Source organism: Syngnathus leptorhynchus, chromosome 8 (genome assembly GCF_054491065.1).
Source record: "Syngnathus leptorhynchus isolate UIUO chromosome 8, UIUO_Slep, whole genome shotgun sequence".
NCBI classification, from domain to species: Eukaryota; Metazoa; Chordata; class Actinopteri; order Syngnathiformes; family Syngnathidae; genus Syngnathus; species Syngnathus leptorhynchus.
Window position 1 is genome coordinate 9,187,603 of NC_141202.1, and position 288,358 is coordinate 9,475,960.

At 39.2% G+C, this 288,358-nt stretch overlaps 7 protein-coding genes and 1 long non-coding RNA gene across 20 annotated transcripts in view; 4 read left to right on the forward strand and 4 right to left on the reverse strand.

The window, feature by feature from the left end:
* The first annotated feature begins 15,117 nt into the window (after window positions 1-15,117).
* On the forward strand, window positions 15,118-43,251 carry rspo2 (R-spondin 2). Of its 4 annotated transcripts, none has more exons than XM_085919372.1 (5): window positions 15,118-15,402; window positions 15,664-15,852; window positions 23,381-23,524; window positions 23,738-23,926; window positions 41,740-43,251. In XM_085919372.1, exons 2-5 carry the CDS (start codon window positions 15,771-15,773, stop codon window positions 41,853-41,855), a joined length of 531 nt encoding a protein of 176 aa, XP_085775498.1. In that variant the 5' UTR covers window positions 15,118-15,402; window positions 15,664-15,770; the 3' UTR covers window positions 41,856-43,251. The 4 variants fall into 4 exon arrangements, with proteins under 4 accessions (XP_085775498.1, XP_085775497.1, XP_085775496.1 ...); XM_085919371.1 differs by lacking the exon at window positions 41,740-43,251 and adding an exon at window positions 33,832-34,281 and having other exon boundaries at window positions 15,118-15,257; XM_085919370.1 differs by lacking the exon at window positions 41,740-43,251 and adding an exon at window positions 33,832-34,280.
* Window positions 43,252-46,355: 3,104 nt separating this feature from the next.
* On the forward strand, window positions 46,356-138,623 carry LOC147052300 (plectin-like). 8 transcript variants are annotated; one of them, XM_085918875.1, is made up of 36 exons: window positions 46,356-46,483; window positions 65,698-65,911; window positions 108,724-108,785; window positions 111,879-111,893; window positions 112,438-112,527; window positions 113,523-113,600; window positions 113,704-113,796; window positions 114,504-114,670; window positions 114,922-115,037; window positions 115,561-115,664; window positions 117,050-117,169; window positions 117,291-117,386; window positions 117,460-117,587; window positions 118,509-118,602; window positions 118,722-118,876; window positions 118,953-119,265; window positions 119,349-119,426; window positions 119,538-119,699; window positions 119,802-119,906; window positions 119,994-120,089; window positions 120,255-120,380; window positions 120,467-120,619; window positions 120,704-120,858; window positions 120,985-121,111; window positions 121,413-121,596; window positions 122,130-122,287; window positions 122,886-123,064; window positions 123,151-123,289; window positions 123,484-123,840; window positions 123,939-124,022; window positions 124,768-124,872; window positions 124,963-125,061; window positions 126,651-130,004; window positions 130,706-137,726; window positions 137,951-138,067; window positions 138,188-138,623. In XM_085918875.1, the coding sequence occupies exons 2-34, from the start codon at window positions 65,722-65,724 to the stop codon at window positions 136,838-136,840; spliced, it is 13,617 nt and encodes a 4,538-aa protein (XP_085775001.1). In that variant the 5' UTR covers window positions 46,356-46,483; window positions 65,698-65,721; the 3' UTR covers window positions 136,841-137,726; window positions 137,951-138,067; window positions 138,188-138,623. The 8 variants fall into 8 exon arrangements, with proteins under 8 accessions (XP_085775001.1, XP_085775005.1, XP_085774997.1 ...); XM_085918871.1 differs by lacking the exons at window positions 46,356-46,483; window positions 65,698-65,911 and adding an exon at window positions 92,338-95,902 and having other exon boundaries at window positions 113,704-113,808; XM_085918872.1 differs by lacking the exons at window positions 46,356-46,483; window positions 65,698-65,911 and adding an exon at window positions 92,338-95,902.
* On the reverse strand, window positions 51,314-52,728 carry LOC147052301 (uncharacterized). The gene is made up of 3 exons (XR_015066966.1): window positions 52,528-52,728; window positions 52,349-52,396; window positions 51,314-51,461 (listed from the first exon to the last, which is right to left on the reverse strand). It is a non-coding gene; the product is annotated as an uncharacterized LOC147052301 (long non-coding RNA).
* LOC147052302 (hepcidin-like) lies at window positions 54,015-54,806 on the reverse strand. The gene is made up of 4 exons (XM_085919074.1): window positions 54,703-54,806; window positions 54,470-54,625; window positions 54,325-54,393; window positions 54,015-54,255 (listed from the first exon to the last, which is right to left on the reverse strand). The coding sequence occupies exons 2-4, from the start codon at window positions 54,557-54,559 to the stop codon at window positions 54,148-54,150; spliced, it is 267 nt and encodes an 88-aa protein (XP_085775200.1). The 5' UTR covers window positions 54,560-54,625; window positions 54,703-54,806; the 3' UTR covers window positions 54,015-54,147.
* Window positions 138,624-147,935: 9,312 nt separating the features above from the next.
* On the forward strand, window positions 147,936-163,113 carry macf1b (microtubule actin crosslinking factor 1b). Its single transcript, XM_085918880.1, has 39 exons — window positions 147,936-148,550; window positions 148,741-148,797; window positions 148,906-149,076; window positions 149,628-149,794; window positions 149,868-150,027; window positions 150,133-150,217; window positions 150,458-150,702; window positions 150,997-151,116; window positions 151,205-151,312; window positions 151,392-151,610; window positions 152,107-152,310; window positions 153,080-153,311; window positions 153,788-154,014; window positions 154,098-154,220; window positions 154,296-154,397; window positions 154,524-154,625; window positions 154,904-155,053; window positions 155,127-155,282; window positions 155,528-155,725; window positions 155,887-156,015; window positions 156,102-156,272; window positions 156,375-156,530; window positions 156,619-156,825; window positions 156,943-157,062; window positions 157,132-157,301; window positions 157,379-157,538; window positions 157,880-158,074; window positions 158,173-158,298; window positions 158,473-158,616; window positions 158,744-158,932; window positions 159,012-159,126; window positions 159,218-159,384; window positions 159,528-159,690; window positions 160,072-160,226; window positions 160,315-160,389; window positions 160,468-160,585; window positions 161,057-161,202; window positions 161,316-161,436; window positions 161,530-163,113. The coding sequence occupies exons 1-39, from the start codon at window positions 147,936-147,938 to the stop codon at window positions 161,556-161,558; spliced, it is 6,297 nt and encodes a 2,098-aa protein (XP_085775006.1). The 3' UTR covers window positions 161,559-163,113.
* Window positions 163,114-164,181: 1,068 nt separating this feature from the next.
* Window positions 164,182-175,089, forward strand: slc52a3-2b (solute carrier family 52 member 3-2b). Of its 3 annotated transcripts, XM_085918398.1 has the most exons (5): window positions 164,182-164,337; window positions 166,680-167,752; window positions 168,408-168,531; window positions 168,973-169,125; window positions 174,913-175,089. In XM_085918398.1, exons 2-5 carry the CDS (start codon window positions 166,719-166,721, stop codon window positions 174,913-174,915), a joined length of 1,314 nt encoding a protein of 437 aa, XP_085774524.1. In that variant the 5' UTR covers window positions 164,182-164,337; window positions 166,680-166,718; the 3' UTR covers window positions 174,916-175,089. The 3 variants fall into 3 exon arrangements, with proteins under 3 accessions (XP_085774524.1, XP_085774522.1, XP_085774523.1); XM_085918396.1 differs by lacking the exon at window positions 174,913-175,089 and having other exon boundaries at window positions 168,973-169,691; XM_085918397.1 differs by lacking the exons at window positions 164,182-164,337; window positions 174,913-175,089 and adding an exon at window positions 165,494-165,597 and having other exon boundaries at window positions 168,973-169,691.
* A 4,415-nt stretch (window positions 175,090-179,504) lies between these two features.
* Window positions 179,505-224,439, reverse strand: LOC147052305 (nuclear factor of activated T-cells, cytoplasmic 1-like). Its single transcript, XM_085918737.1, has 10 exons — window positions 224,406-224,439; window positions 220,710-221,814; window positions 218,780-218,939; window positions 212,568-212,770; window positions 211,721-211,893; window positions 211,103-211,243; window positions 202,803-202,858; window positions 200,952-201,084; window positions 196,235-196,891; window positions 179,505-179,560 (listed from the first exon to the last, which is right to left on the reverse strand). Exons 1-10 carry the CDS (start codon window positions 224,422-224,424, stop codon window positions 179,505-179,507), a joined length of 2,703 nt encoding a protein of 900 aa, XP_085774863.1. The 5' UTR covers window positions 224,425-224,439.
* Window positions 224,440-287,288: 62,849 nt separating this feature from the next.
* sall3a (spalt-like transcription factor 3a) overlaps window positions 287,289-288,358 on the reverse strand; it is a 12,279-nt gene continuing 11,209 nt past the window's right edge. Inside the window, exon 4 of the mRNA XM_085918301.1 lies at window positions 287,289-288,358. This exon is cut by the window's right edge and continues 530 nt beyond it. The gene's annotated coding sequence lies outside the window, so the exon portion shown is untranslated.

A 288,358-nucleotide genomic window follows, 5' to 3' on the forward strand; every position in this document is an offset into this window, starting at 1 on the left:
CCCCACAAAAGACTATCATGATCCCTGATGCCTGCTGAGGATAGGTTCCTCAGGAAAATAAAAACTTCAACACAGTAGATGAATTTGTGAGTGGCAAACAGTTAAAAGCCGGAGGTTCACTGTATTAAATCATCATGTCACCATCTGAGGGTCAGCATTTGTATATTGTAACATAGCATGTGTTACTGTCATTAAGTCGTGTTTTAATTTAATGTTTTGATTCTTGTATCATTATTTTATGTTAAACCTATACAAAAAGCACTTTGTTACATCTACAGCCTCTATATAAATAAAGTTGTAGTTTATTGTATTGTATTTGATATGAAAGCTTGTTTGTGGAATTAATGTTGGATTAGTTGGTACAGGAGCAATTAATGAAATAAGGGCAGAGGCTTATACATCTATTGAAGCTCTGTTCTCAAAGCTCTTGTGCCTTGTGTTGCGAGGAGGCCTCATGGCTGTCTGCGGAGTGCAGAAGCACCCGGTATGTTTCTAATCAGGTCTAGGGCTGGGAGTCATTACTGGGCCTTGATGCTGAGCTCATTGTCTCTCAGAGAGTAAGTGGGGGTGGGCGGGTAACAGAAAGGGGAAACGTAGCGTGCTTGTCAGATGTAAAGAGGTCTTGGAGGGTCATTTGCTGCAGCTTTAAGTGGTCAGAATAAAAGGCACATTGGGAAGGCAAGTTATTATTTACAAAGGCTGTATCAGTGAGAGAGTCAGTTGATGAGACATATATCAATCTGTTCAATGCAAAGAGCAGTATGTGACTCAACCCCTATAAACCGGATCTATACCACCACATGATTTTATGTAGCATGCTCCAGAGTCATGTGTCTAGAATTTTCTTTCTCACAAATTCATCTTTTTTATAGTCTTCAACAAGCTATTTTTATTGACTTCTAATTTTAAAAATAGTTAGGAATCAATTTGCTTTGTACGTGCAGTGAAAGTGAGCAACGTGTATTCTGCGTGAACAGATTGTTTTTACAACTCTCCTTTGAAATTGGCTGTCATTGTAGTGAATATTTTTTATGGGGCATACTATTGTTCTTTTTCCCCTACCAGATTTTCTCATAATCCCAGCTATGAGTTCAGCTTCACCTTGTAAGCCAAAACCATCTGACTTTGTCTAACAGTACTTTATATCATCAGGAGATCAAATGAATGACATGTCATGAGAGTTGTCCCTTGAACTGGCAAGATTCTCACTTAACTTGAGTCCATTGTTTTAGATGTCTGTTTAAAAAAAAGTGCCAATGAACTCACTGTCAGCTGGAAACCAAACATCAAGCAAAGATCACAACCATCTGGTCAACATAAAATGGTTGAGTGGAGTTGGGTGAAAAGATTTTTAGGTAGCCAGAAACCCGACTCAAACAAAGTTATTTTAAGGTATAAAATATTAGATACATCTGTATGTCAGGAGCAGTTTATTTAACGCTCAAAAATCAACTTTCACAAATTGTAGTCGTATTGCAATAGTTTAAAAGAGCACAAGTGAATGAAGCAACAGCTGCATGGCAAACGAAAGGACACAACGGAGGAAAAAAGGATAACATTAGCGCCAAAGTGATACGTAATATCCACGTGTGTTTTCATCACCTAACCTCTGTTTTGTGTTTGGCAATGACTTTATATTAAAACAGCTTCAGTATCTGACATGAGGTAATCCCTCCAAATGACATCCAAACATTGAAAAGAAAAAACTAACTTTGAAGTAGTTCTCCAGCACACTGCCTCAACACCCAAGGATGGCGATAAAGATTTGCTGCTTAAAAATTTCAATAATTTCTTCTCCCTGTAGTGTGTGATTGTGCCAGTAAGTGTTTTTTCCCCCCATTGTTGTTGTCTGAATATAGCATTAACACCATTGCACTATGGAGACAACACATTCTGACAAAAAAAAAAAAAAAAAAAATTGACAAAGTTAAGGACTTTTCTTATCCTTAACTCTTAGATAGAGTGGGTTATGCTGTAGACAGTTATAGCACTGTAAAGAAGTCAACATTTCAGAAACTTCACTCCCTTGCCCACCATATACTGGACACTTGTGCCACATCTGACTTCTTAACTGAATTATTTTATTTGGATTATGGCCATCTTGCGCAAGCAGCACTCCACTTTGGTAAACAGCTGTTACAAGCAGGAGTTACATGGTTTGGCTATCTTCACAGAGGGGTCGAGTAGTTTACATGTTTACTGGCTAATTACTTTCTAATGACATACTGCTTTGTTGTGGTGGTGGACAGGAGAGAAGTGCAGCTGACAATATGGGGCTGGTTAGCTTTTGCGTGCGTGCATCCATATGCATGAGTAGCGAGGACTGTCTTCTCTTACGCGTGATGATGTGAGAATAATCAACTGTGGTCTGAAGGCATAAGAGGGGCACAGTTTGTATCCGATTCTGTTAGAGCTTTGTAAAAAAAAAATGCACTGAGTCACTTCATGCAAGACAGACATCAAGGGTTCTATTTTCATAGACAGTGCAGCTGCACTGGAACGTAAAAACTAGCGCATCTCAAACGACAGTTTGAGAATTTGGTTCATCTCGCTTCACCATGCTCGGCGTTCTGCAGTGCATTTCCTTATACATTAGCTCGAAACGTGATATTTCAGAGACAGACATTTGTCGAAATCTTACACCTGCCGGAAACCTGTCCAAGATTGGTGGCATGTAAATCTAATGTGATTTTGGGGAATTTTATCGGGGTGTATGCTTGTGTGGTGGATGTGTGGTAGGCGTTAAGCTCAGAGGATGTTAATGTTGCAACGGTCGGCATGTGAAGCCCTTAAGATTTTTTTTGTGATTAGCGGCTATATAAATAGATTTGACTGGACTTCTCATCGTATTTCATTTATAGATATGACAACAGTGCATTAAATCATCTAAATCATTGTAGAAATCAATTCAATGAATGGATCATCATCATTGACATTTTTAAGACAGTAAGGGCAACGATATGGAAGCTTCAGTCGTAAGGGGCAGTGACACGCACGGACACTATCGATTGGAGTGGAAGGTAGTCTTCAAGTTTTTGACAGGGCTAACGCACCAAGATGCCAACATGTGCCGTAAAACATTATTTTCCAAAGCCTGTCTTTGCTTTTCGTGCTAGTGATGGTTCAGGAGACGGATTGAAATGACTTTCATTGGCATCAGTGTTTCAAAGGTTCTGCCAGTTGTCAGCCAGTGAAACGGGAGTCCATCAGTGACGGACGGACAGACCTCAAAATCTTCATAGTTAAACAATGTTGTGCATTGTGTTGGAACATCTTGCTAAAAAATAGAACAAGTTCCAGTCAGTATGTATTGCTTGAATTTCACACTATTTGAAATGACACTCTCACAAAAACATACTGTGTCTGCACACACCTTATGCAGCTTCAATTCAAATATTTATTATGGCAGCTCTTTACATATATTCATCCAAAATCACAGTACTTTTCCTGAGAGAGAATTAGCTTTGCACATCAGTGTTTTCATTTTATTTGATGTGATCCATTTCGACTTTTTGGGAACCTACTGCCTCATGGCATTCATCCTAAGAGTCTATTCACACATGGCACATATGAGAAAAAAAAGATAGAAAAAAAAAAACTGTCCTAAGGGCTGTGCTAAGAACATAACCACAATTCGTTTGCTTGTACAATGACCAGATAGTGCCAGCCATTAGGGAGCAGTTTTGCTGTAATTAAATGCTAGTGATGTCAAATGACAGCTCCAGGCACCTGTTTGATGTCTGGATGCAATTTATCTGTTTATCACAAGTGTTAAGGGAGATGTGCATGTGTGGTTAAAGACATCTGTTTGCATTGCTAATTACTATGACTAGTCTTGAATGAAGTACTTAGAAGTGATAGTACAGAAGGTCCCCAAGTTATGAACTCAATGGGTTCCGAGAGGCTGTAAATGAATTGCTCGTCGGTCGAGACACATAAAAGTTCAATATTTAATAGCCAATTGTGGTCATAAAAAAAACAAATGTGAGATGCAGAATAAAGGAAAAGGCAGGAAGTGTGTAACAAGATACTTGACAACTTTTCACTTGCCGAAAACAGGAAGTCAACCGTAAGTATGCCACACTCTACTCAACCATTAATTGGGGGAATTATGTCAACTAGCACCACAATACATAGTACGTACTGTACTGTAACTTACCTTTAGAGTAAAGTCAATGTGCATATATTGACAGAGGAGGATAGATTGGTGCAGAATATTCCTAATTTTCTGTGTATTTCTCTCAGAGCGCCTCAGGTCAGGTAAGGCTGTTGAGGTGTCGTTGTTGGGGAGATAGGTGCTGAGAAAGTCATTGCAGAAGATTTGGTGGCCTGAGTTGTCTTATTTCTCCTTCTAATTTAGAATTTATGTGTTTTATGGTCATCGGTCAGCGTTTGTAATCATGAATGTTTGGATGAAGTTGGATGTTCATAACTCAAGCACCTCCTGTACAAGTAACTTGACGTTAAATAATTAATAAATTAAATATACATACATAAATACATCAAGATGTCCCCCAGTGGTGACCTGCTTCGTAAATTACTCGATCAAGCAACAGAAGCCCAGTAAGGAGAAGAAGCCAGATGTGCTGTCATTGAAAGACAAGCTCTTGCATGGCACGTACCATTGCCTAATTGACCAAGTGGCTATCATTGGGAAAACATCACAAGAAAACACATCAGTGGCTGGAAAAGACAACACTGAAAGACAACATGGAGGCACTCATCATGGCAGTACAATAACAGGCCCTAAAAACAAGGCCAGTAGAAGCTGGAGTCAACCACAACAGACAGAGACGGTGCAGCATAGTACAGGCGAGGCAAAGAAGGCAAGGCAAACATCATGCTGCATAACCATCCATCCATCTTCTATATCGCTTGTCCCCACGGGCATCACGGGCACCATTAGACATTAGTACCATCTCTGCTTTTCGTAAGATTACTAAGGCTCTAATGTTAAGTTTTTTGTTTGTTTTGTAGTTTTGGTAGCAGGCACCGTGTGTGAAACTGAGACCAGACTTTCTCCATGTGTCCCCTGTGGTGCGCTCCACTTTTGACCCTTGGTGATCGCCTCAGATCTCCCTCCTGGCCTTGTTTGGGAGAGTCGGGGTGTTAGGTTGTATCTTGTTAAAAGGTTAATGAGGTAGTGGCTTGTAGAAGCCATCATGTTAGACCTTGCTGACATCTGTGTTTTAGTAAATGATGGCTGTTGCTAAAAAGAATGTGTCGTGAAGGCATTGTGTATTTAGTGTTGTTTTGATTTTTATGAAGCCTTCAACACTTTGCACTTGCATTATTTTTTCATCAAAAACTGAATATGCCAAATTTATTTCAACTCAACTCGACCAAGGACCCAAGTGCTATACAAGGATTGAGAAAAAAGTCCAACATAAAATAAAACAATTTAACACAAACAGGTTAAAACAAAGAAGTTAAATATAATAAAAAGAGTAAAACATTAAATTGGATGTGGAGTCTTATGCTGAGGTGAAAGCCAAATCATGATAATGGGTTTTAAAAAGTGTTTTAAATATAGATATGAGATAAAAACAAAACACGTTAAAACACAAGTACTTTCAATCAATTTTATAATTAAAAATAAAACTATGAAATAATTGATTTCTGGTTTTCTAACCATGGAAACATCTTGAAATGCAGTAACAACATAATTCAATTGTGATCATTAACAAACTTAACTGTATCATGAAATGTTTTGGTGTACACAAGCATTGACTATTGTTTATGATGCAGCTTCAATTATTCAGATACTTTTGTATAAAATTATTTTTGTAGAAAGATTTTTCTTCGTTTCCATTGATATATATATATATATATATATATAAAATGCATTTTTATTCAAAGGATTTGGCTGCTTCTGCTGGCACTGTCCATCAGTGCAAAACAATAAAACTCTTTCAAGATACTTATATGGATTTATTTTTTTTTAGTCACTGTGTGATTTTGTGAGTCACCAGGTCCGAAGACATATATCTCTCTCATCTGGAGCTTACAATTTTTGGCATGTAGGAAAGATCTACATCCAACACATTTTGGATTTCAGATGTGATAGTTGGAGGTGGGGCTACGTTTTGTCAGTCTAATAACAAATGGTACACATCGTGCGATCAGCACTTTGGGTGAGAAAGACAGCAAGGCTACGTAAAGTGCAAATATTCAAAGCATCCCCATCAGTTTAAGATCCTCTCCTGAGATGTTTTTATTGTCCGACATTGAAGCACATCCTCTTAAAAGACACATATAGCTGTGTAAATGAGGGACTAAGAGCATGTTGAGCTACAGTTGTGAAAATTAGGTGTGAGTTTTATGTGTTGTGAATTACCAACATGTGGCCCAATCAGAGCCACTCCACCCACCTATTTCTTCTCTCTTCTGTGAAGGGAAACACATTTCTCTCACAGCTTGAGCAGATTGGCGCGTACTGGATGTAATTAAATATTTAACTTCCTCTTCTTCCTTTTGCATCCTTTTTTTTTTTTAACCAGAACCATTCATTAGTTACCGATATTATGGTCTGGACAGGACGAGCAATTGGTTTGTGAAAGCCATGACAAATAACTCTCTTGTGTTTCCTTTGGTTTTTGCCACGGCTTTCAAGGATTGCATGAATGAAACATCCTATTTTTTGGAAGCATCTAAACAGTCATTTTGCATACTGTGCATGGAAGGTACCGTTGTGCATAATCATGACAAGTAGGCATAGGCAAAATAGACCTTGAGGACCAATTATCTTTTTTGCTGGTACAAATCTTTCTGAAATGCCAGAAACAAACATTATCATGCCATATCATCTGCTTATTTCAGCAATTGAATTTTGGAGCTTTTTCAGGTTTGGTATGCAGTGTTGCATAGGGTGGGCAGATGCTGTATGATCGATTGCCACACATTTTAGTGTTAAATCAAATAAAACATCTGTTGTTCGATTGCTGGCTTCAGAAAAATGAAAAAAAAAAATTCTGTTTCTCAGAAATATGTTTGTTTGCCTTTTCCACTAACACATCAGACAAATTACTTTAAAACTTATAATTTTAGCACATTTTTGATGTGACAACAAGTATAACTACTTTGCCCAAAACGCAAAACCGTCTTTTGATTGCAGTCTGTACCACCTTTACACCCGTTACTAACAGTGTGAGCAATTGGTTATTGTGTAAAAATAAATTTTAACATCCCCTTTGTAGGATATTGGGATATTACTAAACCAGGCCTTTAATCTTTGCTGTGCTAGATAAATGAAGTCCCACATTAAATTTAATTTCCTGACCAATCTGTAAACTGTGTTTTGCAAACACCTACTACACAGCTGAACTAATAATTTCCAAATGTAGCTTTCATGAGCTTTGGACTTGCCTAAAGGTGTTTTGGACACATTTCCACATTGAGTCATAATATAAAATTTCATACAGTAATAACTTGGGTTTGAAATGTATCATCTTTATTGACCAAAATGTGTTTTTTGTATTGACTCGATAGCTGATTTAGAGGTCTTTTGGGGTTTCGACTGGGGCAAATCACAGTAACATCTGTTTTCTTTTCTATAAGAAAGATTGAATAAAGATGTATGGGCAAGAGAAAGGAAGAGTTGGCAAGGAGTAAACCACATGTTTGCGCCTTACCCAGAGAGAGACAGTCTGCCATCGTAAGTCATTAGATAACTCCTACTGTGCTTCAATTCTTCAGTGTCATAAAATGCTCCTACACCTGCTCTGTCCAAACACAATATATGTAGTGGACATCCCGATTGCACGGATGAAAAGCACATGCCGACTGATGGCATGTGCTTCTTGACAGGAAGCTGTCGTAAAACAAAAGATGAATGAATAAGAAGTCATTTTGGGACTAATGGCATTTACAGGTTATTTGGCTTTAAACTGAAGTTACAAATTGCACTATAGTTGCCTGTGATAAAACACAAACGACCGAAAGAGACCCTCCATTGAGACATTTCGGAAATACACTTTGCTTGACGAGAACATTTTCCTCCTGAGTTAGAGTAATTTTTTAAATATTTTCATGTGATTCACTTTTGTAGACCCTAGTTTCTTTTCTTTTTTGGATGGCATTGGTCAAGACTAACTGCATAATATATATATGATTAACAATATATGATTAGGTCAGCAAGGTCATGTTTTTTAATTTTCCCCTCACATCAGCAGGCCTATATGTGGTTTGACTTCAGACATTGAGTTATAAATTATAAGACATCATTACGCTAAAATAATGCCAATAAACTAACCTCAGGTCTTCACTTTTAATTGACCAAAGTATGCGAATGGGCAGATGTGGATAAATGTCTACAAAGTGCAGAACATATTTTCAGTGACAACGACTCAGAAATGCAGTCAAAGTATGTCTGACAGTTGTAATCTGAGGCAAGATATACCGGTGAACATTACAAAACATTTTTTTTTTTTTTGTGGAATCTACATTTTAGCTCTCATGCAAGGAGCACTTATGTCAGCTGAGTGAACCACTATACTCCCATAGGTCATGTATAGCCACCCAAATTTTTACACCTGCATGTGATTGGTAACAACTTGATGAATAAAACTGACCAACTTCCCTTGAGCTTCTGTTATAATACGCTCTATAAATTGTAATTCAGCCCACATTTTGCAGTTGTGTGCCTGTGCCGGCTGTTCTTTCTCAAACCTCACCCACTGAATAACAAGACTCTGTTGGCCTGAGTAATATTTCTCACACCAAACGTGTTTTCTCAGTTTATTCCTGCTAAATTAGTATGAGCAGCAGAGCAATCTGAAATTATAAACACGTGCTTACAATATGAACAGTTAAAAGTAAACAGGGAGAAAAGCCTTAGAGAACCTGACTGTTTCCAGCTGGAAAAGGGTCCAACATATTTTCTGCTAAATTGGAAGAGAAATTGGCCTTCATCACACATGCTTCCTACAACTGCTTTTTCACCACCATTTTTTTTTAACATAAGTGTGGCTGCTGTCAATTAAATAATTTTTCTCCATCTTTTCGCAGGTTTGCATGTTGTTAATTTTTTGGTTTGGTCCATCTTCAGTGGCAGGGCAATAATGCCAGTGAATTTATACCATTTTTTTATGGTTAACAAAGAGAGTTGGACAAACAATAATTGACTCCTACTAATTGACAATACTTGTTTATAGTTTGATTGTGGGTGTAATGTTTTTCACAAACAGCATACATTTTTAAATTGCTACTGCTGTTATCCAAAACCTGAAGTGTGGTCATTCCACCTGATGCTTAAGAGAATGTTTGAGTTTTATTTTGCGTGATTCAAGCAAAAAGCTAGAATATAAGAATTGTCCATAGGTGTGAATAGTTGTTTCTCTGTTTATGCCCTGCAATTGGCTGGCGACAAGTTCAGGGTGCTTCTCGGCCAAGAACCGTTGGGATAGGCTCTGGCAACGCCCACGCATGACACTAGCGAGGAGAATGAATGAATGATTGGTGAAGCAAGTATTTTATACCTCTGTGAAATTTTGAAAGCACAAGACAAAACCACTTACAGATTTCACATGAGAACATAGAGAACATATGGAAACCCTGCAAAAACGATTATGTATGTACTAAGTCATTTTTATTGAAATTGTGATCCTGCTTTGTCAGATTTTTAAACGGTCATAATTTAAAACTTGACTTCCAAGATATGGAGACAATATCTTAAATACATTATTTACATTTTTTTAATCTTAATGATTTAAAGCTGCACTATTCTACATTTAGGGGCGCTCTGTAGTCTTGATGGCAATAAATTCAAGGAAGAAATGGAAGAAAGGAAATAAATAATGCTCAATACCATGGTTTCAGGTTGAGGCAAGTTGGAATACATCCATTGTAAAGCTAGCCATACATTGAGAAATGTGTCTGAAACGGACAAAACTGTCCGATCGCAATTAAATAAATGAATTAACAACCGACTGTCACACACCTACTGACGAACCCAAACTCACTGCAACAACTCACTTTTCAATACATTGTTTGAGCAGCCCTTGGCAGTACAACTATCGAAACACCTCTTCCGTTCTTTCAACCAATTAATTTTATCAATGTGCAGTGGGTGTAAAAAATGGTTGAATAGAACAACTGCTGTTGTAGTGCCGCAAAGCCCGCTTGCGATTCGACATGTGCAATCACAGCCAAACTAGTCACACACTGTTGGCAATTGATGGAAACTATTCACAGACTCACAAACACTGCACAATGCAACTAAAGAGTTAAGTTGCTTTTGATTGCTCAGTGTGTGAGTGGCTCAAGTGAGTCCATGGATAAAAGTAGGTAAGCGGAAAGAACAAATTCATATAGAATTTTGGCAGTCCTTAGTTGAATCCTGCTTCCTAGTATGGTAAGGATTTTGGGTTCAGCACGTTTTCACTGCATACGTAATTGCCCTTTAGTGGCATTCGGAGCAAACTTGGAACCCATCTATTGCTCATAGAGTGCAGTGGTTCAAACATGCCATTATGATTCATTTGTGGGGCCAACAATGATGCATGAATGAAATACCAGATTTTCAAACTAACGACTTAAGCCTAACCTCAATAAATAAATGGAACGTTTTTATAAATCTCAAAAATAACAATTTTAAAGCTGACTGAAACTCGTGTTAGTAGTTGACCATAATGTAAATATACCTGTCATAAAATTGAGGGGGGAATATATGAAGGCTTGAGGGTTTTACCACTTACAACGGGAATGTCTGTGTTGACATACAATCATTATCCTGCACACTCTAAAAAAGCAAAATGAAAATAAATACAGTGATACCTTAACTCATTTGAGTTATATGCAAGCTTCAATTCTGCCACTGATCGAGTGTATTTAGGAATTGAATCGAACCACAGATTCATGTATTTATTTATTTGTATTTACTTACGTATTCACTTAATGATCTTCTATGTCGTTTTACCAGGATTGCAAGATAATTCCATTTGGATTTGCTTTCCCAAGCTCTTGTCATTGGTTAGAAATAACTGACTTTGAAAGGCCAGTTTTCACATCAATATTACAGAACATTCAATAAGTAAATTAGCTTTACTGCGATTGGGTCTGTGATCTCCTTAATTTGATTTGGAAAACAGGTTTTCTCTGATTGATTAGTTCCCGATATGTGGGTGTCTTGTGGCCACCATCTCGTCATTTTGTTGGCTTCGTCAGAATTCAGCGGGCCAGAATTGTGCTGTGTTTGGCACATTTCAAGGAGTATGGCTTTGTCTACGTAAGCTTTCACACACGCTGGAAATACATTTTCAGGTTTTAAGTCACACAGCCACACATATTGTGCACACACATTGGTCAGTCCCCTCAGCAAGGTTGCACAGCGTCACCATGGAGGCGAAGTTTACAAGAAAATCGGTACAAATGAAAACAAGTCGATTATAATGGCCCACTGGTCATTCTACCCCAGGTGGAAAAATATTTCACGAGGGGAAAGGCCATTGGCAAAATTTTAGGAAGCCTCAGTGCACCCATTGTCGTGGGATGTCACAATTTGTCACAAAAAAAAGAAACATTTTACCACCTCCGTAGTCACGCCCAAAGAGCTCACAGCCAGCAGCAAGCACAGTGTCAAATCTGAATATGATCAATCCAGTGATCACAAATGAAGGAATTCTAACTGTTTCACTTCTTTCGGAGCACAAATAAGACTAAAAATGCTCACATGCTTTTTTTTTTTTTTTTTTAAAACATACCGTACACATTGAATAGGTTTTTCTTTGTAAATCCCAAATCAAACATAATTTCTGTGTAGCACACCACATTAATTCTTTAATCTAGCTGTCACAATAGATTGCATCTTAGAAACGTTTTTGATGTGGTTCCTGCAGACCAGTGGCCTTATACAAGTCATTTTGCCTTGCAGGCCTGTCACACGGAGTAAGAAATCCTCACTAGGGGTTCTTCACTGATGTTTGCATGGACCCTGTCTTTCATAAATACAACGCTTTAGGCTTAGAATGTTAGAAGTGGGAAATCTGGACTTGTTTTGCTTCACATCATATGTATTCTGTGGCTGAAACCAAAAACGATCCACTTTATCGAAAGCAAGGAGTGGCTCTTCAAATGGCGTGTGTGCCTCTATCCAGTTTTGAACATATTCAAAATGGTAAACCTCAAATACATAATCTCACAAAAACACTTCGTTTACCAATATTCTAGAGAGCCCAAATACTTATGTTCAAACATGACTGACACAGAAAAAACAAAAATAAAACAGACAAAAATGATATATGGAAGACACAGTGAAGCATGCATCAAAAATGCAAAAGACATTTGAAAAGATGAACTTCAATGTGTGGACTGTACCAGAGGAAACAATAAAATACCACTTCCAATAGTCAGAACATGTCCCCAGTACACTATACATTTAAGGATCTATTCCTGGAATTTAGTCAGTCATGCTAAATGCATCAACATCTCCTTGCTTTAGTTTCTCATCTCCCATCTCATCTTTGTTACAACTCATAAATGTTTATAAATTCTTCCAAACGTTTCAGTTTACTATTTAACTTCAATTTCAGTTTGGTATTTCCATCTCAAACATCAGATTTACAAGTGGTTTATATTTTACCTGCTGGTGGATTTGTGCGCACGGGCTGCTATTGTACGCAGGGACAGTGCAGCTCCAGACACTGTGAAACACGGCCTGCTTTCTGACATACTTGTGGCCTGAACCTCAAAACCTTTCCACTGAAAAATACAAGCAAATGTCCCAAGATCAGCATTAGAGGTTGTCTCCACTCTATTCAGCCATTCATTTATTTATTTTTTTTGCCTCAGTTACATGCTCAATCCAGGACTTGGGATCTGCACCACGGTATCAAAGAGATTGTACTGGACATTTTGAATTATTAGAGCAGTGCAAAGATATTTAATATTTTCTCAAAATAAATACTGAAATGGATTCATCTAGTAAAGTTATATTTTATTGATATTATTGTCCTTGCCAGTGTCCAAGTCAGTGATCTAAAATAACTATATTTTCAAATTTTCTTTTTTTATTATTTAAATGTTATTGATAGTCCACAGTCAATAGCCAACTCAAAAAAAGACAGAGAATTAGCTTTCCAGCCACAAAGTTCATTACTTTTGCCAAGATGTCTTTCCTTTTCTCTCAGTGTCGTATTTTTTTAGCATGCAGTAATGCAAATCCAATGTTATTCTTGCAGAATTTAACAGAAAGAAATATGTCCAAGTGTAAGACAGCAGGAGAAAATGCAATAAAAGCAGCTGAAAAGATTTACTGGCCACAACATTATAATACACCTGCACAAGATGATGAAATCCAATAAATGGGCCATAAAATAGATGAGTTCTGAGTCTTGGCATTTTTTAGGTTTGATTTAACAGTTTCATAACGCTGTCATTGATGAAGATCTCCACATCATGACTTTGACATCATCATTAAATTGCAGCTATTTAAAGTTAACTAAACGGCCATTGAACAAGAACATATTTTATATATGAACATATTTTTTATTTTTATATTAACAAGTAGCTCCAACTGCTACCTGGCTACCTGAATTCTCCTTAATTCATGTGACGGACCACACTTCCTTCATTCACTTTGTATGAATTATAAGCACACACACACACATACACACACATACACACTCACACTAACCTTGGATATGAAACCTAACGTTTTGAACAGATGACAAACAACTTTTTTTGCACTGAATTGGGCTTGATTAATCTCTGAAGTTCAAAATCAGGTGACCAAATTCAACTTTGCTTTCCCAGTCCTCATCCCTGAAGACCACTTTAGGGCCACTTAATGAGTTCAATCTGCTTTACATCTATGTATATTGGCAATAAGCATACCCTCAAATGACTCTTCTAGCACACACAGTTAAAAATATCTTTTAAATATTGCAACCATGGCAGCATCAATTGACTGGCTTTCACATGATTATAAACGAATGCTTGTACTGAGCCATCTTAGCTCTTGCATTGTTTTGAGTGAATCTGTCCAGAGAAAAGATTATAAACCAATGCTTGTACTGCGCCGTCTTAGCGCTCGCATTCTTCTGGGTGAATCATTTCAGTGAAATCTAATATCCATGGCCAATGAAGTAGGCATGCTCTGCTCTGTCTTTCAAGGTTTGTTAATTTTTTATTATTTTTTTTTTTTGTTCATTCGTAGTGTTTTATTAAGTATTGTCATAGGGTGCTGCGTTGTATCTGCACAGTTGCGTTGTCACTGCTTGGGATATTTAAGACTTGGCGAGGATGAACTGACATTTCCCATATTTGAAGAGACTGGACTTTTTTCCGGTGAATGCAATGCATTACACAGATCACACATTCTGGAAAATGGCTGTCTATATTGAACTATTTGTCTTCCACAAGTAACTTGAGCTGAGACAAGTCACTGGATTTTGGGGTTTTTGACGAGTTTCTTAACTGAATCATTGTAGATGCCAGCTCTGACCACAATTATTATATTCACTTCACATTCATAACTAATCAATATTTAGAAGGGTAAACGAGGTTTGCATGAGTGACCAATTCCTGAATTGGATGTTTGCTTTGACTTCAGCTTATAAATGTTTCATGACTTTTTTTTATTCTTGTGCTCTCTTCATATACATTTAAATACATGTGTTTTTATTTTTATTTTATTTTTCTCCAAGATTTCCCTTATTGATTGACTCATTCATCTTACAAATCACTTTATCGTCACAGGCATGCTGGATAGGTCCCAGCTGTCTTTGGGCGCTAGGCGAGGTACACCCTGAACTGGTCTCCAGCCAATCACATGGCACACTGACAAACAGCTCTCAGAATCACACCTATGGACAATTTGGAGTGGTCAATTGGTCTATTTCCTGACAATTAAAAGTGACCTCTACTGTATATGTCAATGTACATTATGCCTGAGTAGTTGTTATAAGTGCCCTATGATTGGGTGGTGACTCGTTCAGAAGGTACCCCTGATTTCATCCGAAATACGCTAAGATAGACCCCATCTCATTGTCACGTCCGTGCCAGAGGGACCTCGGCCGGCAACTTCCCTTAGCCACACCCCTTCGTCACCGTAATGTGTCACCTGCTCCCCCTTGTTATCCCATGTATTTAAACCCTGCCCATGTGTTTCTCCCTGTTGGTGTCTACTGTTGTCTCCCGTCTGTGCCTGGGCCTTGTGTTCCTGTCCAGCTGGTTTATTTCCCCCCCTGGTCTTGTGTGGAGGCTCACGGGCAGAATCTGTTCTGTGTCCGAGTAGACTTCTGTTTGCCTTTCTGCTGTCCGTGAGTCTCTGTCCCGTCTGTGTCTTTGTTTGCCAACCTCCCTTCCCGTCAATGAACCCCGGTCCAAGCTGCATTTGGTCGCCCTGCTCATTCCATTCGTAATACTCATTCGTGAATGTCTATACCCTGACAAGTGGTGTAGAAAGTAGGTTGATGATTTGTTTAGTCATAAGTTAACACAGTAATCACAACAAAGGTGGAAATAAAAGCAATCCTTTGGGTTTGCTAATTATTTTTACTCAGTCAAAAAAATGGGGCAAATGAAACCTATTTAAACCATTATTTTATTCATCTTAACATAGCTATGGATGCATCTCAACACAAATAGATTTTCAGTTTGTGGGATTTAAGGTCTTCACTTTGTTTTCCATCCTTTGCTAATTTGCCTCTCTTTTATGTCCTGCAGCTACCTATGGAGCGTACCCCATCTGTAAAGGTTGCTCAGTGTGCTCCAGAGACAATGGCTGTGTAAACTGCCAGCCCAAACTTTTCCTGTTTCTGCGAAGAGAAAGGATGAGACAGTATGGCGAATGTCTTCATGACTGTCCAGCTGGTTACTACGGCATGCGCAGCCCAGAACTTAACATGTGTTCCAGTAAGTGATACTGTTCAGCCTTTTTTTGTCCTGCATGCCGACTCTGCAGTTTGCCACTACCTCCTTCCACTACCTTCCACTACTTTCCTCACAAAACCAGTTTCAGAAATCTATGGTCACTATTTGCTTCATGCAGTACATCCCATCTCCTTTGCATATATGATCAGGGTGTTGATTTGGGCCTCGGTAATGTTGGTTGGCTCACCTTTCAATAGCAGCGCAGTAGTTTAGGGGCTATTGGTGGGAAATGGAACAGCCAATCCACAGTATCCTAAACATTAACAATGACATACCAGGGCGGTATCAGGATCTTAGCTGTTTCCAGGAGTGCCATGCATCCAGCTTAGTGATAACTGCCTCCAGTACCCCCGATCACCAGTGGCTGTTGCCTTTACCTTCCACATTTCTTATCTAGTTCACCCATATATATATATATATATATATATATATATATATATATATATATATATATATATATATATATATATATATATATATATAATATCTTACACGTCATTGAATACTGTTTAAGTTACGAAGATGATGGGCATATTAGCATAAAGGCATGAAGCTAATGTCTCTTGGCAATTTTTTTGCAAGCTTGCAAATTCACCAGACTGTGTTATTTATTGGCAGTCATAGTCATTTTGGACTTTGAACATCCAGCCAGTTACAGCTGACTTTTCCAGATACCACGCCATCAAGTGTATTTTGACTACTGTGTGATAAAGCATTAACTTTCAAGTGTAAGTACAGTTTGAATATAAGCAATTTCTATAACTCTATTACTGTAATAAAATTAAACAATTTTTTTCTCCAGTTTTAAATGGTCTTGATACGTGCACTGTTTTAGACACTCAATACTTTACTTGAACATTGACTTTTTTGATAATATAGTTCCTAACCATTATGTATTTTGTTTATTGGAAACTTTTTTTATGCAGAACAAAAAAAAGTACTTCCAGAAATTCTGTAAACCATAACAATAACTGGCGACATTTGAAATATTAGCAATTCTTGTTGAACTTTAGATCCAAAAGACATTCATCATTCCATCTTTTATATGGGTTATCTTCACTTTTGTTGTGAGTGTGCTGGATCTTGACGCTAAGCAGGGTACACCCTGGACTGGTCGCCAGCCAATGACAGACTCCAAAACCCAATTCATGGAATGTTTCCCTCACCTCCGCATTTAGAACTATTTTAACGTGAAAAAAAGAGTTGAAAGGGAGAAATTGCACAAGAGTATGAGAGAGATCCTTTATGGGTTTACCTGGGGCAGAAGGTGTTGGCTGAGTGTTTCTTGTGAAAACAGAGAGGAACTTGAACTTATGGTTCTCTAAGACAAACTCCCGGCAGACATACAAAAATGAAGCCAAGTGGAAGGTGCCAAAAGCTTTGGGCACAATAATATGAACATGTAGGAACCATTGGAAGATTCCTCAATATTTTCACCCAACTATGCTGACTTTAAAAGACCTAGTATATCCACTTTCATGACATAAACAATAATCTTCAGAGGGCAGGAGAGAAGATATCACAAGTATGACCTTGCAGAAGACTTTATGGACAAAAGTAAAGCAATTCCAATATTATTTTCTGGAAACAGTCCAATTGCAAGAAACTCCATATATGTCCCCAGGAGCATATCCATGGTGCATGCTGCAGTAAGACTTGCCTGTAGCTGCTCTATTGCTCATTGGACAATCAAAATACATTTTAAGTCTTATTTTATGTGTTCACCTGCAACTGCATAGAGGCTGAACATGTACAGATGAAGGTGTACATCCTGCACTCCTGTTGTGCTTCTGCTTGCCTGGATAAAGAAAAATAATTAGGCAAGGAATTAGCTTTTAAACTTACTTTCCTTTCTTTTGCTGGCAAGTCACAGAAACATACACAGAGATGGTAATTTTCTTTTATACACTATCTGACTTCATAGAGTTTTATGAAATAATTAGTTAATTTAGACAAATTACAAAAATAATATACTAGTGACTGTCACATTACGGTCCATTTTATTTTACAAGCACTTGATTGTGTTAAAAATGATTAAATGTTTGTCTTGAAGACTGAGTTTTACATTGCTGAACAAACTCAAGTTAAGCCCCTGGTCATATGATTGTGATTCATGACAAAATTGATGATGCTGACATATTACTCTTTTGCTAATCTTATTCTGGCCGTCTCTTACTTATGCATTACGATCACAAATACAGTACACGGTAAGTTACTTGTTTGTTGATCTGGCTACCATGAGCAGAGATTACAGTAATGTCAATACTGACTGTTCGACCCACTGCCCACAATTCACTTATGTGTTTATATTGAGCTTTCTGAGATTTAATAGGATATTAGAAGAAAAGCACATGGCTATTTGTGAAAGCTGACTCCAAATCGGTTTGAATACATGCTCCTACTAAATAACTTGATGCCTCTGCCTATTTATTTTGGGTGTTTGCTTTGCAGAAGTCTTTTAGTAGCTAGGGATAGCTCTATTATGTCATACTCGTATTTCCCCAGGGGTGCTTATTATGCACTGAGTGGCAGCCCCACTCCAATGTTTGTGGATGTTATTTCACAGATTGACAGGAACTGTGTCGAATATGTAGCAATAGTTACATAGTGGGTTGCTTTTTGTATATCCAAATTGATGTCACATTTCATACGACCTCAGTTTTTTTAGAGTATATTCCCAAGAGTATACTTTGCCATCACAAACAAGCTATTTTACTGATGGAAAGTCAACAATCAATACCTTTTTTTTTTTCTACATTTGACAATGTGTTGAGAAGCGCAATTTCCTGGACACCCCCCACTGCTATTCACATACACATATAGGCTAGCCACAAAGATAGTTTCTCTTACCCCTCTGCAGTGTTCAGTAACTACACAAAAACCTCAGATGTGTTCGCTGCCAAACAGCAACCAGGAAACAGCAAACAGGATTGACAACCTTGTGGAAGCAGGGTTGACATAAAATAGTGCTTTCTGTGGAAAATGTTCTGTGCCACGCTATATTATTATACGCTATATATATTATATTACTGCCTTTGTTGAGATGTCCACGACCGACCAGCATCCAATCTGACCAGGTCATGGCATCACCAACATCTTGGAAACAGCTTAAATAAAATAATGCTTTCCTGGGAAATATGCAGTGCCACTCATACCGACCGTAATTTCCCTTTAACTGCCTTTGTTATACAATACAATACAATACAATACAATACATCTTTATTTAGATAGCACTTTCACAACAATTTTCACCATAACAAATTTTCCGGGTATTTCACACTGCTTCGGATAAAAATTATTATTATTATCATTAATAATAATAATAATAATAATAATAATAATTATTATTATGATTATCAATGATACCTTTTTAGGCCACTGTCTCACACACAGGACTAAGTTGTGTTTGTGGTGAATGTCAGCCATGTGCCATGGCCACACATGAGCACATGAATCTTTTGCACAAAATATTGAATTGTCGGCTTTGGTAGCAAGAAATGTTTCTCTCTCTGTGTCTGAATTGTCCTCATTCAACTTTTTTCTTCTGCAGTCAAATTGTGAGATATTTCCCTTACATTGCCTGGCAAGCAAAGTGATCGGTTGATTTTAGCTTGTTTATTTTTCCAATACACATTACATTTAATCATCACAAATTTATAATCCATACTTTCCGAATTGGCCAATAATATAATGATCCCAACAAACCAAGCCCTGCTCTCAGGGAATAACAGCCAGATGACGAATTATAAGGTTCGAAACACTGAAAATGCATAGTACTATAAAAAAAGATGCTGTCTGTCTGAACCTCAGACAGTGGTGTGTGTGCACGCTGCAGCTGGCAGATCTTGGTATATCATTGACTATATCTTTGCATAAGAAAACAAGCAGAGCCACTAAGATGTCTGCTACCATCACGTCATTCCTTCTCAAGGACACTGTGATTGACAAAAACACCACCTTTGCTTCACCAAGTTTGACATTGACATGTAGAGGTGCACCCATGTGGAAAAAAAACAGCATGGAAGGAGTTGGGAGGAACATGGCAGCTCTGGTCTTTGCCGTGAACTTTTGTCATCCATAGCTCTGCATGTCATGGCTGAGTGGCAGTGAGCAAGCCAAAGCTTCCATGTCAGCCAAACCCCAGGTCTAGAGAGTAGGTCAGAGCTGTTCTACTCAGCTTGGAGGCAAAGAATGGAAAAAATAGGGTTTGTTTTCCTTTTCACATTGCCAGGTCTTTTAGGAAATGGACACTCCTGCTATGCAACATCAGGTCTGGTCGGCTTTGAGGAGAAGTCTGAGATGAGTGCTGTGACAAACCATATGCTGCTCAGATATATTAAAGGCCTGGTTTGGAAATCGGGAAATTAATCCGTCTTTTCCAGGATATATTAGCACATTTTCTCCAAGCAGTGCATATTCTTATAAATAAACTGCATGATTACACTTGACGCTGTTGGCCTGCAGAGGAATAAAATTTAACTGGGGCTGACATGAGGTTTTGCGTGTCCTTGATACAATTGGTACACTTCCTCCTCAAACCCAGGCTTCTGCCAAGCATGTACCACTTTGTGACAAGTGACGCTTGATGACTCATGTCTCAAGTTAAAATGCATCTGAATCCGAAAGTCACGCAGTAACAATGACATCGCAATAATCCCGGTGCATCAACATCTTTCAAATTTCCTCTCACAATGCCAACATCTTTCTCTCGTCACGCTGTAACTCACAGGCAGAGCACCGCTAGAAGATAATGATGGTAATGTGTTTAAGTCCTAGGAACACCGGACCATCAGTGAGATCTGATGACCTCATTATTTCTCATTAGTTTCCCAGAGGCACCTAGATGAAGCCTTTAAAGGTGATCCAGAGGTTAATCCCACTGGGAGAATGAACCCGCTCCCCTGTATCTGTTTGTGGAGCTGCTCAACAATCCACTGACTTGGCCAGCAGACTTGCTGGTGGTCAATGTGGGACATTTTCCAGTGTCGTAGATAGCCTACACTGTCCTAGATAGCCTTTTGCCTGATAACTGGACAGAGGGATAGCTGTCTGTTATAATGATCTCTTCCCTACTCATTCCATTCTCTGATGACCTCTGATCCACAAGCTCTACCTCTCTGCATTGTCGGTTCCAAGGAGCCTCATCGATGTGCCATCCACCTCATCCATCTCATGACGGGGATATCTTTACTTATCTTTTATTTAGAAAAACTGTCCAAGCATTTTTTTTTAGTTTGATATTGTTTAATCCTGTTTTGTACTGATACTCTATCTTGTATTGTTTGTCCATACCTGGGGATTGCGCAACAGACTTTGAGTGCTGGAGAGTACTGCCAGATGTTTTCTCCCTTATTATTATTGCTGGTGATGACAGGCCTGGGAGGTGTGAAGGGTAAAAGACAGTGTTGCGCTTTCTAATTTGTTTTTTGATTTATTAGCTCCCCAAATTTTCCCTGAATTAAGCTCTGTTTATATTAAACCAGTTTTATTCACGTAGGACTTGATGTGTAGCAGGAAAGGACATATATAGTCTTACCTCATTTTACTTTCACACATTTCTAACCATTCTACTTATTGTAGGGTCACACATAGAATTAGATAAGAGAAAAATTCATTGCATATGTGAAGTGATTTCAAATTTAATTTTTAATAACAAACATTTATGGGAATCCTATTGATATTGCTATTCGTGTTAATATACGTATGTTCAGTGTTGCAACACTTTTCCATATGTTATGAACCTTTATCACACAAACTGATTGTGTTGTGTTTGTGGGTTTGTGTATCCATGGTTTGTTTACACTACTCTGAAAAGCGTGAGACCAGAGTGAGTGGGCCGAGGCCACAATTTAGGGTTCAAAGTAATGCGGGGAGGGACCCTCTCGTTTCGGAGGAATGTCGTGGAGGAGGCATGATGGTTAGTTGGAGATGGTGTAATTAAGGGGTGGGATTGTGAGAGCCTTCCTTTTCCTGGGCCTTGTAAGGGTCACAGATTAAAGCACAACCGTCCGCGCCTATGGCTTTTACACATGGAAAAATCACAGTAACAACATTTAAGATACTCAAGAGATAATGCCCAGTTGAACTGACATGCAAGACATAGTGACTGGAAGACTGTACCTGTACCTTAGGGTTCTCTAACTGAAATGGATGTCAGTGTGAAATTAAGTCTTGTTTCTGCCAAGCATTACCGGTACCGTAGGTGCAAGTTTAGTACAGTGTACCACATTTTGGTTACCAATGTCAAAAGATGGTAAGATTGCGTTGAACACATTGCAATCACTGACTGGTCGATGTCATCATTTCTGTGGGACATGACTCAAATACGAAGAACACTATGTGTCATGAAAAGCATGTGGTGAATTATGACAGGACAGCAACTCAAAGCTGCTTGTGTTTTTGTTTATAGATAATAAAAGCACCAAGCACTGTCCTGAAATCATCTTATTTGCAGTATGGCAGACAGCTCACAAACAAAAAAACACAAGCGTGTGATGCTGTGGTGTCTGACTGAGCACATCATGTATCTTTTACAAGAGTGTGCACATAATTTCACCCAAACCCTGTCATATTCCATCCTTTGACTTTTTGTATTAGTAAATTCAAAAAGATCATACACAGATGAAAATCGGATATTGGTTATAGAAACTGACATGGTTGGCAGCAGTGGCACATCGTTCATAGCCTAAAGGAATGTATTCATCCTACCGCAGTACACCGTTAGATCAGAACGTGACCTTCCTGTTAAGTCTTCTTTCATGCTTTGACACTGTTCTACTCACTTCTCTTACAGCATTTCTTCCATTTCTGTTTTCAAAAGTTGGTCATCAAACAACAGTTTTTGTACTACTTAAGCATGCTTCCGTAAACTCTAAAGTACAGCACTATGTGACTGAAGAGGTGGAGAGAGACACTGCATTTTAGTGGGAGGTGGTAGGTGGCAGAAAAATCACTTTTACAAAATTCACTGAAAATCACAGAAATTGAGAAGAGCTGAAATTTTTCTTTACCTACACTGTTGGTCTTTGTTTACAGTGTTTTATATATTGTTGAATTCATTCAACAGTTTTGTTGGTTTGATGTTGCACTATTTACAGTGTTCTATCACAATCTGGCTCACATTCCTTATGGAGGAAATATAAGGCAGATAAATGTTTACAATTCTGAAATGTACTGTTGTGATCTGAACTTCACTGTTCTGTACTGGATCGCTTAATGGATCTTTTACTTTTATGTAAAGAGAACTAGGAGCTGGTGCAATCTGCTGTTGAATTGTAGGCCAGTTGGACATCATTGGTGTTTCTGCTTATTTTTTGTTCTCTCAAAAGAAGAAAAATAACTCAGGATTGACCATGCATTGGTGAGAAGTCATTCACAAGGCACTGGCAGCTTTTCTCGAGGCACAGACTGTGTAATCCACCCCCCAACCCCTGAAACTCCAGAGCTCTCGATCAACTCCAGATGAGAGGGCTGATCAGCTGGACCCTAATGTCTCTTTTTCTCTCTCCAGGGTGCAGGATAGAGAACTGTGAGTCTTGCTTCAGTAAAGACTTTTGCACCAAATGCAAGTCGGGTTTTTACCTGCACAAAGGGCGATGCTTTGACAAGTGCCCCGAGGGCTTTGCCCCACTGGAGGACACCATGGAGTGTGGAGGTAAACGACACAAAAGTGAAACAAACGCACATGTTCATATGTTCTATATTATTTATTGGTATTCTCTAAATATTCAAAACAAGCAGTCCACAAGCTTATGTCATTGTCGTAAAGTTCCTTCACCCAGTACTAAAGCTTGATCTGAGGTCTATGCATTGCTTCTAAATGACATTCTGCTGTGGTTTCCCCACACATCACTTTGTCTGTCCACAGAGGGCTGTGAGGTCGGGCAGTGGAGCGAATGGGGAGCTTGCACCAGAAGAAACAAAACCTGCGGCTATAGGTGGGGTCTGGAGACCCGGACGCGGCATATTATAAAGAAACCACCCAAAGACACAATTCCATGTCCCACCATTGCTGAGTCCCGCAGGTGCAAAATGGCCGTGAGACACTGCAGAAAAGGTAAGAATGTCACACAGCAATGTTAAAGTGCTTTGTGCAGCTTCCGTATGCAATGAAAAGTTCACACTGCAATTTAAAAGAAAATAGACGACTTCCAATCCCCGACACGGACGTTGTCCACCCTCTCACTGCTCCACCTGTCTCATGTAACCTCGACACACCACATTGTTTTTTCTTCCTCTCTGCTATTGAGGTTTTCTCTGACGTTTCCGTGCATGAAATATCAGTTATTTTCCATTGCGGGCTTGAAGGCAGTTTTCTTTCTGAGGTATATTTTCCCCCCATTTTCCCAATTCCCTTCTTAAGGACGATCTGGAGGTTACCTCAATGGTTGCCTCTGTTTCCTCCCGTCAGTTTGAAAGTTATTTGTGGTGTACATTGTGAGTGTGTCAGATCATTAAATGAGAAGTCAAATCTTAAGCAGAAATGGCTCAACACACTATTTGGTGTGATAGCTGCCGTTTAAACATAAATGTACTAAATCTTAATGTATTCTCTTGTAAACATTCTTTTAGTTTCAGTTTAGTCTAATTTACCAAACAAGAAGGCAATTACAGAAGCAGATAACATTTAGGCTGTCAAGTAAAGAAAATAAAATGCCAAAGAGATAGAGGGAAGATCTTGAATGCAGGCATGTTTCAGTGAAGTGTTGCAAGAGTTAATAAACCTCAATAAACTGTTGGTTTCTCATGTTTCAACGATACAGAAGCCGCTGCTACTGCTGCTGGAAACTGTGATTCCACCGCACATTTATTTCTTAGCGCATGTCCTGTTTGTCAGGGAAATTCTCCCCCCCCCCCCCCCCCCCCCACCCCACATACCTCCAAATGCTTTTGCCTTGTCTGCTTGACTTTACTACTATCTTTGATTAAAAAGTTGTTTTGTAATCATGGTTACCGCAGTAAATGATCTCAGACATAAAGGTGCTGATGAAACTTTATTCCCAAGTCTGAAGTACAAAACTGTTTTCATTCAGTTCTTAGAAACTAGCTGCAGATTCCCTGTTCATCCCTCACAAAGTTGCTGTTCCCTACTTACGTGGTTACCGTAAATCTCAGTGCAATTTTTTTTTTTTTTTCTCTTTTTTTTTTTTTTACTGAGTAACATCTCTGTTGCGCGGGTTTAAAGCTGTGTGTAAAAATGTCACTGAATGTACATCCCAGCAGTTCCTAACCTTGCGACATGTTTTAATAGAGGTCCATTTCATACTCTGGCATGTGTTATTAATTCCCCACTGCTTAACTGCCTGTGAAAATCCCCACTTGACAAAAGCCAATGAAACTTAATACTCTTTGCTTTAAATAAATACAATGTAGAAAATGTAGGCTGCTGAAGCTGAGTGGGATAAAGAAGTAAAAAAGATCACTTTCCACAAGACGTACTATTTTTATCATATTGCACGAGAGCCTTAGAATGCAGGTGATGGGTGATGTGTTGCAGCCAGTTTGACCAGATAAAGAGAAAAAAGATCTCACCATTCACCTCCAGACCTACTTGAAATATAAGCTTAGAAATCTGTAAGAGGGTTTTATCGTGGTCAAATGTGAAAAATAATCTATAAATCTGCATAATTCTCTTGACGCTATACACAAATGTGTTGGTTAAGCGCAGAATTATGTAACCCCATATGGATTCTGTGAATTAAACAGAAAGAGGAATTAAAACAAAGCGGCAGAGGTAAGTATATATCACTTATGGGAATGCTTATCTGATCTTGCATTTTTAAGCATCTGAAATACACTGGACTTTATTGATGGGTCTCTGTTTTCAAGCTTAGTCGAGACATACAGGGACGATGTGGCTGATCATATTCGTTTCCTTGTGTCTGGAATGACCTAATCCCTCTGAGAAACTAGCATGGAAACTAAAGTGCAGATAATGTCAAGAGGCAACTTGTTTTTACAGCAAATGTTAAGACGGGTGCAAACCGTGTCTGATGTGTTCCATACAAGTTGCAGGTCAGTGTAAACAGCATACATCGCTCGCACTGCTGGGATTCATTAGCTAGTGTTGCCACAATAACAGTGTCTTGATTCTTCACTCTAACCTAAAGCTGAGGGTTCATCCTTTATGTGGAGGAAATATGAAATATGTGGTGGTATCAACCATATGTTGTTTTCATCCAAACTGTCAAGCTGCATTTAAGAAAACCTTTGAACTTTGACAATTTATTGTGCTCCCACCAGATGGATTATACTTTTTTAAGGAATAGATGTTTGTAACTTTTCACCTGTATAACCTGTAGGATTTTTGCTGTATAATTTTATATATTCGGGTTTTAAGCGAAAGAACCTGTAAGGTTGCCAAGTGTCTCTTTGAAGGTTGATTGAACAAAAAAAATCAACTCAGTAATACTGAGAATCAGTCGGCGGCCCTGGCCTCGTGTATGTCAGTCAGCTTCTGGGGGTTTGCTGGGTGGACGCAAATCATCTCCTTTGAGGCGGAAATACATCTTATTTTCAACAAACATAAACTCAGATTCCTTTTTTTTTTATTTTTTTTTTTTTATAAATACTGGCACCTCCAATACATCCATGTTGATGCTGCATCACCTCAAGGCTGTCAGGGTTATTGATCTGTGTCTGTGTGTGTGTGCGTCCGTGCACGTGTGTTTTTCTTTTAGAATTTACTTAAAACTCGGAAATGACGCACATTGCTCAGAGGCTTGCCCCACGCTATCAGCGCGTATTTAAATGTCGTTCTCCTGTCGCTTATAAGCCCGCGAAGTTGCGCATTTGAGAAAGGTGAAGCGCAAAGTGGCGAGGAATCACCGTACTTACAACAATGTGTTGAATAAAAAGTATTCTGGCATGGTGTAGGTCCCTCTTTTGTAGCCAAGATCCACATAAATCCATTGTTCTTGTTTGAAGTATTGCATTTTTGTATCATGCAAAAAACTATAGCAGTATTATTATGGGTGGTGAAATATGACACAGCCCTTTTAGAAACAAAACACATGTACGTTGTGTAAGAACAAACATGCTGAAGCACAAACACTCTGCTCCAATTGAGGCAGGATGTACCTCACAGATTGCTGACAGTCATACAAAGAAGTTTGATAAAAAAATATGGAATATATGATTAGATTTAGCCAATGAATTTGATACTTGTACCTGAGCATCAGGCTCTTGTAGGGGGTTTGATTTCTTATCTATGTCACCAGAGACACTCTTTATGCTGTGGAGGCCAAGCCTCCCCCATATCCAATCTTCTGTCATTCAAGTTCCAAGGTGCTGTCAACACAAATGCTTTCTGCATACAATGCATGTGATAATAAGCATGATAACTGCTTCTGTTGTCATCAAAATCATCTTGTTCTTTTTGCCACACTTTTACCACATGACCTACACTTTCACTTTAGAAGACGGTATAGTCTGCAGTATTTTGCTTCCATCACTCCTCCAGAGAGCAACGTAGAAAGACTTATTTGACCATGTTGAAGACCATTGGATATGTCTGAGAAAGGGGGAATGTTTATTTACTTTAGTCTTTGTACTAGTCTCGCACAAGAAATAATGTAAATCCAGATCCAAACCCTGTGAGGATTTGTTTGACTGATGGGATCCATGCCCAGGTCTGTCTGAAGCTAGTCTGACTTTGGGGTGAATCTACTGTGCTCTGCCCCCCCTCTGGTCATCACTGTCTGTGAGCCATCTGCTTCAGAATATCTGCCCCTGAAAAACAATGTATATAGATCGGCCCAAATCCACTCTGCGGAGAAACACAGAAGCATTTTAATATCTGGCAGGGTATGTGTATGAACAAAGAGGGGGGCGTGCACAACTTTAGATTTTATAAGACAACAATTATGTGATGAAAGTCAAGTTGACATTAATGACATCATTATCGTGTGCTTTTTTCAATAGTGTTTTTTAAAACCACTTAAAAAAATTAAAAACAAATAAGATTTAACAAATACCCTGAGTAGAGAATGCTCTAAAATCATCCATTTTTATTGACAATGGACAGCTCATATACAAATTTTACACACAACTTGTACATTAAAACATAACATTATTGTATGATGATATTTCCAGCCAGAGAAAAATCTTCTCGCTTGATGTGCTTACCAGTGGGATAGTCAGGTAACCTTTGCACAACTGGATCACCCTCGTCTGCACAAGGTATCCTGTCTTGTCAGGTCAGTTTGTATCTCGATGCAGGACATCCCAGTGTGACTCCTTTCTCTTTTTATCACCACCATTCCTTGCAATTTTGCAAGGTGAATCGGTGAGATAAAATCTCTATTAAAAATAATTGTAAAACTCCAAAGCTCAGCTCCAAAAAAGAGAACCAAGAAATCTGTGTATAGACAAGTAATGCAGTTCTTAGTTCTCTACTAGCAGTTTCAATGTATTTCCTCAACAGCATGACTCAACCTGTGACCACCATCTGGTTCCAATATTTAAGGTGTTACAGAAGAGCTACTGTGACCCCCCTTTGTTGTCTTCTACAACCGCTGATTACCTTTTTACAAAGTACTAAGTGCTTCCATACCTAAATAAATACTAGGCTGCTCTCATTTTGAATTAACTGTCTTGAAACAGTGTCATGGTCCTGATGGCTTTATACTGTATGGAGCGGCCATCTTCATGCCACATGCATGAGCCATAAACATGAAGCTTGAAGGTGCTAGATGAAAGAGTTAGTTATGCTATTGGCACCTTACTCTTCATTATTGTTATTTGGTCATTTCAATGCAGGATGACAGAAGAGGGTTGCCAACTGCATGTTTTTCAGGACTCTTCACACTCCAGTTGAGTTATGGTTCAACTAAACTGCATGTACACAAACACATGAAATAAGATGATTGTTTTGCACTAAATCCAACGGTGATAATGTTTTTGGACAGCTGCTTTCTGATCAACACACAATATATGTCCTGTACAACTTAAACATCACGGCTGATGTTTGCACTTGGCCTGATTGTGTCACTTGTGAATTTGAAGTGCATATTCATATTCACAGACATCACACATTGGATCATGTTATTTATAGTATGAATCACTCACTCACTGAGATCTTACGAAAATGAGGAGCTGCCATAAACACCCGCAGGTTATATGCAAACAAAGTGGCAACAAACACAAGAAGAGGAGAAGGCACCAAGAAATACCCTGAACAAGTGTTTCCCATGATGCCATGTGCTGCAAGTTAAACAGTTTCCCTCTATTTCCCCCTGCTGAGCAGTATATGGGCTGATATTACCCATGACGTGTTTAAGGCTGTGAAGCGGACCTTGGAAAGTATTTCAATTGATTGGCAGTTTAAGCATTTTTTTTTTTTTTTACACCCTATGATACATACGTCAAACTCAAGCCTGCCGGGAAAATCCTCCCCTGCGTATCATATGTCCCAAGAGACCAAGAAGTTAATATTTTTATTTTGAAATACAGATATCTGCCCATTTTTACCGTGACCATATTCTAGATCCCACAATGCAAGTTCTGTAGTACAAAAGCATTTCATAATTCTAATGTATTGTTGTGTGGATATATTCAGTCATTAGCTATTAATTTTAATAGCTTTGTAAATAAATATTAAATAAATAGATTTATTAATTCATTTAGAGAGAGAGAGACACAGAGAGAGAGCGACAGAGAGATAGATAGATAAATAAATATGGTGTTTGAAAACTCAAACCCCAAACCCCAAAGTCTCGACTGATGGTTAACAAAGGGTAAAATGTGTTTATATGACATGCAGAAACAAAGACAGATGCTTTGAAATAGAAAATGGACCACTTAATGGTTGAATGGTCAATTGAAACCATTTGAACTTAATTTAATTGGAACATTTTGGATCAACCTAGCAGGCAGTACTTTCCACCACAAAATAAGGAAATATTTTAGTTTTTGTATTACTCCCATGACGATCCAGAAACATATAGAATAAATGCCAAAACACATTGAAGCTGTTCTGACTGCTTGGTCTATTTTGTTACCCAACTATATTTTCAATCTAACCCTGTTTTAAGGAGGCCCAGTGTCAGGTTTTTTTTCACCTCATATTTAGATAGCCCATGGTCTGCCAGACCTCCACTACAGTGCTGCTGACAATTCTCCAGTCGGCAACAAAACTTTCATCAAATCCCACACCATATAGATGAGGAATCATATGCATCCGTTCTTAAGCAGACTGTGAGAAACAAATAAAACTCACCAAGAAACAATAAAATCGACCTCACAGGCAGAGTAAGTCACCAACCACATTAGGAACACTTTTTCTTGGTTTTGTTTCGACTCCTTTCCCGTCTCAGATAGGAATGACACTGGCTTGCTTGTTCCATTTCACTCTGCTTGAGGAACAAACACGCATGTCATAGAGAAGGATGCGGCGTACATAGTTGAGAGCAGCACTTCATGAAGTCTGCTTCCAGTGATCTGACTTGTGGAGAAAAGAAGGAAATTTGAACAAGGGTGCTCGAAAACATCTGGTGCACAGTTGCAGAAACTCAGACTCAGCCACCAGAAGCTCATTCTCGGCTCCCCCCCCCCCTTGCCTGTCTATCTCTATATCTGGCCGTCAGTTTTATAGAGACATTACAGCTTTTAATTACATCTAGTGATTCAGAGCGAGACTTTGGATTCTGACCCAATCTTGTCCACGGGCAATGAGCCAGGGTGGAGACTTTGAGACACAACAAAGTGACAAGTATAGACCTGTTTTCTTTAGTTGTATGCACATCTTAGTGATTTTCTCTGAGTTTGTGCACGTGGGTGTTTATGTGCATCTCAACTACACGATAACAAATACAGGGGGCAACTAAAAGTAGAACCTTTATGGCACTAAGTAGAGAGCATGTAGCAAGGTCCTGCACCCCACCATCACAGTAAAGCTGAATACTACGGTGATGTCACACATTAGCAATTTAAACTTAAAACAGTGATTTTTACAGGGTTTCTGATGACATAAAACACAAGGCCCAACCTGCATTTATGACATCGATGGAGTTGATAAACTTCCTCCATTTGGCTTGGAAGAAAAAGCCCCTTTATTGTGCCAGTGACCACAACAAATATTTTTTACACTAAGACTTGGGGATGAACTCATAGAGATCAAAGTCTGCCAATGCCAAAGTAGAAATACAGCAAGAATGAGTAAATACTTGTTTTGTTGCCAAAAGGATTAGATGAATCAACTAGCTTCTTACTGGGCTGATGGTGTACCACTCCACCAGTACAAGTTCCAGTGAGTCCAGTTTTTCCTTCCTGTTCTGTAACTCTGACAGATGCTGCTGCCTTTTAGGGTACACAAACCTCAGTGAGGTGAGACCTTGAAATGAGCGTTGAAATTGCACTGTAATCATACACATCTAAAACCAACAAGAAAATGTCAGCCATATGGCCCAAAGCCCTCTGTTTGTATTTGAATGAGACGCAAAGGGGGATTATTGACAAGAGTTTAGAAAGCCAGATGAGCTGAGCAGCAGTGATTCTTGTCGGCCTGTTTCTGTGATCCGATCTGTCGTAGCCACTCAGCTGTCCATCTGCCCCGTGTTTGACAAGTGTTTGATGCAGCGCAGGCCTTAAAGAGGATCAGACCCTTCCTGGATGGGCTTTTCCTTTTACCCTGTGCAGCAGCAGCTCTGCTCATACATCAAACACACACTCTCCTTTCTTCCACAACTCTGTGAACTAATGAGCTATTTTTATCAAACAATATGTATAGGATCACTAAAGGACACTGAACAGAGCCTCCCAGAGTTAATGCAACAATCAGAGAAAACAAAACGTATCAGCCTGCATGTATTCCCTCATCACCGGTTATTGCTGAGGGGTCTCTCCATGATCCTGATGGCCCCTGTCTCGGTTTTAGTCCCTAAGCCTGCCTGACTTAGTTGGCTCCCCTCTCATTAGGGTCCTGTTTTGGGAGAGCGTGCCATGTTCAAACATGTGAGGGATTTCCTCATGAAATTTCCCAGTAAAGAGGGGGGAGGAACGTCCTTGTGCAGAAATTAGAATGAATCATGCGGGACAATTTCCTCCTACATTGTGCTCCATTCTGTTAAAAGGCCCACGGAAACCTGGGGGTTGCAGACCAGTTAGAATTAAGGAATCAATGTGTGCATGCACATAAATGACCAACACTTAAGCATCAAGGCCCTTTCTATGTAAGATGGGAACACGCGTGGTGACTGTTTCCTGTCTGTGTCACTATTGCCATAAATTAAATGATGATGAGTGTCTATTTGCCTGCCTATTTATGAGCTGCAACAACTTTAACGTTACTAAACGTCTGAAAACTACGGCCAATCACTACAAAATTTCATATGCACATTCCCCCATTCCCCACTTCAACCTGTAAAAACTCAAATGGCTGTTTTTCGCATCCATTCCTATATCAACGCTCTTTGAAATATGGTAATTTGCGTTTTCACATGAGCTCAATGGAGCTCTTTGCCTCCTTCCATCACACCCCCAAATGAGCCGCATTGTTGACAAATTCTAAAGCAGTCTGTAAATAAGACCTGTTGATTAATGTAATCATAAACAAAGATGAATTACAAACCACTTCCAAATGATATCAATATGATAATATCAAGGAGTCTATTAAATTTAAAATGTTTAAATATATGCACAAAGTAGAGAGGTCAATGTATGTACTGTATGCAAATAAGTGTGGGTTGCACATAATGTATATACATTAGCTTGTGAAAGTATTCAGCCCCACTCTAACATTTAGGACACAATCACGAATATAGTCATAAAACAATAGAAAGTGTCTAGTAGTGCGATACTATTTTTACAACAACAAATGTGTATATAATGCAAGAGTAATGAAGGAATATAAAATATTATGTATTGGGAGGATTGGTGGTCAGAAACCAGACATTCTCTGCATATTTACCGACTTAGTGTATTCCAAAAGGACTTCTGTAATTTTCTCTTTGTCCTTGAGTAACGACAGCATTCACATGTGTAGTAACTTTCCAGATGGGATGATCAATTTGCTACCGTGTATCCCAATGTGTTCCCAATCTTTAATTCTGTGGTCACGTTGTAACCACTCCCTCGTGTGCTGCAGCTATCTATCTTCAGCTCACTTTGCCTTGACCCCATCCATACAACCATGACAAACCTATCAGCCCACAAAAGCAACACGCCTTCAGGAGCATCACCATGCCGTCCCTCCCTTTGATAAATGTTGAGCTTTATATTTTTCTCATCTGAAATGAAAAATAGCAATAAGCCATTCATTAAAGTCAACTAAGCCTAATTATCCCTCATTTACCCAAATGCCCGTACAGCATGAGAGCCATATGTACTTAAGTCCAGATGTGTCGATGAGTCAGTCGGGAGATAGGAAACCACAGCGGGGGCTATGCTCATCTCGGGAGTCCTGTGGTTGACATGCGCATCAAGCCCTTATGACACAATTGTCTGTGTAAAATCACTGTTTCTTATCTTAAACATAAAACAAAAAAAAATAATTCAAAGTGGAAAACAGATAAGGAGCTTCATGCGCTCATCTGTCAGTATATGCTCGGAAGACAGGAAAAGAGCAAATATGAATTGGTTCTATATCTGCCTGGAATTAACACTTCAGATATTGCCCTTCAAAAGAATGGAAAACTTATTGTCAAAGGATGGAACTCTTCTATTTTCTTTCTTGGTGTCTGATATTGCATACCTGCACACAATGTACTATTATGTAAACATCAAACAATTTAGATTTCGCTTTGGTTTTAATCATTCTCCATTCAATCAATACTTGCTGAAACTCAAGATCATATTAATTTGGACAAAAAGGATACTGTGTTGACAAAATTGTGATGCTTAAGGCAAGCATGTCAGCCTCATAGTTAACAATTCTGTATTCTAATCTGTTTAAACTTTCTAAGGTGGCGTTTACTCTATGTATGTTATTCGCATACTTACATGTGTTTCCTCTAACTGGTCTAGTTCTTCCACACATTCCTGCTAGGTTACTTGAAGAGTGTAAATCAGGAACGGCCAACTTACATCCTGGCGGGGGCCACAATCTTTCATCAGATCTACTCGGGGGCCTCATAGGACTGTGCACTGCCTGACCAGATGTATAACAAAATGCAATTATTAACATGGGCAAAATACATGCATACTTTACAGGCTCTTAATGCGTAATATAGATTACAGTCTTGATAATAAAATTTCCAATACATGTATAAACAATCCCCTATGCTAACCTAACAAGAAAGAGTTTTAAACAAACAACAAATTGACCACATATTGTACTTTTTTTTTTCTAAGTGCAAGGGTTATCTTTGTGGCCCACGGGCCACCTATCTCATCTAAATGGTCAATGTACATATGATTGGCCGTCCAGGATGTAGCTCATATTTTGCCCTTAGTCAGATGTGTAGACTCTAGTATAGTAGTCCTACTACACTGCTATGAAGTTGGATTTTATTATTAATCTCCTGAATATTGTTTGATGAAAAACCAGGTGTATTTTTCTCTGCAGTGTAAATCTTACAGAAAGTAGTGTTAAACTAATAAACTTTGCATCGGTTGGTAAGAGACCATCTGGTCCTGTGTGGGGCGCTTGTTAACGTCCTCCAACTGAGTAAGAATTACAATGGGTGACAGCACATGGTGCAGCTGAAGTCAATATACTTTTCTTTTTTAACTTTACTTTCAACTGATGCAATGGAATACTTTTCGACATTCATCATAATCAACAAGCTCTGTCCTTTGTTGGTTGTTGTTAAGACCATGTGATGTCAGGAAAGATGACATTCTAATGCAGGATGATGAAAATGTGTCCCACAACCAGGACCGTAGCACAAAATTCTGGGTCCACCGACATAACCCTTTTAAAGGGCCTGCCCACTGCGCACACGTGCACACATAATACACACTAAATACTTATTCAACAGGGGTGAATCCTAAGGTACAGTGACTGAGTCCGGGATGTGGGTGGACGGGGTGCAAAAAGTAGACCCATACCTCCGTGCTCTGAAAGTAGAAGAGTGTTCAACCCTTCTCGAGTGAACTGGTACCAGAGCCCAGGCTGCGTCAAGACGAATCTGACGATCACGTTTGCATAATGTTTACGGCCCCTATTCTGCCAGAGTGGTGACGTTCCAGGTCCCAAGAGCCAGCTTCTGTAGCCTGTCATCAGACCACCAAGTTCCTTGCCTTTGGCTATCATCCAGCTCTCTTCGCACCCAACCACTTAGGTCACTCATATGGGTGGTGAACCCATGGGAAGGAGGACCCATGTTACTTCTTTGGGCGGTGCCTGGCTGGGCCCCATGGGTGCAAGCTGAGCCACCAGGCGCTCACCGCCGAGCCCCACCTCGAGCCTCGCTCCAGAGGGGGGCCCAGTCACCCATATCTAGGTCAGCAGCAGCAGAATAAGGTAAATGTATTCATCATGAGTTTTTGAACTGCGCTTTGTCTTCACCTCACCTCGGTTTTCCATGGATGACCCCTATACTATTGCCTCAGACAACTTAGTTCCAAGGATCATTGGGACCAATTAACCCCTTCACCATGATAAAGTGACAGCTCATGCAAAGGGCCGATCCACCAGTTGATGACAAAATAATTATTTAGCAATATGTAGAGTGATACAGAGGAACCTCTAAAGTTGAATCTTCTGAATGTCTAATAATAATATGATGATATGCCACTAAAAATCACACTCTAGTCTGAACTACCAAGTCTTGTCATTTCATGACACTTTTCCATTAGAGCAGCCAGGTTCAACAAGGCCGCCCAGATGGAGAAATGCATGGAAAGACAAAGGTTTGCACCAGATGTAAAGAGGACATTCAAAGCAGTAATACTTGGATTTCCATTGTGGGTGACTTGAGGTGAATAGTGTTGAGCGAGCCATCGATTGTCAGTACTGCAATGTGAGCTGACTGTATTGGATTTTGAGCAAGCATCACCGGTTCGACTTTCGGCTCCTCACAGACTTATATATCCTTCATGATGATACTCAATCCCTCATTACTCGATGAGCATACTGTAGTTTACCCAGCCACCAAAACACAAGACTGAACCAAACTGAACTGTTCTGTATCATTTTGAAACAAGGCCTATCATCATCATCATCAAGTTAGGTCGTGACCCTGTTAATCCGTAAGGAGACCGATCCTAACATTGCACGCTAGGTCAGTCCAACCGGTTGCGATCTTGTGGGTGGTGAAAGGATAAACCCTCGGCCCACTGATAACTTGGTGGCGCCCTGACCATTGAGCATATCCTCCGAGATTGTGAATCAGAACACCCAGGAATGGTTGGCTGTTTGGCGTGACAAGTTATGATGATGATGATCCTACATGTACATTCATGTTTTTGGAGGACACAAGTTAATTTGAATTTATAAACTGTCAAAAATGGGGAAAAGAATCAGTTGTTTGTATTCTGTACTTTTGAGATTAGTGTGGTTAGAGGCCATGAAATGACCAGTCACCCATCAATGCCATAAATTAATTAAAGTTTTACTTGCAAACAGTGAATGTCCAGAAAAAGATTGTGCATAACTACTTTACGTTTTTTACTCTAGCAACTGAATTTAGTTTTTGAAATTACAATACCGCAGTTAAATTATATCTTTGAAAGGATGGAAAGATGAGCGAGCCTATCCCAGTCTTTATAAGATTAATGATCCGATGAAACAAATCACTGAATTACAGCTTTTCTTGTACAGTTGGAAGTCATGTCTCCAATGAGTTTGTTAAGAGCAGTACAAGTATGTCAGGAAAGAACTTTTGCAGTCTCGGAATATAATTGTACCTATTAATCCACCTTGAAACACTGGAGCCAGAAGTGGTAACCCAGACAACACAAGGGAACAGTGAAATGAGAGTAAAGTGTCATGTTAAACTTTGAGCAGACTGATGAATACTTTCATGTGCAGGGTCATCCACTATTCTTTGGCCCTACTGAACTGTTTGTGGCTGATTCTTGCTGCTATGATAGACCCTCTCAGAGGGGAAAATACATGCTGTCTGTACTGACTATTGGCCATATTAATCACCTTGTCGTTCATGCATGTTTAGCTGGGACTTTTCCGCTTAGAGATGTTAATCTCCAAGCTTTCACTTTAACTTATTGTCAGTGAGAAAGAGCATCAGAGCGAATGGGTAAGCTAACATGCATTGATCCCTCCGCATATCTTACTCCAGGTTTTAGATGAGAAAATAATGGACCATATTAATCCTAACATTAGCTTTTTGAATTGGAATGTGTATGTTTTAAATCAATTTTCACCCAGCAGCATCATGATAGGAAGCAGAGAGCATGAGAAGGAAGAGAAGCACAAAACCTAAGAGTGAATGAAAGAGTGCGACACACAGTAACCTTGTTAAAGCTTTGTGACACTGTGCAGAGAACCTTTTGTCAGTTGGTTGGCAAGATGAGAGTCTTGTAAATGATTGTTCTCCATGTCATGAGGCTCATTTCCTTTTCCCAGCATTTGTTTGCCACACTATTTCTCAAATATTCTACTTTTCTGCATTTTTGGCATGTTTATATCTGGAAATGATATCCAACTCTGAAATGAAGCAAAACAATGAACCATATTTGAACCTTTGGGCCAGAGCTTGGACTGCATCTTGAACTTTAGCTCGCCTGATGTCATCCGGCCGAGTGCCACCTACAAATCAGATGAAACGTTCAGTTTGGAGGTACATCAATGTATAGAGTATGTAACCTTTTTCCAGACAGCCACTGGTGTGTAAGTAAAGAGAACACCGCCTGGCTAGGTCTCCTTTTCCCTTCACAGTGTTACAAATGTGAAGAGCCCCTTAATGGCTGATAATCCAATTCCTCCCACTGAAATCAAATCTCACTGGCGCCAGTAGTTCTCTTTTTCCCCTCACAAATGATGGGCTGCAATACAGCCAGCTTATGCAAGAGATGAGCCGCTGAATATGAATTTACCTTACTTTAGTCCACCACTTCAAATTTCTTGATTTACATGTCAACCCCGTGTGCTGTGATATTAATTAACAGCCTGCACTGAGTGGCACACTGGGGTAACAGGAGGGGATATACTTATCTATTTTTTTACAGCAGAATCGGATCCCATTTACCGTATGTCTTAATGCTTTCTTGAGGTCAGTCATCGATTTGTCTGAAACCACAAGCAATAGAGGTAAGATTAGGCCTTCGATTCATGCTGCACTGTAAGTGGATAAAATCGTTTAGCCTGTGCCTACAGTCAGTGCATTTGTATTTTTTCACAAATCAGTTGCAGGGTAATATTTACTCTTCAACTTTTATGAAATATTATTGGAAAATTTGGGAATAAGAAACCGCAATAATGAAATACGTTCAATAATTTTTGTTTTGCTTCTTTCCCCCTCGTACAAGTGTTAAATCTATAGTAGGTAACAATTCTTTTTTTTTTTAAAGTTATTTTCATCCACGCCTGTACTAGTGCCTACAACACAATGCTGATTAAGCCTATCAACTCCTCTGTACTTGGGATTTTATATTTCTTTTTCATTTCATGTGGACTGATGACATTCTCCCTCACGCCAATATGCTTTTTTTAAAATTTAAAACCAAATCAAAGTCATTCTTCACAAAACAGACAAATAAACATTGACACTCACATTCACACCTATGCTTGCAGATTCCTTACCATAGTTTTTTTTTTTTTTTTTGTCGACTGTGGGAAACAATTGCTAAATCTTAATTTGTGGTTCTTTTCTAGACTTGTGGTATATTAATAGCCAGAATTATAACCAATAGTATGATGTGTCTAATAGTTGGTAACTTTTTTCCCCCCGGCATTTCTTGATTATTGCCTAGAGCCTCATAAGGGGCAGGAAAAGCAGAACATTTTGCCAAAGTATTTCTCAAGTTCATGTAGATGACACAGGAGCTTACACTCAGTGGGATACAAGGAATTGCAGGCATGTGTTTGTTTCAAACGCATACAGACACAAGCACATGAACATAAAATAATTCCACGAAAGGTCGTTTCTGACAGCAATAAACAATCGTCTAACCACAAGCTCTGCTTCTGATTTTGAATACAAAACATTTTGATTTGCATTTGAGATTTTTTTTTTGTTTATTTGTTTGATTTAGATTCATTTCCATCTCGAATACAAATGTCAAACTGGCAGAAAAAGATTGTATCTGTAAAGGAAAACTAAACATTGGTGAGTTATGCTCCTGCTGTGGTGTGTAAATGCAGGCAGAACGGAAATAAATAGCATGTGAGGGATCATTGTTTTCTGATAAAAACCATTCTCCTTTAATTCAATCCTATATGTTCCACTGACATTGTAAAAATGAAGACGGAAAATGCTTTTCAACTTTCTGTGCCTCCCAAGATAATATCATTTTTACATTTTGTGAGATTTATGAATATGTTCAAAGTTTTGAAAATAATGGTAAGTTAATCATTTGTTTCCAGGTAAACAAAACAGCCTCTCCTGTAACCATTGGTAATCAGCTTAAGTAATTCCTTAAAAATGAGGACAAGATGATCAAAGTGTACAGGATACATGGTGGTGACTTGAGGAAAAACTAAATGAGCTTCTCTGAGACATATGATGGATTCTCAGCTTGTAGTAGAATCTGGAGGAAGAGGTATATGTGGAGATTGGTTGCCCTCTAGCTGCCAACACTGAGAAGTTTGACTCTCACATGCAGCCTGAAATGACAATGATGGTAGGGTCGGGGCCAAGAAATATAGCACGATACACAATCTACTACAAATGGCGGCAAGGTTAAACTTGATGACTGGAAAACATCCTAGATAAGTTCATCGAGTGCATTTGGTCTGTAATTGCTCCCATGACTTCTTATCACAATGTTCCCTGTGAAGGTTTTACTTTACTGCCTAAGACACTAAAATTGTACGACAAATACAAAAAAAGAGAGTTGCAAACTACAGATGCAAAAACATTGAGAAAAAAAAGGTTTAAAAGCTGGGAAATTGTGTCATTTCTCAATTTTTGTATGAATGACACCTCTGGAAGGTAGAAATTTGATGCGGATATTAAACACAAGTACATTGACGTGACACTTCATTGTAGAAGTTCCCATAGTCAAACACGAGAACTATTTTTCAGCTTTCATCTTTATTTACATTTCAAACAGTTGCTGTAAATGCTTAAATGTAACCTTGTGTCCAAGGAATTCAGCTTTCCGTGTTACGGGAGTTTAATGGTGCACCAGTTTCTTTATAGCTGTCAAATATAATTTAGGTTGAGTTGATTCTCTGAAAGTGTTGTTTATCAGGCACCTAGCAACACTGTTTTGAATGAAAATTGCCTTTTTAAAGGGCTAGGAAAAACGCTGCCATAAGCCAAATGTCCTTCAGGTCTAGGTTTGCTTTAACAAACATTCTCGTGCTAGAAGCCGTGCTAAAAAAATCTAAAGTGGCATCTGTTAAGCGAGTGGACAAAGTTTTCCGTTCACATTCTTCCATGTCAGGACATACAGTTTCGATGGAAGTGATGTGAACCTTGTTCTCACAGTAAGCTGTGTGTGAGAAGCTTTATGGCCATGACTTAAATTGGCAATGTGGCTCAAAATAAGCAATTGAGATTAATTGCAGGAAATAGCTCTGAGATGGTTTGATGTTTGCATGCATCTGTATTATTCATCGAGAGAGCCTATTAGCAGAGCAATATCTCGCCTTCTCATGCGTGTCAGCTTAAACAAGTGCAAATTTTACTCCAGGAATGGGCACAGGGTGTGTTTCTTGGGGTGCTTTAAAGGCCAAGTGTAAGCCCATATGAGAAGGCAATTAGAGATAATGCCATTTTACACAGAGTTACCTATTTTTTTGTGAGAAAGAGTTGAACAAGTGCAATAATGAGAGCCAGAAGCAACTAAAATGTTTCCAAAAACATTTATTTTTCTCAAGCATTCCCTCCCATAACCTACCTGACTCCCACTTGAACCATGGGGTGTACTTAATGTTTTTGACATCAGGACCCTCATTCTCATTGTCCAAGTCCCCCCTTTAGATTTTAGTTTAACTTAAATTCCCTCACACGCACTCTGTCTGTCTGTCTGTCTGTCTGTCTGTCTGTCTGTCTCTTTCTCGCTCTCTCTCTCACTCTCTCACTCACACTCACACTCACACTCACACTCACACACACACCTCGTTATCTTATTTGTGGCCTTGGCAGCCAGATCTCTTGCCTTGTGGTTTAGTAGCCAGCGTTTTCCCTGTCACAGAGAGTTGAGGGTACAAAACCTTCACCACACATGCTTCTATGAGAGCAGCATGTCAGTTTCCAGCATGTCTTGTCCCAACGGGGAAACCTGGGATGGATTAACCTCGGCGTTGAGCGACAAAGTTGGGAAGAGTTGAGTTTCATAAGTTTCTGTACTTTTCTCCATCTCTGTTCCATTGGCACCAGAAAGTGTTGGGGTGAACGTGTAGTTCAAACCTCATGTTCAGACCCGAGTATTGGAACTTACAACATATATAAGACTGACTCGGTCAACGTTTCATGTGTATTTGGGATCATGTCAGGAGAGAACCTGAAAAAAGAGTCTTTGGAAATACTTGGAAAGGGCAGCCGCTGTGATTCTTGGCAGAAAATTGGGCAAAGTCAGGGCCACAAATTGGCTTATCCTGCTCGATGTACTGCTTGCTTGATAAGCACAAGTAACACAAGTGTCAGTCAGGAGAAAATGCTGTCTGAAGTTTATCTTTAATGCCAAGTTGAAAAACAAACAACAAGACTTAGCAGCTAATTGCTTGAACTAAAAAAGTGATTATATCCAGAAAAAAAAACACATGGGGGCGCAACTGCAACGTTCACATTGAACAATGTATAGTAATTTTAAACAAGACAAACCTAATGGGATAACACTGTCCTTTTTGTTTTTCCACAGGAGGCTCGGGGAAGCATCGATCCAAAGAATCAAAGAAGAAAGGCAAGCAGAGGCTGCGATTTTGGGCCCAGAACCAGCACAGCGACCACTTGGCCTCTGCACGCTCCAGCCAGTGAGGACTGAAAAGATGGACCCACCGTTGAACAAAGAAACTACGCAAAGCTGCTAGCTGCAACCATGCTCTGACTGACAAATATCACGAAACATCGTCAACCTCGCCTGTCTCTCAAGACCTCCAATAACCATCCCGCCCACCCCCACTTACCTCCTAGAACATTACAATGATAAGTAAATCCGTCACTGCAAAATGTGTGTCTGTGATTTTGTTTTCAGCAGCAACACATAGTTCACGCACCTGCCTCTAGCTACTACCCCTTGGCTACACTGTTCAGCCCCACCCCATGCCTTGCCTTGTGGACCTTTACAGCTGACATTAGTGAACTCATTTCCTCTCAATAACAATGTCATTAACTGTCTAGGGTGATTGAAGATGGAGGGGGCGACCTGAGACTGGAAAGGCGGGCAAGCCAAACAGAGGGAGGCGTAAGAGAAAGGTAGTGAGAGAGTAGGCAAGCTGCACTGTTCAGGGAGGTGTAGGTCAGGAGATTCATTAATTAGCCCTGACAGAGGACAGGAAACTAAGAAATAGGGGGAAAGCTGGAGGAGGTATAAGAGGTAGGAGAAGACTAGGCCGAGGTAAGTGAGGCTGATGAACAAGAAGATGGCACCTTGAGCTGAAAGAGACTGTTTTGTTTTTTTGTGTGTGTTTCTATATTTATGTCAAAGCTACCCTTGTGTCTGAATGGATATGGACTGTTTCCATGTGTGGACTTTATGTTCTGTACATTTTTGAGAGTAATATTAAAGAAGTTACCATGCATAGTTGCAAAGTATTTTATTCTCAGCACAAACTGTTTACGTTCAGTCCGCTGTATGCTCTAACTGTATAGTGTGCATTAAGAAAGGAACAAAAAAAAGCTAAGAACTTTAGTTGTTTGACAAGCATGGCGAGAGACACATGTAATTAGTTTATCTAATTATGAAAGCTTATTGCTGTATTTTCAGTATTGACTTGTTCACCATTCTAAATGTTGTAGAGATAAAAGGCTGTAATACCAAGATGCTGATTACAATTATTAAAAACAATAACATAGACATCACATAGCTATTTCATTTATATGGTATATATTTGATTTATTTATTGATTCTATTTTGTACTTTTTTTGTTCAATGACAATTTCTTTTTGCCTCATGCTGTTACTCTTATATGCTTTAATATTCTTTGAGTTTGACATGTGCATCTCTGCAAGAATTTGTAAAGTCATGCTTAGTGTTGTACTCCATCCATTTAAATACATCTACTGATTTCACAGTTTCAAAGAGGAAGCAAAATTGACATATGAAACTCTGCTTTGATATATTCTGAGTTTAATAATCAGATGCCAGCAAATGGATGGTCATAGGACTGCATATGTGTACATTGTGTTTTATTAAACATTTCCCGTGACTGTATGAACATTGTTGGTATTGTCTGTAGTGCGAATATAAGGAGCTACACTCTTCTTTTTCACTCGCAAATGATTTCAAAACATTTGTTGAATTCATCATGTCATATTGCCCAACACCAGCGCAACACAAAGCCAAAAAAATTGACATAGACAATTGGTCTCAGTCATGTAACTTTATTATAAAGTAATTCCCAAACATACTCTGGAGACGGTAAGTGCATCATTGTCAGAATTTAGCTTGAACCAAGAAACACCTTTATGAATTTATGACAGAAGCTTTACAACAAAGTACAATCCTGATACATTTCAAGGGCCATACTGTTCAGTGCAGCTGGTTAAGGACCCCAAGTATAGTCTGGAAGTAACAAGACTTTTCTTAAGGCAAATAATTTGGACTAGGAAATATTACTCTTCAATTGCCAAATCAGTGGTCTGAGCTTAATCCAATAAAGCATGCATTTCACATTCTGAAGACACAATTGAAGGCAGCGAGACCCACAAACAAGACCCGAATGAAAGTGTCTGGAGTGAAGGCCTGCCAAATGTGTCTACTGGGAAGAAAATTCATACGAGTGGTGTCCAAGAACTTTGGTTATTTTTGAAATTATGTCAATTGTCCAAAATAACGGCAGTATTTGAAAATAGAGGTACTCTGCAAGAAATAATAATAGTGTAATTCCCAAATGGAAAATTACATATTCGTGTCTCCCCTTTAATCACATTTTATGGCTCTAACTGTATAATTGCACTTTTTTACTATCAGTACTTTGAAGGACTATTGCGGTGACAATACATTTTCATAAAGATTTATGACTTAGCAGCATATACTATAGTTGTGCCTTGTGATATAAATGACCAGATTTAGAAGAAACTCCATCCATTTGGCATTTTTGTTTGTTTGGTTGTTTTTGTTTGGTTGGTTTGTTTTGATTTGAAAGTGCAAAGGTACTAAAGGGTCCATTTGTGCTTTTCGAGGTATGTATTTTTTGTGGCATAACCTGTGCTTCTCAAACCCCGACATATAAAAAAAAATACTGTCTATGGTTAGAAAAGGTATAAACGGACAATTTCTCTATATTTTGTTTGCATGTAAGGTTACAAAGAATTGCTAGGCCTAGACAAGGAATTGTTGCTTGTGGGAAATTTCAATGAGCTCTCTGCCAAGGCCCAAAATGGTGCGTATCCCACATGAGTGGCCAAGAAGCGAATTACACGTACGTCTGTCAATTGCAGGCCACATAGACAAACAATGTGCAACAAAATGCACATCCACATACATAGGGAGAATTCAGAGTCTTAAATGAACCCAAAATACATATTTTGAGAATATGGGAGTAAACAAGACTACCTGGATACAACACCCACATGCATGAGGAGAACATGCAAAGAGCGCACAGGAAAGCCACAGCCAAGATTTGAATCTCGAACCTCAGCAAAATGCAAATGTGCTCACCACTGTGCTACCCTGAGCCTCAATATTACACGACATAATTATTTGATTTTGTTTTTCTTTCAAGAACAGCAACCCACTAGCAAACAACAAATATTGCTGAAAAAGATCAGTAAGATTTAAAGACATCTGCTGCCTCTTAGAGGTTAATAAGAGCGATTCCCAGATGTCATCTCCTGGGCCACACTATCACTCCTCTAAAGTGGGTAAACCTTAAATGTTTATGAACAAGATTTGCTCTGAAGTAGATGTGATAAACAAAAGAACACCACTAAAGCGCACATTATATAGTTTACAGTAAAAAGTACAATTAAATGGGCTATAAATAAGCAATTCACAAATGTATCCTGTATAAAAAAAATTACTTTATTGGGACTCTTGCACTTTGACATAGCTGTGTGCATGCATTGGAATTGGGACACTTGATTAACGGGTTACCAATCATCCACACATCAGAGGGAATAGTCCTCTCTTTGCAAACCACATCTGTGAACTCTGTGTGTGTGCGCGTGCGTGTATGTGTGTTTATGTTACAGAATTTGCGTTAAATGTGGTTAGTTGGCTGAGATTGAAGGACCCTTTTAATATGACTAGGAGAGTTTTCATTAGTCGTGTTGAGTCCTTTTATTAAAAGCTGGTTCAAAGGCCCAACAAGTGCAACCACCAGCAGGAAATAACCCAGCGGAATCTGCAGTGATAACAATCTTGTCTTTACAACAAGTTACTAGTGGCATTTGCACGCTTCTACAGCAAGCAATGGAAGACAGTGAAGGAAAAAGGTCATGGACAACTTGCACTCTACTTCACCATGCTGTGTATATCCTACCTTAAACTTGAAGTTGGGGCCCTAGTGACACATTTGTTCCAATGGCAACACAATTTGCACTGGATGTTACATGTTTTTATAATTTGCTGTTATAATGAATCACCTCCTGGCCTTTGAGTTGAAGGAAATCTGGAAATACATTGGTCAACCATGGGGTTCGGCCAAAACGTATGTCGGAATAAAAAATCCTAATACTAATGAATACGATTACCACATGTTGCCCATCATTCAATGTTTTTTTTTAATCACCCATTTCCAAAGTGTCATATAAGTCTATTCTGAATGACCTAATTTGGTGTTGGCTGCTAACTTCCAAAGTAAATGTTTTTCAATAAAAGTAAATCGTCTGTGACCATTTTTATTTTGCCGTAGACATTTCTTTTTTACAAACTGAAAATGATGAGGAAAGAAATTGCAAAACGATTATAGTGCTGGGGTGAAAATACAGCATTCTCTACTAAAAAAAATGTTATTCTGTTTTCTGAATGTCTCATGTCTATCTTATGTATAGTATAATGGGCAGCATTATATTAATCTTTTCCAATTGTATATTTTGGGGGGGAATCAGTATAAAATTTGACCTAACTTACACCTGTCACACAAAGCAGACAAGATGACCAGGTACGTCACACTGTTTTATTTGATCTCTTGGGGGAAATGGGAAGAGGAGATCAGGCACGACGTGGTTCAAGAGGCAAAGTGAAGACGTGGTCACGTGATAGGTCGGGGCTGGCGGCATACGATCATGGTTGGCGACGATCAGTTGGTCGGGGTAGCGTACTGACAATGATGGGTGGGTGTGTGGGGTTGAAATAGGGACTGGGACTAAGCAGAGGCTGGTGCAGGTGATTGAGTCGATGAGTGGGCGTGGCTGCGACAGGTAGACTGTGCCGGAAAGTTACCGGCTTGGTGGCAGGTGGCACGGCACATGGCTGCACCCCACTCCAAAGTATCTGAAGGGTGAGCTAAACTTCTTTTCTTTTTAATGTAGATTTAAAACTGGAGTTGACATCAAAAGATAAAGATGAGATGCAAAACCAGGATTCTGTTTCAGGTTTGACTGATACATTGGGATCTGACACACAACTCAGAATATTTTGTTTAAAGCCACCTGTTTTCTATCTGAGTAAATGTATTAAGACAAGTTACATAGGAATAGATTGAAGAGAGTGACCCTATGAAATAAAGTGAAAGAGGTTTGCTGTATAGTAAGCATGGAAAAAGTGTCACATAAGAAGCGTGTAGATGTTTGGTCATGTCAATTGGCCATAGGCCTCTGCAGTTTTTATAATCAAAGGATTCACAATCTAGTTTTAAGATTTATTCACTTTAGCATTTTTTACAAAGGACAAATTGAAAATTCAATTGTCTTAGTTCTCAAAATATTCCAATAAATGACCAATTGTAAATTTCTCCAAATTGTGTTAAATACAATTTACATGACAAGTAAGTTTCTCCGCTTTGGACAAGGCAGCCAGATTGCCTGATTTTTGTAGTTCATGGAAGCACTATCATGTCAAACCCAAAAGGTAAGCACAGCTGCAGCGTTAGCATATTGACTATCAATGTTACATGCGCCAACTGCAGGATACTCAAATGTTTAAAGACCTGTTTGTTCCCATAATTTGGGACTGTTTTCAATATCTTTATCTTGTACAACTTTGACTCAGCTGAAAATATAGAGTATCATTACAAACTCAAAATATCCTGTCTTCTAAATTGTGTATCATATCCCCATATAGCCTAAATACGACGTATGATGAAATCGTGTCACGTTTTCATTGCTCAATGCCAAACAGAAACCTTTTCAGTCTACAGCAAACATTAGGGAACTGGCCTCACACTGTTCCATTAATTTGAGTGGGGTGTGTATAATTCATTTTAATGCGTGTGGAAGTGTACCTGCAGCTCAGCTTGGTAACAACAGGTGCATCGGGGACATGGATTTTTACAACCATCAATTTAAGTGCAGGCTTTTCTCACCAAACTGGTATATTTTTTCCCCCATGGGTACAATAAGTTCTTGGCCCTTGTTGCTCTCAAATGTGGGTTCCAAATACAACACTTTAACCATTGTCGTTGTTCCAATGAGCTAAATTGAGCCTCGATGTCCTTCCACACAGGATGTGACATGTAGGTATTTTATGACCTGAGCTGAATCATGCACACCTTAAAAACATTATGGGCTGGGCATATATTTCCTCATAGTGGTACTTTCAGAGCCATGGGCACAAGTATTATATTGGTCTCCAAATCCAGCTGGTGTGGACAAATCCACAAGTTTTCTTTTTCCCCCTCTTGACTCTTTGGCAATCCCACTCCTTTCATTCAATTTTATATGTGCCGAGTAGCCGTGTTACTACCGGTTTCCAGGGAGAAATAATCGAAAACAGGTCTTATTAAAGTATATTAAGACCAGTTGAAGAGGATATAATATGCTCACTAAGGGCCAGGAAAGGATGTATTTGCACCAGGGCTCACACTTGTGGCTTCTTGGAGTGGGCATTGCACACAGGTTCTCGGGGGGTTGTTTACTCGAGCCAAGTGTTGCATTGTGGGTAAGCAGGTTTTAGTGGGTACGAGTACAGCAGGGGGTAAAACGGGGGTCTCATTGTTCTGGAATATTTTGCCACCCAACATTCATTCGAAGTCACATTATGCAGATCAATGAATCAGAAACATTTTCATTCACTTGGAGGGTCTGAAAAGGAAATATCCATTCATACATTCAAGAATACAAAACAAGATGTATCTGCAGAACCATACCTCAAGTGGGTATAACTAGCGCTAGGAGCCAGGGGATTGTTCCTAAATTGCTGAGATTGAATCTTTGGTTTTACAGCAAAGTAATCATCCTCAACACAGCAGATTTTATTGGTCAGTATGTGGGTTGGACAAGTGTGTGTGTGTAATCAACTCAGCAGTCGAGAAGGTCTTGACCTCATGTTAGTGGCATTGATTATGTCTCTACGTAGGAGTGCATGGAGGCGGATGGCTTACAGCTTTTACTGCTGAGTGTGACCTGCGGTGGAGTCTCTGGTTCACACTAAGCTTTTGCCTGGTGCTTGTTTGAATGATTAACTGTACATGAATGATGACTCATTTGTCGGTTAAGAGTTTGAAACAACTGTTGTCAAAGGGAACACTAACTTAAATCAATTCCTAAGGTCAGAAGTACATTGGATTCAAAGAGTCACTGTTCTTTGGATCAGGCTGCAGTTGTGAATAAGAACTTGTTCTTAATTGTTTGATAGATAAAGGTTTTTTTTTTTTTTTAAACAGTTGTTCCTAATTTTGGGGGGGGGCATTTTTATTTTTTTTAATATCCATGGAATAATCTGTATTCTGTTTTTCAGATTTTTGTCCCCCTGTCATTAAAATAAATACGGAAAAAAATATATACCAAAAAACCCTTCTTTAAAAAAAATATTCCTAACTACAAAAAAAAGTATTCAAATAAACAGAAAAAAAAGGCCACCAAGAAATTACTCAGAAAAACAGAAGATTTTTTTCCAAGTGAATGCAATATTTATCTGGAAAATGCTGTATGATTATCATGAAAATGTACTTTTTTTGAAACACTAGATTCTCGATTTATGGAACAAGTTTACTGGCGTTAACAATGAACAGGCCTCTAATTGCTGCCTGGCTGCGTTCTGTTTTGTGTGCGCCCATGTGGTTATGAGTCAGTGTGTGTATGTGTGTGCGCATGTATGTGAGTGTGTGTGTTAAGAAGCTGAACAAAACCCTCTACATTTACTATCACCTTGTGTGGTTTGGCAGAAATTCTGTTCATACGGGGGCGGAAAACGGGCATCCGTCTGGGCGCGAGTCATTGCCGGCACGTTACGCAGCCCCCCGCAAGGAAACATGGGTGTAGTATTAGCGAGTCTGTTAGGGTCAACTCTAGCAGTCTGTGTGTATGGACACTGTACAAAAGTGTGTGTGTGTTTTTGCATACATGGACTTTTGTGACTGTGAGGGTGAATTAAATTGCAATTACACAGTCTTAAATAGCAACCACAGTGTTGCCATTGTTCAGCTTGTCACTTGTTGACCTCTCTGTATAACGCTTCCCCATTCTTAACTCCATCAGTCCATCTGTGTTTCTATGTTCCCGAACCAATTCTGCTTCGAATTAACACCAGACCACTTATTTGACCTTTGTGGTCTTTATAATTGTTGCGAACAATCCAGTCATACTGAAAGTAGCACAAAAGAATAGTAGTGGTTAAAAGTCATGTGTCACAGTGCTCTATTGGATAAGTAGAAGCGCTAGCAAGCAAATTTGTCTTGCACGTTTAAGTTTTATTTCTTCAAGGATCTTAACACTTCTGGCAGCCAATGTTACACAACTGTGTGTGTGTGCGCGCGCGTGTGTGTGTGTGTGTGTGGTGTGTGTGTGCGCGTGTGTGTGCGTGTGTGTGAGTGAGCCTGCGCATGTGTGGCACATGTTTGTGATGCAGAAAGATTGAATGGGAATGATTTTTTTATGATTTGATTTTCTCTGACTGGCTGAGAAAGAAAGAAAGAAAGAAAGAAAGAAAGAAAGAAAGAAAGAAAGAAAGAAAGAAAGAAAGAAAGAAAGAAAGAAAGAAAGAAAGAAAGAAAGAAAGAAGAGACAAGGTAATATTCCAGCAGTCACACTAACACCTACCGACAGCCTACCATGCAATACTGAAGAAAACCCAGTGAGAACTGGGTTAACAAAAAACAAACAAAAAAAAAGGTTAACTGCATAGCCACCTCCCAGAGCAGAAGAAGTGCAATTTAACAGTTTCAGAACAGGTACAAAACTTTCAGGTAAAGCTAGACCCAAATTAACATGTTCTGTAAATATGGACATAGCAGTGCCATGAACTTTTCAAAGCATCATGTGAATGAAGTCTCAAGTCCTGACTTATCCTGCCATATTTATTTTGGCTTGCGTTTCCATGGTGTGTTTCATTTCTATCAATACTCGCCCCAAACAAGTCAAGCGTAAGCACATTGCCATCAACCAGTCTTACCCGGCCTTGGTCACTGATCCCATCTGTCCTTGTTTGCACTTCAATTTATGTGTCTGTCCTCTCTTTCCTACCTCATTCTGGGTCTCTACCAACTTTATTTTTAACAAATGACCACATGTATGACAGGCTAATTGCTGCTAAAGCCACCGTATGAAATATTTCCCGTGATTATCCAGTAATTTGGCCTTTCAGAAACAACATCCAGGCCCGCCAGTAGCCTCATGTTTTGATTATCTCCTCCAAACCCTGTATGATATTGTTTTTCGATACAAATAGTGGCCATGTGTTAAGGTTTGTGACCCTCATCCATTTTACATGAGGTGCAACACTAGGGAGAAATATGGACAAACACAAAGAACTTCAGCAACACTCGTACTACAAAAATGACATCCATTTGTAATTAGACCAATGAATATTTTATTTTGGATAGTAGGACATAAAGCAAGGCTATTATAGCAAGCTGGGCACAGTGAAAGCTTCTTTTGTGCGCTAATCATTTGAAAAACCTACAATGTCAGTCAGATTTGATGTATGACAATGTATTTCAGAAATTTTAAGATCAGTGTAGAGAAGGATGCACATTGAAATGACTCCAGCTCTGTAGATTTACCTTGTTTTCTCTCTGTTTGAGTGACTTTTATCCTGGCATTTTGGCTTCATCCCATATCCCCAAAACATGCATTTTAGCTAAATTAAAGAACGCAAATGTGAGTTTAAATGGATGTTTGTCTCTGATATCATCTGAGTGGCTCCTTTTCAGTAGAGAAAAATGATTGATGAAGAACACTTGTGATATACAGGTTGCTGACAGAAGATTCCAGGAATCACTATTGACAGCAGAGACCACACCATGTAGGCTCTTTTGAACAGCAGCCACAGCACCAGCGGCAATCTCCCACGTTGAGGACAGGTCTGGCAGCTGCATCCAGCTGTGTGCAAAAACAACTAAAATGAGCCTGGTGGTTCAACATCACTCATTTCATCTTTTACCTGTTTGTTGACCTACCTGTAATTCATCTAATTGCATCTCAAATTATTCGATAAAGTCATCTCTCGTTCTTACCACATCCTCTTCCCGTTTGTAAAATGCAGATTTGTTAAAAATGACCATCAAAACGGCAAACTGCAATGATGAATTATTTTTTGTGCTTGCACGTTTGTAATTGTGAAGTAAGCAGCACATTTTAATGTTTCAAATGTTCACTGGCTCAGTTCTCTGGAGTTGCTCCTGTGTAGTGCGCGCGACGAATATCGGCATTTATATTTAGTGTTTCCTAATCATTTGGCAGCCTCGCTCTGTTTTCACAATGGACTTTGCATTTCCACCTCACTGCTGTTTGGAACAAACCGTTTTTAACCCTTTTATGCACGACATAAGCATACCACCTGTTGTGTAGAATATGAGATAATAATGACAACCAGTTCAGGGTGTCCCCCACCTACTGCTCAATGACGGCTAGGATAGACACAACCCCTGTGGGGACAAGCAGTACAGATAATGGATGAATTGGGTGAATATATTTAATAGGGTTAGTCTTTGAAGGCACACATTGGTCAAACTTCATTTCCCAGCGTTCCGTTAGTGAGCATAAAGAATAAAAGTCAAAATCTCAATGGCCTCTGTTGCCCCATAAAAAGGTATGAACTTCACTCTGCCATATCGCACCAACAGTTGACATGATCCGTGTGTCATGTTATGTGTTTAACATTAATATATAATAAACCTGCACTATCATTCTATAAAAATGCTTCATTTTTTTGCCCTGTTTTGACTTATCACACATTCTGCATGCTGATTCAAAATACTGCATAGTACCTTCAATTGGTCCGTGGGGATCTCGGCAGCTGCTTCAACTCTTTCTTCCTGTTGTTTGGGATCATGTGATTTGAATTTACAATGTGAAAGGATGACTTGGAAAAAGAGTTGCCTCTAACAAAGAAAGAAGAAGAACAAAGAAAGAAGAAAAAAGAAATGTATTTATTTGATATTCTTACCCCATTATTATTCGAGGAGGTACAACCCGCCAGAGTAAAAAGGAAAGCAAGCATGATGATCGCACTGAAGGCTTTCATTTTTGTCCTTAGATGTGGAGTTTGTTGTTTGTGTTCAGTCTCTTCAGTCTGTAGAGTTACTCTTGTCAAAAGTACCAAAGACTGCTTTATTTATACTTACCAATGTCACTTTTTCATCATCGCTGGTAATATTTACCAGTGGAGTGGACTTTGTGACTGGAACAAGAGAGGGGAGTTTTCAGGTTGTTGTGTTGCACAAATGTGAATCCAGTTTTAACTGCTTACTCAATTGGCTAGGTCCCATGAGTGTCATGTGATCAAAAAGTGCTGTATATTTGTTCCGCTTCAACATCATCATGGTGGACCAGCGCTTAGGATATCAACCTCAAAGCGCTTATGTTGGCTCTTAGATTCTGGGCTCCAGGTCTCCTGTCTAGCATTTGTATGTTGGCAATACACTCGTTAGATTTTGTCCAGGTAATCTCGTTTCTGCCTTAATCCCCCCCCCCCCCTCACCCAAAATACCTATTGGGTTTGGGTATGTCAGTTGTCCAAGGATGTGAATAATTGTTTGTCTATATGTGCATTGCAGTTCCTGGAGCCTATGCACTCAGCATGTGCCTGAGTGCTTGGCCGTGTCAGATGGGGTGTTTTTTTTATAGTCTCTGGCAGTTCCTCTGTATTGGGGTTTCAGTAGCACCTTGGCTTTTGTGCCCTGGGGCTTTGCCTAGTTTGGAAGCAGAATGGACTGAGCTCCTTTCTGCATTGGCAGAAACGTTGACTGTCTGATCTGATGCCAAAACATCAGCAACCACTGTGACCCAATTTTTAGAACTCGTATCATCGGGACCAGACTCCTTGCTTCATAAGCGTCTGGTGCAACACCTGCTCCATGGATGGATGTGAGGTCACTTGGGTTCGAGGGTGAAAGGGGATGGATTAGGGTTATGTAAACCAAATAGGTCTCACTTCAACTAGCTTAAGTTTATTTTATTTTTTTTTTCTCTGTGCTAATGGAGGCATCAAGTGTCCGGTGACTGTCTTCGGAATGACCTAGCACAAAATATTTGACTGTCCATTTTTAAAACTCGTCTAACAGCACATAATTTATTCTCTTGCTTTTGACTCAGCATGGGTCATGGCATGTATTTATGGCATTGTTTTAGTGTTTTCTTTTTTTATTTGCTGTCTTTGTTATTGATTTCTTGCTTCAACTGTCATTCTCATATGTCAGATTTTTTATTCATGTGCGGCAGTTGGTATGTAGTCATGGGTGTTGTGATTTATGAATACAGTTGAAATGGACATCTTGTTCCAATCAATTAACATTATAAAATCATACTGAGCTGACAGATGTCTGTTCTTCCAGCCACATCTATGAGATTTTCCTTACGAGATGTTCAAGAAATGAATGCATGTTATTAGGGCGTTAAAGTATCCACTCAAACAACACATTAAACTGTTTTAAATTGGCTTTTATTGTGGAAAGACATTTCTGAAGTTTTTTTTCTTGACCTAAGGGTCACATCACTGAGCATATCTGCATGCACAACTCTACCAAATGCAGGTAGTTTTTGATTGATGTAACAATGCAGATGATTCCTAGAATCTCCATTCGCAGCAGAGTCCACAGAAATTCATACGACGACAGCAGTTACAGCAAAAGCGGCAAGGTCCACTGTGCCGTTTCTGCCTGTTGCTGTCTGACACCTTATTGAACAACACAAATCTTGAACTGTTTTTTGATTAAAAAAGTATTGATGAATTGAAAGTCCATACCTTCCATTGGTCTGCCAGTATCTCAGCAGCAGTTCCTTCGCTTGCGTCCACTGTATGCTGGTCAGGATCCTAATAATTATATTTCCAGGATGAAACAATGTCAGATGAAAAAAATAAATGTTTAGCCTGTATATGACATTGTTACCCCATTATCAGTAGAGGAGGTGCAACCCTCCTGAATTAGATGGAAAGCAAGCATGATGATCACTGCAACAGACAAACTGAAGGTCTTCATCGTCTTCCAGAGAGTATGTGGTGTTTGTCGATTGTGTTCAGTTTCTTTGGCTCTGTTGAGATAATCCTGTCAAAAATAGCAAGAACTGCGTATTTATAGTTTTCAACCAAGGATACTATTTCATCATGTCTGACAGAATTTACCTACTTCTGGAATTGACCATGCCTCCCTCATCAACCGGTGATTGGAACAAGAGAGGGGATTTTTCAGGTTTCTCGGCTGCCTATGGCACAAATGTGGATCCAGCATTAACTGCCTTTTGACTGGCTAGCTCTCATGAGTGCAGTAGTCAAAACATTTTGTGTTTTATCATTATATATACATTACCAGAAGGGTGGTATGGTGGACGAGCACTTACTAGCACATCAATTCCTACATAGGTTGGGCCTTTGATTTAGGACTCCAGCCATTGCTCCATGACTTTGATTAAAATTAATACATTTAAAATCATTATAATGACAATTTCTTTAAAGATTTTATGGTGTATTATTCAAATTATTCCAAGAAGGGAATATATGTATGTGTTTTTATTGCAATTCAACAATAAAAATCCCCACAATAAGGGACGGAATCGCCACACGAGGACTTTGTTTGTCTCACCAATGCATGCACAGATGTTTAGGCGGGCACTTGTCAAACACTTGTTTATGCAGTAATATACTGGTGTTTGTTCAGGACACTCTGCCATGCAATAATCTGGTTTGCCCCCCCCCCCCCCCCCCTTTATGAGAGCCCACCATATCTACTGACTCAGTCTTAATGCATGCAATGTTGATTGTGTGGGGTTTCTGGCAGTTCTTGAGGCGTGACCCCCTAGAGCCCTTGTAGGTGCACCTTTGCAGGTTTCTTGGTCATTGGCTGTTCCTCTGCTCGAGGGTCTCAGTTGTACCTTGGCTTCTGTGTCCTGGTGCTTTGCCGAGCTTGGAGGCAGAATGGACTGAGCAACCTTGTACATTGGCAAAAAGTTAACTGTGTGAGCCAAGACCAACACATCAGCAACTGCTGTGAACAAATTTCCAATGTTGCACATCCTTGCTGCATATATGTCTGAGGCCTAAACTCTATGTCTGATTTTAGGGTATTTGTCTTGTTTTGCCTCGCATACTAAGTATTGTGTCCTTTCTGGATGACATTGGTTTTATCTTAAATTAATGAAAAATATGTGTTATATTTTGTATCATAATAATAATCACCATCATCATCATCATCATCATCAATTAACTACTTCATTTAGCTCCTTAGCGTTACCTAGAACCATTAGTGTCTATGTGTATATTGGTTACACGTACATAACTGTGGTGCCCATACCACAGAAATAATGTAATATTATTTAATCAAAATGTTTCGGGAAACTAAATTGAAGCTGCGCTTTGGTAGACTGAAATTCCCAATGCCAACTCTTTATTCCAGACTAGTGGTTAGAGTGATGCACACAAGATCACTGTTGATCTCGCCAGGCAGTTTTACACCCAGTTCTTTTACCATGAACAAGCATTTACACGATGGGGGGACAAATTATATATTTTGTCAAATGGAATTGCCCTGCCGACTCAAAAGAGTGTGGAGTCAGAGTAAATTAGTGTTTGCTGCTCAGCGAAAACTGTACATTTTGCCAGAACTCTGCTGGCTTGGGACCAATAGGGAACCCGCTATACCGCACAGTGGAAGAGAGAGAGCCACAGGAGATACAGAACCAGTGGCGAAAGGAAGCCTACTGTCAGCGAGAGTCTGCAAAACCCAGACTTCACCCTCTGACAACTTGGAAATATCCATTTTAATAAGGTGGAAAAGTGGATTTGGCCAGACATCCTCATTCCTCCCATGGAAACTCATCTGTCCTGGTGTGAGGCGACACCCTCAGTGACTTTTAACTAAAGGGTTGAGTGTAGACTGCGGCGGATCAGTACGTCCCACAAAATGAATCTGCAATTTGGTCTTCTGGTTTCTTTGAAAATGACTTAACTTGAAGTGCACTTGAGAGCTTCTTTGAAAACTACAGGTTGTTTGCGAGTGCTGTAAATCAGCTGTTTATTCCCTCATGTTTGTTTGAATGTTGCATGACAGATCATTCCATGTTAAATGTCATGTTTCTTCCCTTGGGACTAGCTGTTCAGAGTTAATCTGGTAACCACATTTGGAAGAGAAGAACTGTGGGAAAATACTTCACAACACATCCAGCCAATATGCTCATTTATTGAGCCCAGATCTTATCTACAAGGCCACTGAATTATTGGCAGACACTTCAATCTCATATCATCATGATGTGACTAAAACAAATACTGTTTCAAGGTTAAGCTGCTTGGACGGGGTACTTCGCCTTCCTGTAAAGCACCGTGCAGATGATCAATCAATATCTTTTGGGAGCACATGTGATTTTACGCAGCAGCGTATTTCCCAAATTTTGCAATGTCGTCAAAAGTCAACAAATATGTTCTGAGAAATTGAAGCATTTAAGTCGGTTTTACAACAAATGCTTAAAAACATAAATTTGCTGTGATTCTAGTCTCTAATTTTGTTTTCCAAATTATTATTTAACCATGAATCACAAACGCTTTAGTCCAATATTGGTTAAGTTGAATTTAAATGTTTTTGAAGGATCCGTTTAAGGAAGCCACTGCCTTTTTTATGATTTGGATTATAATGGGGTCTTATTTAAAACACATGGATGCCGTAATATTCAGCAGCTGCGCCACTCTGCCTCTGGGGCATTCTTTGTTCGGCATGGAGGAGGGAAAAAAGGGGGGAAAGGAAAAAGAACAACTTCCACATGCTAACATTTACACAGTGATTTCTTTTAATTGCACTCTACTTTTTAATTTACCCAAGACTAATGCTTTTAAAAGTGGGACTGGAGGTAGTTTATTGAAGTCATGCCTAACGCTCAACCAAATGTTCCTGATTGCTCTGGCCTTTTAGCCTGGCTCTTTTCTACCTGACAACCGGTGTTATTCCCTTCGTTCGCTTTGTCAAACATGTTATACTGCATTTGGAATCGGAACGGCAAATGGGAACACTGACAGGGTGAGCTTCCTCCAGGCCTCTTCGTCAAAGAATTCGAATAAATTAATGCTCCTTCTACTGTATTGTGGAAATGGCTATGTCAAACGATTTTAAAGTGGGGTTGAACTGGAATCACTGAAGGGAGAAATTGCTTTTGAATGGGTCAGAAAAGAATGTTAAACAGATCTTAATCTCAGCAGCCAGGGTATAGGCTAAATATTTACTCCAACACTTTCAGTCAGCAACTGTCAAAGCAGTGAAAGCACATGCAGGGTTTAGCCACTTAAATATTTTAGGCTTTGTGACGTCTGACAATCTGCTGTAGACTGGGCTGATGGTGGCATGTTTAAAACATACATCTACAACTTCACACTTGACCTAAACAACTCAGCATTGATGTTCAAATCAAAGTGTGTTTTTCTTTCCTCGCTGATGAAAATCTAAACCTTATATCTTTATCGAGACATATCCAGAAGAAACTGAACTGGGATTTCTTTTTAAAGTCAGGAAACCAAATATGTCAATCTTAAATCTTAGCATAGGAACTATGTATGGAGCCTGATGAACAAATTGTATTGTTATTTTCCTCTTTCTCATTCATTCCAAAGAACCCAGTTTTCAGATTTGCAGTTGAGGGTCCATTAAATTCTAATGACAATGTTCGAAATAACATTTATGTGAACAGTACGGTCTTTAAATTTTCCATTTGGACGACTTTGTTCTCAAAAGTTAAAGATAATGCAGTCTCCAAATTTTAACCAACATTCAAATGTTGTCAAAATACTAGTAAAATTCCTATGTACTTGGAAGTTATCATATGTAGTTATGTTCATGGTGGTTAGAATTTGGAGAGAACATTAAACGGACAGCCTTGGCCAAGAGCTTAAGATCGATGCATATCACAGTGAGAGCTCGGGTTCAAGCCGCCAACCAGTAGAAGAATGTGGACATAATAAAGAACATGGCAGCCCGTTGTAGCAACAGCCACCGGACACACTGCTGTGGTGCCCTTGAGAAAGACACTGATTCTGAAGCACAAAGAGAACAAATAATCTGGAGCTGGGACCGAGTATGTGCCACTCCACTGTGTGTTTGCTGTGTCTGCAACTGTGATGGGTAAAATGTAAATATTATGCGTGCTGTGTGTTCTTATTATTATTATACTTCAATAATGCATATATTTCCAAGAAGATATAAGCTTGTCCTACGTAAAATGGCAACCCCGTTATTTGGAATTCATCTTTGCTGTCAAGCTTTGTACCCTTTGACTTTTAAGGAAAAGGAATGGGTAACTTATTAAAGACATTGCTAATGGTTCAATAAAGAACATATGATGAACATTAAAATGATTTACATCCTTTTCACAGCGCTGTAATCACAGCAACACCACACACCGAACTGTTTGGGATAAAATTTAATATTGTTGTTTTTAGTTCTGGGAGTTTTGGAATGTGAAGCCAAATAATAAAAATAGGTAGGTTGGGACTAAAGAAGTTGAGAACTGAGAAATTAAACAAAAACAGTCCCTATAGTTTTCATTAGATGCATAAACAAGACACAAGAATGATCACAATGAAAGAAATGAAATTAAATGAGAAACTGTTAGTTGCAAGATATCCCATCAATGATGCCATACGTATATGAATATGGATTCGGTAATCGCGAATAAGGCATATTACCAAAATGTGTACTTTGATACTATGTACTTTGATACAGGAAATGCCTCTAACACTACTGAAAGGCAAAAACCTAAAACACAAAACAGTGAAAAAATAGCTGACAGCGAAACAACTTCAAATTTGTATGAATTGAAAAGTACTATAAACATAATCTTTAGAATGCAATTGATAAGAAATGTATTTTAAATATTTTTAAACATTTCATAACAACTCAAAACAATTACACAATAATTTTATTAATATACATTTCTGTATCAAGGTATCCTGCCCCATACCCTTGGCAACAGAAGAACCCAGGGTGGATTTTTGCACTTTTTGGACCGGTAAGTCCATCCTTGTTTTCTCGTAATCATCCGAGCTATCACTAACCTCGCTGGGGAGTTGCCCAAGTTGGAAAACTCCCTTGGTTTGATGCAATGATGACACGAGAGGCCGACAACAAAGTTACGACACAGGCAATAATACACTGCTGTGATGGGCTCTAATGACTGGCTGCTTAACATTTTGATTTAATGCTCATTAGCTGGATAAATATTCCCATACATATGTTACAACCATCAGACATGCATCTATGATACATGCCACATGTGTCAGTTTATAATTGGGCCTTTTACAAAGAGACCATCGCGGTACTTCTTCAACACAGTCAAGGCCTTACGTATTGATATCTAGGCCTATATGTTGTGTTTTCTGTTTCTTAACAATCTTCAGTCCCCATAGTTTTGCGCAGCTCGGCGGGCGAGATGTCGCGTTGTTGACGTTTAAACTAAAAAACAGTGGAAAAAGCCCTAGAATCAACACACATTTGTTTGCTTCTGTCAAATCATCGGAGAAGACTTGCAGGGTGCTGTGAAACGGTTCATAGATGATTCAATACAAAGTACTTGGTCCCTAAAAACTGTATTCCTAGTCTAGACAATCTCCTCTCTATTGCTACCATCATAAGAACAACATCAGAGGCAGCTATATTTGTGATGAATCACTGCTCTGAATAAACTTAAATTCCTGATTAGAGGGGTTAAATGAAACAGCGAGTGTTTATGATCCCAATTACCACCTTTGCTGTAGCGCCGACTTTAATTACGTCGTTTCACACACTGCACTTCAAAGAGTCCAAATACTCCACATACATACTGTACACATGTAGATTTCCAGTATTGATTCAAATTGACAACAGCAGCACATAAATAGACTGACACATGTCTCATCCAATATGATCCACATGCAGAATTAATCAACACCACTGAAGTTTGCTTTCAAGGCCATGATGTCGTCTCACGTGGTGAAACAACCTGTGGTTATAAAAATAAATAAAAATCACGTCACCATGATTATCATCATTATTGTAAATCACCCATTCATTTTCTGTTTCACAAGAGCCCACAAGATCAAACCTAAGTATTTTAAGCATTTCCCTGAAGCATGGCTCACATCAATGGTCAGTAATTGAAACAATATGAGGTATATCTGCACTCACTGTTACTGAACCATCACAGCATTCTGAAGATATGATGATAAGGATGTGAAGTTGCTTTTTCTTCCACCCTTTTGGTACAGAAGCTTGCTCAATTCTAAAATGCAACAGCAGCACTCTCTTGTGGAGGCAGGAAATACATTCACTGATCGTTGACTGAGTGGTCCAAAACAGGATGGCGAAGCTATGATGAAAAGAATGTGTTCATTTTTGTTGAGTTAATAGACATCAATAAAATATATTTCCCTTTCAGTATCCTAATTACACCACCATTAGACATTCTTCATAAATCAGAATGTAGCCTGCTACTATCTGTGATGGCGCTCCCTGATTTTTGCCAGTCATGCTTTGGAGGTCTCCGATCCACTGTGCATCATTGTAATTGTCTGTCAAATTGCTAAAACAACAAATGAAGTTAGTATTTTGCATGATGCTGTGTGTGTTTGTGTGAATTTTACTTTGTGTCTTGAGTGATAGATTTTTAAATTGATACTTAATTGCTTAATTTCCGGCTATGCTCCACCGATCATCCATATTTTCCATTATTTACCTTATTTTAATCTGGGCAGCCTATTGAAACTATGATCTCACCCCTTAAAAAGCAGTGACACAGGAGTAGGTGAAAAACAGAAAAGAGAAGACAATGCACCCATATCTAGATATACAATACAAACAAATGTATACTGTATCCCGTTTAGTGTTGTCATGGAATTGACCAAAGTCATGTTCAAAGTGTTTCAAATTCAGAAGTTTTAAAAAATTATGTTTTTATTTGGAGAAATAGGATCCCTGCCTGTAAGTCTCATGTTCTCCGTGTTATTTTGAATTCCATAGAAAAACACTTTAAATGTGAAATTGACTTGCATTTGGCTCCAGGAGTTGTGTAATGATTGTTCCCAGTGATGTCCGTGGCTCATCTAACAACTACTGTGAAGGAGTATGTGTGTTTGCATTCTGGATGGATGGATGGATGGATGGATGGATGGATGGATGGATGGATGGATGGATGGATGGATGGATGGATGGATGGACAGATGGATGATTATTATAATACAGATACATGTATTGTTTATGGTTGTTGAAAAGAGGATCTTAAATTAGCCATATATTTTGCAATTAGATTACCTTTAAAAATTGGTCAGCCCAAGATCTAACATTACTGCCTTTCATACAGCATCTGTTCTTCCTACTACTTGTTTTAAAGATTACACACATTTTCAAGTTAAACGACGTGCATGCGATTGTGTTTAAGCATGTGTGAGTGGTGCAATACAGTAGCAGTGCAGGGCTTGCATCCAAGCAGCTGGTACACATCTGTTTCTTCGTCTACTACTGCGGCCTGTGGTTCATGGAGCGAGGTAAACTGGCATGCGGTGTACTGTGTCTGCACCATTAATAGAGAGGTAGGCTGCATAAATGTGGTTTATGGTGAGAGGTGACTCCTATGGGTAAATTGCATTGGGTTTTTCATTGGAGTTGAATGTGTGGATTTGATTTTGCGTGTGAGTGTGCATCTTGAAAATGGCGCATGCCTGTGTGTCTGTGGATTGGTGGTTTGTAATAATCTAATGATTGAGACACTTATAATTGTTAATAAGCCCTCAATAAAGTCTCACATCATACGTGTGGCACGTCCATTGTCTTCTATGATGCATTTGGTTCCAAAATGTTTTCACTCTTTCCATTTATTATTAATGTAATGCCAATGTTTATCCTATAGATTGAATATAATAGCCAGCCAATGGCCTACCAGAGTTGCATCATTACTTTATTGCAATGTAGCTATGATTATATAACTGATGCTTTCTAACACCATAAAAATGTATTTCTTGCCTTGACACGGGAGCTTAATGTGCGTTACCTTCTGAATCAAATACTTGCTCTTTAACTGTGAACTGTTTTGCGTAATGACAATATGTGTCCACTGGAGGGCAGTGTTGGTCAAGTAATTGTTTTCAACTTTTAGAATTGCTGTCTTCGGAAGTGCAGGTTATGCACAGTGTAGCTCAGTGTGGCCACATTATAAATACTTTTTTTTTTAATTGGATTATAGGAAGCAGGGTCAAAACCCCAGAGATACACAGGATATGAGCAAAAAGTGCACAAGGGTACATGATAGATAGATAGATAGATAGATAGATAGATAGATAGATAGATAGATAGATAGATAGATAGATAGATAGATAGATAGATAGATAGATAGATAGATAGATAGATAGATAGATAGATAGATAGATAGATAGATTCAGATTTTCAAAATGTATTTGATTCCATTCTCAAGGGCCCGATTCAGTTTGAATCACAGTTCACTTTGTGTTATTGACCATGATCTGATCAAAATGATATTAATTTACATTCATTCCAACCACAGGGCACGGTGTGTAAACTCCTCTTCCGTAGAACCTTAAACCTCAAAGCTAATGTCACATTCAGAGAGTTGGCTAGTAAATAAAGTCCTTCTCCATCTTACTTATATTGGTATTATGGTAAAATCTGAAATGTTGCCACACTTTTGATTTGGATGATGCTGGCGTGTCTTTTAATGTTGTTATTTTTCCTCTGCTTGGATTTAGACCTCTGGCACATAAATTGAGGTTGACTTTTTAATTACTGTGACCTTTAGAGCTCTGGCACACAAATTGAGCTTGACCTTTTAATTGCTGTGACCCGTGAACGCGAGCACACTTCTGGTAAACCCACTATTTATTATTATTATTATTATTATTAAGCAATAGCAATTGTATTGCTTTCAAGGGTCAAAATGGGCAAACATATTCAAAAAGAACAAATAGGTCAAACATATCGAACATCGAATCATCCATCAGCTCTTCGCAGCATCCACACGCGCACGCACCCACGCGCAACATTGATCTCATGCACATATCCAGTCCATGGCTTCCCGCGTCCCACGCGACTGCTCTCGTTTCACTTCTGCAATGATGAAACCGAGAAGGAGAATGTTGCAGCTCGGTTCCAATGACAACCAGAAGCATGGACGACAACGAAGCTTGGAATGTTTCTTGCTGTCGCAGGATATTATGTGATGCGGAAAGACGATAATGATCAGCCTCATTTTGTCTTTCCAGTATTTACTATATACCACCGTATGAAGGAGTGGCTGCTTCACCGTTGCTGGAAGTCATTGCTGAATGCAACGCACACTTTTGAGTTCATGCGTGTCGCCCGTAACCTGCGGAATATTTTGAAGCAAATGCATTCATATGGTTCTTTTGCAAACATTGCTGAGCCAGCAGCAAAAGTAGCAAGGTAAGTAGACGCATGACATTCCCTCAGAGAGGAAACGAGTGTATTGCTGCAGGTGCACTATTGTAATAGACATAAAGAAAAAAAAAATCTCATTTGAAATGACATGTACCCTAGAGTAAGCTTATGTTTCTATTAAGGTCACCAGATAACGGCACATTCTGAGGGTCAATTCAAGAGTGGTGTCGATCTGACAGCTGTTTTGAATATTTTGTCAACAATGAGAAGAGAAAAAAAACAGCAGCAAATTATAAACAGTATACTGCAGTGCCAGTTTAGGTTACAGTGGTGTGTACACTGTACGCCATTGCAAACTTAATTAATGGAAGTGTATATTTGTTTTAATTTGTAGGCGACCTCCCTGATAGAGTCATTTTGAGCGGAGCATATCTGTCAAGGTGTTTTTTTAATGCACAACTCTTGGATCGTCCCGTTAGATTGTGAAGTCATAATGTTGGCAAGAGAATGTATTTGCTGCATTTAATGTTTTATACAGAAAAGATTGCGACACACATATACAATCATAAAAGACTACATGAGCATACATCAGCTAAATCAAACTCTTACATTTATTTTTTCAGATAATGGAAAAACATGCGTTATGGTTGTTGAATATTCTGATATTGATATTATTGCAAAATATTACCAAAGTAATTAGATTTTTACTAATGAATTTCATTTTTTCATGGTGAAAAATAAGCAATGTCAATGTCCTCAAAGCTCAAGTGTTTGCATTCAGTTTTTTCTATATCGAATATTTTATCAAAGGTATTTTCTATTGATATTGATCACATGTTAATCGTGAAACATATGGATATCGAATTATCACCCCACCCTCGGTCTGGGCATTGCACTCAACTGCGTGGCGTTCTGTTCACTCCTTCTGAAACATTAGCCAGGTAAAGCAGACTTTGTTCTTGCTGGGTCCTCCCAACAATCTCCTCTTTCAAAGTCATTAAGAGCCTTTACTCTTATCATATCAGCCCAAGATCATTTGAGCCTGCTCAGCAACTTTGTACATGTGGTGGGATGTTGACACAATACTTATATGCAGTGCGTCAAAATGTATCATGCAGTGCATCCATGTTTTGAACATGAATACATACCGTGTGACGATTATGTCCATGATAGATTATTATCATTCAAACAGTTGTTTAACCTATTGAAGAACAAGAAGTCACTGACAATAGTCACAGTTGTTAGTACTGTACAGCTCAATTGTGAATTTGAAACATTACAACTACAGGATTAGAACCTTCCGAAAGAAGAACATGAAATGGCTTTGGCAGTGGCATGTCATGAGTAAGCAAGAAACCTTAACCTGTATAACATGAAATTTGTGCTTACAGGTTATACTATATGATATGTTTCAATGTTCACCCAAGAAAATACGGTCATAATTTGAAACAAAGTGTTGACTGACCTTAATTACGTACCAAGGTCAATATTGTGTGTAGGTCACTTTCAGCAACTCTTGCTGTTAAATACATTTTCAAATAATTGAATATCTGGAGTTTTAAAAGATTTTGGGAAACGTATGGCATTGACCAGGGGTTTTCAACTGCTTTTGTCCAAGGGATGGTGCCCTAAATTGAGAAAGAAACAGTTTATTGTCATGCAAATATTTGATTTCATTTTAGTCAGAATGTTAATACTGTGTTGTGAAATTCTCACAGCCGTACCTGTTTGAAATGACGTGTCTGTTTCTGTCCTTCGTTCAGCAGTGTCAACTTTCCACTTTGATAATGGCAACCTCAAAAGAAAGAATCAAGGATCGTATCCTGCTGGAGGAGAGCGATCGAGACGGGAGCAGTGCCCCCTGTCCAGGTGACACACTCCCCTGGAACCTGTCCAAACATCAATGGGCCAAACGTTCCAAGTCAGCCTCAGGCGAGGTCCTAGATCCAGCTGAAAGGGCAGTTATCCGCATCGCAGGTAAAGTCACTTTAAAAAAATGTGGCGTCCGCAGACTTCATTTGTTAACATGGTTCCAGCAATTAATTAGATGGCAGAAAAGTTGGCGCTGGTTTTAGTATGTGATTGGTGTAAGACATATATATAAAAAGATATATATATCCTGTGGTGCTCTTCCTGTGGTCTTCCATTGGGTCAGGTCAGGGATTGTTAAGGCGTACAGATATTGTTGGTCAGATGTGGACAGATGTGGACAGCCTTTAATAACATAAGCGGAGGTCCTTTTACCTTTGCTGCTAGATATTAACACTGGGTCTCGAGAGGCTGTTTGTAGGCCAAGTCGCTTTATGCATGTATGCTGCTGAAATGAAAAGTATGCCTCTTTTCGCCCAGGCGCATACTATTGCCACTGTTACCCTTCTTGCCTCAGGCAGAAAAAAAAAAAGATACAATGAAGAATATCTCTTAAGACTGGCGTTTTAGTACAAAGCATTCTATTTCTCATTATTTGGACTGGAGATCTGAATCAGGAATAAAAGGATCTTTGTTAATAATCTCACATTACAAAGTTTCATAGAGACATGACTTTTATTCGTCAATACATGGCTGCCTGTTCTACTGTCATCTTTAAATAATGGAGATATTCATATTACGATTTCCAGAATGTCAAACTGTCAAAGCTTCTGGGATCGAGACCGCAGTTAACTTTTTGACCATTAGATGGCACTTTATGTCAAAGGGGTTTGTTGGCTGAAAGCTGTCCTCCAAAAGATCACCACATCCTCTGGAAAATGTGTCTCATTTTCCGCACTCACTTCAAATAGAATTGACCACATAGAGTATCCATTGTACTGCTGGTGTTACAGTGCACTAAGACAATATGATTTATGCTCTGTGACGTCGTCTAGCAGACAGATTGTCTTTATTTCATCTGTTCTTTACGATCATGACATTTCCACTTCCGCTTTTACTATATCATCAATCAGTTTTGAGAAAGTGGCTGTACAAGTGATGACAAAATCTGGGATAGAGTGGGGACACATGCAAGTGCCAAACATGAAATAATGTTTTGCTTGTTTTTTTTTTTTTTTGTTTTTTTTAAAATATTGATCTATTGGTATGGAGAATTCCACAAGCGAATGAGAGGCCTCTGAGGTTGGCAATTTGACCTTTCTGTGTGTTTGTATAGATTTTTGTTTCTCTGATTTCTGGTTTCCTCCCACATTCGAAAGACAGAGCTTGTTGTTAGGTAACTGAATCGTCTAAATTGACCTTTAATGTTATTATGAGTGGTTTTTATTTATATCTATAGTGTGCCCTCTGTGATTGGCTGGCAACTAGTTTGCAGTGACACCTTGCCTAAAGTCCACTAAGACAGGCTTCAGTTCACTCGTAACAATAGTGTGGATAAGCTATAGAGAAAATGCAATGGAATGTTTTTGTTTTTTTTTTTACTTAAAAAAAAATAATAATTAAATAACATAATGTAGGCATTAGACAACCATTCAATGGTATACATGTATGACTTCTGCTACAGATCAGATAGCGCTGCTTGCTGATCAGGTTGCCACAAAGTTTTTGTGCATTTTCCAAAGCCCTGTCTAAATAGGCCTAATGTGCCAGAAAAAAAGACAACTGTTATGTGATATTAGAAAATTGTAAACGATAGAAAAAAAACGATAAGTATTTACTTTCACATCCTAAGCATACCAAAGTGTTCTCCGTAAAATTTAGTATATGTCCATAATCAAGGCCTTCCTTAAGATTTAGTACTAGGTTCACCCGGCACACAAAGCAGTAGTCAGCATTTGAACTGACTGTGCCTCATCCAGGAAAGAGTCCTTGCTGTTGCCAAGTTGGACTGTCAAGAATTTAGTCTGCAGGGATTTCCTTTTGCTACTATGTAACCCCACTGTTCGAGGCTAACAGGCACAGCCTTGTAAATATGTTTGAAATCGTGCAGTGGTAAACACGATCAGGAAAGCTTATGAAAGGCAAAAATGTCAATGATCTGAAATATTTCATTTTTGGTGCGTCGTCACTTGGTTGTGACTTGTTTTCAAATACTATATCATTATATGTAAGCTTTAAAACAATTTAGATGCACGGAAATAGTTTGTCATTGCAAATTACTCGCCTAATGTTTGTGTATAATTCTTCAGTTACTCAAGTGAAAAAAAATACTTTACTTTGTTCTACATTCATTGTGCCCAAGTTATCAAAGAAAAAAAAATATTAGTCTCCCTATGACGTTAATAATCAGGATTCAATCAAAAATAAGCAATTGGTTTTGAAGTTTTTAGTGTTCGCTTAGAACCAGTTCGTCAAAAGCATTGATACTTTTGTGCAGTAGCATTTTTGATACAACCCTTGAATCAATGAGTTGCACCAGTGTCCCTGATATGTGTTTACTGAATGTATACTGACAGCCATAACATTCCAGTTGAGTTGAAGTGTTACCATTAAGAGCAGTTCTTGAACTCTGCTCTTGCGACAATGCAAGAATAAGCAGTGAGTGAGTGCCTGCCCTTCTGGTCAGTGTATCTTTAAAAGGAGGGGCCGGACATTTATACTCGTTTTAGTGAGTGTGTGTGTGTTTGAGGTGTATAGGGTGGGGTGGGGGGGGGGGCATGTGTGTGTGAAGCTTGTTCGTGGAATGAAGTTGGCAGCTGTGGAGGGTTCACACACAGCTGAGAGAGTTGATAGACGACAGCTCAGACTTACAAACTAATTCAAAGTAATAGGAATAAGTAGACTTGCAGGAGAAGGAGGGAAGACGGTGAGAGTGCCGGCATGGCCGTGTATGAACCCGCCTACCTGCCTCCGGACGCTGATGAGCAGGACTTCATCCAAGCGTATGAAAGCGTCAGAGAGAAGTATAAAGGTGAGAGCCTCTCTGGTGGCATCGTGTTCATGACTACATGTTGTGATGGAAGACACATTTTAGTCATTTGCACAAGTGGGGTTATTTGTTATTTGTACTATTTGTGGGGTTATTGACCTATTGTGTTTATGCCTTGATGTTGTACATGTTTGGACTTGCAGTGTAGGTATTGATGATTGATTTTGGATTGGTACATAGGTTTTAAGTCTTGTGTGTTGAGGGTTACAAAAGTCCATGTTTTTTTTTTTCCAACGTGTGACTATCGCAGTAAGCCTGCTCTTCTCACCTCTGACCCTAAGGAGGCTATTAGATGGGGGATTAAGACTGACTGGATTTCTGATTCTTTTCCTACACTTCATCTCAACTCATTATTACCGAATCATTTTACATTTAGCTACTTTGTCACCCTTGGTGCATCCATAAGGTACTGCTTTTCTACTCTTGATAATACTTTCATCTTATTTGACCTTGGAGAATTTCTAACCTTTTTGTATTGAATGAACCATTTGTACCTAAGATAAATAGGAAACAAACGATGGTAACACAAACTCTAAGGGGGGGGGCATGCTATTCTCAGCACTAACAGAAATTACAATACAGAATAAAAACAAGATCTGAATGACTCTTTCTTTGATAGGTGAGTTAATTTGACCCTGTCTCTTCTAGCACGGTTTGCTTTTACACCTTCTTTGGTCAAATACTCATATGGCAAGGTTACAAATAGTAAGTGTAAAAGTGGCCATTGAATGTACCCATAGCCTTTACACAAAATATTTTACATGCTTCTTGTACTTCTTCCAAACAAATGACACATTGAGCCAATTTGTTTCATTATTTTCAGCTATCAATTTTTAATAGCAGCATCTTGTTTTGGTATTGATATTCACTTTAATTTTGCCTTTCCTTTATCATCAATATCAACATTACTGTCAAATTTGAACAAACATGAAAATAAAAAGAAGATGCAGATTGATCATTGAAATGATATTCATGATTAATCTATTCAATTAGTTGTCAATTATGGGCTTCAGGAACTTGCTCAATAACTTGCAAAAGAAGAGCAGGGGACAAGACATTTCTACAACCGAAACAAAGTTGTTCCAGGCATTCATGGCCGTTAACATGAATCACTGTTCTGTTTGTTGTGCTGGTTCTTTGCAACGTTATGGGGAGCAGGAGCTCGCTCTGTGGCAGTTGTTTATGTTTCAGGCGTTCCACTTCGTTCCCTCCTAGACACAATCAGTGTTGCATTACGTTACTGTATGCACTCCTTATTAAGGCACATATTTTTCGTCATTCACTTCATCTTCATGTTTCTTTCATCAGCCTGCATCAAAGCCAATCTGTTTTTCCTGCAGAAATCACTGCTTTCATAATGCTTCTTGAAATTCTTACTATGACAAAAGCCTGTTTAGAAAATAAAAACTAAGTGTCAACCATAAATAAAAATAAAAAAAACGTATTTAATCAGTGCATTATTTAACCAAATGAAGGCTCTGACCAATTGATTAAATATGGATGGTTTCTTTTTGAGCCATACTGTGTGCATACATGTCGAATTATGACACACTCTAATTTGATTTTGCATCCGTCATCACTGATTGAAGATGATAACCAAGAATATATAAAATAGAAATAGCAATGTTGATTGCATGTTCCGTTCTGAAATCTGGAGAATGGTTGAGCTATACAACCTTGACACAACATCCTTGACAAGGTACATCCTTGATATGACAACTCCTCAATCAGCAATCTGCTTGGCATCAAATCAGAAGTTCTCAACTTCCAGTTCATCATATTTTGCCCTCCCTTTAATTGTGTTTTTTTTTAATCACGTAAATTAACAATGAGCTGGTTCATTGACATTTCACGTTTCCTTTAGTTGACCAAGGAAGCAATGCCTATCCCTTTAAAAAAATATCATCCAGGCCTTTTATAATATGATTGCACTAAGTACGCTATGTCTAATATTACTCGCTGCCTTAATTTGCAGTGCTTTGGATGGGAGAGCCCTGTCCGTTGTCCCGTTGACTTTTTTGGAAACATACGCTAGCAGCAGCTGAAGTAGTTCCAGGCGCACCTAAAGGGGATTACTATGTTCTGTTGGGTAGATTGCTGATAGAGCACAACCATGGCTGGCATCCATCTTTTGCCAGAGTGAGTGTTCTATGTAAATGGCCCAGTCTTTTGGTATGCAGGGCCAGACAAAATCCCAATATAGCCAGGGACATTTTCAATCATCCAATTAGCCTGTTATTTTTGGCAAGCTTGGCTGCAGTAATTTAAATTCCCATTTCTTATCGCTGTAAATCCTTGTACAAATAACAGTCCAGAAATATAATATGTTAATTGACTATCTGCAGACATCTACACACCTGTTTTCATGCTATTTTTGTGATTTAAAAAAAATAAAAACAAGGTCAATAATGACTAATTCCAAAAGATTTCCCAATTTTTGACAAATTACCTGTTAAACTTACGAGGAAAACAAGTCGATTTTTGAGAAGGGAAGCAATAATAAACGACAGAGATAAGGAGTTTGCACAAGTGTGCAGATTATATTATAACTGGGGATAAGGTTGTGTTCAGTTTACCAATCAAATTCAAACTCATTTTAAATGGAAGTCAGCATTTACCAGCCGTCATTTGAAGTGGTCTTTAAAGTTCAGATCTTACCATGCTTTTTGGGTAATATTATCGTGCAACGTAAGATGAGTCCTTTGTGCGCTTTATTCCAAGGTATCAGTGAGGAGAAGAGAACAAAAGAATTTCCAAGGCATCCATTATCGTGCAACGCAATAGACACATCAAGTGCCGAATATATGCCACAAGAGTGATATTTTGAAAGAACCTGACGTTCTTCCAAAATTGTTGAAAAGACGAGGAGAATACTGGTCAGGAAGTTCTGCCAACAGGTTGACAACAGGGGTAAAGGAATTTTGCAAAAACACACTTGAAATCTCTCAAACACTTCTGGGAAAATGCGTTACATGATCCAATGAAACCAAGGTTGAACTTTTTGGCAGTAATTCTAAAAGGTACTTTTGGCAGAGAGGTTTGCAACACCTCTCCAGCAAAAGAATGGCATGATGGCGACTATCTGTCAATCTCTGTGTGATATGAATAATTAAGAGGTCTTTTCAACACTAGCTCTGTGTGGTGGGTTTCACTCTTGCTATGATTTTCCACTTCCTGAAGGATGATGTCATGTGTCGCATCATCTCTTCAAGCTCCCTTCTCAGAGTATATCAACAAGAACAAAGCCTTTGGATTTCGTAAGATCTCAGAGTTTCTGTCATGGCCCGCTGACTGCGGGGCGCTGCCTTGGAGATCAGGGTGAGATTAACGTAGAAGAAAAAGAGGGGGAAGGATCCGGTTGTGGGTAGTCGCCCTTGGTGCACCTTGGTCGGCTATGTGTTTAATGATGGCCCAATAAACTGAGCAGAGATGAGCAGCAGAGAAATGGGCCAAATAGTCACCGGCATTGGCCCTCGATGTCAAGACTGTCGGGGTGCTGAAGACAGTCTCGTCGGCATCCGTGAACGTGTGCATGTTCCTCAGAAGAAACCAAAGAGCTCACCTCAATGTGGCAAAATACAGAAAGTGATCCAGCTGAGGAATTTTTAAAACTAAGAACATTATTTTTCGTGGAACAATTCAGCAGTAGCAGAAGTAGTATTCCACTTGGAGCTTCATTCAAAGTTAGCCACAGTGCATGAGGTTTTTAGCTTCACATGTGTTGCCATGCTCTCAGAAATGTGCAGCCATGTGTTGTCCCTTCTACGTTTTTATATACAACTATTTCATGCCTTGCATTGATCAGCACGGTCATACATCTTTGGGGAAAAGATTACTGGAGGGCATGATAACACAACTGCAATGGATTCCTTCAGGGCCTTTTATGGGAGCGAGAGTGTTCCAAAGGGATGCTTCCCCAAGCTGACATCCTTCCTGTCAGACATTTACTGTAACCACATGGCAGGAAACAAGCGACTATCCTTTTAAAAAAGAAACAAAACAAAACTGTTGTTGGTCAAACTATAAGCACAAAGTTCCACTTAATTGACTCTTACTTTTCCCTGTCCATTCAAAATGGATTTCTTGCCTTGCATAATTTTTTGCAATCTTGTGTATCTATGTACATTCTAACTTTTGGTCATACGATAGACACATGGAATGCAATAAATGAGCATTCACTTGATGATCTGTAGAGTTTGTTGTTGTGAATGAAACAGGACAAAAAAAAGCATATAAATTGATTATGTTTTGAAAGAAAGAAATGTTTTGCCAAAAAAGTTCAATCATCTCATCTTTCTATGAATCATTTAAATGGCATTCATGCATGTGCAAATTTAACTTGTCACAAAACTATCTTACAGTAGGTTCTTGTTCTACAGTTTGAAACTAGGATGTCTTGATTGTCTAAACAGTTTTTTTTTTTACCACTCAGCAAAACTGTTTTCTTGAGAAAGTAGCTACATTTTATTTATTCATATGCCAATTTGGACAATTTGTTCTATTCCTTTAAGTTCCATAGCTACGTATGTTCCACTACAGTTGGGGTTTTTCATGAAGGGCTCTCTGTTGTAAAGAGCAGTGGAAATATTTCTTTGTTACTGCCAAGGAGACTTAAGAAGGACTTTGGGTGTATTACTTTCTTAAGAGAATAATAATGAAAATCCCCCGGACACCAGATTACATGCTTGTAATACAGTGCACTGATGTTTGACAGTGAGTTGTCTTGCCTTGTTTGTTGTCAACCGTTTCCTGACACTGCAAAGTGTTGACTTTATTGGTAGCAAGTGGTATTCAGAGCAGCTGGAGCCAGTGTGACAGTCACCTACCACAAAGTCCAGGAATGTCTCGACAGGTCACCCCTCACAGCTGACGCGTTTGGGTGACTGCACCTCATGCGTGCTTTCTCACTCCTTCATTCTGTCTCTGTCTGTCGCTCTGTCTCTCTCTCTCTCCCTTTCTTTCAAAATAAATCTCTCGGGTCAAAATTCGTATTTTGCACCTAATTAAAAGAAATTGAATAGCAAAACTGACAGACTTTTATTTGTTTGACAAATGAAATGCCGAGACTGTCCCAAAAAGCATTGCTGGACGCATGCTCCTTTTCATGTGGCCTTACACGTTGAGGAGTGACTTCTAAGTCAGTAAGCATCACTTCCATAGTGGCAAATAAGATACACATATGACAAGAGATCTCATTACAAAGAGATATAATCCCGGCAAAAATTCCTCTTCTAAAATCAGATGCTCCTTAAATAAGTAATTATTTCACAAAATCGCCCCTCATAGAAAAAATGTTGTATCGAGATCGTGCGAAAACACTGGAGGTGGTGCATCATGCCATCTAAGCAGATCACTTAATCTCTTTTGAGTCTGGATACCAAAGAAGGATGAGGTGGTTTAACTCAAAATACCTTTCACAGTGATTCTGTCCAGCTCTGACAGAAGATGTGGTTAGGTAGTTTAAAAACTGCCCTAAATGGCAGGTCTGACTCCACGAGCTACACACTGCTCAGTTACATAAAAGGTATGAATAAAATCTCCTGAAATAATAAATGGCTGTTAAACTAAACAGAGCCTCCTGCATGTTCATGTTTCTGTTGACTGTGAGGTCCCTGAGGGGTGTGGCTGCTCTCCCTCGGAGCACAGGTCAAAAGGCAAACCCTGGAAGAAAAAAAAACAGCTACTACTCCCATTTGTTTGCCTTATCTCAAAGTTCCAATCATTGCTAATTTGGTCTTTCCTGTAACATTGGAACTACCCTTTACTATTACACCAGGATAATACAATACTGTCTGGCTGTTTGTCCTCTTGCCACCTTCCAACTTGTCGTATATCTTGGGTGTGTGTATCGAGCATGTGGAATTAACCTTGTGTATATTGACGTTGCTATGGCTGATGCAAAACCTTGATGTGTAGCAGAACCATGAAGGTTTACATCGGTGGAATGCCTTTGTACAGTATTTTGTCTTTGACTTTTGTATTCTTTCCATGAATTCAGATTTGAAGGTGGTGGATCAATTGTTGTAAACATAGTCATACATTTCAGCTGTGCAATTGCTTGAGCTGTATTTTGGTTTACTAAAGTCAATGTTTTGTCATTAAAACATTGTCAGGATCATGCAATTTGGTACATAATGGCTATGTATAAAACAACGAAAAAATAAAACTGAGTTTGGCTCTAATTTGTGAAAAAGTTATGTGAAACCTGCTTCAAATAAATAGAATATTTGCATCACCCGTTTTAAGATTATATTGTCTTTGAATAAATTGCACATTTTTCAGTTATGTTGCATTAACTATTACTACAATATACGATATCTTTTTTTCCATTCAGTTTTATCTTTGCCCACCACCTAATTTCTGAATGGGTATCAATTGTCGTCATGTCCTGGACACTGTATAGTTGGAGAGATGGAGTCAAGGTGCTAAAGTTTCATTTTCCATTCAGCTGTTGAGTTTATACAGACATACAAGTCCTGCCTGCCAGCTCCATGCAGGCTCTTCCGTGAAGGCTCCTTTTTGTCATCACTTGGCAAAGTCAGTGTTTCCAGTAAGCGAACAGCCCTGACTAGATTGCTGTCCACCTACCACCACTCTTAGGAATTAAAATAATGACAAAAACATGGCTCTATAAAATGAACTGGCATAAAACAATTATCGTGTAAAAATTGTGTGATATGGTAGAACCTTAAATAGCATTTTGAATTGGACTCAAAAAGGTATGTGGTTATATTTAGATTGAGATGAAAATGACAGCATCTTTCCACTGAAGCAACTGGTTCAACTCTAACTCTAATGCCAATTTGTATGGCATGGGTTAGTCATATATTTTTTTGTAGACATGATTCATATGTTTAAAATTTGAATGGGGCCATCTTTTATATAAAAAGTATTGTATTAACCCCTCCCAAAATCTGACCTGTCACTTTGTATGAGGAAAATCACTTCATGTACTTTGGAGGCTTTTACATTTGTATTTTGTCAGCCTGGTGGGAGAATTGCCCAAAACTTTCAATTCACAATCTGCCAGACTGTGGGTTATGGGATTCCATTCTATGGCTTAACTATTTTATTACTGACTATAACAGTAGCGTCTGTCTTGGATGAAAACACAAACTGCGCGATTGGTGTTCAGTACTCTAAGCCACCGCATTGGGCCAGAGATTTCACTGGGTGAGTGACCTCAGGCAGGAGGAATGTTTTGTCTGGCTGGCCTTTTTAACGCTACCATTCTTATGAAGACATCAAAGAGTCAAATTGCTTATTCGACAATTTGGTACAGTTTAGTCAAGCCACCCCCTCAAAAAAAGAAGCAATCTGCAAAGACAGATAAAGAAGAACTGTAGAGATCAAGTGATTTTTGCAGAAATTTTAAACTGTATACATCCACATTTAGAGTATTGACTTGAACTTTGGTATTTAATAATGTCATGAATACTTCAAACACACCTAGAGGCAGGAAGGAACTTTCATTTTATTGGAATTTTTTTCATGCTGGGGGCATACAGTTTAGAGATTCAAACGCCATTGACATTGAGTGCAGCAGCAAAAGTTGGCAAACCAAACATTTCAAAATAAAATCCTGGTCCAGTGTGTTCCAATATATATATATATTTTTTAACAAACCACCACACCCAAGGAAAACCAACCAAATACAGAAGAGGTGACTGCCAAGGTGTCAATTTTGACACAAGAGGCAGAGTATCATAACATTGTGTGGCAGTACTGTGCTTCACCACTATGTAACTCATGGTGTCGTCATCTTTTTATTTTTGCTCCCCAATTCAATAAATGTGTATTACTGTGCAATAAAGTCCCCAGTATTTAGCAATAATTTTCATTTACCCCACATTAGTATGATCTGCATGACATCAAATTTTAAGTTAAAATGCTGACCTTTTTAAAAATCTAATATAAAACATAATTAGGTACAATTCTATGAAGATTATTATTTGTTTAAACTGACACTGTCAAAGAGCTATTAAGAGTAACTGATCTGCATCATACTAAAATGTGTTTATAACAGTTATGGCTTTTTGCTCGCTACATGATAAGGAATAATATATTAGGATACATTCAGCATTGCTGACCCCTCTGGCTGTGATGTTCTCAATCAAAACCATACATGTATTAGATTTCGTTATATAGCGACATTATACATTTACCCAATTCTGTGGTTTGGTTGAATGAGGTTCATTCATTAAAATGGCCCGAGGCGTTTGGGTGTATTCTTTACGTACGCACTTCCTGGTGGTTCTAAAACTGTTAAACAAATGAACATATGGTTCATAGATAGACACTTCCTGGAACTCCTTCCAATGATTTTTTTTTACACGAGCGAAATCTAAGTTTGGTGGAGGATGTGCGGGAGGGGTTAGGGGAGGAGCTGTTTCATGTCTGTAACCATACATTGTGACGGTGAATGGGTGTGTGTTGAAGTACCAAAACAAAGATTTCCAGTCAGAAGACCTGCAGTATTCTTGCTACTGTACAATGAAGTGGATAATGGTCCAAAACAGGCAGAAAAGCATCATCAGTCTTTAGTTTTATAAGTTCCGAAGCCAAACAGTTCAGGTAGTAATGCTCCTAAAGCTGCATCATCAATATATAGAGTTTATTCATCACTAAAGAGAAGAGCTACTATGGACAGTTCAAGATCAATCCAACAAGAGATCACTTATCTGAAAGGTATTTTCCATATTTTAGACTTGCACCGTATACAGCAAAAGTTGTCCCTATTTTTATGATGCAAAGGAAGGATATCTGAGGCAGGCATTGTTTCAGGAACGGAAGGGAAACTAATTCCCAGTAAAAAACCTTTCCAACTCATTTGTCATTTTAACGCACATTTTTCTTTGCAAAATTTTAACTTTTAGTTGTGTTTGTTTACTCTGTGGTATCTTTGTACAGTTAATATATACATACAGAATATGTAATCCATGTACATAGGTTGTATTAGTTCAAGCACTCAGTCTTCAAATTTGCCATGCAAAGTTTCCATGCAAAGTTGCATCACTGACATTTCTCTTCTCGTCTGCTTGAATGTGGTAGAAACTGAGATGTCTTTTGACCACTTCGCCCAAAAGTGATAGGGGTGTTTTAGAATTAAAGAAACATGAACCTAAAGAGAAATTGCCAAGCAATAACTTTTGCATTGTTAGGCATTTTTAGTCAATTTTATCCGTATGAAATGCTACCTAAAACAGGCAGTCAAACGAGATACAGTTTTATTGCTTTGCCTCACACTCAGTCTATGAGACTGTAGTACAAACTTAGAAGATTTTTGAAATCTGCAGTACATGGTCTTGGTCTATAAACGTAGTAGCTGTACATGTCTAAGAAGATTACCATAATTTACAGACTCTATGCCACTACTTTTTGCACATGCTTTGAACCCTGCATTTTATAGTCTTATATATGAATAAAACAGGATTTTCCACCAATTTTAGCTGGTGCATTTAATATTCAGGTGAGGCTTATTGTCCAGAAATTATGGTATGTTTAGTAGAAACCTGACTCTTCTTTTTAAATCTAGAGGTGATGATATCTGATCAATAATTTGGATTTAAGACTCCAATTTTATTTCTCTATCCAGCAAAAAAACAAGAAAACAATGATATTGCTCATAATCAATTAACCTGGACCATCCTAATTTGGATCAGTAGTAAAATGTGTCACCCGTAAACTACATATACTGTAGGTATGTCTGCATTTAATCAATTAATACTCATACATAGTAGATGAACATGGATCCCAGCGAGACCTGGATAAATTAAAATAAATGAAACTCACACTTAACATTTGTCACTCTGCTTCATGCTCTCTGTTTCTGTCCCACTACTAAAAAAGAATCAGGCAGTGACCTGTTTGACCGTTTTGTAGTTTGCAAAGAGCACTTACGTAGACTGTTTCCTTCTGTCGTACATTAACCTTGGGCTACTTCCTGGTCAGGAAAGCTGCTCAAAGCTAATAGCAACCTTTTTCCCACTCCAGTGGGATGCTGCAAGGTTGACAACCAACAATAGTGTCCTAATGTGATGCACAGATGATATGATGCCCTTCCTCTGATAGTTTCCCTGATTTCCGAGAAATGTCCTCTCTACCCTTTGAGCTATTATTGCATGAAGGTGGCGGTTAAAACCTGGTAATGTTTTACTGCTGTTATGCTACAAACATCTGCAGTGATGTAGCTATTTCTGACCGACTTTTTACCAGTTTGCTGATTAGAGAGGAGTGTGTTTGCATTCAGAGTAGTGTCAGTGCTTGTGTTTAATTGCCAGTACTGTCTTGTGTGTTGCACAACGTCACATTTTGCAGTGATGTGATGATACTGAATGTGTGAGGCAAAAGTCAGGAGGGCACCTGCACAACAATGTCTAATTTTTAGGAAATGCTGCTACTTGCGTCGGTGTGGGTGTGACTGTCCAGCATCTTAACATAGCTTTACATCAAGGTGCCATGACAGTTTAAAGCTAATAGGCTTGATGTAACTGGAATCAATTTGTTAAGACTAAGCACCGCATTATATATCAGATAGGCGTACCTAAATCACTTCCCCCCACAATCTGGTCTGTAACTATCAAAGGACTAGCGCTGACAGGAAAACGGCAGTTCCGGTGATGTCACGCCATCTCATCAGTCTGCAAACTATAAATTGATTATTATTCTTGCCATACCCAATCTATTGAGTGAACAAATTACAACTCATTCGTATGTAGCCTATGTATGTGTGTATTTCATGACTTCAGCAAGAGAGGTGGGTCACGCCCCTGGGCTGATCCCCAGTAATTAATCGGACTCAAAAACTGTACAGTGACAAGCAACCAATAGCTCCTTTATGATCATAATTAATATGTCAGTAAATTCTGAATGCATCAGAGAGCAAAAAGTGATTCTGTCCACTTGGGGGCAGAAAACCTTGTTTGATAAATAAATGGTAAATGTAGAAACAGCCACACAAATATTTTTTGATTCAAAATAAATCAATTATTCATCTGTATTAATGATGAGACTGACATTAATTGAGGGATTCATGTTGGAATTTTGAATGACTACTTAAAAAGCATTTGTCGGGTTACTGTGGTATCTGTGTGCTGGGTTAATGTGTGTGGTGCTTTGCTGCAATTTAAGGAGATTTATTAATCATTAACCTCTTGTATGGATGTATCCAGCTAAACACCTTGCCTCACAGTTCAGCTTCTACACCGGCATGTCAAATATCTCAACTGCAACATATGTCCGTATTCAGGAAGTAATTGTCTCGGAATTTAGCACATTTACCTGAGACAAATGCCCAATTTTTCAGGGCATTAGCTGCATTATGTTTACGTTCCCATGTGCAATGGTATGCACTAACTAAATTATACAATGTAACATGTTCTGCCTTCTCAAATCTGATTAAATCCAATGACTTTAAATGAATAATCTGCATCTAAATGCAACACCTCTTGCCGCCTCGTCTGCATTCAGTGTACTTTTATTCTACATATTAGTCAACTATACTTTTTTGCACACACAGAGGCTGCGACTATACATTTCAAAGATTTGTATACAAAGCAGAGTGAAAACCTAAAGGAAAATGTCATCATGACATAAACATCTTGAGATATTTTATTTCATGTTTTATCCCATAATACTGTAGGCTCTGCTTTTCAGACACTTTACACAGCTTTACACACAAGTAAAGGCATTATAATGGAGGGCGGCTCTGACCTGTGTGGGAGGGTGTGTGAGAGACTCCCATTCTGTTCAGTGAAGCATTACATGTTTGAAAGAGAGAAGGAAAAATCATCGAGAGAGAGAAACTCAAAGTTCTCTGAACAAATCTATTCATTGTGAGGGAGAGTTCTTAAGATTTGGGATTTCATGCATTTCCAAGATATTTCGGATTTCTCATTCCCCATGGCGTCCTTCGCTTCGAGCAAAGGTAAGACACGCAGTTGTAGGTAGATGAACAAAGGTGCAGCTTCAAACAAAGACAGGTGACAAAGCCAAGAGGTAAATGGATACAGGTGGAAAGCATACTGGGAATTTCTGAGCTACAGAAGGGATTCCGCACCGCGTGTATCTCTGAGTGCTTGTTCAGTCTTTGTTACTTTGCATAATGTTGGAAGATCAATGATCACAACTTTTAATTGAACTGATATTTTAAATCTGACATTTTGAATGAATTGCTTCAGTTCAGATCATTAATTATCTCATTTATAAAACAGAAACTAGTCACAACGTAAGTTTTGCGTCCGATTGTGTTTTATTTTGCTACTGGATCCACGATGCTGTATTTTTTTTTTTTTTTAATTCTTGGAAGCACCAATCAACAAAATTTGAGATATTTGTATTATTACTAGGTTCAGTTCAGTTTTCATGTTTTATACATGCATTTAAAAAACAAGCAAACAATTCAGGGTGAATTCATTTCTGCAGGTGAGGGAGACTGAAGGAATGCACAGCTGTGTCACGCTCCTGTGACACTTTTGCAGTATCTTGCACTTGCAGTACCTTGCTCTTGGGTAGTGCTCAGGAAGCAGAATAGCATCCCTCCAACAATCACAGTCCCAATTTGTGAATCACATTTGACTATGATTTATAAATGTGTGACTGTGTGTACTTTATATTTCAGTAGTGTTGAGTCTATTTTTGTGATTTTTCTCATGGCACACTTTGAGCCCCACACAGTGGAGCTGTGGAGCACTCGCTAGATACTATTTTTCAATGTCATTGAGCTATTTTTTCTGTCACTCTTTGGAATAAGGGGCTAAAGTTCTCACTGATCCGTCATGGAGCCACAGAATGATTGAATGATCTCCCACACAGGGAGAAGAACTAGTCTGCAGTTTGCGGTTGTTTGAGGTTGTTTGTCTGTTTGCAGGTCAGAAAGTTGGTATGTACACGTTTAATGTGACAAGTAGATGCTGTTTGTAGGACAGAGACTCTTGATTTTACACTGATCTGCACTCGCATCCATTCTTTAGTATTTTGCTGCCCATCCGTCATCTATAAAACAGAAAAGTGTATTTTCTTATTTACCATACACATCACCACATTAATCGATAAGTGGAATTCAGAGGCTTTGTGATGAAGTCAAGCCTCCATGAAAGAAATGTCCATCTGGTCACTCTGATTCTGGTTTCTGAGAACAAGAAGTTGCTCTTGTAGTCATCTTGTTTTGTTTCATATGGTCTTGCATTTCTCTGTCACCTGTGTATTTGGCAATGTACAGGTGGAGATGTTGAGCTGTGGCCCTTTTGTATGAGATGAAACCCCCTCATTCCAAACTGAGTGATTTTTCAGGTTAAAAAGAATGATAAATGCACTGTAATCTTTTTTTTTATATCCATATATCTCACAGATTGTCAGTCATAAAACACAGCTATGTGTGAGCTGGAACCTAACACAGGTGACTTTTGGCAAGAGGTTGCATATATACAGGAAACAGACAAACAACCTGTCACTCATGTCATACCCATGGCCAACCTACATCGTTCTAGATTCTTTCCATTCCCTAACATGGAGTTTATTGTAATTTGGGAAAACAACTGGAGTATCTGGAGAAACCCACATAAGCATGGTGCACAGACTAACATTGTAATACTACTTTGCCAACATAGTCATGTTTAATTTGTGTACATTTGTGAACAGAATCTTGAGCCTGTTCGCTGCTGTTCATTATCTTGCAAAATGTTTGCATTGTTTTTACCATCTTACATTTCCTATATAGGGTTATAGAGCCGTTTGCTAATTTCCAATATCCAATACCCATGCGTTTGCAGGAGGTGGGACTTTTTCAGTCTGCAAGTCTGCACTCAAGTGACTGTTACTTTAATAGTTTTAGCACAGTAAAGCAAACAGTTTTCCTGTTTGGTCTTGTTAGTTATGTAGGGCTGCTATTGAATTCCACCCCCTACCGGAGTCATGTGGCAGTCACATCTAAGCCTGGGACCGTTGCCATTATGCATAATACCAAATAATATTCGGCTTTTTAGTACTGCATTACTTCCTTTTTCCACTGTTAGTGCACACACTGAAAGTCCAGATCTGGTCATGTTGACTTTGGTCCACCCAATATCTTTCTAAAGCTTTCCACCTAATCTCTTGGCCTTTACTCCCCAGTTGAGATCTTACACACCTGAAAGTAGACACACTAAAATGTTCTCTAGAGTAATAAACTTTAAATTAGCAGGTAAAATCCAGAAGAAAATAACATTTCTGTTCAGTCAACAGACAGTCACTGCTTATCCAATCAAAAAATAAACAGTGTTCTCTAAATGTTATGTAGGCTTTAAACTGACTTCCTGATTTCCTCACACTGCTTCTGGGATCACTTTAACAGCAAGACTCTTTCCCACAACATCATCAATCAAAAGCCATCAAATCTCACCATGACCCTACCAGCTTTTCAAATTTTTCATCAGGTTAGCAGGTCTTATTTTAGTTTGAGTGTGAAATTTCCCAGGTCAGCAATGTCATGATGCGATGGGTCAGCAGTATGTTGGTTACAGGACAGAAATTCATACACATAGGAAACGGCACTATCACTAATATGTGGAATGTCCGATACGTTAGTAAAGCAACGTGGGTGGCAAGTGTCAGCAATGAGGTGGCACGCCCTTGCAGAGAGCGGGTGGGAATCTGAATTTTTAAGATTCTCTCTTATCCCTGTTACCTAAGAAGCATTCAACCCATTTGTGCTTTTTGTTTGTCGATGATTTAAAAAAGAAATAATAAGAAAAACGTATGTTTACCAAAACGTATTTTTCATATTTGAGATTATTTTGAATGAATTGCAGCTCATATTTTTTCAAAATGTTTTTGTGAACATTTTATCATCAACACTTTAAATGATTATGCTATGATTATTATTGTCCAGTAGATGGTGATATTACCCAGCTAAGTAGAGCTGCTCCAGTTGGCCAATTCATCCATCTATACTAACTTTTAATCATTCCCCTAGACAAGTTTGACGTTTTCTCTTTTCTTAAATGATGACTTAGGTGTTTGTAATATAAACAGCCACTCCTAATTTGTTTGAATTTCATTTTGGTCTGTGCGTTGAGAATGTAACATGCAAGACATAGTTTTCCAGATTTATACAAGTAATATTATACAGTACATTTCAAATATTCATGCTTCAATTAGTCCACATGTTTTTATTAACACATTTTAAATACATGCTTAGATATACATATTGGAAAACACTATGGATTTATTGTTTGCACTTTCAAATGACTCAAATACATTCTGTGTTTTTCTTTTTCAGGTGAGTGTCGACTCTTCAGTTGATTCTTTGTGACAAGATGTAATTGTCAACGTCTCAAGCTGTCAAGACTAATAAGTATTCTGACAACATTTAAACACACACACACACACACACACTGCAATCATTGTTACATCAGATATTAGAGGTTAAAGATAAATGTGCATGTGTGTTTTGATATGTTTTGATATCATGCTTCTCAAGGCTTGGTTCAAAAACCTCCCACCTGATCAATGTGTTCTTTAAAAGTTCATCTGTAATATTTACATGCAGCTGACTACATCTGTAGTGAACTTGTAGCACCTGTGTGTAACCAAGCCCCCATCATGGAGCAGGTTCTAATTTAGTTGGGGGAAGGTGCATTTTTCTGGGCTTTACTCAAAACAACCACTATTTCTTATATATTATGTGCAGTAGTCCTGTTTCATCCTCAAGCAAACATATATTCTGCACATCACTGTCATACTATGCAGGCTCTTCCACTGCCCTAAAATTACTACCAGTCTTACGTTGCATGTTTTTTTTTTTGCTTTGCCGTACAAGCCAGAGCTCTTCTGTGATACTTCTTTTAATTGTACCCAGAGCATTAGGAAATACTCTTAATTGAATTAATCTTATACATGCTGATACTGTCCATTAGTTGTATTATATATTGTTAGCATCCTGATTATTTTGTCAAGATCATTGTTTGCAGGACAAAACAATGTTGCAAACTCTTAAGTAGTAGCTCTGTGTTTCCTGAGCAACCTGAGAAGTAGTGCAACACCCAACTGGTGTCATATTTTTTTTCCGAGTGTCGCCCCTCACTGCATGAATTAGGATTTTGGCCGATTGTTCAATGTTGTTTCCAAACAGTGAAGGAAGGGAAGCTGCCCATTGTTTTGACGGCTATTATCTTTTTATGGCTGAAGGTTTCAGAGGTGCATGTCACAGTGGAAACAGGATATGGAGTCAACCAGCCGTACTGATAAGAAATGTCCTGGAGTGAGGCCACTTATGTGTGTGTGTTTGTATGTACGTATCTTATCTATATGGACCACAACATTATAACACAACATTGGATACTCGTGCACAAGAGAGAGCAATAATATCGGAAACACCTTATCATTATGATGCAGTGCATTTCTGCAGAACAGCAAACTATATTCATATTTCAATTTTGTTCAATGGATATTTGTTTCACTGTATCATCTTATTTTGATATATCTCTTTAAAGTGGATCTCACTGGATAGTGTACCTAATGCGTCGAGTGAGATAAGATAGATGCATAGTAGTAGTAATAGCTCATTGCAGGAAATTGCTCATAATCTAATACCGCTTAGTTTATTCAAGCTTGTGTGGCGCTGAAGCCAATGCATGCAGAGGCTAAGACTGAATAGAACAGAACAGAACAGAACAGAACAGAACAAAACCGAATAGAATAGAATAGAATAGAATAGAATAGAATAGAAGCAGTGGGTGAAACAGGTCAATTAGTGAGAGATATCCTTGCTAGCAATGTTTGCTCTGCTGAGGCAGTATGAGGCATAAATATCCATCATGGAGGGGACCGGGTAGCTTTTACTACTCTCTGCAGCCTCTTCCTGTCCGCCATTGGTACAGCTGTCATACCATACTGTAATACAATATGTCATGCAGTGTGTATGGCCTGGAATGATTGCCAATCACAAGGCACCTTGAATAAACATATTTTAATTATACCAGTTTGTATTTATGAAATTTGTGATCCATTAAAGTATGCATTGTTAGTGTGTGGTGAATGTTCCTATATCTCAAATTAGTGTAGCAGCTAAACGTGAGACTTTTGCAAAAACAATTAAAACTTCTACTACTTTACAATTGATATGTCTATGTCTCAGTCGAGACACTCTGAATTGCATGTCTTATTGTGTTACATGGGCGTGGCAATGTATGCTAGTGTCTCATTAAAGTGGCAAAACAGGATTTGGGATGAGAAAATAAATTCATTTTGATGTCCTAATAGTGCTCCTAAAACTGTGTTTACTTAATGACGGACAATTTTGCCGTGACAGTTTATTGAAGTTCCTGATGATGGTGAGTCACTGTCTGTAACGTGACTCCAAAGCCACAGAATAATGGGCCTTTTCTTCCACTCGGCCATGCCACGCACGCACGGATGCACGCATACACACACACGCGCACACACACACACACACACAGACACACACACACACACACACACACACACACACACACACACACACACACACACACACACACACACACACACACAGCAGTAAGTTTTCTGCAAGTCTTTCGTGAAAGTAACAGCCCATGCAGTCATTTTTCTTTCCGCTCGGAGGAAAGAAAGAATGCAATGGATTCATTCTCTCCAGATGTAGGAGTTTTGTGGGAGTGGGCATAATAAATCACTTCTGTACATGTGTGTATGTGTGCGAGTGCAGTGTAGCCACTGGAGGAGGTGCCCACATTGTGATAATGACTAATTTATTACGCACTGATCTTCAGGATCCTGATACAAAAATAACATATAGCCTCTCTGGTTGCAATGCAATTCCTTTCATTGTGCCATGTGGTCAGGAAGGCCAATGTGTGGATCCTGTGACAAGTTTTGTTGTGCGATTGTTGGTTACCCGTAGCAACTGGCGCATGGCCACGTTCCCCTCAGACCTTAGCGTCTCCAGCTCATTTGCCTAACCTTTGGGTTGGGTTGCCACAGCAACCAAAGGCCACACCCAAACGGTGACTCACCCTGCAAATATGATTTTTGTCCTATTTTTATAATATATATATAGTTTACAGTGCTGAACAAATGTTTGAGACCGCCACCTCATTATACAGTTAAGCCACAGCTGCTGTGATAATTACCAAAATTATTGTGCCATATTTCTGTCAACAGAAATAATCTTTTGAATGCTTAACCGTTTTTGAGATTGCCATTTGCATATTTCTTGGGGCCATTTCACAATGCAAAAATTTGGAAATAATCCAGTCGATTGTCAGAGGCACAGTTGATTCAGTCTTAACTAGTACATAAATGATACCATTATTATACAACACGAGACTTGTTATGTAATAGTATTTTTGTTTTTATTATACTTTTGAATTTTTATATTTCTGTGCTTGCAGATGGGGAAAATGTATTGCCATCATTATCATTTGACATTGAATTCTAATGTATGCTCATCAATAGCCCAAGTTTTAAATTTCCATCATTGTTATTTCTCCTGTCTTGACTGTTATAGCTGCCAGTAGATGTATGTGGGACATGGCATTCGGTATCCTGGGCAGCAGGGACAATGTCCAAGCCGACAAGGCCTCAGATTTATGGTGAAGATCTTCCTTTGCTTTTTTGCAACAGACAAGAAAAGATTCCCTTGTTCTTTTCTCAGTAATTCCCTCCCTTGTTACCCTCCACTCTGATTCCTTCTCTCTTCTGCACCCAAATTGTTGATGCCATGTTGGTGCTGGGCATGCAGTTGCTCTCACAGGGGTAAATGTACTAGTGATAGAATAGCGCTGCTGTAAAACTTTGTTTTGTTCGGAGGGGTTTGTAAGCACCATGAACAAAGGAGATCCACTTGGTGACAGATTCTGGCTCAGTCCCAAAAAAGGTAAGTCCCATGTTATCAAAAAAATGTGAATCTATAGCCGGACCGACACTGATGGATTATGCATTGCACACGAGTTGCCACTTGAATGTTTCAGAGTACCAAAGGGTTAAATCAAGCATTTCTTGTGACGCAATTGTGAAGCGTCTCCATCTGCCAAAGGTACAGTTAAAACACCTTGCATAATAGTTTTTGATCGTGCTGTTGGTTTTGCAGCTATTTACAACTTTTAGCTTCTTTCATTCATGGTGCTTGTTTGTGTGCTTGCACAATATTTCATGCTCTGCCTCTAGCAAACATCTAAAACCTAACTTGTATTCTAGCAGATATTTTACAAAAAATGATTTTGATTTTTGTTTGATATTTCTTTGTGCAAAGAGCACAGAAAAAATGTAAAATTGACTTATTATTATTATTATTATTTTCAGCAATTGCAGGGCAAATAGTTGAGCATCATTAATTGAGCACATTTTTCATAGTCCACGGTGTTAACATGCCAAATCTCCTCCATTATTATTCTTGCTTGGCTGCTTTAGGAAGCGCTAGAAGGATTTAGAGTCTTTGTGGATTCCTCTGCTTATTTTGGTGACTGTAGGCTTAAATCTGTGACCTCGCTTATTTCCACTCTGGAAAAGGTAAGGTCAGTGTGAGCAGGTCATACATTAGGGATTTTACATGGATATTTACGCTTGAATTTATTCAACAAGACAAGAAATCTGCACGCCCCCCCCACTGCCCATACCAAAGGCTCCTCTATGGTGACACCTGCATTTTTTCATTGCTTGGTTCGTCCTGTCTGTCTGTTCTAAGACTTTGGGATAAACCTGCTTTTAGAAAGACAGAGAGAGAGAGACAGACAGAGAGAGAGAGCGAGAGTGAGAGAGAGACAGAGATTTATCTATCAAACAGTGACCGCTCTATTGAACAATTCAATATTGATACATATGTCAATGCACCACTAATACATATGTTCCATTAGTAAGGTTCACAGTTACTGAGGTCTTTAATTATTGTCTTTATTGGCTAAATATACTAAACAAAACACTTTGATTAACTGAAGCACTTTTTTCAGTATGTAGTCCATTGTAATGTATTGATTTACAAGCATAACTCTAAACATCAACTTTAATATTTACTTTAAAAGAACATACACGTAAGCGTATACGTATGTGTGCAAGCCTCCTCATTCAACATTCTCTAAATTTAGAAGATTTCTGTGTTGGAAGTGTTGGAGCTTTATCATGCCTTAGCTCTGTCAGGGGCCACAGCTGTTCCTCTTGTGAGGTCAAACTCCTAAGTATAACCTGTCAGGTGACAAGATGGTCCAATCAAAATAGGCCTAAATGAAAAATGCTAACCCTTCCTAAATGTAACATTGATTTTTTATTCAACAGTATACAAATTGTGGGTCATGGTTTAGTTGTACTGCACTTTATTATGGTTTTCCAAATTGACTTCTGGCCTGACTTGGCACCGACATCAAAATAAAGACTACTTGTGTTGCATAAATCCAGCCGTTCGCCAGCTGATATTATTTTGTCATAGCAGGTCTATTCTAAGACTTGAGGTCTAAGACATTCATAGAAGATGTGCACCCTTAAGCGGCAATCTTCGTTGTTAATAACATTTATTTGCAGGTTGCTCATGCGTAGCTGCATACATGGTATATTGTAATGGCTAAAGAGTTTTACAACCCTGAATTTCCTGGGCTATTTTGTGAACTCCGATACTCATCTCTGAGAGCCTCAGTGTCTGGTTATGCAAATGTCTTTGCATGAGATAGCTCTTAGCATGAATTTTATTTTAACTTCTGGAATATTAGCTTGAATTATTTGCATTTTTTGCAGTTGCATTTCTGTTTGGATGCATCATATACATGTGGCAGGTTTGCATAACTACAACCATTCATTTATTTAAATTATTCAAAGTTAGTTGATCAAAAACACTGCTCCGAATACACACCCTGCACAAGGTACATGCCAATCCCTTTGTTTAAAAGGTCTTCCTCCCAGATCATGAAAGAATCATTCACCAAACAATCATAAAGGATGTTTTGAAATATATTTAACAAGGGTAGGGTACATACTGGCATGGGCCATCCTTTTTCCCCACTGAGAATGGAGTAGATTGTATTGTTCTATGATAAAGACTTTTTAAATGTCAGGCTCTTTAACAGTTTTGAGCAATCTTCAATTTAATATGAACAAAAGACCGCTGGCCGCTCCGTCTTTGCTATACAACGTAAAAATGGACAAATGTTTGTTGTGCAGTTTCAAATTTAATCGATTTAACACCCACCAGACTGTGTCTGTGTGATTTTAATAATTTGGATTAAAATCTGTGAAGTCCATAATCTCTGATGTTGGATTTGAGGCACAGTTTGCTGACTTGCCGTCTCTGTTGTAGTTCATCCCAAAGTGATTGATGCAATTGAGGTCAGGGCTTTGTGCCGGTCAGTGAAGTACTTTCACACTCAACTCATCCAACCATGCCTCGATGGCCTGGCTCTGTGCACTGCAATACTTGAACAAAAAGGGCCTTGTTGAAGAGTCGTCTACTCTATTTCTATTTAGGCGTTACACCGATCTGACCGGTTGGCCGATATTTTGCATTTCATGCTAAATCTGTTGATTTGATCTGTCGACTGTGACAAACCTTTGACTGTTGATTTGATCTGTTGACTGTCATGTCATAATTTGCTTATTGATCAATCACATCATACATTGAGTAGATCTGTACAGTAAAACATTATAGCAAACACAATTTTCTTCAATCATTGTTGTCACCCGTGCATAAAGAAGAGTGTGCCGACTTCATTTTGTTGTGCAAAATATTGACAACCCATGAATTACTAAATGAATGGACGAAAGAAAAAAAATACTTGGACGAGAATTGTCCTGTGTTACTGTGGGAAGCTAACAGGTCAATAAACCCATTTTCCACAGCATAATTTATTTTTTCTGTTGAAGATGTTTTAATAGTTTTCAATTCTGTGTGTGTGTGCGTGATTGTGTGTGTGTGTGGGTGTGTTTTTACCCTATTTTGATTGAGTGATTGGTACTACTGCACCTTTGGAAGAATTTGTACATCTTTTTTTTTTTTTTTTTTTACCCCAGTGCATTACAATGGGCATCAGTTCTACGCGGATTAAAACGATGTAAGGCCCAGACTAGTAGCTATCCCACACGGATGGACAGCAGGGGGTAGACCATGCACTAAATAAACACATTGTTTAAATCAATATATTGCTCCATCTTCTTATCAAATCTATTTTGTTTTTATAAACTCTGTGATCAGCACCAGAATCCTGATTGTGTAAGGCGTACTTCTACTTTTGTCTGCAGAGTATAGTTCATTACTCATTGTCTGACAAGCATCATTGTAGTCAAACACACCCTGTTTGACAAAAAAAGCTTGAAAAAAGGAAAGGAAATTATGTTCACAGTGAAAGATTTTTTCGTTCTAAGTGGTCTTCGGGCCAGAGAGGATATGAGGCTCTTTTGCAAGTAGCTCATTTGACTGTTGCCATGGTAAATATAGTAAAAAAAAAAGAAGGAAAAAAAGTTTTCCACTGGTGGTTGGATGTGTAACAGCGTGTGCGGTTTCAAACACGCGGGAAGAATCTTTTCATAGCTGCCCACTAAAATTGCGCAACTGTGTTCACACAGCCTTCCACTCTCTGGTCTGTTCTGTTCTGTTTCTGTGTTCATAACTACCGCAGATTGATGTGCTCCTCTGCAATCCTTGAACAGTTCCCCTTTGCTTTTAACTGGACACTGGCCATGATAGGTCCTCTTCCTGACACATAGAGACGAACAGGAGACAGATGCGTAGAGGGTAGAAGTGATCTCGGGATAGAAATTTGATATCATGTCTGTGAGTGCTGAAAAGGTTGACTGTAATGCAAAGTTCTTTTTATAGGTATGCAAGAGTTATCAGCTCATTTGAAGTATGGCGTTCTAATGTTAGCCAGCAATAAACCTTTGAGGTGCATTGCCATGTTGCGTCATCTTAATGAGCTACGAAGGTGACTTGCAGTTCTTCGTTGAAATTTACTACATATGAATAATTTCTGTCTTTGCAATAACGGAAAGTCTAGCATGGAAATATAAGCATAATTTGTTTCTCCTTTAACATGTGTGTGTGTGTGTCTGAATTCATGAGTCTTTCTTTCACTTATTCCAAGATTGTGAAAGTTAGACCTTCAATGTAGAATGATATCTGATCTGGAAATGTGTAAAACTAGATAGCTTGCTCTTGGTAACCTACATGCATGAATAACGTGTGGTCCCAGGCTCAGATGTATGCCAACTGGTTCTTCCATCTTGTTGAAGTGTATCTGAGTTTAGAAAAGCCCATTCACTGAGCTGGGCGTGTGTCAGCCAGCAATGGTGTTAGTTTAAAAAAAAGTGTGTGTGTGTGTTTGTGTCTGTGTGGAAGTTAGAGGTGTGTACTTTAGTGTGCAAGTGGGCGTTTCTGTAGAAGTCACAGAGCTTCGGAACATGTGCTCAGACACACTTCAATGGTGTGTTGCTCCATTCATTTTACGTTGCTCTTTCTTGCTGTTAATCAGTTTATTGGGGATAGTTTTCTTCACTTCCTCGTTGCTGCAGTTATATTTACTTAACTGAGAATTTTTTTCCATGCGTCTTTTTTTCCATAAGGAATTGAGAGGGACGGTAGGAGGAGCCCAACGAAGTGTGCTTCACGCTCTTTCTCCTCCACACACTCATGCTCTCTCTCTCTCTCCCATTCTGTCATTGCTATCCCAGCAGAAGGGAGCTAGACTTCATGCTGTGAGGCGACATAATTTCAATTTGGTTTGAATGACATTTGAACGGATTATTCTTTTTCTTCTACAAAACCTACAGGATCAACGAGAGTGAGAAAAGTAAGGGGACATATTACACAGACTTTTTTTTCCTCTTTGATTTATCTTTAATTGACGCACGTGTTTTGCCGGAGGATTTTTTTTTCCCCCTCACAGTAAGACGTGTGATCTGTTGAGTCTTATTTCTGTTCCTCTTCAAGATAGTGTAGATAGATAGCAAAATGGTTGCAGGAATGCTTATGCCCCTGCGGGACCTGAGGGCAATCTACGAGGTTCTTTTTCGAGATGGTGTCATGGTGGCCAAAAAGGACAAGCGACCTCAGACCAAACATCCTGAGGTACAAGGAGTGTCCAACCTACAAGTAATCCGTGTTATGGGATCACTTAAATCCAGAGGCTTTGTGAAGGAAACTTTTGCTTGGAGGCATTTCTACTGGTACCTTACCAATGAGGGTATTGTTTACCTGCGTGACTACCTCCGCCTGCCGCTTGAAATTGTTCCTGCCTCCTTGCAGAGGTTTAAGAAATCAGCAGCCACGGCCATGGCTCAACGAGCTGCAAGGGTCCAATCAGTTGAAGGTCCTACATCTTACGTACCCAAACCAGGCCTTAGGGGTGAAGCTGAAAGCCAAGAAGCAGTGGCAGAGCGCCAAAGCTACCGCCATCGAATGATGGGTCCCAAAGAAAAGGAGAGCTACTCTGACAGGACCCCCAGATTCAGGGGCCGTCCACTGTCTGCAGAACCTATGAGGCCAAAACAAATGGATGACCAGTCTGGTTCGTTGTTTACAAAGGGGAACACCTTTCTGAGTGAATCCGTGTCAATGGGCCGCTCATATCAGCAGCCTGATGTGAGCAACGAGAAGGCAACATCTCAGGAGAGAGACACATTTGAAGTTCAAAAGGAGAACCAATTGAGTTTGTTCCCTTCTTCAAAAGCACCTCGGAAAAGTGATGTGTCAAAACCCTCTCTGACTGCAGGATCCTCCAAAACAGCCCCAGTGCTTACTGTGGCTCCTATTGCTGAGGCTACAGATGCTACACCTCCAGGAGGTAGACGTGGGGCCTCTAGTCCTAAGGCAAACACAGACAAGCTGAAAATTGCAGATGCAAGTGCTGGTCAAATTATCACCAGCAGTTCAACTAGTTCAGCACCTCCTGAAACGGAGATCAAAAAGGCGGTCAACAAGGAGCCTGTTACACATGTTAAATCTTATGTAACGGCCACTGCTGTACCAGCAACTGATAAGGTAAATGCTTTAACCTTGCAGGCTTCTGCCCAGGGACCTAGCACCCTTGTGACAAAAACTGTCACATCCACACATGTCATAACCAATGCCACCAATAATGATGTCAAAGAAAAAATAAAGATGAATATTGAACCAGAACTTGCCACAACTGAAAAAGCAGCTGATAAAATAAAGAAGAGTAAAATGGTTAAATCATCTTCTCAGGAAACATCCAAAATCCTAACCAGTACTGATATTCCTGTTGTGAAATCTGCCAATAAAGATGCAGTGGGAGAACATCTTAAAGAAGAAATGATCAAACCAGAATCAGCTAAATCTACTGGTTCAAAGAATCAAGTTGAATCTAAAATGCTTAATGAAATGGCCAAAACATTTTCAAACAAATCAAATGTCGCCATAATTCAGGCGACAACCAAATCTCAACCACTGATGTCTGTGGATGCAGAAGAACTAACAATTAAAGAAATCCAGAATCCCATTGTCTCTGTGACAACAGTGACTCTCCCACCAAAGGCTCACAATGAAGAAATATGTGAAAATACATCAGTGGAGGGCTCACTAACTAAAGTTAGTACAACCAGTGTCACAAGAATGATGGTTAGTACTGAAAAGGTAAAACCAGACAAAACAAAGCAGAAGAAAACTGAGGGAAGTGAAGGCATCAAGAAAGAAGAGGCATTTGGGCCTGAAGAAACATGTAAAACTCCAGCACAACTCTCCGTGTCCTTGGAAAAAAGCACTTCTCCTGGGCTCAGTCAAACTAATTTGCCCACTGAACTGGCTGTTGAAGACAAACAAGTGATTGTGGGAAGCTCTAAATCCAAGCGAAAGAAAAAGAAGTCTCAAGTAGAGAAAGTCAAGACAAGTGAGGACACACCTGAGACAAAGGTAGAAGATAAAGATGTGAAAGACAAGGCCCATGACAAAGACCAAAGCCCAAGCACAATACCTGAGGGACCATCTTTTTCTCAGACAAATAAGGCTGAACCAAAATTAAATAATATAAGGGAGCAAGTAATGGATGTATCTAAACAAACGGCATTGACACCAATGGCTGAAACCCCCAATCAAACAAAGGCTATTTCTGAAATGTCACCTTTGCCATTTGGCCAGAACACTTCAGTGCCCACAGTGGCTCATTCAGAAGTTGCACAACCTAAATGTGTTCTGCCAGACATAGACTCAGAGATACGTGTTGAAATTTCTGCTGCTAAATTGAAAGCAGTGACACCACCATTACAAGAACCTGCCAAGCCTGACAAGAAACATGTTAAATTGTTGAAAAGTTTGAATGGCAAACAAAAGGTTGAGACTTCAGTGGCTTCAACCAAAAAGCTGGAAGCAGAAACATTGCTACCCACTAAAATGACACCTTTGCCCGGGGACACAGACTGCCCAGCTGTGACCTCTGAACTGAAAAAAACTCATGTTTCTCCCAAAACGACTCCTGAAAGAATGTACCGTGAGGAAACCAGTCAGGCAGCAGTTGTGCTCTCTCAGGCCCCAGCAGACAAAGAGGAGGTGGAGCCAGAACTACTCTTTGCAGAAAAAATCAAGCAGGAGGTTCCGAAAGCAAAAACATCCTCCGCTGTTAGGGAAGCACCCAAAGCCAGAGTATTAGCGTCAGCAGAGCCAGTGGTAACAGCAGAGGCAGCTGTAGCTCAGGCACGGGCCAACCCCCTAGTCAAGCAAGAGGAGCCGCCCAGTGTTGCACAACATTCAGCCACTCCGGCAGCAGAGCGCGGCACAGCAAATAACCTTTCTGTGTCAGAGGCCTTAAAGCAGGAGGAAGAGAAGAAGAGGGACTTGGAGGAGGACACACCCTCTGCCACTACAGCACCCGTAAGTGCCCAGCCTCACGTGGCGGACATCGTTTCGTCTGCAAGCCCAGAAACAGACGAGGGCAACATGAAGAGGAAAATTGTAGTGGTTGAAGAGATAGTTGAGGTGAAGCAACTTGTTAGTCCTGAGGTTGCTGGGGCACAAGCAAGTCCACAGCCTGTGCAACCTGAGGGAGAAGAAGAAGAGGAGTTGGACTTGGATGTTTTGGAGGAGATTGCCATTGAGAGGGCACTTTTGTCAGGGGCACCGGGTGTCAGGGTGCATGGAGCTTCAGCTGAGGGAGACTGGGACCACTCACTGGAGGAGCCGGAGGACAAGACATGGCCAAACTTTATAGAAGGTTTGTGTACCAATTACTCGACTTCCTCTATCTTTCTGCATTGCAGTATGTCTTGCATAGTTATTTAAAGTAGATTAAAAGCAACACCATGTTCCAATGATCTGAGAATAAAGACAAAATAAATGTTCAAGATGGATTTCCAGTAAGACCAATTAGCTGTCTCATAGTGTGAATTATCCATTGAGGTATGCATGGAAGATAAATTGTCTAATAGGCTCTACTAGTAGGGTACATTTTAGTCACTATCAGTTATCACAGAAGAATGTTTTGCTTCTACACATAAAGCTAAAAGACAAAAATAAAAGATCAACAATCTTTCCAAAGAATCCCGGAGTTTCCCTATGTACACATGCAATTGATTGAACAAAAAACATCCATACAGTTGAAGGTGGGGTATTGTGGTTCTGCAGGATAAGGAACTCATCTGCAAACGGGTAAGGCTCAAGGCATTCTATCTGTGGTCACTCTTAACATGTTTGCCAAATGAGATTTTGCAGACCTTAGGTCACTCCAGCAAGGTGGGGCTGTTTGCTGAGATTTGGCCTCGCCTGGTCCCTGCAGAGATACTTGTGATCCATAGCTAGATTGAAATGAAGGAGGTGTGGCACTTTTGGGAGCATTTCATATTTTTTCTCTAGCAGTAATAATTCCTCACTTTTACAATATGTTCTCCACTCTAACGTTTACTGTGGCTGTGTTTTGGTTCTTCTGTCGGCCTGATATGTATGAAAGAGAGGTTTGATGACATTCCATTACGCAATAGCATAAGTAAGGTTTGGTAGGTATGCATGCAATGTGATAAGAGTTCTGTAAGGTTGCCTCCATTTTTTTAGTAACCCATCTGGCATTATGCATAACATCTGGATGAAACTTGAGTACTGACATTGAATTCTGTCCTTGTGACTCCAATTATATGGAAATAAGAAGTGAAGCGCATGCAATAGTCCAGCTCACGTGACAAGGGTGTAAGAAGTGCTTTTCACATGGGCGTTGTCTCGTGTGGGTGTGAGTAATAGGCAAAGAGTGAGGGAAAAGCTCGCTCATGGCTTCACTTGTATTTGTTTGGTTCAACACATGACACAAGATCTGGAACTAATTAGCATACATGTTTCAATGTGTGTTCAAAATGTAACAACTTGTGGCAAAGTAGCAATACGTGCAATTAACTATAAACTGAATGACTCCCACTGATCCAACATAGTGCAGACTCATCATATTGAATGTATTTGAATGTATTTATCTTTTGTGGTTTATCAGTTTAAAGTTTTGCTTGTGAAAGGGTTAGATAAGGCTCCCAAGTTTCAATCAAGTCTCTCTGTCAGTGCTTGGTGTCCCACTGCTGACATCTACTGTTCATTCACAACCACTGTTGTCTTAGTCTGCTAATATCAACAAGTTTAGACAGGTGGTGCTTGGGTGTGTGTGTGTGTCCTTCTGATTTGACCTTAGCTGAGTGTTATGCACAGGTTGTCATTGAAGGTATTTTTAGTAAGGTACTGTTATTATTTGTGGTTGGTTTGTTACATGCCTATCTAAATGGCTGCAAATAACTATACTACTGGATGCGTGCGTACTTTCCTGCAGTTTGTTTACTTTTATTTTTCTAAACTTACTTTTGTGTTATATTCCATTAAGGTATTATCAAGAGTGAAAGTGTGTATGATGTTCCGTTTGTAGCTTTGTAGAAAACATGATTTGAATGGCGACTGCTGTTCTAAGACTGCACATTCCTCACTTGAGTCTTCTAGACTTGCTTTGAGAAAGTGTTTCAACTCTGCCCACGCATGGCACAAGTGACAATTGGACTTGAACACAACACGGACGTGCCCACTGAGGTCCTCCTTGTTCTCAACTGAACTGAACCCCAATGGATACTTGTGTAACCACTTAAATGGACAATTACACTATGGTGCAGCTCAGTGCCATTAATTTGTACTATTGCATCATAATGGTTCTTTGAGAAAACTATTCACAAATTTAAGGGTTTGAATTAAAAAACAGAAGACGACCATTAAGAAAATATTTTGAAAGTGCATTTATGTTGAACTTTACAGTTTTAGATAAAAAATATAAATTTGGGAAAACATGTGAAACAATGACATAATAATAATAATGATAATGATATTTCAATCATAGTAATAATAATAACAATAATAATACTAATAACAATAATAATAATAATAATAATACAAACTACACAGGCAATTTCACAGATGCATTTTTTTTTTTAATCAATATATATTGTGTGCTTCTATAGATATAGTGTGCACTATAATGGAAACTCACAGGTTAACATTTGAGTCCCATGCCAGATAAAGATCATAGTGTGCTTCTCTGCGTCTCATGTACTGTCTGAGCAAGGCAAGACAGTAATGTTACAATTATTGAACTTTTGGGGCTTCCGTAACCTATTTGATAGGGCTTGGGTTTTGGAGCCAGAAAGTTACTGTTAGTCTTTCTGCAGACCAAAATCCTTAGATGCAAGGCAAGAGAGCAATTATTATACAGCAAAAGAGAGGTTAAGTCAGTATCAGCTGAACAGATGAAAAAGATCAATAACATCTGGAAATAATTGTGGGTTCAGTCAAAATGCTTATGACTTTAGTCATGTCCCAGAATAACGTCAGAGGCTTAGTCAGGCTACTTCAGTTGTGTGCACATTGAAATAATACCTTTCTTTTACATAAAGATTCCATGTGTTCATTATTTTGTTGGATGACATTATCCTCAGTACACTTATCTCTTTACCCTTTGACAATGAGTGTCAATGAAAACTTAGTTCAACATGTACACGTGGTGAAAAAACATTTATGGTATGTGTATGAGGCCTCTGCAAAAAGGCAACTAGGGAGGTCCGTGACATGTCTCCTACAGTTTCTTGGAAAGCCCCCACATGGTTTCTACATATAGGTGGACTTCATATACATTCACATATAAAGCATTGTACATTTCAGGTCTGTTCCCAAGACACAGTATTAAATTACTTTTAACATTGCAGAGCAAGGGGACGTGTTGACAATTCCCGAATTCATCATGTCTTGTACACATAAAAAAACACTATATTTAGATATTGTTTTTGCATTGCTGTATTCCCAGAAGGAATATGGGATTAACACCAGAGGCCATAAGTAAACTGAACTATGTTGCCGTGAGAAGCATGAGTGGCAGAGTTTAAATTGGAATTGGTAATCTGTGGCATTCATTTGTGATCTAAGAAGACAATATGTGGTTATACCTGGAAACAAAAAAATTGCTACATTGATTGTTAAATTTGTTTTTCGGTCCCATAGTGGTACTGGATTTGTTCACAAATACACATAAGGCACACTGTGTCTGCTGTAAATAGAGCAAACCTCATCCATTATGTTTTAATTGGATTAATGTATTTTATCATCATTGGTATTTTGTGATGGGGTGGCCATTTGATTGTTTTCGCGTCTCCAGGGGCAAATTTGCCAAATGTCCCGCCTGAGTGCTTCCATCACTTTCTAACTGTGACACGATGTGATCATCTGGCAGTGGTAGATATTAATAGCCCCTAGTCAGCCCCAACCCTTTCTACCCGAACATCCAGCCCTCTTAGCCCTTAGCCCCTGCCCTTTTCCCCAGGCTTGGGGTCGTCCCTCCTCCCCTGGCCACAGAAGAGCAGGCTGACGGATCTAAGCAGCAGGCGCAGCCTGTCAAAATTCAACCCGAGGGAGAAACAAGGCAGTTCAGAGCAAACAAACAGCAGCCTCTCCTGTCCTGTTCGTCCCCCTCAGTCCTGTTCAGTTCTCGTGTTCTTCGTCTTCCTGTTCTTCTCTGTATCGTCTCTTAGATGAAGATCATACCTGGTAGGTTACCAGATTGGCATTGCTGTGGTGTCTATGTGTAGAGTGTGGTCTCTCTGCCTTGCCTGTTTGTCGAGCTGTCAGAATTCTGTTGGCAAATACAAGGTGAAAGACAGTCTTGTGGTAACGGTGCTCCCTCACATATTAACACGAACACAACACAGATACCCTTCTTACGTATATGTGTGTTCACATTGCATGCCAGCTGGCTGCTCCTGCTGCTCACATTCCGTGTCACATTTAAAGCATTGAATAAAGGTTGGCTGCCCTACTGCTTTATTTCATTTAATAGTGTGTCAATGGGGGGCACTGGGCCAAAGCCGCCACCCACCAGCCTAACCTGCACCCCTTGCTACTTTTAGGAACTCTGTTTGTTGCCAATAGAAGCATGTAAGGCAACAAGTGTGTACGATATTCCAAATCTGTTTATTGTGAAATGCTGGACAGATGGAATGTGTGCATGTGTCTTTATTATGGTTTTAAAACAAGCTTAATGGCATCACACCGCTTATACTTGTTTATTATTATGGTGATGATCATGTGATGGCCTGCAAGTTTGTGTCACCTAATACAAGATAAACCAATCCACTTCATATCTTACGTTATGAGGCTGTTGTCACGTAGGGTCACAGTCCAATCATGCTTTTTCCCCAGAATCCCACACAGGAAGAAAAAGGCCACCTCATCATATGGTGGATATTAGGACAACACTCAGTGGTGTGTCAGAAAAACTGGAACAGCTGCACCTGAAATAGATGTGAATGGTACAATAGAGATAACAGCTAAACCGGGATTTAGGTCGTCACTGCTCAGAATACTTTAAAAGAGGAGGGTTTGGCCTGTGTGCCATTTGTCACAAAGGTCTTGAAAACAGCTGACTAAATAAGATGATGGGCAATTTCAGGGTGGAGAAAACAGCAGGGATGTTGCACAGGGTCTCCTTAAAAAGCCACACCCGTGCCATCACAATGTTCTTTGACCTCCTCCTCCAACCAGGAATTCCCCACCTGTCACCACTAACCAGGCTCCTATCCTCATTTGTTTTACCTTCTGTTCCACAAATGCCTGCAAGCCCCTTAGGCCCCACATTCCATATATTGGTAGTGGTGGAGCGCTTACTGACACATTGTATTTTAGAACTTGGATTTTAACAAATTAAGAATGATGAGAGTTGCAGTAGAATTAGTCAAAAACATTTTGCAATAGTCAACAGAGAAGGTGTTTACATACAAGAGTATTCTATCGGGGTTTTTTCTAAACATTGTCAAACATTCGGTCCAGTATGCTAAATATGACTTTTATGTGACAGCACAAAGTATTATTTTTATTATTATTATTATTATTGTGATGGTTTGTGTATGTGTAGGGGGAATTTGTTAGATTGTCAAATAATAACTGTCATTATGATAACACACAGTTGACTTGATTGGTGTTGTGATGCAGAGGCATTTGTGGTACTCATAGGATTGCAACAGAGCACACACTGGCATGCCGTTTCACAGCAGGATTGCAGATGACAGTTTAACAACAACCCTGCTTCCCAAACCGGTTTGGTCGTGTTTGCTTAGTGCTAAAATGCTGTCTGTGTGTCTCTGTCTGAAATACCTTCAGCCGCATTACATGGTTTTCAAAACAAGTAACCAGTAATTAATTAAAATATACTATGCCCTCTGAGAGTGGTTTCTCTGATGTGAGCACATTTATTATTATCGAAATGTGACTGAACTCACACATACTATGAAGCAATTTACAATTGGTTGATTTAGGATCATCCTTTGTGAATATTAATTTCACACAACTCACGATGGAGTCACACAAATGGATGACCATGATACCGAGAACTCGCCTCTCAGGTCTTTTAGAGATACAATCTGCATGTTGACAGCTCGGCCTTGAGTGAAAACTGTCATTTATTGCAGCCGTGAATGAGTAATGACAAACTTTGGAGATTTTATTTCCTCATCCTCAGCACTGCTTCAGCTTGTGTCCAATGTGTCGTGTTGTGGATGTGAATGTGAGAACATGGACATTAACATTCTTCCATGACCAAGGTGGAACAACGGCATGTAAAAGGCAGTACATATGTAGACTCTGCTGTCTGTTGCAGCAGCAAGTGAGTGAAACCTGATAATAGAGCCGACAGGGGTTGTTCAGTTTGGTACCATTTAGCTCATCGCAACATAGTTTGGAATAGTGTGCATTTTCAGGTGTACAAATACAATTAGCTGCAGACACATTGTAACCCACTGAGTGGGTTACAACAACGTGGAATGTGCCAACTGTAAACAAACAAACAAAAAACAAGAGAAAAGGTGTGCCTTGTGTTCTGCCACATTCATTTCCTATTTTTGCAGAGAAATGACAATTCTCTGTTGACCAATCAACAAACTGTCTCGCAGATAAGATAAGCAAACCTCAAACATGAACTAAGCTTCATGTCAGTTAAGTACTGATTTGATAAGATGTTAAAATGATTTACAATACAAAGACTAAAACTGAAAACTGGAAATCATTTTTCCGAGTTTGTGCAATACCAGTATGACTTGTTTTAAAGTAGTCAGTAGAGTTCTTAATTTGTCATGTTTTATTTTGCATCAGTAGATTTTGTCTATGGTATACTGGGAATTTCCATCAAAAAGCCCTATTTTTTCTGCCCTTGTAAAATTTGTTATGTCACTGTCATAATGATGAAGAACGCATTTGCCACATTTGCTATCATATTGAGGGTGAATGTGACAAATATTTCAGAGATCACTGACTTGAAGGAAGAAAATTCAGCATATTTAGATGACTTTCCTTTTCGTCCTACAGTATGATGTCAGAACCCCATCATAAATCGTCATATCCTAAAGTTGACTGGCTCCAGTGTGTGCTATTCAAAGGAATCTTCTTATTTAAGTAGACATAGGGCTTGATTACCTTACGGCTTGTGCATGCAAAAATGATCTAATGACCGACTTGGAACCAGTCACGAGGAGTCATGCTAATGCATATCCCACATTCATATTCATAACATATTCTGTCTGTCAAGTGGCTCATATCACCGCACTGGGCCAACTGGTGCTAGCCTCTCCCAGGGTCATTTTCCAGGTCTTCTTTCCAAGTTTAAAACATAATGTAAGGCAGGGTACGTGCATACAACCACTTGCAATGGACTCCAGGTGAGTTAAATCAAATAGAAAATGGTGAGTCCAATTGTCCCTAACCCTAACCCCCAGTATTTTGGATCTTACTAAAATATCACAATATTAGTAAATCACATGTAACATGCCCACCAACAAAGATTATTTGCGATCTTAGTAAACCCGACCATAAACTTTCATTTGTGATTATTACTCATGGCAAGACATGTAAAATTAATTCCATAACTGCATAGTTTATATATTTAGGTTTATAAATTCCAACGAGGCGGCTCGGTGGCGACTGTCTCACGCAAATCACAACAAACACATCATATGAAATGAGCATAGTTGATATAAATATAATTTGGATATAAATTTCATTATATCCCGCAGTATTCATGGATGTAGCTGACTTTAAGTTGGAAATTAACCCACTAGATATGCCTTGTTTTGCTTTAAATGAATAGCTGTAGACTAGAATATGAGACAATATGACAGGCTAAAAAAAAGTGCAGTAAAAAAGGTTCGACTAATCATTTTAATGACTATTTACTTTACTTTCTGAAGTGTTGGTTGAGAATACTTTTAAAATACTGTAAATACTTTAAAAAATTAAATATATCTACTATACATTAAGTATCAATACTTTTTCAATCTCATTTCAAAATGGATGGAAACATCACATAATCCTCATTTTACTTTCAGCCTTGGTGAAGAGATATACTATGCTCTGACCTGCAGAGGGCGACATTTGATACTCTATTAAGGCCAAGTGCAAAAGCACCACTCTCAGCTTTGTACACTGCAGCGTTGCATACCTGTCCAAGCTAAATAGATCAGTTTTAACGACCGACATGATGGCCAGCCTGACGCTTGGTTGCTTTCCAGGCCTCTGCAAGTCAGAGCTGGGCTATTTTAAAACTCAGCTGTTGTTTCTAATCCAGATGCTTGTTGAGTTTAATAAAGTTTTAGGTGAATTGTTCCATTGGATTTGGGCATCTCATTCACATGTCTGCCATCAGGTTGGAGTGGGTCAGGGTGGTAACAGGAAACTCCAGCTTGGCCCAGTGTCAACTAACTGGCCCAACACAGTCACGTAGTGGCCCCAGGCCTCCGGGCCATTGTGGATGTAGAACCCTGGGTTTTTCAAAATTACATAGATGAGTGGTACATGGGCAAGTAAGAACCCAAACAAGTTTGGGGAGAATATGGATACATTTGTGTAGTTAATTTCATCAATGGAAGCATTCATCAAACCGGTGCTTGTTTCACAATCAAACAGTAAATTTGGACTGGTATGTGATACGCTTTATGCACTACCGACCTAGTCCTGCCTTTGTTTTCCAAAAATTCTCCCCCGCTTTTGAGAAATATATCTATGTAATGTAATACTGAGGGTGTGTTTGGATCACACCTACATTTATCGACATTCCTTTTCTATGACTGAGGTGTGGTGGGCCAGATAATGCAATATTATTTACACTCTAACCTGAATGAACCAGTGAAGACATGTCGTTATCCAAGAAATATGAGTCGAGCAATAAGAGTAACGTAGTAAATCGATGCCAGTGTTCTGCAGCAAGGGATCGGTTTGGAAAACATCAACTAATGAACAGCCAAGACCAGCATCCAGATTTCAGTGCAAAACCACTAGTGTGTTTTCTATGACTTTTCAAGTCCTAATTCAAACGGTATAGTCTCATCATCTGTGGATTGTGTGTACAAAACATCACAGCATTCCATCAATAGCAACAGATAAAGGGAGTACAATCTGTCATGGGAGTCACTCAGTACTGAGTTAATTTATGCTCATTTTTTACTTGAAAACACATTGAAATTAGACCGAACCAAGGAATACTGTTTGGATCAATTCCACTGATATAAAATCAGGAGACTAGTTTTGCTCCTATGTTTGTGAAGGTCAAAATATAATCATACAATTAACAAAATGCATGTAAGTCATAAAAAAAATGTCATGTGGTATAATTTGTGATGTAGTGAAAACCCTTCAAATTACTGCTTGTATAAAACCAGGGTGTTCCATCTGGTTTTAATAAAGCAGGATGATGGAGTCGAGGAATAGGCATTTTGAGACCTTAATGATACGGCTCCTTTGTGGAGGAAAGAGCTCATGGTGACAGTGTTCCACACTTTCTGTATCTTTTTCGGCTGTGATTTGGGTCTCCTCAGAGTTTCCAATAAGTAGTTCTAGTTTTTACTATATGCTCCACTGACGCGTCGCGGTATACGGACTATAGTTTCTTTTCATGCAGCTTCAATAGGTACAATTTATTACCAATGCACCCAGTCATCTCTCGTGACCATTAATGGTCCCAGCCAGGAGAAATGGGAGGGTTGTGCCAGGAAAGGCGTGTAAAACCTGAGCCATTGGAACATTACTTTCTGAGGTGACCCCTCATGTGAGAAGCTCAAAGAATAAATTCCATTTTCAAAGCCAACTTTCAGCTCTGAAGTCAACGTCTTCTTATAAGCATTTAGTAGAATGTGCTCTCAAAATCAAGCACTGTTTTGTTACTATTCTTACCATTCTTTAGTGATTCGACACAGTTGACCAAATTCTTAATGAATAACTTGGTTACAAAAAAATACTCGAGTCGGGAAAAGTTATTTACATTTTTTTGTAGCTCCTTCATATTAAGGTGTTTCCCCTGTTTGTAATGTATGTACAGTTCTGTATGATCAGGCACATAATCATCATGTTTCATGGTGACCCTATTCAGTAAAACAAACTTCATAAGCAATGTCAGTTACAATAGTGTATGCATCTTGAATTCCTTTGAGGAAAAAATCATGATTATTTTCCTTTTTTGGCTCACCCATGCACCACTCCTTAATTCCTGAGCTTGCCTAGACATTGAATGAAATACATGGGTGTGTCTCTTGATGTTAAAAACGTAGCTCAAAATGAGCTAATAAATCCACACCCACACTGACACATGCAGCACCTTCGTGTTTGTACAGGTTGGGTTTAATACTTTGCCCCTTACAAAATGGCTTTGGTTGACTCAGAAAAGGTGTGAAAATATGATACAAAAATGGAAAGCAAACAGAAAACACTCTGCTTTCAGTCCAACAAACCACACAGTGAAATGTTCATAAAACAACTCAAAATTAATATATTGGGTTGTTCAATAGAACAGTTTTGTTGACCGATACCAATAAGAATATTCACATATGAGTACTCACCGATACCACAAATACTTTTAAAACTACACAATGACATGACATACCATTAGAAGAACAACAATGCATTTATTGTCAATGTACAACTAGTATACAACAAAATTGGGATCATACACCAGTGGGAGGCGGCTGCCATGCAAGGCACTGGCAGCCCTTCGCCAGAGCAAAATAGGTTTCAGTGTTTTGCTCAAGGACATGGTCACCAGGGTTTGATCATTGTTTGAACCCTTGGACTTTGGGTGAAAATCTCGTTGATTAGATTATTTAACAACTGAATGCTGGTATATATGATTTCAAAATTGTGTACTAGGTAGATGCAGACAGTCGTGTTGATACTTTATGATCTTTGTGTTTAGGGCTTTGCTGCCATCTGGTGGCATCGCTAAGTAATTACAAACTAATTTTAAGAAGCCACTTATCTATGGATTCTCACGCTTCGCGTCATACCCTTATTGCCTCTGAATAGCAGGGCCTTTTTCTATATATATGTGCTGCAATATGCATTATGACGCAGCTAGAGGGTGTGTGTGTGCGTAATATTCTTTGGGGGAAATGGTACCATTAAGTGATAGTACTCATTTGTTGCCACACTTCTCCCGCCTCCCTCCTTTTCTAGCTTAGGGTGTGTTTAGAGCCCTACCCACAATGTCCTCCACTAAATACACACTGGGAACGACACATAGGAAGACAGGCCTGGACTTTATAGCCCACAGGCACCATTTACTATGAAAGGGACTGGTTGAGCGGAGAAAAGGGAAGAGAAAAACACACGAGGATCAAGAAGGGGAAACTGAACCCTGTCAGGGAGTGGGGAGGTTGAGAGGCAAGGGAAGAGTAATTGGTAGATTTCGGAATAGCGAGTGTACCAGGGGCACGGGACTGCTGGGACAAACCAAAGGACAGATAGCGTTAATTTTAAGATCATATTGGCAACCAATCACCAATAATATTTTGAAATTGGGAATTTTATTCAACAATGGCATCTCCACATCAGCGGTACAGGAATTTTTCATCTGACAGCATGGGCAGAGAGAGGATGCCCTCAGATGAAATCTATTACCAGGGGATGTTGAAGGCTATGGACACCAGGAAAGGTACCAGTATGCGAAGTTAATGCCTTTCAAACACAGTACTACTGTTTTGAAAGAACTTTTTATATAGCGTGTAAAAGGTACTGCCTTTACCTTACATCGTGTGAACCGGTCATATGTTGTTTTGCAACATCCGTCCATTTTTCTTTGTCGCTCACTTGGCTGGGTACCAGTTGAATTTTTATCTTCAAAACAAATACTCTATAATTATCTGATTCATACATGTTTAACAAATACTCTATGATTATTTGATTCATACAAGTTTTAGTTCAGTAAAACCGTGCTCTAAGGTGCATGTGTTATATGGGGAATTTAATTTCCTGGGGGGAAATTAAGATTTTTTTACATGGACTTGATTGGACTATTCACGAGATAAATGCGTAGCTCATTCCATGCACTTGTGAAAAACGGTACTTTGCTACTGTTGACTTTTCCCTTGAGTCACACTCCGGACTGATAGCCACTTAAAATATTGTGAGCGTTTAGACTGTTTTGAGTTTTGGATCCGGAAACTTGCTTGTGTCCCTACCAACAAGCTCATCCTGCAATTATAAAATCATGTCAGCATGTGTGTGGAATCAGGGTGAGGTAACACAATGGGGATAGAATGCATTGACCACATGTGCCAAGCTCAATCAAGTCCACGTAAAAAAATCGTAATTTCCCCCAGGAAATTGATTCAAGTAGTGTTCACCTCTTCCAAGTTATATAGAGTACAGTTATCTATGAGTAGTAATTACTGTAAGGAAAATATGAGAGCATTTTGACATCCTCTGCGGAGAGGGCCCATTGCTTACCCGTTACTAGGTGTGTCACTATGCTGTAGACATACCACTCTCTTGCAACTGATAAGATAAATGACTTTATATTGATGGCCATAGGTCACTCTGGGACTTAATGTGTGAGTCAATAATTTTAGGAAGAAGAGTCACTAGTTGCATGGGGTGTAAGCATTTCCTGAAACCTGTTTCTAACACAAGATTAAGGCTTAGACGTCACTCTACTATTCTTGTAACGTCCTTTGTAGCCTTAATAGTTTAAAGCAGTCAGAATAATAAAGGTTGGTAAAACACGCCCTGTGGTTTTTTTTCCTGTTCTCTCAAAGAGACACAACAGGTGGTGGGTCAATGCAGGTAGTAGAGTTGCATTAATAGGTGTGTTCCGCATCTGGGTCTTGCTGTGTCTTGTTGAAAAATTGCTTCCAGCACTTGGTGGCATGTTATGTCATATAGTAAAAGTGTGTTAAAACTTTAATTAAGCGTAGACATATTCATATACTTCCTTAAAGACAATGTGGGGCAAACATGTATGCTGATGCTGTCTGATTAAAACAGAATAATACATTTTCTGGTATTTTCCATCCACCTATTGACAAATTGTGTTTGTCGTGAAATGAAACACACCTTAGCAACCACACCTTTTGGTTCGCTTTCTCCATATAAACAAATTTCAAGAAACACAGTCAAACAATAGGATATTTTATTTCCCCATCTGACAGCTCGGCAGGAAGTTTACATCAATAGACTGGTCATGATATATTCTGATGTTTTTGTTGTGGTTTCTGTGTTTTTCAGATGAACGAGATCGAGTACAGAAAAAGACCTTCACAAAATGGGTGAACAAGCATTTGATTAAGGTAAATCCATTTTTCAAACTGTCACATGATAATCACTTTACAGTGATCCCTTGTTTTTTGCGGGAGAGGTGTTGCAGAACCACCTGCGACAAACGGAATTCTGTGAAATAAAAACTGTATTTACATTATTTAGAATTTATAACACCACATTTCCAAAACATTGTGTTTCTTGTTTGTCGGTAGAATGCATGGGTGTATTGTAAGTTAATTAGAATTATGGTTTACCTTGCAAAGCAATGCAAAGTGTCCATCTTTAGAATTGCCACACTACACTAACCCAGGGGACATCAGGCTTAGCAAAACCAAAATTAGTCATGGTTGCGCATAAATCTTCCATTGGATTGTGGTCCAGTACACAATATTAAACTCTCCCCAATACTTTTACATGACAAAAACTTTTCTCATCCCCTTGATAACCATTCCCACACTGTTCTTTGCATGTACAGTAAATAAAAGAACAAACACGTGATATTGTCACGTGTCCCGACTCCTGCACCGGATGGTGCGTGTGACTGTCTGCCCCCTCCTGCGCTTGATCTCATTCACGTCCGCAGTGACGCACATTGCTCAGAGGCACAAATATTAAATATTAATAATTTGATATTATAATTATGAAGTTGCCCAGTTCGACAGATACAGCTGAATTTTGCATTTCTCTGTCCAGTCACTTTTTTTACGCACTCACTAGTTAGTTGTTTTCCTTCTTTAACACCGCAAATGACTTGCTAGAAGCCCATTCAGTCATCTGTGGAAACCATTCATCCACTGTCACCTTCTCCACTTTTTATACTTACACTGAAGCCTGAAAGCTACCTGATAAATGGCTACAGTAATTCCTGAGTGTGAAGAATCCAGGAGGGCCCTTTCTCTTGAGTAAAGAATTTGCTTCAATAAAACAACCCCCTCCCTCACGTACTGAAAATATCCATCATCGTGTCACTTGCCTTTGTAAACACTACAATTGGCAGTAATATATTTGTAGCCTTGTGGCATTAAGTGCTTAATTGTTATATATATATATATATATATATATATATATATATATATATATATATATATATATATATATATATATATATATATATATATATATATATATATATATATATATATATATATATATATATATATATATATATATATATATATATATATATATATATATATATATATATATATATATATATCCCTGAGGAATGGAACAGGATGACTGGCACAAGATTGTTTTTTCCATTCTATGTGAGTGCAGCACTAACATATCGTGCCACCACATGCACTCATGCATTCTTGTTACACTACTGTGTAACACTTCAAACTACTATGGAATGTGACTCAGTAGACATCTGGATTATGTTAGTTCCCTCTAAGAAGTAAAATTATGTGCTTTTAGTTGTTGAAGCCAACAGTAGCACATGTGCTGAGCAAGGTATAGGTGGGTACTTGCATGCAGGCCCATAAACTACAAGAGACACTGAAGCATGCACATTTTTTTTTACACACATTTTTTAAAGAGTTTTTCAGCCAAGTTGTTTAGCCATTTCAAATTTCAGTTGAGACAAAGTTGGAATTGCATCTTAAGACAAGCCATTGTTAAGTAGTAACTTAGTCTACAATTACTTTGTGACCATGGCCTGTCAACTTAATTTGGTAAAATATGACAAAAAAATCTACTTATCTAATGAATTTGCATCTGTATGTCTATTTTGGAAATCTCAGCCTCATTTGACATAATTTGGATGGGTAAATGATTCACAAAATTAAGTGGAAAATAAATCAAGTCTAAAGTGACTTGAGGATTGAACACCACCTTCAAGGTTGAAGTCTATCACTCTACAACCGAGCCACGCCCCTTGTAACTTTGCTTGGGGAGGGGGGAACATGTTCAAATTTGCTTGGTGGTGCAGGTTGACAATCCCTGCACTATATTATAAATATACTATTTTTATTTAGTTTGTTTTCCCTGTCACTTGTGTGATTATCTAAATATTACAAGTGCTGTAAGAAATACAAAAACGTATTTATTTATCTCCTTATGAGCGCAATTTAAATGTTCCAATAGGCAAAAAAAAGTGACTATTCAATAAGTCAAGAGACCATTAGTAACAGTGTGAAATTAACATATAGTGAAACATGATGATAATACTTTCAATCACCACCAAGGATGAGAAAGACTCACATCCGAATAGGAATGTGTTAACAGTATGGAATGCTGTGCTAAGGTTAAACTGACAAAGTGATTGATAGTGATAGTTAAATGGCTCCAGGACACCCTATAGTTTGGGTGTGGTAAGGAGAGGCTCAAAAGAGTCATAGTGGAGTTTTCCTTGCTCAGTCAATGAGTGGTAGACAATTACGTCAGGTAATGTTTACTTAATGTCAAGTGCGGGGCATATTAGGTACTTGATGACAGAGTAGCTGGTGACAAGTTTGAGGGCCCATCAATTTTCTTTTGTGAATGATTTTCACCCCGAGAGCAAAACATATGGCTTTGAGGCCTGCTGATCATGTTGAATCCACACACATTTTGGTGGTATTCAAGTCAAGAAAAGCATAACAGCTTTAAACAGGACTGGGCAACAACTCTCTATATCATATCATCAGCATAATGGAAATGCAACTTTTTACTAGATTACTTGCAAGTCAATAAAATTGAAAAATACATTCCTAGGACTAAAATGTTGTTGCATATTATACTGAATACCGTGTTGTTTATGTCTTAAGAAACAGTTGGCTTGTGAGAACAGTGAATCCTGGTGGCCACTATGCCGAGCGTGGTTTAAATTCTTGCCTAAATGAATCATTTGCTGTTCTAACTTGTAAGGGCAAATTTGATTCATTCCATTTAGGGGCTCAGGTTACTACAAGACCAAACAATCTTATTCTTTAGTAATATTTAGTCTTTGTCAAGACTAATCAAAATGTCTCTCTCTCTCTTACCTTCTGTTATCTTGCATACAACCAAATAATCAGTTCTAAACCAACAGTCTATAGACTATCATACTGTATTTGGCACTTTCAATTTAAATTTTTCTAGCACTAACCTGTTTTCATTCCTTTTGTACATTACTCATCTGTTTTAATCTTTCTATTTAGCCCTGGAGAGCAGAGGTGGGTACCGGCATGTTTTAGTTTAGCTCATCTAAACATGTGTGGACTGGAAAAGGGCTGATACAGTACTTGCATTGTGACAGCCCCCACATTCACAGTGTGTGCTCAATTTCCAAATCACGTCTTCACGTTGCTCACCTTCCAACTTGTCTGAACACTTTTAAAAAGTGAATTACATAGCACTTTTGTTAATTATTCAGTAACCACTTTTTTTCTGTTCATTGCCATCTTTAAATCTCCATTTATGTAGTTGAGTTGGTTTTGGTTTTGGCCAATCTGATTTAACAGATTGCTCACTTTTTTTTTTTTCTGCATTTTTAAGATGGCTCAGACTTTAGTCGCTTACAACAATACATTGTTGAGTTACTAAGTAGAATTGAACTGGCACAAAAAGCTCTAGGGGAATTCTTATCCAAAGAAGCTATTTTCAAATAGTTTAAATTAACTAATTAACCAACACAACTGCTGTACAGTCCTCCTCAAGATATACTAGTATAACTGTTGTCACAACGTCACTCATATTTTGTTTTGGTTCTTCTGTTAGGCCCAGCGTCATGTGTCAGATCTGTACGAGGACCTTCGAGATGGACATAACCTGATCTCATTGCTTGAGGTCCTCTCTGGAGAAAAACTGGTTAGTATTGGTGTATCTCTCTCAAATTTGATCTGATGTTGTTTGCATATTTTGTCAGTTTTATCATACTGATGATATATTTAGTCATCTACATCGTGCACTACTTAGCTGCAACTATAATTACTAAGTCAGCGTGGATTTAGTGTCAACTCGTTAACGGCCTTAAAAAAGAACTGCATGACCTCTGCTCCGATACAACTCTGCAAAATTATTATGCTCAATGTATTGAAATCAAATACATAAATTAAGATCTGAATCTAAAATTGTGTTTTCAAACATATGATTAATGTGAGAGTTAAAACATTTCCTCCAATTCAAGCAAATGGGGTCAAATGCTTATCCTTGCTAATATTAGACTGTTTTTGGTCAGTGGTCAGAAGTGAATATGATCGTGAACTTTGGCCTTTGTTTTTGATCGCCTGTTGCATCCAGAGCTCAGCTCCTGTTCTCCCTCTTCTCCCTCACCTCCTGTTTGCCTCCCTTTAACCTTTCTCTGTGTGAACTGATCATTGCCATCTGGCTCTTTTTGCATTGCTCCTCTTGGAGCTAGCTGAGGGAGAAAAACATTCTCAGGAGAGTTCAGTTGGTGAGTGGGTTTATAAACTGACTAGTCATATCCCACATTCCCTCCATCATTTCCATATGCCTTCCCAGAGATTTTGTATTATTTGTTGTTTGTCTTTTGTCTTCTCTTTGTTTGTCTTTTCTTTGTTTTACAACAGAAAAAATATGAAAACTCAGAAAAGCGCCAATTCTATAGCATGACCTCCCCTCATCCATGAGCAATAGCTGGAACATACAACTTTCTTATACTGATCAGCTGAATTTATTATATCTGTAATGTTTCAACAAGTTAGTGTTTTAATAATGACTGATGTGAAAAAGTTATTAAAAGAAACAAACAACTGCTCTCATTTGTTCATGCAAGCATGAGAATTTTGGTTTAGCATTGTTTTATCACTCTATGCTTAAATTGTGTTCTCTGTTCACTTCAGCCCAGAGAGAAAGGCCGCATGAGATTCCACAAACTGCAGAATGTACAAATAGCACTGGACTTCCTCAAACACCGTCAGGTAAAATATATCAAATTTAATCAATTTAAAAATGTAAATTGTTTGCCCCCATCATTCAATTTTCTTATCAAATGATTGCTTCTTGTTTATTCTTGGTCACCAGGTCAAGCTTGTCAACATCAGAAACGATGACATTGCAGACGGGAACCCCAAGTTGACCCTTGGGTTAATATGGACCATCATCTTACACTTCCAGGTCTCCTCCGCTGTCAGTGTTGTGTTTTATAATTGTATCGCTCCATCCCGCCATCTCTGGGATCTGGGCCTTCCCAACTGTCTGGAACCAATCAGAATGGACTGCACCCTTCCACACTGCTCTCAGAGAATATACCAAATATCCTTATTCAATTCATACCACAATCAGAGAAGTCACCATAGTTTACTAACGCAGTGTAAAAGGGTGTGTGAGTATGAGTCACCGTGCCTGACTCTCAAGGGTAGGGTGTGCCGAGCCCACATCACATATATACGGGCCTCTTTCTAATCTGTATTTCAAAACCAAATATCTCCGAAGTTTCCAAAATAAAATCTCCAACAGCTATGGAGTAATGCTGTATTACCTGTCGCAGAAAAGTATGATTTGTTATTACTATTGGATTCATTTAGTGCAGCCGTGTCAAAAACGTTATATTGAATACGGATCTAATGAATTGATGAGAATTTTTAGACAACCAAGTCTCTTATGTAGTCGCTTATTTCACAAAAAAACCCCAAAAAAAACACTTAATAATGAATCATACTGTATTCTGCTCCTCATTATAGTTGGAATTTTTTTTTCCCTGGTTTCCTATATTGATTCTGATCAAACTTTGGGCATCAACTAATTTTTATTTTATTTTCACATATTCCCATTTTTTTCCATCAATCAGTGTTTAACTACACAATTTCCACGTCCTATTTTAGATCTCGGATATTCAGGTGAATGGCCAGTCTGAAGATATGACGGCCAAGGAAAAGCTCCTTCTCTGGTCTCAGAGGATGACGGATGGCTACCAAGGCCTCCGATGTGACAACTTCAGCACCAGCTGGAGGGATGGGAAACTTTTCAACGCTGTCATACATAAACACTAGTAAGTCTACTCCCTTTTTTGCTGTCAATACGGTTAAGGTTACAGCTTGTCGTGACACCTCATCATCCATTATTTTGATTATGACACAGGTCCAAGACAAGTTCAATTGACCATTTTACCTCTTAATGTTAATATTTTAGCCAAACAAAAAAAATGTTTAAAATGATTCATTTTAAAATGCATGTGAAAGTAGTTCATTTGGAATTTTTCATTTCTGGCGTATTCCTATTAATTCCCCTGTGTTTTCCTAGTCCCAGGCTCATTGACATGGGCAAAGTATATCACCAGACCAACCTGCAGAACCTAGAACAGGCCTTCCACGTTGCTGAGAAAGACCTGGGTGTGACACGTCTTCTGGATCCTGAAGGTATGGATGATTTAAATTTTCTAAAAGATTTCTAAAATCATACAAATTTATGATTATTTTTTCTTTTGTAAGACCAGAAAATTTTGGAGTTGTATATGTGATTGAAAAAAACAATGTTAAACACTAAATTATATTCACTGAAAAAAAAAAAAAAGCTTCACACACCACACTTTTGCCACAGTCAACTACAAAGAGGGAGTAATTACAAAATTGTCTTTTCTAGTCCTATATAGATTCTACAGATTAAATATAGCAAATATTTGCAGCATTTTCTCTTTGACTTTATCTTGGCTGATGCTTGGTTTACTTCCACTTAAATCTAATGATTTTAGATTTTTTTTTTATGATTACAGTGTCTTAATATTTTGTTTGTCTTTCCATAATACTTTCAATGTTTTATGTAAAGCACTTTGAATTGTCTTGTACATTAAATAAACCTGCCTTTCCTTTCCTGGTAATTTGTTTTATTGCATCACTTGCAGGGTACAAAGTCTCATCATGCAATTTTGCCTTTTTATTTCAGATGTTGATGTTGCCCACCCTGATGAGAAATCCATCATCACTTATGTGTCATCATTGTATGATGTCATGCCTCGGGCTGCTGTACAGGACACCATGAGAACTAATGTGAGTGAAATGTAAAAACTGAATCTGTCTGGGATGGCGCAAATCTGCCCATATAGTGCTGTCTGTGTAAATTAGTTACACAATGTCATATGTTGTATTGCAATAAGATAACTCTCATGTGAAAGTAAGCAGTGCCTTGCACACTCTGCATCTACTTGTGTTCCACTAATCATGTAACAGAAGAATGCCAGGAGAATTTTTTTTTTGTATTTCCCAAAATTGAGACGTATCGAGAAAAGACAATGTCACATTACTGGTAAAGTATTTCCAAAATGTTAACACTAATAATGCTCGACAATGCTGTGTTAGAGCAAAATATGATACTTTGGGCCTTGAAAGGTTTGCATGTACAAAAACAGGCGTATTCATGATTGCCCTGCCAGATGTGAGCAGATGTGAACGGGCGTGACCAGAATTGCATCTGCCAAATGCGATGAATTGCTGCACGGCTCGTGATGCAAGTTGTGATAGGGGTTTATGACATGACATTTATCATACCTCATACCTTAGATGAATTGCCAGTGCAAGTTTGCATTTTTAAGAACATCTGAAAGGCTGGAATAGACCTGCTGTAAAGCATTGCCAGCTAGAGCAGGCAGAATGAAAGGCAACGTGGAGAAGTTCTCTGCTCACGTAAACATTTTTGAAATGCCAACAAAAATTAGTAAGACATACGGTCTATTCAACAATGTAATTTATGAGTCTTTGAACAATCCAGGAGTTGACGTAAGTCGCAGTCAGCAATCATGCCAAATCACCGACGACTAAAGAACTTTTAACTGCATATCTGTGTCTTTCCATGGTACTATTTTAAGCAGATCAAATTAGCACTCAGTAGACTTGTGACAAGTAAATAAATTTCTTGTGACAACCAGAATTGGAAGCTATAAGAAACAAGAATATAAATGTATCATTTGGTAATTTAACAGCCATAAATTCTTATGAAGTCAAAAAAGTCAAATGCATTAGTATAGCCCTTAATCACAAAGGAAAACACTCAAAGGGCTTCACATCCCCACAGTTGACAAATATTAAAGACATCCCCTGATCGTAACCACTCAGGTAGGAATTTTTAATGACTGTTTATTGTTCATCTATTTGAAAGCACGGGATGTTACAGTATGTTATGGCGAAAAAATATAACATACCCACGTCTGTCATTATTTTCCCTCTCTCGCCATATCTTACTTTACACCAGCACTGTTCCCATCATCGACCTCATTTCCCAATCTGTTCCTCTTCACAATACCTGTTTTGTTTGGTGGTGCCTAATTAAGTTTACTGTGACGAAAATGGTGAATCAGAAGAAGAAAAGGTCCCCTGTTGTTTCCCCCTGCTGTTAAACTGAACTGTTGTTGCTATCTGTTTTGCTGTCTTGGTTTCAGGAGTTGGAGCTTCGCTGGCGGGAGTACTATGAGCTCGTAACTCTTCTGCTCCAGTGGATTCGCCACCATGTTATGGTCTTTGAGGAGAGGAGGTTCCCAGCCAATTATGAGGAGATAGAGGTGAGACTATATGCAAATGATGCTGTTATGCATTCTGTAGATTTGTCTTAATTGTTGATTTGTGTACTTTTTTTTTTAAATACAAATTGTCTCTTTTCTTAATGTTTTTTTTTTTCTTTAGCTCCTTTGGCGCCAGTTTATTAAGTTCAAGGAGTCAGAACTGCCACCAAAAGAATCTGATAAAAACCGCTCCAAGCACATCTATCAAACTTTTGAGGCAAGGGAATTCATTCTATTTGCTTGTATCCTGTTGTAACGAACAAGAATTAAGAGTCTTTGATTTATCGCAGAGTGCAGTGCATTCTGGACAATTGAAGGTCCCCCCTGGCTACCATCCTATTGATGTGGAGAAAGAATGGGGTCGACTTCACGTTTCCATTCTGGAGAGAGAACGACTGCTGAGGACAGAGTTTGAGAGGTCAGCTGACATATATTTGATAACTTAAACCTTATTTTGATTGAAATAAAGATACTGTATTCCTCAATAGGGCTGCGAAGTACGAATAACATTTCTTATCTTTATTTCCATGTGAGATATGGCTAACAATATTACTCCAGGTTCAGTCACATATCAGCTTTTCTTTTCCCCTTATATATAAAAAGCAAAATATCAATCCAAAACATTGTAGCATGTGATGTTTTTAATTAGATCCTACAGTCATCAAAATCACAGTCAGGTATAAATAAAAAATAAAAAAAACTCAACATTGTAGTGCTACTCTGCTTTGCTTACAAATGGACTGGCAAGTTGAGCACTGCTTGCGTCATTTCTGCCACAAGCTTCGCTATTTTATCCACTGATACATATAAAATTATGAAAATATTATTATTAAGTATTGTTGTAAAACAATATACGCATACTCTATTTCTATTGCTTGGCAGCCGAGGGGACAAGACAATACCAGTCTTTACAATAGTACACTGCTAGAGAAAGATTTTGCACTTTTTTTCCTGAATCAACTCGTATGATATGTAATTGTAGATTTTACATATCTTTAGTGACACACGGCGTCATGCTTGAGAAATGGGGATGATTTGTATCACAAGATTATCCACTCATGTTGTCAGTCTCTTAGTATTATCAAGCCGATAAGTGAAAATGTTGACATTTTTGTCTGTCACAGTCACTTCTGCTACACTGCTGAAAATGTTGTTAGGTTTTACTGACATGAACATATGAGTGGTTAGGATCATTTGAAAGTCAATCTTATAAACGGGAGTTTTTGCTGCAGCACAAGTATTGTGATTGATTTGAAAGTGATATTATATTTTACTCTACAAATTACAATACATAATGGAGAATCTTTTATTTATCTTTTTTTTTTCTTTTTTCTTTCAGACTTGAGAGACTTCAGAGGATTTTAAGCAAAGTCCAGATGGAGACTGGAAGATATGATGAGCACCTAATCCACCTTGAGACCTTGCTCCAGACGGTGAGTCCCAATACAGAACTATGCTGTAAATGTCAAACTGTCAGTCTCATTGAGAACATTTCCGAATGCGACGTACCACAGTAATTAACATTGACATTATAATTATCTTGTACTATTAGGATATCCGCCTCCTTAATGCGGGGAAACCAGCTCAGCACACAGCAGAAGTTGAGCGTGAACTAGACAGGGCCGACAACGTTGTTCGTCTGCTCTTCAATGATGTACAGACACTCAAGGATGGGCGCCACCCTCAGTCTGAACAGATGTACCGCAGGTGGGTGCCACATAAACTGCATTTACCAGGAAGTATTGGTCACGAAATAACCATACATGATCCTCTTTCTGCCCAGAGTCTACAGCCTACACGAGCGTCTAGTCAACTTGCGCAGCGATTACAACCTTCGCCTGAAGTCTTCCCAGATTGCCTTGACACAAACATCCCAGAAGACTACTATGTCGAAAGTACGGCCAGAATTGGATGACGTGACATTGCGCTATGTCCAAGATCTTCTTGCCTGGGTGGAGGAGAATCAACGACGCATCGACGGAGCTGAGTGGGGTTCAGATCTGCCTTCTGTAGAGTCACAGCTTGGCAGCCACAGAGGCCTGCACCAGACAGTGGAAGACTTCAGATCAAAGATCGAACGTGCAAAGGCTGATGAGGTACTCATTTTATTTTTTTTATTTTCCCATTTATTTTCATTCAGATGAGCTTCTGTTGAGTGTTTTTTTGGGGGGGGTTTCAGAACCAGCTATCCCCTGCCAGCAAAGGCGCATACAGAGAGTACCTGAGTAAACTGGATCTTCATTATGGCAAACTCCTGGTAAATAGGCAAATAAATATGCATGTTCCTGAATTGGTACATGCCTTTAAGATTTTTCAATTATTTGAATATAACCTGATGCATTTTTTTCGATTACTTTTCTCCTCTCAGAACTCCTCAAAGTCCCGCTTGAGGAACTTGGATTCACTGCATGCATTTGTCAGTGCAGCGACCAAGGAGCTTATGTGGCTAAATGACAAAGAGGAGGAGGAGGTTCACTTTGATTGGAGTGACCAAAACACCAACATGGCAGCAAAGAAAGACAACTACTCGGTGTGTTTCTGAAGTAGACCTGCTCTAATGGTCTTTAATTCAGCATTTGAGAATAATTAACGTGATTTTAATGTGTTTTTTTTTCTTCTTCTTACCCTTCAGGCTCTTATGCGAGAGTTGGAGCACAGGGAGAAAAAAGTCAATGATATCCAGACTACAGGAGATAAGTTTATCAAAGATGGTCATCCTGGCAAGAAGACAGTGGAGGTGACTACATCAAGAACTTTTAGACAGCGACATTTGCAAAAATGCACTTTTGACTCGCAATCATCATAACTGCTTGCTCTCTCCCAGGCCTTCACAGGTGCCCTGCAGACTCAGTGGAGCTGGATACTGCAACTGTGTTGCTGCATTGAGGCTCATCTTAAAGAAAACACAGCTTACTACCAGGTATTTATGATTTTATTATGACCTAAAATGGATATTTCCGTAAAGATTTTCAAGTTTAAATATATTCATGAAATATTTTCACAGAACTGTGACGGTGAACAAAACAAACATATAAAGATGCGACTTGAAAATGGATTAATGAATATTTTTGTACTCCCATTGCAGTTCTTTGCTGATGTAAAAGAGGCTCAGAACAAGATGAAAAAGATGCAGGAGACCATGAATAAGAAATACAGTTGTGATCGTTCTACCACAGCCACACGCCTGGAGGATCTGCTGCAGGATACTGCGGTAGGGATGATTGCTTGCACATACGTACTTTATTGTACAATCAGGTTGTCACCTGGTTTTAATTTAGTTTGCTTCAATGTCAACAGGAAGAGCGAGAACAGTTGAATGAATTCAAGACACACGTGAATGGCCTGAACAAAAGAGCTCGTTCCATCATCCAGCTGAAACCACGTAACCCCACCGTGTCCATCAAAGGCAAACAGCCCATTCAAGCTGTCTGTGACTTCAAACAACAAGAGGTGAGGATTGCTCGCAGTATGCAAAATGATTACATGGATCAACCAAAGAGCCACTTTAGGCTTACATTCTCCATTCTTTCACAGATTACTGTTCATAAAGGCGACGAGTGTGCACTCCTCAACAACTCCCAGCCTTTCAAATGGAAGGTTCTGAGTCGCTCTGGACATGAAGCAATTGTGCCATCTGTTTGCTTCCTGGTTCCTCCAGTAAACAAGGATGCCATGGATAGTGTGTCCAGGTGAGAGACCCAAAAAAAGCGCAGTTTATAAATATAAAGATTCCGTTGATTGTTAAACCTAAGGTCTAATTGAGGCCGCAGTGCAGTAATGTGAAAGTAAATGTACCTTCCTCCTCCTCCTCACAGTCTGGAAACAGGGCATCAGCAGATGATGTCCATGTGGCAGACATATTATATCAACATGAAGAGCTTGCTATCCTGGCAGTACCTGATGAGGGACTTTACACAGATTCGCTCGTGGAACATCACCATGGTGTGTGTCTCGGCTGCTGGATAAACTTTTATTATATTGTTTAATTTGTGTGTTTTAGGATTACATTTAAATGAAATGAAATGATATATGGGAACAACAGAGTTCTGCTAGTATCTTAAAAATAGGATTTGTCTGAGGATTAGGTTTGCAGTTTGCGTAAAAAAATAAACATTTGTGACCCCACATTGATTTAAAACTCATTATTTCAACAGCATTACAATTACTGCTGTTTCACATAGACAAACAATATTTTAGATTTTAATTCCACCTACTTATCTCTATTTTCCTCTATCGTTTCCAGTTAAAGTCAATGAAACCAGACGAATATAGACAAATGATGAGGAACCTGGAGATCCACTACCAGGACTTCATGCGTGACAGCCAGGACTCTCAGCTTTTTGGACCTGATGACCGCCTACACGTAGAGGGAGACTACACCAAGTCCACCCAACACTTTGACAGCTTGCTTCGCTCTATGGAGAAAGGTACACATCTTAAAATATCTGTCTGACGGAAGGGATACATTTTATCTACTGTACTATATAGAGCAGACATGTTATCTTCTCAATTCATGTTCCAGGGCGAATGGTTGTTAGGCTCGGAGGTGAGTGATGTAAAGTTACGCTTCCAAGCTTTAGATTAGACATGGATATGGTTTTGTGAAAGTACTACAATAGATGTAGATGATTGACTGCATGGTGTTTTCCACTGAAAAGTCTGCACATTACAATTACTGCCTGCAATTCTGGGTTAATTGAATGAAATTTTTTCATTGGGCACATCACTGTACGGAAAGGAAATAGGCAGTATGCTCGTACCCTTAAAAAATTGAAAGAGATCAAAGAGTTGTATAACATTGTAAAGGTATATTTTTATATAAGTATTAGTCCTCATTACAGGTGAGTGCATATGGTGTGAACATGAATTGCATGTGCTCTCATTGTGAGTTAACGAGCTATTTTGTCTGAATACATTATTTTCTATTCACCCATAATGATATCTACACTCCTATTCATAGGTCAACAAAACGAGTCTCTGTGTAAGAACTACATCACAGAGCTCAAGGACCTACGACTGCTAATTGAGGACTGTGAAGCCCAGACTGTCACTCGCATACGCAAACCAATGGAAAAGGACCCTCTGAAAGAATGCGTTCAAAAGACAGTAAACCAGCAGGTATGCTGCTCTCTTTTTGCTGTTTTAACACAAAGTTACAGTAGAATATGTGCATCAGAGTTTAAACAATAGATGCAGCATTTATACGTCTTTGCTTTTGTACAGAAACCATTAAAGTAGAATATTAATTGACACTACTGTTCACATTGACATACTGAAATACTAAGAAGTGAGTCTGGTTCTGCGTAGTGCAACATCTTTATCCTTCCTTCTAGCCTTTGAGGGATAGATTTTTTGGCTCCATGTTTACAGGGGTGTCCTTATAGCCTCTCATTTATAGTGTCATATACAAGCAGCAATATTTCAGTCAAGCCCATATTCTTTACTCGGTGAAAACTGAGCTGTTGTAAACAACAAACAACCATACAAAATGCCAAAGAATGTCATAACCAAAAACTCAGAAATCAATCCACAATGGTTTAGCATGACCCACAACCATTAAATGTCAATAGTGGGTGGCAAAGTACAAATTAAAGAGAAAAATAGGAGAGCTGTTGTAGTAGAGTTCCAATTTACATCCACCTCTTACATCTCCCATATCCACCCAGTTGAATGTATTTTCTATCTTAACTAATATATTTGACTCTTTGTTTTACAGAAAGTGCAGACAGAGCTTGAGGGTCTCAAAAAGGACCTTGATAAGCTGACAGTGAAGGCACAAGAAATCTTGAAGTCCCCACAGGAATCTACTTCTACTCCTGTGCTGCGTTCTGAGCTAGACCTCACCGTTCAGAAGATGGATCACTCCAACATGCTCTCCTCCATTTATCTTGAGAAGTGAGACTCTCAAACAATTCTACACAGCAGCTCTTATTGCTTCCACGTTGGTGTGCTTTCAACTGATTCACTGTATCTCGCACCAGGCTCAAGAATGTGGAAATGGTCATTCGTAACAGTCAGGGTGCTGAGGGTGTACTCAAGCAGTATGAGGACTACCTGCGTGAAGCCCACACTGTGCCCAATGACATCCAAGCCGTTGAGACGTACCGTACAAAGCTCAAGGTAATCAGAAAATACAAAAGAATACCTCATTATAGATCACATGTGAATTTTAGATCTATAACAAATATGTATTTCACTACCCAGTGTACCTCATTTCCCACCACATTGAAAATTTAACTTAATCTTTGTCAAGATTTAATTTTGTGGACATTTTGCATAACCCTCCCACTTCTGTTTTGGTCTCAAAAATGCAGAAAATCCGAAATGAGGCAGAGGCTGAACAGCCAGTTTTCGATTCTCTCGAAGAAGAACTAAAGAAAGCCTCTACTGTGAGTGACAAGATGAGTCGTGTGCACAGTGAGCGCGATGCTGAGTTGGACCACTACAGGCAGCTTCAGTCTAGCGTTCAGGACCGGTGGAAGGCCGTGTTCACGCAGATTGACCTTCGCCAGAGAGAGCTTGAGCAGCTCGGCCGGCAGCTTGGTTATTACCGTGACAGTTATGATTGGCTGATCACTTGGATAGCAGACGCCAAGCAAAGGCAAGAAAGGATCCAGACCGTGCCTATCACTGACAGCAAAACACTGAAAGAGCAACTGTCCCTGGAAAAGGTCCGTAATTTATGCAGATTTTTGCCACCAGCCCAATGCATTGTCATTGCATAAAACAATTGAGTTCAACTTCATTTTTATCCTGCTTTCCAAAACAGAAATTACTGGAGGAGATTGAGAAGAACAAAGGCAAAGTTGATGAGTGTCAGAAATATGCTAAAGCGTACATTGACACAATCAAGGTGAGAATGAGACACTCGTATTATAAAATTAAAACTGTAACTCCCTCACTTTGACATGTGGTTGCTAAGTTGAAATGCCACAGAATAAAAACAGGCCAATACTGTAACAGTGTCGTGTTATCAATGTTTGTTATAAGGCAGATGGTGAGCTATTTCTCAGCATGTCTGCCTCACAAGTCTGACTTGGGTTTTGAATGTTGGATCCAGCTTTCTTTTGTGGCGTTTGTATGTTCTCCCTGTGGTGCTCAAGCATCTTCCCACATCCTAAAGTCCCCCCAAAAACATACGACGTACATGGTAGGTTAATTGAAGACTCTAAATTCGCCCTCATGTGAATTTAACCTTATTTGTCTATATGTGACCTGTGAGGATTGTGAAGATGGATCTGGGTTATTTTCCCAGCTTCTTCTACCTCTTCTATTTAGAGCGACATAGCCCTAAAGCTGTCCTCAACACCTCCCATGTTGCTTGTGGCATGGTTTCAAACTCACAGCAGAGAGCACGTGTTTCACTTCTCAGACAGCTGGCCATGTCTGAGAAGCCAAAATGTTGACTTACGATCTTTTACTTTGACTTACGAGCAACTTACGAATTGTAGTGTAAGACTGGTGATGTCTGATACGTACTGTGACTTCCCTCTGCTTTATTGTGAAAATTGTAAAACTGACATCACCAAATTTACAGTACCGTTTATACACACCTATTCATTGACTTTAACTCCAGTGTATGTTTTCCCCTCCAAAAGGACTATGAACTCCAGTTGGTTGCCTATAAAGCTCAAGTGGAGCCTCATGCTTCTCCTTTAAAGAAAACAAAACTGGATTCTACATCTGATAACATCATTCAGGAGGTATGTAATGAACATGTTACAGGACCACATATTAATCAGTGTTTGACTTAAAACAACATCCTTATTCATGTGACTCTTCTTCCATACCAGTATGTAACACTGAGGACCCGATACAGTGAACTGATGACTCTGACCAGTCAGTACATCAAGTTCATCACTGATGCACAGCAACGCCTGGAGAATGAGGAGGTGCGTCACACCTTGCTGAAAATGCCAAACAAACTAAAATTTAACATGACCTTAACCAACAAGCTAATCAACCAAACTAGTAGCATTTGTATCCTCCCATCACCACACACTCATGTAATGTCTGAGTGTTTCATACTGACGCTCATGTTACAAGCACACATTCACAAGCACGCACACACACAAATGGATAAACGGTATTTGATAGATAGAGCACTGCTATCTGAGCGATTACGATGAAATTACTGGGTGCTTCAAACTGAAATGGGTGAAGTATGGAAGTATGTATGTTTTTCTTTTTTGGTTAAATTTACAGTCACTAAATTGGATGATTTGTCCCATTAGCTGGAGGTTCTTTCTCTCACTTTATTTATTTATTTATTTATTTATTTATTAATGTATTTGTAACTCCGGTCGCTTATAGACAGTTGAATTCTATTTCCCACTATCTTAGGTTTTCTTTGTCAAATTCACACGTTTGGGTTTTTGAATTCTTACCTCTAAATTCTTACCCTAATGGTGTGTTTGTTTGCTTCTCTTAACTGCTTGCCAGTGGTTTGCCCTGATGAATGCTTAAACTTGTTTGAGCACTAAAGAGGTAAATGTTTAGTGGTGATGTTTTTTTCACATGGATTGTTTTTTTTTTTTTTTCTTCCATTTTTCACTGTACCACATGGCATCATTTTGACATCTTTGGTGACTGGTGTGATAAAATACAGTATTTTTTTCCAGTTATAGTCATACCCTAGTCTTAAAAAGACATAACAAAGCTAAGTCAATAGACAAATGCAAGAAACTTATAAGAGTGAACGTTTAGTTACTTAACATGGGAGCATGTGAGCCTTACTTATTCAAGGAACTTCTGTAAATCAATCCTACTGGTATATTTGAGTGGAGGGGATTTTATACTTATAATTGGTGTCCTGACTAACAGTGGAATTTTCTGAAGCCTTTTCACTTTGACTTTCCTTTGCTTCTTTTTCATTTTGTTGTGTGGTTTATATGTAGTGATTTAAAGAACCCTAATTTAAAAAAAAAGTACCATCAGATAAATATATACTAAAAACTGAATATATATGATTTGGTATGGTACATAAATAATTTAAACAACTGTACATCAAATTACATTTATACAGCCTCACTACTATTGTAGGATTGTGATATTAAGTAATCATAGACAGCAAATTTAAAATTATTTTATGAGTGGAAGACCAATATTCTTGCATGCAATGTGATTTTTCCTTTTGTGAAATAATGTGCATTCCATCCATTAACAAAAAACTTCATCCATTTTCACTGAATTGCCTTGTCATGAATTAATTTCATTGCACCGTGAATTTAACCTCAGTTAATTGTACTTTGCATCTGACGTTGATCTTTGACTTGTTCTGTTAGCTGACTTTTAACATTAACATTGCACTGGTAATACATTACATTGCATTGCTCTTATTCCAGTGTGATTATGTTGTGATTACCATTGTAATTACAATGTTAAACCCGCACTGTTTAGAGCTGGTGAATGTAAACTGTTACCTTCCACGTGTCATGCTCAATTATAATCTTTTCTTTACCATTTGCTTCCACTAATGCAGAAAGCTGCAAAGAAACTCAAAGCAGAAGAACAGAAAAAAATGGCAGAAATGCAGGCTGAGTTAGACAAACAAAAGCAGTTAGCAGAAGCACATGCAAAGGCCATTGAAAAGGCTGAAAAAGAGGCGCAAGAATTGAAACTCAAAATGCAGGAAGAAGTTAATAAGAGAGAAATCGCTGCTGTAGATGCAGAAAAGCAAAAGCACAATGTCCAAATGGAACTTCATGAGCTCAAAAACCTTTCAGAGCAACAAATTAAAGACAAAACTCAGCAAGTGGATGATGCACTTCAGAGCAGAACAAAGATTGAAGAGGAAATCCGTCTTATAAGAATCCAACTTGAAACAACAGTAAAACAAAAATCTACAGCTGAATCTGAGCTCCAGCAACTTCGTGACAGAGCAGCTGATGCTGAGAAACTGAGGAAGGCTGCCCAAGAAGAAGCAGAAAAGCTACGCAAACAGGTTACTGAAGAGACCCAGAAAAAGCGTATGGCAGAGGAGGAACTCAAATTTAAATTTGAGGCAGAAAAGGAGGCAGCAAGGCAAAAACAAAAAGCACTAGATGACCTTGAAATGCTCAAATCGCAGGCAGAAGAGGCAGAAAGGCAAGTGAAGCAAGCCGAAATCGAAAAGGAAAGACAAATCCAAGTTGCTCATCAGGCGGCACAGAAAAGTGCTGCCATTGAGCTCCAGAGCAAACACTTGTCCTTTGTGGAAAAGACCTCAAAGTTGGAAGAATCACTCAAACAGGAGCATGGTACTGTCCTTCAACTGCAACAAGAAGCATCACGCCTTAAGAAACAACACGAAGATGCAGAATTGGCTAGAGAAGAGGCCGAAAAGGAACTTGAGAAATGGAGACAAAAAGCCAATGAGGCCCTTCGTCTACGGCTCCAGGCTGAAGAAGAATCCCACAAAAAGAATCTTGCACAAGAAGAAGCAGAGAAACAAAAGGATGATGCAGAGCGTGAGGCTAAAAAAAGAGCAAAGGCTGAAGAGTCAGCCCTTAAGCAGAGAGACATGGCTGAGAAAGAGCTCGAAAGGCAGAGGAAGATGGCCGAGAGCACAGCACAGCAGAAGCTCATTGCAGAACAGGAGCTGATTCGTCTCAAGGCAGACTTTGACAATGCAGAACAACAACGATCCTTGCTGGAAGACGAGCTCTACCGTCTGAAGAATGAAGTCATCGCAGCTCAACAACAGAGAAAACAGCTTGAAGACGAACTCGCCAAAGTTAGAAGCGAAATGGATATACTCCTACAGCTGAAGTCAAAGGCAGAAAAGGAGACCATGTCAAACACAGAGAAGAGCAAACAGCTTCTTGAGGCAGAGGCCGCCAAGATGAGGGACCTGGCCGAAGAGGCGGGCAAGCTAAGAACAATTGCTGAAGAGGCTAAGCATCAAAGACAAGTTGCTGAGGATGAAGCAGCTCGTCAGAGAGCAGAGGCTGAGAGGATTCTCAAAGAGAAGCTTGCAGCCATCAGCGAGGCCACCCGTTTGAAAACAGAGGCAGAAATTGCTTTGAAAGAAAAAGAAGCAGAAAATGAGAGACTGCGTAGGCAAGCTGAAGACGAGGCTTACCAGAGGAAAGCTTTAGAAGACCAAGCCAATCAGCACAAGCAAGCAATTGAAGAGAAGATCATTCAACTGAAAATGTCATCTGAAGCTGAAATGGAGAGACAAAAAGCTATAGTGGACGACACACTCAAACAGAGGCGAATTGTCGAAGAAGAGATCAGAATCATCAAGTTCAACTTTGAGAAAGCATCGTCGGGAAAGCTCGATCTGGAACTCGAGCTAAATAAGCTGAAAAATATCGCAGAGGAAACACAACACAGCAGGATCCAAGCAGAGGAAGAAGCTGAAAAACTCAGAAGGCTTGCTCTTGAGGAAGAGCGAAAGAGGAGGGAAGCAGAGGACAAAGTTAAGATGATAACTGCCGCAGAGGAAGAGGCAGCTCGACAGTGCAAGGCAGCTCAGGATGAACTTCAGCGACTAAAAAAGAAGGCAGAAGAAGCCAGGAAGCAAAAAGAATTGGCTGATCAAGAAGCAGAAAAACAAGTTGTAGCAGCTCAACAAGCTGCCCTGAAATGCACTGCAGCGGAACAGCAAGCACAGAGTGTTCTCGCTCAACAGAAAGAGGATAGTATCATGCAGAAGAAGCTCAAAGACGAATATGAGAAAGCCAAAATGCTTGCTAAAGAAGCCGAGGCTGCAAAGGAGAAGGCAGAACGGGAAGCAGCACAGCTCCGTCAACAAGCGGAGGAAGCAGAGCGACAAAAAATGGCTGCTGAATTAGAAGCCACAAACCAAGCCAAAGCCCAGGAAGATGCTGAGAGGTTGAGGAAGGAAGCCGAATTTGAAGCCGCTAAACTTGCCCAAGCTGAAGCCGCAGCATTGAAGCAGAAGCAACAAGCTGATGCTGAAATGGCAAAGCACAAAAAACTGGCAGAGCAAACACTAAAGCAGAAATTTGTCGTAGAACAAGAGCTCACAAAAGTTAAACTTCAGCTTAATGAGACCGATAATCAAAAGTCTCTACTCGATGCAGAGCTGCATCGCTTAAAGGATGAGGTTGACGATGCTGTCAGACAAAAAGGCCAGGTTGAAGATGAACTGTTGAAAGTAAAAGTTCAGATGGAAGAGCTCCTGAAGCTTAAAATGAAAATTGAGGAGGAGAACCAGCGCCTCATCAAGAAAGACAAAGACAACACTCAGAAATTCCTTGCAGAGGAAGCTGAAAACATGAAAATGCTTGCTGAGAATGCTGCAAGACTTAGTGTAGAAGCACAAGAGGCAGCTCGCTTGAGGCAGCTTGCTGAAGAAGACCTGAATCAGCAACGAGCTCTTGCGGACAAAATGCTCAAAGAAAAGATGCAGGCCATTCAGGAAGCATCGAAATTTAGAGCAGAGGCAGAAATGCTTCAGAGGCAGAAGAACTTGGCTCAACAGCAAGCACAAAAGCTCCTTGAGGACAAACAGCTTATGCAGCAACTGCTGGAAGAGGAAACGGAGGAATATCAGAAATCCCTCGAAGCCGAAAGAAAAAGGCAATTGGAGATAGCAGCAGAGGCAGAAAAACTAAGGCTCCAAGTTTCTCAGCTCAGTGAAGCCCAGGCTAAAGCGGAGGAAGAAGCGAAAAAATTCAAGAAACAAGCTGACACAATAGCGTCCCGTCTTCATGAAACTGAAATTGCCACTAAAGAAAAAATGACAGTCGTTGAAAAACTGGAATTTGAGAGACAAAATAACAGCAAAGAAGCCGGTGACTTACGCAAAGCTATCGCAGAGCTTGAGAAAGAGAAGGCTAGACTGAAAAGAGAAGCTGAAGAACTTCAAAATAAGTCTAAAGAGGTATTGTGTCAAAATGGCATAACAACGCAGTTTATGCCATTGTTAACTCTCAAAACTAACCCATTTTTTTCTTCCAATTTCTCCTATCTCTTTTGTTCGATTAAACTAACCATGCATCTTTGATTTTTAGTTTCACTTTATTTTTGCAGTGCACTGTGCTCATGCACATCCCACCCTGAACGTGTCATGCCATGGAACATTTCTAGGGATCACATCATTATATTGTTGTTTAAAAAATATGTCTATATCACACAGCGGTAAATCCTAATTAGGATGTGTAACCTAGAATGTGAAAAGTAATATCAATTTTACAGAAACAACCATTTTCATTTTATCAGCAAATGGTTATAGTAAATGCTTGGGATAATGCCGTAGGACAAAACTAGACTTTCTGGGATTATGTATATAAAAAACTGGGCAATTTATTCCATCCGAAAAAATGATTTTACTCATAGCAGGCTAAATGGGGTGTGGTATATAGAGTAGTTGATAAAGATGTTACTTTCTTCAAGTTGAAAAACAAATTGTTTGATCAAATAAAAAATGAATCCACATAAAATAAATTATCATGCATTAGCAGATTGCACTGTATGGTGTTTGGTGTGGTGGTTTGTGACACAAAAACTGGTGTGAGGAACATATATGCAGCCCAAAAAATTCCTTTTACTGACTTGTTTTTTTTGTTGCTTTTTCCCTGCCAGATGGCTGATGCGCAGCAGAAACAAATTGAACATGAGAAGATAATGCTCCAGCAAACATTCCTTACAGAAAAAGAAATGTTGTTGAAAAAAGAGAAGCTCATTGAAGATGAGAAAAAGAGATTGGAGAACCAATTTGAAGAGGAAGTCAAAAAGGCACAAGCTCTGAAAGATGAACAAGAGCGCCAAAGACTACAAATGGAGGAAGAGAAGAAGAAATTGCAAGCCACTATGGATGCTGCTCTTAATAAACAGAAAGAAGCTGAAAAGGAGATGATAAACAAGCAAAAAGAAATGCAGGAACTTGAAAAGAAGAGACTGGATCAGGAAAGAATCCTAGCAGAAGAGAACCAGAAACTGCGTGAGAAACTCCAGCAGATGGAGACAGTTCAGACTGTCAAAGTTACTATGGCTGACAATGTTTTCAATGGGCAAAATACCAGTGACACAGTAGACAGTGTGGGGAAGAAACCAGATCCATTATCTTTTGATGGTATTCGTGAAAAAGTCCCAGCTAGCAGACTTTTCGAATTAGGTCTTTTACCAAAGAAAGATTTTGATAAGCTCAAAAATGGTAAAACTACAGTTCAAGAACTTGGTGACAAAGAACACCTCAAAACCATTCTCAAAGGAAAGAACAGCATTGCTGGTATTTTGACACCATCGAATAAAAAGGTGTCAATCTACCAAGCATCTCAAGAGAAAAAAATTACTCCAGGCACAGCCATGATACTTCTCGAAGCTCAGGCAGCAACTGGTTACATGCTGGATCCCATTAATAATAAAAAGCTTCCTGTTAATGAAGCTGTCAAGGAAGGCTTGATTGGCCCAGAGCTACATAATAAAATGCTTTTAGCCGAAAGAGCTGTTATTGGATACAAAGATCCATATACAGGGGGCAAAATATCTGTCTTTGAATCAATGAAGAAGGGTCTGATAGAACATGATCATGCTATCAGAGTCCTTGAGGCTCAGATCGCAACAGGGGGCATCATTGATCCTGTCAATAGTCACCGTGTGCCCAAAGAAGTGGCCTATAAACAGGGACTCTATGATTCAGAAATGCACAAGACTTTAGAAAAACCAGCAGATGATGCTAAAGGTTACTTTGATCCTAGCACCCAAGAGCCACTGACATATTCTGAGCTAATGATGAGATGTAAACCTGACCCCGAAACCGGCTTGCTTCTTTTGCCAATCACAGATAAAGCTGCACAATGTTCAAGTATATACACAGAGGAAGAGACCAAGGATGTGTTCAGTAAAACAACTGTGTCTGTTCCATTTGGAAAATTCAAGGGAAAGACTGTCACCATTTGGGATATAATAAATTCGGAGTACTTTACTGAAGATCAAAAGAAAGATCTTCTCCGTCAGTACAAGACAGGCAAGATCACAATTGAAAAAATTATTAAGATTGTAATCACTGTGGCAGAAGAAAAAGAAAAGAAGAATGAAATCAACTTCAGTGGTCTTCGAGCACCGGTTCCTGCCTCTGAACTCCTTGAATCCAAAATTATTGATAAAGACCTGTACAACAAATTGCAAAAGGGTAATAAGACTGTCAAAGAGGTATCTGAAATGGACCCTGTCAACAAAGCTCTTAAAGGCACAAATTGCATTGCAGGCATAGTTACTGAGTCATCAAAGGAGCCCATGTCCTTCTATAAGGCAATGAAGAAGGACATATTGAGACCTGGACTTGCCTTAAATATGCTTGAAGCCCAAGCAGGAACAGGCTATGTGGTCGATCCTGTTGAAAATCAGAAGTACACTGTTGATGAAGCTGTCAAAGCAGGGGTTGTTGGTCCTGAACTGCACGAAAAGCTCTTGAGTGCAGAGAGAGCCGTTACCGGTTACAAAGATCCATATACCGGAAAGACGGTCTCTCTGTTTCAAGCAATGAAAAAAGATCTGATTCCTAAAGAGCAAGGAATAAGACTGCTGGATGCCCAAATGACCACAGGTGGCATCATTGATCCCGTCAATAGCCATCGTGTTCCCCATGATGTCGCTTGCAAGCGAAATTATTTTGATGATGAAACGAAACGGGTTCTAAGTCAACCAACTGATGAAGTCAAATGTTTCTACGACCCCAACATGAAAGAAAATGCCACATACGCACAGCTGTTCCAGAGATGTTTAACTGATGAAAAAACCGGTCTGCAGCTTTTCTTTCTCACCAATGAGGCCATCAATGCAAAGGAAGAGCCAACACTTAGTGAGGCCCAGACAAAAGAGGCTATGACTCAGGAAACTATTGAACTGGATTACGGGCCACTCAAGGGCAGGAAAATGACCGTTTGGGATCTTATCAACTCTGACTATCTAACTGAGGCACAAAGACTTGACCTGCTCAAACAATTTAGGTCTGGAAAAATAACAATTGAAAAGATACTTAAAATTATCATCACAATTGTAGATGAACAGGAGGCAAAGAAACAGGAACAGCTAAACTTCAAGGGTCTCCGATCACCCGTACAAGCAGGTCGTCTTCATGAGGCCAAAATAATTGACAAAACAACACTTAATCTTCTTCAGCATGGCAAGACAACACCTAAAAAAGTCAGTGAGAATCCCCATGTGAAGAAATATCTCCAGGGCTCAGATTGTGTTGCTGGCATTTTCCTAGAGCCAAAACAAGAGACGTTAAGCATTTATCAGGCTATGAAGAAAAATCTGATCAGACACAACACGGGTCTTTCACTTCTGGAGGCTCAGGCCGCCACCGGGTTCATTGTAGATCCTGTGAAAAAACAATTTTTGACAGTAGATGAAGCCGTAAAATCTGGTCTTGTCGGCCCTGAGCTCCATGAAAAACTGCTCTCTGCAGAAAAGGCTGTCACGGGATATAAAGATCCATTTACAGGCAACAAAATAGGACTATTTGAAGCTATGCAAAAGGATCTCATTTTGAAAGACCAAGCACTGCCATTCCTTGAGGCACAAATGGTCACTGGAGGAATAATTGACCCTGTAAACAGTATTCGTGTCCCAAAGGATGTCGCATTTGACAAGAACATTTTCAGTCAGGAAATGGCTAACACACTCTCTCAGCCATCTGATGAAAACAAGGTTTTCATAGACCCAGAAACTGATGAAAATGTAACATACAAACAGCTTAAAGACAAGTGCAAAAGAGATCCAGATACAAACATGTGTATCCTCCCACTATCAAAGCCTCAGTCTCCTACAGTTGTGGAGAAGACGTATCTCTTCACGGAGGAGCAAACACAGAGTGACCTGGCCAATACACAAATTGACATTCCGATTGAGGGTGTTGCTGATCAATCCACAAACCTCTGGGATATCATGAACTCAAATTTGATTCCAGAACAGCAGAGGCAAAAGCTTATCGATGAATATCGTTCTGGAAACATCACCAAAGAGCGAATGATCATAATTATTATTGAAATCATGGAGCAGAGAGAGATCATTCGAAATGAGAGTCCTCTTGTATGTAAGACAATGAGGAGACAAGTTACCATTGAGGAGCTGCACAATGCCCGTATTATTGACTTGGAAACTTACAACCTTCTTAAACAGGGCAAACGAGATATCCGCGACATAATGGAGATGAATAGTGTAAAACAGTATTTATATGGCACTGGCTGTGTTGCCGGAGTCCAGACTGACTTGAGCTCAAAAATCAGTATATACCAAGCAATGAACAGGGGATTTCTTGAACCAGAAATTGCCCTTAGCCTCTTGGAAGCACAGGCAGCGACAGGATTCATTGTTGATCCAGTAAAAAATGAGACGCTTACTGTTGATGAAGCCGTTCGTAAGGGTGTTGTAGGCCCCGAGATCCATGATAAACTACTTTCTGCTGAGAGAGCAGTTACGGGATACAAAGACCCATACAGCGGAAAAGTCATATCTCTTTTCCAGGCGATGAAAAAAGATCTCGTTAAAGAGGATTATGCTCTGAAAATGTTAGAAGCACAATCTGCCACAGGAGGAATTATTGATCCTGTATTCCAGTTCCACCTACCCACAGACGTTGCTATGCAGAGGGGTTATATCAACAAGGAAACCAATGAGAGATTGACAGATGACGTTAAAGGTTTCGTTGACCCTGTTACTGATGAGAATTTGTCATATGCACAGCTACTTAAGAGATGCACGCTAGAGAGCGGGTTGCGTCTCCTCTCTCTGGGAGACAAGAGACTGACGTTCAAGGGCCTTAGAAAACAAATCACAATGGAAGAACTTGTACGTTCACAAATTATTGACCAGAAAACGGTCACTGAACTAAATGAAGGTCTTATTTCAGTGGAGGAGGTCAGTAATAGGTTATCCAAGTACCTTGAGGGCACAAGCTGCATTGCAGGTGTATTCATAGAGAACACAAGAGAACGTCTATCAATTTACCAAGCCATGAAGAAAAACATGATCAGGCCAGGCACAGCCTTTGAACTTCTTGAGGCTCAGGCAGCCACAGGGTATGTTATTGACCCAATCAAAAACCTTAAGCTGACTGTTAATGAAGCAGTGAAAATGGGAATTGTTGGACCTGAATTCAAAGACAAACTTCTTTCTGCGGAGCGTGCAGTGACGGGATATAGGGATCCATATTCAGGCAAGACAATATCACTCTTCCAGGCCATGAAAAAGGGACTCATCCTAAAAGATCATGGCATCCGTCTCTTAGAGGCTCAGATAGCCACTGGTGGAATAATTGACCCCGAGGAAAGTCACAGATTGCCAGTTGAGATGGCCTATGAACGTGGTTTCTTTGATGAGGAAATGAATGAAATACTGACAGACCCATCTGATGACACTAAAGGGTTCTTTGATCCCAACACTGAAGAGAACCTAACATACCTGCAACTCATGGAGAGATGCATTACTGATCCTGAAACTGGCCTGGTTCTCCTTCTCCTTAAACAAAAGAAGCGAGAGAGAAAGACTTCCTCAAAATCCTCAGTTCGTAAACGAAGAGTTGTTATTGTTGACCCAGATACAGGCAAAGAAATGACAGTGTATGAGGCCTACAGGAGAGGACTCATTGACAACCAGACCTACTTGGAGCTTGCTCAACAAGAATGTGAATGGGAAGAAATCACAATGACATCCTCAGATGGTACAGTCAAATCCATCATTATTGACAGGAAGTCAGGAAGACAATATGATGTTGATGACGCTCTTGCACGTGGCCTCATTGACCAAAATTCCCTTGAAACATATCGATCTGGAAACCTGTCCATCACAGAGTTTGCTGACATGCTTTCCGGAAACATGGGAGGCTTTCGTTCTCGGTCATCTTCATTTGGTTCCACCACTTGTTCTGATTTCTCCTCTCCCATGAGCCCAATTCCTTCCATAAAACCACCTGCAATCATATGGAATGATCCAACAGAGGAGACTGGCCCTATAGCCGGAATCCTGGACATAGACACGTTGGAGAAGGTATCCATCACTGAGGCCATTCGCAGAAACTTGGTAGACAATATCACTGGCCAAAGACTGTTGGAGGCCCAAGCCTGTACTGGGGGAATAATTGACCCTTCAAGTGGAGAGAGATTTTCAGTGACAGACAGTGCAGAAAGGGGTCTTGTTGACAAAATTATGGTAGATCGTCTTAATCTGGCTCAAAAAGCATTCAATGGATTTGAAGACCCCAGAACTAAGGAGAGGATGTCAGCCTCCCAAGCTCTGAAGAAGGGATGGTTGTATTATGAAGCTGGGCAGCGATTCCTTGAAATACAATATCTGACAGGTGGACTTGTTGAGCCTGATGTTGAGGGAAGAGTCTCACTGGATGAATCAATCAAGAAGGGTACGATCGATGCCCGCACAGCCCAGAAACTTAGAGATGTCAATTCCTACTCAAGATACCTCACATGTCCAAAAACTAAACTCAAAATCACTTTCAAAGATGCTATGGACAGAAGCATGGTCGAGGAAGGATCTAGTCTGAGGCTTCTGGAGGCCTCTTCACAGTCTAGCAAAGGCCTCTATAGTCCCTACAATGTCAGTGGCTCTGGATCTGCTTATGGTTCACGGTCGGGTTCAAGGACAGGTTCCCGATCAGGATCCAGGAGAGGCAGTATTGATGCAGGCTCTAGCTTCAGCGTCAACTACTCTTCCTCTTCTTTCACATCTTCCTCAACTGGCTATAGCCGCAAGTTTTGATTGGCCATATCTGCCTTCAACAGCTTTGTTAATTGGCATACATACTCAACAAATAAATCAACAGTACGATTATATTGTTCATTTCTTTCTGTGGGGGGAATCAAAAAATTATTAGCAGAGTAATTTATTTATTTTGCCCACCAAATCAAGCCCTACCATGACTATTCATGTTGTTTCAAGGAACCATGTCTCAAGTCTATTTAAAAATTTGAAAATAAAGAAAACAAAGAATTTCTACAAATATAGGAATTATATTTTTTGAAAGTATAAATAAAAAAAACCTCAACATTCAGTATATCCAGCATGTATCTGCTTTTTCAAAGCGGCTTCATAGCTCCTATTTTATGGCGAAAATTTTTGAAACATTTATTTGTGTTTTCTGAACTAATGCTATTTCTTTGTCAAACTAAAATATTTTTCCAGTATTCCTTGTTTTATTTGAAATTCAATACATTGTTTATTTTGTATCTTTTTTGACACTACTAAACAAGATGCATAGTTATTATGTTTTGACAAAATCCGGATATGTATCTAATGCATACACAGATTCAAATGCTTGTATAGTCTAAACAGATTTTGTGTTTTGTTGATTCTAATATTGGATTGTTTATTTGCAGTATCCAAGACACACTAAAATGTAAACACCAGAATACAACAGTGAGATTTACTGTCTGAATGAACGTTATGAAAAAATACAGTACTTTCATATGAGTCTTTGTGATGCTTTGTATTTTATATTAAATGGACTTGCTTGCATGCTTTTTGTACTCTATACACACTCTATACACATCTTGGATTCTTCATAATCATTCTTCCCTGCAAACCCTAAGATGATGTCAGCCTTCCTTCCATACGCGATGCAGACCTGCCTTCTGTTAATTTTGTTGTAAGTTGTTTTGCTTTCCCATGGTATGTTTTTGTACGGGTTCCTTACATTCATTAAGTCATTCAGTCATTCATCATCTGAACTGCTTGTTCCTCAAATTTATTATACTTATTTCTTATTAGTTTGTCACCAGCAATACAAAATCAAGTTGATACGTTTAAAAATAGTTTAGCTTTGCGATTGTATTGGTGTTTAACTACAATTGCTTTTCTTCTTCTCAACAGCTCCTTCAGTCTCTAAGAATCCCTCCTTTGAGCACAGATTTCCAGATGACCCCAATTTATGAGTTCAACAAACTAGATGGATTTTTCAAACAGTATGAACATCCCATAGGAGCACAGGTACACTAAATGTCTAGAAATGTGTTATTTCAGTTTTATAAGGCTTTATATGAATAATGTAATTCAAAGATCGGTCATTACACCATTATTTGTTCACCTTGAGTTATTTTACTTTTTTAGCATTGAGCTGAGACATACTCAACCTGACACCAACTCTGGTTGCTTGTACTGGAGCCTTCTTCATCAAGGACTTTTAATTTTTTGCCACTATACCCCACCACCACCCACAATTTCAGAAATTAATTTATATTTGAAAAAAATCAACCAACATGAACCTTTGTTAATATTTTTCATAACATTCATATTAGTCATGCATGTTCTGTTAAATAAGACTTTAAAATACAAATCATTGTCATTTTTGTTTAATCTTTGATTATTTTTGATGTAGCAACAATGTTCAGTTTTTTGTTTGAATTTACGACAGTAATACAAGGGTAAATATGGATATTCAATAGTAACAATGAGCTTGCTTTTAAAGAGATTTTGGTTTGTACTATGTTTTTTTTTTTGACAGATGTTCTTGACCTAACTTGTGTAAATAAAATTTTTGAGATGCCCTATTGTCATTTTATATTAATATGATTTAAACCATCTATTTCCATTATTTTTACTATTGTTTCATTTATCCATCCACTTAAGTCAATAAAAAATCAAATTAAACATTCAAAAGGAACACCAAGTATGACCATAACGTATATGGTAAACACAGGCCAATTGACTTAGTGACCACAAGGTGACAGTATTTTCATTAGTGAACCATCTGTGATGGCCCTGACAGAAGCAGACTAGGTCCATATATTCATGATATAATACATTGTAGTTATCTTTTCGAATTTAACCACTTTATTTGATACATATATGCGTTTTTCATAGATAGACAGATAGAGTGATTGATAGAGTGATTGATTGATTGATTGATTGATTGATTGATTGATTGGTTGATTGATTGATTGATTGATTGATTGATTGATTGATTGATTGATTGATTGACTCCCAGGGGAAATTTACATGCATACATATATACATACATATCCATCCAAATTATTGTAAAAAGTAGCTGTCTCACTGAGCATTATAATGTGAAGACATTTAAAAGTACTGCCATAAGAACAAACATTTAGAAATATCACTCATTAGCTGCACTTTAACGAGCCCGGTCATCTGCTGTATTCTGACAAGTTATGACCATAATGACACAGTCCCACAAACATGATCAGTAGTGGATTGACACACTGGTGCACAATCCATCCAGCCATTGTTAATCTCGAATCCTGTTTTATATCCTGTCTAACTCCTTGCTCATTATGAAATGTGGTTGGGATTATTCTAGAGGCTAGTAACAATCTCATATTTTGGGTTTGTCCGTCAGTTTTCTTATCCAATGAAATATTTAAAGTAGGACAACAATATTAATATTGGTATTGTGAATTTGCCTGCATGCACATTTTGCTCTGTGTGTCAACATTAGCCACCGACACCTATCGAGAAGACTTCCGGCAAAGGCAGTGAGGAATTTATGCCAATTAGTTCTTCACAACACTTTCTTGAATTCTTAAATTCGAATCATTCCATCTCAGAATTTTCTGCCAGCAATGAGGTAAGCATCAAAGAGGATAAAGAATCGAAGCACATTAAGCCACTTATTCTTCATACACCATGTGTATTTGAAATGTACTACATGGACGGTTCATGTGATCTTGCAGGATACAGGAGGGGATTTGTTTGAATCAACAACACCATCACAGGACCAGCAACCCTGGTATGCAAATAGCTCGGATTAAAACAAAGAAAAGAAAAAAAACAGATGACTTGTATGTATTCTTGAAGAAAAATGCCTTGTATTAATTTAAATGAAAGTACCCAAAAACATAGGAGCATTGGCTTTTAGGTGAAGTTTCAAGATGAATCTAAAATGCAATATTGACATTACGGGTGAACGTAATTTGACCATCCCAAAGGTTTTACACACTTCCAATAGTTTAATTCACATTAGTGTTTTCATGATGTTACAATACATTTCTTGATTCTATTTTATTTGGTATTTAAATGACAGGGTATTATGCTGCTGATTCATAATCTGTTGCAATAGACATTCTTTTAAGTAGGACTGTGGTCTGTGAGATGAAAGTATTGGAGGTCACCGTTCAAGATAGCACCATCAGTTGGTGGAGGCCCTGAACATATCTAAGGACTCAGAAAATGTGGGCATGACAACAGAATTGAAGAGTGAAAAGTTCATCAAGCTGGATAACAGTCAGGTTTGGGTGGACCGTAATGGGTTCTTCAGAAAATTAAAACTCGTAACCATACGTATGAAGTGAACAAATATAATTAAGAATATGCCAACATTACTAAATGTTTTTTTTTTTTTTATTATTTTGTTTCAGGAGGGACGTTGAGGATTCAAGCCAATGGCAGTGTGAGTTCAGGGGTCAAATCAGAGCTCTGAGACAATGGCTGATGTGTATGGAGATGAGGCTTCCCCCCTTTAACCTCAGGGTCAGTTTTCTTATTGTTGTCGCTGTACTCATCTCTGCTACTTTTCTCTTCCTCCTTCATCCCATTTTCATCTTAAGGATTTTTTTTTCCTTTACCAGCTGGACATACTGCGTAAACTTGGGAAAAGTAGTTGCAGTCGTTTTGATATCAGTGGTACAAAAAAAAAAAAAAATACCCCTCTAGGAAGCGTGTCATCACAAATTTTCTGTAAAGTTGAGTTAAGTTACTCCTGACACTTCACACTCCACTCACAAAAATACGATTGTTCTTTCACTCACTATTTGCAGCACTTTTTTCAAAGCACATGGGGGTTAATAGAGACACTTTTGTCATACAAAGCATTACAAAGTTACATTAGAATAGTTACGGTACGCTCCGCCTAACTCAAAATCATATGTTAGGTTTCTTGAGGACTCCACATTGTCATCATGTAAACATCAGTGCATCTCCAAAGTATTTACACAAATAGAATGAGTTCTGAACTAGTTGACTGACTCTTCTTAGAGATGGCCACCTGTTTAAACTGAGTTTAGTTGACTAAGAAAAGCCCCAGCGATCTTATGTGGAGAACCTTCCAGGTGGACAACCATCTCTGCAGCACTCCAATCAGGCTTGTATTGTAAAGTCACTAGACAGATGCCATCTCTTCGTAAAGGCACATCCCAGACTTGACTTTGAGACCTGAGAGACTCTCAGACCATGAGAAAGAAAAGTCTCTAGTCTGATGAGACAAAGACTCTTTTTGCATGAATGCCAGGTGTAATGTGCCAAGGAAACCAGCCGCCACTCGTACATATATTCACCATACTATCCTTAAAGTAAAGCATGTTGATAGAAACCTGCTGTGGGAATGGTTTTCAACAGTAGGAATTGGAAGACTAGTTAGGATTTCAGGAGCAATGTACAGAGAAATCTTGGCTAAAGAGCCGCTGCAGTGTGCTTGGGACTTGAGACTGCATAGGGCAAATGTTTCTTCTTGCAGGACAACCAGCATAAGCAAACAACCAAGACAACAAAGGGGTGAGAACTCTGTGAATGAATGTCCTTGAGTGGCTCAGACAGAGACCAGTCTGGAATCTTCTGGAGAGATCTGATTTTTTTTCCTGGTCTGGTTATTATTGGGTATTGTCTATTAAGTTTTGTTTGGAGGGAGAATTTATTCCATTTTGGTACGAGGTTGTAACATAAAATGTGGAAAAACTTACATTGTGAATACTTTTTGGATGCACTATCTGTAACTCTGGATCAGTGTCTGGGACATTGACTTCAGGCCAGTGAAACAAAATGGATGGGTAGTTTGTTTTTGTTTCTTTCTTTCTTACCAAACATAATACAATGAAAACCTAAATTTCTACTCCTGCAGGGAAACCTCTTTAGACCACAGGGGTGCAGAGGTGTGGGGGAATCAGGCTTTTTGTGCTTGGTCTGGGAAGCCAAGCTACACAAGTGTTTATCACTGGAGGCCCTCTGCTCACATGAATGAACACACTGAAAAGACATGAAATGCTGTGGGGATGACAAGGACAGGGTGTCGCAAAAGAAAAGAAAGGAAGGAGGAGCATAGCAGTAAATGTGATCATATCCCACTGTTTTATTGATCACCACTGTCACATGAATGTTTATATCAAGTACATTTATTTTGCCATGTGGAAAGATGTGGTAAAAAAAAAAAATCCACACTGTAGTAGGAAAAAATCACAAGAGCTTAACATGAAATAAAGTTATAAAAATGTATAAATAAGGACTTTCTAGCAAAATAATCTTGTCTGAAGTGAATTGCTTGAATTGATCAATTAGTAGTGTTAGAATATAATGTTGAGGGAGATTATATGTTTCTAATTCATGAGGGTTTGCAATATGCATAGTATAGTATAAAATAAAGTGTAAGAAAAAATGGCTTAGTTTTGGGTGATTGATTCATTTCTTGTTTTGTCATATCTGCATGTTTCACAAATGTGGCTTGAATGTTTTGGGTGGCTTGTCACCATCCCCAATGAGAGTGTGTTAAATATGCACTTGGCTCTGTAATGCCTTCGTCATACTACATCTGGTTACAGACCTTTGTCATACTAATGTTGTTGGTCCAGTGCGTTGCTAGTTTTTTGGGCGTTGGTTTTTTTCACGTTATACCTTTGGGACTCGTTAGTTATCAGTATAAATGAGGACCTAGTAGATACAGACCTTTAACATCACACTTCAGAGGGTCTCACATCTGCTCCTGGAGACATGAACTATGCCATATTTATCTATTTGAACAGAAATGCTGTCGATCATTTTTAACCTTTTTGTGGTACATTTTTTGACTGATTATTACATTTATAATTCGAGGCTTGAAATAAACAGCCTGGCAGCTTGCGAGGGAAAAGTTGCATTTTGCATCTCATCAATACACACTGCCATATTTGATCATGTATGTCGTATCAGGGGTCTTCTTATCCTCAGGGACAAGGGGTTTCCTTGCCCAGAATATGGTAAACATCGTCACTCCCCATAAATTTCTTTCTATAGAACCTTGAGCCTTTCGTAGTCTTCTGTCCCACTGAGCAGTGAACAATTGCAAGTGTTTTCGAAGGCATCAATTGCTGCGTTCACGTCAGAATTCGTCAGGGTTCGTTTGAGGTTGCAAATGTTCGCAAAACGTGGGAACTGTTTTATTGTGTTTTTTTGTCGCAAGGACATTTCGAAAATGTCCAAAATTCCCTTACAACAAAAAAAGTACAGGCTGCTGACCGTTTGGTGAACATTTGGGACCTTGATTAAACCCTGACAAAAACGCAACAATCACTGCCTTCAGAAACACTTGCAATTACTCTGTGCTTTACATGCTGTAGGCTATCAAGTCCTTCGTCTCTGAGCATAAGAAAAACTCAAACGTAAAAACGTATGATATGGTTGATCCCCAACTGGCTTAACCCTCATCCAAACCATAACTGTAACTTCTAGCATCAAGGCAATCCGACACGGCCCAGAAAGCCCAATTGGGAAGTACTATATAGCCTTTCATTTACTTTTCTTTGAACCAACCACTGTGGGTGATAAATGAATGTGCGTGAAAAGGGCTTCTGGTTTGACCTAAAGAATGAACCCTCCTTTTTGTGTCTCATGAACGGGGCTAATTACCATGTTTGGAGGAGGACACATTTTGAAGTCTTGTTTAACTAAATTGAAAGAAAGCAGCATCAGTTTAAAAATGCAAAGATTTAGCTTAACAATCCTGTACAATCCTCTGTTTTTAGGACTTTGTTTACTTTTTAGACAATGGGAACTTGTTTAAATATTTGTTTTTCTTTTCATCTTTGATTTAATTTTTAACTCCTAACCTACTATGTTCAGGGTCAAGGATTTGATTAATAAAAAATCACAGTGATCCAAAGAAACAGGTCTGTATATCGACTGACAATCTGGCTGCAGATTGTCAATCATAGGTTCTTAGAATACACATGAGAAACTCTTCTTCAGCTCTCCTCAGGGGTTGAATAACATCACCCCACAGGCGTCATTTATACCATTTCTCTCTTTCTGGTCTGTCATCGACAGTTGTCTATATTTCTCCACTTTAGTATAGTATTTTATTTTCTATCAATTCCCCAAAACTAAAAATAAGACAAGTAGTGTTTTCGTTTTTTACAATAAATTGCATTAGAAACACATTATTTATATAACAATTTTCAATGACGTCCTCTTGGTTATGAAAATGCTAAATTTGTTCTGAACTAAATATTAGGTTGGCTTTAAAAACTAACATTTAACAGAGGAACACTCAACTTGTGAATTAGGTAGGGGGGAAAAAACTATCCGCGTGCGTGTCTGTTAATTGGAATTGTTAAGTAGGATAGTGCGTGGGTGTATCCACGGTACAAGCGTGCATTTGTTATTTGGATCAGTTGATTTGGTTCATTATTTGGCTGGTTGGAGAAATACAGAGGCAACAAAATAAAGAGGGCACAATATAAACTTTTGGGAAGTGACGAGTGTGTACACTTTTTGTGTGCTTATGTACACTTGCACAGAAAACAGTACACGATTCTTTATTTTTACGCTGGGAATGTTAGTATTTTATTTACTGTAGACCCAAAATAAAAGTGCCCCATTTCTTACAACATCCAACAATGTTAACGTGAATTGTTGCGTTAAAGTTTAACGGTTAAACTAAGATTGGTAGTCCTCAGACAAGTATGGGGGCATTTTTTAATGAGATATTTCTCAGTAAGAGTCCTCCCTTTGCTTTTTAAGGCCATAAGCAGAGAAAATACTTATGTTGTTGGTATCATTGAAGAATTCTTTGTTTCTGAGCAAGGATTACAATAGATGAAAGTAAAATGAAATGTAATCTGAGATATTTCGCAGAAATGTGTTGCCTTTCTTGCTTCTGAGGGGACATGCTGAACTGACTGAATGGAGAATTAGCAATGCAAGGGGGTTGGGATGTTGTATGAGTGGGTGGGTATCAAAGTGGGTGTGGGTCTCTTTTGTCGCTTGCACTTCTCTCCCTCACCACCAAAAGGGGAATGGGCTGAGGCAGCTGTCACTTAACATGTGAATGTTTCGAGGGCGGCCCGGGGGCTTTTAGAACCCCCCCCCCCCCCCCACACCCCCACCCAAACATCCACCCACCCACCCGCTCAAGTCGCGGCAGCATGGAGTTTTTAAGCTGCTTTCAGATCCACAGGACAGCCTTATCGGGTGAAAAAAGGGAGGGTATAAGGGGAAAACCAAGAGAGAGGTAAATGGGTCGGTCACTTTGCCATCCAGCTGCCTGGTACAGGATCAACCTGAGCAGCATCAAACTTGGTGAGAACGACATCATCTTGTTAAATGGATCTGTCCGGGTCTGACCTCCATGTATAAGCTGCACTTGGCAGTGAACTGTGGGAGTTCAACTGAGTCGTTGGAATACATTGTCTGCATCTCGGCGCACTATCCCATCAGCGGTGTTAACAAGGAAGGAATTCCTCTATCGCAGCTCTTACAACAAAGAAGAAAGGGAGAGGAGCAGAGAGCCGGTGGGAGGAGAAGTGAGCTGAGGGGAGGGGTGCACTGTGAGGGGAAAGGAGGAGGACATTGTTTCCCCGTGACTGTGGGCAACGGAAAAGCATGAGTTATCAAGACATGTGCATGGTTGTGTTTAGAAAGTGTGTTTGTAGGTGAGCATGTGTAAATGAGTGGAATTTATTGATTGTGTATTCAGGAGAGCACGCATGTGTTTGGGTGCACAGCCTTCAGTTTGGGATGTTGGAACTGGGAGGCCACTCAAAGGATGCTCAGACAAAGCTTTTTTTCTTTCCTGTTTGAATGCTGAAATGGGACTGGCTGGATTCCTTTACTCATGTTGTTGGTCCCTGGTATAGGGTAAGTGTAATTCATGTAATATCTAACTGCCCAAACTCCCAGTATTAAACTACAATTTGTGTTTCCAGTGCATGAACTGGGAATTTACATCATAAAGGACTTGGGACTGTGGTTTGGCTATATTTGAATAAAAAGCAATTACTTTGGACAGGCTGCAAAATTCCTGCAAAAAAACATATATATGTATATTTTTTTAATATGGCCTATTAGTCCTGATTAACATCGTTGATCCATTGGTTAACCTTTCTATGGAATACTATGGTCGTATTTTGTTATATGAGTCTCTTGAGTAAACGTATTGCCCAATATGCACGTTCAGGGACCACTATAATGATTATTATTTTAATACCTTACTTAACTGTGAACGTAAAAGAGCACTACTCTGCTGCTGTAATTCGTGATTATTACTGTGCTACTCGTTCCCCAATTAGATAATTTATTTTCACCAACAGATCATATTTTGTTACTGATTAATTAAATTGAGTGCATTGATTTACTAGAAATAACTGTTGAGAGTAGAGAACCGGCTGGTTTGAATTAAAATAGACCCGGGTTAAGTGATGAGATGGTTAGGTCATTGCAAGATGATGAAATGGATCAGTAGTATTTTGGCTGCTAGCTCACAGACAGTTACTGGCATTTCAGATGCAGGAGCAAGGGATGTTTAAGGTGCCTTGATTATAATGTAAGTTGGGACAATGAAAAACATTATTTTTTGTATAATTTAACCTCACCCTTCATACAGACCTAAAAAAAAACGAAAAACTAATGTTTGGGTAGTGGGTGACTGTTGCACAGCTTAATTATTAATTTCATGAGATCACTGTGAGGTGGCAGTAAAAGACGGCACACCCATGCTTTTGAATTGTTAACCTATATGGATATAGCCAGATACTCTGTGCCCCACTGGTGGGCAGTGATGTGAACTAACTGGGTAATTATTGATCTAGATGTTGAGGCTTTGTCTGGGACCACTCTCTGATCAGACTTAGTACTCCCCTGTGGATTATCTGACAGCATCAGCTGCCTGGTGAGACATACAGTACATGAGATGCAATTACTAATGGACACAAAGGCATCATACTTCGACTCTCATTTAGTTAAAAGCCATGTCCTCTAGAATGTGTGTAGTTTAACATTTGTGTGAGAAAAATGAAATTCAAGTTCAATGCCATAAAAAATGGTTTATTTTCCATGGCCACAGACTATTTGGATCACAAAAGGTATTAAAAGCACACATACTAGTATGAACTGTAGGCGGTCAAACAGTTAATTCCAATTTCTGTTTCATGAGCCAACCTTCGATTTGTCTGTTTGTTGATGCAACACAGTCGCGGACCCGCTTTGGTCATCAAGTTAAGGTGACCTTGAGAGTTCTGAATTGGGACAGCACCGAAGGTAGCACGCTGCGAAACTTGCAGGGACATTTCCTGTGATAGTCTGATGAGCACATCTTAGCTTCTTTAGTCCGAGATCACTGTACAAAACAATTAAGGCATTACACTGGGGGTGGGTTACAACAGAAGTGTTTCTTCCAGTCCGCTTGTGATAAAAGGACATACAAATTTGTGTCCAAAATATATGTTGATACTGTTAAGACTAGTTTGACAACAAGTTTAATAGAAGTGGGTCACTTGGACTTGGCTGAGTGAATGGAATTGGCTCATTGCCACTGGTTCGTCATGCCGACAGTGGGATCCTTGACAAGCCTGTCACATTGATTTGTAAAACCAGAATATTTTAGCTGCGAGTTAGAGCATGCGTGTATGTGGTCTAAATGAAAACAAAAGCACAGCAAACATCAGAGCCAAGTGTCACGCTAGGGATCCTTCTGGCCAAGAAAGGAGTAATACAGAGAGCTGGTTTCATTTGAGCTGTGGCATGTAGTGCTGTGAAAAAACAGTGTATTTTTGCATGATGATTCATTTGTCTTATTTTAGGTAGCTAAAGGAGAATCTACATGCATGGCCGAGGGCTCTTACCTCAATTATTGCCTCATTAGCCGCCGGGCTGAAGGATTATGGGTAACCTCATAAGCCGGCCCAGCTGCCTGGGCCAAAAGTCCAAGCATGTGCGCTCAGATGAGGACTTCCTGAAAGAGTGCTACCAACGACGAAAAGAGTGTCAGCCTCCTCACCATGGGCAGGATAAAAACAAGGACAGTGTGGCGGAGATAGTCAAGGAGGCACAAGAAACTCATCCAAAGAGAGAAGAAGGATCTCATACACCAGTTTCTGACAAACCCCTCCACAGCTCCCCTGCCTCCACAATCAGAAGTACCAGTACGTTGGATAATGCATGGCAGGGCACCCCTTCTCCTGTAAAAACATCACGAAATGGAACACTGACTAGAAGAACTGTTCCCCCAGAGTTTTCAAGATCTCCCTTGGCTTATCCTGACAAGACTGCTGCAGAGAGAAGGACTAGTTTTCACAGGGGAGACTCTAGAGAAGGAAGTCCCTGGTCGTGGAAAACGGTGGCATCACGGGAAGTGACGGAAGTGACAGAGGTGACTGAAACTATTGTGACTGAGATCGTGGAAGTGACAGAGTATCCAACAGGAGATAAGGGAGGGGACCCCATAATCACAAGAACTGTTCGAGTCCTGAATGGAGTTGCCCAGGAACTTGCTGAGGTTGATACAAAAAACTTTTAACACTATTTAATCACTCAATTCCATCCATTTCATCCCTTTGTTTTGTCATCTAGACTAACATTGTGTTTTTAAAAGCAAGGCTTGGTCTCAATCTCTGTCAGTGGCCCGACGTTCATCTATCTACAAGTGTAATAAAAAAAAAAATTATGCAATCTTGTTCACTTCACAGCTCCAAGGTGATGGACACTCAAGGTCAGATCAAGAGTCCTGTGTGGATAAATGGAAGGTATGCTTTACTGTTTCATATTAACAAAACTGACTAGATGTTGCCTTCTAAGTATTCATTCAATTAATTGATGAGGTCAATATTATGGGATGGATGATCTTCCTAAAGGAAACCAAGTCTACTTTGGCTCTGCGAAACATATCTACTGATACTGGGACGTTCCTTCAAAGCCTGGAAGCCTTGCTGACATGGGTGTGTGAAATAGAGGAGCTCACAGCTAATCAGAAGCCTCCATCTTCAGAGGTCAAAGTGGTGAAAGCACAGCTTCAAGAACAAAGGGTTTGTTTCTTATCACCTTCTTTCACACTTCATAGACACTTAAATTGCCTTGAGTAGGCAAATAAACCAAAATAGTTGAGCTACATGAAGGTATATAGCAAGGTAAGACCCATTTTGAATGATAAAGACAATGCCCCGTTGACGGGTGAGTGGGGAGAGTTTGTGTTCGCACTGACCTCTTGTATGTTTTGACATATTCTGGGAGGGATGGACCAAACATACCCACGTAGTTCTCACCTCTCCACCGTAACGTTTTAGCTATTATGAGCTCTCCCGACAAGGTGAAACCTATCTGGCATGAAACAACCTCATCTTGACACATGAGAAGGGCACACTGATGCAGTGCAGAGGTAGTAGAAAAGAACCAAACAGGCTTTCAAACATGAGTAAAATATCGTTGGGGTCGAGTGGAATCCTCAATTGACATTGCATGGTCAAAGAGAGCAAACCACCTGTGAGACCAATTATTGTTGACACTGAACATCTTTTTTTACTCTTTTGGTAACATCATAAATCATCAACTGAGCGTAATATTGTACTGTATGTTTTAGCTCCTGCTGCGCCTCCTAACAGACAGACGGAAAAGTATCCATACTATGTTGTTAGAGGGTCCTCGACTGGTGGAGGCCCACCCGGGAGAGGAGGGGGATCAGGCAAGGGTCAAGCTCGCTGCTCTCAAACAGAAGTGGGAGTCCATACAGTGGGAGGCGGATCAAAGGTCAGCTATTACAGACATTGTCTTGAACACACACACCTCACTCGAGCTTATTTATTAACTATATTCTTTGTAGGAGGGACAGTCTGGAAGGCATTCTACCAATGGCCCGACTCTTCCAGGAAGGCGTAGACAATCTGCAGCAGTGGCTGATATCTGTTGAGCAGGCCCTAGCTGAACTACGCAATGCTGAAAGAGTGTTGCTGCATCTTTCAGAAGCCACAGAGAGGGCTAAGGTTGGAAATGACCTCTTCTTCATACTGTATTTTTTTTTAAATTATTATTATTACTTTATCGATATTTATACAAGTCAAACTTGACATGCAGTCATTTCTTTTCAGGCACTTACTGATGAGATTCAAGCTAAAAGTGCAGAGCTTGCAAAAGTTCAAAAAACAGGCCATGAGCTCATGGAAGTGATTTCAGGTAATAATATAACCACCAAATCATTAGGATTTCATGATGATTGCTAAACAGAAGGTGACATTTACAGGCCCTTCCTGTATTTCCTTTACTTTATATTACTATGTTAAATGTAAAGTACTTTTGTTACAGCTGCAACTGTTGCAAAATTCACTATATAAACAAAGTTATATCGTTTCACATCGCATCGCATCGTATCGTATTGTACTATACCAATGATATATGGTGTGACTGTGATTTCAGAGGAGGAAGAACACCAGGTGCAGGAGAAATTAGATGGACTTCGTATCCGATGCTCCGTGCTAAATCTGAGTAGTCTTGATGTACTACAAAGGCTGGAGCAGGCTCTGGAAGCGTCCAATCGTTGTACATCCAGCCAGGAGGACCTCCACCTGTGGCTGGGCCGTATTGAGAGAGAGCTCTTGGGTGTAGCAGGAGCACAGACATATGGCGGAGATGCAGTGCTATGTGCAGCTGAAAGACAGAGGGTAAGATCAAGCCGTTGAAAAAAATGTTCACCTAAAATATCCAATTTACTTTGTTACCAAGCTCCCCAGACATACAGTTGTCATTCCATTGAGTTCATCAACATTTGCTAATTTATCAACCAAGATTGAATCATATTAATTGCTGGACTTCATATTTTTACATTTAACTGTAATGTTCTTCTCATTTGCAAGACACTCGAGCAAACGGAAAATACAAATCTTACTAACTTCAATCATCAGTTAATTAGGGTTCCAATGTGTTCCATTGATTCTATTTCCAATGTGTTTCAATAGCTCGAACAGGCTGTAGTGAAAGAAGTGGCTTGGTTTAAGGATGCAGCGCTAAGACTTGAAAAGATGAAAACTTTTCACCTGGATCCGGACCTCATATCAGAACAACTCAATGAGCAGAAGGTTGTGCACATTGAACACTACTTTGATTTGTATTGTAATTTAACGAGTTCAAAGCACAAACAATTTGGGTGTTTTGTTTCCTGGGTAGATTTTGGCTGTGGAGATTCTTCAGCACAGGTTCAACATTGAGAAGATGGTAAAAATAGCTGAACTCTTGCAAACATACAGCGAAGAAAGTGAAGTGTGGAATCTGCAGGTAAGCACTTGAACACAAAATACTTAGCATGCTGTGTGTTGTTGGAGTTTTAAAATTGTCCTTTTATCTTTCTATGCAGACCCCATTAGATGCCTTACAGGAACAATGCACCTCCACATCAGCGACTAATTCCCATGGAGTTTTGCAGCTTGAGCATGCTCAGTCACTTGTTGTTCAGTTCTCTGAGGGCCTTACTGAGGTTTCACCCTGGCTAGATGAAACACAAAGCCTTGTTGGGCAGCTCTCCCTCAGCACATTCAGCTTTGAAGCATTACGTGAGCAACAAGACCTTTTACAGGTAAAGAGAGCCTTCTCCATATTACATCATTGCGTCTCTTTTAGTGAACAGAAAAAAGCCTTTTTAACCTTACATTCTGAAAGTTCAGATGTGTTACATAAAAGTATTTTTCCTTGATCAAAATCCCTAATGGCGGGCACCAAATGTTCCTTCACTGTAGCACAGCATGTCCTCCTTTAAATACCATTAATTTTGAATAGACAGTGTATTGTAATCATTTTGTTCATAACATTACAAAATGTTTGATACAAGTAGAAAAATCTGTATTATTTTGCTTGCAGTTCTTCATTCTTGTTGTGGAAAACCATTTTAGATGTAAAATCAGTTATTGCGAATTGTCACAGGTTTTATAAATCACATCAGTAGATTAGCTTTTGTTTCCATGAGCAACCAAGTTTGTGCCCATTTTTGCACACACAAATCTTCAGCAAATCAGGATGTAAGACTTTAAACTCAGTGATGTTAAACAATTTAATTATTTTCCTCCATTTTTAAGGGTCTCAGAGAGTCAATAGCTGAACATCGGCCTTTGATCACACGCTTATGCTCCTTGGCCAAACGCCTGTTCGAGCTAAACCCAATTCAGGGAGAGGGATTTTGTCGCAAAGCCACGGAGGCTGAGGAGAGGCACAGAACCATCAGAGAACGAGTCAGAGAGACCGCCATTGTACTTGAAGACTCCCTACCCAGATTCACTCAAGTAAGGTTCCACCAATTGTAAATTAGGATCATGCAAGTACACTTATTTGATACAAAATTGCTCACAGGAACAGGAGTTCATTAAACGTGCAAATTAATTCAACAACAGCACTACAAATAATATGTGCATATTTGAGTAATTACGCTGTATTAAATATGAAATGTATTTTGCAATGAAACTAACAGTACTAGTATGTTCTTGGCTGGCCTGGTATTGGTTAGCACGTCTACCTCACAGTTCAGAGGGTGCAGGTTTGATTCCACCTCCGGCCCTCCCCGTGTATAGTTTACATGTTCTTCCCGTGCCCGCGTGGGTTTTCTCTGGGCACTCTGGTTTCCTCCCACATACCAAAAACATGCTTTGTAGGCCAATTGAGCACTCCAAATTTCTCCTAGTGTGAGTGCGAGTGTGGATCGTTGTTCATCTCTGTGTGCCCTGCGATTGGCTGGCAACCGGTTCAGGGTATCCCCCGCTTACTGCCCGATGACTGCTGGGATAAGCTCCAGCACGCCTGCAACCCCTGTGAGCGGTACAAATAATGGATGAACTAGTATATAAATTGGAACACCACACTTAGGTTTACCAAATATTTATGGTATCTCTTTAATGTGGATGGATTGCTATTTAATATCTAGTTTTCCACAAAAATTTAGTGTTACGAATCAAATATTTAGTTATGCATGTAATTTGTCTAGAAAATCTGAGCAAAAATTCAAGTGTTAAATTGTATGATATTACAATAATAATGCAACCATTTTAATTACTGCAGCTGAATGAGAGGATGGTTCTTCTCAGAGAAAGTCTTGATCGCCTGCGCAGTCACATCCAGAGTCCAACACCTCTTCAGTGTCTGACCCAGAGGATTCAGGAGCAGCTGCATGACAACAAGGACTTGCTGTCTGAACTCTCCAAATTGGAGCTCAGCCTCACAAGTGTCAAGACACAGGCACAAGACTTGCTGACTAACACAAGGGCAGCAGGGATTACATCCCTCGACACAGGTGATAATCATTGCTTGAATGTTACCTCTTTACATTCGGAGATGTTGCCTTAATCCATGTCACAGTCATCTACTCACAGTGGCGGAGCTAGACTTTTATCCTTTGGGGTCAAGGGGTAGCCAAGGCTATCTCAGTGGGCCGTCAAGCAAAAATGTTAAATACAAACGTCCCAAATTCTTCAGAAAATCTGCATAACATTCATTATGCATTCATTATGTGTTCTCTATGGATACTGAGGCAAAATGTGAAAACAAATCCTGAAAAAAAAATGTTAATACCTAAAGGTCAATTATCTGACCTGGTGTGAAGGGGAGCAGGGGAGGGGGCATTCATGCACATTTAGGTGTGTGTGGGGGGGGGGGCAGTGTCTCCGCGGCTTCCCCTCTAGCTCCGCCAGTGTCTACTCATATTAATGTTCCGCACTTGCTGTGTCAATGCTTCTCACCACAAACTTTGTGACATTTTTACAATGCTAGCAATCCAGGAGCAAGTCTCGACTCTTTCCCAGTTGTTGGATGAGACGCATAATCAGGTTCAAGAAAGGGAAAGCTGGTTGCTCAAACTACTGAATCTATCCATGAAGTTTTGGAGTGATGTTGCTGAGGTCACCACAGCTCTCAGTAATGCTCAGCAAACAGTTTTGGATCTTAGTGCAAGCCAAACGGACTGTGAAACAATCCGCCAGTGCTTAGACACCATGCAGGTTGGCTAGTGAAATCTTAAGCCTTACAGTGTTGCAAAACACAAATTTTGACATAATTATTCTTTAAATCTGACATCCAACAGACACTTAGGGAAGACATTGACACTTTGCAAGGAGATTTAGATACCCTTGGTGTTCTTGGAATGGATCTGATGTCAGCATGCGGGGACACAGACAAACCGGATGTCACAAAAAGTCTGGATGAAGTAAGGAATATGATTAAATTTATCATTTGTGATCATATGAGATGTAATGAGAACAACGTGTTTGACCTTTTTAAGCTTTATTGCCTGTGGAACAATTTGAACAAATTGTGGAACGAATGCCACGAGAAGCTGGAGGAGTCCTTGCAAATGTCCTTAAATTACCAAGACACTATGCAGGTATGTATATGATTATGGATCTGTTGTGTTTAATAAAGGAGCAGGTACTAAATATTAGTATATGTTTATTCATGCATCTTGTTCAGTGTGAAAATTAGTCAGTCAGCCTAACATTTTACATTTTAGGGACTTTTTGAGTGGTTGAAATCTGCAGAATTGAGGTCAACTGAAGAGTTCATGGTTGGAACTGACCTCGAATCAGTCAAAGAGCAGCTGCGTGAACTCAAGGTGAGAATTTACTATGATATAACCACTGTGGCTCCGCTCCCATGAGTTCCTCCATATTTCCTGTTGACGAAAATTTTTGGATCTTGCTATTATAGCATTCATATCAATGAAATCCTGCATACCCGTGGATTAGATTAGTCTTTTCTCAGTGTAATTATAATAGCCATCAATTGTTTGCAGATTTTCACTATTTGTGGGCCAGCCCGATCTTCATAGTGCGAGTAGTGGGCTCCACTACATATCACTAGTTGATTAATTCTGTTATTTGTGTTTCTCAGGAATTTAAGCGAGAACTGTACCAGAAGAAGATTGAAATAGAAAGCCAAAACCATCGCTTTGTATTTCGATTGTCACCAGGCTCAGTTTCACCCCTGTGTGACTTTCGACTGCGTTGGGACAATCTGGAGTCAGAAACTGTCAACAGACAGGTGAGGCAGTGGCTAGTGAGCTACTTTTTTTGTTTGCAGATATACTTTTTTTATATACTTTTTTTGTTTACAGCATCAACTGGAGTGTGCTCTACTGGGTTTGGGACAGTTCCAAAACACACTGGACGAATTACAGACATGGCTTGCCCATACTGCTGAACAATTGCGCGGCAAAAAAACTATTAGCATCGACCTGCAGGCTTGTGAAATAGAACTGGCCAAACATAAGGTTGGTGATGAGATAATAATGTTCAATAGTGAAAATGCCTGCAAAAGAAAGACGTTGTGGCAAGCATCTCTCAAATTACAAACAATAAAACCTCAAATGATACAGAAACGTGACTACGTAAATGTACTGTCTCCTGGAAAAGTTATGTTTGCACATATTTGTCCACATAAATGTCACAAAAATTTCCAGACATAATCCAAGAACATGCCCATGACATTAACTATGGAATGTCTCTTTTCTTACAGGTGTTGCGTAATGATGTCATGTCTCACGTTCGCACAATGAAATCTCTGAACCAGGCAGGCAAGGAGTTGCTAGAAGTTGGGTCCGGAGACTGTGCACATAGTCTTCAGTCTCGGCTGGACCAACTCAGTGAAAGCTGGGAGTTTGTTTGTTGTGAAACTGAACGTTATCAGCTGGAGTTAGAGAACAGACTCAGTCAGGTAATGATTTTCCATTGTAAGTGTATAATTACGGGGTACCGTATGTAAACCAGCTCAATATCCCATTACCATGATTTTTACCAGATCTCCTTTTTGGGTTACCAATGACATGTTTGTGCACCTTTACTCATGTAAAATACATTTTATGTCATCTTTTGCAGGTGCAAGATATTACAATGGACATTCAAGACCTCCTGCAGTGGTTGGACAACACAGACATCAGGTTGCCATCTTCCAAATCCATGTGGGGAATGCCAGAAACAACCACTGAGAGGCTTAATGCTCATTTGGTGAGACACACAAACTCTTACAACTCTTTTACAAACTTTGTAACTCAAAGTGAACCTACTTGCTTTGTTCTGCACACCTGTTACAGGAATTATGCAATGAGACAGAGTCAAAGCTTCACACCTATACAGATGTGAAAAATGCCATTCAAAGAATGCTGGAAAGCAGCAATGTTGTGGCGGGATCAAGTACAGAACACAGCCTGTCCATCTTAGAACAAAAGTGGTCTTCCGTGTACAACAAAGTTCAAGAGCGAAAGGTCTCTCAACTCTTCCGTTCTGCTTCATCCATTAATGTCTTAATCTTAACGATTAAGACATGATACAGTTGTGTATTGTTTTTTTTTTCCCCCTTTTTTTAGGCAAAGCTTATGAAAGGCTTGAAACTGGCCAAGGAATTCCACAGTGACATCCAGAACCTTCTCACCAAGATGTCCAAGTGTAAAGAGTCTGTTGGGCTCCTCACACCTCCCAGCTTTGTTCTGGACACAGTTTATAACCAACTACAAGATCACAGAGTAGGATGTGTTTTATAGGTCATTGTTGAATTTCAGCATGACTTGGTGTAATACCTGTTGATTGTTTAATCTTTACATATCTGTAAAGACGCTGATGGATGAGGTGAATGGTTATGGGGAGAAGAAGACCACGGTGGAGAGTGCTGGCAGTAGACTTGCTGCGCTTAGCAGGAAAGAGGACTGTGATGTCATTCATAACCTCATCATGACTGTCCAGGATCGCTACAAAAAACTACAGCAGTGTATTTCAGAGAGAGGCATTGCGCTAGAGGAGGTCAAAAAGAATGCCAAACAGGTAGAGGGTTTTTTTTTTTTACATTTACAATCACCAACCATTATATGCATTAACCTTGAGTGTGAAACATGGGGTCACATTTTCAACTGACTGATGGTTACCTCCACTCAATTTCAGTTTAATGAATCTTGGCGCCTCCTGGTGGACTGGATGTTTGAGGTAGAAGAAACCTTAGACAACCATAAAGAGATTGCACAATCACATGAGGAGATTAAACAACAACTAACTGAGCAGAAGGTGCGGTTCACATTTAACAACAGTTTTGTCATGTGAACATGTTCACCGATTCCGGACATTTTTTTTTAGGAGTTCCAGAAAATACTCAGATCCAAGAGGCCAATGTATGAAGCGACGCTAAAGAGCGGCCGCAAACTTCATGAACGAGCTCAAAGCAGCTATGACCAACAGCACCTGGAAAACCTCCTGGCTGAGTTGAAAGACACCTGGGACACCATCAATGGAAAGTCAATGGAGAGGTATCAAGATATGTTGTTGTTGGTAGGAGAATATTCATTCCCAAGTTTAAAACTTGCTTATGGTTTTCTACTTGCAGACAACACAAACTAGAGGAAGCGTTGCTGTTCTCAGGAAGGTTCACTGATGCTCTTCAAGCTCTGAATGGCTGGCTTTATAGAGCTGAGCCCCACTTAGCTGAGGATGTTCCTGTTAGTGGAGACAAGGACATGGTCAACAATTTAATAGACAAACATAAGGTAAGGCAAGAAAACTAAATTTTGACATTACGAGTTCCATGTTCTGCGAAACACATTGTATTTTTAACTACAGTATATCACATTCCCTAGAATCACCTTCTTTCTTGTTTTGCCCTGATGATCATAATCTTTCATTTTTGTTCTGACTCTGAAATTTTGAGAACTGATTTGGAAATAACGTCATTTTCTTCCCAACTCCGCTGAGTGCTTCCTAAGCCTCTTGCAACTATTGGCCAACACACTTTCATTCACATAATGATGCTCTCTCAGAATGTATTTTATTTCATATGCATTTTATTAGTGTCACAATTTCGCACATTCTCATCATTGTTCTTGTGTAGGCATTTCAAAAGGAGCTGGGGAAGCGGGCAGGGTGCATCAAGACCCTGAAACGCTCTGTAAAGGACCTGACCAAGAGCAGTACGGCTGATTCCCACTGGCTGCAGGAGCAAATGGATGAACTGGAGGGCCGCTGGGAGGTAGTGTGCAGGCTGTCAGTCGCCAAACAGGACAGACTTGAGGCTGCACTTCAGCAGGTAGTTCAAGCTTAGTATTAGTAACTTTGTGCTATGTAATACTTAATAAATGTTGATATTATTGCTAACTTTCATATCTTGATCATTGTTCTCTTGAGGCTGAGAAATTTGATAGCCTTGTCCACTCGTTCATGGAGCGTCTCAGTGAGGTGGAGAGGCTTTTTAAATACGGGGTCATACCAGAAGAAGAAGAAGGTTTGCTTGCCTTCCACAAACACAATGAGGTAAACACTGTTTACGCAGGTCAGAATCAAAAAATAAGTCTTATTAGGATTTAGTGAGCGACTCAATGAAGTCTGGTAATGGGAACTTTGTGCCCATGATTGTATTCTTAAATCATTAAAAAATTTAATACGTGCAGGAAAAATTGACTAAAGCTTTTGCGTACTTTTCCACAGGAAACAATGGTTACCTTAAAAACTCAATCAGCAGAGTTGGAAAATATCCAGTGTCTGGGTCAAAAGATCCTCTCCTCTTGTCATCCAGACTCAGTTGTAACCCTCAAGTCTTGGATGGGTGTCACCAAGACCCGCTACGAGGAGGTGAGCGATCTGGTGCCAGCATAATGACAAATGACACATTCATTCTTCAGTCAATGGTTTGCCAGTTACACTTAGTACAGGTAGAGTATTTCTCATCAGAAAATCCTTTTGTGGTTTTCTGAGATAGGTTCTGACATGGGCCCAGCAACAAAGCTTAAGGATCCAGACAACTTTAGCTTTACTGGAAGAAGAGAGAGCGGAAGTCCAGAGGCTGTTGGAATGGATCTCCTCAGCACAAGAAGCTCTCAGTATCAGAGATGAAGAGCCTGTGCCTGAAAACACAGAGCAGAACCAAGAACTTATTGAGCAGCACTGTGTAAGTTTTTTTACCATCATGTAAAAAAGAAGGGTGCCTAACACTTTACAACATGTCTAAATGTGATTTCCTCCTGCAGGTATTCATGGAGGAGCTCAATAAGAAGCTACCAGAAGTTGAACATGCAACAAAGTCCTGCAAACGCAAGAATGTTTCAAAACATCAGGTTTCACCCATCAAACGAACAATCACAAGTAAGGACACCACTGTTAATGTGCTACCCATAAAGTAATATCAACAAATTGTGTTTAGAATTTATTAGACTTCCACACTTTGTCTACCCAGAGAGGCGGAGCACTCTAAAGTTGCAGCCTCCAGCACCACTCCCCCTGGAGCACCTTGACCCCCAGACCCCACTGCTCAGTCAGCTGGTCAGTCAGTGGCAGAAACTTTGGCTCCTGGCAGTAGCAAGACAAAAACATCTTGAACAACACCAGCAAAAACTCAAAGAGGTTATTGTGTTTGTTGAGAATGAAACAAGTACACTGTTGGAAGAGTCCAATGTGTATGAACCCATTGTGATTATTTTTTTATTGATTTTGATGTGTCATTAGAAATTAAGCCTTGTATTTTTGCTTTTTTTTTTAAAATACAGATTGAGGAATTTGCCAACTTTGACTTTAATATTTGGCGAAAACGTTACATTCAGTGGATAAGCCATTTGAAGTCTCGCATCCTAGATGTATTCCGCAACATTGATCGGGATCAGGATGGACGCATCAGCCAGAAAGAGTTCATCGACTATGTCCTGGCTTCCAGTAAGACCTGCTGGCGTGTCTCTTTTGTTGTTTTGTGTACTAGTAAATGTGAAATTCATAAATTACCAATTATGAATGAGAAATGACCAGTGAATGTGATGCTGTTTACAGAACAAAAAGCCAGACAAATTTGCAACTGTGTCTGATTACTACTATTTCATAAAGTAATGAAAAACATTTTCAGAAGGCACTCTGAAGCCATTGCACCAAAGGACATGTAAAAATTTGCTTTTACAAATTAAATGCAATCATTTTTTGACTCATGTGCTCCATTTTCACCAACATCATGTCCATAAAGCTTTTCTGTACTGTGAGTATTTAATTGTATTATTATTACTTCCCTGTATCAACTGACCTCCCTCCCCACCCCATTCACTGCAGAATTCCCCACCAACTCACTGGAGATGAATGCAGTTGCAAACATTTTTGACATGAACAGTGATGGTTTCATTGATTATTATGAGTTTGTGAGTGCACTGCACCCCAGCAGAGATCCTTACAGGAAAACTCTGGACGCAGATCAAATCAATGAAGAGGTACATTGCTTACGAGTGAAGAAATTACTTGCCATGACTCACGGATTACTCAAATGGTTCACATACTTTTGCATATTTGTTTTTGCAGGTGAGCCGTCAGGTATCACAATGTAATTGTCCCAAGAGGTTTCAAGTAGAGCAGATCAGTGCCAACAGATACAGGGTGAGTTATGTTTCTTTTTGCCTTACAAAAAACATGTTTGACGGTGAATTGTCATTGCAAGTTTTCAATTGTGTGCAGTTTGGAGATTCCCAACAGTTGCGGATGGTGCGAATGTTGCGGAGCACACTGATGGTCAGAGTGGGAGGAGGCTGGACTGCTTTGGATGAGTTCCTGGTGAAGAATGATCCCTGTAGAGGTAAGGTTACTGCAAACTGGATTCGCCTCAATAGCATTTTTACTTCAAGGTCACAGTTTGATGACAGAATGCGTCAATAAACATAGCAAATGCATTCATAAAGATAAAGAAATAAGAATCAATAGGCAAGTCATTAATTTAAATAATAGTAGGGTGTTATCAAGGTTGTTTTAAGTTCCAAGCGTCAATCACAAAAGATGGTTGTAGTTCACAACAGATTGCCACTAAATGTTGTGGAAAATGAATGTAAACGTGCATGAGAGCTATAATGCACCATCAATATATTGAATTAATGGTTAGTTTTGTCAGACCTATTTCATTATTTTTATTTTTATTAAATTTTGAGGACTGTAATTAAAAAACAATGCTGTGACTGTTTTTAGTTGGATCTGTCTACTTTGTTAATCATTACATGTGTCTATTATTATTTCTGTGACAAAAACTGTTCTGAAAACTGCACTTTTGCCACAGTAAAAGGTCGGACCAACCTGAAGATCAAGCAAAAGTACTTATCTCCCACAGCGAGCACATCGAAAGGTTTGACTGTCAGCAGGTCCAACTCAAGCCTCAGTCTCTATAGCAGCGCCTCCGCCCCCACCAGCCCCATGACACGCAAGGCAAGCTATTACTTACTCACACCTTTGCCACCTTTGATTTGTGCATTACCACTTCATGTTAAATATTTTTGTACTTCACAAATGACACCTGAATAGCAAGTCTTGCTTTTCAGGCTTTACTCCGCCGAAGTTTTTCAGGTGACCGTTGCATACGTCCACGAAGTTCCATTGCTGCTTTAGGGTCTGAACTCCTGTTTGTCTCTACAGAAGGCCACAACTCTCTATCACCATCAGGTCAGGCAATAACCTGTTATCTCAAGTGACTGCATATGCAGTCTGTTCTTCATACAATATATCACTTTGTTTTCATTCTTTCTCATCCTCCAGAAGAAGCTGAGGGGCTGCTCCCTACATGATTGCCTCTGCCTTCAAGCTCCACGTGTGCACTAAACCCAAACAGCCTTATGGCCCTGAATGACAGACATACTGATAAGTAGAAACGTTGTGGTCGAACACAAAATGCAGACCCTGAAGACAAACAACAGAAGGTCAAGATAGAGAAAGATCTGCAGCTTTGGAGTGTCTGTTGAAACTCTCCAAGTGTGAAAAATCAAAAATGTTCACGCTCCAGTTGCAATTTACACATAAAAATATAAATGGACACTGGAAGGTTTTGTAAATGTTTTGCATGGAAACTTAATGCATGGTTGCCTTATGATTATTTTTTCCCCCTAGCAATGTTTACTGATTTTTATATAATCAGAATCAGTAAGTATCAACTGCTATGTAGTAATTGTCTGTTTAACCTAATAGTGAACAATGCTCAGTTATGAACATTTACTGCCATGAAAAAAAAAGTATGTTCACTTGTGTTGTCCACTGAGAATCCAAAAACACAAATACCAAAACCACTATTAATTTGCGAGGAAACAGTATGTTGGTCCTCAATTGTACAATGTAATTTTTTTTTTTTTTTTTTTTTTTTTTTGCTGCTGCAAAGATGATATTTTTGGCAGGGCCACAACCCTGTATCATTTACAGTTTCTGAGGCCATGCATTTAAGTGATCTTGCATTGTTTTTAATGCTTTTAGGATTGTGTCATCATTGAAAATTGTGCATCCAACAAATGCAATGACATTTTGAAAAGTCGACTGTTTTGTCAGGATTGTTTTTAAGGGGGATTTTATGGAACATTGCTGTGAAAGTGTAGATCTGATATTTGCTTTTTATTGCAGTAAAGGTTTTTGTTTTTCTTTCATTTTCTTCACATATAAAGCACTTTCTTACTACATTACAGGTTGATTTATTAGCAAAAAATGTAGTAGTTATGAGATACATGTTAAAATCTGTTTTTGTAAATGGCCATCAAGTCTGTTTTCCAAAAATACAATTCAGAATTGACAATATTTTGCTTGTCTTACCAGCAACTTGTACCAAAAGTGCATCTTGTTTCTTGTTTTTCCTTTCTGTACTGTGGAATGTTTCTTACAGTCAGCTCACATGTAAACAACAATTGTGCACTGCTTTATTGCTCATTTTAGTATGTGATAAATGAGAGATATCAAGCAACTTTACCTGCGGGTGACATAAATTTAAATTTTCTTTTGAGGTATTGTCTATCCATGACAATTAAACAACCTGGTCAGTGTGAGCGCAATACTTTTTTGCTATCTTTGTAAATACTCAGCATAAATGCACCATTTTATGTTCTTGTTTTTCAGATCTGGTATTGCAGACAGAAGGTGAACTACAGTAAGGTTGAGTCTATGCAGTTGAATTGATTCATAAAATATTTTTAAGCATAGAATACGCCTTTGGCCTCAATTTGTTTGTATTGGGTTATAGTGTGGAGAAAAAAGATTTCAACTCAATTACTATGCACCTTTAACTTAATCTTTACATGTTCCTGTATTCAGCACTCTTTACGGTGTCCAATTTTGGCGACCTCTCAATTTAGGTCACTAATATTTTTCTGTTTAAGTGCACCAATAAATGAATAATTTGTTACAAAATTCAAATATTGGTTGTGATTAATGCCTTAATATGATTCTATTTAACAAAAACATTCTAAGTCACTGGTTTTGCTGTATTTTCTATCCAAAAAAAGAGTTATTTGTTTGTTTTTCATGCCATCAGTTGCCATCATGTCAAAGGAATAGTAGTATTACTTGCAGTAGCAGTGCTAGTGGTATGGGAAAATGTAGGCCATACATGCATGTAAGACCTTTGTTGTGCATATTATATAATGATCAAGTCTCAGTGGGAGAAATTTTATCTGTGGATCCTCATCTCAGTTTGCTATCCCGCAGTCAATCTTTCTACAAACAGTCATACTGGTTCAAACACATAGGCCAGCAGTTTTCAAAAGAAAGCAGCGTATTGTTCTTTGAAAGTACTGACCATGACCCAAGATCAGAACAACCCCCTGCTGCTAGGTTTTGTCAGAGCAAGTTGGCTAGCCTGTGACCTCTTTGGCTCATGTATAATAAATATACAGGATGTTAAATTGGAAAAGTATATTCGATCCACCCATAAAAATGCCTCAAGAGAAAGTTAACAATGTTATTTACAACACTCACATATACTACTTGCAGGACAAATCCACAATAAATATTTTTTTATTCAAGCAGACAAATTCTAGCTGGAATAGAATTGATGCCATTCTCAAGGACTGGCATTTTTCCTTCAATACGTTCCACTCCTAATATTTTGGAATTAAATCCACTCTCCAATCCATGCCTCCACACTGAACTAACGTCATTACCTTGAATGGGATCACAAACAGAACTCTAGCTTTTAGGGTACGGCACAACAAATCTTTTTAATGCGGTTTAGGTTCTAACAATTTGATTTATTACTATGTACATTCCCCTGGTACTGAAATTTTAATGTACTCTCTCCATCTCTTTTTCTCACTTCCCTCTACCCGAATTCCCTTCCTCCACCCAGAAGTGTTTTCTCTGACTTTGGTTCACAGTCATGACTCCTGGCTCAGCCCTCTGTAATCACATGACAACATTGCAGAAATCCAGATTAGTAAAACACTGGAGTCAAAGGGAATAATGAATACTCTACTGAAACACCAAAAGGCCACCAGAGATTTGCTACGCAGTGTCTTTATGGTTGTATATTTACCTCCACAGTTGTGAAACCTTTCACTGAAGCTGACTCAGCGTTTTCATATCCACAGGCAGGTAGGTTAGTGTTTGATATCCTTTTGCAATTATTACAAATAATAAGTTGACAATAAATAATGAATTACAAAATATTATGAATTACAAAATATTTCATAATTATTAATGTTGGTGTTTCATTGTAAACAGATGTTTTAACTTATTAAATGAATGAATTTTAGTTAAGGTTCATAATTGATATTAAATGGTGATAGACGTTTGCCTCAAGATTTATTCAGTTCAGAGTACCCACTCGTCTTGTGGCAACAATACCCTAATATGCCAGTGGTGGATGCTGTCCAGCTAAAACCTGAAGCCCATCAAGCCTTTTTAGTCTGTGGAACTCATAAGGTAGTAGTTGATAAATACAGCCTGGCCAAACAGCCAAACAATGTTTTGTAACTGAAAAAAAAATTAGTTATGAAAGTTTTAGTAACAGTTGCAAATTGAGAAACTTGTAGCACGCTTACTATGATTTTTAAAATAGAATTTTGCCCGTTTTCTGTTTTTTTTTCCTCCATTAACCTCGTTTTCTGTGGGAAACAATGTTTTTCTGTGTTTTTTGAGGAGGAAATGTTCACGAATATAAATAAATAACTAAATAAATAACTAAATAAATAAATACATGTTTGAAATAACAAATCAATAAATAAACAAGAAATAATAAAACAAAAACATTTTCTCTCTCATAAATTTCAAATATACTTTTGAGCCCATCTGTTGCCCATCTCTGATATCGAATGTTGCTTTATGAAGTTTATTCCATTCAATCTTTTTTTAGTGATTTTTTAGGGGGATTATGAGTAAATAAATAAACGCATGAATAATAAATAAACAAACAAAAAACAAACAAGCCAATAAACAAACAAATAAATAAATAACAAAAATGAGTTTTAAATATAAAATAAAACATTTTTCTCTCCCATAAAATAGCAAATAAACTTTAGAACCCATGTGTTGCCTGTCACTGATATAGAATGTCCTTTTATGAAGAGTAGTCCATTCACGTACTTGAGTTTTGTCACGTCCAATATGGCAACCACCCTCTCGTACCGCTGTAATGGAGCACTACGCTCAAGGTTGTTAAGCTCAACGTCTATGTTGACGTTGCTGGTGTTCACAGTATGGCATGTACGCATGTGCAGCTGTCTTAGTTAACAGCTACAGAAAGTATCATCGAAGCCGGACTGCCAGCACGCGCACGCACGGCAAACGCGCGCACTGCCATAGAGTAAAGTCATAATAGTGGGATGATCATTTGTTGGAATTCTGTGTGACAAGGTAAACAGATAGATTTTTGTTATTGTAATTAGGTTTGTGCGCCTGGGTTAATATTTTGTCATTATTCTAAGGTTTCAAAGTCACCGAGTATGCCGCTATTTTATTATAGTCCTCTGTGTTTTTTTTTTTAATAAATGTATGGCTTCATCACATTATTGTTAATTATGTCTGTTGATTCTGTTGAACTCTATAAAGGTTAACATTATGGCTATTTACCTTGGCGAGTATATCCACGTGCTGCCTTTTATGGGCGCAGTGTGTTGAAGTTCATGGCATCCTTCACCAGAGGAGGAGACAAGGTCAAGCACAGAAGATTGCTATTTTCATTGAGTTTGGCCCGTGTTTTGAGTATCTTAAGCATGTGATGCACTAAATAGTAAAGCCATCCTAAAACACAAAGACGCTCCTAAAGCGATGCGACAGTGAGCGCCCGGCGCGCTACGGGCAGTTGCGCGATTGCACCAAATTAAGCTCCCTGCGCACTGAGGTCCACTTAAATTTTGGAAAGTACATCACGACTTTAAAAATATTTTCTAATTTTTAGCGACCGTTCTGTCACAATGAGACCAGGGCGGTGCAGTTGCGTGGTCGGCGGCGCACTAAGGTTGCGCGTTCGGCTGTGCGCTGCAGTTGCGCGATCGGACAAAATGAAGCTCCCTGCGCATTGAGGTCCACTTACATTTTGGAAAGTACATCAGGACTTAAAAAATATTTTCTAAATTTCAACGACAGCTCTCTCACAATAATGCGACCAGCGCGGTGCAGTTGCGCGGTTGGCGGCGCGCTACGGTTGCGCGTTCGGCTGTGCACTGCAGTTGCGCGATCGGACAAAATCAAGCTCCCTGCGCACCGAGTACCACTTCAATTTTGGAAAGTACATCAGGACTTTAAAAATATTATCTAAATTTCAGTGACGGCTGTCACAATAACGCAACCAGCACGGTACAGTTGCGCGGTCAGCGACGCACTACGGTTGCACGTTTGGCGGTGCGCTGCAGTTGCGCCATCAGACAAAAATGCGCAAATGAAAAATGCTTAAAAAGGCTACTTCTACTAACTGGCCTTTTTTGATGTGTTTTCAGATTGTGTAAATCTTAATTTGCCTCTTCAACGCCACCATCATGTCAGTGCTGACTCACGTGCTGGCATGTTTATTTGGCATGGGCTCCTGGGTGGCAATCAACGGAATGTGGGTGGAGCTCCCAGTAATTGTGCCACAAATCCCTGAGGGTTGGTTCCTGCCGTCCTACCTCACAGTCCTCATCCAGATGGCCAACATAGGCCCGCTCGTCATCATCTTGATGCATCGTTTTCGTCCAGGAGTGCTGAATGAGAAGCCGGTCGTCTACTGCATCGTTGTGCTGGGCATCTTTGTGGCGTTCCTTTTGGCGTTCTTCTGGAAGCACACATTGACAATAGGGAGCACCATGCACAGTGTGCCTCTTTTGATATTATGTTTCCTGCTCTCTGTGGTGGACTGCACCTCCTCTGTCACCTTTCTGCCTTTCATGATGCGTCTGTGCCCCCAGTACCTCACCAGCTACTTTGCAGGTGAAGGCCTCAGTGGTCTGGTACCTGCACTGGTGGCTCTCTTTCAAGGTGTTGGTGTAGTCCATTGTCATAATGCTACTTTAACACTGCCATTGAACAAAACACTTGGAAATTCTACAATTGACACTTGGGGGCTTCAAGCAGTATATCAACCAGCAAGATTCTCTGTTCAAATCTTCTTCCTGTTGTTGAGCATTATGATGGTTGTTTGCCTGATTGCCTTCATTCTTCTCAACCATCACCCAGCTGTGGCTCGGGAGAAGAGGAACGAGCTGTATTTCAGGGAAGAAGTGACACGGAGGGAGAGAGAGCAAGTTTTCTCTTTACACACCCGAACACCAGAGAAAAAGCCAATGTTAAATTCCTTCGAGTCTGCAAAGAGGGAACCTCGCAGCGGCTTTGGCAGGGGCACATACAGTAACTCTGAGGTGGTTTTCATCTTTGTTGTACTGGCTTGGGTGAATGCTCTGACCAATGCAGTGCTGCCATCAGTGCAGTCTTACTCCTGTCTGCCTTATGGGAACCAGGCCTACCATCTGGCTGCCACAATGGCAGCTGTCGCCAACCCAATGGCCTGTTTCATTGCCATGTTTAGGCCAATCAGGTAAGCATTACTAATGGGGCATTCTGAAAATTCTGATGTCTAAATATAAGCCGGTCAGAGGCGAAATATTTCTGTAGCGACACTTACTATATAGCTCAGGTGCAAGAAGCACAGTAGCATGTATACTGTGATTCTAATAATAACAGTACTTGAAGGATAATCCTTTCAATACAATATGTTACAGCGTTCCCTCGCTATAACACAGTTCAACTCGCTGTTTTGTGATTTTTTGGGGGCGGGAACTTACTGTATCGTGTGTTTATTCACAAACTTTATTGGTTCTGCTGTCGGGTTTGTAAGTAAAAACATTTGTAAGTAGAAGCAACGTTTCCCATAGGAATCTATGTAAAAGCAAATAATGCATGCCAGACTATCCCAAAAGTCTTACTTTTTGCCCTAATACAAAATCTTTTCAAACCTTTATAAATCCAATTAAATGTTACTTTATTCTTGACCTAACTTTGATAAGGGAGGTTCTAATTTTCTACAGTTGCTAAAAATACCCCCGAGAAGACATAAAAAATCTGGCTAATAAATTATTGTGTGCTTCCACGTACTCATCATTACATTTTGGTGCAATTAAGAATCGAACCCACATTGCAAGTTATGAGACTATCACTCTATGACTGAGCCATGTGTTGCTCTTTGCTTCCAGGTCACTCATCTTCATGTGTCTTCTGACTGTCTTTGGCACTGGATTTGGAGCCTACATCATGGCAATGGCTGCTCTTAGTCCGTGTCCTTTGCTGGTCCACAGTGTATCTGGAACTGTTGTTATAGTAAGACAACACTTTCAACACTTAAGGTTTTCATTATAACTCTGAGAACATTGTACCTACAGTACATAATGTATTGAGAGCAGTACATATGGATTTAGTCATTGTAATTTTTTTCTGGAGGGGCAGCCATTTATTGGTTGCCTTATCTAATATTTTACCTGTGAAGAAGGCTGCAAAGTCATTGCATGAAGGAACTGAAGCGGTGGAGTTTGTCAGTCTATTTACAAGAGACAACAATGGATGGGTATTATCATTATTTCTATCAATAACCTCAAAAATCAAACGCTAATGGTAAATGAATATCTTAAACACGATATATATGCATTGTAGTACATATGAGGATATATGAGTACTTAATCGTTTCAGTTAAAATTTTATTTTGTGCAAGCACCAGATTCACTTATTATTCTTAGCATTTAATTTGCATCTTGTGTCCTTCAGGTGCTGGTTTGGATCGTATTTGTTCTGTCCCTGTCCTATGTAAAGGTAATAATTGGAGTAATTCTCCGAGATGAGGGCCATGGCGCCCTTGTGTGGTGTGGGGCTGTAGTCCAGTTGGGCTCCATGCTCGGTGCCCTTTCTATGTTTCCACTGGTAAGTGTTTATGGCCTTTTTAAGTCAGGTGATGCCTGTAACACCAAGTGTCCCTTGTGACAAAGAAACATGTTAAAAATACTGCTATACTACAAAGCAGAAATTCAACATCCTCTTGTGCTGTAATGGGAGCACATTAGTGGCAGGCATTGTTAGGTGATAAAGCTTATACTATATTTTAACTTTTCAACAGAGCTGAGTGGCCTCAGGTGTTTGTTTATCTGCCACTCATCTTGTTTTGTAAACCTAATTTTTAATACATAGTAGATTTCTTATTTCACTTGATCAACTTCTGAAAGAGTAAAGACCACAAAACATGACCAGATCTACATAAGTTAAAGTATTTTTTCATTCTCAGTAAGTTTCTTGGCTTTTACAAGGCTAATTGTTTGTTAACATTATATCGAATTCAAAATATTATTTTGAGCGTGCACTTCAAAGATTATTATTAATATTATTTTTTTTTAATTAAGATGCTAATTTCAGACTACACTGTTGCATCGCATACTGCTGTAGAATTGTTACTGCTGTAGAATTGTTACTGTTAAAACAATGCAAAATAAACCCCAAAATGAGAATTCTCTTTTCTTTGCACTTTTGTTGTGATTTGTATGTCACCTTTTCTAATATTTTTATAGAACATATCTACAGGTGTATTGTATAATACCAGTATGTATGTGTATATAGTGTTCCCTAAAAATTTTGTGAAGAAGTGTCAGACAGGTCCTTTAAGTGAATGCATACTGATCAGGGAGTTTCTAAGAGCTTGGACCATATGGTTTCTCTTTCATAACCACAGCTAAAATGATGGAGTTTGGACTTCTTGAATGACATACGTGTTAACTGTTTTGCAAAAGGCCGAGAAAACTCTGTCAACCCAGTGAGAATGGGTTAATGGGTCTGGTCTATTGAAATGGTAATGATGAAGACTTGAGAGATTCACGGTTTCTTTAAACAGGTCAAAAGAATCAATAAAACTGTAATGCAATCATTTGCCACTAGATAGCAGACATCGCTTAGTTGTGCTTGTTCCATTTATAGGCTTACTCCTCTGTGAGTAGGCCTGATAATTTGGGGATCAAGGATGACATTCAGGCCAAACACAATCCCTTAGTATTGAGTCAGTTACTTTTTGTGGGAAAAATGCACACAATGAAATTTAGCACTTATCTAATGTTGGACAAAAAAATACAGAATGTGTTTTATTATTCAATGAAAACATATTTGTACGTGTTTTTTTCCATATTTAAAACTGCATGTTTGTCATAAATCTGGTTAGGAAGTGCATGCAGGTATAGCAGCTCCCTAAAATCGCGGTCCACCTTCATTCGTCTTTTATATTAAGTTGCTCATCCCTGTTTTATCGGGTACAGGTTTTATTTTATTTTTTGTACTACATGTGGTGCAAACTATTAGAATATAATTCACTGGGTGATGACACAATTGCAAGAGCAATAACACCCCTAATATGATTGTCCCTGCTATTGGTAGTATATGTGTCTCGAAGACTGAGAGACTGGGGTCATCTACGTGCATACAAACACAAAGACAAAATTAGATTTGTCTTTCCTGTTTTGCATCAGAGTCTGAGGATCTAAACACAGTTTGTTGTCGACTATACATACATATGTACATTTTCGCATCAGCGTTAGGTGCATTTCAAACATGGATTGTTGACGTTTGCATATGGCAAATCAAACATAATCATCTTGTTTTTAAGAGATTACGACTGAATATTGCCTTCAACAAGTTGCAAGACCGGAAAAATCACATCATCCATCCTTTTACTGGTTCCCGCAATAGCCTTCTGACAGTGTGCATCATATTAGGGGTGGATTAATAAAACAACAACAACAAAATTAGCCCAATAGCACTTGTAATCTCATGTAATTGTAAAACTTTGTTGATGTTATGTTACAAGGTGCTGTTGAGTATTTTAGGTAGGAGACTTCACTTGCACGTGTTGCAAACTAGATGTCTCTGTTTGAATAGAAAACCGAAAAGAATTGAAGCGCCTTCTTTTCCTCAAACCTCAAGATACAAATGGTATTCCATAAAATACATTAAATCAATTCAGATCCAAAATATGAACTTTGGGTACATAGGGACTTTATTATATTTTCCACAATACCCCAAAATGCTGTCGTACTTTAGGGGTGGCCTGGTGAGGTATCCCTCTGGAGGGGGTCTGCCCATATTACAGCGTCTGCATCATATCCCCCCACACTAAATCAGAGACTGTATGTGTGTAAGGAGTATGTTCATTTTTCTTTCCTTTAATCCCCAGGGACAGGTAAGAATGAAAAAGTCATAACTAGTCAGTGTCTGATTCAGATCCCAGAGGTTCCATGTGAACATCTGGGGTCATCATCTCTGTGTGGTTCGTACATCACCTGCTGGCTCTTATCTCTTCCAGTAGTTTTTATGACTTATGGTGTGTTTAGTGTAAATACTGCAGAGCAGTTTGGAAGGATTTGTAAAGGGGGTGACTGAGTCCATACACTTAAATGGGGCCCTTTAACAGTGGTCAAGATAAATGTGGGTGGCACATAATTAAAGGTGAAAAGTGTTGAAGCACACTCGTCTTTAACTTTATATTTATTTTCCTGTGCTTCATGTGTAACATTGTCTCATTTTACCTTAAATTCTTCTCTGCTCTATGCACGTTTATGTCCACAATGTCAATCTAAAACACATGATTGAATGTCCTCATTCATGCTGCTTTTTAATGTGTAGTTATGGGACTGCGGTATGCAGTGAATGATTTAATTTTGCAAAACGGCCAGGAACGATCACGTCTCGCCTGCTGTTATGCAATCGTTCTTCACTCGCAACGCAGTGTCTGCTAAAACCTCGACTAGATGGGGGTGGGGGTGTCTTGGTGCTGGAAACTTCAGTGTCTGGACCAAAGGAGTATAAAAATATTTCTTCTTGTAAATGACTCAAGACTATGTATAAAAGTGAAACTAAGGCATTGTAGATATAAAACTGAGAAAAGAGAGATGTGAATGAGCACATCAAAAGACTTTTTTTTAAAACGTGATTTGGTATTATAGGTTTTGAATGAGGCGTTTTACATGGAAATGCACCACATCCTATAATTCTTCTCATATTGAAATACTGATTTTTATACAGAACTCGCAAGGTTATTTTATAGTTATTTTATTTTACAAATTTTTTCAAGACTTTCATTTGCCCTTTGCTCAACAAATGAATGAGATTGAAAACATACATTTATGTTAAATGTGTCTACTTTTCACACCCGTTGCATTGAGTTTCACCACATTTATCAATCCAATGCATCGGAGATTACCTTTCCCGTTAGGTCCATTATATTCAAATGGGCTTGGCCTTTTTTCTTCTTCGCAACAAGACATAAAGTAATCAAAAGTTGAAAGCAAACACTCAAGGAGGCACTTAGCAAAAAGAAAAAAGAAAAGCTTTTATGATAAAACATTCATATAGCGTGCAGGAGACAGGTAATCTTTGAAGATGATAGGGTTGTCTTGTGGTCAGTTTCAATATAGTATAGCTTGGGGAGCCTTGTAGATGAATGCTGCTAATAACATCCCCGCCCACCCATCATCCACTGGACCATCCAGGCAGAACAACTAATACCTGAGTGTGTCTCCTCAGTGGCGTGAATGATGCCTTAAAGAGCTGTTGTAGGCTGGACCAAAGTAGGGTTCATTACCGTGACAGACTGATGACAGCTGACAACAAATGAAGTCACTGCTTATAGTATTGGCATTTGATGAGTTTTGTATAAACACAAATTGGATATATTCCATATATATTCCAGAATTGATTAGAATTAGTGTTTGCAGAATTCTTTTAATGGTGATTTGAAAACAGTATTTTTCTTTTCTATATTTTTTAAGATTCATTAAAAAAAATGTCTTCTTAACTTTTTTGTGCTGTTTTTGGTGCATCAGTGAAATCTTGCCATTCAAATAGCCTACAGGGCTGCACTGTGCCTTAATAATCTGATATTTGAAGATATAAATTAGCATTAATCAAAACACATTAGTGAGTAAAAAGAAGACTGTGAATGTGTGATAACTTTATGGTCGGTTTATCACAAACTTCCTTTCATTGAAAGTGCAGCATTGTGATTTGATTTCAACTGCACACCTGTAAAACTATACAACTGGAGCTTGTGGAAAACATTTGTCCACATACAGCAAAAAAAACAAAACATGGAGGCCTGATGAATGAAAAAGAACAAAATTGTGATAAATAGGTTGAAATTGCAGCCATTTGGCAAAAATCCCAATTTGGACAGTTTTAATATCAGCAGGATGTTTACAAGTGATGATAGAAGTGCTTTGCAGTCACCTCATCATATGTTCTCCATGCACAGTCAGTGTGCAGACAACTGCAAGTAGACTCAACAATTTGTCAGGTACACAAACCCTCTCAGTTTACTGCACGCAGACATGTGGTGGATCAGAGCATAGTTGTGGACTCGGCAGGTATGACGAGCAGCTTTTGTAACCTTGGGACAGAGTCTGTCTGGCCTGTTTTCAAGATTTTGAACTAAACTAAGCTAACAGACCTCAGTCTGTGGCTTCATAAATGAGTGTAAACACATGTGTGATCCATTTTGTCATCTAACTCTGAAAGGGAGCCAATCGGCATATTTTCCAAAATGTCAACTGCTTTGTCTTTCTCTAATGAGAGCAATAAGAGTGAACTATTATATTATTAATAATTATTGCAATCATGGTTTCCAGTGTGCTTCGTCTTTGCAATCCATAATCACACCCCACGCTGGATTTGTGGGTTGAATAAATCCTGTTCACAGTTCCAGCCTCAGTGATGTGAGAAGTTGGAACCAGCACTGAGTCAAAAGATCACACAGCAATCTCCAGTCTGTGCGGAAGTCCTGGATTGCATGCGGGGTCAGTTTTAGGTCACAGTAAGCATCCATTAGTGGCCTTATTTAGAGCCTGATTCCTTTAAGAGGAGTGATTGGCCAGTAAAGACAAAGAATCATTACCTTTACCCGCCCCCTCCCTGCCAGCAGTCAATAATGAAGGATCATTAAAATGAATAGATGAACATTCCCCTTTTCTCCGGATCCTTATTGCAAAATCAGTGTCAAGGGAAATGAAGATTGAGCTTGGAGAAGGCGTCTAAAAGCCTCACAGTGTTTGTCATGAACTCATCTTCAGTGCCCGTCTGCTTTATCTACTGTAAGAGTCTGCACCTGCCTCGATTCTTGACTAGCCAGGGCTTTTACTGAAGCCCATTAAGTATATCTCTAATGTGCGCTACAATATACTTCAAGGTAAACGTTGCGCATATGTGCTAAAACATTTACAGCCAGCAATGGACGACTGATTGCTTGGGAAGTCTGCATGAAGAAATGCAGCCCACAAAGTGGACCAGAAAGACCATATTGACTCCATTCACTTCCATGTGTAGAATTGAGAACAGTTATGATCGTATAAACACACACTTAAAGATAATGATCGGCAGTGATGTTTTTTTTTTTTATTTGAAAAAAAGTATGAAAATAAAATTACCACCATTAATATGCATGATGTAAAAACAACAATGAATACAACTAAAATGATTAATTGCTCAAATGTCATGCAAAGGTTTTGATCATTTTAACATTTTTGATAAAACTTATATAAGTCCCTGAATGTGATTTGTCTTGAGTAAAACTAGGAATCGGAAGAGAAAAGGTACAAGTTAAAGTTACCTTGTAGAACAATATATTAATGATGCTAATAACCATTGCAAATGTCCACTTTATGCTTTATGTCCCACCGGCAGTAGACCCCTGGGATAACCCAGGACACACTGGAAAGGCTATGTCACTCGACTGACCTGGTAATCACTTGGGATTCCTCCGGATGAGCTGGACAAAGTGGCTGGGGAGTGGGAAGTTTGGGCATCCCTGCTGAAGCTGCTGCCCCCCCCCCCCTCAAAGAAAATGGATAGACAGATGGATGGATGGATGGATGGATATTGAAAATGCATGCCAATTTCATTTTCCTGAGCATAGAAAGTTTTTCTTTGTGTGAAAAGTGGATCATCTTTAATGGACTTTCTTCGGTATTTGCACAATTGTCATTGTTAAGTACTATTTTATTGTTAAGTAGTATTTTATCGCTGTCATACTAGAGAGGTTCAAACTAATAGATACAAATTATTAGTGTGTTTCCTACAAAATCGACTAAAAAATGTGATTTTAATTTCTACATTATATGAAAATAATGCATGTGTGAATAAAAGAAAAGCAATACATTGGCAGGAACTGAGTTGCCACTGATGCTCACTATTTTGAGTCTTAAACATCTGTCAACATGTTTATTAAACCAAGCCAACCATTTCACACATCACAAAAGAAAGAGAGCATATCAACTTGAATGCTTGCAGATGGAGTGTAAAATAATTTCCATGAGACATCTGCTTGTCTTCCTGGTGTAGTTGTCTTTGTCTGAGGGTCTTCCACCATATGATAATATCAGCAGGTCATATCCATGTGGTGTCACAAAAAACTTTTGTGTACACCTGTGGAGACTCCACTTTGCTCTGCTGTCATGCTGCTCATGGTATATTTACATGTTGTGCAATAATCATACAGTATATGACAGGGGTGGGCAATTACGGTCCTCGAGAGTCGGTGTCCTGCATGTTTTATAGGTCTCCCTGCTGCAAGACACCTGATTCAAATGATCAGGATTGTTATCCAGCTTCTGCAGACCTTGCTAATAATCTGACCATTTGAATCAGATGTGTTGCAACAGGGTGACATAGAAAACATGCAGGACATGCTCTAACCCTAGTTTGAAACCATAGTTTGAAACCGTAGTTTGAAACCCTAGTTTGAAACCCTAACCCTAGTTTGAAACCCTGACCTGAGTTTTAAACCCTAGTTGGAAACCCTAACCCTAGTTTGAAACCCTAGGCTAAAACCCTAATCCTAGTTTGAAACCCTAACCCTAGTTTATAACCCCTGACCCTAGTTTTAAACCCTAGGTTGAAACCCTAACCCTAGTTTGAAACCCTAGTTTGAAACCCTAACTCTAGTTTGAACCCTTGACCCTAGTTTTAAAACTTAGTTGGAAACGTAGGTTTCATTTTAGAAATGAAACTCTGTGAATGTTTTTCATAGAGCAGTGCGGGACTTTGAAAATTAAAATAAGCCGAAACCAACGGGGTTCAAGTATAAAATTGTTGAAGTATGCATAATCGAGTGGAAAGGATGGCCTGGCTGAGTCATTTTTTTTTACCGTCTTCCAGGGAATCTCGCTGCCAGTGGAAGAAGACCAAGGTAAAGAAAGGATGCCAGGAAAAAGGGGGGTGTTTGCCAATGTACATATATTGTGGGGCTATTTTGGGATTGCCACGGTCATCCAGGGGAGCACCGCCCAGGCCTGCCCTCTGTCTCTGTGGGGATGGGTGCTTCATAACTTTGATGGATGGAAAAAGATCGGAGGAGTGGCAGGTGGTACACAAGAGTAAGGCACATCTCCCACGACGAGAAGCGTTTCACACAACGACCCACCACTAACAACTCTCCCCGGAAAACGCACAGGCCTCTGCTTGCAGCAAGATGATCAGCAGCTTGTTGCATTTGATAGCTTGACATAAAAGGAAATTCACGGACAAACGTTTCAGCGGTGATTCCAATTTTGAGTGTAACTGAGTTTGCTGCTTCAGTACTTTTTTTTTTTAAACAATAACCAAACTATGAAAATGACTTTTGAAGATGTTTTGAAAAAAAACACATTTGTGATATTAGTCAATCCCTTCGCTTCCTGACCTGCTACAAGCTACAGTAAATAAATAAAAAAATTAAAAAAACAGAACTGCCATTGCACTACAAAAACATAATATAAGCAAGTCACTAGTGAAAACTGAAACAGTTAAATTCGTGAAACCCAAAACTGGAGTCACTGACAATATTTATGTATGTGTTAAGATGAGAACAGGCTGTTTTTAAGATGTAGGATGATGATAATGGTGCCTGAGGAAAGTTTTAAAGGAGTCCATGTGTCCATACATCAGCCTGTCCATTCATCTATCCATCTTCTTCTTCTTTCTGTCTTTCTGAAAGTGGCTCAATTGAGAGGACGCTCCTGTCACATGCAAGTCAGCCACTTCTTACATACTCCCTGGCCAATGGCAAGTATGGATTTTGTCGTCACGATAACCAACGCACAGCTAAGCGATTTAACTACTATGGGTGAGCAGACATTTTTCTCTTGTGGAGGCAGCGGTTCATACATTACAAAATATGAATGTGGCAGAACCATATAGCATCCCCAAATACAATTATGTCCTTGACAGAGCAATCAAGAACAGTATGTGCCTGAAGCTATGGGCACTTATGTTAATCTGTGCATTCAACAAAACCCAGTGCTGCTCTGCTTAGGTTTTGGTTAGAAAAAATCATTTGATACTAAATGGTTCCAATATTTTATTTCAACAAAACATGAAACAACCAAGAATATTTTAATATAACCACAATAATAAAAAACGGGAAACAAAACATTGAATTATTCCATCTTTAGAGTAAACACCAACACACAACATGTTACTTTATTGACAGCTCGAAAAATAATTGGGGTCTTAAGTTATGGATGGTTACTACATCATTAATTAATTCACACTTAAATGCACTTAAAACACATTTCATTTTTCATAAATATATCATATTAATGAGACATATGGCTCACCTTATGCCTACACAAAAAGCAATAGTCTATGATCTTGAATCCCAGAAGGATATTAAGGCACATAATAGAAACCTTGCTCATATAGTTTAGTCATGCTTTTATACTATAGTTCCCCAAATGTATGCAAGAGCTACATTAAAATCCATTATCAGCTAAATAAGACATATTGGGCCAATGTGCATGCGCCATAAGACAGCTAACATAAAAAAGAAAGGTTAATATGAGAGGAGAAAAGAGCACAACATTTGGTCAGGGAGCACTATCACCTGCCTCTATTTCTAAGGTAAAGTGCATGATATTTTTGTATTGGGCGGAATCACTGGAAGTTAAAGTCTGAAAAAAGAAACCTGGACAATAATATCACCAAAGATAAAATCCTTTGGTTTACTCAAATCAATTATTGCCAGTTAGAAGTAAGAGTCCTGCCAGGTCTTCATTTAAATGACCAAAATGAATAAAACTGAGGCGGTAGCATACTTAAATTATCCTTCTGCTCATTAAATCTACAGTGCAAGAAGTTAAAGCGTAAATTGCTGAGGAGTACTGTATTTCAGTTTAAATTCAGCAGGTAAGCATACCATTGTTTAACTCAAAATGTGAAATTGTATCTGCACCATACGATGACAATAAAGTCATCTATCCTGCCCTATCCTGCCCTATCCTGCCCTATCCTGCCCTATCCTGCCCTATCCTATCCTATCCTATCCTATCCTATCCTATCCTATCCTATCCTGTTCAAAATATGTTCATGCCACAAAAAAACCTTGGTCCTGGGTTGTGTGATGTTGAATGATTGTCTGTGCATTACTCTGTCATGGTGTGAGCATGACAAAACAGGCACTAGGGTGACAACTGTAATGAAGCGTAGTATAAATAGCAGAAATAAAAATTACAACAACAAAAAAAAACATTATACTGTAATGGGGAAGACAATTTGAAAGTCTAACAAAATGTAAGGCATATTGTCAAATTTGTGATTATACAAAAGAATATAATGCATAATATTCAGTATAAATGAACAATGAGAATAAAGAACAAGAAAAAAGTCTATTTGTTCACATACTCCCTACGTCATTTCCAAACTGTCAGTTTTCCCCATGAACAAATCATCAAAATGATACAAAAGTGTCATAGAAAAGAAACGCTGCACTTTGGGTTAGAATCGTCCATTTTTGCATTTCTGTGTCTGCTGCTGTCTGTCATCTTCACTACAAGTAAGGCACCAAGTCAATGTATTTCCGTGGTCTGACAATACAAACAAAAGTCATGACGCATGACAGTTAGTTTTGTCCCATTAATTTGTCCATGCATGAATATAACATCAATATCACACTCCAAATGAAGATTGTCATTGTCAATTAAGGCAAGTCTTGCCCTTGATGTCACTTCCCATTTGTACAAATAATATTACATATATACTGTACTTACATAATCATAATATATATTTAAACTTTTCCAGGCAGTCAATGTGAATCTGCAGCAAGTCTTCAAGGAAGAAGGAACTGATAGCAACACTGGACGGATGGGAGATCCTGGTCATGGTGGCCCTTCTTCATCTTCATCTTCTCTCATTTCAATTGTTTTTAGTTGATAATTGTGCGTGAGTTTGTTTGTGTGTGTGTGTGTGTGTGTATGTGTGTGTGTGTGTTTGCTGCTGCTGCACAATCCTTGATCAATGGTCTATGCATGAGTGTGAACGGAAATGCTGGAAAGGTCATTCCTGATGATCTCGTTAACTGTGGAAACAAAAGAGTACCAGGTCATTTTTCTAAAATCACACCTGAGTGAATACAATTCAGTCTAATGTGTTAAGGCAGGAGGTTGAGAAGTAGCATAACTGTTGTACATAACAAAATATTCTTCTTCTACTGACATTCTTCTTCTTTATATTATACTTCATCTATCAGTGTACTTCAGTTCAACCAAATAACACATTTTGGTTGAGTTCTTACTTTTTTTTTAAAGCCAAACACTTATTTGGACTGGATTATCAGACTCAGAAGGGAAATCAGGCGATATCATGGACAAAAATGTCATTTAATGTAACAATGACATTATCGCTTGGACTCGGGACCCTTTCCAAATTTAAATGACTGCTGACAGATGGGTAGCTGCAAACTATATATTATAATAAAAAATAAAATAATGTTATCAAGTTTTATGGATTTCTAATATTTCATAGGAAAATATAATTTTATGGGAATGAATCATTATCGAGTATAAAAAGAAGTCATGATTCAAGAATAAAGTTGCAATAATCCATTAATGTCTAAATGCATGTAAATGAGCTGATCGTGTCAAGTTACACAAACTGTGTGACACAAACGATTAGATTCTAATCATTAGAATCTGTGGCCATATTGTATAGGCAACATTATGGCCCTACATATTGAACAGATATCCAACAAGAATAAGCAGAGTGTTATCAGTACCTTTTCATTGAAATGATTCAAATAACAAGACGACATCCAATCAAGAGACCAAGTTAAAGAACACAACTCAACAGACTTGTACATTCACAATGGGTGACATCACTTTGGGCAAAACGACACCAAATAGTGGCATTCGGAAATACCAGTAACCTGGAATCCAAACAATCTATTGTCCTTGAAAAGTCATATCGGCTGCATACACACATCTCTTTACACAAGTCATCCTCGTGTCTTTCCTGTGCCTGCGCCTTTCCCACAGTCGGGCATGCACAGATCAGCCTGCTGCTTTTATCTGCTTTGTATTCTTTGGCAAAACATGGGGAAGTGACCAAGAAGATGGCGAGGACCTGGAGTCCTGCAGCTCAACGCAAACAAGAAGCTCCCTACTTAGAAAGCTGATTGCGATAAAGCTTACTGATGCAGACTGAAAGAGACGGACGGGGTTGAACAGTGAGGAGTCAAGACAGGAAGTCCACCCACCTTAAGGCAGTGTGTTGTTACAAGATACTGTTTGGTGACACACAGTCAAGGGCGTCATCTGAATAAGTAAGTTGAGGTGAGCCACTTACTGGACAATTCAAGAGGCACTAGCGTGCAGTTTAGTCAGATCAATAAACAAGGTGAAATTGATAATAGAGTATTGACAGATTATAACTGGGTTGAATATATGTTATGTTGTAGTTTGCCACACTGACAAGTGCTTCTAATGTTATATTTTTATCACACATCAAATGAAAATTGAAAGATTGCACCCTTTGAAAGAGGCCGCACAAATGCACGCACACACAGACAGACACGCACACACACATGCACGCTTCGTATGGGACTCACCTCCCGAAACAGGAGGAACTCCCATTGGAAAAACATAACCTGTGCCAACACTGCAGGCTGTTTTGAACTCTATTTGGCTCAACAGGCATTTACACGCTCAAGGTTATTTTTAGCTCTGCCACTGCAGGGTATGAAGGAAGTGCGCACACGTTTAACAATAAAACCAATGAAACTTTTATATTATGCCTCATCTCTGGAGCCAAGGTGAGTAACAGCATCAGGTAGTTCTCAAGAGTGAAGGGGAAAACCTAAAAGCTGAGCAATAAAAAAAAGCCACAGATATCTTTTATATGCTGTTGAATTTAAGCAAATCACATCCTTTCTTCATTCAAACAATACTGAAACTGCAGTGATGTATGTATATCTTCCTTTTATTCCAATTATCAACTCATACTTTCCACTGGCATAGTTGATCATTTTCCATTCTGAGAAACCTGGTGCTAAAGTGACACAAAATGTACAAGTTTCGCATTTGTTTTTGTTTTACATACACAGTGTCAGAAGCAGGATGTGGTCAGATGTCACCCCAAACGACGACACCAAAGACACTATGCGAAAGATTGTCATAAAAACATGACAAGTTTTTGCAAAGGCTCTCACAAATTTTAACATCCCCCGACCAACATTTTCTTGGCATGGGCAAAACAAAACAAGAAGACAAATTCCAGTATGTGTCATGGCAGACATATGGGATTCCATTTTGGAATCAAGCTCACCTTCTCTAAAATGACTAGATAACCTCAAATATGCAGCATTAAGAAACATAGTCAGATGTGCTTCGGAACATTTTGTTCGATGTGGAGTCTGGCGGCAAAATATTATTCTATTTCTTAAGGAGCATGGACAGGTGAACTGCTTTAAAATTTGTACTATTTTACACATTTGGTTCTAACTAATTGATTGTGTCATCTCAGTGGACAGCTGGACAAACATTTGGTTTGGTTGTTTTTTCTGACTTGGTTCAGTAGCTCAGTCTAATCATGGAAAGCTGTAACTGAGAGGCTACACTCATGAATAAACAAAAACAGTGGAAAATGAATGGCATTATTCCCCTGGTGAAATAAGAAAAACATGTCACATTAGACTGACTCAAACATTAGTGACATTGTTCATTAGTAGCAGAGCCTTTGCAGTCAGTGGACCATAAAGCCGACCTGCCATGACCTATATTGACTAACTTGGGCAAGTAGAGATCTATTTAATAATATGAGACAGAAAACTATGAATACACTTTACAGACATGTAATGTCCATGGAATGATTGTCTTGAATGCATAAATGAACCTGACACATTTGAATAAATGTAAAACGCTTTCTACCTTCAGCTCAGTAATATTAGCAAATTTTAGATTGAGGCATGCTGAACAAAAATAGCACAAGGCTGCGTAGGTGGGACCTTGTTTGTTCAGGTTATAATAAGATAATAAAATCTCGGCGGGTCAATAAGTTAAAACATCTATCAGACACCACCACTTGACAAATGTTCATGCTGGTCATATGGCAACAGCCACTTCAGTTTGTGCCTCTGCCCAGAGAAACACAACAAGAAAAGGTGAGCAGGTTATTTTTTTTGGCCTTGTGTTTAATAGAAACTCAATGCGCTCAAACTTTATTTCTTTTAAGTTATCATTGAACCGTATCGTAGTTTATCTGACGTATTGATACAAGTTGCCATCATTTTCATTGAACGCAGATGTATAAGTAGCTGTAATTTTAATAAATGCCGTATGCTCATTATTTAAGTCGCTACTTCCATTCATCCATCCCTCCATCTAACCTAGATCAGCCAAGAACACAGAACCTCTCCATTGTGAAGATTAAGTGTGACCTGGGCTGCTGTTCTGTGATTCGGCCTACAATCAAATAAAGTAGAAATATTTGTTGGGCACTGATTCTGTCAGAATGATGACAACATGACTTTTATATTTTTGTTCTAAGCTCGCAGCAGATGGACCCAAGGCAGTGAGCCAAAACTGGAATCAGGCAAGTACATTTTAGATTCAAACTATCACCCATTAATATATTACACTATAACTAATCCAACTTTGAGCATGATGGATTCATCTCGAAGCTGGCTTGTTACAGCGTCTTTGTCAAGACTGTTAGTGAGGCGTGTTGTGCACTTGGGTTCAATATCATCAAGGCTTCTTGAGAAATCAGTGGCTACCCTGTGGTCTAGAGGCCCCATAACCACTCGGAGTTTTCAGCAGGTGAAACCTGATCTTAAGCTAAATCAGTTGTGACTGGCAATGAGCTGGCGGAGAGTGACGCCGCCTTCCATCAGCCCCTGAGCTGACTTTAGAAAGCCGGACCTTTGACCTAAAGACTGTAACAGAGGTTTCCTGCCAGGGACTTCTGTTCTCACATTTAGTCCCAGGACACCAAAGGAGAGCAGGGAACCTTCCTGACCTTTAATCACTTTCACTACATGAATAAAGCTTCAGCTGTTGGGGTCACGGACCTTCATGCTTTATAGTGAGGGGTGATGTTTCCTATGCTTTCTCAACACTCGTGTATTAGGACAACAGCCTTGGGAGAAAGAGGAGGCAGCTTCCTTCGATTGTGACATCCAGCTCGTGCTGCGTGTGAGGAAGTGTGCCTGTGTCATAGAATCTGGGTAATCCAGTATAAACACTACTCACAAGAGTCGAAAGGACTGTTAAGACCAAGTTAAACCTCATTTGAACTTCATGTGGAATTGATTTGGTGGGAAGCCAAACTAAAGGTCCAACTTGCTGGAGAGAGACAATTGAATTTCCTGCTACATATTACTTTTGTTTCCCCACTATATCAAATCTTCTCTTGGCCTCAGCAGAAACACTTAATGGACAATTTGCTGCCTCCCACACACACGCGCACACACACACACGACTCAAATGGCTGGGCGGAGAGACTCCGAAAACGTCACATATCCTATACCGATAACGACATGAAAAATGAAAAGGGGTCATGTGTCAGACGACAAAAATAAAGCAAAAAAACCCAAAAAAAAAACAAGGTATTAAAAAAGACCTCAGACTGAGCAAAGAGAGACTAAGTATACACACACATCCATACAAAACTAATTTCGAAGTATTTCATTAATGTACTTTATCATGATAAAAAGCCTCATGAATCAGTTAAGGTTTGGCAGGTAGACATCCTCTAATCTATCACTCTAATCCTTTTGGGCCTAGTGACGTGATGATGTACAGAGAAAGGGAGTTCCCTTTCAGAGCTTCTGAACACAGGGAAATGCAAAGGAAATGTGTTTTGAGATCAATTTACTCTATCTTCACTTTGAGTTTCCTTGTAGACAGAGCCTTAATTGTCCATAGCTGTAATTGTGAGTGTGAATGGGTGTTTGTCCAAATGTGCACTGTGATTTATTGGTGACAAGATCAGGGTGGAGCCAAGCCTAATAAAATATGACCTTGGAAAATGTGTGTAGAGCTTCACTAGAAAATTGCAGAAATAACCCAAAAAAATGCAATCCAAGTTTAGCAACATCCCAAATTAGATTATCCAAAGAGCTATTGAAATTTCCACCCTGGTGTGTTTGTTTTGGCTGGAGTGGCGCGTAACCTTTGTCTTTGATCATGCACTCAACTGATATGCTGATGTGATCCTCCCTGTCACACCTTCCTCTGTGTCTCAGAGCATCACTTCCCTCTCCTCCTCCCCTTCATCTTCTCATTTCCTCCAAGACCCAGGAGGCTGCGGGTGTGCCCGTGAGAGAGTGGGCCCAAGGGAGGATAAGGATGAGGTGTTTACATGGTGGATGCTGCTCAGCATGCTCATCATAGTTAGCATAGTTAGAGCAAGAGTACATGGTTGAATAATGATTTAACTGCAATACTAAAAACTGTATGAATACTATAATAAATTCTAACCATATAGTATTCCATGAATATATGCAATATACATAAAGTATCAACTCACTGACCTTAAAGTCGTGGAGTGAAATTTACTTAACACACTAAGATAGCTGACATCTGTTACAAAAGGTAATGGGGGATAGTAAAGTGAGATTCATCATTGATGTATTAATTTTCCTGCAATTTGGAATCTTTTTAGGACAATATCGTAAAATTCATCATCCAACTTTATGTCTACACGAGTTTCAATGAAAACAACCCCAGGGAATGCAAATGCAGTGGATTTCAAAAGTCTACACACCCCTGTTTAAATGAGAGGTTTGTGTAGCAATAAAAAAAAAATAGACCGTGACAAATTATTGGAGTAGTTTTTGTTTTGCCATAATTGTGACCTATAACCTGTACATCTCATTGAGAAAAAGGGAACTCTTTTAGAGGGAAAGTAAAAATAAAGTCCCTTCAGACTTCGAACAGTCATCGATGCGCAAACCTAGTTAGAAAAGAGTCAAATATCAGCAAAAGCCTATGAGAACATTTTCACTTTATTCAGTGTTAGAGAAACTTTAAATGGTGGCAGTTGTGGCATTTAAAATACATTTAATAGATTAAAAATACAGTTTAAAGTAATAATAAAAAAAGCTTTTGTTCTATATGTTAAAACTGTGTATCATGTGACAGTTGAACATTATTAAAATGATCTTTTGATCTTTTCCGGTCTCATCATATGCATCTAATTAAATTTGTAATTGTTATTCCTAAACCTGTCATGGCGGATCGAAGCTGGTCAACCTGAGGCTTTTGAGACAGAAGCCGTGACCAAATAGTGTCAGTCATGTTTCCGTGCATGTCACACACTCGCGTTCTCACAACCATATCTCCGGCACGCTGATAGTTTTCTTCAGAGGATTTACTGAACTCGGGTTAACACAGAATGTGAGTCTTCTATCTTTGATTGATTATACGTTGTAAAAATATGAATGGGTAACATTTTATTTTTGGGCAACTTTGCAGCATGGATAAGCCATGCTACTAATTTACATAACAGCCTTGGATGATGTTGGCTAGTACACAGTGAACTTTGGAAATGTTGCGTGCATGTTAATGGCAGGCGTAGCTTTGATTATGGAAGCAAGGGTGGGGTGGGGGGGTGTTGGGGGTCATTTATCAGACTACATTTAAATCTTGCAAGCTGCTTGAACATTGCGAACTGCACTTTTAATTCTAAACAAAACCACATCCTCATTAGAGTCTATTCACAGTTCATCAACAACATTATCTGAGTTGTTTATTTTTACCATCCCTGCAAAACATTATTTTAATATTTAGATTTGTAGAAGTTATTGGTTACATTAATGGTGGAAAAAAGTTTTGAAATAGTTTATTCTGGTCTCATTTTCTTTTATATGACAAAAAAAACTGGCATTTGAAAGGGGTGAGCAAAGTTGTTATATTCACTGTATAGAGGGAAAGACATGACTTTAGGTTTGAGGAATGAAAAGAGACAGATTAAAAGTTTTTGAGGCCTCATTATGAAAAGGTTTATGATAAAATCACTCGAGCGTCTTATAAACTCAGTATGGCAGATTCAGAATGAGAAACGTATGCTCCTGTGGAGACTGACGTGGAATATGAGCATACTGAAACAATCTTCAGCCAGTTTCCCAAGTCTGAGTGAGAACTGGGCTGTGCGAGGGAAAAGATGATGATTTGTAGCTGCATTTGCTTGAGCTTCTTTAAATCACCTGTCGCATGTTAGTTGTAAGGTGGGATTCTAAAGTTGTTTTCTTTTACTTATACACAGAGAAACACTGTTCTCCTTGTCCAACAGGGTTAACCTCAGTGCATGCTTTATTGTTTACTATCAATCATAGACAGGAGGCTTGGACTGACTCCCTCCTGTAACTTATTTCAGGGTCTATGTTGAACAAAAGTGTGGAAATTGGTTAGCATTTCTTAAAAATATAAAGCACCTCTGTGACAAGTGTAACTTTCTTTTCTCACACTTGCCTTGGTTGTTTGTTGGTCAAGACTGCTCTCATTTGTGTCACCACTTTTCACAAGGATTCCGTATGATTTTGGCAAACTAAAACATTCTCCTCCACACCCAAGTAGTGAAAAGTCATGAAAAAGGCCTTCATTATTACTCTGACGGTAACTAAATCTTACAAAGCCCCTGCTGGGCGCCCAAACATGGCTTCAATTTTTAAACTGCTCTTGGGATGCTGCTAGATATGCTGAACTGTTGTTTGATTAATGCTCTGAGCATTGAACTCGAAAGCTGCCTTCCAAACTTAAAGCCTACATTGCAGAAGACACACAGGGACAATTCCTTGGGCACATTCTAACCTTTTTCAAGACTGAACTTTTTTTGTATATTCTAGTGAAGTCCTCTTCAAAACCCCATCCACAAGCTTGCTCTACTTTAAATCCTGACAAAATCTAATCCATCTGGAGGTTATTCACTCAATCATTCATCATCCGAACCACTTATTCTCACAAGAGTCCATTGTTAAAATTTTGTATCTGGATGGAAGGTACTGTACATCATTTTGTTTTAAACCAACAGGGTAGCGTCTTCAAGAAAGAAAATATAGATTTTATGCATTTTGTTATCAATCATAGACAGGAAGCTTGGATTGACTCCCTCCTGTAATTTATTGGAGGGTCTGTTTTTAACAAAAATGTGGAATTTGGTTAGCAGTTCTTAAAAATATAAAGCCCCTCAGTGGCCAGTGCATTTATTTCTCCTACTTGCCCTGGTTTTGCAATGCTAACAAAAATCACCCTACATGTATGATATGATGCAATGCCATTTAATCATAATGCATAATTATGTATAATATTAATGAACACAATTGTTTGTTTTCTAATCTACCATGGATGGATAGATGGATGGGTGGATGGATGAATGGATGAAAACTCATTCATGTCCTTGTCTTAAATAATTTGTGCATTTTAGAAGTGAATCTTTTCTTCAGAGTAAAAAAGGTAAGCGAGCATGAAATGATCTCCCTATTTGTTGGAAGGTTGCTGTGAAAGCAGCTGAGCTTGGTCAAATGCAATCAGAAGAGTCCAGGGACCTGTTGAGAATAATAGCTGCAGTGGGTCACATGCCAACAATTGCATTTCAGTGGTTATGATCATCCCCTCTTCAAAAATAAATATTTTCACCCACTGCTTTGTAGCTCCCTAAGCTGCAAAGAAATTAGTTGTGATCTTTAACTTTGCAATTGTTTACCGCGCTTAGATTTCTCCAGGTACAAAGGGGCACTTTGAGTTTGTGTAAGCGTGCATGTCTACGTGTGAGGCAATGGAAGAAGTTGCCAGGGAAATATCACCAAGATCTTAAACAACTTTCTTCCACTTCAATTTCTCCCTTTTTCCTCTCCGTCTACGTGTCTGTGTCTACAGTATGTCTCAGGTCTTCATATGGCTGACCTGCTTCTTTTCATGCTCTTTGATTATTCCTGGATATGAGGATGTGATGAAATTTCTCTGACCCCAAATTTTCCAGATTCCCATCTCTAATTTAGGCCCATCAGAACAAAACTCATTTTAAATGACAGAAACACTTTTTGGCAAGTCAACATTTTCACACTTTCTGTTTACCTGTCAACATGAATGAAGTGGAGTCCTTAATGGACTGTTACAGTGAAGCTGGGCTTGTAAATTCGTTTCACACAAAGTATTTCAGACATATCAATCATTTAACTTTTTATATTTGAAGTCATTAAGACTACCTCTCCATGTGTTTCTGGCTTTCTGACTACCTCTTCCAAATTTCCGCCCGCTTCTTTCAGAGTGTTGGTGACTAACTCAGCCAAGTGGTGCGAACCCAAGAGCATTCCCAATCTCCCACAGTTGGATCAAAACTTTCTCCTGACATCCGCATAGCAGGATACTTTTTCACTGAACGAACACATTTCAGACAGAGAGGAACCCTTATCAAGTGGTTTGGAATGGAAACCTGTTTCTGTTTACTGATGCTGTAACTTACTTCCATATTAAAAAACAATTCAAAGCATCCAGCTATCCTTTTCTGTTTGTTTTTTCCTGTGGCAAACGGTATGTGATAATTTCAGTTTTAGAGAAATTATACATGAAATAGATTTAAAAGTGGACAGTTTTCACTTCTGAACTTTGAGCTCCTTGTGCTGCTACAAGATAACTGGGACGTTCTTGTGGATCTGTGGATCCACCCAAATGTGCTGATATGCTATAATTTTTCCATTCCATATTTCTATTGCCAACTGGAGATATCCTCCATTAAAGGCTAATGTATGGTTCATGTTACTCTGCAGCATTTGTGGCATTTTGAGCAAGCTCTCCAAAGAGGAACAGTGGTTAAACAGTAGTGGTAGAATGTGTTTTAATAACAAATAAAACAGCTTAGTTTTTGTCATTCGGTCGTTAGTCAAAGAAGCATAGCAGTGGACCTACCACAAAAAAAAAAAAGTACAGCGCGTGAAATCATAACTTAGGCACAGATAAGGATTATAAAGCTTTCTGGGGAAAATAGACTCCCTCCGCTATCATCCTGTCATTGCAATCAACCACACTGACATTTGTCATATTCCGAGGTGGTAGCTACAGGATCACAGATACTGTGTACACGGATACATATCCCAGCCAAGCCGCAGACCCTGTCTGAGTCCTGACCCGTTACGATCTGCGTGTCTCTGTGGCTTTTCAACTTGTGTTCCCTTAACCTCAGAATGTGAGCCACGTAAACCGACCCTCTAAACAGCTGTGTCAGGAGAAAGTGTATGAGATACGTCATGCATGATTTAACTTAAAAAACAGAGCTTCAAATATTTTGTGCAGCTTGAATCAACAGCGTTCTTGAGTGCAGTCCAATTGTACTTTTCAAGCAATATTTCATCCTGTATCCAGTGTGTTGTTCCTTTTCTAAACAGCTTGGATGAATTATAGTAAATAAGTTACACCTTCCTCCAGTAGCAAATCCGACAAAGTGATGATGTTTTTACAGAATAAACTCTAGTAATTGAAAATCAGAACCTAAGAATCACATCTACAATTTATGAGTGTCATTTCCCAGACTAATGGAAAAATCTATTTATTTGGATAATTTAGGTGTAGGTTTTAGCAGACACATTCTTTGTTAGTGACTGTGGATAATATGACCGAGCCATTGAAACTGGACCAGATCCTCTGGTTCTTCTGCCAGGGCTGTGGTGCACACGCAGGCAAAAGCAAGCCAACACAACTGGGCAACAAACGGATTGATTTTACACATTAATCTTTAAGCATCTGATCGGGGCTAATGATGTTCCAGATAGTTTTAAAAATATGTAATACTTGCAATGTGACCCTTTCATATGTAACCACTTAGATCCAGTTATTTGTTTAACGCACACACAATCCTGACAATAGTGTCAAATATGTCTTGTAAAAAAAAAAAAAAAAGCACATTGATCACTACCAGGAATCTAACGGCTCTTATGTTGGGCCAGCGGTGATAAATGATGTAAGGGGAGACAGAGGGTAATCCAAAGATCTTCCACTGAACTGAACTGACATGGTGCTCAACTCTTCAGCACATTGGTTCACAATTTTCCTTTTAAAAATAATAAAGCACACAACTATTACACTGTAAACAAGACCTCGAGTTAACCTGGCGTTAGGTAACATAAACCTTACTTGACTTGTGTGCATGCTGCATGGGATGAATTCCTGCTTATTATAAATATATATAAATATTAATATTAATATAATAATAATAATTATTATTATTATCATAATTTATTATTATTATGATTATTTATATTATTATTATTATTATTATTATTGAAAATGCCTCCTCTTGCTGCAGTTAAAAAAATAACGCATATGAGGAAATATAGTCCAGTCTGCATCAATGTGATGAGACATTAAACAGTATTAAAGCTGTTGAAAATAAATATTATTATGATTATTTGTTTGGGTTTGAGAGCTTCTCCCAAGTCTTCTACTTATGGCTTGTCATGTTTAAGTCTGCCAGGAAAAGAGTATTCTCATGAGAAGGCATCAATAACAACAATAGTGAAATACTTACATCCTGTTTGTGGTCATTAATAATAAAAAAGCCATCACGATTTCTCTGGTACCTGTCAATATCACTTTGTCCAGAGGGCTGTTTTCTTGGCATTGCACTTAACCACAGCATTTTTTTCGACAGACATTTATCCAGTCTTGACCTTCATAAAAGGGGACATAGGTTAAAAAGGTTGGGGGGTCACTTGCCAGAAAAATACTTAGAAGTCTTGCTGACTCCACCACTAAAAGACAGGAAGTATACATTAAAAAAACAACAACACTATTTAAGCAAATCTGCTTTAGTTAGTCCCATTAGACACTTCAAACCTTGAATTAAATATACACCCTTCCCCCTAACTCTGTTTCTTCAGTCCTCCCCTCTGATCCCAAAGCCAGCCTTGCGGCACACTCCAATGTTATCGACTCAGCATGTTTTCAGCGTGGTGTGGACGCACTCTCAATCATCATTAAGGGTTTTGGAGAGTCCTGGGGTCTGGGAAATGTTCCAGAATGTGTAAAAGTTTCCATGAGGAAAGCCTCAGTTGCTTTCAGAATCATCAGTGTTAGACGGAGATCCTCTACAAGAATAGAATGCCCCTTTTTGTTCCCGCAGAGAAGGGTATTTGACAACATTTTGATTTTCAAGTTGAGAAAACAAGCCTCGTCAAGTTTCAAATGCAGAAACCCTGAACTGAAGAGGAAACAATCACAAGTAAAACTACCCTGAAATGCAAAGTAATCAGAGCACATATGTTAACTGTCAGAAATTGACTGAGGCCCCTATGTTTTTGTTTTGTTTTGTTTTGGAGAATAAAGGTCCTCTGTGTCCCAGAAAGGCAGCTGGTACAAATCTGACCTTCCTATTAGCACTACTGTGCTGCATTCAGCTGTATTTCATGATATCACCAATCACAACAGCAGCTAATAAGACAAGACACACTGCAGTAGCCTCACCGGACCAAATACCTGGCCCAGTCACTATGCTTCTTTTGCTACGCACACATGTGCAAACATACATACACACACATTAATGTACTGTATATGTGTAGCAAAATCATATAGAACAGAAATATTTCTTGAAATAAATCAAATCTATCATTTATTGTGAGGTCCCTTAAAACTGCTTGGCAAAAAAAATAAACTCCATTATTTGAAAATATTTTTTTACCTAGCAGTTTAATGGAGTTATTCATCCATCCATTTTATGAACCGCTTAGTCCCCACGGGGGTCGCGGGCGTGCTGGAGCCTATCTAAGCCATCATCGGGCAGTAGGCGGGGGACACCCTGAACCGGTTGCCAGCCAATCGCAGGGCACATAGAGACAAACAACCATTTGCACTCGCACTCACACTTAGGGACAATTTGAAGTGCTCAATCAGCCTACCAAGCATGTTTTTGGGATGTGGGAGTGACCGGAAAAAACCCACGCAGGCCCGGGGAGAACATGCAAACGCCACACAGGGAGGGCTGGAGGTGGAATCGAACCCACACTCTTTTAACTGTGAGGCGGACGTACTCTTGCGAGCTGCCTTGGCACCGTTATTTGCCACAGACACGTAAGTGCCTGCCTTGCATGTCAACCACTTAGCTTCATAAGGATCACGACCCTGGTGAAAGCACAAGAATTTGAACGTACATTGTCGTTTCGGCATTGCTTGTAAACACTCAGTGTACATTGGCCAGCCCACCCTACTTTGTAGCAAAGTGACTAGATTTGAGGAGAAGGGCGTGTCATATTTGTGAATGATTCAAAAACACATGTAATTGATTGAGATGGAATGGAGTGGCAATTCTGTACACGTATTATGTTTGAGGGAGTCCAACAAAATCCCGGACGATTTTTGAAATTCCCCCCGAATGATTTTTTAGGGCTCAAAAGTAGGACATGTCTGGAAAAAAGAGGACGTCTGGCCCCCCTAATCCACGGTCCACTGTACAATACAGGTAATCTTCAACCCATATTTGGGATCCTGTTGTGCTGAAGGCCATTCCTAGGTCGGACAAGTGATCCGGAAACCGGCATTGGAGGTATTGCATTCAGCCTTACTCACATCAAGTGCAGCAGGTAAACAAAATCTACTTTGGAGATTGTGTATTGCGGTCCAGGGGTTTAAAACTCTGACTCGCGCCATACTAACAGTGCTCCTTGCGGTACAGTAGCTCACTGTTGATAAGTTGAGTGATTTCTCAAGGGCTATATAAAATCCAGCCCTGGCCAGAGAGACACATTTCCTTTGCCTGATGAGACCTGGAGGCCTAAGCATTGGAGCGTGGGAGGCGCTGTACTCTTGGGGAAGATCAAGTGTGCGCCCATGGACTCCAAATCACCAGCCCCCAATTGCTGAGGAGCAACACAATGCTATATCCCTGGCGTTAAATCACTGCTGCTGAGGTGAGGTCATCCGCTTGTCTTCCTCTTTAATGGAGAGCTCAGCTCACTAACGCACAGCGGTAATGCATGGAGAAGGGAAGCGGGAGGTACTGTGAGCTACCTTCCAATCTTATTTATTTTAACTTAGGACTCATTTCAGGAGTTTGAGAGAGAACTGGGAGCGGCAGATGCCTTTGGAGTATGCTGTTACCACCACATACTTACCGGGCTCCAGAAGCTTACCGCAGAATGCATGAGCAGATGACAGGTGATGCAAAGTGGTAGGACACTGAGGTTTTCATGGGGGCGCTACACTGTCCTGGGTCAATCAATATACATTCCTGTGCGTCCCTAATGCAACTGTAATCACTGATAGAATACATTTGGCCATTGGGTGAAGAAAGACTGAGCCCACTAAGTGACAATGGATAGAGTAGTGGGGAAGGGAAACTAGGTTACACGATTTCAACCTGGTATTTCAATGGACTTCAGGCACATCTTAAATACTAGACATCTGTGTAAAAGGACACCAATAAAAAAAAATCAAAAATAAAGCTGCAGTTACACTTAATTTAATTATTCTGAATGACGTGAGCTTCAGTCTGTGATGTTGGTAACAATGAGAGCACAATTCCCATTACAGGGTTTTAGGTGTGTTATTTGCATATGAATGCAAATATAAACATAAAAACAGCAACGCTGAAGCCTGCTTTGTCTACAATCAGTGTCCACTTTGCAAGATTGGTTTGGTTGAATTTATATCTGCAACAATTAATCAATTAATCGACAACTAAATGATTATTAAATTCATCAATTATTTTGATAATTAATTGAAATATAATTGCTTTGCTTACTACTGCACAAATCCTCTGATTTAAGCATCTCAACAATGTTGATATTGTCTGATTTCAGTAGTCTTTCCTGAAAGCAGACTGATTATCTCTTGTGTTTGAATTGGCAAACATCTACTTTTACTTTGGAACACAATGATCATTACGTCCTATTTCTGATGTACTTCAGACCAAAGAAGTAACTGGATCAGAATCAATTAAAAGAAAATGTTTAATATATTCCAAAAATAAACTTTATGTTTACAGCCATAGTATCACACACTCGTGATATTAATGTTGTTTGTTTGCTTATGTTTATCTATTATACTATTTGAGTATTATACAATACTCAATAGAAAATAACAAATGATTAAATAATAATATGAAAAAGATTTTGCAATCAATGACATTTATCTGATTATTTGATTAATCAAAGGCATATTATATATATAATATTCAATGGTGTCAACTTTAGTTAATTTATTGAGTGATCTCAGTGCCTGTCATTTAAATTAGATCTTTCAAACTTTATTCTCTAAAATCTTGTACGGTGATGCGCCTTAATAATACTTCCACTTACCCCCGTAACCGGTGCGGAAGGAACTATTTACATACCCCCTTAATAATAACAATGACAGGGCTATTTTCGATTACACAAACAACACAGACATTCAACTTAAAGATGTAGCCATCTTATCGAGGGTCGCGGGCGTACTGGACCTTGTTCCAGCAGTTGAAGCGGGGTACACCCTGAACTGGTTGCCAGCCAATCGCAGGGCACAAACGTATCGATGAACAATCCCGCACACTCACAATCACACCTCAGGAATTGAATGTGCTCAATTCACCTACCATGCATGTTTTTGGAATGTGGGAGGAAACTGGAATACCTGGAGGAACTAATAGCTGATGCAGTATTTAAATTTTGCGGCACTACTGAAGTGAAAGAAAACACATCCACAAACAAGTGTGTAATAACTTAACATCCTTCATTGTCTGCATTGTCTGTTTATGACGACAAATGGGACTCATCAAAACCGGCAGATATGCTGACAACACAATTACAGTCCAGCAGCATCAACTCCCCACTTCCCTGCTCCCCTCATGCACACCTCTTGCCTGGGTGAGTTGTTGACAGGTACACACCCACAAACACGCACGCACTAATGTTAACAGGAAGGGTGACAAGGAAAGTGTTCAATGAGGGTCATTGGTTCCCCTCCTGTATTACGATACAGGGGGTGTTACAATTTCAAACTGAGAAAATCCACTGAACATCCTACGAATACATATCATAACAACTAATGACGGTTCTGCTAACATAGATAACAGGTTGATGACCCGAGAGACATGCTGTGGGATAGACACAGGAGGCAATAAACCCGGCCATATTCTCCCTTGGGTGTGTCTGATCTCATTGCCAGAGTAGACCCATGACCCTTTAGTCTCCCTTGATGACGACAGTTACATGGACTGTACTCCAGAGGGAAAAGACGGGAAAAAGAACGACTCTGCCTCAGAGCTCCCGGCATCCCTCCCAAAAAGCCAGGCGGAGATTAGGAAACCCCTACCTATTGTTTTGCTTCCTTCATTAGTCGATATGTCAACAGTTTGGTTCGCCACGCGTGTGCCACTGTTTTGTTATGCTTGACCTCGGCTGACCCCAAATTCTCTGTGATGTTTTGACAGATTGTTTCAAAATCTCATCATCGCAATGTTGTGTTATGAACTTAAGCAACTACTTGGACAATACAAATAGGATAAGCAAATAAATTGTCTGGGACTAAAATTGAATTATTTAATATGTTTTTTGTTTATTTGGGTTTCTGCTTAAGTAAAACAAATGTGACTTAAATCTCTAGCCTGCATTATGCAACAAAATTGTAGCGAGAGCCTGGTATAATAGGCTGTGGGGGTGACGTTTTTTGATTTTAAAAGGAATCAATCTTCTTAGTCAATCATCTATATTGTTCATATATTAATGATAAACACTGTTTGAAATTGTATTTTTACTCTCATGTAAGGTTGTTCGCAAGTCAGACAGTGAACTCACCATCATCTAGGTACATCTGGTCCAGTTCTTGAGGTTCCTGTTTGACGGTGATGGCAGGTGGACTTGATTCCTCATGAAACAGGCTGGGTGAGTTCCCTCCAGCCTGGGCTGGGGTGGCTGCTACCTGAACCTGGCTGGGGCTGTAGACCTGGATAAATGGACTCTCTGCTGGTCCACTGGGAGTAGAAGCATGGGAGGCTGGGGAGGATGAAGGGCTGCTATTGGCATAGGCTGAGTGGAATCCATGGGTTCCTGGGCTGTTGAGGTGACTGGGACTTCCCTGTGTTTGAAAAATACCTAGGGGAGAGCCATGGTCGGGAGATGCTGGATGGGTGAGGATTGGCCTGCTGTTGTCCTGGAAGCTTGTCATCAACTGACCTGAAGGTGCTGCACGAGTGGGACTATTTGGGAGGCACTTGCTGAATGCCACAGGGGAGAGATCATGCAGCGTTGGGCTGGAATTGGGGGATGATGATGGTATGGCAGCATTAAGAGAAGGGCAGGGAGGGTAGCCACTAGCCAGACAAGCATCATGATCAGCAACAGGCATGATGGGATTTAGTCTGGGATGATTGAAGTAGGGTTTTGAATGCAGTGGCAGCACTGAAGTTCCCAAAGAATCATATTCATCACTGGGTTCTGTCTTTATTATCGGCACTGAAGAATGGAAAGGAGAAAGAAAGATGAACATATTAAAAATGTGGCAAAATGCTTGCATGAAGAAGAATAAGATTGCTTATTCTCAGTCAATAAGCATGTACACTTGTGGCGACTATGCCACTGATAATCCAAACAAATAACCAGTAGCCATGGTTCAGTGTTTCACTGTGAAGCTCTCAGTAGTCTGTCGAGAAAAAAAAGCCAAAGAATAGGGGGAAAAGAAAAATGGATGAATCATCAGAGTGGAAAACCACAGCTGGTTCTAATAAAGACTAAGACCTATTTTCTTTGGACTCTCCTCCAGCTCTGATATCCAATAAAACTCTACTTTAAGGCACAAGGTTGCTGCTGCTGCTGCTGTTGCTTCTACATGAGGAGGACCTGCAGGTCCCTTGGCTTTGCCTGCCCTCTAGCAGCAATTGTTTCTCTTAGGACCAAATGATAGGACAAAAAAAAAGACATGACTGGATTCTTATTGGGATGGGTTTCTTAAGTGGCCAATGAGTTGCGTCTGTGATTTCAAGAGCTTCAGGCTCAGGCTAATGCAAGAAGAGTGCAATGACCCCACTTGATCATGCTGATCCTGTCTCTGGAACTTCCATTCTAGCACAGGCACTCTGCAATGTTTCCTGATGCTTTTTGACTGATAGGTCAGATCTTATGCTTCTTCAAATCAAGACACGTGTTGGAGGGTGGATACACAGGATACATTTTGTTTTTATTTCTGTGGAGGGCCTCCTCAGACTTTACAGTGCGTCTCATTTTTATAATGGCTTGGTATGCAGTGAATATTGGCACAATTGTGACAAGAGTTCTTCCAAAAACCAAACCATGACAGCAATCTGTCCATCATTACTTCTGTGATCAGCAGTGCCTTGAGAAGTTCTCATGCAACGTCATCTCAAGGCGGAGTCTCCTCTCCTCTCAATAGTCGCAAAATATAAACTAATGGAAACGGGCCCAAGTCGCGAGTTCGTTTTGTGCATTTCCACTTAAAAATGTTGAAATATCTGGTTGAAAATCTATTAGTGATAAGTTGATGCCAATGATTAGGAATATTTTATTGAATAAAGCAATTGGAATTTAACTACAATTGAATATATCATTGGTTTTCTTATCTAAATATAAGATTTGAGTAACAGGAAAACATGCTGAAAAATATCAAGTTAAATGAGCCAAATGTTTTTTCGATGTGTTGTTACTTTTGTGGGAGGAGAATTTAAAAGATAATAATCATGCCTGTACGCCTCTGGGGTCCTGAGCTGTGGTGCAGTGATAACAAAGCAGGGAGACCATTTGCGTCAGTCCTGTCTGCTTTCGGAGCCCAGGGAACAGGTTGTCTGGAGAGCATCGTAAGGCAAGTCCCATGATTCAAGGGCCTTCTCTCTCGTGCAGGGGAACAACATAAACCTCACATGGTCTATTCTACTGTGACACCTTCATTTTCCTCTTTTCCTCCCTTCCCCCTTCTCTCTTATTTCAATGGACGACCAAGGTCCATCAAATCAATTGCTGTTGTTTTGTTGAAATGCAGGTAAGGTAGTATTACTTCAGTGACACTAAATTGTCCTCTCTAAGTTTGGATACCATTCTGTATGACAAGTTATGTGAAATAATAAGGCAAATGTATGAATGAGAAAGGCAACACTAAGGCCGATACTACAATCAAACGAAAGGTTGGTTTCGATACTTGTGGAAGTTCCATGCAACGTGTCACATCTAATATATAAGACCAACAGATCCTTCTCAAGATTAGAACATGTCTAGGTCTCTTTTTCACTTCATATGAGAGTTCAGAAAACAGATTTCTCAGTAACGTCCAACTTCATCTGGCTTTTATTCCAACCCCCAACCTATGGGTTATGGCCCAAAGACATTCGATGCTTTGCACATGTTTTTCTCTTCTATTTCTAGTAGTGTCTATAGGCCAAATTTACGAAGATCATAAATAGCGTGTGCTAAATTATGTTTGTTCTAACATATCGCACACGCTGGTGGGTGTGTTGAATGTGATTTATTAAGATTGTTATCTTTTTTTATATGCACATTGGCTCCCAGTTCAGTTACACATCCAATTCAAAATTATCAGAAGAATACGGAAAATATATATGTAGAAAGATGAGTTGTTTAATATTGCCAGGAACAATTGGCGATGCTCACATTTGCGTAAGCAAGAAAGAATGATGACAGCATAACCAAAATGGAAAATAAAGATAGTTTCATCTGCATCTGTGGTGCAGAGGTGTTTGCCTCATCCTTCCGTTCTTTCAAACAAGTCTATTTCAAGGGTAAGTTTAGTCTTTTTATAGATGAGCGGACACCAGAGTGTGAAAGAAATGTTCTCCGTTAATAACTTCAGTAACCACCAATGTTCTTCAAGTGGGACAGCGGGCCGGAAGAGTATCTTTCACAAAGGAAAGCAAGAAAGTGTTGACAACATATGTGTGTGCAAAAGTGTGGGTGTCCTCAGCCTCGAACGCGGCCACAGCGTTAGTTGTTCCCTTAATAGCCAACACATAAACTCTGTAAAGCAAAAACCTTAGACTTAGATGAAAATGATTTTCTCCTTTGTTGTATTAAAAAAATATTGTATTTGAGATAAGGTGACAATTGTGGGTGTGCTAACGATAAGCTTAATGCAGCCTTTATTGTGAATGCTTCTCCATTCAGACTTCTGCAACTGCAATCTAAAAAAAGACTGTATCTTGTATCTTTGATATTTTATAATAAGTTGTAAGAAATGACTACCACATCTCAAACTACCACTAAATTGCTTGTTATTCGCGGACTCCATGGCTTTAAGGCCAGAGAACTAATTATACTCTGTTGGCCCTGCCTGTGTGGTCTACAATGCACTTGTGGTTGACTTGGCAGCAAAAACAAGATCTTTTAATTAGACCTGTATTTATGCTCAGCAAAACGATTGGGAATGCATAATGGGGGCCGATAAGATTTACTTTCTTTGAGGCAGTACAGTATATAAAATGAATATACTAAATATGGCCACAGTTTGTCTGCCTTGAACTGGCCAAATTACGCACTATGCACTTGTAAATCAAAGCAATCAGGGATCTTCAAATAGGGCTCTCCTCTGCATTTCTCTCAGAGCCTTTTCCAAAATGTGTTTTATCTCCTGTGGGCATAAATACATCTGCTGATAATTCTAGACAACACATCTTATTAACAGCTGTATACTTATAACACAGTTCATCATACCCTAGCAACAGTATACCCATTAGATGCTGATCAATGAAAACATTGCTGTCCAAGACTGAGCTGCAAATACAATATTGCAACAAAAATTGTACCATCTACTGGGGAAAACCTGCTCCAGAGCAAATTTACCTCAGATTTTTATGACATTAATTTAAAAGAAAAAACTCCATCCATTTAGTTATCTATTATAGATCATGGGTGAGCTGAAGCCTATCGCAGCAATTTGGTTTAGTTTTAAGTTTGCATCCATATGTTACGTCTTACGTTTCAATTACAATTTGCTTGCAGCCCCGAGAGTAGCTCATGCTTATGTCTGCTTTAACTAAATTTGGAAAGCAACTGAAAACATAGTTGCTGACCAGTATACTTATATAGCAGAACAAGTTTTTACACTCCCACCAACACATTCTTTAAATTCCAACGTGAGGGCCATCTATGAACACCAAGAGAAGTATCCCTGAGTTTTCAGGTTGCTACACGAATGACAGAGTATAACACTGCATGTTTGAGTGCATATGTGCACACATATGTACACACCCCTGCACATTGGTGGGTGTGTTGGAGCATCAGACAGGTATTGTGTGATGTGGGGGTGTGAGAATGAGGTCACAGGGGGATTGACTTGTCTACATCAACACTGCTCCAAGGTTCTGTCACTCAGCAAGTACACCTCATCACTGGGGAACGTGGCCTTACAACAGTATAAACACACTGCAGACACTCACAGGCTACCAAGCACTGCCCGGTATAAAAATATAAAAAAATGGACACAATTGTAAAAGAAAAAGAAAATTGTGTTGACATAAAGAAATGATGTGTATGTAATATGAATGATGCTTACCGCTGGGAGGAAGATAGGTAAAATTCTGGTACTGGCTCCTCTTCCTCTTGCCATTGCACACGTAGAAGTTTACCTGCAGCGGGTTAGTTATTCTCTGGTTTCGGTAAGGTGGGATCTCAACAAAAAGTGCATTCTGAAACAAAAACAACATTTTACCCCTTTGAGACAGGTAGCCAGACAGACATATAAATGGTTTAAATGAGGCCATCTGGAATGCTTAGAAGCAGTGGAGCCCCTGAGGTTGGTCCAGTGTCCAAGTTTGTGTTTGAGGAAACCCCAGAGCTTTAGCATTATCCCTGTACACCAAAAGCAAAGAGAACTCGCTGACTTATTTGTTGTTGGGGTTCTTTTTTTTTTTTTTTTTTTTTTTTTTTGCACAGCTCTCACTCCACCCCAAGTCTGCAAGTCTGTACACATGTCAGTATTTTTCTACTTTCATTGTGACATTGTGAAGGACAAGGAAAAATTTGTTCAAGTATTTAGGTCTAATTGTGTCTAATTTCTTGGCTGCCTCTCTGGATGAGATCTAAACAAGACAGAAGAGTCCATTGTGACAAAGAGCAGGTTTACATTGGCTCTAGAAGTGAACAAAAACGGTGGGTGGGAACAGGAATCTGCTGTCCAGATGATTACAAGAAAAATATGCAGGTGGTTGAGTGTGTGTAAAAGAGTATGGCTTTCCCTCACCTTCCCTCACAGTGAAAGTTAGCACACTTCCAACGCCAATAAAAGTAAATGCAGGTCGGCAGTCTGGAGTGCGTTAAAGCAGTGACATAAGAGAAGAATTCCAGTGCCTTTACTGTGGTATTTGCATTTCATCAGACCCATGTCTCCAAACTACTGCTCCTCATATTTTTTAGCGTTTGGGACGTGAGCCATATACTAATATATCAGGTCAAGGGCAAGTCCAATTATCATGGTTTATATCCCATGATGCAACTAATTTAACTGAAAAACAGCATTAATTCTCAGCATTTGAGCACAAGCTTTATCTCGGACTCTGTGCAATTTCACAAAATTTCACACTGACGATGACAGGCACCAGAAGGTCAAAATAGTCATGTATTTTTCTCTCAGGACTTATTAGAGCTGTGTTTTGATAACTGACTCAATTAGGCTTTGTCCCGCCCTCCCTGTGTGGCGTTTGCATGTTCTCTCTGTGCCCGCGTGGGTTTTCTCCGGGCACTCCGGTTTCCTCCCACATCCCAAAAACATAGGCTGATTGAGCACTCCAAATTGCCCCTAGGTGTGAGTGCGAGCGAGAATGGTTGTTCGTCTCTGTGTGCCCTGCGATTGGGTGGCAACCGATTCAGGGTGTCCCCTGCCTACTGCCCGATGATTGCTGAGATAGGCTCCAGCACGCCCGCGACCTCCGTGGGGACAAGCAATATAGAAAATGGATGGATGGATAGGCTTTCTTCCACTTGATCTTCTCTTTTACACTATTATTTGATGAAGCAAGGTGATAAATGACTAAGGATCATGATAATACAAATGTTATCATGAAATGCTACACAGCCACGATGCAGATAAATTCGAGTTTAAATTCACCTCAAAGGAAACTTTCTCCGTGAACTAAAAGTCCGGGTATGTTGGGAGGGTCATGGTGTGAGCCTGTTTATGTCATCAATGTTGGCGAATCACTGACGCGCAAGCAATATGGTTGCTTGTGTTTACCGTGTGTTAGAGCAGGGATTGAAAATTCCATTCAGGATTGCATGGGTTCATCATCAGTGTCTATGTAGCAATATCGTAGCAAAGATTACATCATAAAGGAAGACAGATATGAAGGAGACAGGTGTCCGTGGAGGATATGGAGAGAATGAACAGTGAAATCCTGAGGGCACTTACTGGTTTGACAGAGTCCTTGTCAACTTTGGCTTCTGTCTCCCACAGATGATGACCATCTATGCAACAAACACACACACACACAAAAAGTTTATCATTAAAGTTATTGAGGACACTGTCAGCAATGTATATACATGTTTGCAATTAGAAACATAAATCCACAATAAAACGTGTGGTATGTGTTTGTGTTATTATGACTTCATATTCCTTTTATTCACTGGAGCTTTTGTAATGAAAGGTTAGGGGAAGAGACTCATGGAATTAGATTTTCTTAATGGGCAAACTACATATTACATTTTAATCTTGAATAAATCATTTTTCTATTGGGCCCGTCCAACCCGGAGCCTATCCCAGCTTACTTTCTTATTTTTTTTATTTATTTTTTATTTATAGTTGTAGTTTTCATTGAGGGTGGCTAGGTGGAACACTGGGTAGCGCGTCAGCCTCACAGTTAGGAGGGTGTGGGTTCGATTCCACCTCCGGCCCTCCCTGTGTGGAGTTTGCATGTTCTCCCCGTGTCCGCGTAGATTTTCTCCGGGCACTCCAGTTTCCTCCCACATCCCAAAAACATGCTTGGTAGACTGATTGAAGACTCTAAATTGTCCCTAGGTATGAGTGCGAGTGCAGATTGTTGTTCGTCTCTGTGTGCCCTGCGATTGGCTGGCAACCGGTTCAGGGTGTCCCCTGCCTATTGCCCGATGAATAATAATAATAAATACATCTTTTGCTCTGTACTTGCCTATAAATATTATCTTCCATGATTTATACATCATAATTAATCTTGCTAATAATTTAAAGCCTGACCTTGGATGCAGCCCGAAATGACATTGCTTTGCAAATCAAGAGTGCTGTTCAACTGATAACCACAAAAATTTCCATTCACCTCTTTTTCCCCGCTACATCTGCAAAATACTTTTGTTACTGACAAAGTTTCCCCTTGCATACTGCCTTCACCCACGCATGATGCAGCCACATCATCATCAGCTTGTGCTTCTCTTTTTAATTGCTAATATGTGAGACAGGCGCACACACAAACGCTTGTTGTGTCATGTCTGTAAACGTTTTGGCTAGAATCCAGGCCTGCTTAAGATGAGATATTGATGGACACATTCTTCAATGAAAACTTGTAAACTTGCCCATAACTTGCTTAAAGGGGTATACGAGCTTGTGAATAGTAACACAGACAGAAAGTCATCACATAATTAGACCACATTTAGGGATTGGCTTCTTCCTTCCAGGACCTCCTCAATCTTTAATATTATCTTCTCATTTCATTGTCCTGACTAGACAGGTGATGACATTTTAAATAGTGAAAACTGGCCAGAGGAAAATCTCAGCAGATGTTTGGTAGCATAAGTGGAGCAGTTTGAAACGTCAGTGGTACGCAAACCTTTTTTTAAAATGTGCATTTTTTTTTGGACTGCACTCGACAACTAATTCACCGAAACATATCGTCAAAGCTAACAATAACTTTTTTCACCCTTGGTGTTGTCCTAAGAAAAGTGGAAGTAATTAATTTGTTACACGTAAAAAGAAAATCACTCTGAAAATGAACAAGAATAGGACGAAGCAGTCTGTGAAATAACATTTAGCCAAGATTTATAAAGGCAACATGATGAGAAAGGCTGTTTATTAAATCTACAAAGAGACAAACAGACTGATTGATTGACTGATCGATTGATTGAATGCTTGATTGATTGTCAGAGTGATCAATCTGTACAGGGTTGTGCATAAATTGATACATGTAGAAACTATCCAGGAATGGCTATATTTTTCACTTGTGGATCATTTCAAATTGCTCATTATCTTCGTCTCTTTTCAATAGATAACGACAATATGTGTTCTTTTTAGGTGGTAATGTCACTCAGTGGTAGAGTGTAGGTTGTGGGTTCAATCCTCACCCGTGGTGACCATGTTAAAGTGTCCTCGAGCCAGACATTGAACCTCAAATTGCTTTCAGTGGCGCATGGCAGTATTCTCCCACTGGTGGAATATGTTAATTCCCTTGTATACCAGTCGTGCAATGACAATATAGGCCTTCTTCTTCTTACACCAATTCTGTCTCATACCTGACAAGTTACATATTTGCATTGGTATTCAATGAAATGCATATCTACAGTACACAAATTGACTAATCATAGACACACATCTGCTATTTTCTCTGTAACACCTGCTGTATCCCACTCAGACAAATGGTAAAAAGGGAAACGATGCATTAATTTCAGATGGTGAGTTCTAAATTATGACTTGACTGATGAAATGTGACAGGGATTGAGTCATGAACAAATGCTTAGACTTCTTTTCATCTGTGGACTGGAGTAAGGGTGGTGGCTCAAATTGTTCTGACTCAGTGCCAAAACTGGGTGCCAACTGTATTCGAGGCAACATTAAAGACAAATAGCAGTCTAGACACTTCTAAAAGTACAATATGTGGAGAAATCTGTCTGATGTTTAGACTTGCCCCAGGTAGCCAGACTCAACAAAAATCAGTTTGAATGAAATCTAACAGTGCCAATCACAGTCTGGATTCTATTAAAAGGTGTGGGACACAGTGAAGTTCAGTTTTGGACATGACAAATAGCATTTGAGAGCTTTTGTTACAGACTTTAGTCACTTGTAGAAAATACTGCAATTCAGAATTCAGCCTCACCAGACGTGGATAGGACCAGACTTTTGTTTGCTGCGGTCCAACCTGCGTGAGGCTGCTGAACTTCGGGCAATGATCCAGTCCAACCAGATGTAAAAACTATCCAGCTCACAAGGGAATTCCCTTACACTGCTCCACCCCCCTCCGAGTCAGTGTAGGATTACCCCATCTCTCTATCTCGCCTGTTGTCTGTCAGTCTATCTGTTTTACCTGCTGCTAATAATCATTCTATCCAGGAAAAGCCAGAACACACAATGTATGAGGTGTGCTAGATATTCCTTCATACGTCATTTAATGTGGTCTCAGTGTTTAAATTGGATATTGTTCAGGACTAGGAATGGATTACTTTGTATTATTTGAAACATATTTTACATAAAATAAATGGTGATATGGTGGTATGGTGATAAAAGGAAATTGAGTGCTGACATCCATCCCTGTTGATTTAATTCATTCATTTATCTTATGAACCGCTTATTCTCACGAGGGTTGTGGGCATTCTGGAGCCTCGACCAGCAATCTTTGGGTGGTAGGCGAGGTACACCCTTTTTCTGAAGACAGAACAAAGTCCTTAGGATAGTGACATCAAATATATGTACTATGCTATGTGGATATTGGATATGTCTCCTGGAGTGACAAAAAGAAATCAAAACACCTCATGAAAAGGTGAATTGATTTCAAAAGGACAGTTGAATGCCATTATGTACAGTAATGCACCTTAATGCAAAATTGCATTTGAATGCACCTGATGTTATAATGTAGTGAAGGTTGTACTTACTGGCACTGAAATGAATTGGTTTGAATCTTAATTGTAAGATAAGGACTAATTTATCTCATTAAATAGTCATGAGTCTGAGTGAACAAAGATAATGGGGTTCCACAAGGGTCCATTCTTGGGCCACTTCTATTTAATATCTTTATGGTATCCTTTGCTCAGATTATGGTGCATGTCTTTTCATACATACTAGATGATCATGACACACAACTTTAAAGTTCAGTGTTATCCCATGATAATCGTTAATTACTTTCAAGTGTATTCATCAAATCTATGAGTGGATTGACCAGAATTTTCTCTAGTTCAATCCAGAAAATACAGATGTGATTATTCCTAGCCGCAAATATGAAAAGTCCAAAGCAATAAAGAAAGCCAGCAATTTTATTGACAGACTAGGATTTTAATATCCACTTAAAAGCTATTACTAAAGCTGCATATTACCATCTGAAAAACATCGCTCAAACTAAGGGTTTTGTGTCTCAACAAAACACAGAAAGTAACTTGGCCATGCTTTTATTTTCAAGATTAGATTATTCGAAGGATGTCTTTACAGGTCTTGATAAAAAATCAATCAGAAAGCCGCAGCTGCTGCCAGAGTTCTTTCAAACACCAGGAAATACGACCACACCACACCAGTCCTCAAATCATTACACTGTCTTCCAGTAAGTCAAAGAATAGTTAACATTTTGCTGCTGGTCTATAAATCTCTAAATCATCTTGGACCAAAATACATGCAAGATTTATTAGTACCCTACAAAGCATCCAGACCCCTTAGGTCATCCGGCACTGGCCTATTATGTGTTCCCAGAACAAAACCAAACAAAGTGAAGCAACATTTATGCTCCTAACCTGTTAAACAAATTCAATGAATATCTGTGGTAACTCAAACTGTCGATTCGTTTCAATCAACAAAACATTGTTTACTGCAGCATTCAATATGTCATTCATTCATTTGGAAAACATCTTATTTACACTGCTTGATTTGAATCATTTTACTTAAATAATTTTAGATGATTTTTTAAAGATTTTTGCAATGTTTAATATGTTGTTCTTTCTGGAATGCTCTTAATGCTTGATGTAAAGTACTTTGAATGAACATGTAGTACGTGAAACGTTTGAATAAACTTGCCTTGCTTTGCCTTGTCTTGTGTAATACCTCCGGCTTAACTTGGATGATATGTGGATATTGTTTACTTAAGGGCCACTCAACTATGTGCTATTGTACTGTATTTGTGGAATTCCTCAGAATTCCCCATCATAAATGGCAGCAAAAGCAATGACTTTCACCACAATAGTGAAGGTGTTGATTAGTGAGCAGTACAAAGAGCCTGACTGTACATGCATGCCAATAGCAAATTTCACTGTGTTGAAGGATATCATTTAGTCATACTTAATTAGGCCTTGTAAAGCAACAACCAGAACCATTTAAATAACTGTGACAATTGCTGAAATATTATGACTCACTTAGGATATATAGTATGTGTGTGTGTGTGTGTGTGTGTGTGTGTGTGTGTGTGTGTGTGTGTGTGTGTGTGTGTGTGTGTGTGTGTGTGTGTGTGTGTGTGTGTGTGTGTGTGTGTGTGTGTGTGTGTGTGTGTGTGTGTGTGTGTGTGTGTGTGTGGCAGCCGTGGCTCAAATGGTAGAGGGGTTGTTCAGTAATTTGAGGGTCAGGGGTTCAAATCACCTTCTGTCCGAGTCATGTGTTGTGTCCTTGGGCAATACGCTTCACACAACTTGCCTCCAGTGCCACTTCCACTGATGTATGTCTGGGTGCAAATGTTTGGTGGTGGTTGGAGGGGCCGTAGGCGCACATCAGCCTGCTCCAAGGCAGCTGTGGCTACTTATGTAGTTTACCACCACCAGAGTGTGAATGTGTGAGTGCATGAATAATGTTTGAGTGTTTTTGAGTGTTAGAAAAGCCAAAGCCACAGTGGTGACCAAAATACCTTGAAATAATTAGACTGGAATTGGGTCAAATTCATATTGCCAAGCCAAAAATCCTCTGGAAAAAAACATATTTGGACAGATGAGGTATAACCGGAGCTTTTTGGCAAGTCATTTTAGTTCTGAACATATAGAAAGAGCACTGCTTCTATGCTTTAAGATGGTAATCTTGCAGTTCTGTCCCGGGCTTGCTTTTCTGCATTTGGCACAAGGTATTGTGAATCTCTCAGTACAATAAAAGTGTTCTGAAGCTGAATCACAAAGCTTGGTCTAAGTCACAGGTCATTGTTCCTCCAAGAGAACAACTACTCAAAACACAAGGATCAAATCAAAATAAACAGAATCGCGAAGAACACAACTTATTATTGTCTTTCTATGAGAACTGAATTCTATTTAAAATCTGCAGAAGGGACTGAAGCAAGCACTGTAGAGACAATTGGTATAGTTTTCCCACAAGGGATTGGCAAAGACATCAGAAGAAAGGTGAAAAAATGTTTCATTGTCAAACTTGTTTGATTGGAGTGCCTCAAGGGTTTGTGCATTAAAAAAAAATGGTGCCATCATTTTTGTTCAGGCCAAAGTTTGTGTTGAATCATACAATGCAATCTTATTCTGTTGGACCACAAACAGTGCAATTCTATATTTACGTACATTTTCAGCAATTCCAGCTGTTTTTTTTTAATGTATATAGTTACTTGTGACAGTTAAAATAATACTCTTCTGTGCGTTTATGTGAAAATGTGTTTGTCATGGACTTTTGACTTAGGGGACCCTGGAAGTGGTGGGTCATAAAAGTTGACATAAACGCAGACTAAGTACGAGTCAGACACCCTCACTCACCCTCCTGCTGCACACCACAATGACGGAAGCCAATTTAAGTGAAATCTTGATGGCAACCGAGAGTGCAGGGATCTCAGCACTGCAGAGCTCCAAACTTTTTAATGTCTTTACCCGATATTAAGGACACGGTAAGAAAATATGAGGATAAAGTGCAGGGTTGTTTGTGAAAAGAGAGACAGAAAGGAAACAGTGCAGCAAGAGAGGAAGAGAAATTGTGGTTGAAGGAAGGAAAATACATCCTACACGAGGTCATACATCTCATATGGCATGAGGGGTTGGACAAAGGTGCTCTAGGGGAACCCCCTCCATGACTAAGTTAAAGGCAGAAAAAGAAAGAGCCCCATTTGATCAAGTTCATCCACTTCCCCTTCCTGCACCTTTGTTTCACCTTTTCAGTTGCTTCACAATTTAAAAAAATATGTTTTGAAAATAGATGCAGTTAACCAAGGAGGTGAGACTGCTAACAAAGTTATTGGTTCCTTTCATGAAATGATGAGTCTGTGAAACAAAATGTGTATTTTTCAGCATGGCCCTAATTGTATTTAAATTTTAAAGACACTTTGAAAGAGCACAGAAACATTTTAACTTGACAAGACCCTTCAGATGAGGTGGCACTGGTAGCACTAGTCCATGAAGCATATAAACAAAACTGGAATATTCAAATTACATTCCTGCTCTCTCCAAAATACTCCATAAGGATTTCAGAAAAATAATTTTCTATTGCTATTTGACACTTGTCTTTTTTTGACAATTTTGAGGGGTTTACAATACATACACTTATATTTATTTGTATAGCGCTTTCACAACACTTATCTTTGATTATCATGATTAGATATTTTCTTCGTTAATACATAAACTTCAGCCTTACAAATCATAAACTCCTTAAGAGATCTGGTGTATGATATGCAAATCTGACATGCAGATTTGTAATCCAAAACACATACATCATGGAACCTGGGGTTTAATTATAATTGTATAATTAAACAAACAATAAAGACTTTCTTTGGCTTTCATGTCAACATTTATCTCAGATGTTGCTTAAAAGGAGTGCCTAATCAAGAAAATGTATGGTCACTATTGGTTTATATTTCTGCCTCACATACTTTTTGGCAAAAATTAATGAACTGAATTAATGTTGTTGGCACGAGCTACCGCCATACATAGGTAAATCTAGCTTGTATTAGGGGAAGACGGTGAACAGATTCAAATGTCACAAGATGTGGCATTAGACATACTGAGACCAGTGAACATGCCGAGGTTGTGATTCATTCTTCGTCGCAAGCATCAGTGAACCGCCGATGGAAACTTCAGCAAATGTAAATATGTTAAAATATAGTGGCATAATGCAGTGGTCCCCAACCTTTTTTGCGCCACAGACCGGTTACGTGTCAGAAAAATTTTCGCGGACCGGCCTTTATATAAATATATAATACATTTATATAAATAAATGATACATTTATAAGAAATATATAAATAAGATGAAATAAAATGATACGGCTGGCATAAAAACAAGTATAAACAACTTTTTATTAATTATCACGGGTCACGGGCGCTGGAGCCTATCCCAGCCGTCATCGGGCAGTGGGCGGAGGACACCCTGAACCGGTTGACAGCCAATCGTAGGGCACACAGAGACGAACAACCATCCGCACTCACACTCATACCAAGGGACATTTTAGAGTCTTCAATCAGCCTACCAAGGATGTTTTTGCGATGTGGGAGGAAACCGGAGTGCCCAGAGAAAACCCACGCGGACACGGGGAGAACATGCAAACTCCACACAGGGAGGGCCGGAGGTGGAATCGAACCCACACCCTCCCAACTGTGAGGCGGACGTGTCACCCAGTGCGCTACTGAGCCGCCTTATTTATTTATTTGTACCGTATTTTCCGGTCCGCGGCCCGGTGGTTGGGGACCTCTGGCATAATGCGCAACACATGTGGCTTGATGGCAAGTCTAGCTGTATTTTGATGGAGGGAATTGAACGAAGAAGCATTGTGAGGGGAGAGGGGAAGGAACACGTTTAACAGAGATATGAAGAGCGTGAGAGTGTATACTTGCTGTAGATGTGGTAAACATGAACTGCTTACTGCGACTCACCCTGGGCCTTCTCCACGAACACCACCTTTGAGTCAGGGAGGAAATTAAGACCACTGAGGGCCATCATTTTGCCTCCAGTTGCAGGGTAGCGGTCCATACTCTGCTTCTCCACCAAGGGAAGCTCCTGCGCTGAGCGTTGGGCTATTGGTGGGAAACATGCACATACAGTATTAAAATGTGGAAAACTCAGATCGAAGCAGAAAAAATAGTCCAATGTTTGGGGCTCTATTTTCGGATCTAGAGAAAATCTGGGATGAGGCTAAACTAAGTTTGGGGATTTTTTGGCTAGGGAGATCACAACAATCATCCTAAATTTTATTTCCATTCTCATTGTCTAAATTTAAATGTCTCCAGTATGTGTGTGTATGTTCTTAATCATTAAATACAAATTGAGATCAATGACACATGTCTGGCATCATGCACAATAGTATAATAGTATATCGTTTACCTTGAGAAATTGTTTTGATGATTGAAAACAAGTTATTGGGAGCAGATGCTTTCGAAAATGGACACTTATTTCATTGAAACCATTCAATGCCACTTTTCAAAATGAGTGCAAAGCCAAGAGCAAGGCTTGTCATTGCGTGTCTGAGAGAGACTTATTAAAGTAATACTTACAACACTCAATGGGGTTGGAGGACGCTTGTAAGGACACGGTTCTGCCATTGGGCTGGTTGATGTGTACTCTGAACACCAACCTCACTCGGGTGTTTTTCCGTCCAATGTCTGTTTCCCCTTTGCGAAGTTCAATGTCTGAGTTGCGCAGCTTTAGGATGCCAGCACAATCAATTCTAGGGCGAATAAAAAACACATGATGGTCAGCACCATTTAAAAGACCAGAAACTAAGAAATTATTGTGGAATTTTAAAATGTGAGTTATCATGCTAAACCTGTCACGTCTCAGTTTTAACACTAGCGGATCTCACTGAATGTATTTTTTCATATATCCTTTACTTAAGTAGGACTTACACTTTCTACTCAGTCACATCAATAACATGGGAAATTGTTAGTTTAAGCAATAGACTGTATATACAGTATACAGATCTAGTTGTTCCTTCAAAAGTGCTGGCTATTCCCTTCTGCAAAGATGACGTCTACTCATGTCACAATAATAGAAACCCATCGCCTTCTGAGTAACATATGCCAATTCATCTTGTAAGGCTCACGTCACTGCAACAATACTTGGCAGCTGTTTTTTGTATCAACATAAAAGTGTGTCAACAATGTGTGTACTTATTTCATACAATATACCTCCCAGGATAAAAGTAAATACTATGTGTAGTATATGAACATTAATCTACTTATGTACACTGTCTCTCATAAAACATTCAGCTTTTGGAGCTAAAGCAAAATTTAAGATGGTACAGAGAGAGAGAACCTGTTTATCTCAAAGTAGAGCCTGTAAGGTCAAAATGTGGAAAATGAAATATTAATCATGGACCTGTGAAGCTCTAAGATAACTCACATAGCCCTCATGTTGTTTTCTGGAAGCAAAGGGATCTCCAGAATCTTTGTGTTAGATTGCAGGACTTCGTGACTGGCAGTAGACACAGTTTTGCCAGTGATGCGATGGACCTGGTAGAAGGCATGTGGTCGCAAGAGGCGATCGTCTGCGGTTCCTATAAACAGCTGGAGGGTGAGCGGCTCGCTTTCCATGTAGCCATAGAGCTGGCGGGACAACAAACGAGTCAGGTAAGAGCCAACAGCGGGTTTTAAAATCTTGTATATCACATACATATGAATACTAGACAGACAAAGAGAGAGAGAGAGAGAGAGAGAGAGAGAGAGAGAGAGAGAGAGCGAGAGAGCGAGAGAGAGAGAGAGGGAGGGAGGGAGGGAGGATGGATGGATGGATGGATGGATGGATGGATGGATGGATGGATGGATGGATGGATGGATAGATAGATAGATAGATAGATAGATAGATAGATAGATAGATAGATAGATAGATAGATAGATAGATAGATAGATAGATAGATAGATAGATAGATAGATAGATAGATAGATAGATAGATAGATAGATAGATAGATAGATAGATAGATAGATAGATAAATTTATCGATCGATCGATCAATCGATCGATCGATACACACACACACACATTGTATTGACAGCGCTTAATAAGCACATCTTATTGAGCAGTTTTAAAAGGACTGCTGACTTTTTGGTCAATGGCAGATAAATAACTGCTGCCAATTTAATTTCAACAGCTACGATCATTTTCTGACTGTCGAAGGTAACCCAATCATATAATTTAGCCAAGTGGGTAATGGCACAGAAATCTGAACAGACATGCTGGGCTGCAAATTCTAGAAGACAACTGATACTTTATGAGGGATTTCTGACCAGACCAAATCTGGATTTGTGCTGGAATCCAGCTGTCTTCTGCAGACCTCCCAGGATATGCTCAGACTTTACACTTCAGTGTTTATGCAGCGTTATAAGCAGATGTTGGGCGCTTGGGGGGGAGATAAACAATATATGTTGACTTAAGAATCCAGAAAAGTCTGTTTGATCCATCAAAGAGGTGTTGGATGTATTCAGTTGGCTACTTGACTGTACGGCTTGTACTGTGAATGATCACATATTCAAAACCAAGGCTCAGTAAACCATGGCCATCTGACAAAATCACAGTAATTGGTCAATTACCCCAGCAAACACCAGCACATCACCTCAGACCAATTTTCTTTGAGCTCAGTCCGAGTGAAAACAGCAGTACTGTCGAAAGGAATAAAAGACCCTGGCTGTTTGTCTAATGGACTGAGTCACCTAACAAAATAAATACCACATGTAACCTATGACAGGATCAGATTAATAAGGTTATAATTAGTTTTGAAATGATATGGATAAGGAAAGCGGGCAGAGGACCAAAGAGGTACAATATGTCACTTGACCTTTGTAGAAATTAGTGTTTCATTGGCAACCTACTGTATGTCTTTGACTGAGAACAGATTTTGAGCGCAGGTTTTAATTTTTTTTTAGTCAAGAAAAACTTTGAACCGACATTAAGAAAAGTAGACAGGCTAAACACCATGACATTTGCATTCTGGCCTTTACTTGAGTAGCAATGACAAATGCTCACATTTCCAATTTTACCAATGAAAAATAAATATCAGTCACTCAATTTGAGGTTGACTGGGTTTGGTCAGTAATTTAGAATAATAGACTTAATTGGTGCAAAATGTGACAAGGCAGCTTTCAAGGCGTTTATTTTTAGTACACAATTATGATTTATATACAGTATGTTAAAAACGAGTGGTTGAAAAACTATTCAACAGGTTGAATAGTACTTTTACATAAAACCAATTTTACTGTATTTTCTACCCTCACTGCACTGGGGACCTAAAGCAGCTGCCTCAACCTGTGAGCAAGTCACACATGAAAGTCATCAGTGAGTTAGGCCGAGGTCAGGAGCTTCTTGAAGTCTTGCCATCCCAAGGGACCACTTCATTTAGGAGGTGATCTCACCACCAGACCCCTTTTTCTTGTTATACTTTACTTACTGTGCCACCAGTAGTAATTATCCATAGCCGCACATGCTACTAGTTACTTCTATTGACTCTTGAGAGCACAATGGCTGATGGTACCAATCTGACAGATGACAGCATTAATATAAGCCAGACAGTCATGGCACAAAGCTGTTTTTTCAATACATTTTGGTGACATTTGGTGACCTCCAATCATTACCTCAACTGCCACGTCAAAAGGCAGTAGATGGGGACGGGGTATTAGGTTGGAGTGTGGTTATCCCTTCACTCAGCTTGTGGTGGCACAAAAAGATGGTGGCGTCCCCACTTGAATCCTTGTGAGATCATGGTATGGAGGAAATGATTCATGGGGTCAGGGAAGTCCTTCTTGTGATGTAAGACTTTTTCACCAGCCCCCTCAATTGGACTTCTAAATATGTCTTTAACATATGTGCACCCATGACCTTCTCCCCGTGCCACCAAGCTGCCTCTTCTTGCTACACCTCAGTGATGCTCATTCAAATTCTGGAGAAGAGCGTACAACTTCTCCATGTTTCAGAATTACCAAAGGGGGAGTCCAAGATGGTGCTTCAAACTTTGATTGTGATCTATCATTGTGGCTTCCTTCAAAATGTGGTTGGACCAGATGAGTGGTCCAGTTTTTTTTTTTTTTTACTGCTTATTATTCATATGTATTTTTTAACTTCAGAACAGAGACTTGAATTCAAACCTCTGCCTCTGTGTCAGCTAGTACAACCCCCATTGCAATTAAGTGTGGCTGAGCAATCTGTCAACTAGAAACACTGTGGATATGGAAGTTGATGCATTGTGTAATTGGATGCAGATGTATTGTCTGGGTCAGTTTTGATGATGTGAAGAGGTGTCGAGCTGAAAATGAAGAGGAAGGAAGGTGTACCCCGAGCAATTTCTCATCATTCATTGCCTTGTGAGTCACTGCTGTGTCTTTATACTTTTTGAAAATATCCATAAATCATCTCTTTCAGTTGTTCAATATTTGTGTAGCTTTAAAATGACTTTCTAGAGGATTGGACATTTCCCTCCTGATTGAGTGTCAATACACTGTGCAGGCCTGCAGAGGCGGACTTATTTTCCTGATTTCATCACCGCCTGGAGAACAGTCATGACTTGAAGACGTACACGTGGCGCAGAGATTTGGGAAAGAGAAAAGAAGATCAGTAGCAGCAGTGAAATACCCCTCCTTTGGCAGGGAAAGGGGAGGAGAAACAAGAAAGGATTTAGTCTTTTCGGCAACACATCTAGCTGCCTTTTTGCCGTAAGCTGACAGTCATGCAACAAGCGTTTGCTGGATCCATTTCAATCTACGCTCATCACAGCTCTGCATTCTTTCAAAAATTATTCCACTATCCACCAATTTTGCATTGAATAACAACGAAATTCACATTGTATGCAGTCATGAATTATGAAGCCATGCAGAAAATGTGTTGTGATATTGTAAAAACAGTTTTTGCAAAAATGTTCCTGTTAGATCAAATTTGCCTCAGGGCTAAAGGAAGACTCCAATATGATTACAAATTTACGAGAATTGAGTTGATGATGTGAACTATTACACTACGAGTAGAATGAATTCAATAGTTGTGATGACTCTAACAATACTATCTTGCTGGTATCAAATAAGCGGAAAAGATAATCGGGACCAACCTCCAATCTATCCAAGACTTGTACCTGTCCAGGACCAGGAAACGTGCAAGTAACATCTCTCCAGACCCTTCTCACCCAGGTCACAGTCTGTTCAAACTACTCCCCTCCGGACGGCGTTACAGAGCACCATACGCCAAAAACCAGCAGACACAGACACAGCTCGCTCTGATGAACTCACACCACTCATAGAGACTCAGAGACATCACTGTGCAATAACATCCTGCTCTCGCCACTTAAATATTGTTAGTTGCCTGAATGTTCAGTCACTTAAATGTCATACAGAGGTGAGATCAACCGGAGTCAAATTCCCTGTTTGACATGCACAAACTTGGTCAATAAAGCTGATTCTGTTTCTGATTACATCTAATAGAGATTGTACACTGTGTACAGTATTTCTTTGGGAAATTACACAGAAATGAAATACCGGATCCAAGGTATGATTACATGCACATAGGACCTAATGCATGTTTCCCTGAAGTCTTTCATGTAGCAGTGGTGGAAAACATAATGCAAATGTGATGTGTATTACATATACAATCAGAAGAAGGGAGATGGGTATTAAGTCACGCACATGTTAATAGGGATGATGGCCACATCCTGTTGAAATTACACCATGTCTGTTGCTGCTTTAGACCTAATGAGAGAGAGAGTGAGGCTGTGTATATGTGACTGAGGAAGGCAGAAAGCCCTATAGGCCTGTCATTATCCTGTATGAAGCAGGCATGTGCAGGATTGTCCTGTATGTTAGGGTTAATACTCCACAGGTGTTATTGTCTTTTGTTACTAAGGGCCTGTTGAACGTCTGTGCGTTTGTTGATGGAATAGGAGCCTGAAAGCTGTTGCATCATTTCCATCAGAACCCACATTTTAGATCAGAGTCAGTTCACAATAATCACAATGAAAACAACTCATATTGCATTACTTCCCCCCATTGTTTCCCTCTGGACAAAAATACATTATTCAATGTCAGACAGATATAGGTACACCAGGTTGTTGGTTTTCCAAAGCACAGCTTTGAAAATCATTTTGTGGACTTTTGACATATTTGTGGTAAATGAACAGATTGGTTGGAAAACTATGAGAGGAGCCAGTAGATTACTTAGACCCTCTCAATGCCTCAATGGTCAGCTCCTGTAAATAAAGTGAAAAAGCAGCCGTCTGTGTCACAAAGAGTCCCAATGATGAGGTTATGAGTTTCAAGTTGGAGTCAGAAGAAAGTCCAGAATAAATTTCAAATTTTTGGAATGTAATCAAATTGAGTTGCATTGAGACTCATAAAAAGCAGCAATTCGGCCGTGAGTTCAAAGCATCAATTCTGGCAAACATGTCCACCTTAGATTAAAGTGCTCTCAAAAGAGATTGTAGGAAATTACACATATTTTTAATAAGAACTGGACTGTACAAAACTAATAATTGCCTACAACTCTCTTTTTCCTCTCACGTCTCCCTGAATGTTAGATGTTAGAGCAAAGCAAAATATGCCTGCTTGTTTAAGGACATGTCGACAACAATAAATGAGCAATTCAGCATTTCCTCTTGATCATATGTTGCTGTCTGGGGGGGGGGGGGGGGGGGGTTAAACCCCGCACCCCTCAATGCTTTTAATCTATCTGTTTTGTTACTTTCCAACATGTCACCTGACACTCACTGTGTGTGCCCATGAGCATGACTAAGTTTCAGTGCAGGGTCTCCTGCTTATGTAGGTTTGGGAAATGGTTGAAGGATGAGCAGTTCAAAAGGGGGGGCATTCTCAACTCCCTCTGAGAGGGGGGCACTGAAGCGTGGCAAGGGGAGGGGCAGTCCGAAGGGCGCAGTGATTGTGACTCTTTACCGAAAACATCCCCCCTGCCTCTACGACTACCACCAAGCTCAGCCAACCTCAGGGGCACCAAAGCCCTAATCAGCAGGATACAGAGCATCTCCAGAGGCTGCCCAACCAAGCCCCAGCTGCGCTGATTCCCTCTTCCCCTTCTCATTCTTTCTACTCTGTCTTTTGCACACACACTTCCTTGGCTGCTTCCTACACCCGTGTCCCTGTGTCATTATTGACTTATTCTCCTTGACTGCACCTCACCCATCCACCGCCTGCCACTCATTACTACTGGGCGCTGGGGAATATGACATGTCCTATCCTTCATAATTACAACAACACAATTGACGACACATTAAATAAAAAAATGAAAGAATGAAGAATTATTTGAAAATACAGAAATTATTGATGAAGATCCACAAATAGTTGAATCTGTGGGTAGCAAATCACAAGTATGCGAGGATCTATAGATGCTTCAAATATTAAAAAAACCCATTTGCCATACTCTTTGGACACTTAATTGGTCAGTAGGTATCAAATTAGACTGATTCCAAGGACTAAAATATTCTGCTTTGCATGGTCCGACATTGAGCCTTGATGGTTTGTGGCCCTATGGTCTATTAATAAGGGGTCAGTTTTTCTCTGCTAATACAGCCATGTTTCAGCCTTACATTTAGAGTAAAACCAGTTAAACTATTAGAATGCAGTTAATCAGCATACCTGGACAACTGGGTGGCCTCCAGAAAGAGCCTTGACTGCCCCACGGCTGCCTTCAGTCTCATAGTGGGCCCTGTGGTGGGACTTTGGCTGTAACTCGATCTGTAAACTGTATGGACCGGAGCAGGATGGAAGCTGCCAGTCAAGCGCTGGCAGGGATGGGCTGCAAAAGCATTGCACATTATGGATTAATATTGGCGTAGCTTCTGAAACACTCTTGATGAAAAATTACTCAAAAAAATCCAACACCGTAACAATGCTGATCTGTTTAACGTTTCCAGCCTAATTTGAACATGTCACACATGGCTACAGGGCTCTACATTAGATTTTTCATTACCCTCTATTAAAATTCAATGAAACTGAAGGTTGATTTTTATCTACAGTCCCAATTCTGTCAAAGAAGTCTAAATCAAAATCTTCTGACCTTGCTTTAAATTGGCCATCATTTTAGAGACTATGTGGAATTCAAACAGTCTTAATTCTTCTCAATTTCATCATAGTCTGTAATGCATTTATATGTAATCCCATGGTCCTAGGTAATGATGTGTGTCTCCTTTTTTCATGAAAAAGAAAAAAGGGAGCCTAATCTGCTTTGGCTACTGGTTCAGTGTCTTAATACCATATTGTCACAAGTGGGAACAAGCACCGTGAGCTTGCAAAGTGGGATGGACGGCATTTCTGGGCTACAAAAACAAATTTCACACTGTCAGTCAGTAGCATTGATACAGTGTTGATTGATTTAAATTTGAAGACCAGAAAAAGAATGGGACCAACATCAAACCCTGCATTGGACCATAATATGTTCCTCTTGAAGCGACAACTGACCCCCCTGAATATAAGTCATTGTTCTCTTCTTGGAGAATAAAGCGCTTCTCATGTGATCACCACAGCGATATCTTAACCAAAACAAACATGTACAAGACAATGGCAAATGCGGAATCCCTGACCTGAAGGGTGGCTCAAATGAAACCAATCTCTGGCATATATGCGAAACTTGCTCGCTGTTTGTTGACTCAAAACGAACTGATTTCCCACCACAAGACTTTATCTGTCCGGTTGAAACATGACATCACCGTGGCTACAAAACGAGATGGTCTGATGGCGCGACAGACCACAGTAGAAAAACGGCTGATTAACCCACAGACTGTTTCCACTTCAGCCAGGCCTGTCACTGTTACTTCCTGTTGCTCACTATCTTAATCAAACACTTTATTTCCGGCAGGAAGGTGCGCTATTGACATGGAAAATGATGCCTGGAGGGACACAATTTAAATTTCTAAAACAATGCACAATGCTGAACAAAAAGTAGTATTTGGAAGGCATCATTCTAGCATGGTGCTTTACTATAATGTACAGCAATCTAGAAATTGAAATGCATTTTTTGTTCATATTCAAAACGGTAAATATTAGGGGTGTTCTGATCCAATATCGATGCCAAAAAACTGTATTGGATGATAGTGGTCTACATCTAAAATCTCCGATATTAGCACTCATATATAATCCATTCCACATGGTGACTATTGCTTGGATCGAAACAGTATCTTTTGATGAAGTTTCTTCTAACGTTCCACATTAGAAAAAATAAATAAAAGCATGTACCATGCTGCTGATATCACATTGGATTTATATAGATATTTGACAGTAATCTAGGCTGCAATATCGGTACCGTATCAAAAGTGAAAACCTTGTATCGAGACACCCCTAATAAATATTGTACCTCATGAAAAATTTAAGTGGTGGACGTGCTCGTCTGTTTTTTAAAATGTGTAACTAAAGAACGCAGATACACATTTTCGAGACATTCTAGAATACTACACATACATCCAACAATAGATTTTTTTAAAGCCGAATCTATTTGAATCATTTTATATTTGGGATTATTTGAGTTTGTCTGACTTTGATTTCTGATGATAAGAATCATAAGGTACCTTACCTGAGGTAATGCTTGGGTTTAGACCAAGAGTAAGGATGTTGGGGCACCTCCAGGAACCCTCCGCAGTAGTTCTCCTTCTTTAAAACCAAGCGAGAAGGATAGTCCTCGGGACTAATCTCTCCCTCATGAGTGAGCTCCTCTCCACTAGGCTCTACCTTAAGGCTCATGGAAGGTGAATGGTCAACCATCTTACGTGTCTTGACCGGGATCCCTTCTCCCATATCTACCAGGCCATCGGTGGTCAGAGCATTGATAGCAGCCACAATTGCAGAGTTGGTGTACTGGTTGGCATTGGCAAGCCAGTTTTCATCTGTGACGCTGATTCTTGGAGAGCCATGTGGGGAAGGGGTAGCAGATTGGTGGGGTGAACAGGATGTTTGCTGGTAGATGGTGTTGTTGAAACTGTACTTTCTCTTCCCCACTCCGGTAATGCTAATATTGTTACATCCACCACCTCCACTGAGGGACGGAGAGTTAGGCCTGGAATCACGCGGCTGAGCTGGCCAGCCTTCTTCAGCCATTGCTCCAATCTGAGGGGATGTGGAGGGCGAATTGTGAGGGGAGGCTGCAGGACCGCTGGCATGCGGGCAGGACAAAAGTGAAGATGTCCCTCTGGGAGAGACGCAAGGAGACTGCCAGGGGGAATTCTGTAGGGAGTTGTCATAGTTGTAAAAACCCGACTCGAAGGAGGATGCTTCAGAGTTACAGCTGCGTGAAGAAATGCTGCTCGCAGGACTGAGGCAGCTGGGATCACGATAGCCATCTGCATTGGGCAGTGTTAGTGTCACAATGGAGTTGACTCCCCTTTTGATGATGTGCTCATCACAATTTTTTTCTTCGACTTGATCCTCAGGGCACTGGGTGTATGCAGTGATTTCAATTCGAGGGCTTTCCAAGGCTGGAGCCCCATTTGGTCTCATGCCATGGGGTAGGTAATAACCTGCTGCTACATGGTTGTCATTTTGGAAGTTGTAGCCTGTCTGATGGCAAGACGTAACAGATATAACTGGACTGGACTGTAAGGTGTGGTATTGGGAGGCCAGACATGGGTTTCCCATCCCAAGTGGAAGGGAAAGGGTGACATTTGGTGTATAGCTGAATGCATCTGAAAATAAACAAGCACATTTTCAACATAAAACCATATGTACCCAACAGATTAAGGTACCCAGTCATTCTCCTGTAGCAATAATTAACTGTGATTACATGTGCAAACAATACCCCTATACAAATCTTACCAGCGGCAGACTGACTCCTTTCTTTATTCTAAGAACATCTGGAGAAGCTTAGCAATCATTTCAAAGCAGTTACTGTATATGTGGTTCATCCGTAGTCCCAAGTTGCACTGCCAGCCTGTTTGCTGGATAAGTTCATTTAAGACTCTGTTTGGCACTCCTTGCTGTCGAATGTACACTACAGGAATCCATCCAGCAGCAGACTGATGGATGCTTTATTTGATTGATTGCATCACTCACTGAGTGAATTAGGCCGTCCCCTGTGGAAATCTGACAGCACTCTCGCTTCTCTCTGAGCTCGTGATTAAGTCAAAGAGAGCCTGAGCAGTATAACACGCTCGTACTCTGAGGTGCAAGCACGAGAGAGCATGCAAGATAAACAACAACAGACAACACACCTCAACCCTCGTAAGTTTGCTTTCGCTGCAAACCATCTGCTGATGTATCAACAGTTATAAATCTACCTTCTACCTTCTGTCTACCTTTTATTAACATTGTCAATGCTCAAAGAGTAAACACTGTTCAGTCAGTGTGCCAATCAAGGGCATTCCCCTTTGTTATATTTGTTCACCGCAATGACGTGCTTTATATAAGATTTGTCGCACACCACATCCTATACGGGTTGGTCTAAAAAAAGACGGGGCTCTGTGTCACTGTTGATAATGTGCTGTGCATTGCACGAGGTCACTATGCCATGAGTTTAATGGGATGTGAAAGTGTGTGTAGTATTGATCATTTCAGTTTATTGGAAAATGTGCTCTCTTTCTTATTTAATCAGTGATAAAGATGACTTCAAAAGGTGCACATGCTGTATGCTATGTTGCATGTTGACTTATTGTCATTTTACAGATAAAAAAAGTGCAAAAACTACTTTTTGTTGCATTTCTTGAAGATAGAAATGTACTTTCCTTACTCATCTGACAGTGCTAAAACATAACTAAAATCTAATTCTTAATCTTGTTGAAAACTCATCTCTACTTCCCTAAAAGTATATCCCAGCTAAATCTTCTCTGATGCTTTTCTATTGTTTTATGCTCTTCTCGAGCCCAGCAGATGACACACTGAGTCTGCCCTCTCCACCCAGTGTGACACACCTCCTTACTTCGAGCTTGACTTACTTTGTTGAGAATTGCAGATGTTGTTTTTTTTCTCTATTTGTCTTCTCTTTTTGTACACATCATTTGTCACACCGTACTTCACCTAACGGGGGTTTTCGCTCTTCCTGTCTTATTTGATTATGCATTTATTTAAGGTATCATCTTCCAGACTGACAAATACAATTCAGCATTTGTCCCATTACAGGAGGGCCCACTATGAGTCTGTGATACATTTGACTTTCATTAATATCACACACAATCTAACCTTACTTATATCTATCGTCCCTTCACAAGTGTTACAAATTATGCCATTGGTTTTAAAGCACACTAAGCACATGCCTAAAGAATGAATATATTAATCCACAGGGATTGTGGTCTACAGTGGGGTAAGACTGACGGGACCTCAGGGACAGATAGGTGGTTGCCCGCAGAAGCCATCTGTATCTTCTGGGGTCAGAGTCCTGAGCCAACACGCATTACACAAGCTGGGTGCAGTCTATGGCAAGACCCCAATAGGATGTGTGTTTTTAGCTCTGTGTGTCCGACTTGCAAAATTGTGTGATGATAAAGCAGGCTTCGCTATACTGCAGAGCCTGTGAGTGGTTAAGAATGAGCCCCTGCCAAGCAAGCTACTCGGCATCCCGAAACGGACACATCACAATTCTATGCCTCTCTTGCTCACACACACGCACACACACATCTGTTACCAATTATAAGACTCTAGGCCAAAATGAATAATAATAAAACCCGCACCCGTTCATCTGAAATATCAAAGACGAAATGAAATCCCAAATCCACAAAGCTAGTGACATCAGCACTGGAAACCACGCAAGGCAGACTATCAACAACTTTTGGTCTACCCAATGAAATTTTGCAACATTAATCATGAATAAATGAGACAATTTTACTTGCATTTTAAAGCCAGGCTGAAACATCATACAAGTTTGTGGACACTTAATGAGCCCTGACCTCAGGCCGTGCAAATAATCAAGAAACATTCTCCTCTGTATTTTTATTAGGATAATCTGAGGTCAAGTGAGGATAGATACCATGCAAAAATGTTCAGGAAGCTGTCAGACACCTGCTGGATTCGTATAATGAAACTGATGACGCCCATGCTGCTTAATACATTCAACTAAATTCAGTGTTACACTTGGATGAAGAATGTCATGGCAAATTCATATTTAACATTAACACAATGCATTGCTTACTTATGACTTAATGGTGTATTTGGTCCCACTTGGTATTCATTTGATTGTCGCTCAGACATTTGTACAAATTCTTTGGCCAGAATAATTTCACAATTAGTTTGCGTTCGTGAGTGCAACGCCTGCTATTAGCAGCTGAGGTAGTGAAAAAGTTGTTACCTTCTTCTGCAGATTTCATCGTGGCGAGAAAGGTGATTGAGTGGAGTCCCCACTTGGTTGCTGGCTCGAGCTTCAAGGCTGAACTTGGAAGAGACGCTCTAGGTGAGTATCCCGCATGCAACAAGCCGTGCGCAACTTTCTCCAGCTGGGAGTCTGCATGAGCAACGAAGAATAAAAAAAAATTGTGCACGGATAAAATACCGGAGTAAAGTTAATGAACGGATTATTAACGTGGTGAGTATTGCACACCGTATGAGTGCTGGCCGAGTGAATGAGGTGAGCGCTGCTCAAGAAACTAGTGTGGCTGAGGTGTTATTCTGCCGTGTGCCCATTGAAGGTCTCCAAGAGTCTCCCCAGGTCGATGACGCAAAGGGGCAGTCTCCGGTTCTTTTAAAGCTGGAAAACACCCTCCGTTCTCCGTCAGCGCGCCGCCCATTCATGACGCCAGCGACCCCGCTCCTGCAAGCTCCTGGTCGGAGCGAGGATGTTTTCCACCGTGAAGCTCCCAAGGTGTTTGCGTGTGCGTGCGCGCTCGCGCATACGCGCCCTTGCTTGCGCGCAAACACGCGCACGGTATTTGTATTCGCGCACTAAATTTGCACAGCTTGTCATCGGGTATTTTGCTACTGCCCTACTGAATTGCTTTACCTCCATTCCTTCCAATATATTGCACAGAGAATGCCTGCCCAGCATACAGTTGGTATACATTTATAACGTCACGATTCGGAAATACAAAACCAAGTTACAAAAACACACACAAAAATATAGTAAATGGAAAGACAATACAATACAAATTATATATTTTTTTGCAAAATATGTAATACCTAATAAAAACAAATTGCGAAGAATGCAATGTTCTCGTCTTTTCCCACAAAATACTGTTCCTGGTGTTTTGTTCTGTTATGCTAATGTAAAAATGTACTTTTTACCACACAATTGTCTGCATTTATATGAAAAAAATAACGTGATCAGTGGATATTGGTTTGGTAATGTTTTCCCCGTGGCTCAAGATGTCCATCCATCCATTTTCTATACCCCTCGTCCCCACGGGGGTCGTGGGTGTGCTGGAGCCTATCCCAGCAGTCATCGGGCAGTAAGAAGGGGACACCCTGAACTTGGAGTGCTCAATTGGCCTACCAAGCATGTTTTGGGGAGATGGGAGGAAAGCAGAATGGCCGTAGAAAACCCATGCAGGCACGGGGAGAACATGCAAACTCCACACAAGGAGGGTCTGTGAGGCGGACATGCGAACCAGTGCGCACCTGAATCGCTTGGCTCAAGTTGTGATTATGTTAAATTTTAACTTATTAGATATACGGTGGACATGCTGTTACCTCTAATTTACCAGTCAACAGTCGAATAAGGCCAGTACCGGCATTTCTTTTTTTTTTTTTCACTTAAAGCACCATCTTAATGCTTCACTGTTGGTATTGTATCTGTGACACATATAAGGCCAAAAGGTTTTTCATGGTCTCACCGCAGACCAGTGAATTGTATTTCCAATAGTCTGAGTCCTCCATGTGTTTTTCTGCCTCACTCTACGGTATGTGGGCTTGTACTGAGGAGAAGCTTCCGTCTGGCTACTCTGCCATAAAGCCCCAACTGGCGCAGGATTGCACTGATGGTGGACTTACTCAACATTTCTCTCATATCGCCACTGCATCTCTGGAGCTCAGCCACAATGATCTTTGGGGTTTCCTTCACGGCTCTCACCAAGACTTTTCCCCCCAGTTTGCTCAATTTGGCCTGACGGCCAAGTATGTCTTCCATTTAAGAATTTTATAGGCCTCTGTGCTCTTCGGAACATGAAGTGCAGCAGAAATTCATTTGCAACCTTGGTCAAAGCCGTGCCTTGCCACACTTTTGTCTCTGAGGTCTATGTTTAGTTTCTTTAACCTCATGATTGTCAATTGTTCTGACATGCAAAGAGCTGTAATGTTTTAAATAGGCAGGTCTATGCAATCAAATTCAATATTAATATAATTCAACACAACTGGACACTAGCACATAAAATAAATATCCGCGAGTCAGAACAAAGAATATTCATGACCATGTGTAATTTCTTTTTTTTTAAATAAACCAGCAAAAAACATCTTCAATTATATTTTAACCTCAATATGGAGTGCTGTGTGCTTATGTATGAGGGGTAAAAAAACCTTTAGCAAATTGCTGCAATTTGAGAAATTAACACCAAGGGGGTATGAAGACTGAATATGAATACTGTATGCCCTGCAACTGGCTTAGAACCAGTCCATGGTGTACACGCCTCAGTTTGAGGTGTTCGATGGTATACATGTTAGACATTGGAAATGCCTGGATGCATGCGTTGATGTGTGTATGTTTGGACGCTGAAGGAAGGTAAAGAAGGCCTGAAATATATATCTAATGATAATGGCCACATTGCTGCTTAAGCTGCAGTCACACTAACATTATATAAAAAAAAAACACTGCAGAATGAATATATTCCCATCCATCTGTCTATTTTCTATTGGTCACCACTCTGTCGGAGAGACACAAACATTCCCTCTCACATTCATACTGTCTGCATGAATCCACCCTGCCTTAGGTGAGTTTACCATTATACATAATTAAAATTTAGTTCACAGTTACAGTGTGCCATGATGTACACAATAACATATACACAAAAATCCAATGCTATACTGGAAATAGTTTCACAAAATAAAACTGAACAAATGATCACGAGACAAACACATCATGCTGTATGTCAATCCACATGAAGTTCAAGTATATCGCATATTGCTAAAGTACAACCACCCAAACACAGTAATAGATTCCATCAAGCAACACTGATATAATTTGTAATTGGTAGGTATTACAGATAAGTAAAACCACATGTAGGACTTGTTTATTGAAAATGTAATTCTATTAATTCCCGGAGGACATTGGTATTTTGCAGGGATTAACAGAGTTGAATATTCAGCAAAATAGCTGTCAGCTCAAATGAATAATTCTAATGTGAAATTTTTAATGATGTGAAACATAATGATACTTGGAGCGTAGATTCTAATGACTGGCACTATGAACGTATATGGCAGAATACAGTCACCATTATGTGGGTTACAAATACTGTGGAAATATTTATAGAATTAAAGAAAAAGTCATACATCAAGATGAGTTGGACTATCACTGGCCACAAGGCCAATTAAGCAGGGCTTAGACAAGCTCCTATGTAATGCATTTTGATTGGGGGCCAGAGTTCTACCTAAAAAAAAACCGGCTGCGGGTTTGAAAGGCTGATGGCAAACCCAAAGGATGATCACATAATCAGAAGCAGACTCAAGTATGGAGGTAGGCACAAGCAGACAGCACGGGAAGAAAGTGAGTGTGTTCTGTTTTCTTTGCCTGCAGTAGCTCCATCTCTGGCGTCAGCTGTGGCTTGGCTGATGTTCACGTGTGAGCTCAAAGATGAAAAAGCAGCATCATATAGTCGACGTGAATTATGATACAAACCTGCGGTAGGAAAAAAAAAAAATGAAGCCACGCAACTGATTGGCACCGTCAGCAGGATGGGCTTTCACTAGTTGGCAAGCAGTTTTAAAAACCTTGTGGTGTGGCACGGTTCAGTAGCAGTCTCTTGTCTTATCTTGATGGATTCCCTGCTACTGAGCAAAGCATCATTAGCTTCAGTGTCTGTCAACAATACAGCACTTCGGACCTTCTCTGAAGCAACAACTCATCAAGCTATTCAGCAGCCTATATTTCATTAAAAAAATAGCATATTCTCAAAACCTGATGATGTAACCCTTGTCCTAATATATTCAGCCATGTGTGAAGCGAACAGCATTAAAAAATATTAATCAATTCAGCAACTGCAAAAAAAGGCAAAACTGATGCTCAAGTCAGACATTTTTTTTTAACCATACTCAATTCTTCCTTGGCATGTGTCATCACTTCAGGGGATCTAAAAGATCCTTTTTGTTTTGTCTATTCATAGTTTTAAAGCCCAAAAGACATATTTCCATGTGAAATCAGTGGTGCTCCCTGATAATAAATGTAGTTTGTTTGATAAGCCTTTTTATATGTATTGTGTCAAAAGCTTGGCGATGCCTTTGTGGAATTTGGACTGGGTTTTATGTTCGAATCCCTAATACTAAAATTTAATTCTACATAAGTCAACGTTTTTAAATGAAAGAATATCCATACCGAGACTCTTATTGTGCCAATACAAACTTGGACTATGTGCTCTTTGGAAGAACTCAAGTCTACTGATTATAAAAAGTGCTTTTAACAGTTGTGACATGACACTTTTGATTGTCATGAACTCACTGCCAATATTGAAATATAATTTATACTATTTGAGTCACATTTCTAAGATATTATTTTTGAGTATTATGCATGTATTTTGACTATAACTTTCCCTCAACACATTAGGCTGTAAAACCTTTCACTTGAACAGTATCACACTCGTCTACCTTCAAGGTACCAGGGGTTGAATTTACTGATCAAGGATACTTTGATATGGTCATTATTGATTTTTTTTTTTTCATTTTGGGGGGTATATTCCCACAGTAGTTTTAAAAACCAAAGAATTTATGTCGATGTAAAAATGGTGTTGTTCCCTTTTTAATAAATGTAATGTTTGTTTAGTCAAATCACAACCGAAGTTGTCACACAACACTTTATACATGAAGGAGGTCAAAAGAATACACTCATAGCTATTAAAAGACTTAGGGAGCCGCAAATTTAGCAAACTTCACAAAAATAGAACATTTCACTTTTGGCTTTTGAATTGAATTGTTTTTTTGCTGACTGTTCAAACAATTCATTAAACATTAAAACACAAGTATAAGTTTGTATCAAAGCGAGTATAATTGACTGTTTGGATTTCCTCAGCCAACGAGTGGCTAAGGGTTTAATTCCATGAAGATTTTGTTACTTAAAAAAATGGTTAATGTCATTTGTCAAAATAGTCTCCAGCCCTTTAAAAATGAGACCCTCAACATTAAATTGCTGTTATTCTGGTATGCTGTTATTATTGCTGCTGTTTTTCTTAGAACTTCATTGTGGTTTATGTGTAAAGGCAAAATCATAAATTCTCTGCTCAAATACTTATGGACCTAAGTATTTTTTATTTGTTTTTACTCCATTAGACTTAACAAGGCAAACATATCAGATGCAGGCTTTGGAAGCTCATGACATATTCTCTGGAAATGAAAGCTTTTAATTTACAGTGCTGCTGCATCTGGCCTTGTGACAACACACGTAGAGAGAAGCCACAACATGTCTGTGGAAGAGCATGAGTGACACACTTAGATTTATGAGCAGCCTGGTCCTAGCTCTTGTTTCACACACATTGATTGCTGATCATGGTGCATAAACGCAAACATGCAGCCTTTATCTTTCTATTGAGATGTGGAACTGACGTTTTCTCTTCTTTCTTTTTGTTGCATGTAGAAATTGTATATTGCCAAGCCATTCAAAATTAAATATGTTCGGGCTGAGTTGATGGCCTTAAGTTGGTCTTTTCTTGCCACATTGTTTCATTGTAGTACATAAGGGACTGGGAATCAGAACCAGCTCTCACAATATAATAAACAACAAAAGTTGATTTGGCTTTAGTCGTAGTATAGTTGTCAGCCCCGCTAATGTTTACAACCGGTGGTTTGGCCAAGGATGCAGGATACAACTTAACCTCAACAGGGAATGTTTGCACCCATTAGCCCGGACCAGTGATATTAATATTCAGAATTTAGGCTAATAGGGTCACGTAAACATGGATGCAAAAATGTATAGCAAATGTGCGGGAAATCCTACGAAAATCAATGTGGTAAATCCTACCACTCTTCCCCCCTGTTGAGCCTCTCCTTTTAGTACATGCATTTAATCCTTGTTCAACAGATCCGGAAATATGTGCTCATTGGCAGTTCTCTACACTATTATTATCCTCTTTTTTTTTAAACCCACAACCTGAATCAGGCTGATTTTAATGCTCTATTGTGTTCATCATGTTGATATAAGATTATTACTCAGCCATTCCGGTTGTTTATCCTCAGCGTCAATGGCAACTGTGACCACAGACATTATTACTCATCTTTTTATTTATTTTTTTATTTCTAAGACATGAATGGCGATACGGTTAAAAAAAGATTTTAGGCAAGTTGTGAATAGTTTTTGTGAATTCTATTCACTTCCTTTTTTTTTCCTTCTTCAGAATTTACCGACAGGATCTATCTTAAGCGTGTCTGGACTCTGCTGTATGTTTAGCTACTGGGTTTTTCAGAGATTCCTCTTATGAACAGGAAGTAACATACATGTCTAGCTTGTGAACCAAAGAAGCAGGGCCGTCATCATCACATGGCCACTGACGGGAGAATAGGGAGGAAATAGGATGTTACGATTCTTGACATGACATCCTTAAGAAATATTAACTACCATTAATACAAAGTGTATTGATGCAACACTTAATAGTTCAGCTTCAAGTTTGTAATTATGTTAGTCTACTTACCATTCATTCGAAGCAAAAATACATACAATAAAATAAAAAAAAATACACAATGTTCATAAAACGTCGTCATCGACATAAAAAAAGTGTCGACATTTCGGCAAGAGAAGTGGATTTGTAGACTGTCATAGTTGCATTTGCGTTTTTAAACTTTTTGGACGCTGTTCTCCACTTTGCTTGAAACTAATTAGTGAAGCTGGTAAAGTGTACCTTAATGTGTTATCTATTCAGCATCACATTAAAGAAAACAAAATCATAAAGGTCTGTTGAGGCAACTCATTATTTGTTGATGTCTAGACAAAGAATTGTTCTGTGGGGTCGGAATGTTTGCACATTGTTAACTAATGACCGATAACTGCATTTGGTGTAATTTTTTTTTTCTACGACTGGTTTCGCTGACAATGTGAATTGTGATAAGAGCTCCACCATGACTACTCTTATCTTACCCACATGTGCAGCTAACTCAAAGCCTGTGGCCAATAACACTTTCTATAGGTCAATGATATGTGACCTGTGAGAGAGTTTTCCTACTTCGACACAGATAATTACTCAAGCAAGATCTCTAAAAAGGTCTGCATTGCCACTCTGATAATATGCTAATACAATGCTCATGCAACATGTCAGTCTGATTTTTTTCCACTTAAGAGGTTAGATATTCTTTCCATGCATTCAGTATTTTACATTCTCTCACCACTCATCGCTCAAATACGTTGTGAAAAAAATAAAAACCTCCAAAACTCCAAAAACAGGCAGTGAGTATTTCCTTCTCACAAGAACTGTCAACAGTTTTTTTAAAGTGTAAGTGAAATTGGAGTTAATAAAAATGTGTGTCTTCCAAAAAAAATTAACATCATTTAAAGTGTTCCAATGAGTATGGTGGCTTGGCCAAGATACTGTTATAGATGGTGAGTGAGTCACCTACTACTCACCTCAACTGTCAGATCACAAATACATTTTTAATGTAAATGACAAAATGTGTTTTTTTTTTTCAATTGCGAACTCTCCCACTAAGGCAAGCCTGTTTGGTTGTTTTATAAACACAACATTAAATGTCTTTGTTCATTGTTTGCTTAACTGGTGCTTATTGTAAAGTGATTTGGATTGAGCTCACAGCTCACAGTAAAACATTCTAACAATAAAACTCTATTTGGACTTCAATAGGGAGTGAAACACATTCTATGACACAACTTCGCCCCTGAGGATTCATCTTTGTTTACAAGCTGACTAGTGTCAGGACATTTTGGCTTGAGCTATTCTTTTTTGATCCAATTTGAATTCAATTCAAAATGGTACAATTTCAAAGATTTAACTTTACATGCATTTTACTGATGAACTTCACCATTTCTGCAAAAAGGTGACGTAAAGGAGGTGAACTGCTTTCCAAGTGTGTTTACCCTTCTCAAAGTAGCCATTAAGGTTTAGTCCCTCATTACCTTGTTGTATTGTAGTAGGACACTCAAACACCTCAATATTTTACAAGACGTGTTGAAACATGATCTATTGGGGTTTTTAGCTGCATTCTTTGCTTTGCTCTTTGCGATTCAAAGTTGAACATGGCCACTGTAAGCATATCTGGGTGACAAGTGACTGACAGCAGGGGAAAACGAAACAATAGAAACAAGTCTACGTATTTCCTCAGAAATTTTTCAAAGCTTTTCTCAGGTGAGTTTGAGGCCAGCCTATTGTCCTTTCTTTTGTGCTGGTATTCACACGGATGAAGAGATTAAATTATCCATTTTACGGAGTAAAACAGGACCACCCTTGTATGATTGTTTTTCTAATGGGACAGTAAAGCAAAAATACCTTTATTGCAGGACATTTTCTTCTGGAGGTGGGGGTGGTGAGAGGGGTCAGCAGGGATCAACTCATGTCTGCTTCCTCTTTTTTTCACTAATTTCTCTATTCAGTACCTTCCTTTTTTATGCACACTGTGATGTGACCCCTCATGTGTTTCCTGCTGTTTGTGTGAGTTGCTTGGAAACCATGGCAGCTCTCCAGCTAGCGATTTTTTTTAACTGGTGGGGGTCATGGAGTTATGAGATCTCTGTATGTTTGGAAGTTTATCCTTTATATGTGGGCATTTTGCTCAATGTGTTCCCACCCTAGATGAAAGGTAGTCTCATCCATACGCATTTACTAGTTGGAAATCTGTAAATCCAGCCTGGCCGATGATGCATGAGGCAATTGCGTCGGTCAGGTATGGTTGAACATTGAGTCTCGAGAATAAATTGGAATAGGATTCAAAATTCCTATTCTCTAGGAATCATTCGTATTTTTCTGGTGCCTCGTCCACAGATGCGAACTTACTGAGACCAACAAAGAAAGTCGTGTGGTTGCACCTTGTATCGATGGAAGTGTGGCTTCACTTTGTTAAACTAAATGACTATCTATATAAAAAGAGTCGCATCAAACCAACACTGACAATAAGACGAGACTAGACTGTGCAAAGGAGGCTGCATCACATGTAGACGTCAACGGAGTGCTGAGTCTGACGACCTTGATGCTCAGCCAACAGTGCACTGAACTTTACTGTCATAATTGGTTAATTAAGTCAGACAATGAAATATATCTCTTGCCAACAGTGATAGAACGACGCAAACACAAATGATAGTGGTGGAAAATGGTCTCCAAGTGCCATCTTCACAAATCTGCGATCTGCTAGGTCAATGTTTCATCATCCACTCATGGGTCTCTGCTTGCACGCTTAGACCTCCTGTATGAACTGGAGCAAATCAGTTTCTGTTTCCGAGCTGTCCAAGACTGCGCCTCTCAGGTACTGATTTTGAAGGGAATGAGAGGACCCGTTCAGATAGGCTGTGAATCAAGTTGGGTGTTCACGCCCACAACAACTAAAAACATCCATTTTAACTGCTCTAAAATCCAGTATAGCCCACCTCAGATTTATGCAGCACTTTGCGCTAGACTTGCACTGGGCACAAAATCGAGTCCACAGAGTAAATTCATATTATGTGCCCTTAAACTTGACACTTTTGATGGATGTTACAAAAGCTATGGTTACAAAAATTACCTAGAACGGTAATGGTGGTTTTGTCCCATTGAGCTAGAGAGTATCCCAACTTGATCAGTCCAGTTTTCACCCAGTCAGCTGGAATAGGCGCCAGCCCTTTACAACCCTGAACAGGATAAATGATAGAGAAATGGATGCACATTAACATTAATGTAAATCAGGGGTCTTTAATCCTGGTCCCCACGGGCCAGTTTCCTGGATGTTTAATGGCTCCTTGCTGCAATACACCTGATTCAAAAAATGGGGACCATTATCTAGCTTCTGTGGACCCTGCTGATCATCTACTCATTCGTATGTTGCAGCAGGTAGACATAGAAAAAGCCAGGAACCCGGCCCCCATGGACCAGCATTGAAGACCCCTGGTGTAAATACTTAATGCATAGCGTTTGCACAATAAGACCACAGACCTGTTAAATTGTGAAAATTACAGTTGCTTTTTTGAGTTCCTAAACAGGTGTCAAAGGCCAAGTACAACTAAATTCCATGAGAAATATACATTATGTTCATTTATTATAATTATTTTACGCTACAATATACAACTGAATTAACCAAAGTCAATTAACTAAATTCCATGAAAAATATACCTTATGTTCATTTCTTATTATAATATTACTCTACAATATACAACTCAATTACACTCACAGCAGTCGAACAAAGCGTTATTAAAAGCAATGTGATTCACACATTGTTGTTAGTCAGCCCCCTGTTTTGATTCACCACCATCTGGCACAGATACAAGTGGTGTGAGAATGTATCATATGAGGAATAATCCATATAGCGTGACGCTCAAGGTTTGGGTGACATCTGAAGCTGAGGCTTGACCTTCACATCCTCCACATCACATTTGGAGCAATAGCATGGATGTCGGGCTTGCATCAGACTGCGTTCTGCTAATTAAGGCCTTTAACAACCACTCATACTCTCAGGCATGTGCTTGACAGAGGCACAGGGTCCAGAATGAGTGTCCACATTAAAAAAACAAAAAAACATCTGGTCTGAATGAGTTGCTGGATTCAAATATTCCTTCACGATTTGAAATACCCATTAACACCAGATGAGATAAAGTTTTCTTTTCTCTCTTTTACTTTTTATGCCAGTGGATTTGTGCTGAAATGAAACCTGACACAATTAAGTGGTGCTCCGCAGAGAGAGATTGAGCTGCCATGCCATGTGGTTGAATCTGACGCCCTTTGCCCATGCATCCTTTAGCAAATCCCTAGTTTCTGGAAAGCCAATCCAGTGGTATGTGTCGCACTTGAATCCTGCAGTGGTGCTTCTGACAATAATACCAATATGGAGGAATACCCTGATGCTGCAGTTTGGACCCTCTGCATTGAAACCAAATAGCATAATCATGTAATAAGGCATCCCTCATCATAAAACATAGGAAAACTGGCTTCTTCTCCTGCTGATCATTCGCATGGTTTATTATAAAAGCACATTTGGGTGCAAGAAAGTAAGTAAGCAGTCTGAATTGTTAAATTACCATTTCTTTTCAACAACAGTTAAGATTTGGAACTTTCTCCTTTTTTTTATTGTTTCACAGTAGTTGCTGCCAATGTCACCGTCGTAATGGTTACCCACAGTATGAATCAGGTTTGTGTTTTTAAGAATATTTTCCTTTTTTTAAACATTGTTTATTGAACATGTTTAAAGCAGACAAGTATTAAAAAAGAAACAAAAGAATAAATAACAAAAGTGAAATGTGAATGGTATGGTTAAGAAATGGTAAATTGAAATGTTAGAAGATAAAATGTAGTTCATGTTTTAAAGGGGTAGGAAGAAGCCTAGAAGCGTTTCAAGTCATCCCTTCATACTAACAGTCTGAATGAGTCTGACACGCACACACACAATCAATGACTAATACAAGAAATAATTATTAAACAGACAGACAGATTGACACATAGTGGCTCATGTGATTGACTGAGCATCAGTCCAGGGTGTACCCTTCCTAGCCACCCCTAATTCAGCTTTTGGCTTACTCCAACTTCCTCATGACACTTGATCGGAAAAGCGAAATAGAACATAGCTGGTGCTTGTGTCATCACTTCGTATGATATATTGTCTCGATTAACTCTCTCTATTGACCCAACATACTACATGATTATGACACACTCCCGCCATGAAAGATGCCTTCGTGGCTTGTTGGCTCGTCAGTTACAGCAGCAGGAGGCAGCGTTACTCAGCAGCTCCCATGTGTCACAAATATAACTGTGATGGCTTCTGGGAAACTGTCTGGGCCCCCTAATCATTCTCCAGTAAAAAGAGATCAGTAGCAATGACACTGCCAAAAAAGAAAAGAAAAATACACAAGCTCACCAAGAAATGCACATATGTTCCAATAAATGTATGAACATACAGAAAGCTATGCTTGCAGCACACATCTGTGCACAGAGATCTGTTGCCAAATAGAAAGGTTCTCTATTCTCAAGCGATTATGGTTATGCATGTAAATACATCTGGACAATATAATTTCACATATCGTCACCTCCTCACCTCCACCCTCCAACATTCCCCCTACCCACTCACCCCCTCTTTTCTCCATAAGAAAATAGAGCGTGGGTCTTGTCAAAGGGAATCCCTGCTTGCCCTTATGAGAATACACACTCCATACTGGCCCCTCCAAGATAATTCTTTTCCAACAGTCTAAAACCACCCTGACCCAAGAACCAGTGTGACTCAATACCTCGGCTTTCCTCACTTCCCAGAAAGCCTGGCCAGGCCAGGATTGAGGAGACCTCCAGATGAAGGAGATTTCCCATGTTGGCATTGGTCAGGGTCTGCCTCCAGTCGGAACACATTACTGTTGTGTCTCCCTGTGTCTCCTTTGTGGGTTTTTGCAGAAATCCAGGATTGCTAAACTGGAAAATTGTCCTGAAACTATTCATACGTATGTCATTGCGTGCACGTGTCAGAGTTCCACATTAGCACAGTTTGTCAGGCTGCCATGCCGCTTTAAATAAATATCCAGAGGCTTTGAGAGACTCAACGTTCAAATAGAATTTACCCACTATTACAACTATACAACTTGAGTCTACTGCTTAATTAGGCTAAATGACCATCCATCATCTCATGTTTATTACAGTTTTTCTCAATTGATAAGATATTGCTCCTAAAAAATGGCAAACATTTACTAAAACACTGCACATTTCTTTATTAGGACACAATTCCCAAAGCACTGTGCAAGTGTCCAATGCGCACTTTGTCAAAATTGTAACTTTGTTGACAAAATTAGCACACACAAACCAAAAGTAGTGGTAGCACTGCGAAATACAAAACACTGTTTTTTCACACGAAGTATTAAAAAAACAAACAAACAAACAAACAAACAAACAAACAAACAAACAAACAAACAAACAAACAAAAACAAGACAGTCCTCAACAATGGCAAATTAAACACAAACAAATTGCATGAATGAATCAGATGCAGTGCTGCATCCGTGTCAGTAGGCTGTCGACAAGGTGCAATGGTTGCGTCAGATTTAAGAGCAGGTGCATGGGCAGGACCAAGTTAAGGTTTTGGGTAAGGTCTGACTTGTCCACATTCTCTTCTTCTTCCACCATGGTTTCTTGCTCCTCTGACATCCATCCTGAAGAGCTGATACTGCTTTGCAGCAGGTTTCATAATATGCAGTTCATTTGCAAAAGTGTTTTGAGCTGTGACGTGGGTCTAACATCTGTGTGGGAACAGTGTCTCAAATTTGCCTGTCCTCACTTTTTGATTGAAAAGTGAGTTAAAATGAGCAAAACATTCTGTCTTTTGCAAAGAGTGCAGAAGTTTGGCAACTGTCAGAAAATGAATGAACATTATTCATGGTTTTGACAGCAGAGTCCTGTTTTTGAGAAATGAGTGCAGTCGGTGGCTGTGTGCAGTGAATGCAATTTATTGTCTTATCAAATGGAGAAAATATATATAATTGCATGATGAATCGAAATAATCAGTTATAAAGGGTCCATTTGCGCAAATCACATCATTTTGAGCAACACGCGTTCAAGGAAGAGACCCCCATTTTGACAATGGTTTGGAAAAGTCAAAAAGTTAACAATAAGTCAAGAAAGTCAACAATGACTCAATTTGCAAATAAAAAAGTATAGGCCTTAAGAGTTTAACCATGCAAAGAACTACTTAACTTTTTGTAATACACACACGTTGACAGGTTGCTCCTGGTAAATGGAACAATGCTGCCATCTGCTGTATCACAGATAAATTGCAATAAATGTATATACTTTTCTGCCCACTGCAGAAAGCGGATGAATGGACGGACTGATTACTTTTCTGTCTAACTTATGAAGTCTGGCACCATCTGGTGGAGAGTGGAGTCCACATTTAAACATACATCACAGGTCAAGTATTCATAGGGCTCCAGTTTCTTCTGGCTTTAATTAAAGATATTTTCCATGATTTGCTCTTGTTTTCTCTCAGTATAATATTGTCCAACTGGTTTAAATGACATCACTTCTGCACACATTAAGTCATCCTACAAAGAGCACCTGCAATGTCACATTCCGTGGTTGCAGCTGTTTTGAAATAAGCGGGCTGCAAATGAGTAAATTTAGCTATTTTCATTCATTTATGTCAATAAAGCAGACACCATCATCAACAACATAGATCTACACAACTGAATGAAATGAATTTTTTCACAATTCTCCTTTATAAAGAATAATGTTTACTTTGATTGACACCAGCTATGTATTATTTGACCAGTTAATTGACTTAATTATGAATGTAACAAAATTGTAATTATCATCATTTTGTTTGATGTTGCAGGCATACCTAATATTGTGGCTTGTAAGTTCAAGTTGCAAAACCTATAGATCTGAAAAAACAAATGGTCATGTCACATTAAATCACCTTTAGATATGTGATATGGTCAAGAAAAACATGTTGAAGTTCAAACTAATTACATTTTTCACTTATTCACTTATTTGTGATCCCCCCTCCCCTTTTTTTTTTCTTCTCTCGATCTTGTTTTTAATAAGGTAACATTTGAATTATAGTTCCTGAAGTTATGGTGGTGCTTTGCATGACAACACTCAAAGGGCACAGATTAGTCTCTTCTGAAGCAACACTAACTAATAATGAGCATCTATGTCTGTCAGCTGCTGCTTTTGATATCTGGCTAATAAACATGAGGCAACCTGTGTTTGGGCTATTTAAGGACTCTTAAATGGAGGCGTAGGAGAAATGGGGGGTCTTTTTCTTGTCATGGCTGCAAGTGTCATTGGCATGGGCTTACTCTGGGCTGTCAAATGTGATAGCACCCACGAAGGGATGACATTTGATAAGATATTTACGATTTTTATTCCATTTTTATTTTGTATAATTAATCAATTCTTTATTGATGGTTATTTGGGGGGGCACAAAATGATTATGATCGTTTTGTTTTATATATCGCAACTTTGTGTAAATATGACATTACAAACATAAAATAAGAATGCAAACATATTGTCTAGAGTTTGCATGTTCTCCCTGTGCCTGTGTAGGTTTCTTTTGAGTAAATTTCCGAATGCACCCAAAGTCTAAGGAACGAGTGCTATGAGTCTTCTACATAATGCAGCAAAGCAGCTAAACTCTGCCACCTGTCGGCAGCACGTTTGGCATTTTCTTGGCCCCACGGTTGCTTTTCTGGCTCATCAGAAAGATAAAATATGTCATACACATTCATCAAGTATATTAGATTGTTGAATGTCAGCATATGCAGTACATATGCAATAAAGCACATATTGACGACATTAAGACAAAGAGCAATGTCGCTTGTGTGAAGGCTTCTGCCAATAACCGCCTATGTCAATTATTGTAAAATGGAAAACTAATGTTATTTTTTACTTGCTTTTTAACTCATCACATGCAGGTGAGCATACAGTGGGGCTCGGTGTCCAATGCCTGTGGTGACCGCAAGTCCCCGTATTACCAATGAATGTTTCATTATCCAGTCAAATGTGATATAAACAAATTGAAAAAACAAATGCTTGAGTTCGTAAAGGCCAAAATAAAGAAAGTTCATGGAAATAACCATTTTTCACTGAAAACAATTGGAAAGAAAATTGAGGCCTTTAGGGTGTCATTTATCCAATTTTGTTTTATTGTTTTTTTTAATTGAATAGAACACATATTTATATGTAAATTATATTTGAATAAAATTCCTAAATTAATTATATTGCTTGTGCAAATAGTTTTAGGCTGTAATCCTTAATTTACAAAAAGGCAACTCTCACATACATAGGCACATTCACTCATTTATATTGTTTGCTTTAGTGTGGAAACATGTTTGTGAACATAACAAAAAGAACATATCTCATTTTACATGTCTCTGAGTAATCCTTCACAGGAAACGGGAATATTTAAGCTCCAGGGTGTTATCAGGATTCTAATTTTTCCGGCGCGCATGTTCTTTGTATGGTGCATTTATTTGTTTTGGTTTATTTGCAGTTTGTCAAATCATCACTGCAGGCACAACACGAATCCACATCACGCGGCAATAATTTACCAGGGTGATTACCGGTGACAAACCACAAAGGGATATTATTTTGACCTGTTCATTATTTGCACCATTGTTATGATTATGAGATATAGTCTATACTTACTCTGGGGAAAGCATTCTAATCAGTCTCCTACTGTAATTAAATAAACCTGCCTCGAGCTCTTATTGACTCGCTAATATGGCCGATTCAATATGACTGTTATGACCTGACGCTCCCAGACATCCATCCATTCATGTTAGCGGGTAGCTAACGATTGACTCAGTTGAATTAGAGAACACTGTATGGAACAGGCTGTCGATAATGAAGCAACAGATGAAATTCAGTTATTCACACACGTCATCTAAATAGCAATCAAGTCAAAAATTAAAATATCACTAATAAATGAAATTGTAGTATGTCCAAACAACTGTGATTGGCTTGCCACCAATACGCTGCCTCTCAACCGAAGTCAGCACGATAGGCCTCACCACACCTACAATTGACGGCTGTTGAAAGAAAGTAGTTTCAATTGAGGATCAGGTGAAATTCTTGAAATACAAATAGATATGAAATATAAGTGACGTATTTAAATATGAAATGTATTCTAAGAACATTTTGAAAAGTAGAGCGCTTTGTTTGAATCTCAGTTTGGACCTTTCTACGTCATGAACCCCACCTGCAAAGAGAAACGGCACGTAAAATCAATCTGATCAGGCAGAGCTGTGACCTCAGATGTAAAGACAACAAACCTTAATTGGAGCTAAGCACATGTTAAAAATGCTACATAGTAAGTGGAACAGATGGATTAAGGTGATCTCAACAGAAAACAAAGAGGATGACGTAAATAGCCTAGTTAGAAAGAACGTCACTTTCAGACAAAATTTTAATTAGCTCTGTCACAGACACTTGTTCTTAAATAGGCAGAGTAAAAATATATCATTTGATGTTTGATGGCTATGCAGGCACTCCAGACAACTATTTGTATAAAATTAAAGTCGTATTTTTTTCATAAAACATCTTGAATTATATTTGATCTGGATTATTAGCATTAATACATATATAGCTGGTATTAATTCACCATTGATTGTGCAAGTTCACCTTGCATACTACGTGGCTTGTACATGAGCACATTAGTAATAAAAGAGTTTGAATCTAATCACAAAATGAATTGATTTCATCTGTAATATGATGAACAATGGAACAATTTAAAATAACGAGTCAGCATTCAGAAACATGCTTAATCTTCCCTGTTCTCTTGAGCCTTTCACTGTACGTAATTCTCTAGTACTTACTTTTTAAAATTTGGAGCGCATGGGTTGAGACATTTATGGGGCTAAACCTCTGAGAGGCCATGCCAAGGGTCGAATGTCAAACTGCAATGGATGTCACAATGCCTGCATGGCTATTGCTGATGCATGATTCGTTAGATATGTATGTACATTTAGATAATGATCTTGTCCCCTAATCTATTAGAAGCAGCTCTGCGCTTCTCTCTCGACCCCTAATGCACTCCAATGTATTTATGGTCAATAATTAAAACGGAAAAGCATGCATTAAAACTGATCTCTACTTAACAGATCTTAACTAATGAGATTAGGATAATGAATAGGCCACTTTAGCAGGGTGGCCCGGTACAGTGGTCATTTTGCTGACAGCTGCTGAATATGACAAGGTTAGCATCATAAGCCTTTTCTTGCTGCGGGGTTTAAAGCATGGATTAATGTTTTAGGAACCGTAAAAGAGGCCAGCCTATTTGTATAAATACATTAATCCGAGGGGGAAATACACTGGACCTTGATTCATTTGTTTTGGGGATTTCATAATTCTAAGAAAAATGAGAGGCATTTTGTTTTGCAAACACTCATATGCAGCTCCTTGCCTCAGACACACAGGGGAAAATCTGGATTTGGCAACAAAACGTAATAAAAAATTACCAGGTGTTCCAAAACTTCAAGTCATTCCTCATCCTGGACTACTTTTGGGTAGAAAGAGGAAAGCAGCAGTCCCCAAGAGCAATACATCAGACTGCATTGTCACCATTCCCCTCACCATAACAAAAAGTCTAACCACGCCTTTAATTTGAATACCCTTACATTCGAACTATAAATCAAATCTTCCCTTTTCTGCTTCTTCTAATTTTTTGGTAAACCAAAGGGAGACTATTTTTGGCCAGAGAGGGGCAGCATGACACACAGCTTTGCTTGCTCAGAAGGTTCCTTACTAGCAGTGGCAGTTCCACACTGAACTACTCGACTCCATGGGCGAGACTACTTCAGAGCACCCCCTTCCCCTGTAAAAAAAACAACAACAAAAAAAAACACATTTTATTTCGCACATAAGTTTCTTATTAGAACAGTATATGCGCTAAAATATTTGAGAGGAGCAGTTGCAATTGAGTTTGATAAATCACAATATTACTCTTTTACAAAACATCCCACCATGAATTTTACATTTAAATTAACATGCCTTGACATACAAAATATCATTAAGGTAAATATCATGATAATATAAGGAGTAATTTAATTAATAATAATAATAACGTCATAAATGACATTAATCTGTCATTCAAGGAAGGTGGAATGATTAGCTCCTTGGTAACTTCCCCGAATGCTATGGTTGGCACACTTTCAGTTATGACAAAATACAGTTATCACGAAATATATTTGCACGAGCAAATGGCAAATGATCATCAATGAATCTAGCTTCAGATATGAACATTCCTTCAGCTAATTACGGGTCAACATTAACCCAAGGGAAATACTAAGTACGCCTAATAACTGAACTTGTAACAGTCTTGTTGCAAAGCACAATCTTATCATCTTAAAATGATATGTTTCTTGAGTTAAGACTAAACTAACCTAAACAGAATGCCAACAAACGTAAAGAGTAGGCTATATCACAAATTGTTATTAGCCCTTAATTTATAGTGTTGGGAACCCACCACTTGTTCAAAAAAGTAATGGCGTTATTAACCGAATTACTAAATAAAAGTAACTCGTTACCAGGGAAAGTAAACCAGGGAAACCACATGACATAAAAAAAATGCTGCCCCGGGCGGCTTCCTGTGTCTCCTGTGCCAAAAACCGCTACTGCTTACCAGTCTCCATGGAGCCATTAAAATCCTGTTAACTTTGATAATCCCTGGCAAGTAGCTGACCTCTGTGGACCACTGTGAAAGGGAAGCGCCACAACATTTTGTATGATCTGCATTCTGGGAATTGTGTATTAATATGCTAAATAAATGACCAGTTGCCCATGATTTATTATGCTCATTTGCGGAAGGACTATGAAATTGACTCGACTGTGCTGGATTGGAACTGTAACTCTGTTACCAATTCCAACTAAGTCCCGATAGAATTTGTTATATTTTTCTTTATTTTTCATTCATTTTCCATTTTATTTCCCATTCTTCATAGTCCAGAAATATACACGGGGTATTCACAATTATTTTTTATCTTTTATTATTGTGTGTGCATTAAGCATTTGTAAACATACAATTCTACGTTACGTGTGCATTTATTTTTGACAAAAACATCACACCGTTTCAACACCAATCAAATAAAATAATTCTTATTTTTAATTTATTCATTCATTATTATGTTGCCAAATGAGGTCAAATCAAATATGTAGCCAGATTAAACAGAAGTAGTTGCACTTGGCAGCACAGTTTGTTTTATAATGTCAAGTGGGCAAAGTACTGCAGCCATAACAGATGTGTTTATGGACATTTGGTCACCATGATCACCTGGCTTGAAGCCTCGGAAACCACATGCATCTTTTAATGCTTTTAAAGGCAAATAATGCAGAGACAAGGGAAATACCAAAACCTCTCCTGTAGAGGAAAGTCAAATAAAACAAACTGTATCTATTTTTGTTTGTTTATTTCTTACAGATAACAGTTTAAAATTTTATTTCAAAATCTAAGTGTCGATAAAAACTAAGCCACATAAACTGAGTGAAGAACAACTTTATGGCCCGGTAATTTCTCCTCCTCATGAATAGAAAATGTAAATTCCTCACTGCTCAATAAGAAGCAGAAGTTAAAAGGAGCAAGAAACCACCACCATGTGCATGGAAATTCCTGAACCCTTCTGGCGGCAATTATCAAGCATGGCAAAGGAACAGCAGACATAATGAGAGCCAGGGTGGCACTGCCCTCTATGCTAAGATGGCCTGCGGTCAAAATGATCAACTCCCCTTTTGTCATTATCGACTGTAAAGCAACACAGACAGTGTGAGTCGCAAAATAAAGATGGTCGACTGCGCGAACATTGGAGAAACTGAATGGAGAACATTTACCAATTACTTAAATGGAATTTGAATGAGGGGGTAGGGGGAACTTGTTCAATGAGTTGATGCAGAAAGTAAATAAAAATAAAGCCTAACATACTATGCCTATCCTTGCAATGATTTGGGACCTTTAGACTAACATCTATGCAAAAAGATCACACAGACCGCCCTATTGGGAAAGGCTATACATAGGACCAAAATAATAATAGCTTGTGTATGAGAATTTGCTTGTTCCAAATTCATTGACCAAAAGATTTGATTCATTGAAGCTGACTAAGCAACTGTCACAAGGTTTTATGATCACTGTCTCTTTCTTTCCTCCAAACTACAAAGATGCGCTAACGGTGTTCTAATCCTTTATTTTGAGGGATTCAACCGCTGGGTTTTGCAAATGGAACTTGCTTGAGCGCCATCAAAATGTCAAAAACTTCCAAATGTCAGTAAAAAGAGAAAATGACTCTATTGATTTGCTTTATTTTTATATCTGTCTCTTGTATAGTGTGCACTTCCATGTTGCTTATGGCAAAAAAAAAAAAACAGACCTTCCATCATTCAAAGTGAAAAACGCTCCATTGATTTGACTGCTTAGTCATTACAGAGCATATCCAAGTACCGGGCAATGATAATATGAGGTCAGAGGTCATCAGAGTGCCCTGTTCCTCAATACGACTTCTTGCAAGAGGTCACAGCAGGTGCCTTTATTCATTGAATTTGAGGTTACAGCCTTTTGTATGTTCTTTGAGGGCAAACCCAACAAAAGCCAGTTTAGTAAGAAAGGTGAAACAGACAAACAATCTTGGCTAGAATGAGGAAGATTCTAATCCCGCGAATGAGGGATACATGAGAAAGGACAGCGCAGAAGGTGACCTGAAGGTATGCAAAAGAAAATTTCCAGAGTGTCACTGCAGCCCTGATTTCTCTCCACTTCTCCTCCCAGAAAATTAAATATTGATCAATCTCCCAGGCCAAATAACAACAAAGGAGATAAAGAAGAGTATTAAAGGAAATAAATAAATATAGTACACTTGTATCAGCCGTCCAAACTACAGATGTGCGGCAGGAGGAAGGGTGTGTGTGTGTGTATGTTTATGGGGTGATTCCGAGGCTTGGGAAATGCAGACCCATCCATCAGCCACACCCTGAGCATGGGGAAGGACTTGGTTGGCTCTTATATAAAAAAAGGCAAGAGTCTTCTTTATCACATTTTTTCCCTGGAAGAAAGAAAACCTCCCCTCATCTGTGATTGGCTTTATTGGTAAAGCTTCCATGCTTACCCAACCTTTTAAATAATTAATAAGACGGACATTCTTATAGGTTCCCTGATGAGATATCTCTACTAAGGAGACAGCCTTTGTTACTCTGGCATGAACAACAGCGTTAATATGAAGACACCTTTAGGCAGACAATGCAGGAAATGAAGGAAAACATTCTATTGGAAACAATTAGGAATTGTGCTTACAACATTAGTCACTAAAAAAGCCAAACAACTAATATGGATGTCCCTGATATATGTACAGTAGAGTACAAATCACATTTGTTATGCCTGTCTGAGGGGTTTCAGAGCAGACATAATTATTCAAATGTCAGATGACATGTTTGTTTTGAAAAAAAAGGAGGAGAGCAGTCATTTTGACTTTTTGATGCTTGACATGTATTTATAAGGCATGCACTCATCAAACACTTAAATAGATGCATGCAAGAGTCAATACGTATATGGGTTTCTTCTGGGTCTCCGTTAATACTTTCTTTTCATGAGGATGTTACTCACTGAACGATATTCATTTTACACCATTTACATGAGCTACTGGTAGCACAATGATTCACACCTTTCAGAATAATGCTACAATTGAATAGTGATTTGCGGATGCTAATTAAAGCGGGCACATACCCATTTTTGGCACACACCCATTTTTAAATTTGGTCATTTTTGGTCAAAATCTCTATGTTTGTCCCCCACTAAAATTAGCTGAGATTGCATGAAGCAAACCGTTGTTCATACAAGCTTGAGCAAAACATGGCATAGAAAAAATGAAGAAAACCATTTGGGGGAAATTAAATCAAAACGTTCTTATCGATAATGGTATGTTCTATGCGCCCCCACGAGTCTAAACACGACAATAATCACGGCTCACATGTTTTCTGAGTTTGATCATGTGACATTATCAAGTTCAGCCGTGATTTGTGATTACCTGATCCCTGAGCAACAATGATGTCTATCTATCCATCCATTTTCCGAGCTGCTTTTCCTCACGAGGGTCCCTGGTGTGTTGGAGCCTATCTCCGCTGCCTTGGGTGGTATTATGATTGTATTAAATTACTCTGAATTACATATATTATCTATTAAGCCTATCCAAACTGACACCGTGAAGTGGTTGCCTGCCAGTCACAGGGCACATATAGACAAACAATCACATTGACGGGCAATTCGGAGTGTACAATGGGATTACCATACATGTTTTGGGAATGTGGCAGGAAACCAGAGTTCCCAGAGGAAACCCACGCAGGCATGGGGAGAACCTGCAAACTCCACACAAGAAGTCTAGAGCTAGAATCAAACCCACAACCTCTGGCTTGTTAGGCGTATATGTTTTTATCATGCATTTTATTATTATCTAGTTTTGTTTACAAATCAAAGGTAACAATGTTACCAACTTCCTTAGTAGCATAAATGTTATCAGTAAAATTGTCAAATGTAAAATTAAATCCAGGAAAGATTTTTGGGAGGATACATATTTATCATACATTTCCAGTCTATATTATGTGACTGTATTAGAGCCCAACTAATGTAGTAGGTGTTGCATAATCCTAAATTAGATTCTTTAATTCAAATTTAACTTGTACTCTGGTTGATACAAAAATTAAGTTTTGACTGTAGCATGTTGTATCCATCAGGAATTTCATAATGTTTTCATTTTGATGATGTAGTTTTGACTCGCATATTTGAAAAAAGGTCCCTCCCAAACACACACATATTGCGAAGACAGCTATTAGCTGCAGGTCCTTAAACAAATTATGACAGCAGATCTTTTCCTGCAGTTGACCTTTTTTGACCTCCTATAATTACTGATATTTACTACCATCCAGTGTTCCGATAACGCTGCAGCCGCATAGTGAGGGGATTGCGTTCTGGTGTGTGTTAGTAGTGAGTAAAGTAGAGTGGTAGCAGAGGGGCAACTGCTCATAAATGACACCGCTATAGTATTTCCACATAAAGAAAACAACTGTTTTTATTCTTCCCACCTCCCCCGTTACTCTCGCTCATGCACCCCTCCTGACCCCTTGTCATTGTCCTTGTGATGCAGAGAGATGTTATCATTCCATTTAAGAAGGGAACAAACAAGATTATACTGTAAGTTATCTTCGATTATGGCCACAAATCTGGTGGCGGAGTAGGTAAAGAGGGAGTGCAGAGGGTGGGAGGGTGAAAGATGATAAAGCAAACAGAGTTGCTTTTCTTTTCCTCTCAGTCCATCTCCTTTTATCCGCCACACTGACAGATTTATGGGATAAAGAAGAAGAGGCTTTTGTGGACAGTATATCTTTCAAAAACAGTCAGTCCTTCTGGGAGGAGGAGGAGGAAGAAAAAAATGTGACAATGACAGACAGTGCCAAACAAATTTATTAAGCCACCATCCAATCTAAGTTTAAAACCACAACCATCCTTATTAAATAGTATTGGTTATTACTACTAATAATTTGTTCATGTGTTTGGCTTGGTTACATTCAGCAATGTCTAAACATCTTTCATCTGATGATAATAAGTTTACATAATTGCAAATACAGTATTTTTAAATTATCCATCCATCCATCCATCCATCCATCCATCCATCCATCCATCTTCTGATTTACTTATCCAAACTTATCGTCCAGTGTGGCTTATCCATGGATTTTTTCGTGATTTTTATAATGTCGGAAAATGTGTGCAATCTCCAAGAACCAGGTCTGAAAACAAAACTGTTCTGTCAAATTGGCAAACACACAGTTGGCCTTGCACTCATACTAAAATCAGGATTTGCCACATTTTTGTCACGCTAGCACATGTGCAGTCTAGAAAAATAAGATCCAAGTATATCTCAAATGGCATCCAACATGTTGTCTTTTTTGTGTCTTGTCTGTGTGGTTCTGAATCGGACATAACTCTTCAGCCAGGATCAAAATATAAATGCACCCTGGATGCGTCTTTAAGACGCTGTTCTAGTGCCCATTTTCTGACTGCAGCTCGTCATCACAGACCCTAATGTCATACTAAAGAGCCGTCGAGCTTTTCCGCATCTCCTCTGCAGCAACCATCAATTTAGCTCTGCGGTGGCCAGTCAGCCCCTCTCTGTCTCAGCTGTGTTTGACACTATTTATCTGCTCTAGTGAAGCACATCATTTTTGATTATTGGCCTCACAACACTCCTCGATCAACACAAAAGTGAAAAGAAAAGCGTCCAGAAAGAGTTAAAATAAGAAATAACGTCACAAGATTCCTAGCCGATTTCAGCTGGTTCAATCAAATACCCAATCAATCAAATATTCTCCTTGAACCGACACACAATTTCTTCCTCACGCCATCCCTCAATACATTTTCTAGCCCCCCGCCCCAAAACCTCTGCCCTCAAGCCCCTGATCTTATGTCTTACTCTCCTCAGCTATCTTGCTATCTTTGCATCTGCCGCTCAATATGATCTTTGTCTTCCTCTCCGTGGTTCCTCACTCACCGCCCTATGTCTTCTCTTGCTTGGATATCTCCGCCCATGTGTGACACCCAGCCCATTAAATTACAGCCTTCTCTAATAAAAGGTTCAACTTTCTTTACCCACTCATGTGGATAAGAAATCTGCCAATTTCCTGCTGTTCCTAATTCTTGCCCCAGAATATTGAATACACACACACACACACACACACACACACACACACACACACACACACACACACACACACACACACACACACACTGACATAACTGTATACACACAAATGATGTATTTTTCAACTCCCTTGCGCTCAACTGTTTCAAACCTGTTCGCTTGACATCTTCATTATGCACAAACCGGCGCCCATCCAATAAATTAAACCCATTTACTCTTCTGAATTATGTTATGTTTATTGATGCCTGTATAATGTAATTTTGCACAAATTCCATTAAAGATTATGCTCTCTGTCACAGAGCAGCACTTTCAGTAGAAAGGAATCTAATTAGGTTATAATGGATCCGAGACATGCATTACAGTGGGGGGACACACAGCGTGCACCCACGCACACAATTGTCATCTTAATAATGCAGAGTCAAGCAAACAGATCAATGGTCACAGTGATGATGCCGTCAAACTGCACTAAGTGGCAGGAAGCTCTCAGGGCCAGCTATCAAAAGGAAGTCATCTCTGGGGGTGATGTAGCGTCCTCTGGGCCTGTAGGGGATTAAATATGTCGCCTCAGTTGTGCAGCTGTGACAGATGTAGCGCAGCGCTTCTCAGCGATAGATAACTCGGTTGATTCTGCTGTTTTTCATTCATTCATTTTCAGAACCGCTTATGCTTGTGGCTGTACTGCAGCCTATCCCAGCCGTCTTAGGGCGGTAGGCGGGGTACTAACTAACTAGCCTCTACTGTCTAAGCGGCCATGTGTCATGTCAGTGCATATTTTCAATCAGCGGTGACTGTTCTTGAATGTTGTTGGTACATCGCAAAATCTGTCACTCTTTCTTCCCTTTTAAAGTGTTAACAATCATTACTATTAATCAATTGTTCTATTTGGGAAACTTGTTTGTTTTCTGTCTATTTAAAAATTGTGGGAAGAACAACAGGAAAAATAGGAAACACTATATTTCTTAGTTTTGTCCTTACTGAAGCAGCTTTGAGGTTTTCTACATAAGGAATTTGACATACTTGGGTTCCCTTGATTGGCACTATACTATATTCCACTCTACATTCTACTATAAATACAAGATATTTTTATTATTACAAGTAGTAGCAATTTTATTTTTAATGGATAGGAAAAAACAAAAAACAATGACCAACTGCTGATAATGCTTACATCTGTTATCCTAACACCAGTTTCTTCTGACTTATGATTCTAAGCCATAATCATCCACAGTACTTAATGGTACACGTTACTTTGTCATGAGAGTGAGTAGAACCTTAATCACATTGAGAAAAGTACCAAATAAAAGTAAAAATAATTGAAGCATGGATAATTTTACTGGCTTTGCTTTCTTCTTATATTCAAAGACAAAAGTAAAGCACTTTTGAGGCAAAAAAAAAAAGTACTTTGTACAAACTGATTTTCAACTCCATTTTTTCCTGCTTGTGTCTGTAAAGTGACAGCCTTATTAAGAATAAGTTACTCTCATACCTCCCACTGAGCCATTTGTGCAGGTTGAGCTGGAATTTATCAAGGGCCTACGCTAAAGGGCAGGTAGCCTTGGTCCACGGTGGTTTTGTCTTCATTTAGTACCTGCTTGTACATAGGCTCTATTCAAGATTAATTTGCTGCTTTGATGAATTAAAAAGAGCCACAGGATTTCCATTGGTGTCAGCTTTTAAAGGGGGCTTTTTCTTCATTCAAGCACTTAGGTGTATTGCAGATCCCTGGACAGTTCCATTTGGGCTAAATATACATAAAAAATGCCTGAATAATTGCTTTATTACTTTCACAAGCAATTAATGAAAATTACACATGGTATCCCCAATTTGGAGTTTTAGATGACTGAGCAGCTAGTTTATGGGGCGACAAAATAATAACAAGACCATTTTGCCTTCTGCAAATATTTTTTTAATGGGTTCCAATCACAGGCTATATTACCAAGGCTAAATTCTATTCAAGTGTATGTGTTCATTAAATCCATGTCGTCCCACCATGACACTCTTTGCAATTATTGGATGTCTTCAAATTTGTAATAACAAACGCTAGGATGACTAAACAAACATTAATCAAGCCAAACATTTACTTCCAAGAGGTTTACACTATTTCAAAACAAAATCACAAGTAGAGACATTCAGAAACTGAATTTGATGAAACACCAAACACATCTCTGAGTCATGAACTTCCTGTTGTTTTATTTGCCTCATTTTATATTTGTGCCCATTACAAATCTAATGCGAGGTGCGGACTAAACCTGTGTAGTGGCAGGCTAGACAACGTTTTATTGTTTAGCAAATGCATGCAGCTTAACATTGTTAAAAAAACAGGCATTTGACAAATGTGAGCGTCAACGCAATCAACATAAATTGCCACCAACCAAAGCAGCTCCTTTACTAAAATCTCCTCGTGAGAAGCACAAACCTTGATATTGTGGAAGAAGAAACTCAATTTCTGGAGTCCATGCAAGTAGATGAAGCACGCAAAGTATATACATTGGCAAACCAGCGAATGAAAAGTAAAGTTGAGCGAGCTAAGGAGATCACTGATCTGTAACGTGTGTACATGGAGACCACTCCGATAGTACGTATCTGCAGAGGTGTCAAACCATAGCCTGGCAAGCCACACTCATGTCTTGTGATCAGTAATTATATCAGAATATAATAGACAACATAAAAAAAAGAAAACATTTTCCATGTTTTAGTAAACTTTAACTGATATAATACTGTCTCACGCCTCCTTTAGATAGCCATTGATCAATTTGACATGAAACAGAAAAGGTGATTAGTCCTTGCAATATATCAATAATTGGTCCACTAGTAGTGGTCCTCCTGCATGAGCATGGAAATGTGTAATTTGCTTCATCTTCATCTGATCTTATGTGACTCGTTTATTATCACTCTGTAATGTTCAGTGAAGGGGTTACATCTTGAGAACTTATAATTTATTATAATGAATAGTATTCTCTTCACCCTGCTGTGTTAGCATGTCGTGTTCAGCTGTGCATGTCTTGTGTGGGTGCAAGCAGCGATTATGATGATAAAGATATGGTGGAGCAACAGTGAGATACTGTTACAATTTAGTCTGTTAAAATCTACAATCCTGATCTGTTCATCAATAATATACATTGTTTCTGTATGTAGTATAACAAATAAGCTAAAATATATTATTTTTAGTCAGTGACAAGAAACCCGTTTTCAATTGTATTGAAAAGGATGGAATACAATGGAATAGATGCATTCTCATTCTAACATGGTTGCTTTGCCAAATACAACATTATTCTAAAATAAATTCAAATAAGCATCAGATAGCTGTGCATAAAAAACAAAAAACAAAACCCCATATTCATTATTTGAATTGCTCAAAGCCTTTAAAAAAGCATGTGGTTTTATTTGATGTCATCATTATTATAAACATCATCATCTACACTTACTCATACACATTTTGATACTGTTTTAATCTCATTAAAACCCATGTAATGAGTATGGAAGTTTATAATACATATAGTTATTAAATAACAATCAAGCCAACTTCATTGTCTTTTAAGGGAAGTGAAAAATGTTCAATGTTCTGTGTGGCCACACTAGTTTAGACACGGTATTCTAATATTGTGTTTGTAGAATATGAATCAACAAGCAAAATCATACATCACCAAGTTTCCTGCTATCGAACCTATGGGATAAACATAACTTTATCCCTTAACATTGTTAGGCCTACACAATAGGTCACTCACACGAAACAAGTTATATCTCTACTGAATGACATCGATTTTCTTTTGAGTCTTAGGCAACTCAACACAAATTGAAACATTTTTCACATGCTATACAGTAAGTCTCATGTGTCTTATTTACCAGTAGATAAGTCACTATGGTAACTTATTTCACCTAAGGACATATCTAAACCTGTGTTTCCTATCACCACTACCACTACATCTCATTCAAACCTAATTATACCATATTGCTTTTTGTGTCCAACAATGGTGGTGGGCCTGGCGGTTGCTGGGGGTGGTGAGAGGCAGAGGTTTAATGTAATTATTAGGACTCTTTCTTTGCTCGGCATAACAAGAGTGAGATGCACTGTGATGGACGCAGCTTGTCAAAATGCCTATTGATGAGGCGCAAACCCCCAATTTGCAGTCATAAGGCAGCTCTCTTCCAATTATGTTGGTCCTAGAGCATTCTTTAAGCCCAGCAACTCCAATCCTTCTCTCTTTTCTGAGTGGTTAGACCATTGCCCTTGGCAGACAGGTACCGAATGGGCCGCTCTCTGCATGCTACCATTAATGTTTTATTGATTTGCTTAGCATATGCTGCGATTCAAGTCACAAAGTCCAACGCTATTGCCCTTTGTGCTCAGAGGCTGACCTGCCCCACATGAAAATTACGTTATTGAAATATGTTAAATGTGTCACCCCACCTCTCTGCGAGAGAATATCTCACCTATTGATGGATCTTTCAGACCCTTGCAGATTGGTATTATTAGATCCCCTAATTGGGTTGATGACTTCCATTACTATGATTCCATCACCGGTCACAACAAATCAATCATTTGAACTGGGTGACACGACAAAGTATCAAACAAAATCCTGAAAAGGGGATTAGAAGATATAGTTCAAAATGGTCATGTTGAATACAAATAAAGTGTTCATCTTGAGAAACAAACAGAAGAGAAAGAGAAGTTAAGAAATTACTGAGTAGAGAGAATCCTGAACAAAGAACATGTAACCACAAAGTCTCCAATTTCCTTGTCCCACTTAATAAGAGACCTCACAATCATCATTCAGTTGACTATAGGGGTTCCAATTACCCCTATCTGATGATTGTATCAGCTGGCAATAGAAGCACACAAATATTTCTTTCTAAACCCCATTATAAGTAAGAACAATGATTACATCTAACTTTTCTTTTGACCAGAGAAAGCCACCTGTGAAAATACAAGTGTATCTCTCTCTCCTTGTGTGCGTGTGTGTGTGTGTGTGTGTGTGTGTGTGTGTGTGTGTGGGTGTGTGTGTGTGTGTGTGTGTGTGTGTATGTGTTTTGTGCATGCTAACATGTTAATGATGAATACGTATGTGTCTGCCATGTCCTCAGACTCCCCAAGCAGACGGAGAGACCCACAGACTACACATCAGGGACACACACTTTTTCCCAGACAATGTCAATAGTGCAAGGGTAAAATCATTTATCATTGCTGTGAAATTCTTTCTAAATGTATACATTTATTTTTGTCGCACTTAAATTGATCACATGGCACCAAGAGAAATACCAAATCTGTAGTACCTGCCTATCTAATTTACAAATTACACTTTGCTAGCTTCAAGGACACGCAAACTCCTCTAAGAGAATGAAGGATTTTTCTTTCTTAACTTTTATGAACCCAGTTACTCTTGCTGTGGGTGTTGAAAGCAAAGACAAACTGTGAAGTGACATATTTGTGATCATTTATATTTGGAGATTGTAGAAAGTCTAAAGATAATGAATGTGATAGTAGTGGATATCACTCACCGGAAAGTTTCTAATTTAATTCTGCTGTTAACAATATATAAATGTAGTCGAAACTATAACCCCATTTTACTTTGACCTTGGGAGGTGCAGAAACATACAACAAATGCATGTCCTAATTAAGTAGGGCGAGGAAAAAAAAGTCAATCAATTAAATCAAGTTGATCATAAAAAAAAAAGAAAATGGTCAATGCAAGATTTTTGGGCCCCAACATTGCTACATAGACTATTCTGCCTTTGTCCCTTGTACTCAATCTATTTCACTCATTACTCAAAACTAAGTATTTGAGTAGTATATTCTCAATCAATTTTTTGTGTATATATTTCATTACTATTGTTAGAGAGTTAGTTAGGTTTAACAAATGTCTTAAATATTATCCTTCCATTTTTTATACCACTTCTCCCCATGGGGGTCGCGGCCTGTTGGAGCCTATCCCAGCAGTCATCGGGCAGTCGGGGGGGGACACCCTGAACCAGTTGCCAGCCAATTGCAGAGCACACAGAGACAAACAACCATCTGCACTCACACATAGGAGCAATTTAGAGTGCTCATTTGGCCTACCAAGCATGTTTTTGGGATGTGCGAGGAAACCGGAGTGCCCGGAGAAAACCCACACAGGCACGTGGAGTCTTATAAACTAATAACAGCAAACAATATTAACAAAATATTTTCTGACTATTTGTGTGAAATTGCAGAAAACCAGAAGTATTTGAATGTGAGTTGCGGGTTCACTGTTAACTGGATCATGAATGGAATATTCTATTAATCCTGTTATTGCCATACTTAAATTATGGTCATTTGCTTGGGGTATTGCAATCTATGTTGTAAACCAAGCCAGCGTCATGCAATTATTAGCCACATTTGGCTGCACTAGTAATGTCCCTCTATAGTCTTTCACGTGTATGCTGACATCTGTTCACGGCCCATGTAGTATCCCCTCCCTGTTGTAATCATTTTCAATTGATTTTTTATGAATCATTTCAAAGCTAATGGTTTGTGAGTGGTGCGTTGACAAGAGGACCATTGGGAGAAGACAGACTGACAGAAGGATCAGAGATAAGCTGCACAGGGAAACTAAGGGGGGCAGTGGGGTATTGAAGGCAGAACCAAATGATACTGAAATTTGAGCATTAAAGACTACAATCACACAGCTCCCATCCATGATTATATTCTGAAGTGCTAATTATGTTGTGTCACAAAACTACAGTGCGAGGCTGACACTCGGCAATAAAGCAAATAATTTCCAGTCGAAGGAGTAGAATAACGTTAATATGAGGGGTGGAAGATGGGGTGAGGAGGATCTCAGTTCGAGGAAGTAGCTAATAAGGTTTAATGGTGCGTGTCAGGAAGCCACAGTATGCATGGGAAACACAGCTGGCTTCATTTTGTAAACTATTTGATATACACATTTATCCTGCTCACAATTATCAGCTGCTCACAAGCCACTAGGGACAGTTTAGAAACTCCTATCAGGAACATGTTCTCCTCAGTATTCGATTGTGGTTTGCACTGCTGTCTCACAGTACAAAGATCCCTGATTCAATTCCAGCCAGTCTTATCACCTGACTGGACTCCGTCTGGCATTTTCATCTTCCCCCCCACTAGAGGTGGACGACTTCAGATTTTTCTTGTAGTCGACGCTAAAGTGATGATAGTTGTGTTTAAGTTGATTAATTAATAATTTCATTAATATTGTCTTCAGTTGTGAGCTCACTGTGCGTGTTGTCAAACACAAACTCGCTCATTCACTTTCTTCACCATCTACAGTTGCGCTGGCCCCACCATCATCACAATGTGCCAAGGTGAGTCTCAAAACAGCCCGCCATCAAAAGTCTGCTGGAATCGTTAACCCTATCAGCAAAAAGGACCACCACCATTGCACTATTAACAACAGTGGGTGTTGCAATCTAACATATGCCAGGATTACATCTTAATTGAGATTTAAAGGAAGTCAGGCCAGGTATTGAAAACCTCAAAAATGAAAAACATTTATTTAAAAAGTCTCATGAATCGGCTATAAGTGTTCAACTTCCTCATAAGTGTCAAATAATTGTCTGTTTCACTCGCAGATTTAGAGAGCAAAGCGTTGAAGAATAAACCACCAGAGGGGACGCCGCTATATTCTGCGGCTTGTAAGATTTACACTGTACTGCAGCAAGGATAAGCCCATCCTTAAATCATTCTAATAACAGTCCTTCACTCCTGAAGGTTTTGCTCTTTTTCTTCTCATACCCACCACAGTGTGTGAAAAAAGAAGTCCAAAAATGGATAATGCCTTACGAGCCACTTGCATTTAATGGGCTTAATTTAAACTATTATGATCTTGTGGCTTCCTGGTCCTATTATAAATATTTAAAATCTAGTATTTATCAGGGAAATACTGTATATCAGTTCAGAATTCCCGTGCAAGTAAAGGTCATCAAATTACAACTATAAACATGCAAGTGGGGAAAACCCTCAGTGCTTTGACCTAATCCTCGTGACAGTGATGACAAACAAGAGATGTGGTTGACTCAACTTTTAAACAGGTTTTTTTTTCTTGGTGGTGTTGGAGATTTTACAGAAACGTCGTAGTCCTGCATTTATAGATATATTAGATTTAACATAATACAAATATAACTCCCCCCCCCACCCCCACCTGCTTGAGGGAAGTCTAAATACTGGTAATGCCAAGTGGTTATTGCGCCACGCAATGTGCAGGTGACAGTTATTATCAGCAGATGACAGTGGCAGTCCCCAATGTGTACCAGATGGTGATACAAGGGTCATAAGGGGAAGAGTTTGGAGATGATAGGAAAAGAAAAACATGATCAAAGCATTGCAAGGAAAAACTTGAGAGACATGTGAACCGTTGTTGTTGGCCACCACAATCATGGTAAAACAACAAAATATGAATGAAGTGGATTAAAAAAAAAACTACATAGCTACATAACACATTTGGAACACTGTGTGACGTGCCGTAGATCCTTAACTAAGCTTGTTGAGGATGTATATCCTGCCCGCTCCATTAGTTTTCAATGAGAGTGCACACCGGATATAAGGTTTTGGAGTAAACACTTTTGTATACAAGCTCAAAATGAACATTAAGTACTGCCCTGACTCTTGCGATCACAGCCAGATATGTAACCCAGTCACTGAAGGAGTAAAACAATTGCAGCTTTACTAGTTGTTAATGTGAAATCTTACTGTGGATATGTGTACTGTACCTTGTATGTGGTGTATTTGAGTGAACTTTGAATCGTGTTCATTTGCACAAGATCTATTTGTGCATGAAAATCAACTTGAATGTACTTTCTGTGTAAATTGTAGCATTAGATTTCACACCCCACATTTGGTTAAAGCAAACAGGACAGTATAATAAGATGTTAACACAGTGAGATAATGGTTTGCAAGTCACAGCCTTGTGATTCACCGATAAATATTGGTGAGAACATCTTTGTCGATGTTTGCATATTGTTACTTTGCTTGCATGCTTCCTTTCATGCCATCACACACACCCAAATTATGCATGTTGGGACAATTGACAACCTTTAATTGTCCATCAGTGTCAATGAATAACTTTGGTGTTGTTTTTGTCGACATGTCCCTTGCAATTGTCTGGAACACAAATCAAGGTGTACCTGTCTTTTGCCCCACCATGTCCCTATCAGCTAGACTCTGGATGGATGGATGGGTGGATGGATGAGATTGTGTATTTAAATTATACAAATAATCCTCAACTTCAGAACCTTCTCAAATATGAACAAAATGATGTACATAAATGTGACAAAATGCCATATTGCGTATGCAAGTTCATATTTTTAAGTGCATGCCACATTTATAAATTATGATACTGTAGTCAGCTGAGTGGCACCGCTCCATATGCACATCTCATCTCCCATTGGCCTTCACACTCTCACACTAACTGGGTTCCCATTCATTTTCTCACAAAGTGAAAAGTGATATTTCTACAATTTTGATAAAGTACATTTGTAGGTGTTTTGATAATCATTTCATGAGATGTCGTAATTCTCCCTGGGTCAGCCTGGAACCGTTTGTGAAGACAATGGAGCAGAAAAGCCCAGAGACTTTCGGTCTCCTCTAACCACCCTGCGCTCTACGGTGCTGGACATCGCTGGTTCCCCCGTCCCCTGGGGCCGCAGGACTGTGCTCGCTGCACCCCACACTCAGAGCGTTACTTGGAATGGTGTCATTGGATCCGGCTTTGTTGAGATTGTCTGCCCTCGGCGGGGTCACCTGGGAAACCCTCGTTGCCTCTGCTACCCCTGCTGGTCCTCCTTCAAATCAGCACTCAACACTGTGGCTGCTGGAAACATTTTATTTAATCAAGATTAGACTACTGCAACTCCTTATATACCTGTTTATATAAGATATCCTTGAAAAAACTGCAAGGAGTCCAAAATTCAGAAGCTCCAATACTCATTAGAAGCGTGAAAGAGCTCACATTAGTCCAATTTTGGTATTGTTACTTCTAGTTCAATTCTGAATTGATTTTAACATTATAATTCACCTGTAAAGCACTCCACTGCATGGCACCTACCTGGATTTTTAAGTCTCTTTGTCACTTTTGTCTGAGTTGAGAAAAAGCATTGGCATGTAAAAATTGTGAGTTGAAATGAAAACATTTTCGGTGCAATAATAGTTTGTGACCATCTAGGTCGAGGATGACTAAGTCTGGAAATGTAAACCAAATAAAACAAGTGATAGGCTACTGTGACTCTTGTCTTTCCATGGAATTAGGTGTCACATTAAATGCCACTGGTGAGCCCCATTAGTTCATTTCCCTCTTGGTTAATTAATGTAAGCTTGTGACCTTTCCGACAGATAGGTGCAACTTTATCTTAAAAGTCAAGGTTACAAAACTATGTATCAAAACAGATTGATTACTGATCAGTGACCTAGAGAGTTTTTAGTTAATTGACTGACTTTAGTCTCCAAGGTAAGCACAGAAGGACTTTGCAAAAGTATCAATGATATGCAGGTAACATTCTAGGATCAGTTATGTATATTTACATACATTATACTATACGTACGTACATCGTACATTGGTATTGAGTGGTAGGAATTCAATTCAATTCAGATTTACTGAGTTCATTACAAAAAGGGGAATGTTCTGCATGTCCTGGTTTACACCATTTACTTAGACCACAACAGCGTACCACAGATATATATTTACGAGTTCCTTTGAAACCCGTTCTGTCAATGTGTGGAAGGAACACTATTAACACACGGGATATCCAAATCAGCCATGTTTTTTCAGAGCTTGCTGTGCCCACCCTTGCAGGTTAGTTTGTTTATTTACAAAGGGAGCCCTGGCGGCCAGGGGGTGCTTGATTTAATTGTGAGCAGATGTAATATCACAGCTTCTTCACGAAAAGAGAAACAACACAGCATATGTATTCATATTCCACAAATAATTTAAATAGGGAACTATGATGCCAAAGCCCACTTCCAATAAAGTTGGGACATTGTTTAAAACTAATAAAAACAAAATAGCCTAAATAATTTCCAAGTTCCAATCAAATACAGTACAGTACAGTTTTTAAGAGAATGTTATTCTTAAATTGTTTGACGATAATGCTCCGGACGCAAATGTGACACATCCCATAATACACTGCGTCAAACCTTCACAAAGCTGCTTTGGCAGTATAAAAACATGGCACTCCTTTGAAGGGGACAAAGGGAGCAAAAAATCTATTACTAAATAGCTAGATGGTGGTGTGTCTAGGTTTTCTCACTCAGATGACATTTACATTTTGTTTACAAAGTGGAAAAACTTACCTTCATGCTTTTTAAAGTACAATAAAGGTATATATAATACATATTTAATTTGCAAAATTCTCCACGAGCTAACAAAAGAATATTACTTGAGTAACCTTAAAACCCTCATCCTTAATCCTTGGAATTCAAGCTGTTTACAGAACAAACCTGAAATAGAATGATGAAACATGAATAAATATTGTCCCAATGACCTGTGATTCAGTGACTGTGGCTGTTTAGGCACCGACACAAACACGCAGCCCCCCCCTCACAAACCCGACACACACACACACACCCCCCACACACACACACACACACACACACACACACACACACACACACACACACACACACACACACACACACACACACACACACACTGCACTTTAAGGGGCCTTCTGTCATATCTCCTTGTTGATATTTGAATTCATCACAGTTCCACAATGTTTTCATAATCTGGGTTTATTGTAAGCATCAGTGGCCAATGTTGAAAAATGAAGTAAAAAATGCAGTGCCTTCCGCTTTGCAGACCAGAACGAAATGGACCACACACAAAGTTTTAGATGAGCTTTACACAAAGAAGATATTAAAATACATGCAAACTGCAAACAAGACTCTCACTGCACCCAGCATTTTGAGTAGTTATCTGTAATAGTTTCTTGTATATACTATGCAAAAAATGACATCTCCTCACTATTCTTATCCAGTAAACATGTAAAAAGAAAAATTGGATCAATGCATTTGGCCCATCATAATGCACACGCCCAAGGGGCAGTCCATGGTCAGAAGGTTATTTGCATCAACTTCCTCAGAAATATTGTTTTGTTTGTTTGTTTTTCTCAGATGATGCAAACAAAAGAGTATTGTTTTAAAAATAAATGGCCTATGTGGATAAGCATAATCGTATTCATCTTATTTCTTGTTGTACCCAAAAAGAATGTGATCAAGCAAACTCGTTTGTTACTTTAAACAAAGCTTGAGCTAAGGTGGAAAATAACCTTTTCAAACTGTTTTCCACAGCTCTGCGAAAAAAACAAAACGTAAGTGTATTCAGACCAGAAAAGGCCTTTAGTCCGCTTGTTTGGTCCGGACCAAAAGCGGACTTAATTTTTTTCGTTTGGTGCGATTCCTATTTAGACAGTACATTTTGCAAGCGAAGTATATTTTGTAAACACAACCACACTTGTGACAATCTGTGCTCTCATTGGACAGCAATGACCAGGGCGGCACACAGAGCACAGACCCGAAATGGAGGAAAACATGTGAGTCCTACACGCTCTGCATATTTGTGCTGTTGGTTCAGATCTACGCTGTTTGTATTCACACCTGAAGCGAACTGCACCAGAGTTCGAACTTTAAAAAGTGGGTCTTGGTCGGTTTCTTTAATAAGAAACAGGATTCGTTTGCGTGTATTCACACCTGTACAAAAGGTCCGGACCAGCGTTACAATTGAACCCTGGTTTAAAGTGGACCAAACAGTCAGGTCTGAATACACCCTCTGTCTCGTCTGCCCCTATGCAGAATTACACCACGCTTCACGCTAGACTTGCACTGGCAGGAAAACAGAGCCCTTTCAGTTCAGGTCAAATCTTTCTACCACTTAAGTATGATTATTTACTGTGTATTTAAACACTAATGCCTAACTTCTGGCACTGATCAAGGTCAGAAATAAAGAAGTTGTAGTTGTAGGAAAGTACTGCATATGTTTATGTGTCCCAAAGCTGAGCTAGACAGTTAGAGGGATTCCTTAGCACCCTGCCGGCTCCAGTTCCCTGCACCGTGACCGTCGGGATGGAGGAGGCTAGCCACAGATCGATGGTCGCAGAGCTCGATCCCTGCGATAGGGGGGCGATTGAATGCAGCGCACTGGGACTGAATGACATAAGCCCAGACGTCTAAGTGTCCCATTAGCAAGACAGCCGCACATGTCCAATGCTGGCATCATATGGAAACAGCTCAGGTGTTCCCCACAACTGCATGAGGACAAACATAAGACAGAGGGCAGCAACTTCATTTATCCATCCATCCATCCATCCATCCATCCATCCATCCATCCATCCATCCATCCATCCATCCATCCATCCATCCATCCATCCATCCATCCATCCATCCATCCATTCATTCATCATCCATCCATCCATCCATCCATCCATCCATCCATCCATCCATCCATCCATCCATCCATCCATCCATCCATCCATCTATGTTTTTAACATCCTTTGTTTCATTAGGGTCACTGTTGAGCTGGAGCCTGTCAAAGCTAACTTTGGTCGCCGCCGCAACGTCAACTTTGGGCTTCATAAATCGTTAGAGGAAGGAAGATCTTTCTCGTGAGAGAGTGTGTGAGTGTGTGTGTGTTTGTGTGTGGGTGTACACTTGTGTGTGTATATGTGTGTATTTATGTAAATCTACATTTTTGTACATATACTTTTGTTTAATGTTAAACAGAACTGGACGTACCCAGGCCATGTCTGCATTTTCCCCACATTCATACCTAATACGACAGACTGCGGTCAGATTGTTGTGAACAAGTCCTAAACAGATTAGAAATGATGACAAAACAAGGAGGCCACACACAGAGAAATTGTTGTGTTTAGAATTGAGACAGAGCTAAGTGTTAACTAAGTTCTGTTGAATATTTTGTTGCATAATATGTCATGTCAACTCTTTAAATTAGAAGTATACTGCATTTCAGACATAATTTGCACTATTTAAACTAGTTTTTAGCCCTTACTAGAGACCCCACCACCAAGTATACATTTCACATGAGTTGCACAATTATTGGAGGGCAGCATGAATCAGTTACAGGAAACACTCTAAACTCTCCTTGACACCATAAGAAATGGCTGTAAACAAAGCTCCTCTTTCTGACTTCTCATTGTCTGAATTGTCCTAACAAATCATTACAAAAAACAACACTATAAAAAAATGAAATAAAATAAAAATTACTCCAGCACCGCAAAATATTCACACTGAGGGACCTCCACAGGCCCGGGACATTCAAAAGAACAAAGTAAAATAAATTATGTCAGCATCTAAATAATTTAAACGATAAATATGTCGCAGAGCATGAACTCTAAGCCCCAGAGCAACTGCAAATACCAACAGTCACAGGGAGTTCTGATCTTGGGAGCAGATGTTCCGGAAGTTAGTCTTCCATTCTTCTCTTCCTTGTTCACAGATCACTTTGAAGAGGAATACAACTTTAACAGCTGCCAAATATAGAGTAATTTTGTGCTGACACTATTAAAACCATTCATGTCGTGTTGTCTTTCACACTAACATCCAACATACTGTATTATATATCCCATTTTTATACAAATGTACAATTGCACTTTTGCTCATTAAGTTTTAGCGACATTTTAAATAGCTGGATTGTGGATTTTAGACACCATAGTAGGCCTAATCTAATAGTGCTGTCATACTATAAAGATTAATAAATCCACCTAAAACAAATCTTCAAACCCAGTCTCTAAACATATCACAAAATGCCCAAGGTTCATTGACATGCATGGGTTCTAAAACATTATTCTCTTGTCCTCATTTAAGTCACGAGCGGGCTGAATGTCATTCTAGTTGACTTTGGACGAGAGTCAGGGTACACCCAGAAATGGTTGACAGCCAATCAAACGTGACATATGGACAAACTACCAGTCACGCGCACATTCTCATCTGCTGAAAATGACTGGATGAGGTTAGGGATATTAAGTTATTAAGTCATGTTGTGTACCTTCATTGTTGAGACAGCCAACTGGAACCATGGTTGTTGTAATATGGTCAGTCTCTCTCTCTCTCTCTCTCTCTCTCTCTCTCTCTCTCTCTCTCTCTCTCTCTCTCTCTCTCTCTCTCTCTCTCTCTCTCTCTCTCTCTCTCTCTCTCTCTACTGTAATGCAATGATGTCAGCATAACAGGTAAGAGCTGAATGTGAGACGTGAATAAGGTGTTGCCACAGTATCAAGACCCCAAGACGGATGTGAGACACTCTGTGGGGTATCAATTTAATCATGCTTCAACCAGGTATCAGCTTGCTCAATGTGTTTGCCATTGACAGTCTTGGAAATTCATCTGAATAGAGAATGTCTTTAAGATATACTCTTGACTGACACTCAATAACTTGGAATAATTAGTTTAGACCTTTTTTATTTTTACAGACAGACATACAGGTATTTGTATTGAGTTGTTGAAGTGACTCAAAAGCATTGTCATCCCCAAACTGGGTCATAGAATTGCATTGAATCCATTCATAACCTGGCCCATACCCGTCATTGACAGTGTGTGGAGAAACAAGAAATAATTCATACGGCTTCCCACACAAGGAGTGGGTGTCCTATGTCGCTCTGCTGTCTGCTCCACTGCCTGTCTGTTATCACCTGCAATTGAGGTAATCCTCAGGACGATTATACTGCGGCTTGAGTAGAATATAGCTGTCTACTCTACCAAAAAGCCCCTTTAACACAACACCCCCCACCTTCTCCTTACAAGACAGAATTATACCTTTGGAGAATTGACACCTGCAGGCCAATCTACTCTTTGCACACATTCAAAAATACACTCCTACAGAGTGGCTGTGCACTGGATACACAGTGTAAAATGCGTGAATAGCTGAATGCCTACAATTTTGCACATTTCAGACACAATACTTTTACAGAAGTTAACGTACTACCAAACTTAAAAGTACACTGTACTTTTTATATTGTCTTAATATTAGTATGTACATTATGCTGATCCCCCAGCCACATGATTTTATCTTAATTTTTCATCCTTCTCCTTTGTATAACTAGCAAGTAGCAAACGAGCAAAGAATTTTATTCCTCAGTGTTAACATTTTTTCTTTACTGTGCACATCACAATTCGACAAATATAAATCTTAAATACGTATTTTACATTTTACAGTGCAAGTCTGAGTCTATGATTTGATTTTTTATGCATGGAGAAATAAACTAATACAATAAATGGTATACAAATTTGCAATAAAATAAAAAGTTAAAAATGCATAATGCAAAGTTGGAAAATCAGAAATATGCAGAGCTCGCAGTGTCTCATGTTGCTGAAGTGCCAGCAAATGCATTGTACAGGGAATTGTCAACATTCCCATGATGAGTCTGCAGACACCCTTATAGCCCAGGGAGGTGTCCCAATGAGGTGGGGGTTGAAATTGATTGGAAATGCTGAATTATTCAGCCAAGACCTCTGCCTTTTTAGTGAGTTTCTACAGTTACGTTCGGAAGAGCTTTCATTGCAGAATAGGTCGAGATTATCTTGCACAGGCCTCTGCGGACAATCCGGACGCCTCTCATTAACGAGCCCAAGCAAAGCATGGACAAACGGATTCAGACATACTGTACTGACTGAATTCACACATGTACATGCAGACAACCTTTCCAATAGTGCTGACAATGATATCTCAAAACTATAAACCATGGCTGGCATTCAAAGTTCTACAACCCACTGCAAATGATTACAATTGTGTCTCAAATTAAACATGCTTTGCACTGATGAATTATGTTTTTTTTTCCCTTTTCAGTATCATAAACCTCTTCACGCTGATCCTTCTGTTATTAACGGGCTCAGTTGATTCAAGTGAAAATCAAAATCCCATCTAGAAAACAAAAGTTAATTCATTCGAGTACAAATCATGTGGGAGGTCCTGACCTGTTAAACTGTCCTGAAATGTGTACATCTCCATATTGCTAATATTATTTATGGTGTTTTAATCAAAGTCAAAGTCTTGATCACTGATCAAGAGATATTACATCGCATACATTCTCCCGCTTCATCACAGCACCAACTTCATTCCAAATAAAATGAGAAGGGCTCAATAAAACTAATTAAATGCCCTTCTTTACAGTGTTATGGACCTGTTAATACAATTCAACTGACTCCAATTACTGAAAATCCCGCTGACCTCATGGCCCAACATAAATCTATCTGATCACATTAAAACAAGACAAGAAGCTAGATGGCTATTGGATCTGTAATGTACTCAATATGAAACAAAATAAGAGGGCTGAAGTACCAATATGGTATGACTTCACACAAAAAATACAAGCAACTCTGGCTTGATATTGTTATTTTACTTTGCCAGTCTGTCATCAAACAATTTGTTAAAAAGAATTGATGATCTGATCACATTAAGTGATTTGGGAAGAGGGCAAAGCAATAATGTCATTTCTGCACTAAGAGAACTATAAAGGGCCGTCAACAAGAGGATACTACTGGTTTTTCATCCCGGTATCCCACAATGGCTTAGGTTACTCCTTTATATAAGATGATGGGTATTTGTGACAGCTCATTTCACCACCCGGACATAGTCATTGTCTCACACGTCTCTTAGCAGCACGAAATGAAGCAAGTGACAGGTCATACCAAAGAGAGACAAATACACAAGTGCCATTATACTTCAGATGATCTTATTGATTCTCTCTTTAACCCTGAACCTTTCTCCTTTAATTTTGTTGTGACGTGGGCCTCCAAGCCATCTAAAACATATGGACTTAATATGCCATACAAGTTTATTTCACATAAGTAGCTTGTTTTCAATGGGAGATATTTTCTTGAATATTTATCATGAATGGAAATAAGCAAAATGTGAATATGTGGTATATACTATTATGAATATTATTATGAATAGGATGTTTGGTGGTATGGCAAGTAAAAAGTAAGATCAAGAGTAAAAGTGAAGACATTATTGTTAACTCACAACAGCTTGTTCTCACAAATATAGCAAATAGAATAGGAAAGGCGGTGGCCTTCAATTAAAGATTTGATGCAATGGAACTCCAACATTTAAATGTCTTTCATAACATCATAGCATGCACCATAATTGTTTTATCTGTGCTGTAAAATAAAACAAAACAATAAGCAGTTACTCTTATTGTTCACACTGACCTCCATTCATTCAGAAAAGCATCTGAAGTGCATTTATTTTCCTTGTTTATTTTCTCCTTTATTGTATGTTATTGGCAAGCAACATCATGAACGCTGCACTTGTGAGATTCCAATTTTAACAACCTCGTAGTGGTCAGTTCACTCTATTCCTTTCACTCATCTACTAACGTCACACAAAATGGAGATTGTTCAATGAGAGCAAATGAAACTGAGCTACTTATGGGGTATTAATTAATGCAAAGGGCTAAAAAGTTGATACATACTATTGAGAAAAATGTATTTGCTTCTGTGTGCCCTGCGATTGGCTGGCGACCAGCTCAGGGTGTCCCCCGCCTACTGCCCAATGACGGCTCGGTTAGGCTCCAGCACACCCACGACCCTCGTGGGGACTAAGCGGTTCAGAAAATGGATGGATGGATGAAAGTTATCTTTCATTCATTCATTAAAATTGCTTAAGTTCCCTTTCATTCATTCATTAAACTAGTTATTCTCGTGAGGGTCACTGGCATGCCTATCACAGCAATCTTTGGGCAGTCACCAGCCAATCGCAGAGCAGATACAGACGAACAACCATTATAATATTATAAATATAATATATAATAATCATATTAATTTAAATGATCATGTTAATGAATAGCAATGATTTACTGTAATAAAGCAGAAAACAGAGGAATGTCATCATGCAAAATTTCAATCAATCACTACAAGTGCTTTGGCTACATTATCAAATGATCACTTCTACAACGTTCCAAGGAAATCACAGTGTCCCATCACTGTTGAGCTACTTTTACAACTGGCCCGTGAGCTACTAATGTAGTTTTGGCGCACCACTGCTGCCACCATGTTGTTGAGCCCTGCTACTTTGAGTCAGTTAGTTCAGGTCAGGAAAGTTGTTCCAGTTCTGTTTAAGCTGTAGAGACAGAAATGCATACTAAAATGGTGCAGCAATTAGCCAGCTACAGATGTAAAAACAGAGCTATACTGATGTCAGTGAAACACACACCATCTATCCTTTATTATCCCAGCACATGATCTAATTACACATCTACATATTCTAATGTAAATATGCAGCCAAGAACCCATTGACTTCCCATCAACATCTAGCATTAATTTGTTCTTGCCTTTGCATTTTCTACTTCAGGCAATTCATAAATGATTTGGTTAGTATTTAAGCAGAGGGATGAACTGCAGGCTTCTGGCTGGTGCTTTCTTTGTGCTGAGTATTCGGTCATGAGGAGGTTCATCGCGACAACAAAGAGGCAGGTGGACCCAAATGCAGTGCAGTGCAAGGGTAAATTTTGAAAAATAAACAAAATGAATAAAAATGGCAAGCAGAGTTACTAAACAGGATGCAAAAGTCCTAATATTATAGTTTAAGATAAAACTAGGCCAAAAAAGAGAAACTAAAAATCCAGAACAACGAAAACACAAAGGCCAACAGACACAACACTACAAATGACAAGACAACACAATATAACATATGACAGTGATCAGACAGAAAGAACAGAAACCACAAAATAAATACAAGCAAATTGGCTTAACAACGAGGCACGTGCAAAACACACAAGTGACTGAAGATTGAGGCAGGGGGAGCAGAACTGCCCAGACCAGTTGGTGACAGACATGACAAGGAAACTCAGGAACGCAAAAGTTCCGAAAGCAAAACCGAAAGAAGACCAAAATGCAAAATCCACCCCCAAACTAACTCATAACAAAAAGAAATTGTGACAAATCTTTCTCTAGCATCCCCACAAAGTTGGCACCTGATTTGAAGTGATGACTTTGAGGAGACCACAATGGCATTTGACTGGTCAGAAGTGAAGTGAGTTGAGAGGATCAGTGTGGGATGTCTTTCTCCTGTGGCGGTGGGGAACAAACATAAATCTTCTTCAACAATCTATTTTCCATCATACTTATTCACAAGGGACATCTCAAAGTGGTCCTTACCCTTTCTGTCAATGGTTGCCCTCATCCATCAATTTCATCGAGAATTATACCTCAGATCGATGTAGTTCACGACCGGTAAGCATTTGTTGAAGAACAGAAAAGGTGGTTGGGAGGATATGTGTTGCTTCTCCTTGTTAAGATCTGCTTACATCGTGTTGCTGCTTGCCTGAAAAAAAAAGAATAATTTGAATCATCTATTCATTTTATTTTTGCATGTGAGACTAAAGAATGAATGCACATAAACTATATAATTGATGTTCTGATGCTGACACTCATTGTCTAATAGAAAAAAAATCTTCAAACCCCCAAGTGAAATGTATCAATGATCACTAAACAAACATGCAGCCCATGCTTAGAAAACAGAAACACATGGGTTTCATTTCGTCAACTTTGTAGTACTAATCCTAATGATGCACATTTACAGGAATGGGAGAAACACATAGGTCAGTAGACCTTATGCTTCCACTGCCCTTGTGCTCTGCTGCTGTCAGCAGTGATTATTCAAATAAAAAGATGTTTAACCTGCATAGAAGCACAACCAATAATGAGTGTGAGGGACAAGTCCTTGTCAAGGCATTATAGAATATTTAGCAATGCCATTACACACCCTGTGACAAAGATATTCAGGTTGAATAATGGAGCTCCAAAGAGCTTTAGCACAATGCATAATTGCCCCTGCTGAAATATTGATGAATTAAATTAGGGGGTGGGATCAAATTCATAAATCAAATTACAGTACCCTTTCCTGCTGTACTCTTAGCTGATCACTCCTGAAGTCTATTTATAAATTGCAGAGGGCGGCTAAAGTAAATGAAGTAGGCATGATTATGTGTATCTACTCACTCCTGCATTGTCTGATTATTTTTTTACAGCGGCAACCATTAGCTACAAACTAATACCAGTTAAGTCTCAGCAAAACTGAATTATTAAATCTGTCAGGCAATATCCTATTACAGGCTCCCTATGAATAGTTGATTTGATTTTGCACAATTGACAAGGCTTATCGTCTGCTCACATCACGACCATTTAATGCAGTTGCTTTTCAGTGGGATCTAATCGCCTGTCATAAGTGCCCGGTGCAAAGACCAGTCCAAGAGAGGGCTTAGTCATATTAACTCTTAGGAAACACTTACGCAGTTACATTTGCAGCTTTCTAATAACTTCTCCTACTAAAAAATGGTATGAACAATTCTGACTTTGCAACTATAATAATTAGGGAGGGTCAATCAAAAGTCTGCTGGGATAAGCTCCAATTCCCTGTGACACTGTAGGAGGCAAATGATCGAGCAAATTGTCAATTGTCTTTTCATCATAATGTTTACTGAAACTGTCAAAGATGTATTAAGTCTGTGAATTGTGAATAGTACTTTATTCTTTTACCGAATAAAAGTGTTCAATGGATATAAGGTTTGCAATTTCTTCTCTCTCAGGTCTACTTACAGTGCATACTGTAACTGCATTATGTTAAAAAATGGTCTGAGATTATGTGTTATCGTGCTCTTTTTTTACATTTTGGAATGGAATGACACAGAATTAACACTATAGTGATCATTATGGTTGTAATTTGCCGGGATGTAGCAATGCATCACAACAATGGAGGTGTTTCCACAGTTGGAAGATAATTCAAAACAAAAAGAATTATGAGTGTAAATAAATAGAAATCCACAAATGTTTATTGGTTCTTCTGGTATATGACACAACGATGACACATATCTTGTGTAGGTGTATCTAAAATTGTGATGGGTAAATGTGTGAATGCTGACAAGGGTTGCTGAATAGCCTAAATTGTTTAATGTAGCAAAAACAGAAAACAAAAGAAGCATGTGTGACACAAGATTTGAAACATCTGCCTTGTGGTCATCCAACCTTCATTTTAGTTGTAAGTAGCTAAGGAATAGATTAACATAACTAACACATTTTTTTCCTTTACACAGCACAAATGTATTCCGATGCTCATATTAGTCCTGAATATACAAATCACTCTCTGAGTCACACAGTCACACAAACACACACTTAAGACATTAAGTCTGCTTTGTGGACCGGGCCCGTGAGGGATATTGGCATGTACATGAGATTGATGAAAATTACTTAGAGAGCATTTATTTCCTCTAATACCACTGAAAGAAGAGTGTGCACTCAGGAGATATTTGATCTGAATTAGGGAAACTGATGAAGCAATTGATTAATTGGAATCCAACCCATCAGTCACCGGAGCCATCAGCACCATCATTTACATTGCAAACAATCAGCTGATGGCCCAATAGGACACTGAGTATTAATACGCAGAAGTCAATGTGATACTGCCATGTCACCACCAACCCTTATTGACAATCACAATGACATCTTTAAGCCCTATCGGATCCGATTGCACATATTTCGGGATTCCCACACTTATTCAATATATCTTATGCATTTTTAATCGGATGGGGGGGGGGGGGGGGGGAGAAGGGTTGAGCTGTGGAGATTTATCCTTTTTCTTTCTTTGTGGCCAAACACAGAAGAAAGACACAATCAATTTTCTTTTTTAAATAATTGCTATCCTCCATTTTGTGCTTTGCTGATGTCAGGTATATGATGCCATGCCTCACTAATCTAATCAATGACTTGACAACTAGCAAATTATCTTTCAAATGAAGAAAATGTCAGAATCATGCTGAAGTATAGTGTTCAAGTCAAGTGGGGTTCATATACAGTATATCAAAGAGAATCTCACAATACTGTTGGTATTCACAGGGAATGAATAGATCAAATGAGTTAGTGGTTATATTTTCAGAGTTGTAATAAAAACATGACACTACAGAAAGAATTACTTGTTTATTGCTATACTCATGTAGCTCAATAATGAAACAAAACCTTATTAAAAAAACCTGAACGTAGATGAAGCCTTTTACACGACTCGGAACACAGCCACAATAATAACCTCGTTGATAAATTATTACTCAGGTTAATTAGCCACTACTAGCCATTACCCAATCCACCACCTCCCACCCTGACTGTCAAAAAACACGGCACTTGTCTCCCATAATGGCAACAGGAGAACATATACAGCTTGCACAGTTCCTGTATGGATGGCATTGTGTTGGGATACCTCACATATTGACCAGGAGAATATAATTATTGATGGATGTGATGACTATTTTGAGATGGAGCTAGATTGTGACATCATAAGGAAGAAATTGTTCATGACAAGCTTCTTACATGACCACTATAACGCAGGCAATGTCTGATTACAGGAAAATAAATAAGGATGTCTTTCACTGACAGAGTTGCCACATGCCCAATATTTATTTCTACAGACTACAAATGGTTATCTCATGCTTTGGCACATACCCACAGTTGCAAACATGAATCACACGTCAGGTTATATGATTCACTGAAGCCACTTCTCCAGTAGTCATTACAGAGGCCTATCATTGTACCATCAAGCCCTCCTTCCAATGACAGTGCTGACGTTTTCCCACTTGGACCGAGCTTCCTTCTGACAGCAAAGCCAGGAATGCACCACCACCCACCCTCCCCACCCCTGATCGTCCTTCCTTCCCTTTCTCGCTTCTCTCTAGCTTACATTTTGCTGAAGTTTGTCATTAGATGAAATAGCACAGTGTTGTAATGAAATCTACAGGCCGCATCGATAGTGTTTTACTGGTGCCAGTTTGTTTTGCTCAATGCTTTTCTAATTTAGCTGTATGGCGTTCAGCACAGCAGTACTAATAATGTTTGCCCTTGACTGCTGTGTGAGGATGATCTTACTAGTAACATACACAACTCTCAGATCTTTTTTAATTATTACATGATTTAATTATTTATTTAATTATTACATTAATTAAGCATCTTCATTGTCATCATTCAGCATATCAACTGTTCATTGATGACTTAACTGATTACAATAAAAAAATGAAGTTTGCATTGTGACCAATATATTTAGTTGTTTAGTTTTACAATTAGGGACAAGCACATTTGGACTTATATATTAATTCTATGCATTTCCCTGTGCTGTCAACAAGGCAAATTCAAAAAACAATGAAGAGTTGTGGGGGTTTTTTGGGGCAATTTGCTCTTTAACTCATTATGTTGTGGTAATGTTTACCCATTGTTTCCCATGAATTAGTAATAGCAATTTATGGCAAATGTTCTTCTTCCACTGCAAAGTTTATTGTAGCGTAATTGCTTTGTCTGTTTTGTGTGAAAATTAAAATGGCAAATCCCAAACCCGGTAACTGGTTGGGTTTGTTCAATTCTTGTTCTTGTATGAGATGGGCTTTTTTTTCTAATTGTTGTTGTTCTGTTGTAATCCTGAGAAGCATTAGACTTATTTCACTATGTAAGTAAAGTGATAATATTTATAAAAAATGAAACCTTTTTTGGATTTGATGAACACTGGTGAAAACTCCTCTTCTTTTCATGTGCTGTAGAAGATGGAATAATCCATTGCATAAAAAGGGAGGGTTCTCATTAAAAAAAAAATTATGTGGTATTAATGGTGTTAATTTAGACTACTTAAAAGAATAATCATCAATTTATTGTAAACATATGGAGGTTTCGCACTTTAAAGGCATTGATTCATCCACCGAAGAATCCATTTGGCTTTCACTCAATGACCAAGCAATGGTCCTTTTTTTTTTTTTTTTTTTTTCACCCTGTAGACAGTGAAAAATCTCCCACACTTGACCAGCCTCTTGATCATACAGCAGCCTCCTACAACCCATGCGGAAGATTCATTCCTGCACAATCTATTCCATTGCAGCAATAGGCCGACCTATGCAAAGCCTCTTTGCTCCATTCTGATAGCGGTGCTTGTTTACCACTGGTTTGCTGTCAGCTGTGGAAGAGTGTATCACATTTTATGCTCCGGGCAGGAACACTGATTGAAAACTACTTCACCCCACTATGCTTTCTTTTTTAATTAAACTTTTATATTTAGTTTAATTCACATCTTTCTCCTTCCCCACAACTTCATTAATCAGTTTTTATGAGTTGTTTGAGCGTCCCTGGAAATCTCAGGACCTTAGACAAAATGCACAGGTTTGCCTAGTTGTAGGCCCAACTAGAAAGTAGCTGTATGGCAAGTTAACTAGGTCCTCTGTCACCTTTGCATAATCCTCTAATTAGGTAGCAGAGGCTGAAGAAACAGCAACCAGGAACCGTAGTAGACAGGCTTCGTAGCAAAAGAACCATTCACTCAATGTGATCATTTCCTCCAACGGGTGTCAAAAACACCCCTGGTCTGCTTCTCATCAAGCTGCCTGTGCAGAAATAGGTAGTGAAAATTTGAGCACAAAGATTAAAGTATTTTGCTACCACTGTTGGCAGCTGCAAATGCCCTAAAGATAGTTTATCCGGCCTCACGGTCAAAACTGTGATGGGATAATTTATCATTTTTACACACAAATAGAAAAATGAACTTGTTAATATTGTACCAACAACGTAAGAAAGAACATTACCATGCACTATTAGAACAGAACAGGTGCAATAAACATGGGCAGTTGGAAACAGCCTTGCACCCTCGATTGTTCGTCTGTCTGACAGAGGTGCTGATAAAATATTTGATAATATGATTTTAATGTGTTTAATGAGTCATTTTGTTTCATGATTTCTACCATGATTCAGAGAGGGCTTGTCACACGCTGGCGTCGTACGTGTGAATGCAGGCTGATATCCACCACGCATGACCCCAGAGCATGTCTGGCTTTGACCAAATGCACCATAATCACATTAATTTACCTGTGCCGTGAGTTAGACCTACTTTTATTTGTAACCTGATTTGCCGATGCGCCGGAGGGCGAGGCAGAAATGCCCAGTGAGGCGTAGGGCCTCTACTAGATTCACAAACATGGCAAACTAAACCATTGCCCCTGCACGAAAATGACAACATGCTGCTTTCTGTCACCAAATCATCAGGTGCATCGGGGGCAAGGCTGCTTCGTGCTCTGGCACGTCCAGATGAGCGCAGTACGGCCCCAAACTAGACTTGCGCTGGTACAAAAATGAACTTTTGCCTGTTTTTACACCAGTCGACCAAAATAGGGCCCTTACTGTGTAATTTATCAAAATGTGCTTTTTATTCACTATTCCTACCCATTTAACCACCCCCTAGCAGATACATACAGCATGCATACATCACATGAGTCCACAAATGTGCGTTTAAACATATGTAACACACCCAGTCAGTCCAAGCTCTGGTGCCAAGTTGCCATCTGGTCAGAACATGATCATCATATGCAATCTGCCCATTCCGGCTGGCACTGATTCACTAGAGCAACATTCCAATTACCATCATCATGCCAATAGTAGAGCACAAATCCAAACAAGCTACACCCCACAATGAGATCCACCGGTACAGTGCATGAATGAAGCAATCACAAGATAAATGTGTCAATGTAATTGAGCTCTACAGTTAGATGCATTTATAAACCTAGACCATGGCTTGGAAAAACAATTGCTTTTATTTTGCTGTAGGCTGAACTCAAATCATATGATGAAAAGTTTCCCTCACGTTACCACAAATCATCTATAAACATTATCATATTGATTAGGGTTGTAAATTCCTGACCTTTTAAATGATCAATAGGCAAAAATAGCCAATGGCCGCCCATAGCTGCTATACATGAAAGGAATCTTACTAATACATAAATGATTCATGTTTTCCGAAATTGAGCCAAAGTTTCCAAATCCTGTCCCATGATTGTGACATTTACTTCATCAGTGAATCTCTGACCATTGCTCCTGTGGCCCCTATTAGGTATAATCTCACTGGCTCAGCATTCATCCATCTCCCTGCTCATTTGCCTTCTCTTCATTTTAATTGTGCCATTTCTAACTCATGCAAATTTGGCCTCTCTGCTATATGATCCAAGGACCACAGGCCTCAGCACACTTGGGTGCCAGGAAGGGTCACTGTCAATTATATCCATTTAATACCTACTTATGTCTGAAACGACATCATCCTACTGAGGTCACACAGACTTCGCCCTGCACTTTATCCAATAATCTCACAGAATATAGGCTTGGATATTCCTAAAGATCAATGTCATTAACAAGGGGGCACAAAATGCATTTGATTATAAATGTAATTAGTACAGGCTTGGGGGGACTTACTCCTTTGCTCAGAGGCAAAATCCACTTAGGATCAAAAATACCTGCACTTTTAAGATCCTTTTTGCAACTGATGACCACCATAATCTAATTAGTATCAGTAACGACAACAAATTAGGGCTCATATACATAATATCATGCTTAAGTTTGACAAATCGAGAAGAGCATTACGTCTTCCTGACTGCCAAGAGAGGGTTCATTTTTACCAGCACAACTCACAGTGACTCACGGTGGACCGGTTTATTCACGAATGATATACCTTGGGGGAAAAAAAAAACAGTTGCTTGAATGTCTCTGAGTGAAAGAGGATACCGTGAATGCATTAAGAGGATGAGCTTTTAAACATTCTGCCGGAGAGTTTGAGAATATCAGACATGGATCATATTACAACCCATCTGATCATCTGGCCATGACTCTAAAGAAGGGACTCATTAAAATCTCTCATGATGACGTTGCATTTCCTAATTTAAGTCATACTTTCTACATATACAGTATACCTGGGCCTAACTCAAACACAAATCTAAATGAAAAGGTCTAAATATTTACGTGTACTATGTAACTAAATCTTTCAAATGTTTGCTTTGAACATTGAGTTGAATATTTAAGAAGAAATACAATGAACTTGGTGTCTGTATAGTTAAGTCTTATTGCACATACCTGTTGGCTGAGAACAGTCTGGTTGCAAGAGATTTGAAAAGGGAAGAGACAAAATGATAGGACTGATGAGAGTTTCTGTTGCCTGTATTGAATTGCATTGTCCTGAAACTCAAGCCTGCATGGTATCAGGGTACAGCCACTTAAGATGGCAAGATAACCATGATGATTGACAGTTAAATTTTTTATATAATATCCACAGGTCATACTTTATAACCCACAGATGGAGCATATTACTGCTCACACTCATAAACTTTCTTGAAGTGTTTAATATGACATAGTTATTTATGGGACTCACTCCAGTTTAAATTATTTCATATGGATTCATCAGCCACTCCAGGACAGAGGATGTGGCTGAGAAAGCACGCATTTATGGGCACCAGTAATAGTTTAAGAAAAGTGAGCTTGTGTACATGTGTTCAGTACTTTCATATTTACACAACCTTCAAAAGCCATGTGACAATTATAGGTTCGTGGATCTAAGAGTGCCAAGGAAAAACTAAAACAGAGGGTGCAAAGGCTCTATCTGAAACTTATTTTCGTACGTCACTAAACCACAGTAAATGCACACTTGCAAAAGTCTTCTGTTTCTCATCAAGCTGCTGTAGAGTGGCTATGTAAAATTTAGGGGGTAAGGTCATAGTTAAGCTCCAAATTATTCATACCCCTGTGCTATATGTACTGTATATGTAATTATACAAAAGCCAACAAAGTGTTGTTAATGAAATAGAAGAGTATGGTGACTGAAAACTTCGAAACTGGGGATACATAATCATAAACTGGAGTCTATTGACTTTAGGCAAGTGGTGGGGTGCACCCTGAAGTGATTGCCAGCTAATAACATAGCACTCATAGACAACCAACCATTCACACCCAAGGACAATTTCGAGGGTTCAGGTAATTAAAGAAGCATCATGTTTGCTAACCCCACACAAATAGCCCAGCGTCAAACCCACAACCTCAGATCTATGATTTGGATGTGCTAACCACTCAGCCATCATACTGCACATATAATATTGAGTCATTTCAAACAAAATTAAAGTTGCATCAATTGTGTGAAAAATAACCACGATTTGGTTGCATTGTGTCTGTATCCTTGAAATGGAAAGAAAAAAAAAAAACATGACTGGTCAAAGTCATATTAAAAGCACTATTCATTTTCTATGTATTCCTGTGAATGCCGACATTTGGTGAACAAATAAACAACCTGGGAAATAAAACCATGATGTCTTGGACTGCAGAAGTAAAGCTGCCAAGACACAAAAAGCCTAGCAAAAATGGTTTGTCAGCCATGGTAATAATGTTTGTCACAACTACCCTCTTTCTTGCCTGAGCTCAAATGAACGAAGTCCAAAAATATGGGATCACTGTGACTTGTATTTGACGCTGTAACCCAAGAGCCCTCTTCATGAAATCATCTCCGTTGATTGGCTGTTTCTACGCTGTGCAGCATCTGATATGATTTCAAATGGTTACACATCAAAGCCATTTGTGTGAAGTAAGAGTAGTTTGCACACATTTAATTAAAACACAGATGCTTATCAGCATCTTGCTGATTGACATGAGCAGACTGTTGTGAAAAAGATACTGCGGCTGTCATAGTCATTAGGGATTTTTGTGCCTAAAGAGCAGCTGGGAGAAAGGAGAAATGTATAGAGGTTGACATGGTATTTGCTATAAAATGCTCTTAGGCAGCAGACCTAGAAAAGCAGGTATTGGTTACATTTGCTGTACTTTATCTGACGTTGGTGAACAAACGATCTTAATTTCCATTGTAAATCCGATGGATGGGCGCTTTTAGTTTATATGGTAGTTAATTAACTTTTTGACCTTTAGGAACATGCACACTGCTAAACAAGTGTTTAATAATTCAGTTAGTGTGTAGGATACAAGATGGACGACATCTAATGGAGAGGGAATATTGTTTCATCCAGATAAAATATTTTCACGACATTGCATGAGTGCTGTCTGATGTGTAAGATTAAAAATTGACAAAGGCACTCTTGAGACTTGAGATGAAGGGCAGGATCCCAGATAAGGTCAACAGAGTGAAATAAGTAAAATGCATGCAAATATTTTTTCTTTTGAATTTATTTTTTAAATACTTGAATTTGATGTCCGCAACACATTCCCAAAAAAATGTGACAGGGGCATGATTACCACTTTGTGTTACATCACCTTTCCTTATAACAACACTCCATAAGAACTAGGGAACTGAGGACACTAATTATTGAAGCTGCATAGGTCGAATTCTTTCCCATTTTTAATTGATGTACAACTTCAGTTGCTGAACAGTCTGAGACTCTGAGGTCTCAGTTGTCGTAATTTGCATTTCAAAACTTGTCACACATTTTCAACAGGAGAAAGATCTGGCCTGCTAGCAGGCAAATATAATGCTCTGAATTATTAATAATATTTATATTAATAATTATTTTTAATTAAACATGGCTTGGCAATGTCTTGCTGAAATGAAAAATAAATAATGAATAAATAAAAATATGCTGATTTAGCTTAAAAACCTTTATGTACCTTTTATCATTAATGGTACCTTCACAGATGTGCAAGTTAAACATGTCATGGGTACTAACACACTCCCATAACATTACATATGTTGGCCTTTGAACCATGCGTTGATAACAATCCAGATAGTACTTTCCCTCTTTAGCATGAGATCAGAAAACAACTCGTCAGACCAAGGTACACTTTTCCACTTGACCTCACGCCATCTAAGATAAGCTATGGCCCAGTGAAGCCGGTGGAATTTGTAAGTGTAGCTGATAGGTCTATATGGATTTCGTTTTGCGTGGTACAGTTTGAACTTCCATTTGTAGATCCAAGGACAATAGTTTTCTGAAGTGTGCCCGAGTCCAAATATTGTCGGTTTTTAATGCAGTGCCACCTGAGGAATGGAAGGTCACAAGTATTCAGTGTTGATTTTTGGCCTCTCCGCTTAGATGCATGAATATTTCTTAATTCTCTGAATCTTTTGAAAATTTTATGGACCGTAAATTTTGATATCCCTAGATTCTGTGGGATTTGACTCTTTGCTCACGCGATTGTTCAGTGAACTTCGCCCCATCTTTGCTTTTGCTAAAAACATCATAAATGGGAAATAAAAAACAATATTGCAAAGATTGGAGGGAAGTCTACTGACGCAGCTTGATTGTGATTGCAAAACTGGTTGCGACCTCTTCTGGCTCAGCACAGATGATCAATACCCGTGGGTAATTTTAAGCGTGATCAGTTTGGATGGATTATTGCTTGGCAGGAAGGCTTTTGCATTGATGTTTCATCATGTCAATCACCTACTGTGGCAACCTAAATCTTCCATACATCAGCATGAATTGCATACATTTGGACAACTTCAAATATGTAATGACTCAAAAGCCCTAAATGACTTTTATTTTGAACATCACTGATCCCAATTTTGTCTGTAAGGTTTATTTGTATGTCTAACTGAAGGTAGCCAAATGGTAAGCATAACATCCATCCAGCCATCTTCTATACCAATTGTCCCCGCAGGGGTCACGGGCGTGCTGGAGCCTATCTCAGCAATCATCGTGCAGTAGGCGGGGGACACCCTGGACTGGTTGCCAGCCAGGGCACACAGAGACGAACAATCATTTGCACTCGCATTCCCACCTAGAGACAATTTGGACTGCTCAATCAGCCTACCAAGCATGTTTTTGGGATGTGGGAGGAAACCGGATTGCCCGAAGAAAACCCATGCGGGCCCGGGGAGAACATACAAACTCCACACTGGGAGGGCCAAAGGTGGAATCGAACCCCCGCACCCTCCTAACTGTGAGGTGGTCGTGCTAACCAATGCAACACCGAGCTGTCCTAAGCATATTTATGTTTTAAGTTGCCCATTAGGACAAGGCAATATTTATATGATTCTGTTGGAAAACATGATTTCCTCATAATGGTCTGTGATAATGAGGAAGCTCTCCATGCGAGTGAAGTAGTAGCTCCTAATCACTGGACTGTACAGAAAGTCATGACTTCTTATCGGCATGGAATTTCATAATCACTCGATCAATACCAGCCAGCCAGGAGGCTATTGTCCGAGAGATTTGACACTTTTGAATTAGTACCTTGGAGTGGGAGTGAGCATGTGTTAAGAGGATTCAATTCCACTGTGGGCAATAACATGTTAACGAGACTATAGGCATGACTGGCAAGTAACAGACGGAAAGCCCGGTGAAACACTGAAAATTCCTTGGTTAGGGGAAAAAGTTCATCAACAAAATTGAAGATAACGGTTTGAACATTTAATGCCCATATGATGTGACAATAAATCAGTCCTTCAAGCTCTCCCCCATCCTTTGAGATCTCTTTGCTAGGAATGATATAGGAGCAGGTTGTGAGATAAAAGGCCACATCACAATGATGATCTCTATCGATTTGCAACCTTGGGCACACAGAGGAGGTCCAGCATTTGTCACGTCAAGCTGAACCCAATAGCTGACCTATGCCGCACTTTGATGAATTGGCCCTGTTTGCCAAGTTTGTTTAATTGATGACTTGTTCTTCTTCAGGTAGACCACCGCTATCTTCCATGCATTTATTGATTTACCAAAACACCCCCACTTTCCTTCGGTAACCTTTCTCTCATTTTATGGACCCAAGATAAACTCACCCCTGCTTCTACGCCTCAACAAGCATGCCAACAATATGTCCTTAATTATACCCTACGCTGAATACGTAGTTAAACTTCCAGAATCAGTCAGTGCCTACAACTTAAATGTAAAGAAATAAAATTTATGTTCCTTCATATATTTGCAGAAAGTTAGTTTGAATGTCTCCTAATTTCAAATGATTGTATTAGGACTACAAAAAATGATTTGAAAACAGTTTTCCCAAAGAAAAGCTGTAAATTTGCTGTCTATAAAATTTCTATCAGTATAGTCCTTGGAAAATCAATTCAAACTTGAAAGAAAAAAGAAATCAGCGAGACAACGACAAAGATGTCGTGGATATTGAGGAAAATCAAAATCAAAAATATGCTGAGATTCCTAAAGTATATTATGAGGAACAAAAAAAAAAAAAAAAGATTCAAATAATTATATCCTGATTAAAACTGAAAACGGCACTTTTTTTTTTTTTGCCCAATCAAAATTGTGCTCCATAGATGACTGGATAAAGAAAAAAAAATCCACTGATTAGCTGTAGTAAAAGCAGTTTGTATTTCTTCATCAACAATTGAGATTTATTGTGCATTTAGAAGTGTGTGTGCAGCTCCCAGTAAGGAACCACTTCCAATATCTGCAACAGAAATCTATCATAGTTTGAATTAAGAGGCTTTGTAGTGGCTTTTCTCCTATTTGGATATTTTTTTTACTTTACAAATATTTGAACTACCCCATCTTAGCTTTGTTTAAATACCAACAATCATTCCGTCTATTATTATTACTCTTAATATTTAAAGAAATCCTATAGCTCAAAAACCTGATGTGACAGAGATAATCCAAGATCACTTTTGGATTTGGCAACCAAAAAGTTGTTAAAAATAGCTGTTAGACCTAACTCAACAAAAAAATATTTTGCCCTACTCCTAATCTCACAGGCGGAGACAGGGTGACCAAATGCAGCTTGGATTTATAAAGGGGTTTATTGGAAGAAAAGCGGTAGTGGAAAAATAGATTACAGGAAGCGACAAGGATATTAACAGACAGGTAGAGTAACAGGCTGAGGAGCAGTTAGAGTAACTGGCAGAGTAACCGGCAGAGTAACCGACCGGGCAACAGAGGACTACAGTGCAAGCAACAGTCAGGTAGCACACTGGTAGGAGAAAAAGGACAACCTGAACCAGAGCAGCGGGTCTGCTGGGTTTTTATAGAGTGGCTAACAAGCTGGGAGGAGGTGTGGAAAAGGCCGCAGGTGCAGGCAATAAGATGTTCAGAGTCCGGGTCACGCAGATGCGTGACACCTGAGGTGGGAAGTCATCCTAGATTTTCTTGGATTTGTAGCACAAAAATCAAGCGGTCAGACATTTTGCAAGACCTCAACTCATCCTGAGAGAATCCAGCCGATGCAAGGTGCACATGTTAGTTTAACATATTAGTTTGTTTTTTCTCTTTTCCCATTAAATTCAGCAAAAGACCCAATAGCCAGTAGTTATTCAGTAAAAGACTATCCTAAACAAATATCCTATGTTGTGGGCAGAGGTGCCGCAACATAGTTAAGGAAGGCAATCGCCGATGCTTGATAGGACTCGCAAAACTGCCTTTTCTCATTTAACATAAACACATTTGCATGCACGGATTGTTAACTTTGTTTCATTATTTTATATAAAAAAAAAACTGCTATTAGGGTCAATTTATAAAGGTCTCCAACTCTCAAAGTGTCAATGCAGTGTTGAAGTGTTCATTGACCATTATAGACCATCTGTTGAAGTTGCGGCCCACCAGCAACTTCTAGTAAGGGGCCCTAACCAGAAGTTGCTGTCAGCTATGTTGTCGCATTGTTAAGCCAGTGCTTTGTGAATGATACGGTCACTTTTCAGGATTGTAGAAGTTTTCAGAATTTTTTTTTTAAATGAGACGTCACTACTGTTAGCAGGGCTTGGTTTACAATCTTTAATCAGGTTTACCAAAAGGTTTGGATGGGGTTCAGGGCTCTCATGTTACTTGCATGCTTCTATGGACCTTGCTTATTGATAGATTTGAAATAAACAACTACAATAATTTGTTTCAAGTTCTGTAAGTTTAAATAATGGTATGGAATTGTGAAACATTCATACTTTTTAAGTACTACGGTTATATTTATCTTCAAGACTGGTCAATTTTAAAAGATAAATTATTGGGTACTCGTGTCTTTTTTTAGTATTCTATCAATACTCACAAGATAAAGCACATTGCCATCTATATTAACTTTATGAGAAGTTCAGTGCATTGATTTTAGATGAGCAGGTTTAAGTTTGGGGTGGAGTTTGACAGCACGATTACCATGAGGCTGAATTTGTAGCATCCTTCTCATCATAGACTTTCGAATTAAAACCAGAATAAAGAATAGCTCCTGAAGCGCCTCAGCAAGCTATTGACTCTAGAGCTGAGGCATGAGGTACAACACGGGAGAAGCAGCACCAACATGAAGGGAAATTCTGCAAAAAGACACACTTTTGGATTTAAAGCACCTATCTCAGATCCCAGAGCCTTGAGAATGGGATTGGATTACTGTCGTGTAGATTTACTCCTGTGGCTCTTTGCCACTACATCATCATAGGGCCCCCTGCCTCTGGATCAATGGGGATATTTACTGCACCTGTTTCAGAGAGACTTTCTCAGTCGGCAGGGCATTAAACAAACAGCCTGGACAGCCGAAAGCCCTGTCTCAGCCCGGGCTTGTCTGTTCACACTGTGCGATGCCCAAATGCAACACAGATTTACTTAAGAACAATTCTCTCCCTCATTCAAAAACATGCACCACGAAAAACAGTGCATCATGATTTGCCAGTGGGATAATAATGTATATTCACAGTACTGTGCAAAGGTTTTGTGCCTGTTAGGCCACCATAAGATTGTTGTTTTGGTGAGGACATAATGATCATAAAAACTAAACGTTTGTAGACCTCCACCAAGCTGTGAAGAGATGTGAAAACAATTCATTCAGTAGATGTTTTGCATTTGGGTTCGTTTGTTCATCTACTTGTTAGTTAGCAAAATAACATCTTGTTAATAGAGGATGGGGAAGAGACGGGAGGTGCCAAATGATTCTGATGGTCGGACAATTCCAATTATTAACTCACATTGTAAAAAAAGAGGCACTCTTATCCAGATCATTGCGAAAGAGTAATGAGACATATTGAGTTGTTAATTGAAATGTATTTTTTTCTTCAAAATCCAATATATATATATATATATATATATATATTATGATTTACCATTCAGATGAATGGCATCAGAGAAAATATAATGCAAGCTTTTGTCAGAGAAAGTGAGCAGGCCTCAGTGATATTGTTATGAAGGGTTCTTTATTCGAGACCATGTGTAATTGGAGACCTCATAACTGAGATCACTTTTGGCCTCAACAGCACTCCTTCATGAAGTATCGCTGTGCATCTCCAGTCCATTAAATTATATGATAAATTTGTGAAGAATTGCCATTGAGATTGTGAGACAAAAGTCTGTACATAAACCCATTCTGTCTGTCTCCATTCACTAAATGCAAGCACATGAGTTAAAGAATGGGTGGAATGTATTTGGTTTCCTCTCAAATATGAGCTCGATAATGCCTTAATGGAGAAAAACAAAAAATAATTCTTCATTACTTGACAATTCCACTGACCGAGCTAGTACCATTAGCTGACAGGGCAGTGTCAAACAATGGGCCTCTAAAAGGCAATGCATATTACCATGTCTTCTTGGGGAGTTCACAAGCATCGACTGGTCAGAAGGATTATCCATGGTTACAGTAGTGGTATGACTACTGAAGAGCTGTATTGAAATATAACTTGAAATAGTAATAATGAAATAAAAACAAGTTCATTGTCACGAGCCAAAATGTTTATATAAGAGCAAACTTGTATCGATCGAGCAAATGGATTGATCAGCGAGAGTATGCAGCCCTGATATTTGTTTTTCAATTTGGGTCAAAATTGTAAACACACACACAAAGCAAAGTTTGATCACTTGTAGTGTGGTTGGGAGTTAACAGAAGATGGGGAAGGTAAAATATTGAACATTACCTCAACTTCATTTCTGTAGCATCATAAGAAATCAGGCTGTTCTCTTCTAATTATCCGCCATAAGACATTGATGTATTCACAATATATATGATCATTTATTTTGGTATACCAAAAGGTAATTAAACTTTAAATTTGTGATTTAAAGAAGAGGGTTGTTTAAAGTGTTATATTTCAACAAACAGAGATCAGCATTAAACTGTAATCAATGAGAATCAAACATATCCATAATTTTTTTTATCTCATGCAATTCAGCATCAAGGCAGTGGAGACGTAGGCAGATTGTATTCTGAGAAAACATTTCAGGTGATCACAGCAAATATTGACGTTCATCTTGCAGTAAATACAGCTCCATGCTTTCTATAACAGACTAATAATAATAATAAATCAGTGAAATGCATTTTACTAAGTTTGCAGTATTACAAAAGAACAAAGTCTATATGTGCTTGCACATGTGCACCATGTGTCAAATGCAATGCGCTGAGCTGAGACGAAGCCATCATCCTCCAACCACGCACACACAAACACACATACTCGCATGCACAAACACGCACATTCACTTGCACAATGACTAGAGTAATTTGTGTGCATTCTGACATGACAGTAGAGTCATAATCTTAATGACTTTCACCTTGTTTGTGCTTTTTGAATATATGTATCTTCATTTGTTTGGTTATGTGTGGTTTGCCTGTTTTAAACAAATAAATAAATTCAAATCCCCCCCAAAAAAAACACACACAAAACTAGTAAATAAATTGTTTAGCAAGTAAACAACAAATGTGGTGGCACAATGGAGCACCGGTTTGCACATCCGCCTCACAGTTAGAGGGTGCTTGGTCGATTCCACCTTCGGCCCTCCCTGTTTGGAGTTTGCATTTTCTCCCCTTGCCCGCGTGGGTTTTCTCCAGGCACACTGGTTTCCTCCCACATCTCAGGAAACATGCATGGTAGGCTGATTGAGCACTCCAAATTGCCCCTAGGTGTGAATGCGAGTGCGGATGGTTGTTCATTTCTGTATATCCTGTGATTGGCTGGCAACTGGTTCAGGGTGTCCCCCGCCTTCTGCCCGAGGACAGCTCGGATAGGCTCCAGCACGGCCGCAACCCCGGTGGGGACAAAGCCGTACAGAAAATGGATGGATGGACAATAAATGTATTAAACTTGCATTTTGAAGGACAATGATTATGCCTTTTATTTTGACTCTCCAATTCAAACAGGCACTATGATTCAGACGAGGAACATAAGTCAAAAGACACCATTGTGGTCATTATTTTATTTACGAAGATTTTGATTGACTCATGGGTTTGCACTCCAAATTGTAGCACTGATGCAATAACCAACTGCAAATCGAAGGAGTGGTAAGCTGAAAACAATGAAAACAGCACATATAGATAGCTCAGTCAAAAGGTTAACAGTATCACAGACAAAACGTCTTATTTTTAAAAAGTGCATTCACAAACATGACAAATACTCTCAACTCATGATGTCTATCTTTATGTGATACAAAATATGCATACCTGTTTTAGATTTGTTTGTATGTCTATACATAGATATTTTTTTCAAAAGGATCACTTTTCTTTTCTTTCTTTTTTACAAAGGTTAAAAGCAGAGCTGTGGTCATAGCAGCTTTGGACTTCTCCAGCCTCATGTAACATCACCTCCATGTATTGAGATACAGAGTCTTGACAGATATCCAAATAAAAACCTCAGCATATTATCTGTTGTTAAAATCGAATGACTTTCTGTTTTTATTGAACGAGATATTTATCAGTGAGGCTTGTAGATTAGAAAATAAAAACAAGGGAATCAATAAAATGTGTGGGCCATTTTATATAATTTTGTATACCCGCTTTTTTTCCCTCAATATCATAAATACTAAAGTCACTGGACAATATTATAAGACAATGCTTGGAGACTAACTGTAAAGATTAAAATAGTTAAAACATTTTTTTTTTAACTTTCTGGTAATGAGAAACAAAATATCAGGCGAGCACAGAAACACTATACAGTCTATTCATGGCCCTTATTTCAATCTAAAAGAGCTCTCATAAAGAAGGTCTGAATGCCTATGAACAAACATTCTTTCATTCTTTTTTGTTTGTGCCTTATCCAAGATGATTGCCCATTGTAAGGCAAAGTCTCGGTTGTCAAAGGAATTCATAAAAGCAGTCAAACATACAGATAAAAACTGTATCATGCAAATTTTGCAAGACAACATTCTGTATTCCCAAACAAGAGACAAAGCATCTTTCATTATATCAAGTGAACAGGGAATGGGTGGAAAGAAAAGAAAAAACTCTAACACTAAATACAATATTTCCAAAAGCAAAAAATACTTC

Excerpts from the sequence above, each read along its gene's own strand:
- LOC147052302 (XM_085919074.1), bottom strand. The coding sequence starts at position 54,559 with ATGAAGACCTTCAGTTTGTCTGTTGCAGTGATCATCATGCTTGCTTTC. Across the intron at positions 54,394-54,469 it reads CCTCCTCTACTGATAATGGG|GATCCTGACCAGCATACAGT; the intron begins GTAACAATGTCA and ends TATAATTATTAG. Across the intron at positions 54,256-54,324 it reads TACTGGCAGACCAATGGAAG|GTGTCAGACAGCAACAGGCA; the intron begins GTATGGACTTTC and ends TTGTTCAATAAG.
- slc52a3-2b (XM_085918396.1), top strand. The coding sequence starts at position 166,719 with ATGTCAGTGCTGACTCACGTGCTGGCATGTTTATTTGGCATGGGCTCC. Across the intron at positions 167,753-168,407 it reads GCCATGTTTAGGCCAATCAG|GTCACTCATCTTCATGTGTC; the intron begins GTAAGCATTACT and ends CTTTGCTTCCAG. Across the intron at positions 168,532-168,972 it reads TATCTGGAACTGTTGTTATA|GTGCTGGTTTGGATCGTATT; the intron begins GTAAGACAACAC and ends TGTGTCCTTCAG.
- LOC147052305 (XM_085918737.1), bottom strand. Across the intron at positions 212,771-218,779 it reads GAGGCCACCCAGTTGTCCAG|CTCTATGGCTACATGGAAAG; the intron begins GTATGCTGATTA and ends TTGTCCCGCCAG. Across the intron at positions 179,561-196,234 it reads CCAGATGTACCTAGATGATG|TTAACGAGATCATCAGGAAT; the intron begins GTGAGTTCACTG and ends TTGTTTCCACAG.
- macf1b (XM_085918880.1), top strand. The coding sequence starts at position 147,936 with ATGGGTAACCTCATAAGCCGGCCCAGCTGCCTGGGCCAAAAGTCCAAG. Across the intron at positions 154,398-154,523 it reads ATTACCAAGACACTATGCAG|GGACTTTTTGAGTGGTTGAA; the intron begins GTATGTATATGA and ends TTTACATTTTAG. Across the intron at positions 159,691-160,071 it reads CGACTATGTCCTGGCTTCCA|AATTCCCCACCAACTCACTG; the intron begins GTAAGACCTGCT and ends CATTCACTGCAG.
- rspo2 (XM_085919371.1), top strand. The coding sequence starts at position 15,771 with ATGAGACAGTATGGCGAATGTCTTCATGACTGTCCAGCTGGTTACTAC. Across the intron at positions 15,853-23,380 it reads AGAACTTAACATGTGTTCCA|GGTGCAGGATAGAGAACTGT; the intron begins GTAAGTGATACT and ends TTCTCTCTCCAG. Across the intron at positions 23,927-33,831 it reads CGTGAGACACTGCAGAAAAG|TTCTTCCACACATTCCTGCT; the intron begins GTAAGAATGTCA and ends TAACTGGTCTAG.
- LOC147052300 (XM_085918871.1), top strand. The coding sequence starts at position 92,692 with ATGGTTGCAGGAATGCTTATGCCCCTGCGGGACCTGAGGGCAATCTAC. Across the intron at positions 112,528-113,522 it reads TCCTCTCTGGAGAAAAACTG|CCCAGAGAGAAAGGCCGCAT; the intron begins GTTAGTATTGGT and ends TGTTCACTTCAG. Across the intron at positions 119,907-119,993 it reads CTGGCAAGAAGACAGTGGAG|GCCTTCACAGGTGCCCTGCA; the intron begins GTGACTACATCA and ends GCTCTCTCCCAG.